The 288358-nt window shown below is 41.7% G+C and overlaps 3 protein-coding genes across 3 annotated transcripts; 1 reads left to right on the forward strand and 2 right to left on the reverse strand.

Moving 5' to 3' along the window:
- Positions 1-6103: 6103 nt before the first annotated feature.
- DGKQ (diacylglycerol kinase theta) lies at positions 6104-106979 on the reverse strand. The gene is made up of 23 exons (XM_065861102.2): positions 106745-106979; positions 77807-77886; positions 66991-67090; positions 62621-62706; positions 61771-61896; positions 60248-60401; positions 57156-57224; positions 45659-45759; positions 43965-44188; positions 43052-43142; positions 39283-39337; positions 38622-38683; positions 38214-38364; positions 37355-37393; positions 35613-35728; positions 28193-28344; positions 26635-26783; positions 25884-26065; positions 24317-24417; positions 18637-18783; positions 16923-17034; positions 14983-15135; positions 6104-13541 (listed from the first exon to the last, which is right to left on the reverse strand). Exons 1-23 carry the CDS (start codon positions 106947-106949, stop codon positions 13443-13445), a joined length of 2754 nt encoding a protein of 917 aa, XP_065717174.1. The 5' UTR covers positions 106950-106979; the 3' UTR covers positions 6104-13442.
- Positions 106980-126894: 19915 nt separating this feature from the next.
- Positions 126895-164167, forward strand: ACO1 (aconitase 1). The gene is made up of 21 exons (XM_065860252.2): positions 126895-127045; positions 137292-137412; positions 139106-139274; positions 143717-143854; positions 145873-145942; positions 146053-146236; positions 148348-148487; positions 149488-149659; positions 150124-150224; positions 151495-151611; positions 152691-152850; positions 155246-155381; positions 155890-155974; positions 156254-156410; positions 156953-157077; positions 157814-157918; positions 158550-158692; positions 160099-160246; positions 160650-160772; positions 162000-162185; positions 163465-164167. Exons 2-21 carry the CDS (start codon positions 137316-137318, stop codon positions 163576-163578), a joined length of 2670 nt encoding a protein of 889 aa, XP_065716324.1. The 5' UTR covers positions 126895-127045; positions 137292-137315; the 3' UTR covers positions 163579-164167.
- Positions 164168-165357: 1190 nt separating this feature from the next.
- RIGI (RNA sensor RIG-I) lies at positions 165358-186128 on the reverse strand. Its single transcript, XM_065860254.2, has 18 exons — positions 185759-186128; positions 185488-185619; positions 183459-183637; positions 181485-181635; positions 180566-180691; positions 179636-179746; positions 178529-178682; positions 177378-177636; positions 176481-176643; positions 175959-176060; positions 175011-175168; positions 174563-174698; positions 173112-173260; positions 171732-171822; positions 170861-171031; positions 169229-169380; positions 168578-168724; positions 165358-166849 (listed from the first exon to the last, which is right to left on the reverse strand). The coding sequence occupies exons 1-18, from the start codon at positions 185862-185864 to the stop codon at positions 166550-166552; spliced, it is 2787 nt and encodes a 928-aa protein (XP_065716326.1). The 5' UTR covers positions 185865-186128; the 3' UTR covers positions 165358-166549.
- Between the last annotated feature and the right edge of the window lie 102230 nt (positions 186129-288358).

Here is a 288358-nt window from a genome sequence, read left to right on the forward strand (position 1 = left end):
ATAAAAATACATACATTTATATACAATGCATACAATATGTACGTAGCTAGAAAGATATGTATAAAGGCATCTCTTGCATTTTTATTTTATAAATTAATTACATATATACTTATAGAGACACATGCATTAAATATTTATAATTGTAAATGCAAAGGTATAAAGTGGATAAACCTGTATTTATTAAGAGCTAACGTAACAAACAATTACATATTAATAAAATTTAATTAAACAAATGTAAAAGGCAGATTCAGACCCTCCCCTTTGCCTGGCTTCAGAAAAAGCATTAAGCTGTCAGGGGAGCACCTAAGAGTTGGCATGGAGAGGTTAGGACATGTCCAAGGGCTATGAACCTCTCTGAGGTGGCCAGCCTGTGGAGTCTGTTGTATTGGTTTGCGATTGAAGGATGCAGGGCAGTGTTATAAAGTGAGATGGTGGACCTCTGGGATGGGAATGAGAAACCAGGCTGTTCTCCAGTGGGGCCAAAGCTGTCACACCAAAGCTGTGTGGTGATGTTGCTGCTTCCTGGTCCCAGGCGGGAGCTGCTGTGGCCAGTGCAATAGAAAGCAGAAGGAGGTTTGTATGGAGGTGACAGGCAATGCTGCGTGTTCAGGGCCATGACTGTCTGCAAGCAGCTGCTGTTTACCTCTCGCCTGCCTTCTCTGTTGCAGCGTCAGTGTTTGTGGCTCTTCTCCGCATGCTCGGCCCCAGCAGCTGCCCCACCATGCTTGGGTGAAGTGAGATGAGGGCCGGAGATGCAGTTTTGCTGGGTTAGCGGTATGCGCTGGTTTTCAGCCGCCTTTGAGCCTGTCTAATCCAGGTGGCTTACCCATCTGCTGCCCCATCACTTCTCTTTCTGTGTTGTTTTCAGCCGCCCTGGGCCATCAGCTGATGGTGGGGAGAAAGCGTTTGCTGTTCCCTCATTGTGGCTGCGCTCAGTCCGCTGGAGCTGTGATTGTGGTGGTAATCCTCTGCAGGTCACTGGGCTGGCTTAGCAGTCAGCCTGGCATTGAAGGGAGATGGCAGTGGCTGCCGCTTCCGCGGCGTCATAGCTGTGAAGCGGCATGGAGCAGAGTGAGGGCTTAATCCTGCCGTGGGGCCTGCTCTTTCTGGAATAACCCCCAGAAGCCAGGCACCTGCAGCCCCTGTTGCCTGTGTGAGTCCCGTGTGTGTCAGGCCCGGGTGCCAGAGGGGAGTTGAGGATGCGCTCAGAGTGCTGGTGAGAGCAGCATCCGCTTCAGCTTTTGTGCCCACGAGCGCAGCCTTTCACTGATGGTTGGTAGTGCTGTCTCATAACCACCCCGCTGCTGACAAAGTGCCCTTTGCAACAGCCGTGCTCTCCTGGTTGTGCTTTTGGGAAGTTCCCTGGCGTGCTGGTGGAGGGGGAGGTGCACCAGGGATGGGGAGACAGGCTTGGGGCTGCCAGGTGGATCTGCTGGGGCTTTGCTCTGGGGCAAGGCTCTTGTTGAGGGCAGGAGACCCTCCTGGTGTCCGTGGGCAGTGGGGCTGTGGTTGTAGCAGCAGCTGTGTGGCTGTGCCCAGGCAGAAACTTGGGGGAGCAAAGAGGCAGGTGGTGATGGCAGCAGGAGCCCTCAGCTGTGAAGCTGAGGTGGGTGAGAGGAGAGCAGTGTTAAGAGCAGCGAGGAAGCTGGAGGAGCTGGCAGTGGCTGTGTGAGGAGTGGAAGGTTTGGGGGTAGAGGCCAGGCAGGAGAGGAGTGCTGCGTGGGGCAGGTGAGAGGAGGGAGGCTGGGGCTCCAGCAGCAGCGGGGAGCCTTGAGATGGGCCTCTGTGCATCCCAGCTCCCAACGACATGAGTGTGGACTGAGCTGACCCTGTTCTTCTGCTCCCGAGTAAGCTGGGTGGAGCTGAGGTGGAGAATCATGGCGCCAGCTCTGTGCTCTGTTTTGTCGAGGAGGCTGCTGCGCAGACAACAGAAGGGCCAAGCTTTCCAGCTTTCCAGGAGATATTTGTTGTGCAAGACTTTCTACCTTAGGCCTCCCTTGAGCCAAGCACTGTGGGACCAAGCCCTCAGACCATGCAGACCTTGCTCCACCGGCTTCCCCATTCCTGTGCACCCAGGGGCCTGACCCTCAGACTGTTGAGGTCTTTGCTCCTCACTTCCCTCCAAGCTGAGGCCCATGGTGTCTGTCTTGAGGTCATGCCATCGCTGTCCACCACCACGCCCCTGTGCACAGTGCCACAGAGCCTGGCCTTTAGCCATGGTGGGGTCTGAATTTCAAGCTCCTACTTGAATAGGAGAGCTACAAGTCCTACTCACAAAGGCAAGCAGGCCTTTGCTACCAAGGCTGCCCCCACTCTTGGCACACTGGGACCTGGCCCTGCAGCAGTGCTGGGCTTTGTTCCCCACTGCTGAGCACTGGGACTTGGCCCTCATGGTGCGAAATGCCATGATCCACCGTGCTGTGTGCTGTGGGGCCAGGCCCTGCTGGCACTGTGAGACATGGTTCCCCCAGCCTACCTCAAGCCCAGCACCATGAGGCCTGTGCCTTGGGCTGTCCTATGTCCCTTTGCCGGGAGATTTCAGAGAGGTGAACTCCTTGTGCCAACATTTCCTCTGCAGGTGATTAGGTCCCTCTGCCCTTCTTCTGTGGGGCTACTGGGGACAGGTGGGCCACCCCCAGCACACAACTTGAAAATGCTTCCTCTACAGGTATGTTCCCTTCCAGTGGCGAATGGCACCTGCAGAGTAGCACCCCACACCTTGCTGCTCCTCACAGCATCACTGCATGCTCCTCCGGGGCTGGACCACCTCGCTACCCAACAAGACTCAGCAAGACCCACTGGTGACAAACTCTTCAGCAGCAACAGTCCTTGGCAGGGGCATGACAAGGCAGGAGCATTTGAGGATGCTACTGTGGGACAAGGCACGCCTTTATGTTTCCACTGAGGTGCAGTCCTAGCACCTGCTTTCTTAGAGAGTGATCAGAAGTTCAGGACATGCCCTTGATGCTGCATCATGTTATGGCACAACTGCTGCTCCTAGTACAGGCACTGGTTATCTGGGAAACACCCCATGGTGGCGATGGAGAAGCCAACATGGAGAAGACAGCAGAGGGACCATCAAAGAAACCTCTGTGGACACTAGAGAGCAGCCTCAGAAACCTGTGCCCTCAACACCCTACCTTACTGCCTTTTTTTCATCCCCAAACTGATGATAATTTCAGAGGAAGATGACTTCAGAAAAAATAGAACGAGCTTTTTTTCCTCCACAAAAAAAACAGTTATACCACAAGCATCTTTGCATAACTATAGTACACAGTTTCTCTTAAAATAATTTTTAACCCACAGCAATAGCATGGTGAGGAGGGCTTCCTGGAAGCCTTTCCTTAATCAGAGGAGGGTTTTGCTATCCTCCATCAGAAAGCAAGAGGGCAGCAACCTGCAGCTGAACATCGAGTACAGTTAGCTAGACAGCAAAATCATAAAGCTGTGCCCAGCAGCAAATGGCCTTGTTTGTATATAAAAAAGAATTGCCAGAACTAAGGCCCCTGTTTTACTAATGTGATACTTTAATGACACTGCTTTGTTTTGTGCCAACACTCAGCATAAAAATTGTCAGACTCCTGGGAGGATATTTATAATTAACAGAAAACAAAGCAGCTCCCTCTAACAGGCAGATGTGACTGAGACTTTGGACAGGTTTTAGCAGGCTATGGTTTAAAGTTTATGACCAGAGCTGCTGACACACCACAGTTACAAATTTAAAGAGATTGAAAAAAATACAATGTTCACTTATAACCCAAAGAAACCTGAAAAAACTATTAAAATATTTCTAGAGAAGAGCAAATACGGCAAGCCATTGTACAGAGGAGCAACATAGGAGTAACAAGGAGTCATGGGAAGGGGATGGCTCATGAGGGTTTAGGAGGAGGATGGAGGTACCAGCAGGAGTCAAAGGTTGGGAAGCTGAGGTGGAAGAGTGCAGAAAAAAACCCTCGTCTCCTGTTCAACTGAAGCAGTCTCCTCTCTGTAACGGGGCTGATGGAGGCTCTTCAGTTCTGGCATCTGCTAGGTGAGGTCTTTTTCTACACCTTTGTTGCAGATCTGCTGAAACTCTGTCAGACAGCCCCCTCAGCACCCAGAACTTGTGTGGGACAGGAAATATCAGGGTGTGGCTGTGGGGACTGTGGTATATGAGACTGAGAGCCGTAGGAGATGGTTGGTAGCACCTCTGCTCCATGTTTTGTACAGGAGGCTGCTGCAGCAGAGAATGCCAAGCTGTCTTCTTGTAGCAGAGAGATGTGGGAGCAGGACCTTTGGTGTAAGGTTGTGTAGCGGCCTGTGTGACTGGATTAATTCATTTCAATGTGGCAAATTTCAAGCAGGACTGGCAAGATCCATCCACAGCTGATGCCCTTGCTGCTGAGCATGTTTTATGTCCCCAGAGCTGCTGTAGTTGCTTGTGCTTTGAGTATTGCAGAAGGGAAGGCCACTTTGAGGTAGGAGGTCTGACCTCAAAGCAGTGCTCAAACCAGCAGCGGTGTGAGCAGCATCCCCAGAAATCCTGGGCTCACACCAGCCTCACAGGTGGACGGCACAGACTCAGGGCCACTGATCTAGCAGTGCTGCCAGCTCTTCCTGTGAGAATAGCAGAGCATTCGCAGCACAAATTGGCTGAGGGAAGCTCTGAAGGTGACAGAGCTTGTCTCTGCCCCATTTCCCAGTCTTGGGTGAGGTGCCATGTGCAGTTTTACTGGGTGTGTTTTCTGACACCCACCCTGACCCCACCCTTATTACAAGGGCCCCATATTAAGTTAGTAGGCAGCATTTGAAAAGACTTCACCACCCACAGAGATTTCCCAGGTCCTCCAGGTACATGTGTTTTATCCACTGGACAGCTTGGCTGGGTCCTGTAACTGGATATCTGAAATATCTGCTAGGTTGCAACGTGTGAAGGTTGAAAAGCAGCACATACAATGTGAAGAGCAGTTTGTTTTAGTGTGCCACAACACTACTAGGACCTGAAGAAAGAGTAAGCAGAAAACGCTACTTCATTTTCCCCAGTTAACACAGGGCAATTTTTCTTCCATTTTTAAGGCAAGCTAGTAAGCATAAAGCATGGTTAAATCACGAACACTTCAGAGCTGGGTGTTTTGTGGGTTGGTTGTTTTTTCTTGTGTTTTTTCCGCTCTACATGAAGGTAAGTATTTTGTTTGCTACTCCTCTTTTCCCAGAATAGTAGTCCTGAACTGAGGTTTTTCTATATATGTTTTAAAAATGTGGTTGTAGGTGTTCTAGAGCTGCTGATTTGCAGCTCAGCAAGGAACAATAAGGTTCACCCTGAGATACTAGGGCTAAAACAAGCCCTTTCCTGTTCTGCAATCAATTGTTGAACAGACTGGGGAGAAACCATCACTCCATGCCAGGGGAAGGGTTACTGCAGCAGGGGCATCCCAAGTGGAGGTGTCAAGGTGATGGATCCCATCAGCCATGAAGCAGGACAGGAGCAGGTGGGTCTTGACCTCCAGGGGAGGGTGGGCTGTCCACCCACAGCAGGGCAGTTTCCAGCTGGGTTCTGCTCCCTCGGCAGCCCTTCCTCTTGCCCCAGCTGACTCCCTCCAGGCCAGGGTCTCTGGCGTCTTGCCCTTGGGTTGTGCAGGCCACGTCCACCCAAGCCAAGTACAATGGGGCTACACATGGGCTTGTTCTTCACAGCCTGACAACACCAGGTCATGCGTTTGCTAAGGAGTACAAATAGAGCAAGCAATTGCAAAAAACCATATTGGAAAATCTGGATCATCACTGAAATAACTCACAAAACAAGAGTGCTTAACACACTATGGAGCTATCACAGAAAGATTTTACCAGTTAGAGTAGGTGCTACCATACAAATAAGGGTTCTAAAAGTGCTTGAATGTTGCAGGGGTCAAACTTACAGTGTGTAGGTGTCATCCTAGAAACTAAAACCTATGAAATAACACTGCTACAACACAGCCACCCTCTCACGAAGTGTGACCCCATCTCAAACAGCACGGCTACACAATACCTATAAAAGTAGTGCCTAGCTGAAACAAATTATGTTTCTCTCTGCAGAAGTGTATTTAATTTTTTTTTTTTTTTAAAGCATGACTACTCCACAAATATCCAGGGTAGAAGAGATGTTGTATTTTTCACAGACAAATTCTAGTTATAGAACTCTGGAACTTGTAAATAATACTTAGAATACAGAATGTCAAATAAGTGCAAAATGTACAATCAAATTAAACACAAAACACATATTGCAAAATATATACAGAATTGTTCTAAGAACATAACCGAAGGACAAACAGATGTTTAAATAATAAAAGTCCATCTTTTATAAATTATCTTTTTTTTAAACCAGTTAGTACACTAGGTATGTTACTTGTAGACAAGTTACCACAGCATAGTGATTTGCAAGGCAGACATTGAGAAACAAGTCACATTATTAGAAGCCTGTTTCTGAGACCAATCCACAAGTAAATGTGTGATAATTCATTACTGGTTTGAGGCACACAATGTGGAAACAGTTTTCAACCACTTCAATGCTCGTATTTAGGCTTTTATTCTGAGAATTATTAGGCAGATGCACAAACATTAGACAATAACTAAGCTGTTCAATGGTCAGCTTACCTTAGTTTGTTGGGCCAAGAGGATTTATTACCAATGTATTAGAACAGTCACAAGAAATGCTATAAGACATGTTAAAATATCTTGATATTAAATTCGGATTTCATAAAACTGCTTGATATTGGATGATTTAGATAACCAGAGGTGAAAAACACAGTTATTTAAGCAATAGTTAAGCAATAGTTTGAGAAGAGTTAAAATGTCACAGATGGCCCATAAGTAGGAGGGACATGGAAATTTATAGTGAATTACAAACTCTGTGATGCTTTGCATTCAAAGTGGAGTTGCTCCCTTCCAATAATCAGAATTTGCAGCTTCAAGGTATTGATTGCTATTATCTACACCATTGCTAATTAAACTATGCCAAGGATAACTTGCTTTTGGCATGTTCAGAAAGCTTGAGTTATACAGCTATTGCTATGCTACAGATCCCCAAAATTTTGCTTTAAAATAGCAGTGAAAGCTTTATAAGCACCTAAAATTACACAATAAATACTCAGTAATTCTTCAAGCACCTCTTGCTACCCAATTTGGCAAGATCAGCAGCACAAAGAAAGGGATGCCATGGCAAGGCAAGCTGTTAACTGCTTGACACAGGCACATTGATTTGCACCTTCCTTCCTTCAGAAAGCAGAAGGACTGACATGGGACTCACCCTGTGGACAGTGGATGGGACTGTAAGAGCCCATCAGTCACCAGACTTGGAACATTCCTGCACTCAAGCACAAGGGCAGGCTCTCTGCTCTTTAACTGACAGTAATTTGTATGAGGGAAAAATTCTGCCTTCTACACCAGATTCTGTATTAGAAGTTGCTGCCAGAGGTGTACTATGGGATACAATATACACGAAGCCACATCTTCTCGAATCAAAGTCATCTCTCAGATCACACCTGAGCTGTGCACAGTGACACGTTAAATGGGTGTGTTGCTAGGAGAGCTCAGAGGGATAACTACTATCAGTAGTAACAGTGCCCTATTAAAAAATACTTTGGTTTGGGATACGTCTTTAATATCTACACACATGTATTTCAAGACTTCAGACCAACTTTTTCACCAACACTGGTCTGCTTATAAAACATTCTCATAAATTACCTTCACAAAAAATAAAGTCAATCTTTCAGAAAACATGTTGAATACAACACTTGTATCAGTAGAAATTCTGTCCTATGAGATCATGGCAGAAAAATCATCGTCCACATTTAAATCTCTCCAAAGGGACATAACCCGGAATCTAAGCCAAAAGGCAGCTATTTCATTAATTGACATGGGAAGCAGAAACAATGCTTCCAAAACACAGAAAGAGTGCACTGTTTCGCCTGACATGTATGGGTTTACAATCAATAGTCACTGTCCTGTAAACACTGAAATTCCTGGTCTAATTGCAGATTAAGGTTAGTAATTTGCATTCATTTCACTGCATTCCATACATACAATGGCTACACTGTAAAAATAAAAATATAAACCAAAAAAAACCCACAAAACCCAAACCATTAAATAGCAAAAGGAACAAAGGCTTTGAGTTGGATCTCTCCTACAAGCCAAGTGTCAAATCAGTAAATGTTGACATTATAAATAAAACTTTAATATGACTTTTATGCATTATAAAATCAGTCTAATAAACCTAAATCTTAGCAGCCAATTTGTAATTGTTTAAAAATATATATGAACTTTCAGTCAGTCAGCTATAAATACATACTGCTATGGGAGGAAGATACCATCTCTCATTCCCAAGCAGACTTTCAAGAACACAGTACTAGAGATGGATGGAGATTAAGGAATGCTGCAGTCAGAGGAACTCCCTAAACAGTTGCATTCTACAAACTTGTTTTATCATTACCAGAAAGTGCATCTTTGTATCTGTAGAATCATCCCCATATTTACAAAAAAAGTACAAACACTGCAATTTTGCCACAATCTAAGCCTATCCAACCTGCATTTTATGTTAAGTGCAAGAAGTATATGAAGTGATACACATACTGGTGCATACAAGGTCAAAGCCTGAAAATGAGGCAACACTGTCACCATGAATCCAAGGTAGTTCAGCAGCTGCTAAGTCTTTGCTGCACAGCTGTTAAACGGCTGAAGTAGAGATTAATGAACAGTCTAAGCCCAATAGCCCCAGCAGTGTTTTAGAGCAGGATCTCCATTCCCCCACTCACCACACATATCCACCACCACATACTCTTGCCTTTGTTACCAGTTTCAGTAGAAAGGTGGGCTCAAAGGGCAGAAAGGCAGGAAAATGCGCCATTAGTATGAAGGTTGTTAAGAACAGGTACGAGTGCAGACTGAATACCTGTGCAGCTGAACATGTTGTGTGTTCGACATAAGTCTGTAAGTGTCACAACAGCTCATCTTACCTTCTCCTCCCACAAAATGATGCTGTATTTGATAATGACTGTGCCACAGAGTCATATGCACACGTAAATGCTTAGCAATTCCAAACAGCTGATATTCAAAACAAGTACATTATTTGCTTTTTAAAGAAATGCCATCTGTACAATACTTGGAAGAGGGTAACTGTGAAGATTAATGAACAGTTGTCTATAACAGTTCATTTAGTTTTGCTCCTTATTGAAGTCTTGCAGTGGACTATGCTACAGCTTCTAGTTTTTAAAATGCTACAATAGCCATTGTCATTGATTTTAGACACACAGACTTGACTAAAATCTAAAAAGAGAAAGAAGAGCTCAAACTGTACACGTGCAGAGACTGTACTCTAAACACAGTTGTGCTTTCGCTATATTGCCATCATGTCTTGTTGGAAAGCACATGTCCACTAGAAATACATACAAGCTCTGTGTCCTGTCCAAAACTGGTGAGACAAAGATCCAGAAGTGAGTGCTGTCAGGATGCTGTAACACAGCAAAACCTGTACAAGTAGGCACTGTGAAAGGCAACACAATATGGACTGTTTTTAAAGGTTGTGTGCATAGGTATGTATACACATACATGTGCACACACACATAAATAAACAAGAAGTTTTGGCAAAATAACTCTTTCAATCAATGCAATGAAAACATCAGCAATTTAAACTATACAAATCAAGTGTAAAAGCCATGGGGGAAGAAGCAGCAAATTTTCTGAAGTAGCACCTGTGTCTCAGGGATGAGCTTTTGAATTTCAGTTCTCCTAACTGAAGACAGAGGTAATGTGTTCACCCAGCCAAATGGATTTTAACCAACTGACCACCTTCTTGTGTCTGCAGTAGTGGGGTATGTGAAATGCACCACGATTTTCAGGACTCTTCTCTCCCCCATGCTGGCAAAGCCTCGTGGGACACTAGTGAAAGGTCAGGAGCACGTCTCAGCAGTGGAGCTGTGGGGATGCTGGCTGTGCTACCTGTGCCTGCCGTGGTTTGCAGGCAGGGTAAATGGGCAGGGCAGCAAGACAGATGATGAGGAGTGTGCTCAGGATAACAATGAGCCTGCGTTTCCTCCCTCTCTAGATTATGGTCCCTGTGTCCTGTGTCCCTGCTGTTGATTAACACCTGTCTAGACAGAAGGGAGCCTCTTCCCCTACACTTGTTATTGTATTAAAGCACTTGGCTGTGTGACCACTAGGTTCTCAGGCAGTGTTACTCAAAGACTCAGAGAATCATTTATCTGCCCACTATCATGTAAATTATACTGCATTGCTTTCTTAAATGTAAAGGCTAAGTCAAAATGTTTTGTCTTAACTGCAAAGAGTTATCTCCTCTCTTCGAGGAAGTCTTACATACTATGGAAGAAAATACTAAGCCTTCTCAGATACTATGTGTGATGAAAATGTCAGAAAAAAATAATATAGTACCAGAAATGGGAACACCTTACTAGAGGGGTTAAATGGTGAGTTCCTTCTTTTAAAAGCTTTACAGGAGCCTTCCTATCTCAACTGCCAAGGAACCTGTTTTCTCTTCAAAACACATTAAGAAGGACTTAATGAGAGAGACCTTAAATGCCAAGTGTGTTTTTCTTAAGATACATTTTCATGCCAGTGTGACACTCGTGTACCCAGACAACATGTGGGAGCTGGTTTCTGGAAACAAAAAGAAAAGGGAAAGAAAAAAGAAAACTCCAAGCCTCTCTGTCCTCCACCAGGATCCCCTCCAGCAGGCAAGAGGAGATCACACTCGTAGCTGTGTCACCGTGCTACCACAGCACTACCCTGAGGCTCCTGCAGGGTTCCAGGGATGGAAAATCCCCTTGGAACTATATGCCACAGTAAGGGGCCCTCTGATTAAAATACTGTGGCCTGGGAGTTTCTTATTATTTCAGATAACAGATATTGAGCAATAGGGAGAGACAGCCAAGCCATTATGAGCCAAGAACATGAAACACTGTCAGCTGCAGGCTGCAGGGTGATATATGTCTGGAAAAACAGTATGACAGGTTTATTTACTTGGGCTGTAGAAGACAGTCAGTCTTAAAGCTTACGCATGTTTTCTGTAACAAAAAGTCAAGTTTTGCTCTCCATTACTGAGTCAGCAATTAGAAAGTAGACCATGCATTCTTTCTGCTGCCCCGAGGACACAAAGCAGTTTCTCTGGCTTTCTGGACAATTACAAGCAGCAATCTATTTCAGATTTCCTCTCTAATTTGTGGGCTTCATCCTGAGGGGGCCCACCCTGAAATACAACACCTCACCCTTCCTACTTGTAATGCTGGTACCAGGATGCCAGAGGAGCTCCAGCTGATCCTTCATACTCAGGTTCTGAAACGGAGACAACCTTGCGTTTAATGATCAGGAGACGAGGATTTTAGCTCAGTACTATCCACACACTGTCTCCTTCATAGTATGAGTGTAGTTTGCAGGTTGAATAAACAGATAAGTTGTAGTTCACGTGGTGGTACCTGAAGAACGCCTCTAAAATTAAATAAACAATTTAAAAAAAATAATAACAGGCTTCATTGAAAACAGGAGTCAGTCCTCCAAATGCATCTCTACCAGAGCACTAGGAACTCACTGGAAAGCAGAACGCACAGGTAATGATGAGATATTGTTGAAGCTGGCACAGTGCTTAGAGTACAGACTGATCAACAAGAGCCAGCAAGAGCTGCCTCAGCACACAATTGGCTTCAACACAAAATGGCTTTTGTGTATTTCAAAGTTACACTGAAGTCCCCTGAAGCAGCTGGAGGTGTTTTTCTAGACACACTGGCAGGAGGAATGCTCCTAAAGCTGCCACTTGAGTGATGAATCCATGTCATACACAGCTGAATTCAATATTACTATGCAATAGTGGGCAAAGTAAGCCCAGTGGCTGCTAAGCAGGCTCTGGCCAACACAGCTTAAGCAGCTGCAGGCAGCAGATGCATACAAGTGGCAATACCAAGTGGCCCCCTGCACCACAGCTGGCTCAGGGGGCCTCTTGTGTGTGATGTTCATCTGAAGAGAAAGGTTCAGTCATTGGAGAACCACAGTGAGATCAGACCAAGCAGAGACATGAGTGAAGACCAACTATGGCCATGGGCAGCAGATGTAAAGTGTGACAGGACCAGCACATCTGCTCTAGTGCCTGGCAGGAAGCTGTAAGGGAAGTACCAGATCCCCACATCTTCAGCAGATGGGTGAGCACAGAGATGTGAAACTGGTCTCACGGGAGCTGACAGAGGAACAGCCTCTGCAGAGCACACACTCGTCCAAGTGAGAAAAGACAGTCACTGTGTCCCTGGGCGCACACCTGATACAAGCGCCCACCCAAGAGCTTGAGAAGGCTGATCAGGTAAGCGCGTTTTTGTGGCAGCTATCGCATTCCCAGTTATCTGAAGCCTACAGCATGTTACATGCACACTATAGGCTTCAACACCTCCTAAGGCTCCTCAGGGAAGATACACTGCACTTCAGTTCAGTTCTAACATATGACTGTGCTAATTTACTTTAAGTGAACACTAAATGGTACTTCTCTTACTGCAATTAGTGATTATTCTTTTAGTCTTTGAGCATGCTGTTAAATTACAACCCAACTGTGAAAAATTAATGAAAATTAAACTGCACAAGTTAAGAAGAAAAGGCTGGTGTCAAAGATAATGGTTTCAATGATAGAAAACAATCAGTGTAATGTAATACTGCCTCAGGTATTCTTGTTCCTTTTTTATGTTAGACTGGTAGCTGCTGAAATTCAAATTCCTTTTGAAATAGGCTTTTCCTGAATAATACAGGAGAAACTAAGCTGCAGTTGACAACTTGCTCTACAAGCTGTTTCCCCTTCATTCATACTGTCCAAATACTGTTGAAGTAAACTCTCTGAAATATTTTGACTCAGCTGTTCTAGCACTTTCTCTCTTCACAGTGCACAGGGCTCCTTTTATAGAAATAACCTCTCCTGTGTTTTCTGTTTTGCTCTTTACAGTAGTACTGTTTCAGTCATGCTATTTGGACCGATCTAAGGAGTTCTCAGCAGCTCATGTCTTTGCCTTTTTTTGGTTGGTAGGCTACTGTGAGCAGCAATTTTAAGGAAGACATTTTCACTTATGGAACAATGCACCAAAATTTATATATGGAATTATTTTCTTAAGAAAAAAAGCTGTGAGGAGGCGAAGAGTCTTTGTGAAAGTAGATGCACGAATCTCAGCATTTTGGAATCTCTGTTTGGCCTCAGTTTCTATATACATGAAAAAATGGAAAATGGCTTATGGAAAAGCAACCCAAAGTAAACATTTTGGAGGAGACAAGTGGTACATAATAGTTATTTGTAACAATGAGGCACTATCTTTGAAAAATGAAGTAGAACCCAGTACTATCAAAATGTAATGAAAGGCACACTCATAACCCTCTTCACCAGCTGTCTGCACTCGGTTTTACTGAACTATCTCGGTAGTGGGTGTGCTGCATCGCTGCTGAGCAGAGGTCTTCACTTATCGTCCTCCTTCAGAGACTGACACGCTATCCACTCTCATCTCTTTCAGGCTTCCAGTTTTTTTCTGCTTCTGCTTGGATTTTTTCAACATGTGGACCTACAATGGAATGTTTTAACAGAAAGTGAGTATTAAAGTATCTGTAGTCACCTATAAGCAGATCTAAGGCAACTAACTAATAAACAAGTAAAATGCTGGAGCTGCAACAGAAGAACTCAACTATCTGAAGCACCTACCCTTATAAAGCTACAGCTTTAACTGGTTTTTTTTTACATAAACATATATACACATGTATGTACGTGTATATAGATGTATAAGGATGTGTATGTGTGTGCATACATACTCATGTACAAGCATACACATAATATCCAGATAATGCTATTAGTCACTAACCTGATAGAAAGATAGAAATATTTGTCACTGGAAGGACAAGTTAGGTTTGTTCTGTCTTTTTCTTTTCCCACCTTTCTGTCAGGAAAAGAACAAAGTTTAACATATTCCAAAATTTCTGAGGTATGAGCCTCTTTTTCAACCATTTTTCCTCTGTAAGGGCCATTGTTCTGGGAGCCCTCCTGGTGGGGCTACATATTCTCCAACATTGCCTGTAGCAACAAATTTGTGTGAGTTAAGAAAACAACCTTAAGGTAGCAGACAAATGTGTAGACTGGTGCACACCAGCGTAAACTACTGCAAAATGGTTATTTCACAACTTCAGTGTGAACAAAGACGTTAAATTCTTACGTAGCCGATGTGGTTTTCCTTCTACATCTACACTGAGATACTGTAGTGGCAGAGCGCCCCCACTCGCCCTGGGGGGATGGCGTTGTCACCAGCCTGGCTGAGAGGTGAAGCCAGAGACAAAAGAAACTAAAGGAGCACCATTAGAAGGTAACAATGAGTGAGCAATCGCCCACGTTATTGTATAGCACGGGTTACAACCAATCACGTTGTTGTAAGGCGCATGGACAGGGCAGCTTTGCTATAAAGCCAGCCCGGTCCGACAATAAAGCGAACTCTGTGAACATCACATTGGTGTGTCAGGGTCTGTCTCGCATGGAAAAAGCAACAAGATACCAAGGGAAAACAGACACCATTTATTCCAAAGTATTTTCTCAGACTCTCCTCCTCCATTATTCAGTTTTCTCCTTTGCTGGTCTCTGACGGACCCTCACTCCTCTGGCACTGCCAGTAGACACTTCCTACCACCGCACACTGCAGTTCTGCCACCGCCCTCATAACCATGGTCTGCTCCAGGACAAGCAACACTGCCTGGAGGTCTCAATATAGGGGAAAAAATTAAGTCACTACGCTGAAGCTCAGGGACTGTTTGTTTTTAAATACAAGCCACATCTGAGCCACTGGAGAGGGCCCTCAAACCATGCTCTGTAGAAACTGCTGTGTGTTTATTCAACAGTTAACCACACTGTGCCAACCAGTTTCTTTAAAGTTAACCGTCAGAACATAACAAATAAGCAAGAAAATACCATAAGATCCACTGATGAACAAAGTCAACATGCTAAGACAAACCTACAGCCAGTACCTTTGGTCCTGCAGCAGAAATAATAATCTGGCCAGGGGCCTGAATCCAGGGCTCTCCATCAACTTGAACTGGAATTGGCTTTAGGAGTGTTACACGAAAATATGAGCCTTGGGCTATGCGGATTCCTGATCGAAAACCACCTTGGACTTGACCCTGTTAGGAAGTAAAAGCCAGAATATCAATCATCGCAACCAACAAGACGCACAAATATTAGCTGCACTTAAACTGAGAGAACAGAATTTTATCCTCACCTGGTGTTTTAAGTTTCAGGTAAAAAGAACCATTTAGGCATAATCTGGATAAGATGCCTTTACTGATGCAGCATTAATTATTTAAGTTAGTGCACGAAGAACTCAGATACCCCTGCACAGGCTGCTGGAAGCAAAACATCTTACACACAGAGGTAATTGGTTTGCTTGGGTTGGCCAGGGAGCATCCGCTCACAAAGGTCATTTGCTTTTACACTTCCCCCCTCCATAGCTTAGTAAACACATTTTTAAAACACCTAAATATACACACAGACTTCAGCACATGTGAAACTCAAAAAACTAAAGGCACTTTACTAAAAGGGAGAGTTTTCCCAAACTCAACTCCATCTGCATATATACATATGTATATATACTCAATAACATATATATCTACTCAACTACAACTAATGGCTGAGTGTTAACTGTACAAAGCAAAGCACAGTGAACTTTTCTGCTGCAGCATTCTCTTGGGGAATGCGTACAGACACCAAACATGGGAGTAAAAACCTTAACGTAAGATCACAAAACCAGAGCACAGGTTTGTTAACATTCATATTTCAAAGCAATGGGTACACTCCTTCTTGCTTCAAACTTCACAAATATTTTAAGGATCTCTATCAAACCACTTCTTCTAATGGAATGTTGTATATTTGTCTTCCTTAAAAAGATCTAATTACAAAACTGTAAATCTGCCAACACCAAAGGTCGAGCTGGACAAACAATTTGAAGCACTCACCTTCCATTTTTGGTGGTTGCATGGATTAGTTGTCTCTAGTAACCTGACCACATACACTTTTTCACATGCAGATTTCTTAAGATAGTGAAAGAAATATGAGGAAAAGACAAAAATAACCTACCATCCCACAGGACCACATTGCTAACAGCAGGCCATTGTAAAAATAGGTAATATGTAGAAGAACGAAAGTTGCAGAAATTGAGTCATAATATTCTTTGCAGAACTCGCATACCACCTGCTTCATGTAGCATTCAGATCAAAAGCAGCTAGCATCAGATTCTCAGAGACAGGTGTTGGAAAGCCTGTGGCAGGTAATTACAAAGCCACATGTCTAGAAGGAATCGTTGCTCTGGCCGTGATAAGGTATGACAAGATTTTTTGCAAATACACTAAGAGTGGGTGTTTTTGTAATGTTAAAACCTTGTTTTCATACCGTGAATTGTTTGGTTTTGACAACATGTTACCTGTTATGAGAAAGTGAGTGCATTCCTTTATATATATATATATATGTATTTAATATATATGTAAATGTGTGTTTCTGGCCTTGTTTCAAAGCCTACTTAAGACACTTAAGATACTTAAGACACTTAAGATACTTAAGCATTTCACCATGCACTTTTACCAAGTTCTTCACACTCTTATTACTTGTTCTGATCCAACCACAGGTCTCTTCCGTTTCCATTCCACCTGCTGCACTCTGACACCGAAGTACGGATACTGAGGGCACGCCAATAAACAGGCAATGAGAAGGCCCTGCAGTCCATGGACAGGCCTGCCAGCTGCAGTGGAACTCCCGACATCCCAACGTGTTGTTCACAGCCAGCCAGTGCTGGTCTGTAACCAATTCTGCGTGGCGCAACAAGTATCTGAATAATCAATGGTATATCCTTACCATAAATGCATACTTTTTAGGACTGCACAGTTGCAATGCTGTTTTTACTGGGACACCAGCTTACCATGTGAACCACACCAGTCACACCCACAACTTCCAGCAGGCCATCGTCGATGCGTGGCTTCTCAAAGCGGTTATCACTCTCAGACCCCCAGAGATCAGCTCCGGACCCCCAGCTGCGTAGAGAACACACCACGGTCACCACATACACACCCACCTGCCACAGGAACCCAGCGCTCCCTGCCCCGAGCCCTGCGAGTGGTGGCTGCTTCATCAGACTTTGAAAAGCTGGACACTCTGCTCCCCACCAGCTGGATGAGACAACACGGCTTTCCTGCAACGCAAAAGCCGGAAGGGCTTTCCTAAAATTGGGAAGACTTCTGAACATATATTTTAGGAGTGAAAACGGGAGTGAAATAAGTAGTTTCCATTTGAAAGAAAAAGAGTAGGTAAGAACAAAGTAATTCCAAAGAGTTTCAGTTTGCTGGTTACAGCTAAACTAACCCTTAGCATCCGAGACTGAAGAACCTGACATAGACCTTACTGGTCTTGACAACATTCATAGAAGCTACTGAAGAGAAACTAAAACTAACACAAGTATCAAGTTTTTATTCTTGTATGTGGCCAAACCCACTTGTAGTCGAGCAGGTATTCCTGCACTTCAGTCCCCTGAAACACTTCTGACAATTTAACACCGTGTTGCATCTTGTGCAGTACTGACCCTCCTTACTCAGATCACTTAATGTTTTAGTGTACTGACTGCTAGCACTAATCGTGATCTTTTTTCTCCACAGTTCTCATGTGCGGTGCATACTTGCGCGTATGTGCAAGTGCACATACGTGTGGGCACATGTAAATATATATTTGAATAAAAAGCTGAAACATTTTCAGACTAAACAGAAAGAGATAGGTACTTTGAGGTGAGGGTGTACTTGAAAAAAAGTAGAATGGCAGCACTAATTATCTGCCAGTTTTGTGCAAGCACAAAACCTGCCTCTACCAGCAGCCCACCAAAGGCAGCCAGATTTCCTGCAGATTTGCCTTCCTTTCTTCCACAGCAGTAACTCCAGTTCCCTGCAGCTGCCAGGGCAGCCACCACAACCCCACAAAAGGTGCCTGAACTGTGGGTTTTCCACAGCTACCCGGGGAGCATCACTGACTCCACACACACTGAACAGCTGGCACTGGGGCCTGGACAGCGTTTGACAGCGTAATCCTGGCTGTCCTTCACTGCAGGGGCTGCTTAGGCACCTGGTCTCTAGCGTGCCAGAAAGGGTGTGCAAGCTGATCATCCTTCTACAAGTCATGGTGAAATCCAGTGGACCATTCAAATAGCTTGGGCGAGGGGTAAAATGGTAGTGGATGGAAGCCACAGGCCTACAACCATGCCTAAAAAGCCATGTTTTACTGGAAGACTGCTCCAAAAGAAGTCTGAAGACCTTTGGTGACAAAATCATTCCAAATTACTGTTAGGACACAGAAGAAATAGCAAACGTATGGGGGTTTGCACAGGGAAAACAATATAGTGCCATCTTTATGTAGAGTGAGACCGCCACTTTAAAAGAATCAGAAAAACTATGTCAAAATGGTATGAATAGCTGGCTCCTGAGGCACCATGGCAAAGCCAGCAAGTCAGGCAATAATCAGAAATATCCAATAACAACCACCTATTTAGCGTTTTATCTAACTATTTAACATTTCGTGCTCAAGTACCAAGCAGCGTTTCCATTCATACAGCCAGACATGCATTCGCACAGGATCCTTCCTCTCCTTTTTACCTGGGTATATTAATGAAAATGAGTCCTTCTATACTTGGTAACTCCACCTCGTGCTGGTCCACTTGAAGCTTTATGTCTTTGTGAAGGTTTCTGGTATGACTTATCTTCTGCAGCCCAACTTTGACGTAAACTCCTTTGTTGTGAAACCTAAGAGCAGACAAACATCCTGTAACTAAAAGGTAAGGCACAGCACAGCACTTTCTCATACATACAGCAGTACCATCCTCTAGCAGGTATGCTAAAGAGGTTTTCCATTTAAACCCTCTCCAAATTCTTCTAGCTTTATGCAAAAACAAAGCGTAAGCCACAAACTGCTACTTCATATAACTTTTACTTTAAGGATGATCTGTGCTGTCAAGGCATGCAGAGATCTGTGAAATTTTACTACAGAAAAATCATTCCTTCTTAAAGCACTGCCTGAATACAATGCCTCTTCAAAAGGTACACTTCTGGGCTAAAATACAGGTTTTTGGTTTTTTAACTAAGGGCTAGAAGTCTTCATGAAACATTTTAAAATGTTTTGTCATGCCGTGCTAGAATAATTAAGGCATAACAACCTTTGCAAGTCTTTGCAATTGCTAATTCATTTGAAATACACTCAGCTGTAGAAACTTAAAACATGCTTAGTAATGTTAACCTGTGACAGAGCTCTAACATCTCTACTTTTAGAGTTTAAAAAGATGAGGAAGATTTTATGGCATCCCCAGAAATGTCAAAATATTTTAAGAATAGCATAAACACATGTGATTTAGACACTATTTTCTTCAGTAATGGAAACCTTTGGATACATGGCCTTCAGGGCAACCTTAAAATAAAAAGCATAAGTTTCCATTATTTGACCTGACTAGCACATGGATGTCATTGGAATCCAATTCTGCAAAATCTCTCAAGCATTATGTCTAAACTCTGTAGACGTTTAAGTGGGGAAGACAAGTTTAGCATGTGGGTTAGAGCCAGCTCTTCAGACAGACACTGCTCAGTGCTCTTAATTTACTACAATGGGAATGATTAGCCTTATATACTAACAGTTTTAAACAGCACCCGATTAAAGGTATCTGATGTAACACCAGTTAACATATGCTTAATGTATGCCTCTACTTCAGACAGTAAGATGTGTCTATGCTAAGACAGGTTTTGTCTGATTCGGATACAACTGAAAAATAACAGAATATTGGTAGGAAACACTTTAAATATCCCTGAGAAGTATAATTTTTGTTAAATGTAGAAGGAAGCAGGCAGAAACTGAAAGAACATGACACAGTGCCACAACTGTACACACGGTCCTGAATTACGTGACTTCTAAGAAGCACTGAGGGATCACACAAGTCCACCGGATCCAGAGAGATTGGGTACAGAACCCGTGATGTGCCACCAAGGGTAAATGGCAGAGATTTCACCCCACTGCTCCATTCTCACATACATATTCCGTTCCATTAATATATCTTACTAGGACATGGAGACCAAGTAAGAATGAACAAATCAATTTCTGTGACACTACCACGCCAGTTCCTACCCAGTGGTTTTGAAGGTGTCTGAAAGGTTTTATGAGTAAAATGGCCAGCCAAGCTTGGAAGGGTGATCTCTGTACATCCACCACTAGAGAGAATCACCACCCGTTTGTGCACATCTACGCGTGGGACGTGATTCGGGGTGAAAGTGCCAGTGGAAGCTGTCAGACTACTCTTAGCATAAACCACGCAGTAGACACACTACCTTGCCCACTTGGGTAGAATGAATAAGTATCTGCTGAAGCAAAGCCCTGGTTAGATACATTTTTCAGACAGCAGTTGCACCACAGTTAATGAGCAAGGGGTAAAGGACGAAGTTGTCCTTGGAGCAGTCTCCAACACCTTACTTGTGCTGAAGGAAAGCAAGGCTGGCATTAGGTGAGACTCACTGCAGTCCCTGCTGTAAAAGACACTGATGGGGATAAGAGAGGCGGGCAAGGTGTCACCTGCAGGTCACCCGTCCCCATGCAGCCAGCGAACCCTTGCATCAGCTCGGCTGAGACACTTCACAGAATCACAGAATGTTAGGGATTGGAAGGGACCTCAAAAGATCATCCAGTCCAATCCTGCTGCTGCAGCAGGAACACACAGATGAGGTTACACTTGCATCATTATTTCTTGGCAGAATTATTTGGAGGGCTCTCTAGAGTACAGGTATTGAAGTAACATCCTACTGCTCACATGAGTTTGGAGACTTGAACTACACAGCCCAGGAATCACCCTTTGATTTGTCTTCCTACAAAAGACGCACTACAAGTAGAGCCAACATTCACACACTACCTGATGGCTACATCCATAAAGCTACATACACCCTTCATGAGGGATGTTCAGAAGGTTGGACTCATTCTTCAGTTTAGCTGTGTATCTCAGAATAGATGAAGTTAAAAAGTGATCCCACATATGACCAGTTTCATGGATTATGAAGCAAACATTTTTTTTAGGTATTGCAATGTTGTATTTATCCTTGATAGAGCAAACTGAAAAACCACCTTTACTCTTAAGAAGTCCCACAAACAAGTCTCCATAGACTCAAGGAGACACCACAGTGTTAATTTACACAACCAGTTTAATCATCTCAGTGGTTGCTTGAGCAGCAAGCACCTCTGGTGGCCCGAGGAAGAAAGAGCATCAGGCTTTCATGAAAACAAAATAAAGAAGCCAGTACTCACAAGCCATGAAGAGGCAAAGTGAGCTGATGCAGAAAGCCAGAGTCTTCAGAGCTCTTGCCAACTGCTGCACACCTAGAAGGGCAGGTTTGGGAAACTCTTTTTTGAAGGTGATAGATAAGAAATCAGTGTGACAGGCCTTTTAAAATGAACTGCAGTTTCCCCTGAGCACGTGTAACCGGCTAGGTAACATACCTCAGAAGCAAACCCCTCAGAATCACAGGACACACAGCATGGAAAGCTATCAAGCTAAACAAAATGACCACCATTCATCTAATTCTGCAATTCAACAAGCCCACCGCTGGGTGGGAAACTTCCACTGCAGAAGCTAAGAGCGCCGACCAATAATTAGTGTCTGGGTGCTTTTATTAGGGTGATCTTACTGACTGGGAAAGAACTTTTACCAGGTTCACGTACAGATGGCTCAAGAAACAAAAAAAATAGCAGCTGTTGTAGTATTTTAAACCCCACAACCAACAAATTCAACAACCAATACTTTCAAACCCTCCCCCCACCGAGAGAGAAAACAGCTTTGTATTTTGTAAAACAATTCTAAACTTGCTGTAAATTGTGCAGAATATTCTCTCTGCCTAACCTCACATCCAGGAGACTGCCTGCCACAGCAGCCTCCTGCCAGCCTTGGATGGCACAAACAAGATGTGGTCTCTTCAGTAACAGACAACACGGAAGACTGCTTCAGCTTCCGAATGACCTGTTGGAGAGCAGTGTAGAGGAGAGGGACCTGGTGGACAGCAGGATGACCATAAGCCAGCACTGTGCCCTTGTGGCCAGGAAGGCCAATGGCATCCTGGGGTGTATTAGAAGTGGGGTGGTTAGTAGGTCAAGAGAGGTTCTCCTGCCCCTCTACTCTGCCCTGGTGAGACCACACCTGGAATATTGTGTCCAGTTCTGGGCCTCTCAGTTCACGAGGGACACGGAACTGCTGGAGAGAGTCCAGCACAGGGCAACAAAGATGATGAAGGGAGTGGAGCATCTCCCTTATGAGGAAAGGCTGAGGGAGCTGGGGCTCTTTAGCTTGGAGAAGATGACACTGAGGGGTGACCTCATTAATGTTTACAAATATATAAAGGGTGAGTGTCACGAGGATGGAGCCAGGCTCTTCTCAGTGATGACCAATGGTAGGACAAGGGGCAATGGGTATAAACTGGAACACAGGAGGTTCCATTTAAATTTGAAAAGAAACTTCTCAGTGAGGGTGACGGAGCACTAGAACAGGCTGCCCAGGGGGGTTGTGGAGTCTCCTACTCTGGAGACATTCAAAACCCGCCTGGCTGTCTTCCTGTGTAGCCTCATCCAGGTGTTCCTGCTCTGGTGGGGGGATTGGACTGGATGATCTTCGAGATCCCTTTCAATCCTTAACATTCTGTGAGCCTGTGGGAACAGAGGAATGATGGCAGATGCCCTGATCCTTCAGTTTTACGGTGTGAAAAAACCTCACATAGCTGGGCACTCAACAATGTAAAAACCATCACTGCTTCAACATACATTATTTCTACTGCCCTGCGATTCAAGTTCAGCACTAAATTCCCTGTGGGAATCCAGTCACCACTGCACTGTGAGCTGCCAGCCACAGGTACAGAGTCCTGAGGGAGTAAAGGGACTCACCGCGTGGGACATCTCACCAGCTTAAGGTCTTGGTTCAGAAGAGTACTCAAGCCCATTGTCCCTCCAAGGACACCTGCAACTTCTGTAGCCACAACTGAAACTTCCTGTTCTGCACTCCAGAGCAGGCAGTTCGCATGCCAGCAGCTGTTGCTCCTGGCATTAAATCGCCACTTTTCTTAGTTAATTTACTGAAAATGATTTTTAAAAGAGTATAACCCTTAAATACAGTGCCAATAAGGAAAGGACACATATTTGAAGTGCTGCAGCTTTCCAAAGTCAGAGTAGTATATTTTAAAAGAAAATGAACATAACTCTTACACTGTATTAATTTCACAAATAAATCTGGAACAGTTTTATACACTGGAACAGGCAGCGCTGTATGCAAACTTATTGCCTGATTTTACTACCTATGATGTTTTTAATCCAGTGGACTGAAAACATAAACCTGTGCCTAGCAGAAACTTACGTACCACAAACAGTATCCTGTATTATTAATTTTTAAAGCAAAAACCAGGAGCAGTGCTTGTAATGACAGATGCAACACTACAAGATGGGTGGGACTATACATCATTACACTCATAACCAGTCAGAAAATATTTTTGATAGTTAGGATTTGAACTGGCTGTAATTCTCTCTGGCTACTGAGGAACAATTTAGAGGACATTTACTCACAAACATAAGGGAAAGCAGATAAAAACTGTTTCTACAAGGAATTACTGATTAATTGCACAAATGTGATTTCTTTTTCTCATCAATTTAAGTGATTATGGGAAGAAGGAAAAGTACTATTATTGATTATTCTATATGCCAGAAAGGAGAAAGGTCTCTCTCCACACCTTTTTCATCACACAGTCTGACTTGAGATACAGATATCTTTTCTCATCCTGGCTACCTGCATGCAGGTGCTACCACAGCACTAAGGATGGGTGGGAAACGTACCAAAGAAGTTCTGAACAGTGTGTTTATTGTTCTTGTAGCAGCCCTGCCCTCTCCCCTGGCTAAAGGCTTTGAATAAGACATCTCCACTACCTCAGAATTTCACTGAACTCAACATTGCAGTTATTGGCAAACAGGTATGTTGAATTATAATGACAGAGCTTCCAAAATGGCTTTGGTGCTCTCTCTTGGTAAAGGAAAAACAAACAAAACAAACAAACAACAAAAAAACACACACCCCCCCCCAAAAAAAAAAAAAAAAAGAAAACCAAACAAAACCCCTGAATTCTGTGTCGACGAGTTCATGGGTAACTTAATTCTTCCCTGTGCCAACTCTGCCTGAGGCAATATTGCTTGTGGACACCTGTAGCACTCCAAGTCCATCAGTCACAGCGTGAGCTGGAAGTTACATAACACAGCAGAGTTTGGTTTCCCCAGGATTACCTGCTGTTAAATTTCCCTGGTTCTTCTTCTCTGGCGTGATGAAAGTCCAAGCTCAACTCTGCATCGATGCCAAGACCACAGTAATTGTTCATCTGTACAATCTGACAAAAAAAAATTGTATGATTTCCTCCTCATGTTTCTAAATGAAGAGATTCCTAAGTTTTTCAACAAAATTAAGCTTTGCAGATGATCCCTCCAAGTCATTTGCATCTTGACAGATTCTGGAAAACATTTTCCAGAAACACTGCACTAAAAATAAAGCTGTATGGACAATTGTTGACATGTGTAGTCATTATTTCCGAAGTATCAAAAACTTCAAAATCTAATCTTAATTGCAAGTAACAAGCGTAATAAGGCAGAAATAAAAACAATGCAGAAATAAAACCAACCCAAGTTCTCAAAGTGATTTTATGCAATAACTACACAAGCTGCTGAACACTTACTCCATTCTTATTTTTGGCATCAGCCTTGGGTTTATCATGACATGGCTGGAGAGACCCTCCTCCTTACTTTGGAAGGTGACTGACTTAACCCAGATGAGTGGAGAACTTGACTTCACCCACTCAGCTGCATTTTAAATAGCTCCCTATATGCCAGTCTCAAGTTTCTACAGATTTCAACCATTTCTGCAATTAATTCTTGCTTTGCATACCAGTTCGTTCCCCAGCTTTTCTGTCCTAGTCCTTGGCGCTCACACCCTTCACCTTAAAAAAGTAGATTAGGCACTCAGGGCAAACCAACCCCTGTCTTCAACAAGTGAAAAACATCTGGAACCTGAGCAACTTAAAACCTCCAAGTGACACATAATGCCTGGGATTTTCCAGCGACTTGACTAACATCTTAGATAACTGCTACTATTATTACAATTTCCTACTTTTCTTTTGATACTCCCTTGTCCAATTTCTTTGTCAGAAGATAAACAGAACCAGGATTCACATAAAGCTCTGAAATCATCTACAACCAACATTTTTTATTTTTCCTAAACAGAAACAAGTAATATGAACCAAGGGACAAGGACTTCCACTCCAAAAAAATAAAACAGTTGCCAATATAAAACAGATGCCACATATACAGACATGCAATGGCAGGAAGATGACAGAAGGATTTATTGCCTGCAAAGGTCAGCAACTCATAGCCATTTTTTAAACTGTTAAAGAGGAGAGTACTTTTATTTTGGAGGGGGGGGTGTGCTTTTTGGTTGACGCTCCAGTTTCGCCAGTGTTCCGAAATTATGTGGCATTCCTTCAAAAAGCTTTTCTTATTTGATAAATAGATTTCTTCCCAAGTGAAGCAAATAGGTACAGCATTGCCACTCAAATATTTTGATTAATCCTCTATCACACAGTTTTTGCCAAGCAGCTACAAAGTGTGTTCTGCAGCCAACCAGTCCTACCAAAACTGAAGCACTAGATGCAGACATGTGCTGTGTTCCCTAAGGAGCACTCAGTAAGGCCCAAGCTCAAAGATAGGTAAGCCATAAAAGATTAAACTACATTAATATCTATCTCCTGATTTTTCACTCAAACAACGGTTCCTAAGAATCAGACCCAAATGGTGCTCAGCTCACCTTCGGAGGCTCAGGTTCCACAACGCCATTCTCTGCACCTTCTACTGGTTCTTCCGCATCCAAAAGGATAGTCCAGCGATCCATGAGAACGTCGTCTGCCTCATCCACGGAAACCAAAATCGAGTAGGGGTCCTCCCCACTGTAGCCAGCTCCCCAGCGCAAGACCCTCCCCAAGTCATTACCTAACAACAATGAAGAACCCCACAGTATGACTGCATTTCTAAAGTTAGCTAAAAGCACCATAAAGTACATCAGCCCTGTTCTACAAATCAAATCTCATTACTGTGCTCCAAAGAAATCATGGAAGTAGTTACACTGGACTGAAAAGTTAACCAGCAGAAAAAATGTTCCAGCATTGTTGTGGCTGCACATGTGCTAGTATCACATACATACATGCTGTCTCATCCGAAATGTTTTCAGAAGAAGTGATGGAAAAAACAGTTATGGAGTCGAGAAGTCAGGGAGCATCTGAGTGCACCGGTTTACAGCAACGGCTGATGCACCGGTGGTTGCCAGGAGGAGAACAGTTTGCCTTCTCCGGCTCCTGCCCACTCAGACACACCCGTACCAACACCCCTGCTGCTCGTTTTCCCTTCAGAAAGCATGACTGACATTTCCTTGAAAAGTTGACATTGCATACTGAGTCATGGCATCTGTACCACAAAACTGAGATGTTTGCTGGCTGGATAAATAAAAATAAACCTGAGAGGCCTTCTGCCCTCAGGAGAACGGTGCTCACTGCGATTCTCACCTGTTCCTAAAGGTAAGATGGCAACGGAGGGCTCTGAGCACACCAGCTTGTGCCTGATCTCCTCCAGCGCCCCAAGGACCCAGCCCACGGTGCCGTCCCCTCCGCACACCAGCACTCGGAACGAGGGGACTTGAGAGAACGTGTGAAACCTTCATCAGGAAACAAGGCAAAGGGGAAAAGAAACATTACAACGTAGTACAGGAGAAGCAAAGCCTCTTAAAATGCTATTTAGGATAACACATTATTATTGGTTTATTTTTCTTCCCCTTTACCGTCAGTTTCTGGATCAACTTCAACAAAAGGAATGGAAAACCAGGAACTTTTAGATAAAGCTGTTTATAAAGGAGTGAAAAGCACATTCTTCCAAGATTCTTCACAGCTAGAGGTTAATTCTTAATCACGTCCTTTTTTGTCAAAGACATAGAAATCTAACTTTTCGTAATTTCAATGTGAACGTCTATAACTCTCTAAAACCTAGTAGAGATGTTGATTAGTGATGTGTGGTTTTGTTGTTGTTGGTTTTCTTGTTGTTTTTTTTTTTGTTTGTTCTTCACTTTGTCATAGGACTCACACTACCTTTTCTTCTTCATAGCACTATTTTCCTGGTCGCTCTTACCTTCTGTGGCTTTTCACCCTACATTCCAAGATACCCTGCAAAGGAATTTTTATTTCCCACTCCACAGGGAGGAATGAACAAGTGGAAGCACTTTGCCATAAATCTACAGAAGGATTCCATGGGCAAAACAAAATGAAAGAATTACTGAGGTTGCAGCTTGAACTGCATTAGAAAGACAACACGGTCATGCAGTTCTGACAAAAACCAATTTGTGCAGCTTGTTCTTCCTGCCTCCTGCATGAGCTGTATTTCTCCCATGAAAGCTTTTGCTTTTAAGGGCTTGTCATGACAGGTCTTCGTTACAGCAGTTCTGAAGGAATGAGGCTATTCTGAGTAGACTACAACCATCACTTTCAATTTTATGAAGCTGGTAACAAAGCAGTGTTGATTAAATCAAGTAATGGATTCCTGCCTCCCTAAAAGCACATAATGTTCTGTTCCTTGTATTTAGAGATGTCGCAGCTGCGACCAGGCAGGCCCTGTTAATTCTGCAATTGTGGCCAAGTTTCAAGACAGAAAATTTTATTACACTTTCCTGTTAGTTCCCATGAAACTTCAGAAGAAATAAAAGCAAAAATGAGTCCTCGTTGGGCAATGTGACATTTCTCTTTCCATCCCCATTCACTTATAAAATCTGTTTATTTTTAATAATTGTTAAATCTTGTGTTACTGAAAACTGCATATAACTTTCCCAGGACGGGACTCCATTAGACTTCATACAAGCATATACATCGGGAACTACTCTCATTCCCTTTTCTTTAGAGAATCTCAAAGTTTAAATTTGTTCTCACAGTGAGAACCAGTCAGGAGTGATCCGCTGCTCTGGTCATTAGGCACAGAACAGAAGCAATTTATATCTTCATAACAAGTGAATCTGATCCATGCTTTCAAAACATAACAAAACAACATAAATAGAATAATTAAAACAATCTGATGACTTACCCAGGCAGTGGGCCACCATTGGTGAGTTCAAAGACCTGATGTGGGTTTAGCAGCTTTCTAAAACTGTACAGCAGATCCCGACCCTTCAGACCACCACTTTTTGGATTCACAAACACAAGAAGTGGGCAGCAGTTCTGTGGTATCTTGGAAGCCTGAAAGAAGACAAGAAAAAGGATAAACCAAAGCCATGGTTAGGCAGGAAAAATACTACTGCGTCTTGGAAGTATTTCCTGAAGTTTCCTTGATGCTTAGCAAAAAAATCCAGATTGGATAAATAAAAATACCGAATGCCCAGACAACGGGCAGGTTAGTTGCTGATCTTGTTTTACTGGGAACTTAAGTTTCCTTAACCCACTGAGCCCAATGTTAAAGGCACTGTAAGTAGTCCTTCCTACACATTTTCAGTAAACAGTCTACGCCAAAGAACAGCGTGAGGGAAAAAGTACCTGCCAGTCATGCACAAGTCAAACACTCTCCTTGCAAAGAGAACTTTTCCCAAAACAACTGAAACATTTGTCTTTTTGTGGTCGTCTTAGCTTATATGTTAACTTACAGGGACAAAACATTTCACAACAAAGGTGTTTCGGGCAGACACTGGTGTGCCCCTCCCCATGAAATATGAGGCTGAAAGCTTCTTTTAACAATGTGTATCTGAAATGTTTAATGAGGAGGATTTGGTGTCAGTACCTTACGATGCTCACACCTCTGCTGAAGCTGCTGGGGCAAGGGCTCTCAAAGCACAGCTGTGCTGCTGGGGAGCCCGGTACCCATCCAAAAACCACTCCAGAAGGAGACACTGCACATGGCGGGAGGGATTTCCCAAGGTGCTCCATGGACTGCACCAGGATGGTACCTGCAGCCTCACCAGAGGTCAAAGCTTCCAGCCACCAGAAGCCTCCACTTTGGGACTGGTTTTCAGCCAGCCCATAAATCATTCGTCAAAGCATTTGTAAAAAGTTCTAGAAAGATCAGAAAACACCAGCACACCTTCCACTGGGCTGTGGGGCAGGTACGCGCCAGAAAAGTCCATCGGGCATTTCAATGAGTGCACTTCAAGACAGAAACGTTTGCTGCAGTCCCTAAGTTGTGGTAATTTGTATTTACAAATTGGACAGCATTCAGGGAACAGCAATTTGTCACGCAGCTGACAGGATGGACTCAGGGAACAGAACAACAGTGCTAAATATAAGTCAATTTAGACAAGAATGATTCAGGGGGAGGTGAGGCAGCAGCATGACCGCAGCGTGCAAACATGCAGAGAGACAGCAGCAGCTCCAGAGGGGAGGAGACAGCACCCAGAGACACACAGCGACACCAGAGAGCGTGAACCAAGGTGAAGAACAGAGAAAGCAGGACAAATTAATGAATAACTTTGTAGGGAAGCAAACTGTCGTGATACCCCAGACCATCGTCTACCTGTGAGCTGACATGGATGCTTAAAAACAAACAAGTGTTTTGAGGCTTCCCAGTATTTGAGAGACTTCCTCAAATTTTGCTTTCTTAAAAGGGCTGGGTGCTAATCCTCTGCACGTCACACCCTGCCAGATGCACGAGGATACCCGCAAACACATAAAAATCCTTCTCCTCTGTGTCACTGCCTGCACGGGAAATGCTCTCTGCTGTTCCGTGTGACCCGCAGGCATAGCCAGAAAACGCACTGGGAAGAAGAACACTTAAGCAGGCACAGGGCTGGTGGAGCAGGAACACAATTCTCCTCTTGCCCCTTCCTTCCTCATCCTTTAGAGTCTACCAGAGACATTCAGTTTGAAAACATGTATGTTTTCTCCAAAAAAAAATAGCCAAACAAGGTCTATTTTGGCTGACAAAGAGCCCGAAGAGCCTCAAAACTTGGTTTTACTGCAAAGGTTTCACTGCTGGCAAAACAATGAGGTTGGCAAGACAGAGGCTGCAAAGCTGCCCACACAGCTTTCTCCAGAGGAACCATCTACATGCTACACTGTGAAGACTGCTAGGTCAAAACACCGCTGGCCTGCATATTCAGGCTTTATTGGAAAAGGAGAATCAGTTATTTAAAATGCAGCCAACACACAACAAGGGTAATATATTTATTTCTACTAAGCACACGGAACGGGTATTTGTAGCCAGCAAAGGAAGTCTAAAGAAAACAGTACATGCCACTGTCACAAAAAGGAAGGACTTCTTGAGTTGTAAGGTCAGCAGCTCAAGGATCCACACATCCCAACTGGAGAAGTGGATTTCCTTCCCTTGAGCCATCACAGGCTGTTAGCAAAAATAGTAAGCAGAGCTCTCCTCTTCCAGCACTAAAGCCCTTCTTATTAGCCCATTAGTTCCTGCACCATTATCTACCATAACCCATTGTGAAAAGTCCTTTGAAATCCCACAGGCAATTAAAGTCAGAGCAGCTCTGAAAGGGAACACCGTGTCCCGGGGGTTACAGGAAAACTGTTCCCTCCCAGGCTCCCTGTTCAGCTGCTCTCCCTCCCCTGCCAGCCGCTTCCCACTGCTCCAACACTTTTTTATTACCTAAATTTAATTTCCAGTCACCTCAGCTTTCTGAACAATATGGGCTACCTGAAACCTCAGGTTTGGTTCAATGCACAGAAACTTTCAGAGTTTAAAAAGAGGGGAGTAAGGGGACAGATAATACACAGAAAAAAAAGTCCGTCCTGAAGCTCACAGTAAACAAAAACTTTTTCAAAGAATAATAAGACAAAAGACACAAGCCCATCATTGAAGTCAAACAAATACCTTACTGAAACGTGGACAAGAGCATTTGATTACCTTCTCTTCAGGAAACCAGTTTCTAAAAATACTGGTTTTGGACATTTAGAAGTGACAAGTTGAACACATGTTTCAAATTACTTGCTTTTACAGGCAAGTTCTAACGCACTGCGTTTAAAACCAAATAGCTAAAATAATTCACAAGGAACTTCAGGGAATCACACTGATTTTTGAGATGTGGTAAGCTCCAAGGCATTCAATAGCACAGCTGTGTTTTGGAAAGCCAGCCGAGAGCTTACCCAAGTAAATATATATTGTTTTAAATATTTATTTACAGTTTCTACGAACCACCATCTAGACTTCCTAATTGTCAAGTGTCAATATTGAACAACAACAAGAAAATGGGGTGAAACATTTACCCTGAATGCTACTAACAAGCAGCTGCACAGAGAATGCCTGGAGCTAAGAAAATATCTGTATGTAGTGTGAACTGAGCAGTCCTACCACACAAAGCATCCCTGTTCAAGTATCTTCTAATGTAGATCCCTAACTATACTTATTTAGGAGTAAACATACCTATGTAGAATGAGCAGAGGTATCCTAGAAACTGCTCAGCCTTACAGTGAACTTGCTTCCCATCATCATTCTTCATTAAACTCAAAGGAGTAAGAAATGCTGCTAAATCCCTAAATAAAGGCAACCTTCTAAGAAAACAACTGTTTTTCAGTGGGTGTTAAAAACTCTGTGACCGTTTGCACAGCAGAGCAAGGCTGCTGCGTTGCTTTAGGGAAAGTACAGCTCCGTTACCCTTACACATGGCCACAAGGGCAGCACTCTTGGGCTGCGGAATTCTTTTTCATCCCTTAATAAAGCCCCAGCGGGGACGTAGGAGCGAGTTCGTTACTGGGCAGAAGGGGATGGTGACTCACAGCCTGAGGACTCCCCCCTTCAGCCCTGGCTTCGGTGCTCTGCTCCAGCAGTGAAATCTGCAGAGGGGTTTTGTGTTGGCTGCCGTTCAGGAAGGAATTTATTGCTCGTTTCTTAGAGACAGCTGAAGGAGGCCGTGTGATTCAGACACTCTGACGGTCACTGTGAACTGCTTAATTTGTCAGGATTAGCACAGTGCGGCTTCAAGCTGGGGTAAAATATTTATTACCCACACTAATCCCCTTTCTGTGGACTGTACTCTGTGATCACATCTCACAATGAAGCAGAACAAGGTGTCCTGTGCCGCAAGCCTGCCAGCACGACAACCATGGGGCATCTTCCCAGGGTGGTGGGCTGTCTCCAGGAGCTGCAGGAACCTCTAAGTGAGAACTAAAATACAACATTTGCAAGCAAACTGTGTGCAGCATCTCCCACGTGCAAGGACTCAGGATGCCCCAAGTACAACCTTCCTGCAGCCTGGCCAGAAAGGAGTCATTGCATCTGATGAGGAATGGTGTGCAAGGAGTCTCAATGCAACTGCATCAAGGCAGCAGCAGCTTGAGCCTTTTCTTTACTTTTTGGGGAATTATAGCAGCAGACGAAGAGTGGAAAGTAACCTCTCATGGTGTTTTGGCTAAGGGGGTCACTAAACTATCATGCTTTTAAGTTGGACACATTTGTGTAAGGAATTAGTGGAATGAATGAAACTGAAAGTTTCACCCATTTGGGAAACTCCCACGCCTTTTCCTACCGTTCTTAAGGAACCGACATACAGTACATCAGAGAGCACTTGTCTGGCAAGTGGCTTTAGTGATGAAGCCACAAAAACTTGTCACATTTACGCTGATATTGGACTCACAACTCTCTGATGATTTCCTTGCTTGCCAGTACTGCTCAAGGAGTTCTGGTAAACCAGCTTTCAATTAAAAGATCCAGCCCTGCCATGTCTTGATGTGCACCTGAAGAGCGGGACCAAACCGCCCTGCAAGTCCTTACACACAGCAGCAGAGCAGCTGTGTAAGACGCTGCATTTTTTTCACAGTTCAACAGAGTATTTTTATTTATTTGCATATTGTGAAACGATGAAGATTCTGATTAAATTCTTAAAGGCCCGAGACCATGAAACAGCAGAACAGATCAATGCACCTGATCACACTAATTGCTTGACTTTATAATTAGCAGTCAGTACAAATGGATTCCACATTCAAACTTTTCAGCAGTGGTAAGAGGATGAATCACTTCTGGCAGACCTAAACACGTCAGACTAGAACCGGGCCTCCCCTTAGAAGGCGTAGGAAACACAGAGTAAGTGAATAGTGCCTTGGGAAAACGAAGGACTACCAAAACACAACCTAGATGCCGATTACCAACTTAGTTCTGTGGTTTTACTGAATTTCAAGAAGGGTTGTTTGTGTTGTTTGTTTTTATTTAAGAAGCAATTTGGAAAAAATCATTCATTAACCAAAACAGTGTGGCCTTTGTTTTATCACTCATTCTTCTTCTGAGACTACACACTATCCTTTCATTCCCAATTTCTTTGTATTTCATCCACAACAGGAATGTCAAACACAGTATAAATGTAATGTTTTTCTCAGTGCTTGTGGAAGTATTTCCTGGTGCTGTATTTAAATGGTCACTTATATGAAGTATAAACAAAGGCTAGCAGTATCATAAGATAAAAGGATAATCTAGATTGGAAAATACCTCAGGAGGCCATCTAGTCCAATTGCTACCCCAAGGAGGGTCAAGAATCACTTATTAGTTTAGCCTGAGTAATTAATGAAGAGTGAAAGCCGGGTGGCCAAAGCAGAGACGATCAACACTTTAAATATTATTTAGGTTAACTCTTGGTTCATATCAGTGAGATGACCCAATATAAATAATACATGCTGCAACAGAAACAAGATGTACACGCACATGTACAGCCCCTCTCTCCTTCTTACATATTAGAAATCCACATCTAGCAATCCCCCGAACTGAAGTTTCTAAAATACCTTGCACCAGATAACAGATTAGCATTACCTGTATTTTCCTGGCATCAAGAAGTTCACTTCAGACATATCTAGTGTCAGAAAACCAGACACACGTAATCAACAGAGGGGAGTATGTTCCACTTCACACACTGTGCACCACATTTAAGCTCATAATGCATTTGGCTAAAACCCACCGAAAACAAGCATCCAAAAGGAGTTCCATCCTTACGCCGCCTTCTGTTTCTGATAACAGAAACTCTGAAACCTTGTTCGGATGCAGGGGGACCTTGGTTTCTAAGGATGTCACAAAACACAATGCCTACGCATGCAGAAGAACAAGGCTCCCACTGTTTTTGGAGGGGAGATAGTTTTTAATCTTGCCAGTTTCATGTAAGCACTGCCACTGGTCCACTCTGCTCATATAAAAATAATATTGCTTTCAGAAAACTCTGACAAGCGGGGGACTCTCTAAAATGTAACAGCAGGCATGTAAGTGCAACCACAAAAGTGTCTCAAGTTCAACAGCCACCTAGAGGTTTTTCATAGTTTCCACTAGTTTTCTATTTTTTTTTTTAAGTTTTCAACCTTCTGTGAAGTTCTAAGAAGTCACAGCAAGACCCTCATTTCACTTGCCATAATGCAATTCCAAAAGACAGCAACTGCAAGATTACACAGCGGCTCAGAGCACAGTAATTACTGCTACACTCTCTTTTGGACAGAACCTACATCATCTTGGTTAAAAATCACTTTGCTGAGTGAACTATTTCCCTCTTTTCAGCCTGAATCTGCTTTGTTAACACGAAACATATTATTAAACCAACTGATTCAGAGGAAAGTGATTTGTAACCACAGAAATTAATAAATTAGAATCAAGCCTAAATTTGTGAAAGGACTCTTGCACTAAGTCTCTCAAAACTCTTTTCCTCTGAAATCCACAAAGCAGCATTTAAATACGGCCAAAGTCTCCCTGCTACAGAATGGGGGAAGTGAAGATAATGTAAATGTGAAGATTAGCAGTAGTACTTTACCTCATGGTTGGCAAGGAAACACATTTAGTCTCCCAAACAAAGTTTCTGTAAGCATTTCAAGACACACCAACTAAAACCTCACCTAACTTTCTGATCATTGAAAGAAAAAAGAAGAAAAAACCCTTTCATTTTACTCCCCTGTATAGTTATTCCTGACAACTCAACAGTAACAAGACAAGTCACTTTACTCACAGTGGAACTTCATATACATGATGTACAGGCCCTCAAGTATATCTTGTTCATCACAATACTTACAGATGCTCATCACATGGCTCCAAAGGGCCATAAAGATAATAAAAGTACTGGGAAGCCACCATATGAGGAAAGGTTGAGAGAACTGGGCTTGTTCAGGCTTGAGAAAAAAAGGCGTAGGGGTGACCTTATCACCACGTTCCAGCATTTAAAGGATGGCTACGAAGAAGATGGAGTCTCCCTTCTTACAAAGAGTCACACAGAAAGATGAAGGGCAATGAGTACAAGTTACTCCTGAGGAGATTCCGATCAGATACAAGAGGGAAATTTTTCATGATGAGAAAAATGAGCCATTGGAATAATCTCCCTAGGGAAGTTGTGGATTCCCCAACACTGGACACTTTAAAGATTCAGCTGGACAGGGCGCGGGGCCATCTTGTCTAAACAGTGCTTTTGCCAAGAAAGGTTGGACCAGATGATCCTTTGAGGTCCCTTCCAATCTGGTGTTTTATGCTTTTATGATTCACTTCCAGAAAAAGTCTTCAGGTAGTTGTTTTTCTTTTAAAGACATATTTTAGACTCAAATCCATCTCTTACCATAACTTCAGGAACCACCACAGCATTCAGAGGCTTGTCATTGACAGTTGTATCTTTAACTAGCATATATATCCTTTCAGCTTCAGAAAAGCATGAAATTTCGAGTACAACAGCACCTGTAAAGAGGCATCAGAACTATTTTTTATATTTTCTATTATTATTAGGAAATCAGTATCATCACATCACAACAGAAGTTTACTCAGTTTACTCAGGACATTTTCAGTAAAATTTACTCTGCAACACTTGTGGTTGTTGGTTTTCAGTGAATAGGGCTGTTTTATTTCTTAAGCCTTCATTCACACCCCAGATTGTTGAATCAAAGCAGTTTGAGACAAGAACTGCAGCACAGAACAGATGCATGTTCAAAGACTTCCTTTGGGCTTCAGAAGCAGGGCCTATTTCCCTGCTTCTCTCATAACTAACATGCTGTTCTCCTAATACAAAAGTGGCAGAGGTATCAGGTTTCATTGTGTATCTCATCATTAAAAATCCAGTAGTTCCATTCACTGACAATATCTCAGTAAGAATTAGTACAAGCAAAGATTTGGTTTGAGAATCACCAAAATCTTTATGTTGGCTTAGGTCCTCTATGGGGAAGAAGAGAAGACAACAGGGAAAAATAAAAGAAAAAATACCGACAAGTTTAAAGTAAAACAATTAATGAGGAGGAAAACATGTCAGGACAAGACCAAAGTGCATAATGGACAGCATGTGAAATGTAAACGGCTGACAAAACCTGGTTGCAACGAAAAGTGGGAGTCAGGAAGTTATCAGAAACATAAAAAATCTCAGAAAGTGAAAAAATACAAAGAACAATGAAAATCACATACACACAGAAACATCTACAAACACAGGGAGGTAAACTTGGTTAAATGAAGCTGTGACAGGATGAATATCACGAGAACAACTATTCTGCATTGGCAAATATGAAAAGGAGAGGGGGCATCTGAAAGCTTTATGGCTTTCCTTACAAAAAGTAAGTATTAACTAGCCATGTGGAGAGTGCAAATACACAAAAGGAGCACATATCAGTCTTCAAAACCATCCTAGAGGGAGATTCATTTAGCAGTCACGTGAAAGTTAAGCCTGCCAAAAGATGTGAAACCTCTCAGATACGGACACCTAAACATACAAAAGAAAGATCCCGCACTTTTAAATTTTACCGAATGCAGATCTCCACCAGATCACTAAAGCTGCTCAGAGCTGCTGCTGCTCCGGCTCTCAGAAGCCTCGTGGCTTCTCTGACCTTGCTGAAACAAAATTTGTGCAGCAAACGCAAAGCAACAGCTCAAAGGATGAATGCAGAGATGAGTATACTGATTTTCTTCAGACTTCAGGCAATGAATCCCCCCCATTTCACACTGTGCTAGGAAATAGTGACTGAAACATGCCCATCAAGTTCAAAAGCAGTACCAAGTTTCAGTGTTTATAAGTCAAAACAAAGACAAAGCACTTGAAGGGTTTTTAACAGTTCAGTGCTGTTAGACTATTCAGTTGAAGTGCAACTTCAAAACTCGTTTTTATGATGAGCTATTACCACTTCCTGCTACACGAGGCACGAAGCTAACCTTTTTTTTTAATAAGGTAACACTAATCCACTGCTCTTCATAAAGCCATGTTGCATTTTATCTGAAGGGCATTTTGCTTATGCAGTAAGATAGCATACTCGGAGCTTAGAGCCTCTAGGATTAGGCTGTAGTTTTGAAAACACAGTTTGCAAGACTAGAAATTGTAATGCTTACCTTGTGCTTGATAAACATGTCTCACAGATACTACATTTGCTGCAAAGGATAAAAATATAAACACATAAAACCTTGGGTACATTTAGAGTAAATATTTAAAATATTTTTTAAAGTTACAGAAATATAAATATTTGAAGTTATACAAATATAGAGAGAACCTTCAGCTAACACTTGCCTAAGTTTACTGCACAAGTTAGAAAAGGTGATTTTCATAAAAGGTGACTATTAATTCTTTCTGGCATTTAAAGTACAATTCCTCTTAAAGTTACAGAAAAGACTCGGAAAAATACTTTGTTCCCTGAAACAAAAAGTGTGACGCATTCCTGACACTGTTTATAGAACACACTGGTTGAAAAGAGTATTACGAAAAATCAATTGCACTTATTTGAAAAGGAAAAATAAATTATTTTCACTGAGTGCTTGTCCATATGTGTGTGCACATACTGGTCATATTTCTCTGTGACAAGGCACAGAGATCACGATCTGCACTGAGGAGAGCCCATGCCGAAAAAAGCCAGAGGTTAACAGAGGTGCGGAAGAATCATGCACAGGGAATTAAACTGTCCTGCGGTAATTTGAATGGTGGAAGGTATGTCGGTTCACTTTCTCAAGTGATGCTCTTTCACACATGCAGAAAATTGTATGGTCCCATATCGCTCAAGTAATGTAATAATAATTCTTATGCAACCATGAACATGTTAAGATGAATTAAAAAAACGCTGTGAGAGTACATGGCAGACTGATTTTTCAAATAAGGTCATAAAACATTAAGAAAAAAAATAATAAAAAGAAGCAAAAGATGCTACTGCATTTTATTCTGTACAGGTGAATACATCTCAAAATGCACCTGCCTACTTACTTTTGATAGTTAATTCATCCTTGAGAATATTTGTGTATTCTTCAGGGGAAAGCTGAGGTGGAAGGCCACCAACAAATAAATTTACTCGTACAATTGATTCACTGTTTTCCACAATGTAAAATCTTGTTTGATTCATCTGACGTATCGAAGTCTACGAAAATAAAGAAAAATAAATGACGTGACATGTGGCAAAAAGATATTGTGAAACAAGCCCCACCAGTTCCGAACTTAGCAATCAAGGCCTCTATGCCTAGAGAAGTGTGAAGAGAAACAAACTTCAGTCTGAGCCCTTAGATTCTCTCTAAAGATCAGACAGCTGAAGGGGCAACTGATGACTTACTTCTTCTGTAAGAAAGGGGGCTCCCAACTTTATATAAAAAAAGATCATATTTCTTTTTTCAGATTTACCTTTCTTATGTCCTTGAGTCTATTAAGAATCAGTTCCTGATTGTCCAAGACCATGCGCTGAACTAGAGACAGCAAAAACATTAATCATGTTTGAAAGCACTGAAAGTTATTATCAGGCTCAATTAAACAAAAACAACACAAGAAATTTTAGGGAAAATACACAATTCTGCATACAACCGCCATAAACATTAAGGAGCACGCAGACCTGGACTACTCATTATCCAACATAAAAAACCTGTAGCTGCTTTGAACAGTTTGATTTTGTTCACAGTTCTTAAACACCACCCTCCTTCAAAAAAAGGCAGAAACAGTTTGAAGCCTTTCAAAATACAAGCTCTACCTTGGTAACAAGCTGTCTGACGGAATACTTTAAAACTATCCCTGACTTTAAAAAAGACTTAAAAAAAAATCCCTGACAACTACAGTAATAACAAACTTCTTTGTCTTATTAAAATATTAAAACAACTGTAAAAACTTATAGCTTAAGCTAGGCTGTAAAGAACCAACATAGCTTCTGATTAAATATTTTAACATGATGGTGAAGTTTCATTTGTGAAGGCATTTATTGTAAAAAATTAATTGTGACTGTGTTAAAAGGGAAAAAAAAGAAAGCTAGAAGATCAGTTACAGATGTGCTTTTGGCCAATGCTCCTACACTTACCTTGCTTACTGCCCATAAGCACTTCCACCAATTTGAAATTCTGTAGACACTCCGTCTGACAAAAGATACAACGTGTAAATGTAGCTTCTGAACAAAATATAATTTTGCCAGATGTTTATATTAAATTTGTATTATACACTGCACACACAGATCATGGAAAATTAAACATTTTTAAATCAACCACAATGTTCTTTCTCTAGCCCACTCCTCCCAAGGTAGGAATAATCTTCACTTTACACACTCATACGTCCACACGGGGCATCAGGCTCCCGTTGCCATCCTTGCAGCTCCATGGTAAAGGGGCAACTGTAAAGCATGGCTAACTCCATCTCCCTTCAGTGACCAGCAGCTCAACTAGGATATTTCTGGAGTGTCCTTCCACAGAAAGTGTGCAGGATTGGGAATGAAGTTGCTCTTTGAGAAGACGGCTCAGGAACCAGGCTTGGCAAAAGCCCCATCTCCTGGGACACCCCGCGACCACTGACGGAATGAAACGCTCTTCACACATGCCACAGTCCCTTTTCCAAACTATACTGCCAGAGAACACCCGAGTCCCTCATAGCCGGATAAGAAACGATGGCATGGCCAAGAGTTGAACCATTCACTAGGATTATTGCAACCCTGGAAACAAGTGGCACTCAGGGTTGAGTAAGTTTCTTAATTTTTGGTGTTGAGACTCGAGAGGACAAATTATCTCGCTCCACATGTCATGAGAAAGGATGTTAAAAGCCTCAACTGCTAACATCTGCTTGGCCTGAAATTTGATGAGTGTCTTGGATAGGATCTTCAGCACAGGAAAATTCTGGGTATTAAAAAGAGATTTCTGGCAAGTGAATCTTCGTATAGAAAAAGGAGAAAACCACCAACATCAGAGCAATTGCAATTGAGCCAGTGAATTAAGTCTCTTACAACACAAAAGTAGCTTCCCAAATAGGGAGGTGTGCAGATATTTCCCAAACAGAGTACTTGACTATCCTGTTCGACAGTTGCTTTTTTCAGATGAGACAAGACCTCAGACAATATTGTCCAAGTTTTGTCAAAAAGTCCACAGTACTTGAGGAAATGGACTGAAACCAAATCCTAGAACCACCCTATGGTGCAAAAGGAGCCACAAGGACTACATAGCTGCGTACAGCTAGACAGAGATCTACCATTCTCACCTACTGCAGACAGCTAGCCACCTGTGCACCCTGTCAATGAGCACAAAAGGCAGCGGTCACCCTCTGTGACCATGGCTGTTCCCTGGAGTCGTGGAAGTGCGCCCATCTGCTGAATGAAATGTGTCTGTTAACAGCTTCACAGCTGTGAGCCCGACTGAAGCTGCCAGTGCCTTGGCACAGTTAAAAATTCTACTAACATGTTTCCTAAAAGCCATGCTATCCTGGCACCAACTGTAAGAAAGACAGGCAGACTGAAAAGAGATCATCTTCCAAGGAAAACATGTGCATCCTCTAGACTACAAGATGTATCTAATCATTTCCGATGAGGTTGGAAGGAATGCAGATGGTAAAGAACGTGGGTGCTGTTCAGCCTTCAGTCCTTCCTTGTAGTCCTTGAGGACTATATAGAGAAGCTGTTCGCCACTGCAGATTTACAAAATCTGTGTGGCCAAAGCTTGAGTTCAAGCATGTCTGCACTGTGAAAGACAAAAAAAGGGCTTTTTAAAATATGCTAACAGCAAAAGAAGGATCAGAGGTAACATCAGTCTTTACTTGATGAGCTGTCACCTTACAAACAGGGCCATAGAGCAGATATATTTAATGCTGCTTTCACCACCAGTGATGGGTCCTGGAACCCCTGGAGCCCTGTGCTGGAAGACTGTGACTGGGGGCACAATAAACTCCTGGGCAACTCTGAACTTGAACAAGATTGGTTAGTCCAGCTAGATGTGCATGAACCTATGGGACCCAATGGGATTCCCCCCAGGGTACGGAAAGACCGTCTTGGGAGTCTGGAGAGGTCCCAGTTTTCAAGAAGGGTAGGAAGGAAGACCCTGATAATTACAGGCCTGTCTGCCTCACTTCAGTGCTTGGTAAAATTATGGAGAAGGTTATTCTGGAAGTTACTGAAAAATACTTTGGAGACAACAGAGACACTGGTCCCAGCCAGCACAGCTTCATGAGGGAAAAGTCCTGTTTAACCAACTTAATTTCCTTTTATGACAAGGTCACCCACCTAGTTGATCAAGGGAAGGCACAGTGAACATGGTGGGTTTGGATTTTAGCAAAGCTTTTGATACTGTTTTTCACAGTATCTTTCTGGACAAAATGTCCAGCACAGAGCTAGACATGTCCATAACACACTGGATGAGCAACTGGCTGATGGGTCAGGCTCAAAGGTTTACTGTAAATGGGGTTCCATCAGGCTGGCAGCCAGTCACCACTGGAGGTTCCCCAGAGCTCAGTTTTAGAGCCAGTGCTCTTTAACGTTATTAAAAATGATCAGGACACAGGAATAGAATGCACATTAAGTAAATCTGCTGATGATACTGAACTAGGAGGTGCTGTGGACTCCCTCAAGAGTAGAGAGGCCTTACAGAGAAATCTGGATAGGCTAGAGAGCTGGTCAATCACTGACCATATGAAATTTAACAAGAGCAAGTGCCAGGTTATCCAGCTGGGATGGGTAAATACATACAAACTGGTGTGTGAAAGTCTGGAGAGCAGCCCCATAGAAAGAGATCTGGAGGTCTGGGTTGATGGCATACTGAATATGAGTCAACAGTGTGCCCTGGCAGACAAAAGGGCCACCTGTGTCTTGGGGTATATCAAGCATTGCCAGCTGGTCAAGGGAGGTGGATGTCCCATCCTACACTGCACCGCTGTGGCCCCATCTCAAGTCCTTTGTGCAGCTTTGGGCACCTCAATGTAAGAAGGACATCAGACTACTAGACTGAGTCCAGAGGAGGGTGGCCAATATGGTGAAAGGTCTTGAGGGCAAGACTTATGTGGAGTGGTTGAAGTCATTTGGTTTGTTCAGCTTGCAGAAGAGAAGGCTGAGGGGTGACCTCATCACAGTCTACAGCTTCTTCATGGGGGACAGTGGAAGGAGAGGTGCTGATCTCCTCCCTCTGGTGACCATAGATATGACATGAAGAGATGGGATGAAGCTGCATCAGAGGCAGTTCAGACTGGACATCATGAGAAGGTTCTTCACTGAGAGTGTGGGTGGTCACTGGAACAGGCTCCCCAGGGAAGTCGTGACAGCAGCAAGCCTGTCACAGTTCAAGGAGAGTCTGGACAACACTCTTAGTCAGAGGGTTTAGTTCCAGGTAGTTCTGTGAGCAGCAGGGAGCTGGACTCTACGATCCTTATGGGGAGCTTCCAACTTGAGATATGCTGTCATTTCCTTTGCAGAGTAGAGCAAAGAAGTGGGAGACAAGCACAATCACCCCAACAGTGGCTGCCAGTTTTGCAACAAGGCAAAGTGAGCAGTGTAGTTACACACAAGTGTATTTTAAATATCCCAAGACATAAACAGCCAGAAAAAAATATACTGCATGTCAAGAACAACCGTGTTCTTGCCAGCAAATCTGCTTGACCCAACAAGACTGATAGTAACTTCCAGCACAGAGTAACCAGGTCTACCATCAAGACTGCAGAAGGTTTTGAGCATCTTATCAGTCACAAGAGATCATCCACCAAATATTAGTAAGATTCGCATCAGCCACGAATGGACTGATTGTAATTTTTCTAAAGAGAAGAACATACACATCCCACTTCAGGGTCACTCAGGTGGTATGTGGACATCATTATGATCTTTCATTTACCTGCCTTCCAAGTAATGGAAGCACTTCTTCAATCACAGTCTGCGTAGTGCTACTCTTATTTACTCGTAGAGAAACGTATGCCATTCCCACCCTAGAGAGAAAATAAATACTTATTTTAGGACCTGACCTATCCTGTGTTTGTCTTTTTTACCTAAGTGACATATTTCCTATGGAGGGTAGGCAGAAAGTTGCATTAGTTGAAGAAAGTTGTTCACGGAGGCTCATGGCAGATGCAGCATTAACCCCACAGACGAGCAAAGACTTTAATCTCAAGGAACTGGTCATTATGATTATAGCACTGCAAATTAGTTTCTTGCAGAGAATTAGCTTCAGGTCTTTCATAAAATTTGGCAACATAGTTGCACTAGTAAAATGAACAAAGGTTTAAATTTTATCCCACTGCTCTTAAGAAATAAATAGGTCATCAGCCAGTCTTGTTTCCACTGCTTAAAATATATAGTGTCTCACTGTTATATGGAACAGATTTTTTTCTTTGCTTTTTTCCTCCTATTCAAACATCACAAGTTACACAGAATTCTTCCTACTTAATATTTATTAAAAAAAAAAAGATACCAAGTTTTCAGCTGACACATGTGTCATCATTTGTTTACAGATGCAGTTAATTTAAAGGTGCATCTTCTTGGCCAAATGCACATTAATAGAATGGCACAAATTGCATAATATGTTCCATGCATTAAAGAAACCCACGAGCACGTTTCCAGGCATGGAATGAATAACATGCATATTACTCATTCAGAAAAATAAACAGAAGAGTCCTGAAACTCAGAAGAAGCTACATTCACTGTTATTTCGTACTTGTGCACCTTCAATGACTGAAACACTCTGGGCTAGACTACAGAGTACAAATGCAGCCGAGCAGAATAACCTCATGATAAAGGAGAAAAACACTCACTTCAGCCAGGCAGGATAAATTCTGATCACTTCCTCATCCTTTGGTCTGGCTCTGATGATCCAAGCTTCAGGAACAGATTCTCGGAATACCGAGCCCAAGTTGCTGTCCTCTGCAGCATCGTTCCTGTTGATAACATCATCAGACAGCAGCGCCTGCTGCGTGAAGGTCTGGAGCTCGTACTCCTGCTGCTCATCATTGATGTAGTATGCCCTCAGAGCAGCCTCCTATGGCACACCAAGATAAATTAACATTTTCTTGAAAAAATTCCATGAACACCTGTATAGCCATAGACATTTATAAACACCTTACTTATGGAATCAACTTTTAAGGCACATTATAAGCACAGAACAGTGGACTAATAGCAATGACAAACCCCAAAACAAAAGCGAAGTTTTGAAAACAAATTTTGGTGGAAGATACAAGAAGAAAGCTTGAGATAGTAACAGGTTTGAACGCAGCCCACAGTATTTTTGTCAAGTGACAGCCATTTAATAGATCAAATGTAAAAATTCAGCACCAGTAAAGCTAACCTCACTGCATGCAAAACTTACTCCATGAGGAAAATGGTAAATTACACTTGATTGTGCTCAAGTCTGCATATTCAACCTTCTTGCACTATGGCCACACTGAAAATCAGCGAACGTTTCAGCCACAACACTGCCTAAACCGCCACACCTGTGAAAAGGTAAGGGCTGTCCCGGCAAGGTACAAACAGTCACAGGATTCTGTATCTGTTACTGGCCTGTGCCTGCAGCACCTCTGCTAACACAAACGCTGCAGTGAATACAGCCCAGTAAGTCACGACAACTGGTACGAACCTGCCTTGGTATTATAAGTAGCAGCCTGATAAACTGTGCTCTAAAGGTAAGTAGCACTCCTAAATAAAAGTGTTTTCAGCACTGTACAAAATTTTCCTTGAAAATATTTGACATGCAGAACACTACAGATCACCTTCAAAACTCCTGTTGACTTTGAGCACAATATCAAGATAAAAATCTTAAATGAGCTGTAGGTTTCAGTGGTCAAAATTCTGCAGGCTCCTGTGCCAAGTCCCTTAGGACTCTGAGTCTTCACTACTCAATTTTACTGTGCAACACCCCATACCCCTTCTGAGCTTTATTTCTGCACAGCACAGGGTGTCTGTCCAACCGAGTAAATTCAGATCTGCATTGAATATTGGATTTAGTACTGAGCCATGTTTCCACCACAGATGGAGCACTGGAAAAGCCAGGGAGTAGCTACTATGCAACTGATAATTCATTACTTTCACAGCCAAGGAATGGAGGTAACTATGGCATGCTTCAGTCTGCAGAGCTGATTAACTCAAGTGCAATAGTGGTGGTTGTCCATGATAAACGTCAAACCACTGAACACTACAGAAGAGGAGCAAGGTCTAAGGAGCTGATTATCCAGTATTGCTCACATCCGAAAAATCAGACTTCAGTGTCACATGGGGAAGAAGAATGGCTGCTTAATGTGTGATATGCTGTGGTCCCCCAATATGCTATATTCTTCAGGTGCTCAAAAATAAGAGCACTACATCAAAGTGAAATCACACTGTAATATTATAGCCTATTTACAGATTTTGTTCTTCTTGAGTTACACTTGTAAAACTGTTAGGTTTTGACTATTGTAATATATAATAATATGTTCCTTTATCACACTAGAATATTGACCTTCACCAGGTATCTTACCACAACTTCTTCATTTTTTGCAATCCTTGGAACTGAAATCAGTCGAAATTGATTGCGTTTCACTGCATCATTCCCATCAAATATCTTTAATGTTTGTTTACCTGAATGAAAACAATTATTTTATTTCAATAACACACCCCTCAAATCATAAGGCTACCTGAATAGGAAGCGTACCATGGACTATTAAAAACTTGCTTTTAAAACACTGAACCATTTCTTCATTCTGAGTTTTGAGGCTGAGTATTTTTGTTTTGTTAATGTTCATTTAAAATGGGTACAGGAAAGAGTATTTCAAGTAATCATAGTTTTATCCTGGCTTTTGATATAACTGTTATAAATAACTATACAGCTTATGTTATCACTTCTTCACTTTTACCATTCAAGATTGCATTTGTTACAGGCAAGTTCAACAACATGAAAACTGGGACAGAGGGCCATCACCTCCAGAACAGCTCCCAAAGCACTGCCAGTTCTGAGAGCATCCTTCCAAAGAAAGTCCTTAAAGTAGCTGGGTAACTGTACAGACAACAGAAGAAAACACAGGAACAAGAAAAAAACTAGAAGAACAAAGGTACAGCAAATGAACTACAACTCTGCTGTGTTTAATTTGACTACAGCCTTACCAAATCCATGCTGAAATCATGGAGCACCAGTTGTTGCACAGACATCTGTGAAAGGGTGAGGAGTTAAGGATTTCAGGTTCACCTTTCACAAAGATGAGTTAGACTCAGTCTGGCACAGTCCACTGTATGACAAAGTTTCTCTCTTATTTAAGTGACTATTTTAAGAGCAATCGGAAAGTGCAACCAAATTCTCATAGAACAGGCAGTTTTTGAGAGGTTTTAAGAACAAATAAATACTATCAGTCCAGTATACATGTCCTTACCACCTATGGAAAGAAATCAAGTTAATCAATCCAGACCAAAAAAGAGACTCCAACAAGAGAGACCTCGTGTCCTCTCCTGATCACATCTTTATGAAGACACCTGACAGCGTGTTCAGTTTTGCAGGTTCTTTAATGTACTCCCCAGAGAGCCCATGCTTTATAACATACATGACTATCCTTCATGGATAGAATGTGTCCTTTTTATTCCATTGTCACTCTTTGTACAGCACAATGTTACAGACTCTGATCTCATAACAAATCTGTATGCCTGCATTCATCATAAAGTAATAAAATCACTTAGAAGCTATCACTTGTAGACTTGAAATGTTAGAGGTGTTAACTGAAAGCCACGTACATCACACAACTGGTTAATCATGCAGTCTGTTAATATGCACTGTAAAGGACAGATACGCCACATGCTGGAGTCTACTTCCATCTCTCTCTTACAGCTTGGAAATACTTTGTAGTACGGCAGAAAGTACTGAAAGCCTTTTGCTCTCAAATAATACTGGTGTTTACATTTGAAGAACCACATTAGCAAACAAACAATTGTCACAGAAGGATTAAAAAGAAGAGCTGGAACAGAAGGAGTAAAAAAACCCAAACTATTCCTAACCGGTGGCTGAAAAAAGCGAGAATCCCAGGCAGAAATGTGCAATGAACCTCGAGAGGGGTCTGGAGAACAAGTCTGATGAGGTCTTATAAATGCCCAAATTGGACACAACCCTGAACAAACTGCTCTGATTGACCCTGCTTGAGCAGAGGGTTGGCCTCAATAATCTCCACACTGCCTGCAACCTCAGCCATGCTGTGACTCTGTGAAGGGAAACCTGTACGATGGTTGTAAAAAGGCAGAGAGAGACACTACCAGAATAAATAATAGCATCACAGAATAATTTGAGTTGGAAGGGACCTTCAAAAATCACCTAGTCCAAACACTCTGCCATGAACACAGACGTTTTTCACTAGATGAGGTTGCTCAAAGTCGCATCCAACCTGGCCTTGAACACTTCCAATGATAGGGCATCCGCAACTTCTTTGGGCAACCTGTTCCACTGTCTCACCAACCTCATCATAGAGAATTTCTTTCTTATGTCCAAGCCAAGCCTACCTTCTTTCACTTTAAAATGGTTGCCCCTTGTCCTGTCACTACAGGCCCTGGCAAAAAGTCTCTTTCCATCTTTCTTATACAACCCTCTCTGAGTACTTGAAAGGCCCCAGTGAGGTCTCCCCAGAGCCTTCTCTTCTCCAGGCTGAACAGCCCCAACTCTCTCAACCTGTCCTCACAGCAGAGCTGCTACAGCCACCTAGTCATCTTGGGGACCTCTTCTGGCCCCTCTCCTACAGGTCCATGTCTTTCCTGTACTGAGGGCTCCAGAGCTGGACACAGGACTGCAGGTGGGGTCTCACCAGAGCAGAGCAGAGGGGCAGAATCACCTCCCTTGACCTGCTGGCCAATGCTGCTTTTGATGCTGCCCAAGATACGATTGGCCTTCTGGGCTGCAAGTGCACATTGCCGGCTCACGTCCAGCTTTTCATCCACCAGTACCCCCAAGCCCTTCTCTGCAGGGCTGCTCTCAATCCCTTCATCCCCCGAGCCTGTATTTATACCAGGGATTACCCTGACCCAGGTGCAGGACCTTGCACTTGACCTTGCTGAACTTCATGAGGTTTGCATGGGCCTGCTCCTTAACCCTGTCAAGGTCTCTCCAGACAGCATTCCTTCCCTCTAGTGAATCAACTGCATCACTCAGCTTGGGGTCATCTGCAAACCTGCCAAAGGTTCACTCTATCCCACTATCTGACACTGATGAAGGTAGTAAATAGCACCAGCCCCAGTACGGACCCATGAGGGACATCACTTGTTAGTGGCTTCCACTTGGACACTGATGTGAAAGCACAGAGGGTTTAAGCAGAAAGCAAAAGAACTAAAATCCTACATCCAAGTGAAACTGAAGAAGCAAAAATTACTGCCTTTCTAAATGGTATCTACAACATGACAGATCTTTGGGCTCCTGGTTTTGTGCGTCTCCTTCTGGATCCTGTCCAGAAGAATGGAAGCACAGCTCTAATTTCTTCTTTCCTATATGACTATTCCTCAAGTACTCTTCTGAGACTAGTTATCTGAAACCTTTTACAATATCTGTTTAGGAAATAGAATCACACAATTTCCTCATGCAATGTACACTCTATACAGCAATGGAGAGCCAATTATTCTACTGGAGAACTAAGCTTAGGATATGTGATATGATACACCGTGACTTTTCAACTATTTTTAAAAATACAAAAAGTAGTATTACCAGGTGGATTTGGCTTCTCAGTTTTCCTACTATCAGCTTAGTGGTTGTATCTGTTGTCTATTTTTTTTTAGTCACAATGCAAGGAACATTTTATACATTATCAACTCTCGTTTCTAAAGTATCATTGAAACTCTATTGCCTTTGCATTGAGACATGTCAGAAAGTGATCTGCTTCTTTAAACCCTGCCGGATTCATGTCAGAAAAAGCGCATTATTTTAGAAACAAATTTCTGCCAGAGTGACTTTAGCACAGACAAATTTTAACCCAACGACACACTGTGTCCTGGGGGACCTTCGTTAGAGCTAACAGAACTTGAGAAAAAACAGCAAACACTGGTTATTGACAGCACAGCCAATGTTCTGAGTATCAACTTCTGTAACACTCTCAAAATCTGTACTGTTTTCTCTAGCAATTCAGAGGGTAGACAATCATCTGAGTATAAAAACATTCATCCAAGTTTTAGTAGTTGTTTTCATTCAAACTGTCTTTGTATTCTGCTCTTGTTAAGATACTAACTGGCCCAAAAGAATCAATTCCTAACAATTTTAACTGGAAATTTTTTTAACAAGCTCTGCACTTCTTATGACCAGCCAAATGTTGCAAAAAGCGGTCTTGACTCTTAAAATAAACTAGTTTGCAAGGAGGAGTTTAGATCTACAGACCAGTAGTAACATTCTAAGCTCAAGTACATTCCTTAGTTAAACACGCAGTATGCTCAGTCCTGCTTTCCTTAAAGGCAATCTGGTTATGTGTCATACAAAACAAGCTCAATTTATCAGTGAAAAATCATGTTTAACTTTGTCACTGTATTCCTCACAGAGGTCACTTTTACTGCAGCCTGATGAAAGATGGTTTTCTCTAACATGAGCTTCTGGGGACACTGTGGCAGGTGTGCTTCCTGCCCACCCTTCTACAACACCAGAAACACCTCGGCCTTCTTGTGCAGCATCGATGGACCCTGCATGGTGACTCTGGTCACATACACATCTTGACGGAGCGCTGACCATCACATGCCAACCCAAGAGGCAGTGATTATGGTCATGTCTACCCCTCGGCTGGGGGATAGGAAAAACAGGGAGCTTAGCTGATGAAAAGCCTTGGTCAAGAGAAGTTTCTAGACCACTGACCGTATATGACCACAGAGCAGATTCAACCTAGGTTATGAATGGAGCCCCACCAGAGATGCCTTTTGAGTCAGTCCTCAGAGCAGCTGGGGACTCTCCCCTTAGGCTGGGACACCACCCAAGTAAACTTCCTCGAGGACCAAGTGCCCTCATGTTCTTGGTGAGTGATCATACCTTCTGGGCCACCCTTGAAAGCCCTTGCTCTGTTGGCAAGTGATTATATATTCTGCATCATCCTTGAGAACCCTCACCTTATTGGCGAGTGTATTTGCTGGGTTACCATTGGAAGTCCCCATCTTGTGAGTGGGTGGACACACGTTGGGAGTCATCATTCCAAACTTGTGGGGCATCCCCCAAGCTTGTGTTGACCATATAGTGATTAAACCCCAACTGCTACCCTGAATCTGCGGTGTCTAACATTGTCGGAGTGCTGCATGATTTGGACAAATCTCATTTAGCTGGTTTTACTGCTGAATGATTCTGGTTAGAAAAAGGTTCCAGTTTGCTACCTGTCTGTCTTGGTTTTGGTGTGCCTCCATGACCAACACATTAACAAAGAACAAACAGCTACTTATTTGGCCACAACTAATCATCCAGAAAGACACTTCCCAACTAATTCAAGTGTACATCCACAATATTAAAGAGGTGTCCTATGTTAGACTGATTTGTCTAACTAGCCTTGGAAAGAAGCTCAACTATAATCACTTGTAAAGTTGGATAAAGCTCTTTCTCCCTCCGGTTCCAATTTTTAAATATTAGAAAATTATTCAATTACAGAACTGAAGTCTACATACCACTACTTAGTATAAAAAAGCCTTGATAATATGCAATAGATGAACATAACAAACTTTGGTATTTAAAGGAGTTACTGCCTATTTTATAATATCAACACTTGACTGCCAAATGTCTTTTATCTTTTCCTGCTGGATCAGACTAAACAGTATCAGGACTTTCTCCTGAAAAACACATTACTTTTTTCCTCATCATGGGATAAAGAGTTGAAAAAAAAACCCAGTTCTTCATGCTTATGTTTTTCAAGGGGAAAACAACTACAAAAAGGTCATCTCTAGCATAATTTACCAAACTCTGGAATTTGACTTTGGAGGCTAAGATATCGCGTTTTCCTGGGAAAAGAATAAACGGCATTTGATGAGTCCAAAGTTCACATCCTTTGACATCCAAATCCCCACAGACAAGACACAGCTTCTGAAAAGACTTGGGAGAGTCTTGTGGCAGAGACAGCAAAATGATGCAGTCCTGAATGTTTCTGCCACTGGAGAAAGCTAGAGGCCTACACAACACATATTGACTGAATTTACTCTTAAAAGACTAAATTCTAGCAACATAACTTATCAAGAACCATTCTTCCCAACAAAACTTGTGGTATCCACATGCTTTCTGCTCTGCTTCTCTAGTTACTGCTACTTCAAATTACAACAGTGTGGACTGGCAAATTTTGGTTTATTTCAGTATTACCATTCACAACTTAAAAGGCAGTAATGAAGTAGGTAAGAGTTTCATCTTTTTTCTGGTTTTGGTCTTGAAGACAGTCTTTCAGAATTCCAGATTCTTCCTTTCTCCGGCTGTTCCTCTTCCAGGAGAGCCATCTGCAGGTGTCACTTCTCTGAACTTGTTTCCATGAGCACCTCAAATTATTCGAGTTCCAAGACAGTTTTGAAGCACAAAGCTGTGTTAGTAGCCACCCTCCCACACTGTTTGCCAACTCTGTACCCTTCTCCTTTAGGATGGGTTTTAGAGCTTCTCCAAGCACCTGCCATATGTATCCCCACTTGATCTGGTTTCACCTGCTTCACCCTTTAGCTTTAGGGCTTCAAACCCATTGAAGTCATGTTTCAAAGGAACATGTTACATGCTTAGTCCTCTGTAAGAACTTTAAGCAGAATGCAACAGCCCTTTTTATGAAGGCTGAACATCTTCTTAAGTATCTGTAGGGGAAAAAATTCCCTCAAATCCACACATGCTGCCTCTGCTTCTTCCAGTATGTTCCTGCTTGCAGAATTACAGTGAAGGTATTCCCCACACTGTCAGCAGGTTTGGGACAAGACATAAGTAAGCACTAAGCCAACAATTTGCGTCTATCTAGTACAAGAACACTTTATCTCCCTTACTCGGCAGGTGAACAGCTACCCGAGCAGAGCGCTGCCTGGCCAAACAGCGGCTGTGGAAGGACATGCTGTGAAAAGCAGGTTTGCTGACAGCACCACAGCTCCCATTGCTCTCGTCAGGCTCCTCTAAAACCTCCTTCAGAGGATTTCCTCTTGACACTTGTATTTTCTCCTGTATTAGATGGGCACATGCAGCGGCGGACAGTTCACATGCACCCAGTGAGGGCTGAGAGACCCGCACGGGGCAGGACCCCCGGGTTGGGACCGTGCCCACCACTCTTCACGTGTCCCTGTCTGACAAATGGGTTCCACACGCACATGGACAGAAATTCTGTCGAGCCCTCAATACACCTCCTGAAAAGTGTCTGTACATGCTTCCAGGGGGCTGCTAGGGGAAACTGTACCCAAGCACCAGGACAAGCAGGATGTTAAAGCAAAGGGAATGCATAAGCACAGAAACAACCGAAAAGCATGGATGTCCACATCATTCTTCAGTATCTATGATTAAAGTTTAACCTGATAAGCTTTGTCATAAGGACCCCTAAGGAAGGGAATAAATTAACACTAGCTGTCAGCATTTGTGAATTTATCTCCATAGTCTTCCAGCAATGATGCTACAGAACTACAGGAAAATTTTTTCAATCTTTCTTCTTGAGGAGATTTTCCATAAAACCACTTTACACTTTCACGAGGCAGTCAAAAAGACGTGCTCGCCTTCCCTGAAGTAGACCCCAACTTGAAAGAGACAAAGCATGAGGGGTGAAGAGATTCAGGGAGCAAGAGAGGAGCAGGCAGACTGAAAGGGAATCAAGTCAAAGGGACAGCAACACTGGGGAGTACATTTTGTGCTTAGGGAAAGAGGGAAACTGGGAGAAACAAGCTGGGGCAAAGCACAAAACACAACTTGGTAAGAAGTGAGAACAATACTGGGCAATATCAAGTGTCAGAAAAGGCATATGAAGGGGGCTGAGGGAAGGAGAGGAAAGAAGACATGCACAAGGGGGAAAGTGAAGCAAAAGGGAAAGTAACATTTTTCAGAACACCCATTTTTCTTTTCCCAGTAGTTACAGGCAATTCACCCAAGAAAAGGAACTACACAACTTCTCCTAGCACTTAAACCACTAGTTCACTCAACACAGTCAAGCATAACCCTATTGTTTCAAAATACCTTCAAATGCAGGTGAAGCAAATTGTCTTGGGGGAAAAAGCATTCTCAGCATGACACCAGGTACAGCAATTTAACTTGTAACTGAGTATCTCCTAAAGTACCACTGAAGAGAAGCTTTTGTGAGCAAAGAAGTTGAGGACATGGAGAAGCAACATCTCCAACCACTGTCAAAAATGGATAAGCTTTAAAATAATAGTAAAAAAAAAGCTGCCTAGGCCTCACTATACAGTAGTCAAGTACCCTCAGCTTTTATTGATTCCTGGCAAGCAATTAGGCAGAATTTAACGTATTTTCATGTTCCTGGATCCCTGCAGACTGACACACAAGTGAGAACTCTTAATAACTAATTTTTTATTTCAAGAATTACTGAGATAGCTCCTCTGGGGTTCATTTGTTACATGTATACAATAAACCAACCTTTCTTCTTTTTTTTCCCTCTCCACTAAGTCTTCGTATTACCATGAAAGAAAAGGAATTATTTTCAAAGGTTGCCTTTGACTTCTCGAGCTTGACAGATTACATCTGTGGTTGCATCTTAGCCAAGACCAATGAATTTTGTCTCCAGGAAAACACGAATAATCTGTGCTGGTTGAAACCTAGTCCAACATCGCATCTGAGACAGGACAGGCCATGCACACCCCTGAGAGGCGCCCCAAAGGAGCACTTTTAATCCCTCTCTGTACCTCCATCCCCAGCTATCTAAGGTCTGTCAACACTGAACAGTTTGATCAGTTATATATTCCCACAATGACCAAGAATTATTTTAGTATGAAAATGGACTTTGGGGCTCAGGTCATTCCCGAGGCAACACAACTACCTATACTAACAAGAGCACTCATGTGATGTTTAACCTACTATTCCTTTAACATTCAATTCTCCTCTAGTTAATTTTAAATTGTGCAGACAAGTCCTTAGAAGCTGGCTCATGTTCTCAGGCACAAGGATTTATAGTGCTGTTCCAAACCTGCTCTGTAAGTCTGTTAAAGCTATCATCTCAGAAAGCGTAAGGTTGCTTTTAAGGTCATTTTATGCATGTGGCTTCAGTATTTCCATAGGCTAAATTACATTGTTGACAATATATTTAAGCTCCCCAAATTAAGATTTTCATCTTCTAACTCTACACTTCACTCAAAAAACCTACTACAATAGCAAAGAAACAAAAGGGAGTGCAAACTACTAATTCAAATTTCCTTCCAAAATTAATCTACAGATTTTGCAACCTTTCCTACTGGCTTCTTTCCTATGGAAAAGCATGTCTTTACAAGTCAATGTTATTCAATTTGTTCTGACTTGTCTTCACTGTTTCAAAAAATACGCAACTCTAAAGCATGGAGAGCTGGAATTAAGAAAAGCCACCATATTCTGCAATGTAATTCCGTTCAGACACTCCTGAGGGAGAGCACAGAAACATCCCAAAAGATGTGGCAGAGCTGCTGAGTCAACACACAGAAGCTAATGAGCAGCTCACTCTTGACCCATATTACAGAAAGGAGATTATCTAGAGATGCGTAGAAGAGGTCCAGCACACTATGACCGTGCTTCTGCCATATTTAATTTGACAGGTTATGAGTTCCCACACACAGAGGCACAGAAGCACAGTGGCTGCCAGGTGAACCCCAATAATTTTGTCAGAGAAGTTATCAGAGAAGCCAGGCCCTGCCCTGGTGCAGGAGCAGCTCAGTGGGTCACCTTACCAAGTGTGGAGGTCGCCCAGGGCGTGAGGCTCTACAAGACGCATGGGTAGAACATTCTGAGATTGTACAAGAGTTGTTAGGAGATGTTCAGGGGAGGAACCAAAGGCAGGGGCAGGGAGGGATCACGGTGGCCTGGGGAGGAATGAGCATGGGAAAATAGAGGGATAAGGAGATAAAAGAAGCTGGTCACAGGTAAAGAGGTTGCTGGTTGGTGTGCTTGCCTGGTCATGTCCTGAACCTGATCACCACAGTTTGTCCTGACTTCCCATTAAATGCTATTTCTAACTCTTCTTGCAGGTGTGGTTTCTACTGTTGTGTATACATATGCGCATATGGGCTCCAGGGTGCAGCAAATGAAGCAGGACCACAGGTCACTGTGTCCCACATATCCATGTATTCAGCAACCACAGTGACAGCTGCCGTGTGAGCACCAGCAAACATCAGGCTGGACTCACCAACACGCAAGGTGAGTGGCCTGGGAGCCCCGTGTGTGTGTCTCTGTGAGCGAGGCACCCGTCAGAGATGACCCCTGGAAGGACCAGGAGGTCCAGGATGACTGATGGAGAGACCATGGGGGCTGGGAGTCCACCAACAGACCCAGAGGGGAGTGGGTGTGTGTGTGCGTATATATATGCACACGTACGTGCACAAAGCCACACACACAGGTATATCTAAACATATTTATGTATCAGAATATGTGTATGTATAGACACACACATTGCCACCACCAGACCTTCATCCTGCTTAGCCACAGAGGAGACAAGATGCTGCTGTGTATTTTTGGCGAATACTTTGTTTTTAAAAAGACATTAGAATCATTCCCTACCTATCAAGCTTTCTAAATCATAGCAAAGTAACTGGGCTCTACACTGACTTCTGTTTTGTAAAAATGCATTATGGGGAAGCAATTTGTTTCAATGCCACTGTTCTATTTAAAACACAAGTGACAATTCTGCACGTGAGCCTTGAACACGTACCATCTACTGCTGTCTTCTCCAGTCCACAGACACACACTGTACATGAACAAAGGACATATTAAAGTTTGTATCCTGCCCCAAAATTCCATAACTTTTTGTGTTCTTTGCGAAAGGTTGTCTAAAGCTCAACTGTTCTGTACCAGTACATTCCACCAATCCAGCTGAAGTATCTGGATATATAATTTGCTCTTTGACGGTCATAAGTAAGGGAAATAGCCATAGCTGGTGAAGTATGGAAGTCCGGACACACAACCACATATGTCACTTAAAACACTGGAAAAAGTGAAAGTTTCTTTAGACAGAACTGCAGTTAGTCAGAGCCTGATCCCATAATGAGGCAGCGTGGTGGTGGATCACAACCCACAGTCAGCAAGAGACACCAGCTTCGCATTTTAAGAAGGGAAATAAAAGCATGCTTGGGATCACTTCCATAACTGAGTTAATTATTTACAGAGATGGATTTTTTTTAAAACTCCAAACAGCATTTGCACAATTAACCTATTAAATTTGTAAGAACTATAGTCTATTAAAAAAAATAATAGTTAAAAAAATATTGACCAGAAATTTCATTTTTTACAACCATCCATGCAGCAAGCATCATGGTAGCAAGTACCATGTTTCTCTACTTACTAATATAGATATAAGGAGTGAGATGCCCTTAAATTGTGGTTGGTTTCATCTTCTGAAAAGGAAGACTTTGGCTAATACCAACCCCAGAAAACTCCACAAGCATAAGAAATCGAGCCATGTAAGATGCAATGACCCTTATCCCAATCCTGATGCACAGGAATAAATACACTTCTACTACAACATCCCCACGCTGAAAAAAAAAATCCATCACGTAGTGTCTTCAGTAAGATTTGGATCCAGCCATCTTAAAAGAAAAAGCCTTTGAAAAGACTTGCTGTTTGCCTTTTAAATTGCCTGCTTATCTACAGATTGTTAATACCTTGCTTTCTTTTTTGATTACCAAGCTGAGAGAATTATCAGTTTGACAGGATAACGAACAGATTGTCACTTATGCCAATCTATCAGTGGACAACAGAAAGCAGATATTTGTCACATCATTAACATATGTGTTGGACCAACACTTCGTACCTCAAATTGATACCTAGCATTAGTAAAATAGCCACTTAATATTTTTTTCATAAGGCAAAGCAAGATTATAAAATTGAAGACTGGAATGGGTGATTATTCACCACTTACTAAAATTCTGCTTACTTGAATCTGTTGAAATTTGGACATCTTTTGCTGATCCCTGTGTTGACCCATCAACATCATCATCTTCATCTGTGAAAACAGAAACATTTTAAGAAAGGACTCTTATTAATTTGAACTAGTTAAAAAAAAAAAAGTGGCTGTCCTTCAGGGATGGTTTCCATCAAGGAACCTAACACAAAAGAATGCAGTCAGAAAAGTACTCTTTCTTCCTTGGCCTATTTTGTGATAATAATTGGTATTATAAAACCAGCACTAAGAAAAACCCCAGCTTGCATTGTCATGTAACTACAGTGAAGGTATACCTGAAGTCCTTCTACGATTACCTTTAGTATTACAACTACTGCATTTCATCCTTTGCTTAAGCTGTGATGTTTGCCTATAACCAAAGTATATAAGGTTTCCACTGAGTTTTAAATCACCAAATTAGTCCAGGAATTGCAGTAACAGCTTTCCAGTTAGAAGTGTGGGTATTATATAAATAATTTCCTCCAGAAGAGGACTTTGACAGCAGCTCATCGCTATCAATAAAAGCTAGGAGCTAACAAGTCAGATAGTAGAACAGCCTGCAAAATCACACACCAAATACTCAGAAAATATTAAAATAACAGCTAGTAACAGTTATGTTTGCTTCCGTGAAGACAACATCCTGGCTGCATGCTCATTCCTGACTCGCAGGTCCATACAGAAAGACCGGTGCAAACCCAAACGCGATAGATTTTTCATGTCTAAGGGCAGCAGCAGCTGGCAATGTAAGCCAACCCAGTGTGCTGATCATGTAACAGTTTTCGTACTCCTACCCACTGAAACTCCCAGTCAGTCTTGATTGGGATGCAGACAAAGCTCCCAAAATATACAAACCAGGCAACACCTTTATAAAAACTATGCCTTGCAGCGAGGGAAGAAAGCAGGAAATCGAAGTACAAAACAAGAGAGAAAAAGAAAATAAAACCAGTTAAGACAGATTTTCAGAGCAAGAGAGTTACTAGGGAAGTCAGCAAGATTCAGTAAGATTAACCAGTAGCCATGCATAGAGGCACCAGACTTGTACCTGAACATCAGGGACCTGGCTGATAAAACAAGTGTCACGTACCATCACTGGCTAAAGAAAAACAGAACAAAACACCTTATGCACAGCACAGTGCAAGGCAGGTACCGCACCACAATTATTATTCTCGATGCCTTGCACTGAGCCACAACTCTGGCCCATTGACCATGAAGAAAAGATGCCAAGTGCTGGGGTAGCTGCCAGGTCCTGAGGTACACCTGGAAACAGCAGCAGGAGGAAAGGGGAGCATCCCCACGGTTCAGCCCCTGCTCCCCTGGTGTCAGCAGCCCCCATCATGGGAGGACATTGCCCACCATGCAACAGGGAGCAGGAATTCTCACAGACCACCAGAAAAGAGATCTGGTGTTAGAAAAGAGATTTTTCAGAGCATCGCCATAGTTTATCTAGGTATATGCAAGCTGGGCACTACAAAAGCACATTCTGGCTTTCTGAATGTGGTTTCTTATATACTTTTCACATCACATTAAAGCAATGGAAATGGTCCAAATTAAGTTACTGAGTATTTCCCCTTCCCTGTGCGTTTGTTTCTACCCACCAGATAAAGACTCATCTGTACTGCATTCTCTCAATTCAAAGTACAAGACATTCATTTTAAACAAGGGAATGCAAAAATATTGTTACTTTAAAAACCCTGAATATGCATAACACAAACTCATACACTTAGCATGTAGCCTAAGCTCTGAAATGGAAAACCTTCTCTTCCATCATAAAAAATAATGAAGGAAGAGACTAGAAGGCACAGGTAAAACACTGAATTCTTTCACTGAAGGTGCTCTGTGCTCAATTTAGAGGTGATTTAGAAACTAAAAACAGAAGAAGTTTAAGTCTGACATATTAAAAGAACATAACACTGTTTAAAAGACAAACTGAGTTAACACCAAAAGTCACATCTGAAGAGGATATTTTAAAGGTTTGCGATTAACTTCTGTTAATAATAATACAACCTCATCTTCTGTTAAGCCTTTGGGACACTTGTATAATACCTAACAATACACCTGGATCAAGGTTCGTAATGAGTCTTTCAGCAAAACCAGGCTCATCCAAATTGTTCATTTCTGGTATTTCTTATGTTGGATGACTAAATGCTACACGACTTTCAAGTATGTGCTGTACTTCACCTTCCCCCACCAACCAAATTCATTAAAAAGAAAAATAACTCACGAAAAAAACACTTGCCCACCAACAAAAGTAACATAACTGCTCTTCTCCCCTTCACACTTTCCTAAGTCACTTTGGTGTATACAGGTTATTTAGACTTCAGGTCCTGCAGTTTATGCAGTAGCAGGACTCCTGCCACAGCTTCTGAACAAAAGAATGTGTGTCTCCTGCTAGTGACCAAACACCACCACCAAAAAACAACCTACCTGGTCAAAGCAGAAAGTTCAAGAACAACCTGTCAGGTTGAGGAAAGTGCAGTTGCAAATTTTTAACCTCTACAACCTACATTTTGCCTACCTTTTATTTGCTTTCTTGTTGTCAGGCACCAAAATAATAGCTTCAGAACAACATAATAATCAAAATATAAATTAGAAAATACTTCAGCAGCTTAAAAAAAATCCTCTTGTTCCTAAAAGGCTGTTAAACAAACATGCACTCTAGATGGCAGCAGAACATTACCCTGCTGAACACATGATTTTCTTTCAGCAGGGAAATCTGAAAAGGGCAGAGGCTTAATCAGAGGCAAATAAAAATATCTGTATGCATGATATGACAAATAAAAATCAACAAGTGTTTGTAGCAGTGGTAACACTAATATGCTAAGCAAATTTTTTAATTTTAGCTTCGCACTTTCTGCACGCTTACTGTTTAAAGAACAGTTTTCAAATTGCCCTGCACCAGTACCGAGAACTTTAAACATTCTGCTCACAGTGTGCATTTAAAAATCTTTACCCTGCCCAAGAAATAGCAAGAAGTTAAAGTATTGCCACTAAAGCCAGTGAAAATCAGCAATCATATGCTTCAGTGAATTACAACTCTAGGCTAAACATGCTCATCGGTTAGTTGCATTCAACTTTGATGTTTTTACCTGATTCTGTTTGCAAATTTTCTGAGATTCGAAAACAATGCAGTTTGCTGAAGTTGCGAGAAAATAACTGCACACAGCTTGGAGGAAGAATCATATTCCTTAGTCTTCCAAAAGTACATTCTGGTGTGACGATTATGTAGCAAGCAGCATGAGCCTATAAATAGAATTATCAATTAAGGACTTTGTGAGACACAAAGGAAAAAAAAAAATGTTTATAACAAAAAATGCACTGGAATTGGAAAACGCAGGCTAGAACATATATAGACTTTCTGTAAATAACTTCATTAAATGAGTGACCCATTTGTCACCCATGATTTTCATTTGCTCCATTCAGTTCTTATATAACCAAAAATGGTAATTCTTAATGGGGAGAAACTCTAAGTACTACAAACTTGCTCCATTAAAAACTAAGGGTTTTTATACAGCTATGCGAAGAAGTTTAAAGTTTTGTTCTCCAACTCTGGATCTTCCACACAGATATTTACTGGGGGAGGTGGGAAGGTAGGCATGTTATATGGAATAGCTTGAAAATAGCAATATTCTCTTAAATAGCTGTTTTCACTTGCAGATTCAAAGATCACACTGTTTGAAGTTTTATTGCAAAATATGACTGTCTAGTTTCTGCCTTCATACTCGTGTGAGATCTTCTGCCATTATTGAACAACCAAACCTTTGTATGTGTGGCCATATAGCAAGTTACATTTGTTAGACTGCTCAAAGACAGCCCCTTCCACCTCAGATTAAAAATACAACCCCCATAATATTAACAAAAAAAAAATTCAAGTAATACCAAAATACTGAGTAATTATTACGTAAAGTACCTCATCTTGCATTAAGTGGCAAATGAATGATTTGTAACATATACTTCTCAGTTCCTATCCCATCTGGTGCTACTTTGCACTTCCATATTCCAATAAGATGTAGCATTAAGTGGATGCATCAATTGTTATCTACACAGCAGAACATGTGTATGTGCAAAGCTGTGGCTGGCATGATGATTATTGAAGGGAACCATCATGTTGGACAGGAATTAGACACACATCAGGTGAATGGAAAAACACAGAAAGCAATATCAACAGCTTAAAAAAACTCAACCAACCACACAGGTTAAGACCTGTTCTACACCAAAAGAAGAATAAGCATATTAGAATGCTAACTCTTTGACCTTGCAGAATTCATGTGATTTGAAAGAAATTCTGATTTCACACAGAAAAAGTAACAGTAGGCTTCTAAGCATAAATCTAAAGTGATTAGTCCCTGTTAAATTTTAATTCAACTGGATTTATATAAAGTTTAACTGTAATTTTGAGAATTGCTCACTTTAATGACTAACAGAGGAGGATTTAAAAAAATCAGATTTTCCATCTATCTCATAAATACATACATATTTATATAAATAAGTGTACAAATTAATTGTATTTATAAAGCATATATAAAGTATATTTATAAAGTGCGCAAAGTATATTTATACAAAGTGTTTAAATAACTATGTGTACACAAACATATGCAACAGCACAACATACCAGGATGCCACACCATTCACATCTCATGCCAGACAGCACCTCAGAAGAGCCACAGGTTTTTTTGCACACTTCACAACGAGCACTCGAAGAAAGGTTTCCCTCCCTCCAGTGGTGGTGGTAAGTGTCCTGGGGAACAGATCAAGACTTCGTGTTACACAAAACAGATACAGAAGCATCTTCAACCTATTTGAGAACCAGTAATTCAAACAGCTCTGAGGAAACAGCAACACAGACTAGGGCATTAGTATTTTCTTACTACGAATATGAACCTGAACAACCTTACATTCCACTGAAAGCAGTTTAACAAACTCTCAAAAAATTATCACGTAGTGCTTTTTCTTCATGGTCCACCAAAACCAACATTCCTCCAAAAAAAAAAAAGAAATCCTGGAAGGTCGGTATTATGCATGTATTTTACAGGGGGAAGCTGGCAGTCTTGCCTCAGACAGACTACAGGAAGCCTGAGGAACATGATAATGTTTGCCAGGGATGCAATGCAGCCCACAGCTCAACATATAGGAAAAAACCAGTTCCATGTCAGCTTCTGCAATGCAAATTTTTAGATAAGATGCTTGATTTTTTTTTTTTCTTTTTAATGAGGACATATAAAGTGCACAAAGTTTTCAGCACAGTTTCACTGATGTTCAATATGTTAGAATTTCAGTTCATCTCACTACCTGCACCACATTCTGAAGCCACACACTTCCTTTGACTGTCCATAAGCAACAAAACTGCTTTGATAATTGGCAGCATGCAAAAGAAAAGGCCAGAACTCTTCCCCCTCCTCCAGCCCATGTTTGTACACCAAAAACACGAGACCATTTTCTGCTGCAGAGGCATCCGCACTTACCTGGTCCTGGTGCCCATCCTGGTGGCACTGCCGGCAGTCACTGCAAGCAAACGGGATACAGTCTGTGTGCACGTGTAGCTCACAAACTAAAAGCATGAAAACAAGAAAACTTTTTAAAGCTGGATACCGCCATTTTTTTGCAGCTCCTCCCTCCTCCTCTGCCTTCACCCCTCCAATACTCCTCAACTACCTTTTTGCACCGTACTTTCTGTTCTCCATGTTCTTCTCCGATTAGCAAAGATAGGCAATAAAAGAAGTTTATCAGTACTGTCCTGTGTGTTGCTCCATTTCCTTTGTGTTACACTGATACAGCAAATACAAGGAAAGGCTGAGCTAATTTTGCTCATAAGCACTTGCCATATATGCTCCAATACAGGAAGTTAAATTTGTACCAACTCTTTGGCTTATTACAGTTTTGTCTCACAGTTCCACATGAACCCCTGCCTACTCCAGTGTAATCATGACTGAAGTCTACTTTGATTTAATCGAATCCAAAACAAGTCGAATGTTAGAAGCATTAACGAAGTTCTCCTGCATCCAAACATCACCAAGTCTGTAAAGTAATGGTCCTCCTGGAACAACACTCCATCCCCTTTACAAGACACTTTTCTGCTGGACAGCCTGTCTCTTCACCCCCGTTAACACAGGGACAAACGAGACGAGGCGGTTGGGGTCCCCAGCCCCAGCCAGGCGGGGGTCACTGCCAGGGCCCCAGCTGGCTCACTGGGACCAGCCGCTGACCCGCACTGCACACACGGGCTTGCTGGGGTTTGGGAAGGGGTACGGCACACACTGACATAGGAACATGCAAAACGACTGGATGACATCATTTTCAGGGAGACTGCAACAGCCAGAAAGCGTGTTTTAGTCAGGAAATAAACCCTTGTCATTGTCAGATGTCAAGGGGTTTGATTTTCAACCTGACCAGAATAAACTGATATGTTAATCTCAGAGGTTCCTCCAAGTTGTGTCTGCGTATGGTAAATCACCACTTCATTGCCAGGAAAGTAATAAACTTTTCAGCGCACTCTCTTAAGTAAGCTTAACATTGTCTTTGAAAATAACTGTTAGATACTGTAACTGGAAGAAGTTTTAGTGAAGCCTATAAAGTTTTGGTCAAGTTTGGTTTTGGATAAAGTATCTTTATTACTAAAAGCTGACTTGAAGTATCAGATGTGAAAGAAAAGAGACGCTAAAAACAAACAAACCAACCACCATAGAACACAACAGCTAGAATGTTATACTGCAAAGGATCAGTCATTTTAAAAAAACCCAAACAAACAACTAAAAGGTCTGAATGCATAGCTTCATTATGGCAAGAGTTAGGAGAGTTCTCTATGGACCTCATCGGCAGAGATGTAGGAAAAAGATCCTCTTCTAGCTGCTTTTTAAAGATGTGTGTACCCTAGGAAGGCATCTGACTCTTTGTCAAGTAAATGAAAGTAAGAAGCAAGCGTCAAATTCTTCCTTTTTTTTTTTTTTTCTGTTCGGTTCACACAGGTTAATGCTCCCAGCACACCACTGAAATCTAAAGACCTGAAGGTTGGAAGGTGGCAACTGCACATTAGCCACATTATTGGAAAGTACCTTGAAAACAATATTAAATTACATAGAGAATAATATCTTATCTTGAAATCACCCTCTGGGCTCTAGAAAGGCGATCAGCACTGTCTTATTCTAACTCCCCAGAAGATCATGATCTGCCACCACAGCAAGGGGAAGCCTCCTTTACCAGGGCTAAGTCAACCAGAAGCTCTCACGTACAGGTTCCCATATTGTGTGTCTCCCTTGAGCTCAATAATTTTTACGTGAAGTTTGACGCGGTCCCTCCTCTGCTCATATTTCTCCATATTCACAGACATGGCAGGAATATTTTAGTTTTGCCAATTCAGCTACCAGGCAAACTAGATACATCGAGCCATATCCTCACTAATGGCAAAAGTTTTTGTAGATCAAATTATGGCTTCAAGGAATTAACAAAAGCAGTGGGGTTTTTATTGTTAATTTTGCTAACAGGATCACACACTGCCCTTCACTACATTTTGTAAGAATACAGAGCTTTTCCCCAGTTTAATTCACATCTGCTGCTTCTAAAACCAACCTCAACCCAGAACTATTATGAAAATGTGTGCATGTCAAGGGTGGGAGTGTCAAAGGACTTAAGCCTTAAGACAGTTACCCCGCTGATAGGAAAGATTAAGTTTTTAGTATATAAAAGTCAAATCAGAGAGCCTACAAAAAGAACTTCCATCTTTATCAGCCCTTCCATAATCTACACCCTTAACTCAGAATGACAGTTCTCTGTTCAAGCTAGACATGAAAGCGCTGTGAATTCCTAATTGCCAAAAGCCAAGGTGGTTAATTTCAGGTGCATAAACTTGGCAGAATAACATTTAAGAGCTTAACTGCCTCCCTCCCCAGTAAAATCTGCTGCTCCTGGTTGATGCTTATTAAGAAACTTTCATAAGCGACCCAACACTGAAAAAATGTTTGGGTTACTCCCTTTCTTCTTTTTTTTCTTTCCAGCCCTTCTTCTTGGAAATAAAAGGGAGAGCAACTCCCACCATCCTGAGTTCAGGTTCAACTGCTGGAATTCTACAGCAAAAATAGCTATCCAAAGCACTTAGTAATTGTCAGCAGAATCTCAAGTCCGAATATTATCATTTTTGCTAATTAAGTGTATGCACTTATCTCACCAGGAGTTTATACACATACACGCTCATTTCTGAGAACAGAGGCCCCACCACGCACCCACAGTGTTTAGTGTGTGTCTCAAAATTTCAATAAATTTTATTATAAGATATGAAGAGTCCAAACCAAGTTATTTAAATTATTTTAAAAGTATATCAATTATGTCAATCATTTGCTTAGAAAAGGAAACTAACTTCATCCCAACTTTCTTTTCAATCTTAATTATTATTATTATTAAAGATTCCAGGAAAAGTTATTTAAATTCCAATATCAGATGAGAACATCATAACCATCAGTAGACTTGTACTATTAAGTGAAGTAATTAGAAGTAAGCAAAAAAACAAAATAAAAAGGAAGAAAATTCAACATCTCCACCTGGATTTAAAAGCTCTAGAGCTTAAAAAAGCTGACTTTTAAAACAAATTCTGGAAGTATTTTTGAAGAGCTAAGGAAGAATCTTGTGCATCTTATGAACCTCAGCTGCCCTTTTTAAGCTGCAGTTTGGAAAAGTATCAGAGAAACCAGTTGCAGACTTACTGGTATTGAAAACAGACAGCAAACAAGTCACACCACACAAAGCAAGAAAACTGTTTAATCCATGCAAGGAATGAAATTCAGAACTTTCACTAAACCAGAAAAAAAAATGTCCAGGCACTTCTAATACCTAAATATAACATGCAATTTCACACATTTCTTGTTTAAGAACACTTCAATGGAAATGTCTGAAAAAATAAATATTCCCTTAAAATGGTTACAATGCTAATACAATAGAATTAATAGAATAAGAATATGAAAGCAAAATTTAGAAAGCTTTAACAAAAATAGATCACTAAACTAAAGTTATTTTCAAGGGTTAAGAGGACACAGCTAGTGAAAATTTTATTTTCAAATTCTCTGTTTATCTCATGCCACACAAGTTCTGGGGCTTAAGACAGATCATCAGAAAAGACTCCGTGGTATCTGTAGCTCTTTGACCATTCCGCCAAATCATCCAACTGACGTGGTAACTATATTAAGTGATAAGATTCCCACTAGTCAGAAGAACATAGCTTAGATTTGCTATGCAGCTCACCAGACAAACGCAGAAACAAAACCACTGCACTATCATAAGTCTAAATATCGCTATCAAGAAGAAATGTTTCCCCTACACACACACAGAGTGACCATATTAAATAAGACATTATCTTCAGCATAACAGCAATTTTGAAAGCATCTCAAATCCCTACAGAATTGGTTCTTCTATTAGCAGGATCTTTTTTTAAGCAGTTCACAGGTGATATTCCTTTAAAATACTAAATTCTATTCAACCTCACAACATCAACTGAGCAACAACTACTAGACATTCAAGACAGGGGAGACAAGGGAGAAGTAAGGAGTTGCCCCATATCAAACTCAGTCACCTACTCATGCCAACATATATTTCAGATAGCAGTTCTGGTGTTTGAGTGATTTCTCCAATAACTGTTTTTTCAGAGAATCCGTGTCTGAACACCCAGAGCAGTACTATTTTGACAAACAATATTTTCAAATAATATTGTGAAATATCTTTCCATTGAACGCACCTCATGGCTTTTATAAGCAACAGATATCTGAGACCAGTAACACAGACAAGTTATATTCCATTCTTTCGTAGAAAAGGGGAGGCTTTGGAAACATGAATACAAGTAGGGTTTTTTTACCTTCACATCGAAAGGCAGGTGACTCTAGTGACTTTCTGCACACAGTGCAAAACTTTCTTTTGTAATGTCCTGGAGGCCCAAAACAGTGTGCAACTGGAACCTGCCAATGAAGAATGCATAAGACATCATCAGCCACAACTTTCAAAGTGCCAGTTACAATTCACTGAAACTGCTTTATCGTGCAAGACAGGACAATATATACAACATAAACCTAACTAAGCCTGAGAACAAACATCCTCTCCTCAATAGCTGTAACAACAGTTTTAGCAAGTGTATTTAGCAAGTATACTACCCACTTATCATAAAAAGGTAAGAGTTTTTCCCTTGTTCAGTGATTAATAATGAAGACTGGCAGTGACAGTATCAAAAGAATAACAGATGAAAAGATGAAAAGTGAAGAATAAGAAACACACTAGAATTTTATAGTTATTCCAGGAACCACTCTTCCTACAAGATGCACACTTTTGTTAAACTGACATTAACACCATAAGGAAGAAGCATAACTGCGTCTTTAAAATTCTAGAATCAAATTACTTCCACAGAAGTTTGCTGTGACTTAGTTATTTAGTATTATGCATCTCACATGCCTTTCTTGATATGACAAACATATCAGATTTATCTCTTGGTTCTTGCATGACAAAATAAAATATATTTCTAGCAAAGGCTGACAAACTGTTATTTAGGTGTGAAATGAAATTAATCATCCCCAGTAAAGAGCTGGAATAATGATTTAAGATAGTCACAGATAGTTTATTTTCCTCCCAGTTGTGCTACTAAACAATCCTCTGAAGTTATTGAGCAGGATTTGAATTTTTCTCCTTTTATATTGGGGTTTTCCTGGCAACTACAACACAGAATTTGATGACCCAGAAAGTCACTTCCAGTTACAAAGGTCTAATTCCCACCAGTGTTTCTGCTTCTGGAAGCATGTGTACAGTTGCATTAAACAATCTCGTACTTTGAGCATGTGCTATGCAATAAGCCAGATGAAGTTTTGCCAGATGTAACGCAAGGAGAAAGGAACATTTCTGGAAGTTTAATCACAAAAAATCACTAACCCCCAAACTGCAAAGTATGTGGCTCCTCCAGTCCTCCCTTGAATTAATCCCTGGGAGGTATAGAAGGAAGGAGAGATGCACAAAATAGGCCCGCATTATCAGACGTGAACAAGATCGGGCACAGCAGTTGATGAGTCAGGCAGATCACCAGCTGGTTGCCCCAGAAGACTGTGTTGTCTGGAGGAATCCTTGGTCCCTAGCTGACCTGGGAACAGCCTGGACAGACCTCAGGCTCCCCCCACCACGCTGGGCTGACAGCCTGACTACCAAATGCATCTCATATCAGTACCTCCAGCATCATACACTACAAAACTTGCTTGCGTCCAAAAGCTTCAAATTTGAACTTTATGTACAAATTTGGGATTTAAAAAAACAAACAAACCATGCTTTGGGGTCTGTCTCCCAATCTCATCAATCCAAACAGAAATTTCATTCTCCGTAGCCCTCCACCTCTAACTGACACAAAGTCCATGGTTGGCTTGCATTTTTTCTTTTAAGCAGAATACTCTAGTCATATAATGCATGTTTATAAAAATAATATACATCCTTGGGAGAAAAAAGGCCCAGAGAGCCCGAGGAACTATAATCCAACTATCTCACATTAAGTTCAATGCTCAGAACCCGTGCCCACTTTTCTAACACTTTCACGCTACTTCAGGGGAAAGGAAAACACAAAGCTCCCTGTACAGTTCACATTGCAGTTACCTAGCTCAGCTATTCTGGAAGTGTCAGAGCTGTTTTCTCACTTTAACTGCTACAAAAAGAAAAGTCTAATCCAGCTTGGTAGGAGAGGACCACTTGCCCCAAATTCATCCTACAGAATGAGTTCAGGTGGAGAAAGTGACAATGAGAACGCCTACGTGCACACAGTCCCAGCCAGACGCAGCAAGTGTGAGGAGTACTGCAAAGCCCCGGTGGGTTTTTTTCTGCACATCCCAACCTGTTTCCAGGTTTCGAGTGTCACCTTCAAGCCACCTGCCTGTTTTTTCTTACACCTGGCTCAGAAATGTAGGGTTTTCACTACTGGCAGAGAAAGGCATGACAAAGAAGAAAAGGACACTCCACAGTTCAAAGGATGACAGTAGAGTTTTGTAGAAAAGAGTGTTTCTTTTGGGAAATACTGTGAGAAAGGACTTTGATAGCAGTCTAACCTATTCAAGGTCTGACTGTACTTATGTAGAAGACTCAAGGGAAGGAGACCAAGTCTAAATTTTGCAATCGCTCAGATCCCAGTGACAATACTGTGAAGTCTCAAGTCACTGCCAAAAAGAAGGGAACAGTTTGCTGATTGAAATTGTTGGAGGGTGAGGGAGGAAGGCAAAAAAAAAAAAAAGGAAAAGTGCTCCTTCAACTTCTTCCTTTCTGAAACAAGCCAAAGAAACTTCGTTTATTACAACAGATCTTTCTAACTTGCTTTAGCCGTGACAGGTATAAACACACTGCAGAGCCTGGTGCGAAATGGGATGGGAATAAGATGAAAAAAGAGGAAAGGTAAAAGAGCAAGTACAACATAATGAACTCATCAATCATATCTTGTTTCTCCGAGAGCTCCCTACATTTCTTTTTTTTTGCTGAACAAGTCCCAAGCACTCAATACATTTAAAAAAAAATCAAAACTCAGACTGTGAAAGCCAGTGACATAGCACGTCAGAATATCAAATGTTACATATTATGCTTTAATTTATATCTACCTCTAAAAGTACAGCAAAGTACAGACACATAACATGGCCTACAAAAAGTTAATAATTGATGAGAGTTTAAAAGCACTTTTCCATACAACTACTTAAATTACTTTATGGAAACCACTAAAATCAATTTCCGCAGAAAAATACTGAAAATTTCTGCGAGTAATAGCACTGAATGACATCTAAGTGCCCTTACAGTATTGATCAGAAGCCCATCGACAGAAAGTATAGCGGTAATACTCCTGCATAAGCTCCAGAATGACTTTGTACTCATGGGCAAGATACTCCTAGTTCCTATTTTGTTTCCTGCCATCTGTTAAGAAATCCAAAGCATTACAGAACACAGCACATTTCTGGAAAAGTTCATATCAGCCTATAATAAAATCTGACCCAATAGAAACCTAAAACTTAGATTCTAACCCCCCCAGTGCAATCTCTGCAAGTGCACATCCATCCTGCATCACACAGAGAGAACAGCAACAAACTGCTCTCAACACCCAGACTTTGGAGGAAAAAGAGAAGGTAGAATTGTTTCAAACAAAATTGTTTTAAAATTGTTCCTCATCCTGAAATGCTACAGAGTATCAAGCATGTGGTCAACACCAGATAACGAATTTATGCGCTCTTCCACTCAGGTGGAATCACTATGTACAGAGTAGCCCAGCTGCCACCCAAACCCTCTGGTTCATGGACAGAGTCAGGTCAGGTCAAGTCCTACTGATCTACAGCCTTCTGGAGACCCAGCAGCGAAAAATACAGCTCCAGCAAGACCTGTTCTTCACCCAGCTGCAGTCACTTTTCTACCAGCTCAGGCCGAAGAAAGCTTTTAGCCGGAATGCTGAGCCAAAGACTTCCAGGCTCAAAGATGAATGACAGAAATACAGATATACCAAATGCCAGAGTGACAGCTGCCGTCTCGAGCAGTCTTAAAAAAGAACAGCCTACTAAAAACTTTTCCTAGGCCTGTGTCTAGTTATGTTGCTTGTGCATCTTCTTCCCCATCACATCAGAGAGACTCACAGGACTTTGTAAAACACACCGGAGAGTCTGGACAAGCAGGGCTGCAGGACCTGCAGTAGCGTGGGCTGATCAGTTTCTAAGTAGGAAAGGGTAGACATAAATGAGGATGTAAGCATTCTCACAACAGCCTCCAACGGCTGAGCAAAAGGAATTTAACTTCAGGTCCCTAGTTTTCAATACAAAACCACTGTGGTGTTTTAAGGATAAGTACAGCCAACCTGGAAACAACCATCTTTGTGAAGTGCGCACAAGGGTAGTCACACGGGGCCTTTCACAAAGGCTGTCAACAGAAAACCAAAAAATAAACCATCGCTGATACAAATTAAAAGAACAAGAACATCTTCTATGGATTCTGAGGTTTCCAGTGTAAAAGTACTTCCTTATCTAATGCTCCTAAGGTTCACTCTGACATCAAAGCCTTTGCTCTAGAGAGGTAAATATGGTGATCACATCTGAGTACATCTCATTATTATTCTGTCCAGGTTAATTAAGCATCTAGACCACACCCTCTCTGAGAGAAGCTACCAGCTTTGTGATGCAACTTTTCCCAGTCATATTTTGAAGTACTTATTACTCGGTAAACACAAAGATCCCTTTTATTTACTTGAAACCTCTCTGCTTTAGCGGCAAAAGATTTTTGCAACTTTAATTTATTGCATGCACTTGAATGCACTCTATTTCTACTTTTTCCTTTTAGGGACAATGACTGTCAATTCTTTTTTTCAGTTGTGCCCAAATCCTCTGAGCACTTAATACATCAGTTCGTGTTAAAATGCAACTTTAAGTACAGGTTCCACATGGACTTTCTGAAATCAGATAAGAATATAAAGTGAAATGATATCTCAAGATATCACAGGACAGGAGAGATGAGAAAACAAAATACTTAGTTATCAAAATTTTAACTGTGTCTAACACAAGGGAATAATGCACACTTATGCAACCTCACCATACCCAGAATTTTTTTTCTCCATCCTGCAGATCTCTGTGACAGGCCATCAGACCTTATCTACAAGCTCTCAAGGACCCTTTGTGATGGGAACTGTACAGTGACTTCCATACCATTTCAAATCAGGAATATGTGATACTTCTACTAGAAAATAAAACTTCTAAGAGCTTTCCACTGCAATTAAGAGTTGCTTGGACAAGCACTTTTTGTACTGGAAAGAGAAAAAGATATGCAAAAGACAGTCACTCACTTTTACTGCTACAGAGGAAATCAATGTCCACGTCCTTTTATCAAGATGAAGATTAAGAATTTAAAGAAACAAACACAGTGACATCCCATACCACTTCTGAACCTGAAGAGTAATTGATACAGCTATGGGGCTCACCTAGGAGTTCGCAGGTTACCAGGCAGTGTGCATCAAGTTTCAACAGAGCATAATTAGTTCTCTTGAGTTTATGAGCTGGATGCTGCTAGCCTGTCCCTGCATCCTCAGGGTTAAAGGGAATGTCACTTTGGGGAGAAAAAGAAGGAAACTTCAGTGCAGTGCCAAGACTACCAGCAAGCAATTTCACACCTCATTTGGCTTCTAATTTATGCCATGTGGCTGCTACACTCCAAGCAACTGCCTTGCTGAAACAATGCAGGCATGAGTCAAGTGTTGAAGAACTAGAGATGGACCTTCTCAGTGAAAGTGGTCAGTGCTATCCAGCAAGCGCCCAGGTAAAAATCATAGAATCATAGAACAATGTGGGCTGAAAGATACTTTGAAAGGTCATCTAGTCCAACCCCCTGCAATGAGCAGGGACATCTTCAACCAGATCAAGTTGCTCAGAGCCCCATCCAGCCTGGCCTGGAATGTCTCCAGGGATGGGGCATCTACCACCTCTCTGCGTAACCTGGGCCATTGTTTCACCAGCCTTATAGTAAAACATTCCTTCCTCATGTCTAGCCTGAATATACCTTCTTTTATCCCAAAACGATTACCCCTTGTCCTATCACAACATGGCCTGCTGAAAAGATCAGCTTGAGGTTCAACAATTGTTAAGACACCCTGTGAAGAAGCCCTCACACCAGCAAAGCCTCTTTATCATGGACAAATAAATTGGGGAGAGAGAAGAAAGAACTCTTCCAAACTTGTTTTTATAATATGTAATATAAGAGCATGGAAAACATTAAGCATGTAAAAAGTCCCTTGGTTGATGCATGCCAAATATACAGTAATTTGAGGATTAGATATAACAATAATATGACAATCAGCTTATTCACGAACACTGCATTTCATCCCGTCTTCTATGACAGTCTGCTGGGAGAGGCAGTAGAAGTTCAACAAGCATCCATGCAGAATTTTTTAACCCATGCTGATATAAAACCTCCAACACCTGCAACTACTACCAAGAAATTATTTTCCAAATTTGGATTCTGACTTTCTCCCCTATAGTCTCCAGAACTCCCACTCAATCCAACCACACCAAATTCTCCTTCCCATTTGTTAAAATGTCTATGAGCCGTTTGCAACAGCATTCCTTAAAAGCTAATTCTCTGAGGCAATCACACAAAAATCCATCAGACATTTCTGATGGCTGAATAAGATTGGGGGATTTATTATTCCAAGGCAAGTGAAGTAGTGACCAGACCTTGATGGTCTTTGTCTCGCGCTTTGTTGGAGCTTCCCATTGCTTTGTGGGCAGGGAACAGAGGGAGGGAGAGAAAGTAAATAGAAAAGAGGTTGTGTTCCAGTACAGAAGTCCTTCAGCTGCTTTTGTGTATACAAAGTATGAAGTGTCTAATACAGAACAGATAATCAGAAGGGGGGTTAGATGGACTTAAGCTAACCTGGGTGTCCTTTTTTCCTCTCTCCTTTTTACAGTTCATGAGGAACTGGCCCAAATAACCACCTGCACGTGGCTGAATCCGGCAACCAGAGGAAAGACTCAAGTCAGCAGGCAAAGGCAACACCTGCTTGCCTGAGCAGAGACCTCTGCAAGCACCACAACCTTCCCATCCACCATGACAGCAACACCTACCCACCCTCTGAGCTACACAGCCAAATTTTATTTTTAGCACAGAAAGCTTCAGGAGAAGCTGATGACCTAAACCAGCATTTTTCCATTCTAGACAACCTGGTTTAAAGCAAAAAGCACACAAGGAAGTTTCATGAGCAGCCTATTGACCCCTCTTGAAGCAGAAATGTTTACAAACCATTACAGCAATGCATAAACACAACAACAAGGAAAAACAAGCACAGCAAATGCCTAACTTCACTAAAACCATTTTTAATATACTCTCACTGCCATTTAGTTTTGAAGTAACAGTTATATAGAAAACACACACACATATTTATGGCAAATCTAAGGGATAAAAACTTGTTACACAGTTTTAATTCCAGCCTAACAAGAGAAAATAAAACTTCACATTTCACAGCCAAAGAGGTTTTGTTTTCACTGTTATTTTGTTTTTTCTTGGGTGTTGGGTGTTTTGAGGGTCGGGTTTTTTGCCATTTTAAAAATTCTGTTTGGTTGTTTTGGTTTGGTGTTGGTTTTTTGTTTGGTTTTCGTTTTTTACACACAGAACGGTTTGGGTTAGAAAGGGCTTTTAAAGGCCACCTAGTCCAACCCCCTGCAGTGAGCAGGGACATCTCCAATTTGATCTTACAGAATCACAGAATGTTAGGGATTGGAAGGGACCTCGAAAGATCATCCAGTCCAATCCCCCTGCTGGAGCAGGAACACCCAGATGAGGTTACACAGGAATGTGTACTGCAGCTCCCTCAGCACCTGCGGGTGCATCCCATCCAGACCCATGGATTTATGGATGTCCAGATTGCCTAACTGCTCCCTAACCCAGTCCTCATCAACCGAGGCAAACTCCTCCATTGCCCTGCCTTCCTCTGGGGCCTCAGCGGTACGGGGCTCCTCAGGACAGCCTCCAGCAGAGCAGACAGAGACAAAGAAGGCATTCAGTAACTCTGCCTTGTCTGTATCTTCAGTCACCAGGGCACCCGCCTCGTTCATCAGTGGGCCTACATTGCCTATGGTGTTAGTCTTATCTGCCACATATTTGAAAAAGCTCTTTCTGTTGTCCTTGACCCTTCTCGCCATGTTTAATTCTAAGGAGGCCTTAGCTTTTCTAGTTGACTCCCTACATCCTCTGACAACAGCCTTATATTCTCCCCAAGTGGCCAGCCCCTCCTTCCATGATCTGTAAACTCTCCTCTTCCACTTGAGCTTACCCAACAGTTCCCTGTTTAGCCATGCAGGTCTCCTGGCTCCCTTCCTTGACTTCCTACGTATCGGGATGCTCTGATCCTGAGCCTGGTAGAAGCAGTCCCTGAATACTAACCTACTATCTTGGGCCCCTTTACCCTTTCTAACGGGATTTCCCCTAGCAATTGCTTGAAAAGGCCAAAGTTGGTCCTACTGAAGTCCAGGGTTGTGATTCTGCGTAGGCAAATACTCATGAGAATATAGGGGAGAGACAGTTTGAATCTGGAAAAATTGCCAAGACCTTACCAGTGAAACAAATCATACCGCCTGCAAACCACTGAAACACAAACTTGTTCAGAAGACAGATCCACGTCGTCCTGTTTTGAAACATGACATGGATCCAGTCTGGAATGCTAAATCCAGGTGGCAATGACTAACAACATTGCAAAAAAAAAAAAAAAAATGCTTAGGGCAGCCTTAAGAGTGAACTCATCAAGAATGACCTGAGGCTGAATGATGCAGCTATGGCACACTTGTGAGTTCGTGGGCCTTTACTTGATCCTGGGAAATAAACCCTACTCTCAAGAATAAAAGTTTCCATGAAACATCTGCTAAAAAAATATTCTCTGACAGTTTGACTTGGTATGAAATGACACACTCTGATGAAGTTTAACAACTGCCATCTTCTCCAGATGATTAAAAAAAAATCTCATCTCTGTAACACACTGAATATTGACATAGTTAGAAGGAGCTATCAGAAAAGAAATCCCACCAGTGTTGCCCCCTGTGTCAGACCTTTTCACAAAGAGATACATTTAAATAATCTGAAAGGAGAGCAGGGAGATTAAGAAAATAAACTTTCCACACATTCTATAAACGATTATCATTTATTTCTTGCTCTGTTATGTTTTTAAGCAAATGCCAAGTTCAATATTTACTCGGACAGAGGCTGAATGCAAAACGAAGTCTCCCATATGGCAGACTTAACTTGCATAGCAGACCAGGATTAATGCAGTTTGGATGACCACGTCAAGCAGGACAACACTGTCCAGAAAGAACAGCACAATCCAGTATTTTTGAAACATAATCATTATAGCTCAACACAGATAATGCAGAAGACTCTTTGCAGCTAAATACAGCAACGCTGAACTGTGAACAGCCTTGAGCGCTGAGAACAGCACCCAGATAAATTCTACTCCACAGCAAGGTTAGATTCTACGTGTAAACAATAAACAACTAGATAAAATTCACATGTTGAGGCAGGTGGAGAATGGGGACTGGAAAAAGAAGAAAAAACTACACTAACATCCACAACTGACGCAAGTAAGTTTAAATGCAGGATTTTTACAATGCAAAAGCAAAGGAACAAATACTATTTTGAACAATAATTTCAATTTAGAGCAAATATACAAAGAAACAGTCACAAATATTTACAATTCTGACAGTGTGAATTAAATCAGTGTGTCCCAGTTGGGACTCAGTATCATCCCCACAAAGGTCCTTGCAAAGATACCTGTATCACCTCACTTGTCATTCCTTTTCCCATGACTGACCACCAGAGTATCAAAACCACAGTAAATGCTAAGTGTTAGTAATCGCATTTCTGTCTAACTACATGTCCTTTTACTGTGGGTTCTAGGACTTAGAGCAATATTTCTTTCTAGTTCATTGACAACTTTCTATGCATCAGACACTTTTCTGCCACCTAAGTTCACCTCTCAAGATGAAGAGCATGTGGGGAAGAGGAAGTGTGTGGAAAAGCCCAACAGCATTATCATCTAGATAAAGCAAATTTAAGAAGAACAAGTGGCTAATGCCACTCTACGCACTTCCTGTAACTTGAGTTACATACTGTTTTAAACCTTCCTCTCTGACCCTCCATGTAAGTTTCCACAACATAAAGGAAAGTGTAAAGCTTTCTAAGATATATAGAAGGGAACCAGCTCCCCTTCACAGGTTCCCAGGTGCACACAACATGTTCCCATAAACCTGCTTTCAGTCAGCGAGGTCTGTCATGCACAGGATTATGATTCTACAGCCATATCTCATTTGACTTTTGCATATGGCTCCTTAAGGTATTTGTAGTGTTTTACCCTATTAAGTTTCTCATCTCCTTCTTCCTTTTTTTCCCTTTTCTGTCACCCTTTCCAAGGTGGATAATACACTTAATTTTCACCTCAATTTAGCTTTGTAATACCTTAGTTGCATCCTATAATCTGCTTTAAAATTGATTAATCTTCCACACCCTTCAAAAGCTCTCTCTTAAGCATGAAGTCTTCTAACAGAAAAAGTCACAAGGCATCTGAAAGCTAGTGCTTCATTAATAACCAAAATAAACACACTTGAATTATTATGATCAACTGAAGTCCTGCCCTCTGATTTTTTGGCTTTGAAATTCTATGCTTTTAATACAATGACTTTATTCTCTGGACACAATAAACAAGCAAATTCTTAAGATGCAGCAATCAATAGAAGCCAAACAGAGTCCCTTTGCTAGGCATTTTCCCAGTAAGATCTAATTGCTGTAAAAGTTTGGTGGTGTACAGAGTTCTTCAGTATGACACACACTAAGGTCTTCGGAGAGCACTGATATCAACCAGTCACCCCAGCCCATTATTGCGAGATTCCCAGGTAGTGACACGCAAGTAAGAACATCTAGTAATATTTAAAGAATGCAAGTAACTGCTCTTCAAAGCCAGACTATCCACAGCCACCAACAGCAGGGACTTTTTGAAGGAAATATAACTTTGCCTTTGAGCAGCTATAAAAGCCTCAGTGATGACTCACACAATCGATTTAAGCATTACGATACTAACAAGTCACCACTGCACTACAACGTGTTCATTAGTGATAAATTTGTGCTATTACCCCAAGAAAGAGACAAGGCTGTGTGTGCTTACTCACCCTTACAAGGCTGGGAGCAATACATGAGCATGGTATCTTGACATTCTTGAGGCACTTTTCATGAGACATGAAGTTGCAAACTACGGAAATAAAATAAGAACCGTTGAATGAGTCTTCACAAACAGACTTTGTGAAAAATGAACAAAAAATCATATGTAGTCAAATATAATTAGGAACACATATTTTTAAACGCATTTGCTATCCCCTAGGTTTGAGTACGTACACGACTGTCACACTTCTTGCAGTGCATGAACTCCAGTTTGTTTTGTTACTAAGATGCCAGCAATGGAAAAGGAAGGAGAGTTTATCCCAATGCATTATAGGCCTATAGCTAGTCATGCCCTCCCACGCTCTCTCTACATAAACACCCAAATGAGTTCTTACATATCAAGAGCTTTTGGACAGTCTAAAGTCCAAAATAGCTCTTTCATGTAGCCAAAGCAGATGGACTTGTTTGAAAGTGAATTCTCTTACAAGCTGGTGCATGTTACAGGAATAAATGGGAAAAAAATATAGTATTGTTACACAGCGAGCTTAATGGATGAGAGAGACTAAATTAAAGGTCACCTGTTGCATGCAGCTTTGAAAGTCAAGAGCAACTAATTATTTATTTTACTGTGGAAGCAACAGGTTTAGAATGCCACCCAAGCTCCACAGAGCACGCTTTCAAGCAAGATGGTGGTTGAAAAAATAATTTCTCATGGGGGTGATATTTTCCACAGCTTCTTAACATGGCTTTACATGCCTTTAAGCTGTGCAAGGAAAACACTGGTTTCTTTATTTCGTTCCCATCACCTCACATTAATTAGGAACTAATAAGCCAAGCCGCTATGGCATTAGAGTCCTCCTTCTTTCAGAATTATTCCGTACCAGTTGAAGCGTGAAGCCTCATACAGATGCTGCGGCCATGACCTCCCATGTGGAAGCACAGAGCTCTCCCCATGGCTAGGCAGAATATCACTTGCCAGAGGCAGCTGCTGGTGTTCACCGGAGGCTTTTGCACATCAGAAGCACACTGTACCACTTGCTAAGTTTCACCCACAGTTGAAAAAAATCCCACGAGTTTCAAGTTTCCCATCTGCAGCCCACTCCTGTTGCCAATCCTATGTGCTAGCGTCATCAAAAGGAAACAACTTTCCTCTTCTTCCCTGTCCCCAGCTCATTGACTTATGATTTCACATCACTGCTCCTCCCATGCCAACTCAAGCATTAAAATCAAAGTCCACATCTCTATGCAGCTTACTGCCAGTCCACGCAAAGTAATGTTTGCTTTATGACCCCTTTCACATTGGCGCTCATCTTAATGCGAACAGCAGGCAGATGTTTGTTTTTCATTAGTCTGCAAGCCAGAAAAAGAACCAGCACTGCAAGTCACTACTGTGTACAAACGTGTTATTCATCATCCATGGTTGAACATGGAGTGATTACTGATGAAAGAAAGTGGGAACAGAGCAGATCCAAACCTTCTGCTGAGTGCTATGAAGTGTTATGTGCATCTTTTAGCTTGACAGCATTCCTGGCTAAATGGGGCAGATAAACGGTGGAAAGAGTCAATAAAGGAATGATAAAGCAGATTATCAGAGCTGAAAACACAGATACCCAACACATTTAGAGGTGGTCACTATGGAGGAAGGAGCACACAGCCCATGGACACAGAGGAGACCAAAGAGAACAAAGCAATTGTCCAGGCAGAGGAAAGATGCATCTTCTGCTCCAGAGAATAGGTACGACCCCACAGAATGAACAGGTAAATTCTTATCATACTTATGCATGTTATCACAAGATGGATGTACACGGGATGTAAACTCTTCTCTCCTTAGGTCTCCCCAACATTTCTAGTAACAGTTTTAGGTTCCCATGGCTCCAGCCCACAGAAGGTGACAATAAGAAGCTTCAAACACAGATGGCCTTCAAGAACTTCATAAAGGGGTGAGAGGTGGTTAAGAAGAAGGCATCGTTGACTAATGAAACTCTGTGAAACGGCACTGTTTCCCCTCATTTTTGTGATTCAGAAGTGGGCAGGCTAGAAATGAAAGAAGAGAGCAAGGTGCTGCAGATTGTTTCCAGAAATTTTATCATCTGCTAGAAGCAGCTGGCAACTGAAGCCTGCAAGACCAGCATCTCCAAGTGGCTACCAGCTTTAAGTACACACACAATAGATAAGCTAATCAAGCCCAACACAGACACCTCAGGGAATTCAGAGAAGGCAGGTCTGAATCAGCTGATAGAACTGAGGCTCCTTCCATGGGCATGGACCTTGAGACACGGTCTCCATTTATTCAGACAACTCAAGTTATTACACAGTAACACTCAATTTTCTCTTTGTGGTGACAGAAGCAGCAAAACATGGTCCTGCATAAAGACAGCCTCTCATGGTTCTGCTGAGGAAACATCACATGGCACAGAAAAATATACTAAAGAAGAATTCAAACCAGGAACTTCAGACAAGTAGTAAAATGAAAAAGTAAATGAAGCCTTCAGACATGGAGTAAAATAGGAAGGTGCATAAATGTTTTACTCGTTTGACTGTGTATATACAGAAAAAGACATGTAAAATAATGAAATTCCTAAAATGTCAAGGGAAAGATTTAAGCATTTTCACAGAATCAAATCAAGGAATATCAGGCGACAAACGGCAGGAGATCAACGGTGCCCAAACAGAGATAGTAACATTCTCTGTGGAAGATTTCCACACATATTTCAGGAAGCATCACACGCCCCTCCCTCTGCTTGTCAGAGGCCTCACATTCATCAAGAAGGATGTGCTCTGGCTACCTCTCTTCTTCCTTTTTGTCCCACAAAATTCATCCGTGGGTGAGATAACTCTGATTTTGCTTTTAGTTTTCACATTCCCCAAGGAAAGAAAGAAAAAAAATGGCAGCAAGTCAAACTGAAACACGGAAAATATTTTTTGGGGGGAAGCCTAAATTTGTATCAGTAGTCCTAGAGAAGCAATGTAATTAAGCCCAGACTTCTGACAGCAGAAGAGGTTTGATGTTTTTAAGGGTGATCTTTCACCATGAAAAACATGCTAGAAGATACTGTGTGAAGTTTCAGGGTAAATGCAAAATTTTGAGGAAAAAGCATTTAAAGGAAAAGGAAGAGGACAGGCTGTTCTATTCAGATGCAGAGGATTTCTTCATACACCCAAACTCAGTGACAAACTAACAGCAGACACATCTATGGATTGTCTAAGTCAAAACAAAGCAATTTCAATTGCACCTTTCAGATACTGTATACAAAACTGATGGTTTCAGTCCAACTTGAAAGGCTGGAGTGTGCTCAGTGCATCCTTTAAGCATTTTAAGCACTGACAAAAGTATCTTACAGCATGGACGGAGAGACAAACACTTGAGGTATATATGAGGGAAATGGTGCCTGCAACTTTCAAACTGGGCTTTGAATACAAGGTGTCTATATCCAGGCCTAAGATGCATGAAGCAATGTATCATGAAGGGAAGATGAACATACTTGATTTCAAGAGACACTGGCAGAAGCCACCAACTCACAGGTTGGGGGGACTTCATGTGGTCTCTCTTCGCACCACGCTATACGGTCAGGCATACAGCAGCAACCACATCTGACAACTTTCCCTTGCTCCTCTCCCCTACTCAACAACTAATGGCTCCACTCATATGAAAAAATAAATATTCCCAATGCACAGCAAGAAGTCAGGCAGCAATCAGGCACCACAGGACATCTCCCTGTCCACGTCGAACGTGAAACATGGCTTTATCGCAGTCTCTGCCCATAAACCTTCACTTCCCAGGGCCACTTTCCCTATCACATTTTGTTTGACTTGGTGATTTAATAAAGAAAAAGGCAATGTGTAGGTACGGTAACTTGCAGTGAACATAGAACCAGCAACTCTCCAATACACACTTGCAAGGAAACAGAAAACATCTCTTTCCATCTCTTCCTAGGAAGGCAGGAGATAAAAGCTGGGCATCATCAAAACCCTTGAGAGCACAGCAAAGGCTATTTACACCCTTCAATATGCCACACTTTTCCCATATTAGCCGCCTTCTCGCTGTCCTTAAGACAGAATTCAAAGCAGATTCTGAATGTGAGAAAAAGAAAAAGGTGTATTATGTCCCATACTGACTCTAGCAAGGTATGAGTGTTCCATGCAATGAATGGCTGTGTGAGAATCACTTACAAAATACCAAATATAACACATAATCCTCTCCCACTTTTGAAAAGTCCACCCAGTCCCGAGCAAAATCCTAGAAGGTTTTGAAAATTATTTTTCTCTCCTCTCTGAGGAGATACACACCATAATTCAGTTTTGCTGTTTCTCAAACACAAATTTATTTGTAAATGTATATTTTAACATGTTATATTTTGTTTTAACTTTAAAAATTGTATTCATAAATCTAATCTGACATGCACTAAAACTTTAAAAAGCAGAGATACCAAACTGCTCTCCAAGGAGGATCAAGGAATATAAACACAAAGCCCAAAACGAGTTTGATCCTCTCCTGAAGTGTGATCCGTTTAACAGGAGGCTCACTGTGGATCTATTCACATTTGCATTCTTAAGCCCAAAGCAACTCTCTCATTTCCTTGAGCGCGCATTTTGAGCTTAACAAAAGTAGCTGCAAAGGAAACTGCAATTCCTCCTCCCACACTGTGTTGTCTGGATTGGTTGTCCTGCCAGTCGCACTCTGCCCCTCTGCCTCTGGTTCGTACGCCTCAATTGACTTGCACCAGTACTACAAGCAGCACTAACACTCTCCTTCTTCCAATAATTCCCTCCTGTTGGCTTCACTGCAGGGTGCCAGGACCCATGGGTTTTGCAGGACATGGTCTGGCACTAAAATAGTAGTCATCCTGCTTCTCATTGCCACAGGTCACACTGAGGACTCTCAGAAAGACCTGCGGCCACGACAAGGGCAAGTTCCTGCAGCCCAGCGCTCTGTGCACACCTTGCAATAAAGCTCTGGTGCAGAGCGGAGACATAGCAAACTTCAGTAACTCCAGAGAAACAACATGCTGTTTTGGCCAGCACTGGGAGAACTTCATATCCTGACATGAAGTGGAAACACCACATCTCCTCAATATCATCTAGATGACTTGGCAAATAGTAGTTTCATTTTATTTGGCGTTATCTGTGAATGCTGTAACTCACTCGCATTTTGCTCACCTGCACAAATTGTAACTCCCAGCAAATGCCTGCCAAAGTTTCTTCTAATCTTTCAACAAAGGTTACAGATTACTAAACGACTTAGTTTATACCAAAGGGCTTGTTCTTGGTTTTAAAACAAACCATTAGCTCAGCCAGGAACGGCCTAGTAACTCAGACTGTTTGCCCAGCTATCAGTACACAATACATTTTTCATTTCTGGAAAAACTTAAGTGCAATGCATTAAAGAACATACTCAGCTCATTAATGTGAATATAAACAAAACTAAATGAAAAGCAGTAATCTCTGGGGCATCTTGTTAAATTAAGACTTGAAAGAAGTTCCTGCTTCAGAGAGTCTACTGGACTGCGTGGCCTGATATATGTAGGAGAACAACATAAATAAAAACTCTCTATAAGCCTCTACAAAAAGCCCTATAAATTTACATAGATTACATGAAAAAAGTACAAGGGGGTGTTAAAAAAAAAAAAAAAGTGCCTTCTTGAAGGTCTAATGCTGCATGGAACTCTATGGACTCGCCAGCAGCTCAGCCACCACTTACAGACAGTACGTGCATAGTCTTGAGTTTATATCACGGCACAGAGGTGACTCTTGTGCCATTCCTTCCCATTTCTTTCCTAATAACATCTAACATTCAATTTGCTTTTTTTTGACAATGACACACTGAGGACATATGTCCCTAGATGCATCATTACAACTTTACCTTCACTTCTTGCCTGATCTGTAAAAGCTGACTTGAGGCTCATCAGCTTTTCAGAGTATTTTCCCCCCTTTACACACATCACTTTACGTTCATCAACCTCAAACAATAAAACAGTAGACTAAAATTAATTCAGTTAAAGGTTCTTCTGCAATCCTCAGCAGCTGATGTCCAACGTGAACTCTCAGCTCACCTCAAGCCTTTGCAGGGCGGCTGGTGGGCTGTCAACGAGAGTTGAGTACCATACACCCCCCTGAGACACCGCTGCCACGAATCCACCTGCAGCCTTGCTTGGCTTTGTTGCTTCCTCTGTCGCTTTTGTCTGCCACCCAAGCCCAGGCCCGCAGGCAGTGTGGCTTTGTTTTAGCATTTCACACATTGTGAGCGCCAACTTTCAGTTCTGGAGTACACTTAGTTACATCTGTCTTCTGCTAAGATGCTCATAAAAAACAAGACAAAGAGAAGGCTGTGGTTATGGCTAGCAACACACTCTGGCATTAGACCAGCCTTTGGGTGGCCCAGAGAATGTTGTCTACGTTTTCTTGAGTACATGGAAATTGTAGAGGACAAAACAACAGAAAAAAGCTTCTACCAGATTAAATATTGGGCAACTTTTATCTTTTTTTTTTCCACCAACAGGTGTCTACAAGTGTTATGGATGATACCTATCCAAACATACATAACCTTCAAAAGGTTATCTTTAAAGAAAGATGAAACACAATTGATGGAGAAAAACAGACAAAGTCCTCATCAGGCATCTAAAATGCAACTTTACTCCTCTTACACTGAATTGGAATGCATCCCTATACTCACATGTAATTTAGGCTTAGAAATTTGAAGTATTCATTTTAAAAATCAAACACACTTAGAAATAGTTTCCTGGACCAGATGAAGGTAGCACAGTTATGTTCTCCAAATCAGCAGCTTTATGGCAAATTACACACTTTATGATAAAGGCCCGACATCCCAAGATTGTCTCTTCTCCTTTTTCACAGGACAACCTTCACATCAAATAAAACTTGTCTGTAATCAATTTTTTATTTTTACATCTGTACACGTATCAGCAGCTGCAAGAGCAACACTTTCTGCCCATCAAAGGGGGGTACATCTCTGAAAACACAGGACCATGCTCCTTAATGCTTCCCACCTCACATTTCCAGACTTAGCCATGGGAAGACAGCAAAAGGCCACAATTACCCTGAAGTTTGATCGTCCCAAAAGAGGAGCAATTGTTTGAAGAGGTACACAAAAAGTCCAGCTCCTCCAAGGTTGCAAAAGGATAAGAGCACAGACATGTACCTTGTGGTAACTTAGGTCAGAGCCCGCATTACTGGTGGATGGATCCCAGTGCTCATCTCCTGGCTGCAAACCCAGGGTGATGAGCACCAGGACTACAATTCTGTGGCTGTTTCTCCAGGGAAACATTGGGGTAAGGGGGACTCCTTGGGAAGGTGACAGCACAGGCACTTTTTACACTGCCACATGCCTGGTGCAAGAGACCACCTGGCCGAGAAATCAGAGCCGCCAAGTTCATCAGCAGTCTCAGGGCAGCACAAAGGACATGCCGTGCAGCCTCCAGCTTTGTGCCTCATAGCAAACATGACTATGTTTCAAACAAAACAGGAACTACAGGAAGAATAATGGCTCATGCCATTTACTGCAGAGGGATAATTCACTCCAGCGGAGTGAATTTTTCAATTCCTTTTCAATACTTGCAGTAATTTTCATTTTCATTAGCTCCAGTAGAAAGCATTACTGTTAAAGAGTGCAGTACATCTAACTACGTATTCTGAAGAGTTAAGGGTCAGACTCTTGCATGCTGTAAATCAGTACAAGTCCTTTCAGATTGCTAAAGCACAACAGTTTACAGAAGCCAAGATTCTTTTACTTCAAGTCAATATACCGGATTATAAATTAAATCATTGAACATACATCTTGTTTTTAGCAAGATGAAAGAACAAATTAAGGGTAAATTTTACCCTCAAAAACATACCCAGGCTTCCTGTAAAGTTCAGTGATGAGAAGAGATATCCATCAGTACTTCTAGGAACATAAATATTTCTTTTAAACATACACAATTATTACAAATCTTTGTTCCCTACGTCACCAACTTATATAAGGCATCAATAACCCAGAACAAGAATTATTTGAATTTGCTTATGCTACGTAAAGCCATTATTGCAACCTGGACTGCAATTAGAGGTATTTCCTCTCCCCAAAATCAGAGGTATGGACCCTTGAAGAACACCACTTGTCACTGGTCTTCAGATAGACATCGAGCTATTGACCACCACTCTCTGGATGCAACCATCCAGCTAATTCATTTCTTTGAAGCCTGTGTTCAGCCTGGCTATATTTTTATTTGCCATACTGCAGGGCATGGGAGTAGAACGGACTGCAGCATGTTGAGAGGGTGGACCCCTCTTCTTTGTATAGGCACATCTACTAGGGTGACAAGGTTTTCTGCTGGCTATAGTTATTACCTAGAAAAGCCTCTTGAACCAAATGGAGATGGCTACTTTTGCTACTGTGGTATAGCTTGCTTGTGCAGCTGTTATTTGCTCTTCAGAGCACAAAGCCCTGGTAGAGCTGAGCACACATCACAGGTGCCTTTGTCATCTCTCCAGCTGTAGGTGCTGTAGCTTTACCTGCTTCACAGAATTAGGAAATGTTTTTCTGACAGGTGAAGTTCTGTTAGTTCATCTGTACTGGGCTTCTTGTACCAGGGAAGGTGGAGAAACAAGACAGTTTGTTGTTAGATTTCAGAATATTTACAGCCTTACTAATGAGAGAGTGAGGGTTCCTTAGGGTAGCCTGTGGACTTTGTAAGGCTACCACCATTCAAGCAAACCTACTATAACCGAATCAGTGCTTTTATGATTGACAGTTCATCACTGAGCTCATTTGACTGTTTCACTATTCAGTAGCTTCTCTTGTTTTCACTTGACTTGTTGCTACGTTATTTCCTAACAGCACATCTGATATACAAATGAACAGGAATTCAGATGTGCTGCCTTGAAATTACAGAGCTCGGATGTTACAAAAACATTTCTTTTGGATATCTATGCCTATAAATAAAGCTTGTTCTCATGTAGACTATTTTGGAAATACAAAGTACAACACAATCCACACTGTATGGGGGTGAAACTTCTTTATTATCAGACAGGGTATATGCCAGTATGTATATTTGAAGCAGAGGCAGGTATGGCTACTTAGTTGGCAAGACCAGAGCGGTCTGGAGAGAGAAAGGACCTGGCAAGTACAAATCATCTATAAGGATACTCAGTAAATATTTAGAAAACCTTAACAGGTTTCTCATTTCTTCTGGATTTTCAGAGGAAGAGGATCCACAACATGGTCTCATTGAACTGTAAGAAAATAAAAGAATGAATGTTTCTCACTGCAGTAAGAGGAGGCTGGTTTTAATGCCTGACTTCTTAAACCTTTCAGAGATTTTTCCATTCCTGTCTGGCCATTTTTGAAATGTCCTGGGAAGTCCAGAGCTTCCAGTGAAGCTTTGCTGCTGATATTTAGCAAGCATTGCACAACAGACTTCCAGACTTAAACCAGGTTGTGTTTTTTTTCTGAGCGCGCACATCAGTATTGCATACAGGTCTTTGCATGTTTCTGCTGAATTGGGAAATAAGCTGGCAAGTTCCATGTACTGCATCCAGCATTCCTTTCAGAGAATAGTCACAGTATTCAGGCTGGCCTGTGGTCATAGTCCCAAACAAAGAAGCCAAATGTGTCTGTGCTGGCAAGCTGCTACAATGGAAAAGGAGCTCAAAGCTGTGTAACCAATGTAAAAATTAGGTCCCACAACCTTCCGGTGAAAAAGTTAAGTCCCACTAATTTCCAGTGAAAAGGGAACATTGCTTTTAAGTTACTCATTAAAATAGCATCTCCTCCATCAGCGTGAATGGGCCTGTCTGCATAAACAGTCTGGTAACACCATGCTTTATATAATAATTTAAAAACACTGAGGTTTTTTTCTTTTAAAAAAAAGTTGTTTTCTCCAATCTATGACTACTTAGCCTGTGGACATTTCCTCAAAGCTATTGTCTACTAATTATCAGTGGATCTCTTCAGTGAACACAGAGACAATCCTACTGAGCAAAATAGCCTCCTTGCAGTACCCAGGACAACTTCAGAAGTGTGTGAAAAAGCCCCTAAAGGGCAAAGGCACTGTAGGATTAAGCCTGTATTTTGGCTTTTGTCATGTCAGGCGCATGCTATGGGAGGGCAGGAAGAGAGGAGGAAATAACCTACTTAGTTTTGACCAAAATAAAACTTTGTTTTGATAGAGTTAGCCTGACTTGGCCTGAATTGGTGCTGATATGCCCTTTAAGTCCCACTGATTCATTGTTTGGAAAGTAGAGACTGTCATTGTTTTCTTGCATAACAGCTTTGAAGCTTTGGTTTGCTCCCTGGCTTGGGTACACTTCTTGTTTGCTTTGCTCTGTCCATCAATAAGCAGTTGTCCTTCCTCTTTCCATCTTTTAAATACGCTGCAGCAGCTATGCCACCTGCACTGGGCATCCTTGCCACCGTGTGCATGGGTGTACTTTCACTAAACTAATCTGAGCAAGTCAATTCTTCCATGTTCCGCTCTTTTGTACAATCTTCCTTCCCCAAGTGCTGATAATCAGCCTCTTCATAAACCGGTGCTGCTGCTTCATGACTGTGAGCCCTGGCAGAACAGAGGTGGAAGCACCTTTATAAATGCTGGCAAACAAAACAGAGTTTTGGAAACCCTTCCAGGTCCTGGACTAAAGCGATTCGGTTTGGGGATCCACCAGAAGGCAGGGGGCCCTGCTGCATTTCAGAGTATCACAGTATCACAGTATGTTTGGGATTGGAAGGGACCTTGAAAGATCATCCAGTCCAATCCCCCTGCTGGAGCAGGAACGCCTAGGTGAGGTCGCACAGGAATGTGTCCAGGCGGGCTTTGAATGTCTCCAGCGATGGAGACTCCACAACCTCCCTGGGCAGCCTGTTCCAGTGCTCTGTCACCCTCAGTGAGAAGAAGTTCTTTCTCAAATTTAAGTGGAACCTCTTGTGTTCCAGTTTGATCCCATTACTCCTTGTCCTATCATTGTTTGCCACTGAGAAGAGTAACCCGGGGGAAATCGCTGGACTGAACAGATGTTTGTACCCCCTTCTTCAACAAGAGGGGTAATAAGAGAACATCTTGTTTTCACATATTCTAGCAATGATTGACAGTGCTCTTAAAAAAAGAGCTGTTTATTCACTTGCTGAACACTTTTTGTTTGTTTGTTTCAGTGAGGGAAGGGGTGAGAATATCCCCTTGAAAGACTAGGCAAGACTTGCCACTTTATGTATTATTCATTGTCCTTTCTGTTCTGCTGTCAGTAAGTGCCCAAAATAAACCTCTTTTACCTGTTAAAATAACCAGCACCTTGCCTTGCTAAGGTGCCTACCTGCAGAAATAGCTGCAAAGAGAAAGGAAAATAAACAGTTCTTCATTGCTTTAGTACACAGGGCAAGACATGCTGGACATAAGTTGTAATAAGGAAGGTTTGGTTTGGACATCAAGCACCAGGCTGCTAACTGTAAGGACTCTGGAGGACACAGAGTCAGCTGTGCTGAGAGGCTGTGGGTTGTCTCTCCTGGCTGGGCCTTTGCAGTAGGTTTGGCTGGCACTTGTCAGGAACGCAGAAGGACAGACTAGCTGAGCTCTTACAGTCACTGGCCGCCCAGTTTTCTGTAAAGATTAATGTGTTACCTACATACTTTCATTACAGTTACTTCTGGGACATACTAAGATTCATGTTCAAAGTAGTAAATATATTTGTATAAATTATTTTGACAGTCTATCTATGTGGCACAGAAATAACACACTGTCTAAACTATAATGTGAACATTTGACATCAGCTGAGCAGAGTTGTTACTGCTCTTTTATCTTTCTGCTTGGAATGAGTTTTGGTTGGCAGATGTGAGAAGGATGAAAAGCCCAATGCCTCCCCAATCACTTGGGCTCAGGAGGGTCCTCATCTCTTCCTTCCCAGCCAGCGTCTTCTCAGGAGCAAATAATGCGAGACCTCTGAATTCCCAGAGTCATTCGTTTGGATAAAGGTCAAGACTTTTCTCTCAGTTGCTGAATTTACAGCATTCCCAGGCTTTGCATCTGGAGTAGGAAAACATTTTGTAATTCTAAGGAACATTCATGTTCTGAAGGATAGGTCTGAGACCATACTGGCATCAGCACTATTTAATATTGTCAATGACATAGCGGGATTGAGTGCACCCTCAGCAACCTTGTGGATGACACCAAGCTGAGTGGTGCAGTTGACATGCCTGAGGGACAGGATGCCATCCAGAGGGACATGGACAAGCTCAGAAAGTGGGCCCATGCAAACCTCATGAGGTTCAACGAGGCCAAGTGCAAGGTCCTGCACCTGGGTCAGGGTAATCCCTGGTAGCAATACAGGCTGAGGGATGAAGGGATTGAGAGTAGCCCTGCTGCTGGGTACTGGTTTCATAGAATCACAGAACGTCCTGAGTTGGAAGGGATGCAACAAGAATCATCGAGTCAAATTCCTGTTGGATGTGACAACCCCACAGTTCACAGCATATGTCTGAGGGCACTGTGCAGTCTCTTCTTAAATACTGCATACTGAATACTTGAATTCTATGAAAGATCCTTCAGAGGAAGAGTCAGCCTACTCACAACATGGAGTTGCATAGTGAGCCTGGAGGACACAGCTTTTGCCCTCTGACCACTGAATTTGCCTTTTCACTGCATGATTCTAACATGGCAATGCATTACTAGGAAGTTGCACTCACGCAGTAGCCACAGACCTTTGGAATGGCTGTGACTCTCCTCCCAGTGAGGAGGAACCACTTAGGTGGCTAGCAGTTGTAGTACTCAGTGATGCTGAAGACTGAGATCCTGAAAAGAAATCGTCTCTGAACCACAGAAATCTGTCTATCTGAGGGCAAACAATTAAGCACTCCAGTAGCTCTTCTGTACACGCCAGAGGATGAAGGTTGCTCATACAAACTAGATGCCAGCCCATGTAACAGTTGCGGCTTTTTGCCACGTCTTCCAGACTGCAGCCTTTATACAGCTAGAAAGGGTCAGACCAGCTTGAACCCTGACAAAAGCTTCTGATCACTTGCACTGTGCCTGCAATGAAAGGCTACAGCTCCTAACACCCCTGAAGGGAGAAGAAAGGTCTGCCAATGACACCCAACTCTACATTTCAGCAAGATGCCGCAACGGTAAGAAGAAAGTCAAGTACCAGATACCACTACAGACAAGACTCTTGAAGACCATTTAAAATCAGTCTTTTCCTCTGGCTCTGCCTTAAGTTCAAGCCTCTTGCCTTCTGCTGCACATTGCCATGCCATCAACTGAACCATAGATCAAAACCAGCAGCTAGAGCAGAGAGGTACAGGTCTGCAGCATCTGTAATTAAAATGGGACAGCAGGGTCAGAGAGTGACAAGGAAGACCCAGCTGGACCACAGAACCACCTACTGCAGGAGATGCACACCAGTGTCATGAAAGCTAAAGACATGGTACTTAACTCCCTGCAGCTGTTGTCTGCAACTGCTTCTCCAGCTCGCTGCTTTCAGGGGATCCTTTACAAAGAGAAACTTTGTCAATTGTTTATCAGCACTCTCCAGCTGACTCACAGCTACTGGTCAAAACAAAGAGCTATAGCTTACAGTATTCAGAACAGAATAACACAACAAAAACCACAAGGCAGTCTGACCCAGCCCTCAATTTTAGGGAAAATCCACCAAAACAACTTGATATTTACTGCAAGCATCCTTATAACTAAAACTTCATCATGCTTAGTAAACCAACGTAACGCTGCAGGTTTCCAGCCCCCACGTACGTGTCCTCCTGCATCACTACCACTGGTTGCCCCATATAGGACACATAACTTCACACATCACAATGTCAATGTCATACTTTAATAATTAGTTTCTGAAAACCCTGGTGGACAACACAGATGTCTCCTACAAAAATCAGTCCAGTTACCACTTATGCAATTTTTGACATATTCAAGCCAAAATGCCTCCCCACTTATAAAGGAGAAATAAAAGCAGAAAATCTTTAGCTTTGAAAAAGAAGAATTTGAGTTACACTTAAACAAACAGGGCAGATCATAGCAGAATTCAATGCACAGCAGGACTTCATAAGCCATGTCGGCATTTTGGCAGAAGACTGTGAGGCTGACACATTTGCCTGGAATCCCTCACAGTACTCAAAGATTTGGTGACATTCTCAACACTACAGAATTCACAGCAGCATAATGTAATCCTGCTCCTATGAGCATATCACCAGGACACACAAAGTACACTGCAAATGCATCCCGCACACCAAGAGCTTCGGTGAGTTTGCTCAGTCCTCTAGGGGGGAAAAAACCCAAGAATTCCCTCTAAAACACACATAAGCCTTTGAAAGGACCAAGGAAGTAGAGCCAGGCAGTATTCAATGTAAAATGAGTCTCCTCTGCTCAGTGATGTAAGCAGGAGCATTGCAGGCCTTAGGAGGTGTGCTTCCTTCCACCTTGCCTCTTAAAAACCTAACAGAGAACACAGAGGTGGAATGAAAAACCCTGAAGAGACTAGAATAAAACCAACTGCTAATCTTAGCCACAATCGGACCCACCTATCTCCAAGTGCAGTTGTAATTTTAAAATAAATCCTGAGTACAATTAAAATGTAGGCCAAATTATTGATACATATATAACCCCAAGATAAGTGTTCCTCCTCTTTTAACTGAGGTAATCTCAGCATTATCTAGGGCATCTCAACACTTCCTATCACAAAAGAAAGAGTGAAGGAAAAAAACACAACAAAAACACCCCCAGTTGCCATGGCAACCTCTACCTCATTCCTATAGGGCTTTATTTCCAAGCTGCATCATGGACAGGCAAATATAGGGTTTGAGTAAAAGAGAGCTGGAAAGGAAAGAGAGGGGGGGCGGGGGAAAAAAGGTGAAAAAGCAAAGAAACGGGTCCTGTGCTAACTCGGCAAGTACATTCAGTATTTTCTTCAACGTGGTTGCTACGAGAATATTGACATAGTCAGTAAACTAAAGGCAAATGATTCATACAGTGGTGAATCAGAGGAAAATAAACCACTCGCAAGGCACTATTTCCAAAAAGGCTAGCAAACTGAGGGTGCTAGTTCTTAATTTTGTTATGAATATCAAGCATTTTAAAAAGATACCTGTTGAGTGAGAATTTCAATTCTACCACTTAGGCTTTAGCTAGTTATGAGAACCAGGACTACAACTATCTTGAATTTAAGGAATAGTCTCTGTCACATAAGATTATATATAATTCATAAAAGATGAGCTTTTACATCTAGAGAACAGAAGCCTGTGGTGTCAAGTTATATACACCACTTATGAGTACACCAGAACTTCAAAGGTACAATAGCTCCATTAACAAAACAGTAAAATTCAAAATTTACTCCCAAGAAACTATACATTTTTCCTAAAGAGGGACCAAATGGTCTCAAGGTTTTGTTTATTTTGGTTTGTTCTTGTGTTTTATTTAATCAATCTGACTAGCAAGGCAAGTTCTTGTAGCACTTGCTCTTAATATACTATGTAAGGTAATCAGCTATTAATTTATACACATGAATTACCAACACATGCTGAAAGGCTCTGAAGGCTTCCCATAAGACCATACTTAGAAAAAAAGTTACATTGAGCAAAAGTACTGAATAAGTGTAATCCATCTCCATCCTCTTTCCAGACTTGGGAAAAGGAAGGGGAGGAGGATCTAATTTTTAAATAATCTACTTGCTGTTCCTGAAGAAAAAGTGCTTGAATGAAAAATACAATAGGTTCAAGAAATCTCAAAGCACTTCCCAGACAACTTCTCCTTGCCCCAGAGGAGCTCCAAAGAGGAACAGAATGAAAGAGGTCAAAACCAGAATGGACACGATGATACTTGTTTGTTATGAAGGGTAGTTTAAACATTATGGTATTTTTACCTCCTACTTCAGTTTATTTCTGAGAAAGGATTCAACTGTGGAGGCCTGATAGTCTCAGGTGCTGTTGGGAACATGTGGCACCGGTTAACTTCTCTTCTTCACAAGAGAAACAACAGGCAAACAAGTCAATGGCACAGAAACCAAAACAGAAATCTTTTCACTTATTTTTGGTTTTAAGGTTATGCCTCTGCTTTCACACCTCCTAATTTGGGGTCACATGCTCAGTTTCTCACTCAGCATCTTCTATTTGCAGAGTTAAGTCTCCCCAGCATGCAGACAGAGAGTTGGAGTATAAAATATAAACTCCAAGTGCCATTTTCCTCAAGTTTCAACCCTTTCTGGGATAAAGGGACTGTCATTACTTATGGAAGAGCAGCCATGACCACCCATGACAACTGTCCAGCAGCAAGGGCAGACACACTGCACACAGCTCACGTGTACACCTGCCAGCCACAACTGTCCCAGCGAGGTGCCGTGCCACCACCACACCCAATGGCATTCATGGCCACACAAAATTGTGTCTTGAGACTTTCAAACACTCTAAATACTTGTGAATATCCAAGAAATCTGAAATTTGCTTTTCCAGTCCTCTGTATCAACACTATTTTGAGAAGAGATGTAATATGAAAAAGCCGTTTTTCCTAGGTCATGCTACTGAGCACATAAGTTTGTTGCAAGTCCAAGGGCTTCTTTCTATAACACACACATTCCAGGACTGGTAGTCCTGATGAGTTTCCCATGAAAATTGTATGTGCAATGATTTACACTCATTCTGGCATCCTAACTAGATCCTGAAGAAAATTCTTCATCTCACAAGAAGCATTTTTGATTCTGAAAGAGAGCATCCCCAGTCTCAAACAGGACTAGCCTTTTCACTTTATGCTCAGATCCTTCCCTCATGCCCTCTGCATGCTCAGAGGAATCTTAGTAATTTCCTTGTATTCTTCTGCCTTCTTTTGCTCCCAGCCACGCAATGATTTCAGCACTGACAAAGTATTTATGTCTGAAACACTAACAGAACTGGTTATGGAGCACTCCTACACTCGCTGGTTAACAAGGTGTACCAGTTCTTATCTCCACACACTGTAGGGAAACTACTGCAGAAGAAGGACAGACTCATTTCCTGAATTACATCATAACAAACCAAAACATTAAAATGTGACAGATTCTGCTGAGGAGAAAGAAATTAAATGAGGAACAGATTTTTTTTTGGCTACATATTCTTGCATTAAAACTGGAAGCCCTGTTTCCTAGCCACTCCAATCTAATATTACACTGCAGAACAAGACACTGCTCCTATTTTAACACCGGAAGTTCAAATCATTCGATTTCACCCAAGCACACCTATTTAGAAAGTATTTGGAATGCCTCTAGCAGTCTTCTGTATGTAAAACCTTCACGGACAGATTAAATTGTGGTCAAACACTGTAGTTTTTATTCTCACTTCTAGTTGCTTTAGATCTCAAACAATAATATGCTTACATGACAAGTGGCATGGCACTTATATCATATTAGTGTTATTCAAAAAGAAGCCAAGCAGGTGAGCAATAACAGCATATTACATTCATAATCCTAAATATACTTCCAAATAAATAACATATATTCAATTTAAAACAGAGAAAAACAACAAACATATAAAAACACAAATGCATGTGTTCTTCACATATATACATATATGTGAATATATATGTATGAACATAGAATCATAGAATAACTTCGGTTGCAAGAGATCCTCGAGATTATCAAGTCCAACTATAATCCAACTCTGGCACTAAATCATGTCCCTAAGAACCTCATCTAAATGGCTTTTAAACACCTCCAGGGATGGTGACTCCACCACTTCCCTGGGCAGCCTGCTCCAATGCTTGATAGTCCTTTCTGTGAACAATTTTCTCCTAATATCCAATCTGAAACCTCCCTCACACAACTTGAGGCCATTTCCTCTCATCCCCTAACTTGCTATTTGGGAGAAGAGACCAACACCCTCCATGCTCCAGCCTCCTTTCAGGTAGTTGCAGACAGCCATAAGGTCTCCCCTCAGCCTCCTTTTCTCCAGGCTGAACAGCCCCAGTTCCCTCAGCCATCACACTTGTGCTCCAGACCCCTCACCAGCTTCGCTGGGGTGCTGGAGAGAGTTCAGAGAAGGGCAATGTCTTTCCTGTTGAGGGGCCCAAAACTGAACACAGGATACAAGGTGGGGCCTCATCAGTGCTGAGTACAGTGGCACAATCACTTCTCTAGTCCTGCTGGCCACGCTATTCCTGATACAAGCCAGGATGCTCTTGGCCTTTTTGGCCACCTGAGCACACTGCTGTCTCATGTTCAGCCGGCTGTCAATCAACACCCCCAGATCCTTTTCCTCCAGGCAGCTTTCCAGACACTCTTCCCGGAGCCTGTAGCGCTGCCTGGGGTTGTTGTGCCCCAAGTGCAGGACCCAGCACTTGGCCTTGTTAAACCTCATACAATTGGCCTCAGCCCAATGATCCAGCTGGTCCAGATCCCTCTGTATGGCCTTCCTACCCTCCAGCAGATCAACACTGCCACCCAACTTGGTGTCATCTGCAAATTTACTGAGGGTGCATTCAATCCCTTCATCCAGATCATTGACAAAGAGATTAAACAGAACTGGCCCCAATACTGAGCCCTGGGGAACACCACTTATGACTGGCTGCCAACTGGATTTGGTTCCATTCACCATCACTCTTTGAGCCTGGCCCTCCAGCCAGTTCTTTATCCCTCGCAGAGTACACCCATCCAGGCCATGAGCTGCCAGCTTCTCCAGGAGACTGCTGTGGGAAATGGTGTCAAACACTTTACCAAAATACACAACATCCACAGCCTCTCCCTCATCCGCTAAACCACCGGATCCACTAAGTAATATATACACACGCGTGCACAGATCCACATTCTTCCAGAGCCAAGCAAATAAAAATATTTAAATAAAAAGAGGAAGTGAAATTAGGGGTTGACTGTACTCCATTGAATAAGAAGCTTCCACAAGGGAGACAAAAGTAGGCAACAGTATGGTTTAAAAGGAAGAATACTGTGGTAGCACATTTAGAAAAAAAGAAGCACACTTCCACTTAGTTCTTTATCACATTGTGATACACAAATGTTAGTTTTTGCTCTCTGCTTGAGAGTGTTTTCTGACAGCCTTCTCTCAAAACTGAAAGGTGCTATTAAACAAAAAGGGTAGGGAAAAAATGAACAGGAGGTGATCAGCACATATTACCTTACCATTTAGAAAGGCCTATATGCTATACATACATCCTGTTCTTTTCCCACTGGAGCTGAGTCAAATTAAATAGATGAATAAGCAGAAGTAGTTAAAAACCTGTGTTCGGTCAGGAGTTTATGACCTGGTGGCAATTACAGAGACATGGTGGGACAGCGCACATGACTGGAATGTGGTCACGGATGGCTATGTCCTTTTCAGGAAAGACAGGACAGCCAGGCATGGTGGTGGAGTTGCTCTCTATGTGAGAGGGCAACTACAATGTATTGAGTACTGTCCGGGCACAGATGAGGAGCGAGTTGAGAGTCTATGGGTAAGAATTAAGGGGCAGGCTGGTAGGGGTGATACTGTTGTGGGTGTCTATTACAGGCCACCAGATCAGGGTGAGGAGGTTCCTCCAGTGCCTTGATAACTTTCTGATGCAAATGGTGGAGGAGCCGACTAGGAGAGGTGCACTGCTGGACCTCATCCTCACTAACAAGGAGGGTCTGGTTGAAGCAGTAAAGGTTGAGGGCTGCCTTTGTTGCGGCAGCCATGAAATGGTGGAGTTCAGGATCTCGTCTGGCAGGAACTGAATAGCAAACAGAATTGCAACCCTGGACTTCAGCAGGGCAAACTCTGGCCTTTTCAAACAATTGCTAGGGGAAATCCCATGGGCAAGGCTGCTTGAAGGAAAAGGGGACCAAGATAGCTGGTTAGTGTTCAGGGACCACTTCTACAAAGATCAAGATCAGAGCATCCTGACACGTAGGAAGTCAAGGAAGGGAGCCAGGAGACCTGCGTGGTTAAACAAGGAACTGCTGGGCAAACTCAAGTGGAAGAGAAGAGTTGACAGATCATGGAAGGAGGGGCTGGACACTTGGGGAGAATATAAGGCTGTTGTCAGACGATGTAGGGAGTCAACTAGAAAAGCTAAGGCCTCCTTAGAATTAAACGTGGCAAGAGGGGTCAAGGACAACAGAAAGAGCTTTTTCAAATATGTGGCAGATAAAACTAACACCAGAGGCAATGTAGGCCCACTGATGAAGGAGGTGGGTGCCCTGGTGACTGAAGATACAGACAAGCCAGAGTTACTGAATGCCGCCTTTGTATCTGTCTACTCTGCTGGAAGATGTCCTGAGGAGCCCCGTACCGCTGAGGCCCCAGAGGAAGGCAGGACAATGGAGGAATTTGCCTTGGTTGATGAGGACTGGGTTAGGGAGCAGTTAGGCAATCTGGACATCCATAAATCCATGGGTCTGTATGGGATGCACCCGTGGTTGCTGAGGGAGCTGGCTGACGTCACTGCTGGACCACTCTCCATCATCTTTGCCAAGTCTTGGGAAATGGGAGAGGTGCCTGAGGGCTGGAGGAACCCAAATGTCACTCCAGTCTTCAAAAAGGGCAGGAAGGAGTACCCAGGTAACTATAGACCAGTCAGTCTCACCTCCATCCCTGGAAAGGTGATGTAACAACTCATCCTTGGTGGCATCTCAAGGCATTTCAAGCAGAAGAGGGTCATTAGGGGCCACCAACATGGCTTCATCAAGTGGAAGTCATGCCTGACCAACCCCATAGCCTTTTATGCAGACACAACCAGGTGGACAGATGATGGCAAAGCGGTGGATGTGGTCTACCTTGATTTCAGTAAAGCATTTGACACAGTCTCCCACAGCATCCTCACAGCTAAACTGAGGCAGTGCAGTCTGGACGATCGGGTAGTGAGGTGGACTGCGAACTGGCTGAAGGAAAGAAGCCAGAGAATCATGGTCAATGGGCAGAGTCCAGTTGGAGGTCTGTATCTAGTGGAGTGCCTCAGGGGTCAGTACTGGGGCCAGTATTATTCAGTATATTCATCAATGACTTGGATGAGGGACTAAAGTGCACTGTCAGCAAGTTTGCTGATGACACCAAGCTGGGAGGAGTGGCTGACACACCAGAAGGCTGTGCTGCCATCCAGAGACCTGGACAGGCTGGAGAGTTGGGCGGGGAGAAATTTAATGAAATATAACAAGGGCAAGTGTAGAGTCTTGCATCTGGGCAGGAACAACCCCAGGTTCTAGTAGAAATTGGGGAACGACCTGTTAGAGAGCAGTGTAGGGGAAAGGGACCTGGGGGTCCTGGTGGACAGCAGGATGACCATGAGCCAGCACTGTGCCCTTGTGGCCAGGAAGGCCAATGGCATCCTGGGGTGTATTAGAAGGAGGGTGCTTAGTACGTCGAGAGAGGTTCTCCTCCCCGTCTACTCTGCCCTGGTGAGACCGCACCTGGAATATTGCATCCAGTTCTGGGCCTCTCAGTTCCAGAAGGACAAGGAACTGCTGGAGAGAGTCCAGCGGAGGGCAACCAAGATGATTAAGGGAGTGGAGCATCTCCTGTGTGAGGAAAGGCTGAGAGAGCTGGGTCTCTTTAGCTTGGAGAAGAGGAGACTAAGAGGTGACCTTATTAATGTAAAGGGTGAGTGTCAGGAGGATGGAGCCAGGCTCCTCTCAGTGACAAACAATGGCAAGACCAGGGATAATGGGTTCAAAGTGGAACACAAGAGGTTCCACTTATATATGAGAAGAAACTTCTTCTCAGTGAGGGTGATAGAGCACTGGAACAGGATGCCCAGGGAGGTTGTGGAGTCTCCTACTCCGGAGACATTCAAAACCCGCCTGGACACATTCCTGTGTAACCTCATCTGGGTGTTCCTGCACCAGCGAGGGGATTGGACTGGATGAGCTTTTGAGGTCCCTTCCAACCCCTAACATTCAGTGATTCTGTGAACATTAACTCAGTCACCTGATTTCAACAGGTACTGCAAAAACAATTCCACAAACGTATTTTTCTAAGTCAGCTCAGGATGGTCTTAACGAGCAACAAGTAGTCCAGAAGGAAGACAGATGAGCTGATGAGTACAGTGTTACAAACTACTCTGGAAGAAACCAACAACATAACCAAGAAGCAAAGGTCATCCTGGGGCAGCTTGATTCAAAGATAATTCAAAGTTGCCATGTGAGAAGAGAGCTCCAAAATCAACAAGAAAACCAGGTTAGTATGGGATAGTAAGCAGAAAAACAACATTACAGATGAATTATAAAGAGCATGCCATCAAAGAGGAGAAACCAGACAAGCAACATGGACCCTGCCCAAAGAGAACCCAGTGGAAACAATGCAGCAAAATTCCTTATCCTTGGACAAGAGGGGAGGGAGGGGAATCAACAGAAACATCCGTTACCAACTGCCAAGAGGAGAATGAAAAGTGAAAACCTTGCATGTAACCCACCAGGGTGCTATAAGCAGGAAGTCCCACCTAAATATCATAACCTACACTTGGGTAATAAATGCCCATTGTACATGAGACATCCCTTGCTATAAAGCAATTGCCCATGCAAAGTGATTGGCTAATCACTTTTTTTTTTTCTTTCACATGGAAAACCCTGAGATACTGTCTAAAGGTATCAGGTATTTTATTGAAATAAAAGTAACATCACTACTAAAAAACCTGGTGATGACTAAAACTGAAGGAGGACAGAGCAATCATCCACAGAGAGATGCGTTTCTGAGTAAGATGTGCTATATACTCTTTTAATACAAACTTCCACATCTATAAAGACAGAATGCAGACCATCTCTAGAGAAAGGGGAGGTGTTACCAAAATGTACTTGTTCAGTCAAACCTGAACCAAGGGGAAATACACAGCTACTGTATGCAAACATCACAGAAAATACGAACAGGCAAGTGCAGTTTTAAAGAAAACATTGTTAAATGTCTCAGTACAGTGCTTAGAAAGTATTTTATGGTGAAAGCCTTAGAGTTCAATGTCCTTTGTTTCTCAGAAAGAAATAACCAGTCAGGCATTTATCTCCTACACAACCACAAGAAAGAATAAAAGGCTTTTCAGATCCTTAGCACCACACTGCAAGAACTACGATCCACAGGAAACTTACCAGAGGAAGACAGAAAAATTTCACTGTGAGATGGAAAGAATCAGAGGGTATTAGACTAGAAGATGGCTGGGTAACACGTGACTATACCAAGTGTAAGCAATATGAGATGAAAGATCATCTAGAAAGAAAACCTGCAGAGAGCCAGCTGCAGCTGCTCCAGACCACGATGGATTGATGCACACCTTCTTTATTGCTTTTGTCATCTACCACTGAGTCAGGCTGAGGTGGTAACACAGATGAGATACGAAAGTGCTGCGCAAAGCCCGGTATTGGATTACTGGCTTTAGTACTTTCTCTAGTAAGTTATTTCCTACATAATTGAATTTCTGGACTGAAATCTGGGATAACACTATCAGCACAAAATATAGCTTCCAGCTACAAAAGCTGTGTGCATCCTCGCAACGGTCCCTGTCCTTCCCTCTGCATCACTGATGGTGACAATGATATTATCCTCTGAAGCACTGCCAGAAGGAGATGAGGAAAAGCATAAATTCTCCAGTACAAAATGAATTATCCTCCAAATCCAGACCAGTTAGTAAGGTGCATCTTTCAGTGTGTCAGTCAATCCTCCAAATATGTCTCCCAACATGCTTCAGTTTGACCAGAACTGAGCTAAGTTTCTGTGACAGGTTTTCTTTTGGGGAGTGAGGCTTTATTTGTTCCTGGGTTGTTGTGTGGGTTTTTTTGTTGTTTTTTTTCTTTTTTCTTTCTTTCTTTTCTGACAGCCTTCGTGTTTGTTACCAAGATGGATTCAGAGTCACATAGCTCAATCTAAGTTTTAAATCTAAGTGACACCCCCTTAACAACACCTCAACCACAACCGCACATTGCATCTCAACATCAAATATCTTATTGTTGCATGGAAAGGCCTCGCCTCTGACAAGGAAGCCACTACAGAATAAAGTGAGCAAGTCCCGAAAACACAAACTGATCAAGGGATATAAGCAAGATTTCACTGCAGTTTTACATTTTTGCAGCTTTTATTTTTTAGTTCAAAATGCAGCAAAAGCAAGCCAAGGTCGTCAGAAGAAGGAATAATTTGTTTTATTTCTGAATGGCAAGCATGAAGACTTTCTGAGGAATCTGATACACCATGATCTTCCCTCAACACCCAGCTGAAGGGAACCAGCAGGGTCAAGGAAGTTCCAGCTGCCTGTGCCAACAACCAAACTCACCAGAGAGGATGAGAGTTCAAGGGGATTGTTCCTCATTGCTTTATTCCCTGATACCATTTCCAAATCCCTGCAAAATCCCTGTAGGTCAAACTCCCAGCTTTAAACTAAAACACGCCTTCCCTATCTCACTCCAGTTACTTAGAAGAGTCTAAATGGAGTGGACCCCATTCAAAACATGTCCAGAATGTGCATTTCCATCAGAGATGCTGTCTGAACATCTCCAGGTTCTCCTGTACCACCAAGGCACAACACAGCTTGCCCATGTCTGGGCAAGACAACGCCTGTACAAATCACAGCAGCTTCATTGCTGTCTTCTTTAAATCAGAGATTTATGGCATAAACAGAACTCCAGTTCACCATGTAAATTTTATTCTGGAAAAGCTGCAGTGTTGTCAACCAATATCTAAACCAAATTAGGAGAGAAAAGGATTTCTGTGTCTTGGAATAAGTTTGGAGGTTCTCCTTAGAATACAAAGCCTTAAAAAAAAACCAAAAAAAACCCAAATGAAAACGAAACAAAAAACAAACACAACGACAACCCCCCGCCCCAAGAAAACCCTACAGAAACCACAGAACACAAAACCACCACACCAGAAAAGAAGGATATTTCCCAAAGTATTATTTTACTTAGTGCCCTCATGTCAAAAAAAGTACCCTACCTCTTCAAATGACATTTCCCTAGTAGAAACAGACACAGAACATGTCAAAAGAGTTCCCTGACAGTAGCTTCTAATAAGTGCTATAATTAAAGATATAAATACAGATAGATAGATAGATAGATATAAACCACCTAAAAATAGCTAAACAATTGTGTTAAAATTGCTAATCGACTTGCTTAGTACTTAAATCCCCCACATTTTACCTTTGGCTAAAATAAACCAAATCAAGTTCACATTAGAAAGACTTATAGCACTGGAAATCTTTATAGGCCCCAAAATGTACAGATTCACAATTCTTCCTACATTTTTTATAAAATATTTTTAACCAAAAAAAAAAGGCACTGTGAAAAGAAATGTATTTATTGGTAGCTAAAATACATCTCAAATGTCAAATTAAAATATCTGCTAGCTATTTTTTAATGTATGAAATTGGTTCTTCTGTGCACTACCAATAAGAATTCAACTCTACTTCTTATACAGACTTCATACATTTAGTATTTCTCATTTTTAAGGTGTGCACACACATGCACAGAAATCCAGACACTTACACTGACTCTTCCTTGCCAAGCCTGAGGAAATTTAAACTCATTCAAAACTAAAATGACCAGGCTTTGGAAAGCAAGAGCAATATAAGAGAGTCATTGTTCATGTTACAATCTAAACATCACTTACGCTTTCACACACACACTTATCAAAGGAAGTGACAGCTACAAAGAGTAAAGTGTTAAGAAAAATAAAGAGTCGTTTACAAAGGGTTTACAGAAAACAAATTTGTGGGGCGGGGAGCGGGGGAAGAAAGAAAAAATAAACCACAGCTGCAAGTCTGATTGACTGAGACTACGTGCACAAAAGTTTCATACGGTGGCATCTTCAGACCCAACTAACCCACACAGAAAGACTACTGCCTTCCCTGAAAAATTGCACTCACAAAAATACCTTGCAAATCTAGCAAAAGAGCTGCAATTCTCCCCAAGAGAACCCCCTGTCCTGGACAAAGCACCATCAACGGCAGTGGTAGTCCTGAACTGGAGAGGAAAGCAGTATCTGACTTCCAAACAGAGGGACTAGATCCAGGACACTTTGTGCCTTGTACAGAGAGCATCAGAGCATCTCTTCTGTGCATTTTTCAGAGTCCGTGTGAAGAAAACGGAAGGACCACTTATCTTGGCCTGCACTGCCAGAAATTTAAAGTAATTCATTGTACTTTCTTATGGTTTTGCTACACAGCCATGTAAGCCACGTGAGCATGTGTCAGTCTGCTGAGTATTTGATAAGTTTACTGTAAAACTCCACAGACCTGATCATTCACTTACACAAGGCACCATTATCCAAAGGTCAAAAGCGCAATCACAATTAAAACTCAAATCCAGGTAATTTAGGCTACTCAAATAATGATAGGCAGAAGGTTGTTTTTTTCCTTTCCTCCTTTCATGAACTGATGGAGTCTTGTCATCGGCGTGCTTAGTTTCCTGCAAAGTTTGGAAACTTTCTGTTTTGATCAAGACCAGCTTCAGGGAACATCAACACAAACAGCATCAGAAGACTGAACACCTTGAACCCACAGATTTGGAACAAAAATCACTGCAAATTCACCCAGAAAAGGGACACTCAATGGCTTGACTTTGAAGCCTGTAGGTGGTTTATCAAAGTAAGTCCCAACAAAGACAACAGCAGGTCAGCTGCAATTACATGTGCAATCCTAGTCTCTCTGGGGAGAAGACAAAGAATTAGCTACCAAGTTCTTCCTGTCTACTGCAAACACTTCCTGCACTAAAAGCTAGGTGGTTTTGCTTTTGGGTTTTTTTTTTTTAATTTTAACCAGCTTGGCACTCCTAGAGGTCATCCTTTAATTACTTTCTAAAGAACAATGATCAAACTCCATTAGTTAAAGCACATGTGACAAGCAGGTAGGTATTAAATGGAATTTACTTAAAAGTTTATTCAAGAAATCATATCAGCATTTATTATATTAAGTAACTTGGAAAGAATGAGCTGCCAAGCTATGCAACAAGGTACAAGGGTGTATGCATGGCTATCAAAAGCAGCCACCATCAGCAAATGACCTATCAGGTATTTTTGAAATTTGTTGTTTAGCAGTAAGTTGTTGGAAAAGACAAACACAATGCTGAATATAGCTGGTTGAAAACAGAAAAAGGAATAAAAATAAGTCAGTTCTTCACCCAAAGGAAGCACTGAGGTGCCAGGTTCCATTACAGGGTTTTCCCCCCACTCTAAGCAGGGAATGTTACAGCTAATAAAGAGCATTTCTCTCTGTCTCATTACCCCTCACTCAGACTACTTGTTTGGGATGGAGGTTTCAGACATGGATTTAAAAGAGGTACCCTAACAGGATAGCTTGCAAGTGGCTCATTAGCACAAACAGTCATTAGACAGTTGTGCTAACGATCCTTACACAAAACTCAACCTAAAAAGCCAAAGAGCAAAAACAATTCCAGATCACAAAATGTCAGCCCAGTTTCCAAGCTAGGAAAAGACCCTAAATTCAAGTTACAGCTACGCACTATGTTTATGTACATAGTATTTGAATGGAAAAAAAAAAAAAAAAAAAGTGAGACATCCTGGCCTCTCACATTTTGTTATCTGTTAGCATATCAAAGCCACTCAGCTCTTCAAGTAACAAAACTCGCACCTGAATGCCCACTTCTGTGACTTTTAAGGTTGTGATTTAATAGAAGACTATAAAAGACTAGCTTTGTGCATTTTCATAACTTACGGAATTTTCACTCGAGTTTGGGTTTTTTTGCTCTAGGCAGTGACTTTCTGCTACGCAACAGAACGACAGACAGATCACTCAACAAAGTTTTAAGCAACTATAAAATCATTCTTTCAGGCCTTTTTTTGAACCACACTGGAACATGACTTTCACCCAACTTAATCACACACCCTCTTCACTCATGGCAATGACAAAAGGCAGGAGCTACTCGAAGCACTGCAGGGTACTTGCTCTGCACCCACAGCCTTGTCTGATACCACCAGAACAATGAGGTTCTTGTACAGCCCAGCTCCTCCAGACGTGACTTGGAGATGCAACTCAAGCCAGGTAGGCTGCCCATGCTCAAGAAGGCATGAAGGTGCTGTTTGGGGTTTTTAGGGGAGCTTTTTTTGAAATGGGAGATGGACAACTGCTGTTTTCCCTACGATTTCATTTGGTTTCGCTGCATCATAACAGGCCATAATTTTGTCACCTCCAGGAACCTCCACTGCCACAGGGTCAGCAAGGTGAACCTGCAATCCCTTCTCCCCTCCCTGGCACATCAGCCCAGGCTTAAAGGTTCAAACTCCATGCAGGTCGTGGGCTCCTCCATTGCATCGGGCATTTTGGCAAATCATGGCACCCACAGGATGTCTCCACTGCAGGAGACTGACCGGCCAGGGTGGCCAGTGCTCACAGAGATCACTCCCGGGATGGGCAGCGATGGATCACAGCAAATACCTGTGTCAGGAGCAGGCAGTGCCACACCTCCAACTTTTTACTATTATTGTTAGAAATTTTATTATTATTACCAGAATTATTATTATTCTTATTGCAATTTACTATCACTTATTATTATAGTTATAATTAATAGTATGGTTAGAATTTATTAGAATTTGTAATAGTAGAATATTTAGTAACACTGTTGTTATAATTTATTATTGGAATCTGTTACTAATAGAATTTTTAGTATTGTACTTTTACAATTTTATTTTTAGAATGTACCATTATTACTAGAATTTTTATTTTACTATTGTTAGATTTTTTTTTAGTAGAGTGTAGGTGTTTCAAAGACATACAGATGAGGTTCTCAGGGACATGGTTTAGTGCTAGAGTTGGGCTATGGTTGGACTCGATGATCTTGAGAGTCTCTTCCAACCGAAGTGATTCTATAATTATATGATGGTTTTTACTATTAGGATTTTAATTATTGGAATTTTGTTATTTTTATTTGTATAATTTTTCGCCGTTTTTCCCCGCCCGTCCCCATCCCGCCCAGGACGCGGCGGCCGTTCCCAGCAGGTCCCGCACGACCCGCACCCGCCCCAGCCCGCTCGGCGCCCGGCCCGGCCCGGCCCCTCTCCCCGGCAGGCTGCCCCCCTCACCCCCGTCCGTCCCTGCCCGCCGCTCCCTTACCCTCGCACTGGTAGCCGGCCAGCCCCCAGATGAAGTCGGTGCAGTAGTGGCAGAAGGTGGGCTTGGTGAGGGTCACCCTGCGGAAGCTGTGGCCCGGCGGGCTGCTCCCCCCGGCCGCCGCCGCCCCCGCGGAGCGGCCCCGCCCGCCCAGCACCGGGCTGGAGGCCGGGCTGCCGCCACGCAGCGAGCGCGCCCCGTCCGCCATGCCCGCTCCCCGCGGCGCAGCACCGGCCGCCGCTCGCCCTCGCTTCCGCCCCAGGCGGTGGCGGTGGCGGCGGCAGCGCGGGGCGGGCGGGGGCGGGGCCGCCCGTCAGCGCCTCTCAGGGCGGCGCCGCGCTGCCCCCTGCCGGCCGCGGGAGCGCCCGCCGGTTGCCCAGACCAGCGCGCCTGCCGCGGGCCGCCGGCCCCTGCCCCGCTCCGGGCGGCCCTCGCGGGGTCTCGGGTTGTGCCGGGTGTCCCTGCTCCCGGCAGGTGCCAGCCAGGCGCACGGCGGTTCAGGCGGGCGTTGGACGCGCAGGTGGAAGGGTGCTGAAAAACGAGCTGCTGTGCAGCTGGTGAACATCATCGAGGTGAACACGCACCCGAGGGACGGGCGTGCTTCACCGCTGCATTGCAACCGTGATAAAGCCGCCAAGAAGAAACGTGGAGGCAGGGAGGAAAGACTGGGCTGTGAGAAGGTCTCATCAGACGCCGGCAGCGGGTTCTGTTTGCAGCTTAAAGCTGTGAAGCCTGCAAAGACTTCTGGTTTCTTACTGTGACATCGAAGTGGATGGTTTCACTACCCTAACCCCGTGCGAGTCTGGAGCGCACAAAGCTCCATTTCAAGAAATTTTCAGATGATGCACTGGGAGAAAAAGATGGTTCACTGTAGATTTTGCCTTCTGTTCTCAACATCTCTGCCTTTAGGAGAAAGGATTCTGCCTAGCAATTTCTCTCCTCTATAACGCATATTTTTTGTCCTTTATGTTCACTTCACCTTCTTGTGACTCGTTTTGAAAACATTTACACATTGGGATGTATCCATGTTGCTAGTCTCCCCCTCTGCATCTGAAACGCCTGTTTCTTCGACCGTTATTGCATTAGGCAGTGTAGTGGCTGGAGCAGACTGGGACAAGAAAGGAGGCTGTGTCTTGAGATTTTCTGCATATAGATGTATACTGTCCACATCTCCACTTGTGTGATTTGGTACTTCATCTTACATAAGAACCTGCACCCGAGGTGTTCAAAACAATGTCCAGGTACCTTCATTAAGCCATGAGAGACAATAAAAGAGTAGTCTAGACTTTCATCCGTGACTCTGATTTGTTTGTATTTTGGTGAAGGGTTTAATAAATCACCCTGTTGTCCTGTAAACCAACACTGAAGTCCTTATAAATTATCTTAGCATCTTCTAGTTTCTACTAGTCTTACGTGACATCTCCCTTCCATGCTGTTAATATGAACACATTTGTTATCACGAGCAAGAAGGATTCAACTAGTTCAAAGATAAACAATAAAAATCACATAGATACTAAAGAAAGCATGGCATGTCTTTTTATGGTTGGAGAAAGAGTAAGCAGGTAGGTACAAAGGTTTGAAATATTTCTAATTGCTCCTGCCAACATGATTTAGGACACATACCTAAGATGCTAGAGAGCTTTACAGAGTCCCAAATACACAAGAGGGTGGGGAAGAGGAAAGCAGTGTGAAACTCTCCCTTGAAGATGTGTGCCTGCTGGATACAGTGAATGAGCCAAAGTCCTTGATGACAGGTCCCGTTCTCCACAAACTCAGCCTTGCTTTGGTCTTTGTGAAGATCATAGGCAAGACCTCTTGGAACACATTTCTGGGCACATGGAGGAGAAGATGATGATTACGAACAGCCAATATGGATTTTACAAGGGTCAGTGATGCCTGACCAACCTGATTGCCTTCCATGACAAAACGGGTAGATCTGTATAGGAGGGCAGACCAATGGAACTTGACTTCATCAAGGTTAATGACATGGTCTCCCTCTTGTATCCAAATTGGACTATTATGCTCCAGGTTGGGTGGACAACTACATGAGTAAAAAACTGGCTGGATAGTTGGGCTTAGCAGGTAGCAGTTAATGGGTCAAACTTGAACTCTGCCTGGAGGCCAGTAATGGGAGGAGAACCTCAGGGGTCTCTCATGGGACCTGTTGCATTTAGAAATTTCGTCAACAACATGGAGAAGGTGATGGAGAGCAGTGCCATCAGGTTAGCACATGACATGAAGCTGGGGCGAACAGTCATTACAGTGCCACCCGGAGGGACCTGGACAGGCAGGAGAAATGAGCAGGCAGGCAGGGTGGCAGCGCTGTGGAAAAGGTCCAGGGTGTCTTGGTTGACAAGGAGCTAATGGGAGCCAGCTGTGCACTCAGGCAACAACTGGGGCCAACAGCATCCTGGGCTGTACAAGACCACAGCCAGTAGACTGAGAGAGTAGATTATCCCTGTCTCCTCAGCACTCATTAGAGTATTGCATCTAGTTGTGGCTTCCAATACTCGATACACATTGACAAACTGAAGCAAGTGTAGTGAAGGGCCACCAGGTCTGGAGCATCTATGCTGCAAGGAGAGGCTGAGGGACGGTGAAGAAGCCTGAAGAAGAGGTACCTTCAGGGGGACCTCATAGCATCCCCCCAATACTGATACAGAGGTTTTCAAGAAGGTGCAGCAAGTCATCCTTGTTGGCTGGACAAGAGAAAAAGGGTAGAACTTCAAACAAGGTTGTTCAGGCTTGATATTGGGAGAAACTTTTCACTCTTAAGGCAGCCAAGCAGAGGAGCAGGTTGCCTGAAGAGCTTATGCCATCTCCATCCTTGTAAGTTTTCAAGGTGTGACTGGATAAGCCATGGCCAACCTGATCTGACCCTCATGGGAAACATTGCTTTGAGAAGGAAAATTAGACTGGGTGACCTCCTGAGGTCACTTCCAACCTGAATTATCCCACAATCCTATGATTTAAGATATTACACTCAGTCATTTCAAATGTGAATGGACCTTAACGCGCGTGTGCGCGCGCACACACACACACACACACACACACACACACGAATACCTTCGAGATCTGGCTATGTTGTCAGCTGGTATAAGCTGACATAGTGCCTTGAGTTTTACCTCTGTGTGCACCAGCTGAGAGTGCAGACATTCAAGACAACACCTGAATTCAGAGAGATTGCAGGTACGTTTAAATTCCTGTGGAACAGAGGGAAAGGGAAACTGAGACCAACAGAAGCAGCCTGTTTGCCATGCTGTCTGTTTGCCTCAGCTCCAACATAGTCTATCACAGTGCTTTCAAATAAGCTGAGTTTGACTATCTCATGACAAAAGTTGCAATTAGATTAGAATTGCTGGTGTATTTTTAGATGGAGTTCAGTTTGCTTGCTAGATTTGTTGTTTGTGACATTCCTTCTTGTCTAGGAGAGGAAGCCCCTTCCCTATCTGCTTAGCCCATGTCATAGTCTCACCTAGCTATAGAGACTTTTTCTCTTGCTTTTATTCAACAACTTTTATACCTACAAAGCATCTTGCCTCACCTGTTCCATTGGCCTGTCCTGCCTTTCTTTTCAATATAGACTGTCCTCTTGAACTGCCTTTCTTTTGTATGGATCTAACAGTCTTTCCCCTCTCATGAGACAGAGACCCAAGAGTTGGAAAGCTGAAGCTCATGTGAACAAATCTTTCCTATGATTGAGTAAATATACTGAACTGCCTTATAAGTGTACCAGAATCTGGCCCTGTTTCAAAGCCTGAGGAAGTAATCAATACATCCTTTTACAGAAATGTGAAAATGCATTCAATTAACAAGTAATTCAGATACATTACTGTATTATCTGCCAGTGCAGGGTAGTCACAGGGTTTCCTTACTAGAAGTTACATGTGGAATGGTAGTTTTTATTGTTAAGGTGTAAATGAACATGTTAGATTTTGGTTATTTTGAAGTATGTGACTCCCCAGATACATATTTATATGCTGTAACACACAGACATGTGTGACCTATACTTCTTGTCTTAACCTTCACTTCTTTATCTCTGAACAACCAGTCTAACCAGTCAAAACAACCTAAACCATCTGGTGATTGTCTTCAGCTGAGTCTGCCACCACCTCTGCTGCCAGGAGCCATGGAACGTGGCAGCACCTGAAGATGAACCACCCTTTGTATCTCAGGTGTATAGCAGGGATGTGGTCCCCGACAGCGGAAAAGAGTGAGGTAAAGAATTATTACCAGAGCTGTCACATTCATATATGTGATAGATCACTAATGGGATTTGATATCAGTTCCTGACTTGGACGTGGTCATCTTAAGTACAAGGTTTCTACTGACTTTATATCTGCCCTCAGGATACTCAACAGAAAAAAGAAAAAAAAAAAAAAAAAAGATAGCTGGAAGCAATTCCAGCTTTTGGAAGCAATTCCAGCTATTTTTTTTTTTTCCCTTTTATCTTTTTTGGTGGTTTGTGGGTTTTTTTTTCTATCAAGGTGTTCTTTATAAGGAGGGTGTATACTGATCTCTAGGGAAAAAAAAAAAAAAAGAATAGATAAGTCTTTTTGAAGAAGAAACAGCAGTTTGTGTGGGCCAAAGAGGATGGAGTTACATGCAACTAGCATAACTGCCTGCTTTGTCACAATAGCAGGAAGCTGTGCAGCTAAAAAGAATGAAAGAATGAAAGCAGCTAGCTGTTTCGGAAGTGCCAAACCAGAAAAACAGCCAGACTAAAGAAACAGTTTGAGGTGGCTGGATCACAGCAAAGCATGCAAAAGGGCTGCTAATGGTCAGAGTCACAATCGTAGTCACAGCCCTAGTGATGTTAAGCTGGAACAGATTTATGTCAAGTGAGGCAATGTTTGCCTCTGACAGCTCTCATGGGACAGAATTATCACGCATTTTAAGCTGCAGTCTGCTCCTGGCTGACAGCATAACTGCGGTAAAGCTGTGCTAGGTTGCCTGGGTCAGGCTACTTGAGGGGGATCATCCTCTAGAAACTGTAGTCAACAGTCGACTTTGTATTCAGATCTGCTTTGAAACTTGTTTCAGATAACCCAATGTCATCAACAGTCAAAGTACATTATGGGGGAAAAAAAACACAGAATCATTAAATCATTTGGGTTGGAAGGGACCTTCAAAGGTCATCTAGTCCGTCCTCCCTGCAATGGCCAGGGACATCTTCAACTAGATCAGGTTGCTCAGAGCCCTGTCCAGCCTGACCTTGAACATCCTTAGAAATGCTAAAAAATCCTATATTTTCATGGATAAATATCCTGGAGCATTTCCAGTTTAGAGGATTTTGTGGAATTCCAGGAGGCCTTTGATTGAGAACCAACATTCCCATGTACTCTAGCCATAGGCTACAGATACCCATGAATAGGTAAAGAATTAATCTCTACCTTTATACTTCAATCAGGAGATCTAGGGCTGACAGATATCAAAGGATTGCCTTTGTTAAATATTGCTTGGTGGCTCCTCCAGTCTTTATATATATATATACGTATATGTAAAATGATGAGACATGTATAATGTCTCTGGGCTGTTTCTAAAGATTTGCATAGATCTCCAAGCTGCAGTAAACACGGAGGTTTTGTTCATGCAGGAATTGCTGATTTACAGACTGATAACTGGAAGATGGAACAAACTACCACTTCTTAGATATGCTTCTCTTTTCTAATATTTTTTTTAATAGAGAAGTGTTACACCAATGACAACAGGTAAAATTCTAAAAGCGTACATTTTCTATGCTTTGACAGGATTAGTAGAAAGGGTCAAAATGTAATGCCTCTGAAAAAAATCAGTTTCTTAGTTTTATACCAAGAGAAACATTTTGCAGTACTTGTTATACTATAACCTCATTAAATGTGAATAATACAATTCTAGGGCAGGCAATACAGGAAAATCCTCATTTTTGCAAGTATCCTGGCTCGGTAGAGGTGTATTCTGTAAATTGAGCAAGTTTTACACCTTGTATCTTCTGAACCTTTTGTAACCTTCTTGTACTCTCTGTATCTAGGGAGAGAACACATTGTGACAGATAGAAAGCCTTCGATACAACTGAGAAGTGCAAGTTCTGGTACATTACCCTCAGTTTATGTACAGGATCAGATTAATTTTATGTGTTCTCAATATCACATCATATTTTTTCATTTAAGTAATAGAGTAAATCATATCAGTACTTTCTTGACACTCAGTATGATACAATCCAGTTACTCAACTCTTTCAGGAAGCAATTTGTTTAAAAGCAAGCTGCAAAAAAATGACAATAAACAGGTCATATACAGGCCCAGGGAGGATTTTTAAAAGGTGTACTAATATGGGAGTAGAGGGTGGAAAGCAGATGTGGCCATGGTTTTCTCAGTGGTGTGCAGTGAGAAGATCAGAAGCAATGAACATAAACTGAAATAGAGAAAATTCCATTTACATCTAAATTTTTGTTTGTTTGTTTTTCTTTTTTTCCTGCAAGCATGGTCAAACACTGGAACAGACTGTCCGGAGAGGCTGTGGACTCTCCATCCTTGGAGATACTCAAACTCCAACTGGTCATGGCCTTCAGTAACCTGTTTTGAGTGGTGGGTGGGTAGGTGACCCTGCAGAGGCTTGCCAGTCTCCTCTGGGCTCTGTGGTCCTGTGAGGCAGGTTTGACAGTGAAAAGAGTCAAGACTGGCAGTCCTTCTTTTGATTGAGGCTCTTACTCAAGCAGTGGGACCAAATGTGGCAGCCCGAAACAGGCAGGAGGAGCTTCTTGAAAAAATGGGCTCTCCTGGCTTTTCAGTTTCCTGGGTTCTTGGAGGGCTCCAAACACCTTCCGCCACTCACAGAACAGAGGGGTAGGAGCCATTGGCTTCCCAAACACCAGATGATCTTGGTACATTTCTGTTTCCATATAAAGTTTTCTTTACATACTGGTGAGATGTGAAATCTAATGGTGTGGCACCTCACAGCTGGGTTGTGAGAAAAAGCCTTTCTGAGCTTAGCTGGATCTTCTGTATTGTTGACTTCTAGTTTCTGAATTTCTTTCCGTACCATTAGGCACTGAAAGAGAGCCAGGACATAAAGTACATGTGGAGGTAGAAAAGGAACATTTTAAATAAACTATGGTTTCTAAGAATGAAGAATTTAAAACAGAGGCAGGGCTTTTAATGTGTCTTACTGTTGGCAGCCGGTAGGAAGGGCAAGCTGTGGGGGTTTAGTTTGGTTCAAACAGGCTTATCAGGCTTTGGAAACCGAGGGATAGTCTGGTAGGAATGGCTGACAAATTATGAGCTTTCTGGGCAAGATTTGTAGCTTTTTCTTCTCTCCATAATTTAAGTTGGTGATGAAACTGAACTAACAGCAAATCCTGGTGTTGATTTAAATGGGATACCAAAAATCTCACAACTGAAGAGACAAGAAAAATATCAGACCACATTTGTGCACTCTGTGGCTTGCAGTGGAAAGCAAAAGATAAATGCAACTTCTTATACATACACTACTAAAAGATAATAGTAAGTAGCTAGCATTTAATTAGTGTTCTTTTTGCTGTATAGTAGCTCTACAGTGTAGTTCAGCGGTGGGAATATTTAAAACAACTGTGCTGATCACATTGGAAATACGGCAAGTGCACCCTTGTTGGTTAAAAGCACCAACAACTGCCCCTGATCTCAGATATTGAACACCAATGCAAAGTTCTGTGTCAGTTTCACATTATGTGGTAATATAGCCGGTATTGTCTTTCAAGATTTTATTTGATTCTTTATATAGCCAGTTTAAGAAATTATATCTTTTCAGATAAAGTTTATTAAAAAGAACATAATAGAATACACAAGCTTAAAAAAAAAGAAGAACAAAAACAAGGGCGAAATTAAAATGTCTATCCTTTTAAACTTCAGGAAATTAATTATATATTGCATATTAATATTTATATATAAAATACACCACTCCACACATCAGTACAGAGACTTAGACCAGAATGAAGTGCTTCAATTTAAATACATCCATATTCTGCTGGGAAAAAATCTACAGAGATAACATCAATTAATACAGCTTAATTTGTATAAAATAGTTCTAGTCAGGACTACTAAGTGTTTAATAAAAAAGGAGTGACACATATCACAGGCAGATAAAACTGCACAACTCATACCACATTTTAGCATTTACACTTCTTGCTATCTCAGGAGCTTCTCTGGTTCTGGTATCAAGTCTGAGACATGTAAATAATAATCCATATCAGAGCTGAAAGGAAAAAAACATCTGTGTAACAACATAGCAAGGTCCAGAGGTTGAAGCTTTATGTCCAATCAGCTAGGAAATATGATGATATGATAGGAAAGCCATTTGTGCTCCAAGTACACTGATACTTAACTTTTAATATCTTATTTCTGGCTCCTACATTTTAGTACAAATAACTTCCTGCCAAAGAATACTTTACTGCTTACTACACTTCTAATAATTAAACTATAGCTGGATAGATAAATGTCACTAGCATACAATATACTTTCAGGCCTAATGTAAAATGTCCCTTACCTCATTATAGATACCAGATGCCAGGTAAGCGGTGTCTCAGCCTTGAGGAGTCACCTGGAGAGGGTCCCTGCTCAAGGGGAGGTCACCACCGTGCAGGTTGCTGCTGCGCAGGAGAGCTTGATGGGCTCAGGGGGCTACAGATGTCTGTAGCACCATTGTCTCATAGTCAGCCCCACGTTGATGTACGTGCAGGAGTGCAGCCATAGCGGTTGTAGTTTTGCCTGGTCCCAGCTCAGGCTGGTATCATTAGGTCCTGAGAAGACAGGGCCTGGACTCTGGTTCCTGAGAAGATAACGGCCTAGCACAGTTCTCAAGGGCTGATGTCGGTCAGGACTGCTTGTGGGTGATGCCTGACCTAAAGCGATGTTCTCTCTAGTCAGAGTGGGTACCCCTGTAACAGCAGCGCAGGGCTACTGCTCTTGCCTCTGCGTAAGTGTCTTCTGCTCATCCTTCCTGATGCAATGTGGTGTGCTGGCCTTCTCCCATTGCCTCTGCACCAGGCAGCCCTGCACCTCAGCCAGACCTTGACCTCCCGCAGGTGAGGCCAGTGTCAGCCCCAGGACCTGGGGAGAGGCACCAGACACTCCCTATTACCCCACACCCAGAGGGCCCCCATCCCCGCTGTGGAACTGCATTTGGGCTGGTGCTGAGCAACATGCTGTCGTTCTGGCTCCACCTGTCCCTCATCATCTCCTGAAGTATTTCCATGCCACATCAGTGTCCCCTGTTATGCTACTGCTGCGCTAAAGGCCAGACTCCATCACCAGCCTGATCACTGCTGTCCTCTGGTCCAGCTGAGCAGGAGCAAACACCCCCTGACCAGGAGCCACGGACTCAGTGTTCTCCGTAACTGGGGAAACACATGCAGGAGCAGAAGCCTGTCTCTGCCTGTCAACAACCAAAAAACGGCCTGTTACATGCAAAGTCCCTATTTGCTCCCCCTGGTTACCATCACATTTATTCTACTCTATAATAGAGTAAGTCTGTAACTAAAATGGGCTCTGCTTAGGGCAGTCCTGGGCTGATTCATGGAAAGATACAAGAACTGATTTTGTAGGTGTTTATTTCATTGAATAATGCAGGATAGGTGGGGTCTCTGGAGCTCAGAGCAGGGGCAACCTCAAAGTTAGATCCAGCTCCAGTGCTAATGCTTTCTCCCAGTAGGGCTGCTGACCTGCTCTAACACCTGGTTATGCAGACAAAACTTTACAATGTGTAATTCAGCTCAAGATTTAGGGAAGAGTGTTAATTTTCCAATCTATGCCACAATTAAAACAACTAAACAATTAAAAACCTGCTTGCGTACTCTATGACAGACCTGGACAGGACCAGCAGGTGATCGTGGATGTATAATAGAGACTTCCAAGACGTGCAGTGCAGCCAGTGTCTCAGGCAGTAGCATGACATCCTGAAGGGTCAAGCAGGGAAGGCAATGTGGCAGTGGCATTTACCCCAGCAGTGGGACATGTCTTTAAATTCCCTAGGGGCCAAAGGAAATGAGCACCCAACATCAAAGTGCAGTCCACAGCTATGTTAGACGGGGTCCTGCACCTGCGCATCACAGCACGGGGACAGGTACCAGCACCCCTAGCACCAAAGTTGCAATGAACCTGGAAGCAATCCCTGGGAGAGAAGCCAAGAGCTTGTCTGCCCAGCCCCAACCCAGGCATCAGCCCACAGGTGCCAGTTGGTGCAAGGCTGGTTATGGGACAGAAAAGCCATGAACCAAACAGCATCCCACCACAGATCACTGGCACCAAGAAAGCCTAAGCACTGAAGTCCAGCCTGGCTTTCCCTCAGAGATCACCAAAACCAAACCCTGGCTTTCAGCTCAGGAGTTGCCCTACAAACCACTGCATTGGCCCAATATGCTGTTCCTGTCAATAGCTCTGGCTGTGGTGGACTCCCAGGCTCCATGTCGGCCTCTTCCCCTTCCATGAGCCCTGCTCAGCTGATGAGAGAATCGGTTTGGCTTGGGTATTTCTGTAAGTGGGGCTTCAAAAATACTTCAATCCCCAGACAGTGTCATTGCAGGCACTTGGGATTTGTTGGGCACTGCAAAACTGCCATGCTGCCATAGCAGCAGTAACTGTTAGGTTGCTCTGTATGCTTAATTGATTTCATCTAAATAAAGGGTATCTATAAAGAAGTTTTAACCCACACATAAGAGTAAAATGTTGCTCTTGAAAATTAAGTCCTGTAGGGTTTTTTTCCTAACATTTTTTACAATGATCACATTCCAAAGCACTTATGCTACACTCCATCATCATTTAAAAAGTACAATAACTGTAGGGTTTTGTCTGTTTGTTTTGTTTGTGATTTTGTTTGTTTCTTTGATTTTTAAATACAGTAGCATATTGCATCTTCCTGGAAGGCTCCTCTACTCCCAGATGCCCACTTAGAACACTGGAATATAGTAATTTATGCTTGCTTTTGAAAGTTTAAGAAGCTCGATTTACCAACAAATACTTGAAGGGATCATCACAATTATTCATTAACAAGAGTTTCAAATATCAGAGACACATCAAATAGTTGCTGAGGTTTGCCAATTCAATCCTAAATTAGTTTCATATGGAAAAAAAAAAAAAAAAAAGCAGCCTTCAACATTCCTTCTGGTGTGTTAGCATTATGTTCAGGTTGAGAAGGCACACTTCAGGGTGGGATTTTAGGACAGCTTGCATTTGCCTGGTGCTATAGCCAGAGGAAAGAGAATGTGAAATAACAGAGTGTAGTGTTAAAGCACAGCAGATACTCCACTATTAACCTCCATGTGAATGCTTACTCCCAAAATAGAGTTCTGTAGCCTAGGTAAGTTTTCTTTGCAAATGGACTAAACTAAGGACTGCCACTATAATTTTTAGTGTGGAACAAGATCATCCAGACAGATAGGACTCCAGTGTAGAACAGCACTTTTGAGTCATGACCCTCCAAATAACACATCTACAAAATCTCTTAAAATATAAAATTATAACAAGAGCTGCATCAGGCCAATTCCAGATGCTCTTAGGAGGTGGATGTTCAAAAAGAGGCTTAGCCCTGGTATATGTTGAAAGCACCACAGAATTAAATCTGTCTGTTAAGGAGCTGCTTGCATAGAGAACATGATCAAAATAGCTCATCACTGTTCAGTAAATTGAGTTTCAGTGGTTGTGGTCAGTTAAGATATTTCACTGAAAAAACAAGGTGAATGGGATTTCACTAATAGAAAGGAAGCATCGAGAGCCTGGTCGCATTCAAATTAACATTCCATAGTAAGTCCCGTTGGGTAGATTGCTCTTGGCACAACCACAGGTTTTGATTAAGATCTGTGGAGAATGAGGCAGTCTGTTCACTGGGAGAGAGACCAACAATGGAGGTGCTGAGCAGTAGTAGCAGATTGCCCACCCTCTTGGCATATAAATGTTATGCTAACAAACAGGATAAAAAGAAACACTGACCTCTATCTCCTTCACTGTGTTATCCTCAGCTGACATGTTCAGCGGCTGTCTTGTTGGGTAACACAACCACTGAAGTAGATCGTAATGAAGGCTTAATTGTGTGGGAAGATTTGGACTGCTTGCAAAGGGGCAAAAACCAGTTTTTAAACAGGAATAGTATTGCAGTGCCTTGTATGAGATGCTTTTAGCTCAATTTTCTCACTTTTGCTAGGGGTCAGGGTATATCCTTCATGATGCACTATTCTCTGCCCTTGGAGACAGGAAAATACGTCAGAGAAACATTCAACCTGACTGTGCCATACTGTGAGTGATCTCGTTTGGTCAGGAAGCCTTGGAAGAAACTTAGTGGAAGATTCTTGAATTCTGTCTGCTGCTTTTATTCAGATTGTTAACTTTCTGCAGGACAATTGAGAAATAAAAGAGTAAAGTGCTAGTACAAGCATTTTAGGGAAAAAATAGGCAATATCCAACTTCTTATTGAAAAGTAGTTAAGAACAGTTAATCAGTCATGGTCAGGCATAAAGATAAGTGAAATGTTATGAACAAATATAGCCTACCATTAGGGTGCAGCAAAGGAATTTCTACTCCTTTTCTCTGCAACTATAATGATATTTGAGCAAATAAAGCATGTATAGGCAATTTAAAATACAGACCTCCTTACAAGAAGCACATTCTCCCTTGCTTTCTATAATGTACCAGCTGTTCTTTACAGCTATGTAAAGTGTCTGTTTTTGATATGGGTGTCAAATAGTTAATTCCAAAGTGACAGAAGAATGCTCCCATTTTCACACTTTGGAGAAAGTATTAGAACTTACATCAGAAGTTCTGTCGTGAATATGGGAATGGGTAACACAGGAGAGAAAGAAAGACTGGAAGTTACAAATTTCAGGTTGAAAACAAGCTTTTCTGTCACCCCCCACACTTTACAGAGATTAGTGTGATTTATTTCCAGATGTTTCCTTGTCCTTCTCCTCCTCTATCTCCATATATGCAGGAAGCAGAAAAGAATAGTGAGCCTCAGATGTCAGCTTTAGTGCTGAACCTGGCTCTGCTTTCCTCTTCATTCTGGAAGAAAATGTTTGGCACAACCTATGACTAAATGAGCTGTCTAAGAATTAAAATAGTATTTTGCAAATAAGCCCTAAATAAGCACTGAAATTAATGTCAGCGTGTGGATTAAATGTGCACATAAACGAATGACACCTAAGGAAAGTGAAATACTCCCTATCTCTGTTCTTTTACCTTTCATTAGTAATGTAGTAGCTTTTCTTTATTATTAGAGCAAGACTCCATTTACAGAATCACAGAATGTTAGGGATTGGAAGGCACATCAAAAGATCATCCAGTCCAATCCCCCCACCGGAGCAGGAACATGCAGATGAGATTACACAGGAATGTGTCCAGGTGGGTTTCGAATGTCTCCAGAGTAGGAGTTTATATCCATTGCCCATTGTCTTACCATTGGTTGTCACTGAGAAGAGCCTGGCTCCATCCTCCTGACACTCACCATTTACATATTTATAAACATTAATGAGGTCACCCCTCAGTTTCCTCTTCTCTAAGCTAAAGAGATCCAGCTCCGTCAGCCTTTCCTCATAAGGGAGATGCTCCACTCCCTTAATCATCTTGGTTGCCCTGCGCTGGACTCTCTCCAGCAGTTCCCTGTCCTTCTTGAACTGAGGGGTCCAGAACTGGACACAATATTCCAGGTGCGGTCTCACCAGGGCAGAGTAGAGGGGCAGGAGAACCTCTGTCGACCTACTAACCACCCCACTTCTAATATACTCCAGGATGCCATTGGCCTTCCTGGCCACAAGGGCACAGTGCTGGCTCATGGCCATCCTGCTGTCCACCAGGACCCCCAGGTCCCTCTCCCCTACACTGCTCTCTAATAGGTCATTTCCCAACTTCTACTAGAACCTGGGTTTGTTCCTACCCAGATGCAAGACTCTACACTTGCCCTTGTTATATTTCATTAAACTTTTCACCGTCCAATTCTCCAGCCTGTCCAGGTCTCTGGATGGCAGCACAGCCTTCTGGTGTGTCAGCCACTCCTCCCAGCTTGGTGTCACCAGCTGTGTCACTTGCTGACAGTGCACTCTAACCCAGTTGATTCAGAACACTGCAACAGCGATATTTAATGTATCCAACAAATTTATATTTTATATTAACACTTCTTGGAAAAGCACTCAAGTCAGCATAACAATGATAATTTGCTTCACATCTTAAGTCACAAAAAGGCTTCATGGAATGCAGAAGAGCAGACTCAGCAATTGTTATCCTCTATATGGAGTTGTAGAAAGGCACATTTAATGAAACATCCAGGCCTCCACCAACCTGGGTTGCTACAGCATGTAAGACTAGAGACCAAACTGATTTCAGCCACGTTGCTAAAGGTGGGTCACAAAGGTCCCCTCGTCTCTCTGAGAGTAACTGATGCTTGAAAACTACTGTTTCTTAAGAGGAAAAGGCACAGGAGTTTTCAAGCTTGTATGCTTTTATTCACTTGTGAAAACAGCACATCACTTCAACTAAACCACACATTTATGCAGATCTTGTAAGCTGTTCTTAAATACCAGTTAGACCTAACCCAGAATTTGCTTGTATGTACACATCATTATCAAATCCAGAATTTTGAACGTGAATTTGTTCCTACGTCAGAGCAAAAATATAAATTAAAGCAAAGACAGTGTTATTGTTTATCCTTCCTATTCTCCTAAGAAATATCCTTACCATTCAAGCGAAGTAACTCCTGAATTGTGAGCTACAAAAAAGAAACTAACCATTAACTTCTTAGAAGTGAGAGAACTCACTGGAACAGGCTCCACAGAAAGTATGTAAACCAAGTTCTAGATGTTAGGGCGACTATAAAAAATTACTGGTCAGTACAGGGGATGGAAGGATAGTGCTGTAGTGAATGCCCAAGGCTGTGCATTGACCTGTCACCAAATGCACAACAGCAAGCATGTAATAGGAAACAGATGCCTCTCAGGTAGGGGTTGGAGAATGTGTCAGGTTCTTTAGGCTGGTACTGCTGCAAAGTGCAAACAGGCAGCTTAGACTGTCGTGTGATATACAGTACAGCAGTCTGGGCTCCAGGGTTTGTTTCTTCTACCAACTCTCTGTGTTAGTTCACTCGCCCCTTCATCCCCTTCCAGGTGTATCAGATGAGTAACATTTTCTGTGAGAGTCCTGAGCACAGTAGGGAGTGTTAGTGCAACTGCAATACAAACTATGAGCAGCACATATCCAGTCTAACTGTGCAAGGGTATTGTACGTTGCGTATACACAAACATTTTAAAGAATACTTTGAGTATGGGTTGTTTCAGGGTGAGCATGCCCAAGAACCTAGTCCAGGTTAAAGTCCTCTACACCACTCCAGTTATTCGGTGAAATACACTGGTGGTTAGCAACAACTTCTGCATTTACTGCAAATTATATCGTTACTTGTAATGGAGACAGGAACTACCACTGCTGTGGTGCACACAGCTTTTCTTTCTGATGTTCAGTACAGCAAATATAAACTGATTCGAGATTATCCACTTCCGAAGAAGTTCTGCAAAAGTGTTTACATAGTCTGGTGTTCAAGGCACAGCGCTGACAGTCCAGTGACAGCAGTTTTACTTGTCTCAGTTTCAATTTATGCCTTTATTTTGAGTACATAAACCTGTTTTGATCTCACTTTTATTCAGTTCATGAGGCACAGTCAAACAAGTGCTTTTATTCTGCAAGAGAACTGCATGGTTCTTTGACAGTACACTCGTGTGAATTTCAATTTAGGAGCAAAATCAGCATCTGAACTCCCAAGTCAATGCCCTCTTACTGGGTACTGAATCACATCAAGTGTCTGCTAAACCACATGTAACCAGTAGATGGCAAGACTTAAATCTCTGGTTTGATACTGAACCTAGACTATGAAGTTCAGTAAGCATTACTGCAATTATATGAATTGAAGACTCATTTAAAGAAAGACATTTAAGTAAATCAGTTCTAAGGCCACAAGCAAATTACAATATGTTTATTATAGTATGCTGACCACAGAATTTCCTTTGGGGGATTCACAATCACCTAGTTAAAGATAGAGAAACAGCAAGACCTCGCTTTGGTATTTCTAACTGGCCTTCTGAGAGATGCTAGATCCTCTTTTCAGACGTGTACTACTGTTGCATAGTGACAATTCTAACAGCTTAAACCAGCAGGGTGTATATGACTGATGATGAAATCTGAGCATGAACTCCTTTGTAAGCTGCCAAACAAATGTAGTTTCCCATACTCAGGACAAGCTGTTTGCCATAATCTGCAAGCTACCACTTCACCAATTCCCAAACTTGTTTGCAGATGGCTTGCTGGAGTGAAACACTTTTGCTGAGTGATGGATTCATTTGAAAATATTAGTTCATATCACACTCTGCAGAACATTGTATGTTGTAGGATGTTGTAGGATGTACCCTTAGGTGCTGCTTGTGGGAACACAGCACTCCAGAGCAAAGCCCCTCAGGTGACTTCATTATACCACAGATAGCCAGGAAAAACAAGGGGACAGCTGCAGATTGTGCTACTGAGAGACACTTCTTAGGGATGATTACTTCAATGGGCAAATAGCTCTGAGTCCCCTAGGCTGAAAGCTCTAAGTTATTGTCTCCTCATCATCCCAGTCCTAGTCCAGTTGAGACCAATGGCAGCAATCCTGTGATTGCTGCAACCTCAGTGATCAGCTGAGACTTCATGGAGGATTGCCACAACACAGAAGTCTACTACCTACTGTACAGTAAGGCTTTATTGTCTGTAATGAGCTGAAAGTGGCCCCCTGGGAATCCCACATATCTGTAACTTCTTGGTAGGATCAAAATAAGTGAAATACGTTGAAAGGTATGACAGCAAAGTCAGCTAGGGATTAAACAGATGTGATACACTCCCTCGACTTCAAGGACACTGCTTGGTGAATAACCTCAAAGAACACTCCAGAAGGAATCTGAGGTTAGGCCAAGACTCTTGTGAACAGATTCCCCAGTAAGGCAGAAAGGACAAAGGACTGACACACAGTTCCTCATCTACTGTGAAATAATTTAATGAAAAACCCTAAAAAGCAGGAAGTCACAAGCACTGGGATGCTCATGACTGCAACATGAAAGGCATTGTTATTCCTATTTGTGTCCATCTTTGGCGCGAGAAATGCAAGTCATTTCCTTTAACCCTGACTCAGCACAATGCACGATTGCCCAAGAAAACTACTGGATATCTATGTAATCTGACTTTAAAACCAAGAACCCATTTCAGTAAACATTCTCCTTACAAACAACAGATCTAATCTAGTACTCACCTCCTAGCCGTATTGGGAGAGACAACCCCCCAAATTTCTAATCTGCTAAAGAAGCCACACTATTGTAAACTCAGGCCCTCAGAGAAGAATGACAGCCTCAAATACTTGTGCTGCAAGTGCCAGCGTGTGATAAACTTCAGAGAGCATTACCATAAACCCCTGAATGAACAGCCTATCTTCCAATCCCATCATGGCCTCTGTGTCCTTACCTACACCAGCAGATGTTGCAGCAGTGCTGTCACTCTTTCTGTGGAAAGAAATCTTCCCTCCCACCCCCAAACCTCAGGGGCCTCCCCTTCACATGGAACAGAAAATGCAAAACCTTGCAGATACTCACTGGGAGAAGTCAGAGCTGATGAATGGATTTGGCATTTCTGTCACTGTTTCACCAATCTTTGCTCTTTGCTCAACAGATTTTAGGTCAATCAGACATTGCAGCAATAGTTTAGGTAGCTAGGTATGAAGGATTTTATCAATGATTCAAAACTCAGCGACACACATGGGCCTTGGAAGTCTGTTGTTAGAAACAACAACAAAATCACAATTCTATTTTAAAAGGAAATGTCCCAAAGAGTTATTGCAGGACTTTATCTCACCAAGCGGAACATACTGAAATGCTTTTATTACTGTTAACTAAACATAGGTAAAAATAAAAAATTCTACCAATTAATGAAACATCTAAAGCTCTAAAGAAAACACTGTAGTTTTAGAAATTATCAGGATTCTCATACCACCAGAGTCATCTAATATTTTGCAGTGTTTTGAGGAAAACACGGGCCTTCTCCTTTCACTGCCAAACTACAAATATGACTTTTGTTTCGACAATTTCAGTCTCATGAACTTCTCTGGCCAAAGGTTTGAGTACAATGAATGTCCAGCTTCATGGCCAAGTTAACCATTTGTTAAAACAAATCTTAAGTTCTAAAAACTAATTTGAAAAGAGTTTTTGAGTCTCTAAGAAGAGAACTTAGTGCATATGAATTATGCCATGAGATATTTATGCTGAAAACGAATCAACCTGGAAAATAATTTGAATGATAACTCAAAAATACGGTATTTTGTAGTTGACAGGACATTTAGTGGTATCAAGTCAGAGAATAGTAGGTTTAACTACAGAGGGCCCCTAGAAGGCTTAGCTGTACCAGAAAAATCAGTAGCAGGTGTGCCAAAGCCAAGATTTCACTATTTAGTTAAAAAACAAAACAAAACAAAGCAACAACCTGCACAACATATCTTGTTTACTAGACCCCGAGATCTTACCACTGATTTTCCCTGTTTTGCAAGTTCCAGTTGGACAGTGTGTAGGCAGGAGGACCTGCCAGCACAGGTCAGTGTGCAGGAATCCAACCTGCAAACAACCATGAGAGCCATCCTGGGCATTTGCTCATTTCATCCTTCCTTCTGAGCAGAGCACAGCACTTGAATTTTTGCTCTTTGCATCAGCTTGCTCATCTGAGACCCACTCCTCTGCAGCAAAGCCAGCAAGTAGCCCTGTTTGCTCTTAGCCTGAGCTTTCTTCAGGGAAACCCCAAAACATTACTGGTCTTCTTTTCCTCCAGCTCAAATTCTCAGTGGTTAGCAAGTCTCCTAGCCACTGGTCTCCAAGAGCTTCTCCAGACTTGTATGACACATCTACAGTCCACACAATTCCCCTTTCCTATTTATCTAATGATTTTCCTAGAATTAGATGGTTTTCCACTTACTTTATTCAGACTCAGATGGTGCACTACTCTATTGTGGGCATGCTGGACACCGAAAAACACTCCATAGCACTTGGCTTTGGGGGTGATATTAATCAGGTCCTCCAGGGTACCTTGTACTCTGACACTGTTCTTCAGTATTGGCATCATGACATTGATCTTGACCAGTTCACAAGTAACAGGCTGTTCTTGTTGACAGCCAGGCTTGACCAGTTCACAAGTAACAGGCTGTTCTTGTTGACAGCCAGGCCACTGAGCTCTCGCACAGGCCCAGGGAGTCACCCTGAGGTCCCTCTCCTATTGCGCTGCCATGGGGAAGCATTCCTGTGTGTTAGACGGTGTCCTGAAAGAATGAGAACTGTTCAGTTCCAGGTCCTGGCCTCAGTGGTGTGACTCTCGGACACACTGCGAAGTCTGAGCAAGTGTGCAGGTTGGCAGGGCATGGAGCCCTCATGGCATGGACCTGTTGGAGAGGGTCCAGAGGAGGCCACAAAAATGATCAGGGGGCTGGAACAGCTCTGGGAGGACAGGCTGAGAGAGTTGGCACTGTTCAGCCTGGAGAAGGCTCCAGGGAGACCTGCGGCAGCCCCATAGTACTTAAAGGGGGCCAATAAGAAAGATGGGGACAGACTCTTTTAGCAGGGCCTGTAGCAACAGGACTAGGGGTGATGGTTTTAAACTAAAGGAGAAGAGATTCAGGCTGGACATGAGGAAGAAATTTTTTACAATGAGGGTGGTGAAACACTGGCACAGGTTTCCCAGAGAGGTGGTAGATGCCCCATTCCTGGAAACATTCCAGGACAGGCTGGATGGGGCTCTGAGCAATCTGATCTGGGCAAAGATGTCCTTGCTCATTGCAGGGGGTTGGACTAGATGACCTTTGAAGGTCCCTTCCAGCTCAAACTATTCGATGGCTCTATTTGCAAAGCCCACCATGGCCTCGGCCCCGTTGCTCTTCTTACAGCGCCCGTCTCTGCCTCGGCCCGCAGCACACACCTCGCCCGCTCCGGCCTCGGCTGCGGTGAACCGCGCTGCCCACCCTTTGCGCAGAGTACAGCGCCCTCGGTTCGGCCCCGGACAGAGGCGTCGCCCCAGAAAAGCAGCAGCCTCCTGACGGGCGAGCGTGGGCCAGGGCTGCGGGCACGAAAGAGAAGTCCGGCCGGCCAGCTGTCATCCGGCCCTCCCTCCCTTGCCACCGCCCCCCGGCCGGCCGCCATGCCGCCGTGGCCGACCTTGAGGGCGCTGGGGCGGAGCCAGCCCGCCCCCACCGCTTCGCCCTCTGCGCCCGGCGGCCCCTGACGGTTATCAGCAGCAGCACTGCTGGCGGACGGTTCCTCCTCGTTCCTCGGTGAGTGCGGGCCCCGCCGGGGCGCAGCCGCCCAGCTTTCCCCCTCCCGGTGGCGGCGGCTCGGGCTCCTTGAAGCCGCTTCCCCGCCGTGGTGCGGGGTGCTGCCGGGGGCCCCTCGGGCGGAGCTGAGGCCGGTGCAAGCCCCGGCGGAGGGCGGGGATCGGCGGCGAGGCAGGCCAGGCCATCTCGGCGGCGGCACGGAGGGTTATGCTGGTGGCGGGGCCGGCTGGCCCTGGCTGCCGGGTGGCGGCTGGAAGGCGGCGCTGGGGCGGCTGGTGCTGCGGGGCGGGCGAGTCCCTCCCCGCAGCGCTGCGGTCCCCCCGGCACCATCGCGCAGCGGGCGCGGCTGCGCTACCAGGGGCAGGGAGCGGAGCGGCCGGCAGGACCCGGCTGCCTGGAACTCGGTCTCTTCGGCTGTGGACCTGGTCACAGCGGGTGCCGGAGTCACCTTCTCCAGAGCTGGGGAAGAACAGAGTTGGATACAGGAGGCGCACGGGAATGGAGGGATAAGTTGTACTGCCCTATTCTCATCTAGGCAAAGCTTTTTCATTGATTTTCCTACTGGAACAGCTCCAGCTTTGTTTATTGATATTTTAGTAATATCTAGATAGCAGAGAATAGTGCATAGTGTACATATCAAGCACACAGCAGCCCTGCTGTGTTGCAAAAAAACTCCAATAAAACTGCAGTGTAAGTAGGTAAGACAGAGAAGGGATGTAATAAATGCATTAGAAGGTGAAGCCTATATTGAGGGAAAGTGACAGGGTTTAATAGCTTTGGTCTTTTGGGTGTTTTGCTTTCATGGCACAGACAGCAGGTGCACATGCTCTGTAACAGTGACAGTCATGGAGGCTGTAGCAGAAATGAACGTATTTGCCTTGTAGTCTCACCTGGCTGAGGACTGTGGCGGTGGAGATGCCCAGTTTCAGAATATGGATTAGGTATATATACGGATTAGTCCCTGTATATCTTTTCAGCACGTTGCCGTGTTTCATAACCACGATTCCCTCTTATTTTTTAACTGGAGGTTGTACTTTGATATTTGGTTTCCAACTCTAAATCTAGTGTAGGTGTGAGGGGGAGAAAAGGTAGAGAGGTCTGGACTTCATTATTCTTTAGTATCAGCGGGAAACTTGGTCTAAACCAGAGAATTCTCTCTCCAAAGAATTGAAAATGAATTAGTATATCTGAGTACTCTGTGGTGTTGCTGTTGTTCAGACTGGCTTATTATCAATCCATAATACTGAAGTAAAGGAAGACCACCCTAGAGAAATATTAACACCGGAATGTTTACTTAATATTGCTTTTGCTTAAAAGCAATTGTGCTCCATCAGAATGTCCTAATAAACTTCTGGGGGTTGTTGCTTCTTCAAAGAAAGTAAGAGGAATTTAATGTGCATGGAGTAGGAAGTACAGCTGACTCTTGTGCCCTTCAGTATCTGTGGTGTGTATGTGAGGAGTTATTCAGAAAATTGTCAATACTTTACTTATCCTTGACTTTGTAAGATATTGGAAATTCTTGGAGAGGTTTTTGGTGTATGAAAGAGCCTGATCATGTAGCAGTGCTTTGCAGAGTATATCTTGTAGACTGCTGCTGAACTGAAGACTGTAGGACTTCCAAACTGCATTTTTTGACATATCTCATTTGTAATTTGGCACCTTTCTTTCTTTCTGGTTCACTTTGACCAAAGGATAATGCGCTCCCACTTTGATATTATTCAATGAAGTTCTTGTAGTAACGGTGGAAGAGTTGAAACAATAATTGCGGAAAACCACAGAAGAAATAGTATTGCTATTTAAATAGTAAGAACAACTGGAAGTCTCTCATTTTAGGATTTCACCACGTAATAGCTAGAAATTATCTCCCTTCCTGATCCACTTAATATTACTGGAAGGGTAAGAATTGAAGAGGGGTCCCTTTCTTTCTTCTGAAACAGAGAGAACATAGAGAGGAGTCTTAATTTGCAGTCTGTTCTGTTTGTGTGAATAGAAGGGAAGGATTTTTCAGGGTTCTTGCCTTGGGTGCTGCCTTAGGGAGTGGCTAGTTCAGAAGATTTCCTCTAGGTGTTTGGCACTTCCTCACAGGAATTGGGACATCCCACAGTTCTAGGGTCAGGCCTCAGAAGCTTGTGAAAGAGGGTGTTTAGCTTTGGTTGGGCTGTTCATGTTTATTCATTTTGTTTTGTTTTTTTCCTAGCCTTTATGTGGAAAACTGTTCTGAAAAAGCCAGCTGAATTAAAGATGTTTTGTGGAAATTCAGTTTGCCTCCACAGAGAGCTTGGCTAGTAAACTCTGGTAACAGCTAGTTGGAACTAAGGAAATCTTATCAGATATGGACTTGTTCTGCTTGCGGACTGAAGCCAGGGGTGTTTGAAAGCTGGATTCATCTACATGAGCAATTGAATAGCTGCTAGGATTCTAGGCAGTAATTTTTGCTGTGAGAAAAGTATCTTTTATTACTTCCAGAACACAAATTCGGATTGTTTTGAAATGGCATGAAAAGTTATGACTTTTCTCCTACTATGCTAGATTTATTTCACAACGGTAGTAATCTCTCATTTCTTCATCCTTGAAAGGACTCCTTCCACCTACGTATCTTTAACAGCTTTGAAATGGTTCATATGGCAGATTGCACAAAAGGAGTTTCAGGGGTGCAGAGGCAGCAGTTTGCAGAGCTGGCACCACGGTAGTGGTGTGAGGAGAAGGCTGGTTCACAATACTCCCATTCTATTTCCCCTTCCCATGCACATCTGCAATGTCCCTTTCCCTCTTCACCTGAGCCTTTGGAAACAAATAGACCAATACCAACATGTCTTTTAATCCTGCCTGTTGAAATTGAAACCAAATTTCAGACCCAACCTTTGTAAACACTTAGAGGACTCTCTCTGTTCAGGACTTCTTGCAGGGCTTCCATGTTACCAGTGGAAACGTGTTTCTGTGTGTTACACTGGATTTTTTTTTCTTTTTTTTGTACTAACACTGAAAGCTGGTTCTTTGTTAAAACTGGTTTGTGCTGCATATTTTTATTGAACGTTCTAAGACTGCTACCACAGGGGAAATGAGCAGCAAGTTTGTACAGGGCTATGAAGTAGGTTAAAGTTCAGAGTTGCTTTTTCATGGAAAAAAAGTTCAAGGCTTCATTTTTCAGTGTTCTGCAGCCTCCAAATAAGCTTCTCTGTATTCTCAGGCATAATACTGCTCATTTTCCTGCAGCATAAAGAAAATTAATCTCTACTTTTTAACTAGGACACTCAGTGGTGGGTTTGCTGACACAGCATTCCCTTAACACGTATGCCTGCTTAATTAGGATCTGGATTTTGTTAACTGCAAGGCTAGATTGCGTTCCAGAGGCTGGCTGAGGATACTAGATACATGTGCTTGCCTGGGCCACCCAAAGCTGGGGAGATGTACGAAGGAGAATTGTTTTGACTGTCCCTTAAGCAGTTAAGTGAGGTGAGTATTGCAGCGAGGGAGGAGAGAGCATTTGGCTTTGCAGAGGGGTGACCTGAGGGAGTTTAATATCCACGTCTTGGAACAGGCCATGCATCTGAACTTTCAACTTGCTTGGAGTTGGAGTAACTTTAAGAGCTAAAGGGTTGATTTCACAAGTTTGATCTCTCAACTAAATCTTCAGTTCCTAAATGTGCAGTACAGCTTTGCTGACAAAGTGCAATGGTCAGAATGCTTGTGACAGCCTGTGAAATACACAGATTACAGGAATACGCACATAGTAACCTGTCCAGTGCACTGGAAGTGTAGCACATTATGGCTCTCAATAAATAAATATTTTAGCATTGCATTCAAAGTTTTAGACATCAGGAGAAAGCAGCGAAGTCTGCAATCCGGAGTCCTGTTTGTGTTCCAGTACAAAGTTCCTCTTGAGTGTTAAAGTTGAAAAGGGCTCCCTGCAGCTTTGCTTAGAGGGTGTTTAAAAAAACCACCTCCTTTATGTATTATTGCATTTTCTTCCAGTGTGGGATAATGGTGTGGTTCATACCAGCAGAATAGTTGCTCAGTCAACACATTGTTCATGGACTTCTCTTTAAGGATCTACATGGAAAAACGGACTTCCCTGAATAATGAAGAAACAAAATATTATTTCCCCAGTTTCTGTTAGCACTGAAATCTTGTCACTGACTGCTTTACAGCAATGCAGCACTGTATATTTTTTATAGAGTGGCATTATCTGTCACAGGTAATTTAAATACTAAGAGCTCCTATTGAACAAAACAAGAAACCTGTGTTTATTGCAACAGTAGTTGTACTCATCTGTTCTGTGCACATCCAAAAGTAATTATAGCTAGATACATTATAAAACAAGACTCCGCTTGTTCCAGTAGTGGTGTTGAACTCTATCCAAATGCTGGGGGCATTTGTGATTTTTACTTTTTTTTCCATTTTTTGGTGTGTATTTGTTTTTTGTTGATGATTTTGTTTATTTTAAATTTTTAATTATTTTTGCCAGGGTAACAAAAATGTTTTTCTTAGGCAACTTGGATATTTAAACTGTTTGTTTTTCTACTGCACAAAAACCTGTTCTTTTTTTTCTAAACTGACTTGAATTATGAACGGATTTACTTACCCAAGTTTTACTACTGCAGTCACCTGACTAATGTGGGAGGAGCTGTCTTTCCATATAAAAAATGCAGACTTCTGGCCAGATGTTTAACATGGGTATTTTCCTTCTTTGTATTTCAGAAGGGTAGTCATACACAGAGCAAGCTGCAGTTCTAATAGGACAGAAGTTCCTACATGCTGTACCTGCTAAGAGATATTTGCCACGTATTTAGCAACTAAGTACGGATACACACACAATGTCAGTTGAGTGGACAAAACTAAGGGAAATAATGTGGGAGAATAAGAGGATGACTTATAATTGCAATGGAAGGTCTAAGATCGGATTCGGCACAGGTGGAAAATGTATTTTCCAAGCAAGCCGTGAGCGTTCACAGTGTCCTTTGCCTTATAACCAGGCGAGGGCTTTCATCGTAGCAGTCCTGCCAGCTCACCTCTCCTTTTCCCAGTTTACAGTTGGAAGTTTCTTCACAGATTTCCTGCAAGTATCAGCAAGTCTGAGCCTTCTCCTTTTCCTTGATGCTTGATAAAATATCATAATTGCTTTGGCTAAATGTAACCTTTTCTAGTGTTTTTAGCTTCTGGTAGTGTTCGAATTAAACTATTCCTTTGCTGAGTGTGTGCTTACCAGTGGTGGCTAGAAATTTACCCACTTTCCTGGAAAAAGAGCTTTTACTATTTGAAATCTGTTTTACTTAAACTATTAGGTGTTTAGTTTTATTGAACAGATGCCTACGATGAACTTCTTGTTAATAATGTAGGCACCCTTGTGTAATTTGAAGGACGACTAAGAAACCAAAGATGGAATAGAAAAGGCAGTGATGGAAACATGTTCCCTTTCCCTGAGTGAGATGGATATGTCTGTGCTGAAATGCTGAAATGACTACGCCTGTTGTGTTCCTACTTTATGGCCTGAAGCTCAGACAGAAGTTGTTTCACCCAGAGGTTTTTTTTCTTCTTTTCCTTTCTACTGGTCAAAGAAAATAAATGTGTCCTTGGTTTGACCCCAGACATTTCTGTAGTAGTATCATTGTTAGTAATCAGGGTTATTTTGTCAACACTGATGTGTACCACAGAAAGAGCATGACTTATTATCAGCATGTATTTTAGCAGAAAACCACTCTATGTTCTAAGGTTTTCTCTTGTCCTGGATAGTGAGAGGTAAGTGGGATCCCCTGAGATCCCTAAAATAAACCCAAAATAATATTATTGCTGGTATTGATCTAGTACAGCAAATGTTATGTTTTTAAGATTTTTTTTTTTTTTAGTGATATGAAAGGGGTTGTTGCTTCTGGCCTGATAGCTGTATTCATTTTCACCTTCAGGCTCTCCTGCAGCTTTAAAGAATGTCGAATAATATATTAAAGTGCAGTCTCAAACAGCTCTGGTATTTGCAAATTCCCTCTTATGTAGAGTTGGAGGCTAAACAACACACCTTTTCTATCTCTAGCCTGCATGACATTATTTCTGCAAGGGCTAAGCTACAGGATATATCAGGATGCTTTCCCAGTTCCATTAATTTCAGTAAAATTTCAGCATGTTGAAACTGTTGCAAGTCACACTGCTGCTTTTAAAGGGGTTTAGAGTAGAGTCCAGGACCCACAGTCAATCAAGAACATGCTTCAAATAATACCTCAATTGGTGAACTGAGGCCTTTTCCAGTAGATGGTGTTGCAATGTGACTAGTACTGTGTATATGTTGGATACTCAGAAAAGTTACATCAACATAAGATATGAAATCAACACATGCAACGTACGTTTAGATCTGTAATTTTTGTTGTAGTTGTTTAGAGTGATTTTAAGTTACATACTTTTTGTGGAGATCCACATCAGACTTCAACATGCTTGGAATATGTTTGATTTAGTTGTTTAACTTTTAAGAGAAGACAAGAAAAGAAGAGGGTACAGACACATTTTTCCTCTGTCCTTTGGGCTTGTGCGTAATTCCTATGTAATGATCATCAAATGGTGTGGTCTTCAGGCTGCGGTAGAGATCCACACACGCAAAACAGCCAGTGGGCATTTTTGCAGTGATGTTTTGTTGCTAGTGAACATCTGAGCTCTCATGGTAAAAGCTGAGTTCACAGACCCACTCAGTACAGATGGAGAGTTAGAATGTCATAATATAAAACTTGCCAGAGAAATCTGAGCCCTCCTGTGTAATACCTGTGGATACAGACAGTATGAAACAGCTGTTGCAGCTAAAGAAGCATTCATTATCTGCTCTGAAGGGCAAATGTTGCATACACAAAAAACAGCTTCCTTTTTTTATATTCGGAAAGTTATGACCTTGTCCAAATAAATTTTCCCCTCCTGATATTTGTAGTTAGAATTGTTCTGCGCTTTCTTGTCTCTGGAGGAGAGAGAAGTAGAGCTGTGAGAGAGAAAAAGCCAGAAATCTGACATGGTAGTCTGTGGTGAATTCAGGGCATACCCTGATATGAGATGGAGCTGTGTGGCACAGTGCTAAGCATTGATGTAACAAGGTGAGAGTAAAACAAAGTTGGTAGTTATGGAGTGTAGATTTAATGATGAGCATTAGTCTGAGCCAGATTTTCCGTGTTCACAGAATTGTAGTAGTAGGCACTGGAAGGGCTAAAATAAAGCTCTTGTTTGATAGACTTTATGCAAGTCATGCAACTCTTTGAGAAGGTTCCAGTGATGAGATTCTGCATTTTTTTTTTTTTAACTCCCCAGTTTAATAATTTTCATAGCTTTCAGTCAGCTGAAACCCGTGGAGTCCTATGTCTGTGTCCAGAATTGCACAAACACTAAAGAACATGTGTGTGGGATAACAGGAGAGGGGGAGTAGATTGTGCTGGAGCTGCTGCTGTTTTCCAAGGCCAGGATGAGCACTGTTTGTGTGGGTGGTTGGTGGCTGCTGCCATTAGAAACCTCTTAATCTGTACTTCTGTCTTCCTGAGGGCCACTGCCTGGAATCCCATTTCCCATTTCTCTGTGCAGGCAGTTTTGAGGTTGTCAGGCAGAAGATTGAGTGCCCCCTGTTACATGTGGTCAGCTACTGCTGTTGTCCTGAAGTGTTGGCCATGGGCAACCTGTGTGACCCTGCGGGCTGCAACCATCCCAGGCAGACAGGTGTTGGCTACCCTGTCTGCTAGCCCGCTTGCATATTTACATTTCAGTGCCTGCAAAACATGAATAAATATTCTGTGCTGCAATCACAAGTTAATCTGTATCTATTGCAGTGATTACTTAAAAAATTTTTGTATACTCAGTTTGCGGAGTATTGTTCCCTCGTGTCTTTTTGGCAGATCACTGTCTTGAGTTCTGCACTGTGGTCACTTGGTTTATAATTTATTGTCTGGAAATAGTAGTTGGTACGACTGAGGCTTCTCCAGCTCTGTGAAATCTGCTACAGCAATGCTGGCAGTTGGTATTTTTTCTGGATACTTTACCTCTTTGTGGAGATTTCTGAATGGCTTGCAAGGTTGTGACAGAGCTGTTCCTATCAGCATGACCAGGAAGGTGAAAAGGACATGTGTTTAGGCCTTGGTCACCCACAGTTTGGCATATTTGTGTAGCTCACTGGTGAAAGCAGGTTTGTACTGAAGTGTCTCATACTGTGAACTAAAAAAAGCTGTGTTCAGGGAAGCGTGTGATGCCTGGCAGAGCAATGGTAACAAGTACATAACATGTCATAGCATCTTGAATTGCTGCTGTGGTTTGCCAAGACACTGACTTGGATAGGAGATGTTACAGCTACAGTTTTTCTGAGATGAGAATATGTGAACTGAGTACAGTGGACTCACTGTGGTCATATCAAAGTAATGATCCCCTGCTTTCTCTATGAGGGGATATCCCAGCATTTTCCATCTTCAGCTAGCCATAGGCTTTCCCATGACAAGTGAATATGCATAAAATGAAGTTCACAGCTTGGGAGGCAGAAAATAAAGTTAGTGAGGAGCGTAACTGGCAAGGAGAGGAAGGAAGCAGTTTATTTTGATCATGCTCGATTGTAGACGCACAGAGTTTGCTTACAAGAGGAATAGCTGAGTAGTTCCCGCTGTTTAAAGAAGGTGACACCTAAAACTAGATGGGCTCATGTGCAGAATCTGTATCTGCAGAGCTGGGAAGGGGTACCTCAGAAAATAACTTGTGTTGTTGGGATTGTGAGAGGTGATGTATTTGGGGAGGGAGGTGCAGGATGGTACTGACAGTCTGTTCATTTGCCAACCTTTCTGTCTTCCCTGGACATTCAACTTTTTATCTACAAACTTTCATTGTTTTGCTTGACAGAATTTTGGAATTTTTTCTTACTTTTACACTATCTTGCTGCTTTACACCCCAGGCCTTCCTTTGTCATCATTTCTGCTGTCTCTCCATCTCATTCTAATCTCTAATTTGTTTGCCATCTTCAAAATATGTGAACTGTGATTTGTGCTGGAATACTTTAAAAATCCCGCATAAATGTATTCCCCATAATAGTATTCCCTGAACAGTCAATGAGAATGACAGGGGAGATCTATTAATTAACTCTTTAGCCTCGCATTAACTCTTTTTAACAAATACTGGACTTTGTACATCCCTTTGCACCAAACAGTCTCCAAGGCCTGTCAAAGGATGTGCATCTCACAGCTTGCTGGGGTTTTTTGTTTGAAAAACTGGGCCAAGGGAAGATAATGTTACTTGAGTGAGGACAGGACAGTACTGTGGGAAAACAACAGATCTGGAAGTTAGACCTGTGATTATCTCTCTTCTAAAAATATTTTTATCGTGACTGGGAATGTTGCCAGGCACTGGAACAGAATTGTCGTTACTGTTAAATCGTTAGCTTGTTCCTTGGCATGTGTTGGCCTAAGCCAGTGCTCCCAAAAGAGCCCTGGGCAGAGTTCAGGTCTTAAGAACGTCGTAGGAACTATTCCATTAGGCAGTTTGCTTGCAGTTAACCTTTTCTGGACATTGACAGATGTTTCTAGAATGAATTTAGGCCCCTCTATGCTAGCTGACCTTGATAATGGGAATATCTCAGGGTACTTTAACTTGTATAAGTGAACCCTAGAAGTCCTAGGTCCCATTGGAATGCTCTGTCCAGTAAAACTCTAGGATAGCAACAATAACAACAGATCTCAAACTAAAATGATGTTTACAGTAGAGTCCACTTTAATTTTTATTTGGTGGCGACCATAATGAATCTTTCTGAAAGCAGGAGGGTTCCTTGTGTCTCTTGATAGTCAGGGTTTGTAATCTTAGTCTATAACAGTTTCTGGCTCAAGTGAAGCTATTGTGTTTTCTGTTTTGGTTGAATTGTTTTTAATTTTGAATGTGAATGCCTGTCTGTTTGCTTTAGACTGATACCACTTAAGAAAGGACACCACATCACTATGCTGGTTCGTGGATCACAGAGGCTCAAGGAACTGTCTATAAGCAGCATAAAGAAGAGAATAATGCACACATTGAACTTTCTTTTGAAACCATGTAGTGTATCCCTATTTTTCACAATGCTCTTATCTTCCTGCAGACCTTTTATCTCTGAGAACTTCTTACAACTAGATTTGCAGGGGAAAGGGCATGACTAACACAGACTGTGCTGTACCTTTTTGTCTGGTACAGGCCTTGTACATGGGACAGATACATTGTGGGACTGTGGGACATACTTTGTATGCAGGAAAGGTGTCATGAAAATGTCTTTTATTTTTCTTTTGTGTTTTAGGGAAACCAAGGTTCTCAAATAACCATGAGCAACCCTTTTGTACACATTGTGGAGCCACTGGACCCTAAAGAGCCTCTGAAGAAGTTCTTTAATCTGAGCAAATTGGAAGATGAGAGATATGGTACGTTGACAGCATAAGGAAAGCATTTAATTAACATTGATGAACAGAACCTGAAGAGACATTGCAACATTAGATGATATTTGGTCTCTGGAGGGAACTGTACATTCAAAAGGTGGTTGTTAAAATGTTAGCAAATTTTATTATGGGAATTTAGAACTACAGAAGTACTGACAAGGTCACAGTAGTATTTTCCCAGTATGCTGTACACAGATCAGTCTTGTTTTCCCTGAGTGGATGAGGAGAACTAGGCAAAACCAAGAGCACAAGTTTTCTCTCATACAGCCATGCTACTGTGAAAGGCTGGAAAGTACCTAACAGTGATATGACTGAATCATCCAGAAAGATTGTTCAGCTTTAAAAAGAGTAGTAGCTAGAAAATCCTTTCTGAGGTGGCTTTTTCTTTAGTTCCTCTGGCACTTCCTGAATGTACTTAGGCATCTTTTACTTGGCACTGGTAAAAATCTTACAATCTGTGCTGCTGACTTAGTAAATGAGTATCTATAGCTTAGAGCTGTCTGTGTTGGGTATTTTTCCTCTTTCAAAAAGGAAATAGGTGATCAAGAAGAATTCAGGAAGCAAGAGGAGGAGCATTTTCTCTGAATGTCAGCAACACATTGCACACTCAGGTATTGTGTAATTGAGAAATCAATTAATTGTGAAAAGCAGAGATGAGTCATAAGAAGTAGAAAAATACATGTATGGTATTATCAGTTGATCCATTCCAAGATCGATAAACTACAGATTCTTTCAAGAAAAAAGGATACAATGCACACTGTCTACCTGAAAAGTTGAATAACTTTGCAACTGAAGAATGGGGCAGGGAGCAGAGGGAAAAGATTTGTAATACCCAAAACCAACAACAAAAAACAACCAAAAACCTCCAAATGATTCTGAATGACTATGTCCTGAGTGATAGTTTGGGGTTTTTTTAATAATAAAAGTAATGAGGTCTCACTGTGATTAAGTGACTTTTGTGTCTTGGAGGCCGTGTTTAGAAAGTTGGGACAAACTTGAATGTAAATATTCTGAGAAGGAATGAAACAGCTGCTATTAGAGTGGACCAGGGGAGGAAGGACAGTGAAACTTTCATTTTTTTTCTTCACACCCATTGCTTGTAGTAAAGCTGTCAGGACTGGTCTAATATTTTGTGTCATCTTCTGTAACTATTTCTGTCTTGAAGTAAAAGATTAGCAGATGCACAGTCTTACTGTTGTTCAGTTTAGTTCTCCATCTCCGGACAGCAGACTGCCAAGATCACTAAAGCTGTGCTTTCCAAAATGTCAGGTAGAAAATTATGTTTTTCTAGTGCAATTATATGACTGTATTCAGTATGAAGAGTGAGAGAAAACTGCAGAGAAACAAGGTGAGCAGAGCATGTTTTCAGGTTATTAATAGTATCACTGTGGAGGGTGGAAGAGATGTGGAATAGAGTCCCTTCAGCAAAGATGTGTGCTGTCTCATAGGGACTGAGATAATAAATCAGCTCAAAGAATTGAGTGGCACAGATCTGTTAGCACTGACCTCCTGGGAAAGCTGGAGGCCAGAAAAAGGAGTCTGATAATTTGGGATAAAGCCTTGTGAGAATATGGGACAGCACTTGTGGACACGTCTGCCTCAGGTGTGGAACTTTGCACTTGCTGACATATGCCCTAAGGTAAAAACTGAATTTGTTTCTTGCCTCTTACCCATGCAGCACGCCTGCCGTTTTCTATTCGAGTTCTTTTGGAAGCAGCAATCCGTAACTGCGATGAGTTCCTAGTGAAGAAGGGAGATGTTGAGAATATTCTCAACTGGAAAGTGGTGCAACACAAGAATGTTGAAGTGCCGTTTAAGCCTGCAAGAGTTATTCTGCAAGACTTCACGTGAGTCTGATGCTCTCCAAAGCTAGGAAGAGGGGGTCTTGAAAGGGCAGCAATGCTCAGCTTGGGGTGCAGCTGAGCTGAGGGAAAGAATCACCATGAGATGTTTGGAAAGACCTTTTTTAACTTTCCTGGACAACACTTGAAGACACAAACACTAATGATATTAATAAAAGCATTACATGAAGTGTTTCTGGGGTGGAGAAATAAATATCTTTATGACACTTTTCAAAGCAGAGGGTAAGAAAATAGCATAGATAAATGGCATCCAAATGAGGGAATTCAAAGTTCACAGTTTTTTTTCAGAATCTCAGAGTCACAGAATGTTAGGGATTGGAAGGGACATCGAAAGATCATCCAGTCCAATCCCCCTGCCAGAGCAGGAACACCCAGATCAGGTTACACAGGAATGTGTCCAGGTGGGTTTTGAATGTCTCCAGAGTAGGAGACTCCACAACTCCCCTGGGCAGCCTGTTCCAGTGCTCTGTTACCCTCACTGAGAAGAAGTTTCTTCGCATATATAAGTGGAACCTACTGTGTTCCAGTTTGATCCCATTGCCCCTTGTCCTTTCATTGGTTGTCACTGAGAAGAGCCTGACTCCATCCTCCTGACACTCATGCTTTACACATTTATAAACATTAATGAGGTCACCCCTCAGTGTTGTCTTCTCCAAGCTAAAGAGACCCAGCTCCGTCAGCCTTTCCTCATAAGGGAGATGCTCCACTCCCTTAATCATCTTTGTTGCCCTGCGCTGGACTCTCTCCAGCAGTTCCCTGTCCTTCTGGAACTGAGGGGCCCAGAACTGGACACAATATTCCAGGTGTGGTCTCACCAGGGCAGAGTAGAGGGGAAGGAGAACCTCTCTGACCTACTGAACACCCCCCTTCTAATACACCCCAGGATGGCATTGGCCTTCCTGGCCACAAGGGCACAGTTCTGGCTCATGGTCATCCTGCTGTCCACCAGGACCCCCAGGTCCCTTTCCCCTACGCTGCTCTCCAACAGGTCATTCCCCAACTTATACTGGCACCTAGGATTGTTCCTGCCCAGGTGTGAGACTCTACACTTGTCCTTGTTACATTTCATTAAATTTTTCCCTGCCCTACTCTCCAGCCTGTCCAGGTCTCTGGATGGCAGCACAGCCTTCTGGTGTGTCAGCCACTCCTCCCAGCTTGGTGTCACCAGCTGTGTCACTTGCTGACAGTGCACTCTATTCTCTCATCCAAGTCATTGATGAATATATTGAATAATACTGGCCCCAGTACTGACCCCTGAGGCACTCCACTAGATACAGACCTCCAGCTGGACTCTGTCCCATTGACCACGGCTCTCTGACTTCTTTCCTTCAGCCAGTTCGCAGTCCACCTCACTATCCGATCATCCAGACCACACTTCCTCAGTTTAGCTGTGAGGATGCTGTGGGAGACTGTGTCAAATGCTTTACTGAAATCAAGGTAGACCACATCCACTGCTCTGCCATCATCTGTCTGCCTGGTTATGTCCTCATAAAAGGCAGTGAGGTTGATCAAGCACGACTTCCACTTGATGAAGCCATGTTGGTGGCCCCTAATGACCCTCTTCTGCTTGAAATGCCTTGAGATGCCACCAAGGATAAGTTGTTCCATCACCTTTCCAGGGATGTAGGTGAGACTGACCAGTCTATAGTGACCTGGGTCCTCCTTCTTGCCCTTTTTGAAGACTGGAGTGACATTTGCTTTCCTCCAGTCCTCAGGCACCTCTACTGTTTCCCACGACTTACCAAGATGATGGAGAGTGGTCCAGCAATGACCTCAACCAGCTTGTTATTGGGGCCGTTGGGTGGTGTTTTTTCCTCACCTTCCCATCCTCCCCCTGGGGCTCTTGCTCTTACCACCCTTTTCAAGTCTTTTTTATAACTCACATCATTATTTTCTAATATTATTCCAAAGATATTTTTAAAGATTTCTCTGATAGATAATAAATGAATGTCTGTATTTTCCCAGAAAGGTGCATTGAGACTTCTACCTAATGGACTCTGGGCCTTGTTATTGCAGTGTGTTTAGTCCCCATGTGTCAGCATGTAGTAGTCCCTGGCAGATGTGGGAAAGTCAGTTTTCAGGTGGAACAGTAGCTTCTAACTGTTCTTTTTACAGCATTTGACTTGCAAGTCCACTGTCCTTTGTACCTTTGTCCTCCGCCCTTGTAAGAGAGCTTAGTTCATCCTGGTAAGCCTCATGCTGTTAACCTGTTTATATTATTTCTCAGAACAGTGAAATATCTTAGTTGTTGCACCTTCAGGTTTGCATTTTCCCAAGGGTTGGCCAGGTGCTAGAGACCCAGTACAGCTCAACCAGCTCCTAAAGGCATCAGGAAAAATAGACAAAGCCTGAGTTGAAAGAAGTGCTCATTTCCCAGCTATTTTTTACCTGGTGGCTGTTGTTAATGTTTTAAAAAACTGGAACAGAGAGGAAGCCAAACTCCCGAGCAAATGTTGTTCCCTTTGTTACTGCACTTCTGTCTTGCCCCTTACTCTCCTGCTGTGTTTTAAAAATTTGCCTGTAAGTCTGCAGAGCAACTGCATTCATGAAAAACGAGCTCTTGAACAGGCTTCTGAGCGGGCTCTGTTGGAAAAGGCATCTTTGTCAGCTTTCCAGAAGCTGTTCAACAATTACATTCATGTGTCCTGGATTAGAATTATCAAATTTCCTGGATCTGGTCATTCTGTAATTATCCTGAGTTCTAAAACTGTAGATGGATGTTGTGCTTATTCCTTTTCAATTGTATAACATTTGTAAGCTGTCAGAGTAACACTTCTACTCCCTCTCACCCCTTCCCTCCCCCGAATCTAAGTAGCATAACATAGCATTTGCTATTTTCCTTGGAATGTGCATATCCTAGGACAACAAACAGCTTCAGACTCCTCAGCAACATCAGTTAATTGTGTCAAGGTTAGAACCTTTTTTCAGTTTGTTTTTGTAAACACTCAGGATTTTCAAGGTAAAATTCTGTGGGAGTTACAAAGGCTTTTCTGTTTTTCTTGTATTGTTTCCAGTATATTTAAAAATTGTAATAGCTTCGTTATAATCAGGGTTGAAAACATAAACTGTCACTGCTTTGGGCTGCTCTTGCAGAAGTGCAGTGTTCCCAGTGGGTTACTGAGTGATGACAGGTCCTGACGAGCGCATCACAGGCATCACTTTTGGTCTCAGCAGCCAGCAAAGGCAGACAGGCTGGTGTGCAAGAGGGTTTCCCAAACTGATTGGAAAATGTCATGCTTAGTACATATCTCTGTAGAAGCTGAGGATATGTGCTGAGAAACACCAGAAGCTTTCTTAAAATAAATATGGAAATGTGTGTGATCTGTTAGATAAGACAGGTGTTGAATTGCTTGAACTTATGGTTACTACTCGTTTGCTTGTGAGTAAACTTGGGTTGGAAGCGGAGTATGGACAAAAGACTCATGTGCATTACTTTGACCCTCTCTGTGTAGTTTACCTCCCTCACTTAGAAAAGAAGGCTTGATTTAGGGATTTAAAAATAGTTTTGGATGAATGAGACATACAGACTTAGAGAAAAAATCCAGTTAACTTTTTTTTCTGAATCACTTGGAATTCAAGGGCTTGCAGGATTGTCACGAGATATGTGAGAAGGCAGAAATGTGAATGTTGGCCCGTAGCCCGGAAACGTGCTATTTGAATGCCGTTTGTGATACAAGGTCCTTTGTCAGTGGTACACATACGAATTTGTTAGTAAAGACTAATGGTATGTTTTTTTTCTGCCTTTCATGTTTGTCTAGCGATCTGCCAGGAAGTTAAATCCACTTCTGAAAATACAGTTATTCTGCAAAGGTTTTTTGCAGTCATGTGTGTTGTAATGTTAGAAATCTGATGCCCTGCTCTGCCAGTTTCATTTTAAGTGTAGAAAATATTATACTAAACAACCCTGCTTATGGAGGAGATCCTCCTGTGCTTTGCACATCTTGAAAGAAATGACCGTTGCCTTAAAATCAGCTAAGTAAACATAGCAAAGAATCAAAGAAAGGACGTTGTTTCCCCCTCCCACCCCCACCACTTCTTTTTTAAACATATGGGGGAGGAGAGAGAGGGACAGAGCAAAAGAAGATAAACCAGTTCAAGGTCCCAGCGGAATGCTGACTACGACTAAGTTTCCAGATCCCCAGCCAAACATGTTAAACTGCTTCTGTTACTTGATGGATTTTTTTTTTAGCTTTTTATTCTTAAAGTGCTCAGGATGTAGATACAGTTCTCTCCCTTCTCTTTTTCTGATTTTATCTTCCCAAGGGTACTGTCTGAGTGATGATCCCAAGTCTCAGGGTGAGGTTGTGGTTTGCTTTGTATGGGATAATAGGTGTCTGTCCTGCATCTCAGGATCTCAGTTGTGTTTGCTTTGTTGTTGTTTTTCTTTACCAAATTGTTTCACCGTGCCTGTTTGTCTTCTGTTTTAGTGGGGTGCCTGCTGTGGTTGACTTTGCTGCAATGCGTGATGCTGTGAAGAAACTTGGCGGAGACCCTGAAAAAATCAATCCTATCTGTCCTGCTGATCTAGTGATAGATCACTCTATCCAGGTTGATTTTAACAGGCGGTAAGCATAAAAAATGGATCCACTTCTTAATGGTAGTAAGCTGGATCCAGCTACTGATAATGAAGGTTGTTTCACAGGTGATATTCTTGGTGTTTGAACTGTAACATCCAAAACTCTAATAAGTGTTTAAATTAGACTGGTGTTTCAGTTGCTGTGAGTTAGATGGGGAATTTTGTTTTTTCTGTGGTACATCTTGCAGCAGCACAAGCTTGGGCTAAGTGTTAATAGAAACAGACTCAGTCCAGACCTATGGTGATCATAATTTTCCATAATAATACTGCATTATTATTAGTTGCTCAGAAGTAGCTTTTTTCCACATGTACTTTTTTGACACTGTAGGGATTTTTGGAAAGGATAAGCACAGTGTCTTCTTTCTTCCTGATTTATATGAGAAGAGACCTGAGCTGCCCTAGCCCAGCTCTGAGGAACCATTTGCTGGTTCAGTGCCTCCATGCAGAAGAGCACAAGACACTGATTATATATGGCCCCTGTAAATACAGGAAAGAAATATAATGGTGTTCAGTCCTCAGCATGCTACAAGGAGATCAGCACTCACTAGACCCAAAATGAAGTACAAGACCTCTGCGCCGGGGTCCTTCTACCCTCTGTGGTATCTAAACATGGGCCTACTGAGCTACTCTTCCAAACAGATCCTGCAGTTACATGTAAGGAAATCACCAAGAAACATCTTCCAAACTCCTGAAGATTTTTGGTTTGCAGTTACCTTGCCTACATATTCTGTGTATTTATTGTTCTCTGTAGGAGGCAGTTTTGAAGCAGGCTGCTTAAGTTATAGCATTGCAAAGAACAAAATTTGAAGAAGGTGGAAATTAAAGAGCATAATAAGCACTTTCTCAATGCCAATATTGAGAAGCTTCTTTAGAATAAAAATACTAAACTTCTCAGCAGAAATGTGTTACAAAGCCTGCTTCATAGAAGAATGTTGCCAGATAGTTTTCAAATATAACCTTTTTCTTACTTTTTTTTTTTTTCAACTGTAGACTAGTAAGGATACAGATTCTCACTGATGGCATTTCTGAGTTGGGAGGGAAGAAAAAGGACCAAAAAATGTGGACTTACATAACTGTTGAAAATCAACTTCCTTTAACTTTTTTTTTCTAGACATGCTGTATCATAACATAACATGAGTTTAGAAACAGATGCAAAATTAGAAATAATAATCTAAAGATTGATCTCTGGGGTAATGAGTGTTCTACCACTAATCTATTGAACTAGAAACCTAACCTTTATTCTTTTTAATTTGCATCACAGCATTTTTAAGATGTTTGAGAAACAATGTATTTCTTTCTGAAAAATATATGATTCCATCTTTACCATAGGACAAAATCAACTATTATGATTCTTTTTCTGCATTATCCATCCATTAATATCCATTTTATGTTATCAGTTGTATCCAGGACTTCATTAAGATAATTTTTGGTAACAATTACTTTTTTGTCACAGCCTTATTTTATTTCTATTAGACTCATGCATATATGAAGAGAACATTGCCCAGCTCTATGCTTCAGTTCTTTCAAACTCATCAGGCCTAAGTTAGACAGCTGATTCAAGTCAGAAGTTTGTTAGCCCTGTCTGGTTTGAAGCACAGGGGCCTCAGGCAGCACTCTGTCATCAGTGATAACCTCTTTTTAGCTGAAGTTGCAGGGCAGTTGTGTTCCAGTTCCGTTTAGTGCTGTGCTGATCGCTTCTGATTTAGGTGTTGGAAACTTCACATTGCTCTAATGTTTCCCAAGCTACAAGTTTTAGGGCTACCACATATATAATAAGCAGATTAGCACTCACAATTGAACCAGACTTCAGGTATTATGTCTTAAGATTACTGAAATCGTTTTTGTTGGTTACCAGCAGTTCACAACTGCAGTGATTATTAAAAAGATGAGGTTGATCAGCACTAATATTAGCTAATAACTCTTATTTTAACCTTTGTGCCTATCTGACCAGACATAAATTTCAGGCGAGTCCTTTTGCTTCTGACAGCTGATCGTTTTCACTTGCAGATCAGACAGCTTGCAAAAAAATCAGGACCTGGAATTTGAAAGGAACAAAGAAAGGTTTGAATTCTTAAAGGTACCGAAAGAATTAATCCTATTTGCATGGAGAAAAGTGCAATGAACAAAAGTTCTTTCAGTGCTCCTGTGCATTGACTTTTTTTTTACTCCAATTCCTTCTTTTTTCAGTGGGGCTCTCAGGCTTTTAAAAACATGAGGATTATTCCGCCAGGCTCTGGGATCATTCACCAAGTGAACTTGGAGTTCTTGGCAAGAGTGGTGATGGATCAGGATGGCTACTACTATCCAGACAGTGTGGTGGGCACTGACTCACACACTACCATGATAGATGGCTTGGGAGTGCTTGGCTGGGGTATGTGCTTGGCTGGAGTGTTCATGTATCGTGAATAGTCTGTTGGCTGACTAAGCTGTGTTTCAGACTCTGGTGAGCTGACCCTGGCTGGCAGGTTAGCCCCCTCCCAGTTGCTCATTCAGTCCTGTCAGCAGGATGGAGGAAGAGAATCAGAAGGGCAAATGCAAGAAAAAACTCATGAGTCAAGACAAAGACAGTTTAATAAGTGAAGGGGGTGAGGGGAGTGGAAAGGAAAGCAAGAGATGCAAAGGCAGTCAGTCACCATGTCCCACCAGCACACCAAAGCCCAGCCAGTCCCTGGGCAGCAGCTACTTTAGAAAATTTCCACCCGCTCCCCATGTCACAGTTCTAATGCTGACCGTGATGTTTTATGGCATGGTATATCTCTTCGTTCAGTTCTGGTCATCTGTCTTGCCTGTGTCCCCTCCCACTGTCTTGCCCACCCCAGCTTAATTGCTGAGGAGCAGAGTGAAAAACAGAAGAGACATTGACGCTGTAAGCACTGCTCAGCAAGACCTAAAACTTTGTTGTGTTATCCACACTGATTTGGTCACAAATCTAAAACATGGCATTATATGGGCTACTGTAAAGAAAAGTTATCTCCCTGCCAGCCAGACACAGTGTACAGAATAACCCCAAATTCAAGGAACTTGACAACTCTAAGAGGCTTTATTTAAGACTTTGTAACTGAGCTCCATCTTCCAATAACAACCTCAGATGATTTCTGGTGCATGTGGTGGTGTAGGTTATTTTGATTTGGTTGATTGGGGGCTTTTTGTGTGTATGCATTTTTAATTTATTTTACATATTTCCTATTCTGCATTTAAATCACAAGGAGACAGGCAAGGAAAATATTAAATAAGGCTTCTGGCAGCATCTTAGTCATTTGGGAAGGCAAGGAAGTTGAAGCATCACTGAACATCCATTTGTTCCCTAGTCACTTAGGTGCTTTCGAAGTGTTGCCTTATAAAAAAAGCACTGTAAATGTCCCCTTAGATTGAAGATGCTGGGAGTTGAATCTGAGTGAGTTAAACATGGCTTCAGCATTTCTTGCTAGTGGCTGTTAATGCTGAACTTACTTCATGCCTGTCTGTGGTAACCTGTCAGTCATGTCAGCTAACTGTACTGTTTGAAAATGATTCAACACCTAGTGAAAGGAATCACATGATTGGATCTCTAACAGAATTATCTTTTTAATTAACATAGGTATATCATTTTGCATAAAATAAATTGGAGATTATTTTTCAGAGCCATTGTTAGATTAAACAGAAAAAAAGGAATAGTGGTTTGGCATACATAAACAACTATAAGACGGAATTTGTTCTAGCTCAGTATTAATTAAGCTAAACAGAAGATAGAAGAAGGTTTGGAAGTGGAAGAGAAACGTGAGAGGGACTTCCTACAGGCAAAAAGTTAAAAAACTGCTGCCTGATGCCAAGTCGCATCATGGTGGTTTAGATTGCATGCGACTCTGACATCTTGATAGTCTACCTAATTAAATTAGCAAAATGAAGTAGTCACTTGAATTGCATTCCTCTAATACTGAAGGTGTGCTTACACAAAGATTTCCCACCTATACATTCTCAAGCCCTGTTGCAACTTAATAGATATAAGGAAGATATTTCTATCTTAACATGGAGCTTTTCTGTTAGTATTTTTAAACAGTCTATACTCTTGACTCCAATAACCTTTGCTTCAAAATAGCTTTTACATTTTTGGTGACTAATAGTCAGTCTGCATACATTCACTCACAGCACGCCACATTCAGTGCCTTGTCAGTCATTCTTTGTTTACGCTTGCATGTTTAAGTCATTAAATAAAACTTTCACATCTGTTATGCCAAGCATCCTCAGAGTTACTTGTTACCTAATATCTTATCTAATGGCTGAGGAATAAGGATCAAAGTATGAAACAGAAAGAAATTTAAAAGCCCGACCTTGCAGAAACTGAAGCAAGGTGAGCAGTGCCTCTTAGCAGAAGGTTAGCCCTCGGGTTGTCTGCTTTCTCTCCCGTTTTGTAACTTAAATAGAGTCAGTTGTACTTTGGGGGTTTATCTTTGACACAATGCTATCTCTCTCAGTAGCTGGATTTTATACTCCTGTTGCATGCAGGTGTCGGTGGCATTGAGGCAGAAGCAGTGATGTTGGGCCAGCCGATCAGCATGGTGCTTCCTGAGGTGGTTGGGTATAAACTGCTAGGAAACCCTCAGCCGCTGGTGACGTCCACTGACATTGTGCTCACCATTACCAAGGTAAGGAACATGTCTACTATTTTGCCATTATTGCTAGGAGCTATGCATGTTCTATAGGACAGAGCTACTGTACTGCATGCTTAGGAGCCCTGTTTGTGCTTCCATGTAGTCTTTTTGGACTTTTTTTAAGCTTGATTGCTCTTTGTAGGTTGGAATCAGTTTCACAGAAGCCATACAGACTAGAACAGAGGACTGATGTCTCATGTCCTGTTCATATCCTCATGTGCAGACCAGTTTTGGAACAACAGTGCTTGTAGAAGGATCTTGTTTCTCTACCACCTCAAAAGAAACATGACTTTCTTTTTTGAAGTCCCCACTTAAAGTAAGAAAATACAGCACTGTAGAGCCTGATCACAAATATAAAGTGCTGCAGTCTGACTTCTTTGGTCTGCAGGTGATTGGCTCACATATTGTATGTTCATAATATGTTTATTCTCTGTGGACTGTGACTGAAATAAGAGTATTGTATGGTTAACATTGATGTTGTTGGAGGTTAAAAATCTAGTATGTGTGTTCACTGTGGAATGCTGTCTCTAGAGAGAACTTTCAATTGGAAAAAATCATTGTTGTTTCTTTTTTTTTCCCTGAGTTTACCCAGATGTGTGTGTTCAGTCATTTACAGTTTGATTCATATACTTGTGTAGTTGGTTCTTCTTGCTTCCCCATCTTTCTGGGTTTGCTGGCTAAAGGCTGCACACTGTTCTCCTCTCCTCAGAATGTCATATTGAGGAAAATACAGTTGTTCTAAGATAGACTCTAGTTTAAATGAGAGAAAGACCAAGTTTAGAAGGACTGCACCCCTGGGTTGTATCTTGTTATTGAAACTTTACATCTTTATGTCATCATCTTTGAGATTTAGTTTTCCAAAACTTCATCATTTCAAATGGTGTTAGAAATCTTTGATAAAGCTTTCTCTGAAGTTGAAAGCTGGATTTCGTAACATACATGCTCAGGTCATTTGGTATGTAGCAGTGACACAGGCACTGTATTTTTATAACAGCACCTTCGCCAAGTTGGAGTCGTGGGTAAATTCGTGGAGTTTTTTGGTCCTGGTGTAGCCCAGCTGTCAATTGCTGACCGAGCCACCATTGCCAATATGTGTCCAGAATATGGAGCAACAGCTGCCTATTTCCCAGTGGATGATATTAGCATTGGGTACCTGATACAAACTGGTGAGTGTGAGAAAAGACCGTGAGATAAATGTGTACTTGAAAGGAAGGATTCCGGGTATATATGGTATAGTCAGCAATGGGCTTGAATCAGGTGGAGCTGTCTGAGCTTGAGTGCTTTTTTTTTCCCATACTTGCTTATTCAGGCTGTTTCTTGCTCTTATGGTCTATGTTTAGGAAGTTTTAGACTGTTTTGCAGCTAACTGCATGCTTAGCCCTCCCGGAACCTAGCTTGTTCAGATGACAGAAGCAGGAACCTAAGTTTCTATTCTGCAAAAGCCACTAAGTCTGCTCAATTGCATTGTTTCTAGTGAGTCTCTAATACTGTTGCTGAATGGCTCTTGTAGTGCAATGTACAGTGTGAAGAGTGAAATAGCTTGTTATGCATTTTTTCTATTTTTCTGTTACGTAGTAATTCCTTAGTTTCATTTGCATTTTGTTTTTCCTGTATCTGACTTTCACCTTAGGCCGTGATAAAGAGAAAGTTATGTGGACAAAAAAGTATCTTGAGGCTGTGGGAATGCTAAGAGATTTCAAGAACTCTTCTCAGGATCCCGACTTCACACAGGTTAGAAACTACGCTGTCTTCTGGCTCCTTGCTTTATGTCCTGCTGTATTTTAATGTGACAATTACCTGTTTTTCACAGAAACTAAGCAGCAGTCAGGGGACTCCTTATCCTTTGGCTCAGTCCACACAGCTGTCTTAAGTTAGGGTGTAGTTGAATGAGTTAGCTGTCCCTTCAGGTATGAAAACTTGGGCATTGTTACAGATTGTCTCTCAGTTGAGCTCTAGCTGGTGCAGATTCTGCAGTTCTATTTGTGTATTAATAGTTTTGAGAAGTCCAGTCCAGACTCAAACCACAGCTATGAAGATAGTGTGGGTGTTTAGTTAGTGTCTGTATAAGCGTTGTCCCACTTTTACCCAGCAACTTATTTTACTGTGTGAGTCAGGGCACGTAGAAGCTCTGTGTGGTAACCACAGACCACGTAAGGTTAGACATGAGGACGAAATTTTTTACAATGAGAGTGGTGAAACACTGGCCCAGGTTGCCCAGAGAGGGGGTAGATGCCCCATCCCTGGAGACATTCCAGGTCAGGCTGGAAGGGGCTCTGAGCGACCTGATCTGGTTGAAGATGTCCCGGCTCATTGCAGGGGGGTTGGACTAGGTGACCTTTGAACATCCCTTCCAACTCGAACTATTCTGGGATTTGCAGTTTTCTGTGCAAGAAAATCAAGATCTTATTCTGTGTCCTGGAAACTCAAGAATATTCTGTGTTTCTCTAACAGTAAGGATTTGTCTTGCAACTCATGTTGAGGTTTGCATGACTATTCAAAAACCTTAGTAAATAAGGAAAGATGCAGCACACTATAAAACCAAAGTTGAAACATGGATGAGGAATAGAAAAATATGATAATTTCTGTTTCATAATAGAATGAATGTTTTCGCTAAGGCCAAGATGAATAGTCTGCTTTGGTTTATAGCAGTACCAGGATTTCTTTACATCATTGCTTTCTGAAGAGTACCCTGCTGCTAGCATGTAAAAGGACATAGTTCTCAAAATAATCTTTATTGCTTAGATGCTTTAGTCACACATTGGGTTTTCAATAACTGGGGTACTTTTGACAGCCATACCTGGGAGCTGGCAGAGTCTGAAAATAGAAATGTTACTTTTCTTTTGATCTTTCCCTTCTCATATGTCTTTGATAATTTCTGCAAACAAACATAAAGATGTGCAGACAGCCTTGGTTCATCAGCAGAAGTAAGCATACCTGTGACTTAACTGGCTTCAGCTTGTCATGCAGTACTGAACCACTCTCTGTGCCTCTTGCTGAATAGGTTGTTGAGTTGGATCTCCATACTGTCGTACCTTGCTGCAGTGGACCGAAAAGACCTCAGGACAAAGTCGCTGTGTCAGATATGAAGGAGGACTTTGAGACTTGTCTGGGAGCCAAGGTAGGGAATAGAAGCTTTTGAGCATACAAAATAGTGCATGCTTCTAAAAGTTGTGTAGTGTTCAGGAACTATATTCTGTGTTGTTTGTTCACGCGTTGAAAAGTAAATGATGATGTAAATGAGGATGTTTAAATGCAGTTTAGAAGATAACATCAGCAATGGGTAGTTTAAAATTGGGGTGAAGCTTCTTTTACATGAAGGTGTTCGTGTTGTATTGAAGTAGTAATTTTTCTGATTTTAGATCAGTCTTAGGCCTAACATGGTTTTGACATACACTACTGCATGTGCCTCTGACTCTTCAGTGTTGGTGGTAAAGACAGGAAAAAAAAGACTTGTCTCTTCATCATCCAGTCAGAAATGGTCATTGAAAGAAGAGCAAGATGTTAATTTGAATTAATATGCCCAGACACTTAAGTTTCCAAAATCAGTTTGAATCCTTACCTGATATGGTAACTGTCTCTGTTAAAGGCATTACAGAACCCTGGTGATGTAAATCAAGAAACTTAAACTACAGCAATTCCCAATATTTCTTGTTTTGTTATGTGTTCCAAATTCCAGTAAGTGACCTTATGCTTTCAGAATTCCAAGCATAATTTTTCATGGTGTGAACAGTACCTTCTTGCTCTTTGGTTTTGCTTATGTTTTTTTCTCGTACTCTCAGGCTTTTTCTCTTAGCTCTTAGTATAAGTTTGAGCTGTTTTCATGGCTTAAAAATCTTGTGTGTTACAGGTAAAATCTCAGGACTAAATCGTGTAACAAGACTATATATGGTGAAAAATCTGGAGTACATGGATGGGAGCAAGAAGCATCTAGGCAATCTGAAAGATATATTCATGCAGGAAGAAAACATAAAATATGTTTGGCTGCAAAGTCTGCCTTTTTACCAGTAAACAGAGAATAGGATAGACCGCAGAAAATTAATTTTTGTCTACCACTTTGCCTGGCCATAGATGCAAGCCTGCAAGCATAAACGTGACTGACAGATGCTCTCACTTGGGAAATTCCCAGCCTGTACTAATTTCCAGTAAAAATATTTACATTAATCACATCTTTTCAATTCTTACTTTGTCCTCTTACAGCAAGGATTCAAGGGATTCCAAATTGCCCCAGACCGACACAACAGCGTAGTCAAATTTAATTTTGAGGGCAGTGACTTCGAGCTTGCTCATGGTTCAGTAGTGATTGCTGCCATTACAAGCTGCACAAACACCAGTAACCCCTCGGTTATGTTGGGAGCAGGTAAGTTTGCTTAGTGTGCAGTAGTTTCTCTATGGCTCTGACAGTATGAACTAAAGACACATACAACACTGATGTAATTCTACATGCACAGTACTGTGTTTGTCATTTGAAGTGCTAAAACTGAGCTTAGTTCATAAGGGTAGCAGAAGGAATTATGGAAATTATAGCTAGAAACGTAGGTTGAAGAAAATGTATTTTTCCTGCACTGGCTCATCTACAGGCCAAGCTGGAGGTAACTCCTCTGACACTTGTTCAAATGCATGGAAGCTCTTAGATAGAGCTGAGAAGAGGCTATTGAAAGACAGAGCCACAAGAAGAGGAACAGTGAACAGCAGTGGGTTTAAGTCTGAAGGTGCTCTGATCTGGCAGCAGAGTACAAAACACTGACCTAGCTAGAGGTGTATGGAGTTGTAACAGCAAGAATCTGAGGGCATGTAAAGGGTGAGCAGAGGAGGAAAACTGTGTTCTCTGGGATGGCCATCTTTCAGAGCCTTGCTCAGGTCCATCCTGATGGTGATTACAGAAATAGAGCTGTATTTGTTTCTTCTGAGGATCAAAAAGTAGGTTTCCTCCATGCAGACTGTCTTTGTTCTGTTCTGTTACCTTAATTCTAGGTGGGTGTATCTCTCAGTTGTGCCACCTGCTTAGGATATAGTTTCATCAAGTGTTTGGCTCCCAAGCTAATGGCATGCATTTCTGTCTCTCTGTGTGTGGCAGCAGGGATGCTGATCTTTCAGCCTGCTTGGCTTAATAGCTCTGTGGGTTTAAAGTGTAGAATGCTCTGCAGATGCGAGTAAGATTGGTATATTGGATGTGTTCACTTCTACTTAATACACAGTAGCCCGAAGCACGTAGTCCTAAGGATCTCAGATTTAGTGGGTACTCTTACCTTTGCTGCCTTTCCTTATAGTGGTGCCTACGCTTTGAATTTGACAAGGAAAGAAAAAGTAATTTTGTTGGTCTCCAGTAACTGTATACTACAGTGCTGAGAACCTCTGAGATACCTACAAGAAAAGTGATAATTGGGCTTTCAGAATAAGGTTTAAATGGAAGTAAATGAAACATACAGTGCTTCCACACGAAGTAACCAAGCTAAAAGAAATCTAAACTATGAATAGTTGTTTCAAGCTACCACTGTATATCCAGTGCACCAAATGATGTGCAGGGACTGTGTGTCTTTGGGGATAGTGAGTGTATGCTCTACTAACCTTGACAGCCTAACCTGACTTTACAAAGGTGTTGGATTAAGGTTGCACAAAGCAATTTAAGTTCTCACATTTCATTGCCAGATTTTAGAGTTTGACTTTGCATTCTTTCCACAACTGTTGTTAGCAGGAAAACAGAAGTCAGCACTTTTAAACAAGCTGTCAGGCTATCAGGTGGTAGGATGATAATTGTTCATGGTCACCTTTTCAAAAGTAGCCAAGAGCTCCAGTTTCCTCAGCTTGTTCTGGCAGCTAAGGAGCCTCAGCAATTTCAGGAATAGGAGTGCTTTTTAAAATTCACGTATCTACCTTTAGACCTCTAAATCTATCAGTGTAGGCCTTCTCACACAACACTTAGAAGTAGAGGTCCTGTCTAGCAGAGCTGTCAAACAGCTGGCGAAACCAAACCCATTTGATGATGTTTTCCTGTTGGAAATCATGTTGTATCAAAACAGAGCTGGTGTGTATTTTCTTATGTAAGTGGATGTGTGAGAGGGAGAATGAGGCATGGGAACATGAAGTTTTGCATAATTCGCATAGCTGCTGCTGCTTTTATGATCGGCCTGGGAAAGGACTGGAGGGGGCTTGTTTTCTGAACGTTCATCTATGTATGGACAATTCATTTAAAAGGAAGAAATTCAGGATAAATATGGTTCTGGTAACATACGCTCCTCTAAAACATCTCTGTTTTTCACAAAACCAGGAGTGGTACAGCAGCACTCCTGCAACAAGCTGTAGATTGTGAGACAGCTTGTTTGTGACAAGGGCCAGAGCGGTGCTCTCATAGCCATCTGCTTCTGAGGGCAACAGGTCATACGTTGTCAGTTGTTTTGGCACTGTGTCACTAGACCACCGTAAGTGAGAAGTTAACTGTTCTTCGTTGCATTTTTTGTCTTACGAGGAGTGTTCGTTTAACTGTCTGAGTTTTGAATGCTATGTGTTGCCCCAGTGTGAGTGCATCTTGTTGAATGCAACTTTCCACTGGAGCAGAAATTGCAGACTGGATCTACAGTTCAACAGAGCACCTGAGCTCCAGCTGGTTATTCTGGGATTAGTGCTGTACCATTTCATTGCTGGAAATGGAGCAGTTTCTGATTTCCAGTTATTTGATGATACTTCTCTTAACCTGTTGATCCACCAAACTGTACCGCTTCCAGGAAAGAACTGTAACCATCCTTTGCATTTTTCAGGATTGCTTGCTAAGAAAGCTGTTGAAGCTGGTTTGACTGTGAAGCCATACATTAAAACTAGCCTGTCCCCAGGAAGTGGGGTTGTCACTTACTATCTGAGGGAGAGTGGAGTTATGAGTTACCTTTCCCAACTAGGGTAAGAGTACTTTTCTTACTGTTTTCTTATGGCTGCATAACTAAAAGCATTGACAACAAGCTAAGCAGTGGAATAATTATTTCTCTGTGCAGTTCAAAAGATATGACAGGTATCCTATGCCGTGATCTTGTATGGGTTAAAGCACTGCTGTTGTGCTGGCTGGCTTTGTGCCAATGAGGGAGAAGTCCTGTTGCCTGCTGTAGCTTCTTGAAGACTCATGCTCTTAAGCAGGAAAATGAGTTGTTTTTCAAGAGTAATGATTTTAAAATAGCATAAAAGATGCTATGTTGTCATTCATCTGGCTGGATAACACATTTCCCAGATCTTCATTCTGTGTTTGCAGACAGTTGCTGCAGCGATAAACGTTGAAAAACATGCTGTTTTCAGCAGCAGTGAATTTGTTAAAACAATATATCCTCTGAAAGTAACCCTAGTCAACTGCTAAGGGTTAAATGTTTTGCTCCAAAGTAGCTTTTTCTTCACTGATGATTTTTTGTGCTCTGTTTAGGTTTGATGTGGTGGGTTATGGCTGTATGACATGTATTGGCAACAGTGGACCCCTTCCAGAGTCTGTTGTTGAGGCCATCACACAGGTATGCAGCTTTTCCTGTGCAGCTTCTTTAGGTAAGCTGTTCTCCGTTGTGTGCTGGTCTGAGCTGTGTTATACTGTGCACTGGCTCTTATCGGCCGTGTGCCACATAAATTCAGTCTGTATTCTCTTTTCTGTGGGAAGTGCTTTGGGATTGTTTGGAAGGAGACAGTTCTGTGGCTGTCCAGTCATTGATATTACAGCACAGTGTAGTTCTGCAGACCTGCTGGGTATGTGAGGTTTGCAAGCATCTCAGCTGCCTTTGTCTTAAACTGTCTTGCAGGGAGACCTCGTAGCAGTGGGTGTGCTGTCTGGCAATAGAAATTTTGAAGGACGTGTCCATCCCAACACCCGTGCTAACTACCTAGCCTCCCCGCCACTGGTAATAGCCTATGCAATTGCAGGGACAGTCCGGATCAACTTTGAGAAAGAGCCTTTGGGTAAGACAGTGTCAGGATGCTTCTTTTCACAGCTTATAAACTAAACTGGGATTAAGCTCTTCAGAAGCATTTGTCCTAGGAAGATGCTTCAAATGACTGAGTACCTCTGGCATACAAAGCATGCAGTTGTTAAGAAACAGAGCAGCAAGGAGTCTGTATGATGGAGACAGGAAAGCCAAGCCTCGCCAATATTCTAATTCCACAGGGGCATCTCTTTGGTTGTATCTAGGTAGCACTCATGAACAGCCTGATCTGGTAGACTTTCTTGGAGCAGGTGGTTCAGACAGACTGCCCTCAAAGATCCTTTCCAACCTAAATTGTTCTGGAAGGCCATTGGAAATCACAGAAGAAGGCGTATGTACAGACAGCATCAAGTGTATAAGACCCTCTTCTGTCAGACCCTTGTAGGCAGAATAAAGTGTGTTTCATGAATGTTGACAAAGATCAAAGGAACACATAGCTAAAGAACACCATGATAAACCTTTTTGTTCTTTCTCAATGGAACATTTATGCAACAAACATGACAATACCATTTTCTACAGGAGTAAATGCTTTGGGGGAGAAGATTTTCCTGAAAGATATCTGGCCAACAAGAAATGAGATTCAGGCTGTTGAGCGTCAGTTTGTTATTCCTGGGATGTTCAAGGAGGTCTACAAAAAAATAGAGGTGAATTAATCCCCCGGACAGTAGTTTGGTTAATGTACTGTGCTATTCTGAAGATGTTAAATAAGCTGGTCTTGATGAGGAAACAAACCTTTTGTTTCTGTTGCTGTTGCTTCTATTCTGACAAGTATTCAAATAAGATTTTGTGTGTGTGTGGCTCTTGGTTAATTAATTGGTTCTTACAGTCATGTCCTGAAAATTGCTCCTTAATGGTATTTTCATGTAGTAGATAGATGATGTGTTTTAAACAGTCATCTCAGACTGATATTATAAAGCGAGATATTCCAGCTTCACAGATGTTTTTCTTTAGCTGACATAATAATCTTCATTTGCATTGCTTAATAGCATTCACATCAGAAAAGAATTTGTACTTAGTAGTGTCTACCTTCAAACCTTTCTCAAGTATTGAAACAAAATATTTTTAAGGTTTACATGCTAGGAAAGTTTAAGATTACTGAATTAAGAATTATGAAGTGTTATCTGTGTACATAATACAGATTGTTGTCAGAAAACTGGATGAGCAGCTCTTCTTTTGTAATGAAGTGAGGCTTTTCCTAACGCTCTGGATAGATAGAATCGTTAAAAACCCTTCCAAATATAATGTATATTGTTATCAGTATTGACCAAACTGCTTTAAGATATACACAAGACTTTTACTGAAGTTAAATTTGCAATTTTACACAGATTCTGAAGTAATTCCATTGCTTCTGAAAATGAATGAGATGCCTGTGTTTTTCAGACAGTAAACGAATCTTGGAATGCCTTAGGTGCTCCTTCAGATAAACTATATAGTTGGAATCCCAAGTCAACTTACATCAAGTCTCCACCTTTCTTTGATGGTCTGGTACGTGTATGTTTTAATTTTGAATCAAACCAAATCAGCCTTGACAAATGTTAAAGGTGAAGCAAAGCCACTTCAAGGGGCCTGGGAGCATCTATCATAGCCTATTGAGGCCTCGGTTCTCAAATGCTAGAATTAACTATTCTGTTCATTTTAATACAAAGGCATGAGTCAATCTGAAAATTTTAAGGGTTCTCTGATACTTCAGGGCTTTTGGAAAGTCTATGTTTCCTTTTAAGCTGGAATATTTTTAAATGGTCACAAAGCAAGTGAGGGAAAAGGCTGGGAAACGAAACCTACAATTCTGTACCAAATAGTTCAGTGTTCAAATTGCTGTTACACCACCATTTAAAAGAAAATGCAGATGTGTAGGAATCCTGTATTTTTGTCTGTGTTCCTGCATGTATCACAGGAAGCCTCAGCTACTATTTTTTGCCTCATCTGTATTTTTCATGCATGAACTTGCTGACAGCCAGCCAGGATGTCGTATTTTGTTCAAGAGTATTATTTTAATAGGTCTTTTTTCTTCCTTGTGTAAAAAGGGAGGCTTTATTTTGCAATTCGCACTTTTGAGAGAGATAAAGGAATTCTGTGTCATATTCTAATGATTTTGTTTGTATTTATGATGGTTTAGACTCTGGCTCTTCAGACCCCAAAAACAATAGAAGATGCTTATGTCCTGTTGAATTTTGGGGATTCTGTGACAACTGATCACATATCTCCAGCTGGGAATATAGCAAGAAATAGTCCTGCAGCCCGTTATTTGACCAGCAGAGGGTAAGCACTACTTCTTGTTCTTGTTATAAATTCGGAAGCGGAGACAAGCCACAAGTTACCATGTTACAGGCACATGTATTTGCTCTCGGTTCACATATGCTTCTGTATCTTGATGGCTATCTGGAGAATATATAAAGGAAGAAAGAAAAGTATTTGTTACTCTGGTATTTCACCAGCTTTCACCAAGTGTAAGAACTTGCACAGAGTGTGCACATCTATTACACTGGAGAACTGAAGACCTTTGTATGGGGAGAGGGAAATAAGGTAACTTTCAGGCTAGTTTTTGTAGTAAGTCTGTTCATAAATAAGGGAATCAGGATTTGTCTCTCTATCAAAGCAAAATGACTATGGTCCTTAGTACCAAAAACTGATTTTTATACTCACTTCTTCTAGCTTGTGCAACTGTTTCACAGATCTAGGCTATCAGGAGCTACAGAATATCCAGAATTTTAGATTTCAGCACAGCTGCAAAAACTGGCAAAGCTATTGTGGTTGGAGTACAGACTGCTGTAAAATGTTCCTCTTTTTCTATGGCCAGCATGTCAGTTTAGTACTCTGGTTTCAACTTAAGGCAAGACTAGGACTTCACAGATAATAGAATACTTTTATTCTCTGGTTTAGCTCTTCTTACAACTTCAGAGGTGTTTTGAGGAACAGCAGTGACATCACGAAAGATTTTCACTAGCCACAACAATTCTGGAGAGGAAATTGATTAAAACAGAGTGATCTACAGAGAACTAACTGCTCTGGACTCTGGCTGTCTGCTGTCGGTCACTTTGAAATCTGAATAGTCCTACACACATTACAAAACACAAGTTGTATGTAATAGCTGCTGTTTGGATGTAGCCCAATGCAGACAGTCCAGTTTTCTGTCACATTGCAGCACATTTTCTGTTTACTGGTGTGTCTTGTCATTCCTGTACCACTGTTTGCAAATGAACATTTTCTTCAGTAGTTCTAACTTGCAGCGTGGTCTCTCACTGCCTTTCAGATGCTTAGCATAGTGGTGTCTTTACCTTTGTTCTAGATGCTATGGTAATATATGAGGATTTTCTGTAGCCAGCTATTAAGAAAAGAATTCTATTGCATCTTCTGACCTAACGTGAACTATGTTCTTGCATCACTATCAGATACTGTTTTCTGGGGCGAGGGATGAGAATACTATGGAAGCTGCTTTCTGTGACCAAGCTGTAGGCAGACTTCTATTTTTTTTTAATTATTTTTTTTTTCCCTTCAAAAAATCTTGAAAGTAGAAATATCAGCTAACTGAATGCTACTGCCATGATGGGAACGGTGTGCATACCTGCCTCAGAAATACTTGTTCATTACTTTATTTTGTTAAAGCACAGAGTGCTTTAGTTTAAAAATAACACAATTTCCTGTATTTCGTTTTTTTCCCTTAATAGCTTGACTCCTCGAGAGTTCAATTCTTATGGCTCCCGCAGAGGTAACGATGCTGTCATGGCCAGAGGAACATTTGCAAACATTCGCTTGGTGAACAAATTTATTGATAAACAAGGACCTCAGACTGTCCATTTCCCTTCTGGGGAAACTGTAAGTACCCTAAACTGAGGCTCACTGACAGTAGATTAGTACTGGCTTTTGTTCTTACCGCTTATTTAACTTACTTAAGTGCCTCTTAAGTAAAACTAATGCGGGGACAGGAGCTGTATTGCCCTAGGGAAGCAGGTCACACATCCCTACTGAACAGTGGTGCTCTCAGTCATATCAGTAGGGAGTATAACCACTGTGGAATGGTAGTGAAAGGTGCAGGTTTGTGTTAGGAGTGAGATCAGGCTAGAAGCCACAAAGCACTGTATGGTTAATAACCTTGAAGTGCTGCTTGGTGGAGAGTGTGGGCATCAGCTGTTTGTGTGGGGATGCTTTCTTCCTCTTTCCCTGGAACTGTGCTTCCACATCCAAAAAGTGTGTGAAGTGTCTGGCATTTTCATTCCAGCTGGACGTGTTTGATGCTGCAGAAAGATACAAGCAAGCTGGCCATCCTCTGATTGTGCTAGCTGGGAAGGAATATGGTGCAGGAAGTTCCAGAGACTGGGCAGCTAAAGGACCATTCCTCTTGGTGAGTGACTACAGTAAAGTAAAAAGAGAACAGTACTTAAAAGTCATAGAATGTCCTGAGTTGGAAGGGACACACAAGGATCATCGAGTCCAACTTCTGTCCCTGCATATGACAACCCCAAAATTGCATTGATTTGTCAGAAAGACTAGCTCATCCTGGGCAGCTCATTCTCACTTCTGGTAGCAAGAGCTATTTTGAAATCTCAGCTGCCTCCAAGAGCCACAGTAGAGTTGCAAAAGCTGAATATTAATAGCTTCTGTTCAGACCAGAAGCCTTGACTGATCTTCAGCTAGAAACCCACAAGGCAACACTAGAAGGGCTGGTTTCTTTACTTCTGCTTCCCATAACCCAGTAAACTTTGCATCTGCTTCCAGCTGCCTCCTTCAGCCCACTCAGCAGGGAAGACAGAAAGTGTAAGAGAAAAGTAGTATCAATGAAAATGAAATTTATCATGGCTTCACTGTGCAGATGGCAGTGATGCTTAGCCAGTATTGTTATAGGGGCCTAACAGAAATCCATGCACAGTGAAATATTTGTTTAATTTTTTGTCTGTCCTCTCCTACACTAATTACTAGCCTGAACTCTGATTGAACTTTCTTGGTGTGGAATTTGTGAAGGCAATACTGTGTATTATTAAACAAAGTTTTACGAAAGTTGGTGTTTAAGATTAGATTTGTCTTAAGTTGTTGATGTGGTGGGTTTTTTGGTTTGTGTGGTTTGTGTGGTTTTTTTGTGTGTGGTGTTGTTTTGAGTGGTTTTGTGTTTGTTCTTTTTGCTGGTTATTTTTTGTGTTTTGGTTGTTGTTGTGTTTTTGTAGGTTTTGTTTGTTTGTTTTTCCAGTGGTGAATTTTTTTTGTCTTAACTGTATTAACATGTAAAAATTCAGAAATTAACTAAGTTGCATCCTGGAGCTTGTAGTGTAGAAACGCAACACTGAATTAGGAAGAGTTACAGAAATGAGTAGTGGTGCTCTATGTAAGACACATTAAAGTATACAGGATTCCTGAGAAAGCAGATGTAATTATTTTACAATCAGACTTAGTTTAAAAATGTATGGACGTTAACATATAATCAAGTAATCCCAGACAGTCTGGTGTCAGACAGTCCCGTTGACTCTACCAATAACTGGTGGATGGAGGAGACCACAAATGTACCAGTTTCCTTCCTATAAGCACATAAATGCTACCCTGACCATGAATATAACTATACCCGTTGTGTGTTTTCCAGGGTGTCAAGGCTGTGCTTGCTGAAAGCTATGAGAGGATTCATCGAAGCAACCTCGTAGGGATGGGAGTGATTCCTCTGCAGTATTTACCTGGGCAGGATGCAGGGACTTTAGGACTCACTGGACGGGAACGTTACACGATTGTCATTCCCGAAAAACTAAAACCACAGATGAATGTCCAGATTAAGGTATGAGACACCTAAAGGCTGAATTTTCTGAATCATTGTCATTTAACTCAAAATTAACTGTCTCTTCAAACAGTGTCCTTTCATATGGGAGTAAGCCTTTGTCACTTGAAAAAGGAAGAGTTGAGTGAGTGAAGGGGATGAAAACAGTCATTGTAATAAGGATTTGCTATGGTGGGATATAAAAAAAGCATACCCAAACTGTTTCATTTTGCACAAAGCAGTTCTGTATTTTGGACCAGTCTTTCAAAGTCCACTATAATTTTTTCTATCTCAGTTAAATGTTTGAAGCACAACAGAAAGTGAACTGCAAGTATTAAATAAATAAAACTAATTTATTTAAACACATTTTTAAAAAAATCATTGGCAGTTCAACAGACAGAATGTTGTACACTGCAGTATTCAAAGTGAAGTCTAAACATATCTAACATAGAATCTAGTTAAACTTCAGGCCCTGTATTTGAAAGAGTGCTTTCTGTCTAGCTTTGCCTCCAAACCTATGCCTGTTTTTGAAAAATACTAGCATCTACTATAAAAATTTGGTTTATTTTTGTTTGGAACATCTATAAAACTGACTTAAGCTGATAGCATCAAAGTCTGTTTTTTTACTGTCGTTAGCAAGACAGTCTGCTTATTGCATGTTCATTTAATGCAAGTGATCTCCTTGGATTAATTGCTACCAATAGTTTTTTTTGGTGTGCCTCATTAACTGCCCTGAAATGGAGAAAATATAGATCACAAGGAGCTGGTCAGCTTATCAGTCACAGGTGAACATTGTGCATTCATCTGGAAGTACCTGACTAGAGGAGTCTTCAGTAAAACAGTGGTTTTATTCACGTCATACACTTGTCTTTGTGCTTTTCTGATTCCCAAATACTACGTCTCAAAGAAAGCTAATAAAATTAGAATTGCTGTTGTACCTCAGCCAGAAGAATGACTACAGAGAGTGACTACATCAAGGATTAGTATAACCACTTGCAAGGATGGTCAGCTTTCATGTCTTTAGGCTTATATCCACCATAAATATAAATGAGGAAGCAAATGCAATGCAAGGAGACTCCACACTGTGTTTATTATGGTTTGTTTTAAACCATTTTCCTCCTAAGCAGCTGGCTGTAGTCTAGAATAGAAAGAAGTGCTGATGTCCAGTGCTTGTTCAATTTAGCGTTCTGTAAGAGTTTCTTCAGATGGCAAAACTATCTTAACAGTCTTTATTTTGCTATGATGTCATGTAACATGTCAATGGTTCTGCTGTTTGAATTATTTTCTTTGACCCCAACAGCTGGATACTGGGAAAACCTTCCAGGCCCTTATGAGATTTGACACTGACGTGGAGCTCACTTACTTCCACAACGGTGGCATTCTGAACTACATGATCCGTAAAATGGCATCCTAATAAAAATCATGAAGTGAACCATCCAGGTACAAGCCTGCTTCTGGTGAGCGCAATAAAACCATGGTAATCAAAAATGTGAAAACGTGAACATAAAGAGAACAGGTTTTTTGTGGATTATATTAGAAGGCTTGTTTACAATGCTGAATTATTCTGTGTATCAGGAAACTGGACATGCTTGCCCAGTTAAAGAGCATTTATTATTTGTTTTGTATGCTGGTTGGCTTGACTTATCTTAGAATGCAGTGCAAAAGTCATTAAAATACTACTGGAATCTGTGGAACTGTTGAAGATCATGTGCTGATTTCATCTATTTGGTCCATTTAGCTTGAAGTTAAATTCTGTGCTTATATCGGTGGTCCAAAAATTAACTGACAGTATAAAAAGGTTTATTCCTTCCTGATTACCTGATATTGACTTGCTTTCCTATTCAGTTGACCAGAATTTGCATCTAACACTGAAATTAATTATTTAGCTGTTTATTAATTTTTAAAAATGTGAACTTTGTTGTTTAAAATCTAAGCCTTTGTGAAAAGGTGGACCTATTGGGGATACTATTTCTAATGGATAAAATTAAATTTATTTTTAAGAAGTTTGGTGGTTTTTGTCATGTTATCCGCAGTACCGAGATGCAGAACAAAGCTTTGACTTTAAACTTCTTTTATTGTCTCTGTAGGAGCAGAGTCATACAAGTCTTGACTTCTGATCTTTTGATTCTTGTTTCTTTAAATAATGTGCATGAGGCAGGATGAATACAAATACTGTCGGATACTGGCAATCCTTTGTGATCGAACAGAATACCAGTGTGATGTACTTCCTTCTGTTTTGTGATCTCAAGAAGACAACCCACCACAATTTCAAGATCCGTGTCAACAACTTTTATGGCAGTTAGCAACCACTTGTTACAGCAATGCATCCATTGAAGTCAGTGACTGCCCTATCCACAATACCACGCAAATCTGTTTACAGTGATAACAAATATCCTCTTACTCAGAGATAAACAAGGTTATCATACTAATTCTTACTCTTAACTCTAGAGCAACTGCCACAACAATGAACATAGCAGAGAAATCATTTCAAAGTAATCTCCTAATGTATTTTTAGTGCAGTCAGCTCCAGGTGTATCTGGAGACAATGAAAGTAGTTCTGAAAGAAGAGTCATAAGGAGGGGATAGAGATTTCACTGGACCTGCAACAGGCTATTCTTGCTTAGTCCAACAAACACCTCCTCTAGGAAATCCCGTAGAACCCTGCTAAGATGTACGAGGGTCTGAAGCATCTCTCGTATGAGGAGAAGCTGAGAGAGCCAGGTCTGTTTAGCCCAGTGAAGGCTCAGGGACATCTTTGCTGTTTGTGTATGAATACCTGGATGGAGGGCACAAAGAGGATGGAGCCAGGCTCTCTTCTGTAGTGCCTAGCAACATGACCAGAGGCAGTGGCGCAAACTGAAACACAGGAGGTCCTATCTGAACATCGGGAGACACTCGTTCACTGTGAGGGTGACAGAGCACTGACTGGAACAGATTCCTGAGAGGTTGTTGCATCTTCATCCTTGGAGATGTTTAGATGCTGTCTGCATGTGGCCCTGGGCAAACTGCGGTAGATGACAAGATGACCTCTAGAGGCCCCTCCCAACATCAGCTGTTCTCTGATTCTGTGAAACATCTTAACAGAGAGCTGTCAATGTGGCCAGAATCTTGAGCACTAACTGGTAATAAATCTGCACTCACTAGTCTCACTGACTAGGGTTTAGGTCATTTAAAATAATATTTTTACTCCATGTTTGGTTCCTGTTCAAGGTGATTTATTTTCTTCAGAGTTCAGGTGTTTCAAACACATAATTCTTCCACGTACATACCTTACCACATTATCAAATGCATAAAGTGAACTGAAAATATGTTGGATCCTGGCTACAGAAATATTGAAGAGTGAGCTTATTGAAGAGGTGAACAATCAAAGAGATGAACAATCAACAAGTGCTTTAAAGTGTACAAGTTTAACAATGTTTTATAACTTTGTCTGTAGCAATTCCTGTTTTTTCTGACCTAAGCCTGGGATCTGGGTGGGGACACTCATTCCAGTTCTAGATCAGCCCTGACAAGAAATCTGCAGAATGAATATTTGCATGTTAAGAAATTTCGGATGCCAATTCATGAGACAAGACATCAGGGTAAATGCTAATCACCATCTAAATTGAACCTTCAGCTATCTCACACGGCACTGCCTTGTCCCGCTTTGGGCTTGTTCAGTTAAGCAACACACAGAAAGGTGTCCATTCTGCAACTGCAGGAACTGCAACATGACAAACATGCAATGGTAGAAGAAAACTGCTACCATTTCAATGCAGAAGATGCCTCCTCCAGGAAGTGTCTGTGAAGCCCTACTCCCATTCTCAGACTGTTGCAGAAGCGTTCTCTATTAAAGATGGATTTAAAAGATGCACCATCTTCCTTACAGAAAAGTTACAGGACATTTTCTCTTAATTTTCTGTATACCAAAAATGTCTAGAGCATTAGAAGTAATTTTTGAAAAGCTTTATAAGTAGCTAAAATAGTGCCTTAAGTGTTCCATGTATAAGCCATTTTGTCTCCAACCAGAAGTTACTGGTAACAAAGAGGATTCTGATTGACACAGAAATGCTTGATGTTGTGGCCTGTCACCTAAAACTACATGTTTTGTTAGTCATTCAACTTGATTTTGTTTTTTCAGACTAACTTTTTCGTAGTGGCAAAGATTAGGATCTAGATGCTTAGGAACATGTTTGACCATGCTTATATTAAAAAGTCTAGTGAAATGTTTCATTGTGTAGCAGATTTCTTTTAGTGGCCCTACTGGCCTTTTTAAAATCTAGCCAGATGCTGATGAGAGGCCTAGCATATCAGGCAGCACAAAGAAAAATAGCTTTTTAATACATGGAAACATCTGCTCTTTTACCTTAGTGCAGTAGGGTGATACATGCACTAAAATGCTGAGTTTAGCTGGACGTTTCTTCATCATCAAAATTCTTCAAAGAGAGATTAATAACTTTCCATTTCTGAAAATCCATTTGTGTCCTGGTTTCAACATCCTCTACTACAAAGCTTTTGATTTTGATCACTGGTAGATTGTCAAATGTCTTGTACTTCACTGTGATTCCCCAGTCATGCTGGCAATCAGCATTTTGGCAGTGCATCTTGCTCCTTTTCTCAAAACAATCAAACCGGACTGGTTTCTTGTGGGGCTTTGTCATATAACGCTCCTTGAACGCATCTTCTATGACAGTGTGATGAGATTCCTGAAACAACACATGCCAGAAGTGCTTAATAGTTGAAACACCATTCCTCATTTTTCCTGACATTCCTGCTTCCCCTCGCAAATACCATTTCCCTGGTAAGGTGCCTCCTGTCATTTGGGAGGCTCACCTTCCAGCCCTCGTAGCTCATCGCTTTTTCACCCCCATTCATTAAATACTTGGTATGAGAAAGGCACAGACCTGGGCTTGTCAAAACCAAAATTACTATATATCACCAATCACCAGCTTATACATATTTGAACTTACTTAGCTTCTCTAAAAATCATGCTCGCAGTATTTGAACCTTGTGCATAAAACCAACAGAGTCATCAGGCCAACAGGGAACTTGAGAGACTCCTGCTTCCAGCTTATTCTGTCTGACCCCAGCTTCCCATGAGGGGTAATGCAAGTACTTTGAAGTGGAAGCAAGAGTAACCCTAACACGGTAAAGAAGTTACAGTTGTTATTTATAACATACATAAGCAAAGATTTAAAAATTTAACAACTCAAGTTGAAAGCATGTGTACAATTTGAGCTGGAGTCTGAAAATGCTAGTTCCTGGAAATGCAACTTTCAGTAAATATATAGGCCAAACTATAAAAGAACTCAGTTCGTAGGGATTATTTAAAGTATTCCAAGAGATTATTTGCAGAGTACTAAGCAAAAACTCCTTTTGAAGGGTTTTCTGAACTCTCAGACCTATTTGCACAGGTACAGGTGATATGGCAATAGGAGAAAAATAGGAGAAAATAGTCAGAGGTCCATGTTAGATATCCCTTGTTATTTGTCAAAGAAATAAAACTAGCTGAGCTATTCCTAGCTCCTTGCCTGTAGACCTTCCTGTGCAGAGGGGTAATGGGTTATATCTACATTCCAAAAACTGGAAAAACAAGAGATTTTCTTGATTAAAACGGGAATTGCATGAAGGCAGGTACTCTGTAATGCTCAGCTGTGGCCCGAAGCCCCTTGTCACATCACAACTGCACTTTTCAGAGCAGTACAAATAGAATACGCTTCAAAATAACAAATCTAAGCACTAAAAAACGCTCAGAGTGCCCAGAAAAGGCTCTCTTTCATTGTCACCACTTTCCACATATATAGTATTGGCTTCTTGGGCCTACAGGTAAATTCTTCATGTTCAGAAAGAGTAAAATAAAAATGTCCACATAGAAGCAATGTGAACTACCTAAAGAATGGAAAATAAATATTGACGAATTAAAGGGGTGTTCTTGTAAAATCACGGTTTGCCTTGCCTTTCGAAATAGAAAACTGGCCCATAAGCTAAGGAGCTAAACAATGAGCTGATCTCAGTGCTTTGTACAGATAATTTTCAGTCAGCAGAAACAGTGGGAGAAGACTGCAGGAATATGCCCAATCTTTTGCTAATCAGGAAAGAAGTTACAGTTACAGCAGTTACACTAGTAGGTTATGTCATTGAAGATCACATGGTTTTCCACAAAATTCATCAATAACATAACAGGGTTCGGGCAAATGGAACTGATTCCTGTCATGTCACATATTTGTACACCTTGGACACCATCAACTACCAACATAACATGCTACAGAAGTAGTTATGACTGGTCCTGTGATTTACTGATTTACTCGGGAATTTTTTTTCTGCTCCAATTTGCACAAAAGAGCCTGCTTTCCACAGTGATGAACAATGCTGTTGATTCAATAATGCTGACTTCCCCGGTGTTCATGGATGCAGGTTTCCATACAGAGACATACCTTTATAACTCTGATGTCATCTGTACTGCAGGCATATGCTTTGCATTTTCCACAGAGAAGATTTTTTTTCCCTTCCAGTCCCTTAGGTATTGTTTCTTTCTTCCTGGAATCTCGTAATACATTTTCCTTCTTTTGCAGGTCTTGTATCTTTAAAAAATAAATAAAAGCATTGTTATGAAATTCAAGAGCATCCCCAGTGTCTGTCTAAACATGACCCAGGCTATGCATAATAACACCTAGGAACCGATTACTTAAAAGCAAACAAACAAAACATTGCTTGTTCTAGCAACTCATACCAATGATAGAGAGCAATATTAGTAGTTTCTCATCTCCCTGTCCACTATCCCAAGCAAACACAGCAATATTTAAAATATTTTTTTCCAGTGGACAGAATAGTTATATTTTATTTCTAAGCTGAGAAATTTATATGAATTCTACCTCAACCTCTAAGTTTTTTCAAGTTACAGTACAGATGACATTCTGCAAGCCCGCTGTACACCCTATCCCTTCTCTGCTGGTCTAACCTTGGTCTGAAACCAACACAGCAAAGACTTTCCTCATGTTATCACTTGGTCCTAGAGAGCCCTAGATGAAGGCCAATACAGATTATGCCTCTAGAGCTGAGTATGAAAATTCCACAGAAGTACACACCTTTCTTGTGAATGTTGTTTCATCCAAATTCTGTAGGTTTTCAATAGCTTCGTTCATCATTTCTTCTTTATAGCAGTTATATTTCTCATTCTCAACCACTTCTGCTTTGCTTGTCACAAGGATGCACTTGCTGTCTCTTGCCCTTCCACGACCTACACAGAAACACATTTATCCTCTTTAGTTACTCTTAGCAAGATGTGCAAAATCAGCAGCTATGCCATAAAAGAGCATTAAGGACTTTCTGCGTGGCTGCTTTTGTTTCCCATGTTCAGATTCAGATAATGCTGCTTCTAAACAGCTCTGTCTTCTTTGATCACAAACCAGAACAAGATGCGCGTTCCAGGTATCCTCATGGATGTCCCTCGGCCAGCGCTGTGTTGTGAACTTCTCTGACCTGCCTTCAGTTACTGTACATTATCTCGCTGCCTTCTTGTGGAAACAAAAGCCAGAGGAGGAAAATTCATCTTGGTCTTGCTTACCAGTTTTATGCCCTGCTATTTGGTGTCTATTAAAAAAAAAGTCTATCACAAAAAAACCCTGGGGAACTGGAAATACAGTGCTGGCAAGAAAAGAGACAGCAAGAGCAAGTACCATCTCTTCTACTTGTCTGTGGCTACTGCCTGCCTGCCTTGCTGCTGTGACAAAGGCCAACTAAGAACTACAGAGATCTCATACCAGATTAGAAGTATTTCAGTTAGAAAAAATGATCATGTTCACTTTTGAGCTCTCATTCCCACAAAATCATTATTGTATGTGATTTTTAAACTGAGCCAACCTATTTTCTTTGCATCTTGAATGACTTGTTAAAAAGAAACTATCCTTTCACCCATAAATATTAATTCTGGGCCAATTATTTCATTATAAGACAAAAATAAGAAAATCACAAGACACAAACCCTGAAAGGATTATGAAGTTAACTACACAGGTGTATGATAAAATATTGTGGATGCACCCTTGAAAGACCTAAGCGGTTTCCTGACATTTAGGAACGTTGAACAGAAACCAGTATTTTATGTGGCTCTTCATTTCCCTCTACTGGCCATATTGTAAAATCACCAGAATTCAAGACTGAAGTCTTGACAGATTTTTTTTTTAGATAAGCCAAGACACAAACAGCGTTTCTTTTCGTTATGGTTTGGTTTGTTTTTTTCATGAATGTTAGAGGTCTGCACATGTGGAGGCTTCAGGTACCGGTGAGTAGCTGGGTTGGGAATAAGCCGCTGGGCAGGGGAGGTTCTTCAGAAGCCAAGGAAATGCACGAAACTCCATTGTAGCAGTCCTTTGTAAATTGTCAGTCAGAACAATTTGTGCTATTTCTGACTACAGCTCTTCTAGACATTCTTCTGCTTATATGTAGAATTATCCACTTGAGGGATCAATTCTCAACAGTTCAATGACCTTGTGCAGCATTGCTAATTTGTGTGGCAAAAGAAAAGTAACACAACATCAAGGACTCTGTTCTGTGAACAAATTTGTCGTGTCTGGTGCCATCATTCATGTGGCTTCAGCGGCACATGAGGAACGACAGCAAGACACATACTACCGTAGTATTTCCAACCTGACATTGAGTAGCACTATGTCAATTTCTAGGCCAAAACAGGTTTCTAAAGTAATAACTCTGAAACTCCATACCTCTGACTTGGATCATTTTGGTGAGGTTACCGTCGTATTCATAGAGCACAACAAGGTTGCACTCAGAAATATCGATGCCTTCATCAGCAACAGATGTAGCAATTAGCAGTCTGCAGTCCTGGTCGGTTTTGAATGCATCCAGTGCAGCCTTCTGCATTGGGAGTGTCATACCTACAGTACCAAGAAACTGTGTCAGGAATACATAATGAAGAGTTCCTTTACCAAGATACCTGCATTTGCTCTACTGTGTCCTTTTGATCTAGAAAAGTAGTTTAAATTTGATATCCAGCTGGCTGTGTGCTCTGCCCACTGAGCAGGAATTCCTGTTGATGTGCCACAAGAATTGTCATCCTGGGAAACACCATTTCGGACACAACACCTTGGTGATCTTAATTAGAGAGACCAATACAACTTGGTTATTTTAAGCCCAGGCTAACTCTTAACTTAAGCCATGCATAAATAATTTCAATTGTAACTCCCATTCTACCTTAAAATGTCTTTGTGCCACCGAACACAAAATAAGAGAGGGATCTGTAAAACGAACAGGGAAAATAACACTAGAAGTAATCACAAGAAGCCATGACAGTGAACGGTTTCTAAACTTCTTTTGAACTAGCAAAAGAATTCTGCAGCAAAGGGTCACTGACGGTGTTACTGCTGCTTTAACCAAAGGTTCTGGACAGAAAAAGCAAGCGTCTCCTCAGCGTTGGTTGAAGGTCTCTCTAGATATGGCAGAAAGCATTGCACAGTCTTGCATGATCTTCCTTTGTGTAAGAGCACAGAAGATGAACACAGGAAGAGCACGAACAATTTTACCATTGTAGCCACCATAGGTCTAGCAACTGATATTCCTCGGTGCAAACGTGTGTACCTGTTTTGTGACCTCTTCCTCCATGACCCATCAACACATCTGGCTTTATGTGGCTAAGCAGAGGGTTTGCTTTCATCCACTTCTTCAAAGCCTGGAAAGCAAATCAGGGAGTTAGGTCCCTGTCCAGATGAAATGCTAATTTGGGATAGATAGGTAGATCCTGCCCCTGCTTGCCTATTTATCATGACAACACTTCCGAGAACCAAAAGCAAAAGAGAAGGTGGAATTTATGCATCAGGAGGGAACGTCTGTTAATAGGTGAGAAAGCAAGGGTCACAGCCATGATGCCAGATCCAACCATGCCACAACTGAATTCCGCTTTTCCCACCCCTGCAACTTAAAGGCTGGCTAGAGAGTGAGCAGCCTTTCACTGCTAAAAAGTATGTCTTTTTCTCTTATAAACCAACAGATCATTGAATGCTACATCTCTGAACTGTGAAGGAAATGAGTTGCTATTTACAAACAGCACTTTCTCACTATGCAATGAAAGTAGCACCTTCAAACTGCTCTTACATAGAACAAAACTCAATCAAGATACATGAGGCTTTTACATCTGTGATGGAAAATTGCCAGCAGATACTTGGTATTGTTAGTCTGGACTTCAGGCTGCTTTTTATTTCTTTTCTGGTTTGCAATTTATCCAGCCTGTCTATACCCAAGGATAAAATGGGAGTTGGTACTCTCAGCTGATGAATCTGTTCACAGTAGCCAGACACTATGATACCTTGCAGTAAATGTTTAAGAGCTACCGAAGCTAATGATGAGCAGCACACTTACTTCAAGCATGAACTTTTTCTGGCAACAAGGTATTGGACGGGAGAACAAAATATCATCCAGCCTAGATCCTTGATCCTAGGCAAGTGTGATATAGACCAGTGCATCAGAGGTGTCTAGAGTCATCTGCGCCACAAATTATTTATTTTTTCTTTATCAAGAACACATGCTAGTGCACAGACCTCCTTTGGGCCCATAGTAATCCACCAGGAAACGTGTAAATACCTCCTGACGTGCAGGAGAAGAGCTGCTGGTTTATAGCACTTCCACATTAAAGCAAAAAACCTTGTAAAACGTCTTGTTAAAACTGACTTCAGACTTAAAGTACAAATCTGACAGCTTAATGATTAACTATGGCATATAGCAAGAAGAAATTATGAAGGACACCACCTCTGTACTGTTGTGTTCAGAAAAAGAAATTTAAAAAACAGCTTTTCCTTTCTCAAAACATCAGTGCTGAGTCAGATACAGAAAGATAAATATTTCCTTAGGAAGATGAAGTACATGCATATTTTTCTATTTCCAGATCAAAATGGGAAACATAATAGACAAGGCATTATATTTTCTCACTTCCCATTTTAGGAACTTTAAAAATAAATGTCTTACAGCTACTAAGGCTCTTGTCTTAACAAAGAGAAGAGTGCGAGTCTGTGGGTTGTAGTGGTATGCTTCATCCAGGATGCTAGCAAGCTCTTCCAGCTTGGGATTCTCATTTGATTCATCTTTTGAAAGGGCAGTCAGTTCTGGTTCTTTCTCTGGAAGTAAACAGCAGTGTCTTGAATAATTCACTTTCTTTAATGCAGAATGCAGAATTCTCACCCAAATCTACTGTCAAATGCCACCCACACTCTCTTTAGCATCTGTTTTTATTTCCTATACCATTTGTTCAGATGCAAGTAAAGAAAACTATTGGTTAAACAAAACAAAATCCCCAGAAAAAAAATAAATCTGAATCTCTCACATTTTGTAGCAAACTGACAGAAGAACCTCTGTGACTGTGCATCAAAAGACAGCAGGAAAACAAACTCAGTTCTTGCAAAGAGCAGTGCTATTTCTTCTAGGGAACAACTGACAGTAGAGGGCACACAGCCCAGCGATTTAAAATTGCAGCCAACGCTGCAACACACCAGACCACAGGCTGGTTTACAGCACACTGCTCCTAAATCAGAAGTTAGAGAAGAGCACAACCTCTAACTTTCAATCAGGAGGGCACAAGGGCCACCTGCTTCTTCCCAGAAGCCTGGGTTGTGTGCAGGAGCACTGGGCAGGGGAGGCCAGGGAGCGCCCGGAGCCGCATGGGCTGCCTTGGGTAATGCTGCCATTGTAGAATCACAGAATTGAATCACAGAGCAGTTTGGGTTGGAAAGGACCTTCAAAGCTCATCTAGTCCAACCCCTGCAATGAGCAGGGACATCTTAAACTAGATCAGGTTGCTCAGAGCCCCGTCCAGCCTGGCCTGGAATGTCTCCAGGGATGGGGCATCTACCACCTCTTTGGGAAACCTGGGCCAGTGTTTTACCACCTTCACTGTAAAAAATATCTTCCTTGTGTCCAGCCTGAAGCTCTCCTCCTTTAGTTTAAAACCATTACACCTTGTTCTATTACAACAGGCCCTGCGAAAAAGTCTGTCCCTGTCTTCCTTATAGGCCTCTTCTAAGTACTGAAAAGCCACAATAAGGTCTTCCTGGAGCCTTCTCTTCTCCAGGCTGAACAACCCCAACATCCCCTACTTGCAGGGCACACCCTTAAGGACAACACTGCCTTACCTCCAAGTCAGACGTTTAAGAACCTACTACAGCATCTAGCTACAATCACTGCTACATCCTCAGCTCCTGCACTGGAAGCTTGAAGGCCCAGAAAGTACATTCCCCTCTGTCCACCCTAACACTACATTTACACCCACATGGACACTAGATCTTCTGAAAAGTGCAAAGTTTCTGGAGAAATAACCACACTTACTCTGAAGAAATAACCACACACTCTGAAGAAAACACTTGGATCATCCTACCATAAGCCTTTTTCTCCCCTGTAACTGTCACAGGTACTATGTGAAATACCTTGAAATCTGGCTGTCAGCTGCTTCTCTAATTCTGTAAATGGTCCGTTTTTGACATTTGTGAAAAATTCAGTTAGGTAGGCTAAAGCGTCTTCAATACGGGCATCTTCACTGATGATGAGAGCATCATTGAATTTCTGCTCAGAGAGACATACACATTTAAGCCTCATTTGCCATGGGACAGGGGATGAATGCAAATTTTATTTAGCTCAATTAAGTATTACGAACTTGTGTTGTTCTTCCATTTGCATGACAAAGCAAGCATTACAAAGTCTCCTCTGCACTATACAGTTCTTAGCAAACATCTTAAGACACAACTCTTACATGCCATGCTTTAGCTTATGTCAAATAAAATTATTAAGTTCAACTGTTCCTAGGTGGACATACCTGGATCAGAAGGAACAGGATGGTTTCACTTCTGTATGGAAGGAAAGAAGATAAACACTTACACGCAGGTGCTCAGTGCAGATGAAAATGTCTCTGCAAATGCTGCTCTCCTTCTCCTTGTCTGCCAGTTGCAACAGTCTGTATTTCTTCTGTGTGGTGACTATCCACTGTTCATATTTCTGTGTTCCAAAATCAGTCTTGTTCATTTGAGAGATAGCATCTAGTAAAGAAGAAGGAAAGAAAGAGGTTGGAACCCTACAGACAAGTATTGCCTTTCTTAGGCAGCTGTATCCTCTGGTGGTGCTCATGTTCCACAGATCTTCCTCTGTAAAATTACCTTAAATACTTCTCAGTAGGAAATAATGAAGACCTGGTAAACAGTGGAAATAGGGATACCCAGAAGTATAAAGATGACAAAATGTTTATCAGAAAAGGTGGCCAGGGAACACCTAAAAATAACTCTGAGCACACGCAGAGAGGCCAGAGAAAAAATGAGAAGTGTCAGAGCAGCAAAAGTGAAAGTAAATTTGTACTGAAATGAAGAAATTGCAACATTCAGAGTAACACCATAAGTGAAACCCTTTTTGTTTTCCTTAACAGAGACAGATTAAGGAATGAAGCATTTGGAAAAATGCTTAAGTAAGAACGTACAGGTATCTCTCATCAATGAAATCCATCTCATTGAATTTTGAAAGCAAGCACTTTGATAGTTCTGTTTCAGATTCTTTAAACATTCAAAAAGATTTGACAGTGTCAAAAGGACACCATTCTTATGTGCAGGAAGAAGGTTGAAATCTAAGCAAAAACATCTATGATTATCATAGTAATCGCCTATAACAGGGAAATAGTCAGCTTTTATACCTGGAATCTCTTATTTAAGAGGTATAATAAGCAAAAAGAAAGGAGGGGGAAGGAAGTGGAAAAAGAGTGACTGCTTTAGCAGCCGTGAGGCTTCAGACTGATGTAATCAAAGACTGAATCCCAGTTACAGGCATGTTACAGTATCTTACCCAGTGAGTAGATCTTCCTCATCGTTGCCTGTATCTCAGACATGAGATCTGAAATAATGTCTGCAAAGTGATTCTGAAGTCGCATTTTAACCTGTCTGACATCTAGAGACAAGAAATGGAAGTCAGTAACCTGAATAAGTAAGACATTTCCCTGGGCAGCACAGAACAAAGCCTTCATATGGTGCTCCACATGATCATAATGATGTTTATAGTTAATGAGCATTATGGTTGCACAGAAAGAAACAGCCCCCAGTCTTCACTGGCAGAACTGCACTGGCTTTCCTGCCTTGAGAAATAAAAAACAGAGAGTGTGGAGGTCAGTAAAGAGAAAATTTGCCCAAATGGGCACTGCCTCATTGTGGGGCAGCGGTGAAGTGCACACTCAAACTCCTTTCAAGCCAGAAGGAAGCAAAGGTTCCGTTTAGTTTTAACCTTTTAACTTCACCCGACAAAAGGAAAATTGGACACCTGCTTTAAGTGCTTTGCATCTCAGAAGGGAAAAAAAAAAAGAAGCATTCTTGCCTGTTTCTGGTTTGTTTATGAATCGCTGCAGATCCTCTTTGTTCTCTCTGACAGTGGAAATGGCCTGTATGTCAAGGTAGGAGCAGAGGGTACAGATGTGCTCTACAGCTTCAGTGGTGTCCTTGGCATTACCAACTCCAACAGAAGCAGTTAAACCTACAATCTGAACACACACCATTAATAGCAATGATTGCTTCTTTGTCACAAACAAACAAACAAACAGAAAAACCAACTAAAGATGCTGTTACCAATTCTCAAGTTGTCACTGTCTTCAAAAACAAGGAAACAAAACAGGCAGCTGAAGTAAACATGAGTACAAGGACTAGATCTTGAGAGCCAAACCTTGTCCCCACTCGTGCCTCCTTTAAGGCACTCAAGCTTAGAGTATTTGAACTGAAAATAAATTATCCACCTACTTAAATCTATAACGAGCTGTATTTGCCAGTGCTCATCATACACAGAAACAGCAAACCCACCCCCAGAACTGTCCTCTGCACTCATTCAGAGAACATGTCTTCTCAGCTGGACCAAAACCTCCTGTCAGCAGAGGCAGTGGCCCCATTTTGTTGTTGCAGAAGACAGCAACAGAGAGTTGGTAAGGAGATTACTAAATTCTGGGGAACATGCCTTCTTCCCAGCCCAATAATCCTGTTTGCTGTCAAGGACTCAGATCTCTGTCATGTCTGATCCATCCTTCTTAGAAGCTGGGGGAACATGCAACATGGGAAAACAGCCTGGAGGTGTCTGAGAAGAGGAAAAAGGTGTTCCAGATGCTACTGTTTCAATTTGCAGCCATTTTTAAATGGGAGTTTCAACTGGATTAACACAAAAGGCTTTGCTGACTGCATTGCGAAATACTTTCTCTAATGTTTCCATCACTGTCAGGCTGGACCTTACCTGGGGCAGCTGGTTTGCAGAGGAGTCAAATTTTTGTTCCAGGTATTTGGCCATTAACACATTGTAAGGGTGGTTGCCCGTAGTGTTGTGGCATTCATCAAATATCATCAGAGTGAAGATGGAGAGGGAGCTAAGGGTTCCTTTCTTTATGGTATTCACAAGAATCTGAGGTGTTAGCACAATGATGTCACTGTCCTGTATAACCTTTTCTACAGAGACATTTGCAACTATTTCACCACAAATTCCTTGAACAGAATATCTAGAAAGAGGCAAAAGATAAGGAATGAAAAATGATGCCTTGCAGGGCAAAAAGAGCTAGAAGGGTGGGCTTTTCAGCAAACTTGAACAGTAGTTACTAAGTTCAAAATGCCAAATTCTTTGGGCTGGCAGTTTGACCCACAGAAGTTGAGAAAAAAACTGCTGACAGTGAGTAACTGTATTTTCAATTCCCATTAAATAAAATATATTCTGTTTGAAGGGTAATAGATTTGTACATTCAAGCTGCATCTTTCAGTTCACATGTAAGGTATATTTGGGGACGCTGTCCCTCATCCCTTTTCTGTATATGTCTGGCAGCGTGGGACTGTTTTCTGTCCAGCAGCCTCATTTTCCTGTAACTATAAGGATTCATGAGTGGATATGCAGTAATTAGTTCCTTCGAAATCAGAAGCTATAGGTTATTGATACTCTCCTAAGAAATTTTCAGTCCTGTCTAAGAGGTGGACCCTAATTTTCTGACTACAAGTTGAAAAGCCAAAGAAGTTTGGTTCCTTCCATTTGGAGAAGACTCTGCCATTTGAGAATGGCAAGAGGAATCCCACTGCTGCTTCCTGGAACTGCCTCATTTTTGGAAGCACAGCTGAAAGGTGTCTCAAGAGAGAACACGCTTCACAGTGGCACACACACACCGGTGGCAAGCACAGATATACCTTGGCCATGTCCATAGGTGCTGCACACCCAGTGCTTAAACTCTCCAAAAGCAGACTTCAGACTCTCCAAAACAAAGTCTACCATAGTAACTTGCCATTCTTACCACTAGGAATCATCCTTATGCCAATGTCAAACACTTTTGTCACCAGTAAACCCATTACATTCTGCCCTGGGCACAGCTGGCCTAGAGGGCAGTTTATTTTCCGTGGAATTACACTTACCCACTTCTTCCAAAATGCTGTTTGAACACATTTTTCTGTTGTTCATACACTGGCACTTTAGTTGCAAGAAAGACAACTTTCGCCTTTCGTCCTGCGGGCATGTTTTGGAAATGGTGTTCACAAATCAGAATTGCCACAAAAGTTTTTCCAGATCCTTCAAACGAAAAATATGGAAGGTAAAGTATGAAAAGGCAGTAGTTGTAAGCAGAAGCCTATCTGGTATGGATGCCTTGTAACAACAGGGAGCTGACGAGGGAGCTGTACACTTCCAGACTCTCTGGGGACAGAGAGCTGGCTGCTTACTCAGGTGGGTAATCATCCCTTTCTCTCTCACAGAGTCAATTTGTAAAGACCATGTGGCAGTCACTGTGAAGGAAAATCCATGAGCACTTTTAAGTTCTTTGAAATCACTGAGTCTGCTCTTAGCATGTGCTCCCACACCAAATCAGACTGTGGCACAGGCACCAGGCACTTTCGGCTTCCATCCACCCCATGCAGCCTTGCTCCTCTGGCATTCCTTTTCCGTCAGCACTCATAGGGCTCACTGTGCAGGCCACCCAGAGTTGTTCTGTGTCCCTGACTCTGCCACCCCACCTGCCTCTCTGGGGAGAATCAGGATAGCTACATGGAAAACACAGGCAGAGAGAAAGAGCCGATCGAACTCTCTTCTGCTAATGAACTTCAATCTCTTAACTTAGGCCTGAGCCACTGCAAAAGCTCCCTTGCTGTTCTGGTGTTCTAGGCATTGTATTACAGAAGACGCAGGAGTCTCAGGGCAACTCACCCTACTTTTCTTTCAACTTCCAAGCCAAATTTCACAAAGATCCACAGAGATCAGTGAGTGATTATAACTCAGAAATCCACACAAGGGAGTGAGAAAGCAGAGGTGAAAACACAGAAATCTGAATACAAGCACTGAAATGCCAAGAGTTAATTCTGTCTTGCTCAGTCTCTGTGCTGCCCTTGTAATTTCAGGTTAGATCTGGATCTACTCCTGCAAGGAAGACTACTTTTAAATAAACATCTGGAAAAGTCTGACTCAGCCTTTACCATTTGGCATCCTTCATAGCCCTCTCCACGATTTTTCTAAGAAATGTGGCTTTTTACCTGTGGGAGCACATATCAATGTGTTCTTCCCATTGATAGCAGGCTGTGCAAGTTCAGTCTGGTAGCTCTGAGCCTTCCTTGGTTCATAAACAGGTGAACACTGATAGGTCCCTTTCAGGAGAGAAACATGGTTTTGTGAAGAACATTGTAAAGCATGAAATATATTGCGCCACATACAGTTGCTATCTAAAATGATAGGTAGAGTCCTCACAGTGTACACAGAGCGTTCTGACAGACAAGCCTTTTAACTGAACATGCACACCAGACCATAACTTTGTGTAGATTTGATGGAATATTTTTATTACTGTTCAGCTGTGCTTCCTAAAATGAACTCATTTCAAGGTCTTGGCAGACAACTCTCACCCCAACTGGTCTTCCTCAACTCAGAGAGAAAACACAAAGGCTTATTTTACCCCAAATATATGTCCAGTATTCCTGTTAGCCTTCTGCTTTACACAGTTTGGAAGTTAATACTCTCTTGAGCTGTGGTCTTGTCAGAGGGTTTGCACTTATGGAATAGGAAATAGAAACCACTGGTGAAGCAAAATTTGCTGTACAAGACATGCCAGCCACTGCACAGATCCTTCACAGTCACATTCAACTCTCTAAACCAGCTAATACCAGGTCACGTGTGAATTAGTAATATCAGAGATAGATGCATCAACAACAATCTGGTGTTTGAAGACATTTTTGGTAATGTGCTGACAGAACTTTGCACTAGAAATGTGGTAAATGAGGGAGAACCTCTAACAAGTGCAATGCCCAGCACAAGATTCTTTAAACATTAAACCAGAAGACAGCTAAATGAAGTTAGGGACTCACACCAGCGCCTCAGTACCTTCCTTTGTGGCACACTGCATCTGCATCCTTCAGGAGTCTAAGAAAGTGCAGAATTCCAGCTACAAACTATTTTAAGTTGCTAAGTCTCACCTGAAGCTGAACAGAGATTTTCACTGAGATTATTGTCACATTCTGCTTCTTCAGAAAACGTCATCGTGATTTCAAAGCTGCTTTCAGAGGCATCTGCCATTTCACCGTCAACATCTTTGCCACGATCTGTACAATCCCCCCAAAAAAGGCATGTTATTGATCCTTGTGATCTTAAAACGTGTTTGCTGGGATGACAAGGTGAAGGAGTTTGTTGCTAGCATGCAAAGACTACATAAAATGATGGTGCATCCAGGCTCCCTTTCAAGTTGCATGGATAGCACTGACAGGGTATAGAAGATGCACATACTCAACACACATTTGTCTACCCCTTAAAAATCCAGGGAGATAATAAATTGGGAGGAAAGGTATATGTGTTTAGTAACAAGATTACAGATTTAACACAGACATTAACGACAAGCATGAAAAAATACTCAGGAGTTCTTCCTTTCACCCTACCCTTTGAAAGGACCTAGAAATTGTAAGACTATCTCCATCCTCTATTTTACATGATAATCAACGCTTGCTAAAATTTTCTTTGGCTCCATAATTATTACCTTCTCAAACAACTGTCACTGGGATTTGTGTGAAGAGTCTTACTGCAAACAGAACATTTCACAAAACACCGCTTTTGAGGAGGGAGAAAGAGTACATTTGCACCCTAATCCAGCTCCAGAAAGCACACTGTATCTGTGATTAACTTCTACTAGCAACTCTTCTTGACTACTGGCATTAAAATTCGTCCAACATGGAGAACGTGGCTGACATCTTAATTTTAAAAAGGGGCTTCAATTTTAAACAACAATAAACAATGTAGTCTGATTGTATGTTTTTAAATTAGCCTAATTCTCAAAAAAAAAAAAAAAATACTGTCTGGTAGAAGAACAGGGAAAGAGCATCATAAAAACAATTTGCAGTTTACCTTCTCTAATGCCCCACAGTTCACTTGCATTGTAGTATCCTGTGTTATCTAGTGCCAGCTGAAGGCTTTTCGGCCAGTTTTCCTTGTCCGATCGACAGAGGCATTCAATGAGTTTAGTTATCCCAGCTGCTTTGCTTCTGTATTCACTAATCTGAACACATAACAAACAGAAATTGCTGTAGCTTCTAAGTGATGAAATCCACTGTTCTTTAACTGATTCTGTTTTGATTTGTTTTGTTTGATGCTCTGCTGGAAATACCATTATTTTTTCTCACAGGATAAAAGGTTTCCAATAAAATCCAATCATTTGCCTACTACTGCTGCCATTCTGCCAGCCTAGGCTTACACTAAACTTAACTGGACTACATCAACAGGTAGGTGGTTTGATTAAGTATTCACTAGGTGTGAAACATCGTGGGGCTATTCTGTAAATTTCCATCTGTCAAGGTCCTTGTAATAAGCCATGTCTGCCATAAATCTCGAAGGCCAAACTGATTTAAAAACATTCCAGAATAGCAAAATGCAAAAGTACAGAATCTATGGCAGGCCTGATATTTAGTCAGATGCAATAGCTTTCCAAAGATTGTGTATCTCCGTAAAGACATACCACTTTAAAGCTAAAATAGCTGCAAATAATCCTTCTAACGAGTCACAAGGAGTGAGAACACCTCACAAACTCCTTCACACAGCATCAATAACTCATTATTAACCAGTCATAAATGATGAGTGTTTGGTAATATGACTTGTTATCAGTCATTGATAATGACACTGAGCTAGAACTGGGTAACAGTACAGTGGATTCATATCCAAAGGCTATGAAAATATTGTTGACTTCTGCCATAGAAAATTTAGCTAATGACATCAGACCAGAAGTTTTATTCCACCCTACAAGCATCCCTTTGGAGGCTGTAAAAAACTCAAAGAGCCACACAAAGTTTCTAAGGGTTGCCATAGTCAATGTAATAGACTATGTCAAATCCCAGGGCAGACAGGAATCAACTTAGGCAACATCTAAATGCCACTTTGCCTACTTCTTTCTGTATTTTTAGGAGCATTAAAGCAGAATGAACACTCCAGAAAATGGTCTATTTCAAAGGCATAGCAAAGCACCCATTTCACTGTAATGCGGCACCTTCCAGAGCCCCTGAAGTCTCTTCACAGGAGTCTGGATTCCCCAAAGATATACAGTTGAACGCTGCCAATGCCAAAGCCACCCCATCCCACTGCCCTGCCTGCAACCCTTTCACATGTCACCTTATCCACTGGGCCAGTGAGTGAAGAACAAGACGTGCAGGTGTCACAGACAGTGCTGGTGTGGGAAGCTGCCACCACAGAATCACAGAATGGTTGGTGTTGGAAGGGACCTCTGGAGATCATCTAGTCCAACCCACCTGCTAAAGCAGGTTCACCAGAGCAGATGGCACATGGATGTGTCCAGGTGGGTTTGAATGTCTCCAGAGAAGGGGACTCTGCAGCCTCTCTGGGCAGCCTGTTCCAGTGCTCTGGCACCCTCAAAGTAAAGAAGTTTCTCCTCATACTCAGATGGAACCTCCTGTGCTGCAGTCTGTGCCCATTGCCCCTCACCCTGTGGTTGGGCACCACTGAAAGGAGTCTGGTCCCAACCTCTTGACACCCACCCTTGAGATATTTATAAACATTTATGAGATCCCCTCTCAGCTTCTTTTCTCCAGGCTGAACAGACCCAGTTCTCTCTGTCTTTCCTCACAAGAAAGATGCTTCAGACCTCTCATCATCTTTGTAGCCTGCCACTGGACTGCCTCCAGTAATTCCAGTAACACCACAAAGCCTCCTCTAAGCAGAAGAAACTCAAGTCCCTGCCCAGGGGACCATGGCTGGCCATCCTCCTCACTCAGCAACCTGAGGGATGGGCACCAATACACCCCACAAGTGAAACAGCCAGTACTTCTCCACAGCAAAACTAGGCAAATACAGGGATTTTATAGTTAACCATACCTGCAGGATCTCATCACACTCCCTTTCTATCAGGCAGCTGTTAATGTAGGGCATGAGTGCTACTGGATCAACTTCCAGCATTGTTGCTTCTATCCGCTTCAACAGCTGCCTGTACAACTCCAGTTTTTCCAGTTTGCTGAAGTCCCAGTTTTCAATTGCTTCTGCTAGCCCAGTGTAACCTTTCAGAAAAAGAGACCAATTGTTACTACGATTTCAATCTCTATCTAGAATAGGTAGGAACAATCTGGAAAAAAAACCCAACACTTTCTCAGCCACATTGGAGAAATGAAAATTGTTTTGGCCTGTAACTGACAAAAATCTAGGTGAACCACAAACAATTTTTATAGATTAAGTGACAGTTTTCCTTTACAGCACTTGTGTGCATAACATGAAAAACCCTATGCTAAAAGAGCAGTAACACTTGCAAAAAGAAAAAAAGAGCTACACAATATCACAGCTCACATCACCCAAGCAAGCATAACAACCCCCCTCATTTGATCCATACTATCTTGGAGCCCTGAAGGCCATTGGAGCCTTCCACAGGATTTCCCAGAGTGCAGGACACCACTCAGAATCACAAATACCTTTGGTCCTCTTTTCTTTGATTTACCAGCCCTTAGCTTTTTAGTCCTGTCCTTGGCTCCACACTCCTTCAAAAATCCTTATCATACAGGGCTCAAGTCAGTCCCTGGCTGAAACCTAACCAGACACCTGCAGCCTGGGCAGTCAGCAAACATCTGGAAACACTGTGCTGGAACAGTGGTGGGGAATCATATATAGAGGACTTGTGTGATTTGCTGTGTAGGCTCCAGAGGTGGAAGAAAGCAGGTCAAGGTCCCAGAGGAAATGTGGGCAAAGAGAGGGAATCTACCTAACTTTTTGTTTTCTTTTGGAGGAGTAGGAGCGAAGTGTGGACACTTACCATCACAATGTCCTTTACCTAATTATCCCGTCTCTGCATCTGCAAATACCAGAGCAATGCTATACTCTAGTCCCAGACTCAATTCATAAGAATTGGGATAGCCCTCAAAATCAGCAGGTTAAATTTTTCAGTTTTCTGCTGAAGATACATCAACCTAAATGCTATTAACATGTCCAAAGAAGGTATTCTGGCAATTCACAAATTAGGACTATCACAGGCTGGTAAAAAGTTGCTTTGGACCTAGTATTTGCTTTAAAGGGAGGGTGCACTACATCCAAGTGGTAAGAAATTTTGTAATAATTGCTCACAGAGATACTGTAACTATACATATTTAATAGTGAGAAAAAGAAAACAAAACTGGCTTATGGTATGAGATTTTGGGGTTCAAGATATCTAACAAACGATCAACAAGAATCTATCATAGAACCTACACATATAGAGGAAAGCTGGCAATTCCCAGTCATTGTACAACTTCAAAATCTCTTCCGTCACATTTTGGAAAGGAAATGACATTAGGAGCTCACACATCAAACAGTCATAGTTACCAAGGAACAATAATTTCATTCATAAACTATTAATGGTTGCTTCCTTCTTTAAACATAAGACTTGCAAAGCCTTTGAACAACTTTTAAAAATCAGTTCCTAATTTAAGACTTGCTCCTTGAATGAAGTTACCCCACACTATCAGTTAACCCCCATGCACACCCTGAAATGCATTTAGCTTTCACTTCCAGAGGATTTAGCTTTTAAAATTATATTTAGTGAGAAAAATGGCTCTTACTTCTCTAAACACTCTGAGACAGATAAGCCTCCTGTCAATGATGCTTTATTCAGCATCCCTTCATCTTTCCTTGACTCTGTCCATAATTGCAATTGTTCCAGCTGCTTCTCGGGTGGGTGTTTCCCCATGCCTTTGAAGAGCTTTATTTCCACCCTCTCTCAACCTACTTTTTCCTATCGCATATCGTCTGATGTGACAATACCCAAGGATAACAGAGCGATGTTTCACATCCCGGGTGTGCTGGGCTGCCCAGCTGAAGCTGCAGCTGTGGCTCTGCAAGGGAAAAGGCAAAGTGGAGGGGACCACGCTCACGAGTGGGAACCCACCTGCTGCAACCAGGGCGTCCAAAAAGCCCCGGAGCCAGCCCTCCGCCTCCAGCTGCAGGATGGTGTCCAGAAACAGCGCGGCGGCCGCCGTCACCCCCTTCTCCTCCTCCTTCCGGACTCTCTCCTTCATCTCTAGCAAAAACCCGAAGCAAGCACAGAGTGAGGGAGGGGACCAGACGTGCCGGCGGGGACACGGCAGCTCCCACCGGCAGCGGGAGGGACGCGGGCGCAGGGCCGCGCCGCGGGAGCGAAGCCGCTGCCAGCCCCTCACCGTCCGACAGCCAGTCCGTCATGTTGCTCAGGATGTAGACGGGGTTCAGGCTCCTCTCGATGTACCGCCTGTAGCACTGCAGGCTCCTCTTCTCCTCCGCGGTCATGGCCAGGCCGGCTTTGAGCCGCCGGGAGCGGCAGCACCCGTCACGGTTTGGTCACGGTCCGGTCACTGTCCAGGTCCCAGTCCCGGAACCGGCTCCGGCTGCGTGCGGGGCGGCGGGGGCGCACAGGTAGCGCCGTGCCCGAGCACCGGGAGAGCCGGCGGGGAGCGAGAGAAACCGCCTCGGGTGGGGAGCAAGCGGGAAACAGAAACTTGAGGCCCGCGTCAGAATGGAAACCGAAAGCGGAGGAGGAGGCCGCCGGGGGAGACAGCGAGACAAAAAAACGCAAGCATGTGCGCACGCACACTGTTGAAAAACCGGTCACCGACCGTTTGTGGCTGTCAAGATGGGGGAGGGCACAGCGAGGTAATACAAATAAAGGCACCGCTCGACCCCTCTACCCTTTTGCCACCCCCAAACCGTGAACTGGATTTACAGGCTGCATTCTGGTTTTTGAAAGACTGAAAAAAAAAATCTGCAAATGTAGGCAAGAACCCTACATGCTCTGAGCAGGTGCTTTCACAGCTGCTGCTATTAGTATAGCTTGGGAATGTCAAAATGAGAAGGTCTGTCCAACCAGCCTCTAGAATGGGAATGAGCATCAAAGCTCACAGAGGAGGCTGGCAGGTTACAGAGCTAAAAGCACCCACAGCTCAGAAATGCTGCTAAACATGACAACTCCATATGCAAACCTCCCTCTAACTATTAATGTATAGAGTGGATTTATCCAGCTGTTTGCAGCTTCATAAGTCTCATATTCAAAGAGACAACTAACAGGTACTGGCCCAATACAAGACACTTGCTATCTAAAGCCATGGCAACACAAGGTCACTGAGAGATGGGTTTCCACTGAATCGATGTGTGGAAAGAGGCAGAAGGAAGAGCTACCATTATCACCAGATTTTCTATTCTATTCTAGTTCGTCTGTACTCTCAAGTATTTAATGTTTCTTCTTCACTTTCTCTTGAGTCTTTTTTTCTGTCTATTCCACCTGGTTCTAAAGGGATTATAGGAAATCTAGTTTGAAACATTCTCTGTACCACCATGATGTAGTATAGTTGGCCATTGTCCTCTCAAAGGCTCCTAGGATAGGAAAGATTTGCATTTGGACTTTCAGTATTAACCCTACATAGTGAAACAGACCAGGAAAATGTCACACTCAGCTGAAGGATATCTACCCCTAAGTGGGGAAATGTCAAACAACTGGGAAAGGACAAATGCTATGGCAAGAAAAAGATAGATGAATAAGCCATAAATGGCAGCATTACTCACCTCTCCATTCTTTGTACTTCCCTCCTGTGTGTCTCTCCTGTGCTGTGAACAAAGCAGGAGATCCTGGACCTCACTGTGCCTGAGCTCAGCTTCCACAGAAATGCACATCAGCTCTCAATTACAGAAGAACAGAAATAACAGCTGGTGAGTTTAATATTAAAATGGACAGACAGATGGGTTAAATTTTTTTTGATCATGCCTTGTGCCCCCCCAGGGAATCCTTAATTTCCTAAAACCAACAGCTCAAACCTTCTCCTCCAAACCCCCCAAAACTATTCTCTCTTCTCCCACCTGCAGACCTGATATTTCCAGGCAGAAACCTGGGCCACCTTACACCTTAGCTCTGTGCATACCCTAAAGAGCCACATCTACACAGTGTTCATCCAGCCTGCTGCTGTAAGAAGATCTCTTAGGGCTTAATTTCCTTGTGTGTAAGAGGGTGTGTCAGCCTTCAGACTAGCCACCCAGCTCACCCTGCAGTGTGCAGCTATCAGATGGGCCGGTGACAGACACAGCAGAGAGCGATTTCTGCTCAGCAACCGGCTTCATATGTGCCTGTTGCAGCTTTCACTCCACCTGTGACAAGTGATTTTAGCACTCAAGCTCCATCTAACACAGAGAGAGCATGTTCGGGGACTCAAAAATCAGTGTTGCAGCTGGTTACAAAAGAAGCTGCCATGCGGAAACCCAGTCCTTTGTCTGAGGGCAAGAGGGAAACAATCTCTTTGCCTGCTGCTTTTCCAGCCTTGCAGATTGATGCACTGCTCTCAAACAGATCTGGCACAGGAAAAAACCACCTGCATACAGGCGGTGGAATGGCACCTGCTGAGCAGGGTGGTTCCAGGCTGAGTCCTGCAGAGAGTGAGGATTGGTCCCACCAGACTGGAGATACACCTTGTGAAAGCAGGTGGCTTTCCTGGGCTTGTGTCTGGCTTTATGCGTGCAGGGCAGCAGCGCAGGGAGCTGGGCTGTGGCCTGTTGAGCCTCTCACACTCGTGTCTATTGGTGGCTGTTTTGTGCTGCTCTTTTGCTCAATGTCTCGGCGCTGCAGTGCAAGCAGTAGGTTGCTCTGACTGGGAGGGTGCTGCATTGTGTTGCACGAGAACAAGCCACAGCTTTGGCAATGCCTTAACCTGCTCATGCTGCTGTAAGTCATGGTGCTGAGCAGCTTCCTGGAGATCTTTCTAGGTCAGATTGTAGGGAAAGTGTTAGTTTTGCCCTCTGAAACTCTCATGGTGCTAGGAAGGATGCCCAGGTGACACACCAAATTCTGCTTTAGAGTGCAGTCCATCAGCTGACGGAAGAATGTTGCTGCCATGGTCCACAAGTCACATTTTTCTGCCACTTTTAGAGCAGAGCTTATGGTTGTGGTCCTCAGCTTCAGTTTTTGCATGCCCAATGTTTTGCATATTGCAAGCTATAGATTTTCCCCAGGATCACCACTTGGAAGGTGCCAAGCGATTGTCCTCATGGCGTAGAGTGAAGGACCAGGGACGGTCTTGAGGCCAGTGGCCAGCCTTAGCCCAAAGTCAAACTGATGGGAGCACAAGGAAAGAAAACATCAGGCAAGGCAAACAGGTGATGAAATAGTGTTTGGCCAACCCTGATCTGCCCCTGGAGTAGTAAGGCAGTAATGACAGAAACTATCAGAGAAAAGGTGTGGAAGGAGTCTGCTGAGGAGCCTGCGGGTGACATATGACAGAAGATGTGGAAAGGGGTGAAATGCTGATTTAGTGACATTGCTGAGTATATGTATGGAGTCAGCAAACACGGGTGCTGAGTCAGCAGGATGGAGCAAATGAAGAAAACATGGAGAGGGCAGGTTGTTTGTTTCAGAGGGGTGAAGTGGGGGAGAGGGAATATCAGGCAAATGACATTTACTGAGTAACTGAGCCTGTAAGGCCAGTTGCTGTAGGGACCTACAGAGTGTGTGTGTGTGTGTGTATGTATGTATACACACCGACCTTTAGCCTAGCCACAGGTGCCCACTGAGCACATGTTTAACTACATTTTTGAATACTGGTGGTTCCTAATGCATCAGAAAATTTAGTAAAAATGCCTACTGAATTTCTTAGAAAGTTTTCAGATGAAGATCATCCCTCATCCCTAAAGCACACTTAAGCCTTCCGTTGCAAAAGAATTGCTCCATACATCAGTTAAAACAATTTTTAATGCAGTTTAACAAGTACTGTTAAATACAATCTTTTTTGTAACCCATTAATGCTTTCCTTCTCCTTGGATAACTCCTCTGAGACTCTTGGTGAACAGACTAGCTGGCCAACAGTTAAAAACAAGCAAAATAAATGCAGGCGTTTATGGAAGCTTTATAAATACTCATACAGGAGCATCCATGCTTTTTTTCTCCCTCTGCTTGGAACAACAAGAGCATCTTTACAGTGTAGTGATTGCTGAATGCTCAACAGCCCTAGGGAGGACACAGCTTTGTGTCTTCAGTCTTGTAACAGCTTATGAGCACACAACTTAGCTCACACAGATGCTTCCATGGAAGAGGATGACTTATACTGTTTCCCCAAAAATAAGACTGAGTCTTAGAGTAATTTTTGCTCCAAGACTTATTACTTTTTTTACATGTGTAGCTGCCTGGACACTATTTAAATTGATTTTTTAAATGAACTGTAACTAGGGCTTATTTTTTAAGCATGGTTTATATTTCAAGCATCCTCAAAAATCCTGAAAAAATCATATTAGGGCTTATTTTTAGGGTAGGTCTTATTTTCAGGGAAACAGGGTAACAGGCAGAAAGCAAAGTATTTGCATGACACATGTTGGCGCACCCTACCTAAGAAGTATTTTTCACTAGTTACAGGGATCTCACCCAACAGCCTCAGTTCAATGGTATATTAGGGAGAAAAAGGAAAAGGTAGCAGACATAAATCCTTTGCATCAACTTTGTATGCTGATAATTATGCTCCTTGACACACATTTTTGTATGTAATACAACCAGCCGCAGCTGGGAGCTCCATAACTTGTTAATGGAAGAAAAAATCGAGCACCAGGGCAGAAGAAAAACCTCCTACCCTCGTGAACCGACATAGGGCTGAGACGACCCGGGATGGGCAGGAGATGGCGCTCACTTTCTGTAGACCAGGGGTGTCCAACTCATTTTCACCGGGGGCCACATTGGCCTCGCCGTTGCCTTCAAAGGGCCGAATTCGGCAGCCGCGCCGCCCGTGTGTCCCGCGGTGAAGATGAGTTGGACACGCTGCCGTAGGTCTTTCCACCACACAACACGAAATGTATAAACAAAAATGCTTTAAAACGTTGTACCGGCTCATGTTATTTAATTGGCAACAAAAAAAGCCTAAAGCAGATCTCGAAGTACGACTTCTGACCAAACCCAATGTCATGACTGTTCTTCAGAAACTGAGATTTCTGCTGAATATCTGCTGCATACATCCTAAGTGTCAGGTACTGGATACTCTTGATCAGCACTCCAGTCAGCCTTTCTCTCTTTTGTAGTTAACCCTTTCCTGACAACTTTTTTTCCCCTCCAGATACTCCTGTAAAGTTCCACTGAGTTATCAGAGGTGAGGGTCTGCCCCATAATATTTTATTACCTTGTCTTTTCTCATTGGAATTGAGGTGAGAATCAGGCCTGAAATCAGAGCGGGATTTTTTTGTTTGTTTTTTCCCCTAACTAGACCTTAGACAGCAAAAAAACACTGGTGAAACTCTCTAATATGTTGCAATTATGGCAAATACAAAGCCTAAGAAAGGAGAGCAAGAAGAATTAAATACTGTATCAGAAAGAAATGTTGGTAACACTTTTCCTTTGTAGATAAAATATGAGAAGATTGTAGTCTTATACAAGGAAACTTGCAATCCAAAACACAGTTCAGTACTATAAGGGGTTAAGTGAGTTCTGCAAGTCTTTCCCATACTGCTCAAAATAGAGGGAAAAAACCTATATTGATTTATTAATTTCCAAATCAAGTGTTTCTGAATAATTAAGGAAATGGTTCTGTTCAGAAATGGTATATACAAAGGAACAGATATATACTCTCAGTAAAAAGTACTTAAAGTGGCACAAAGGAAATAATTACTTGGAAATATGACTTAGATAATTTTACACATCTGAAAAAGCTCAATATCTTAACAGAGAGGCCCTACTAGGAGCCCACAGCAGAAATGAAAAATAAACCACCAACTTCGGAATTAGAAACTTTGAAATGTCATTCTGATATTTCAAGTTTGATAAACCAAACAGAATCTAGATCCTGGTGTTCAGAAAATACATCTTCAGAGCTCTGTGAATTCTCTTGTAATAGATACCCAAATCATGGCAACCAGCCTTCCTAATGTCTCCTCCACATCTTCCTTCCTGTTCCTCATCCTTGAGGTTAGCTGGGTCTCCCCTTAACAGCCCTTCAGATTGTTTCTGTAGATGTAGATCCCCGGAAAATGGAAACTCAGGTTTTTGGTGTGTTTCTGTCGAGTGACAATATTTAAATAAATATTGGAGGGGCTAGCTTATCTTTAAAAAGGAATAAAAGTGACAATTTGGGGAACTGGTGTGGATCAGGTTAACTTAGTTCAACTTAGTGAACAAACATGTTTGAATAAAACTGAAGAAAATATTTTCAGGAATCTCTGAAAACTAGCCTGAAAATTAATCCTGATCTGCCTAAATAATTTGAAGAGAGCTAGATTTTAATAGGTGAACTGTTCAGCATTTTTAAATGAAACTGGTTTAAACTACTGCTTAAAATCCATGCTCATCAGTAATGAAGATGATTACAAAAATATTCCAATATGCACCTATGGAACACACCAAGGGAAAAAACAGCAAGGGAAAAAATACAGAAACAGATCAGAAAATATCAGAGACAAGATATATTAAAAAGGCATACTAAAGTTTGCTGATTTCTGGTAGGAAAATAAGCTGTGCTTTCTTGCTTTCTAATACCTTATGTAAATGAAGCATTTTAAAATGCTGCTATTCAAAAGAGAGTTCATCTGAAATGTTCAGGGTGGGCAGTAAGAATTTTACACATTCTGCAGCCCAGCACTTGCCTGCAGATGCTTATAATTTGTTTAATCATCACACCACAAACATGCCATCATCATTTGGATTCTAAGTTTTTGCACCAACGTACCACCTGCTCAGGAAAACTCTGGCTTTGCTCTGGCCAAGTCTCTGCTCATTTCAGCATTAGTGATGGCAGCAGCCCCTGCTGAGAGTGCCCAGTGTCCTCTTCCATAGCTGAGAGGGACAGTCGTTCCTCAGGTTTTGTAAATGCAAAGGAAGAAAACACCTGATCAGCAACAGAAACATGCTGTTGGAAGGAAGAAATTCCTCCTCCAGCTCTGTGTCCTGCCAGCAGAAGATCATTCTACCAGTTTGAGAAAAGCAGGTCTTGTAAAGCTTGCAGTATAAGAAAATTATTTTTTTAAACTGAGCAATGAAAGTAGAAACCTCTTCTCTTGTTGGAATACAAATACACTCATACACAGATAAATATGTTCATTTTAAAGGCTCCTTATATTTTTAATCTCCATAACCAGGGAGCAGCCAGTATAGCTATGTGGCAACAGTGCCTGAGTCCTCCTATTCATTTTCCTATAAATCACATTACTGTGAGCTTAAACTTTGCTGTTGTATGAGAAGATGTGTTGACTAAATAGCAGAAGCCTGGCAGCATTAATGAGCTGGTTAAGAACTAAGTATTTCCCATGTGTTTCATGTTTTTGGAAGCCTCAGGAGACTCTTTTCTGTATGTAACAGTGGTCAGTCTTTGGACCAGGTACTCAAATAGTCTGCAGGGCAAAGGGAGACTGCTGGAGAGCGTCTTATTCCATGTTCCTGTAAGGCAGATAAAAGCAGGAGAAGAGAGAATCTCTTTTGGATACTAATTCATCTAGGTGAGTTGTATATGCTGCTAAGGCATTGCCTTGGGAGTCCATGCCCAGTTACTCTGTCTCCAACTTCTTTCCCTTGTTTCCATGGTGCAAGTGGCCCACACAGCTCTGGGGAACTGGTGGAGTCTCATGGTGATTTATTAATAGGGCCGCCAGAGTCCAAAACCCGTGTTGATGGTCTGATATTTCTTTGTCCTCTGTCTTTTGTGATCTTTCACAGAAGAATTTCCTTGAACCACAAGGCCTTTCAGACTTATCAGCTAGTTGCAGATGCCAAACGAAAGCGTAAGATGAAGGCAATCAAACAACGCTGCCTCTCAGGTATTAGTCTCCTGCTTTCCACCCACCTGTACCTGGGACTTCTTTGCCAGAGGTGGTATCTCTATGTTTTATAGTATTTAACGGTGGTTGGGTGGTTTTGTTTGTGTTTTGTCATTGTTGTTGTTTTTTATTTCTTTCATGAACTTGTCTGAAGCTCTTGAAACCCTTATTACACAGTTTCATCGTTCACAATGTTTTGTAGCAATCACTTCCACAGACTGACAACATCTTGTGGGAAAAATTGTTTAATTCCCTTTTGAACATGACACCTTCTGGTTTCACTTGCTCTTCCCTTGTTCCCATACATGAGAATATTATTTTTCTTTTTTTCCATCCTGTTCCTGGTTTTGTAGATTCCTACCATATTCATCCCTTATTGTCTACTTTTTTCAACCATAGTCTGCTTTTCCTAGGCAAACAATCCCCAAAATCTGAGCTTTCCTATTGCCACTCTGAGAACTGGAACAAAGTTTTTTTTTTAAATCTTGCTTCACCTTTTTGTAATGGGGCGAGGGGTCAGACCTGCTTACAGCATCCAAGAGGCAGGCACATCATGGAGTTTTACGAGGACTTAACGAAATTCTCTGCTTTATTCTTGACTGTTTTTCTGCTAATTTCAAAGATCCAGGGTGGGGGGTGTTGACTTATTTCCTAGACACTTACCTACTTTTTTCATGTTGTTATTTATTAGGTGAGAGATCCTGACATTCACATTCAGGTTTGGCATTCAGTCACAATTTGCTAGCTTTTGGCCCTGCTCAAACACGGTGCCTGAGCAATCCAACTGCTTTCTTCAAGAGAGCACCCTACACCTTGGCAGCACTGGCGAACTGGTGTGGAGGCTGCAGGCCTGTGCAGATACTCACCTATGCACAGAGGTAGGGGCTGCCAAGGCTGTCCTTGCTGGGCAGCCCTGGAAATTGGGCATTTTTTAGCTCCCACATACTACAGGAGCAGGGAACACAGTGTGTCTCTGAGGTTCTCCTCACTCCAGAACTCCTGGTGATGTGATGTTTGTCAGGTATCGGTTGCAATCACTGTTATCAGCAAGGCGGCCGGTCCCTGCATTTTTAAGTGCAACTGTTGAAAGAGCAAGGCAATGGGATGGGGGAAGGTGTTTTTTGTAAGAGTTAGTTGAAATAATATGACATTAGAAATCTCAACATGCACATCTGTCTTTGGTTTGTTTACATTTCATCCTCATGTCATGATCTAACACTTCACTGGGACCTCACAAGACAGGCAAGGGAAGTGCACAGAAAAGGAGATTCCATGGCTATGTTTCAGTATTTTCCGATACAAATTGCAAAGGAAACCTGCTGTGAAAATTTCATGTTTGTTTTTGTTTGTAGACCCAGTTAACTATTGTTGAACTTTAAGAGGTAACTACGACTCTGTGCCAAGAGAGAGATGCTCACTGTTGGTGTATTCTTGATTGGAAGGAAAGCAAAGCCAGGATAAATTAAGTTTACTTCCTACCTCATGCTGTACACAGCCATCACTAACAACACACAGCCAAGTACCGAGATACAATGGAAACTTCAGGCTTTAGACATATTTAAAACACCAGACATGGTATTTTCTAAACTCATTTGTTATGATTTTCTTGTCCTAAAATGGTAAAGTATAAACTATTTAACTTGACTGACTGTTGAGGGTTTAGATTGCGGGGTGATAATAAAACCCTGGCAGATGTATTGTTAACCTATTCCCTCCCCTTTCCCCGTTTTGGCCTTCCCTCTCCCCCCTTCCCACTCAGGACAGGCGATCGGGAGGGAAAGAAGGACAGAGAGAAGAGAGTTGGAAAAATTAAAGATATTTTACTAATGCTACTAATAAGAATAGAGGAAATAATACAAAATATACAAAACCAATCTTGAAAGCCTCAGCAACTGCAGAACTGGCACCCAAAGTCCTGGACTGGACTCTGCAGCCAACCGGAGCTGGATTCAGTCTGTCACTAGGCCTCAGTTCGCAGGGACGACCAGCAAGGTCCTCTCCTAATGTCGGCCATAAGGAAAAGGGAAAAAAGGGAAAAGGAAAAGGGACGAGATCCTCATGATCTCCCACTTTTATATGAAATATTCACGTGAATGGAATGTTATACACCGTTGGTCAGTTTCTTGGTCACCGGTTTCTCGTTGCCCCTCTTGCGAGATGTCCATCCCTGCTTATCAATAAGTTTGCATTCCATTGCCATGTTTACCAAAACATGTATCTGGTTCTCCAGGAAAATGCAGCTAATATGAAGGCTTCAGCTGACAGGCAAATTCACTAAAAGAGAAACTTGTTTTTTAACAAACCCAGGACATTGATAGATATCATAAAAGGATTTGTGTTTTCTGCTAGTGGCTTTATTTGGGGATGCTGCAGACACCTGGAGAATTTCTTAAATTGATGGAAACCAACCAACGAACCAACCAGATTTATATTCTTATGACCACTACAATCAAAGCATTACAATACTGATTTGTAAAAATTGTATAGTAGCTATATCTTTCCATCCAAATAAAACACATGGACAACTGTCAGCATGAAGAGCGATGAGAAAGTGAGTCCAAAGATAAGAATTTTAGATATATTTATTGAAGTCTAGCAAAACACCGTTGTGAATACTTTCACTCAAAATAAAATGTCTTTGATTCACTTTAATTTAACATACTTCAGAACTAAAGAAAATAGAATTTAATATCAAATGAGAATCCGCACAGAGGTTTAATAGCTAAAGGTTTGAAGAATTCACCCGAAGTAACTTCTGCTCAGTGCCCCTGGATACTTATTACACTTTCACTGAGCATAAATAAAGCTGAATCTGCTTAAGTCAAATCGCTTGTTGATTTTCTTCATATTCAAACTTTTCTTGCCTGTGCTAGTGCTATTTATCGCTAGCTCCTGCCATTTCTCTCCCACCTCCCCTGTTTTCTCTCTTCAAGCTACATCTACGTTTTAAACTCATTCTAAATCTTACTGCCTCACAAATTTGTATACATCTAAAATGCTTTCTCCAGGGTAATTGTAGGCCTGCACATTTTTTTTTTTTTTTTTAATAAGCACAGGAAGTTGTTGAAAATAACCGTGATTTCCCAACATTTTGCAAAGAGTCCGCAATCTATTACTGAAAGGAAACTTTTAATACAAGACCATGCTTAGTCATATTAAGGTTATTGCAGTTTGATTGAGTAGTTGCAGAATGACTTGCTGTTGCACAGCTCTCTGTTAAATGCTGCTACTCTTTATGATCTCGTGGACATGCAGCCTTGCAAGTCGTTGCAGGAAGAGGGGATTTGGTTTAAAATTTCTTCCCCTGCTCTACTATGACATAGTTTTGTGATTTCTCTTTCAACAAAGATGCAGTAAGTGAAATAACAAAAGTTTGTTTGAAGCACAACATATTTTGTGACATCATATGCTGTTTGAAGACGGATTTCTAGAGGAGGTTACTTTCAGAAACTCGGTGCTGGTGATTTTGTTTTCATTTTATAAAATGGAAACCAGTTGTTCTTATTGATCCAAACCAGAATATTTTTGCTAAAATTCCACCTCTTTCGAAGTTGACATGAATCACATTAGCTGTTCAAGAGTTTTCCCACTGAACCTAAACAAGAGAGATGAAGCACAGCACAGAAGCAACAATGATTTAGTAAAGAAAAACAAATACATAACAACAGGTGTAAATGTTTTGCCTTTGGGCAGGATTACCTTCAGAATACCTCCTCCAGTTAAATGTGTTCAGGTTTTGCTGAGATGGCAATGTTAAACAGAAAAAAGAACAACCCAAGACACAATTTATTCTTCCGATAGCATGGTAAAAGCTGAGAGAAAATTAATTGTTGCTTTAAAAAACGTGCTTTTATTTTTCAAAGCAAAACGTGTTATTTCAAGGGCTGGTTATCTTCCTTTTGTGTTCCTATTTCCTTCTTCCTTTTACACCCTTTGTGGTCAAATTTTCCCATAGGTCTAAAGCAAATACTCCATATAAGCCAGTACAGCTCACATCTGTCCTCAGCTTCCCCTGAAGCCCAGAAACTCCAGGGACAGCAGGACATGACCTGACAGTTGACGTTACATGAACCACTTGTGGCATGGGTCAGACGGGGAAAGTACGACTCATTTTCAATGTCTAAGGACAGCAGTGAAAAGTCAGGAGGTGAGACAGCCCAGTACCCTGGGCAATACATAAAAAAGCTCAAGGAATGGACTGAGAAAGTAATTGCTCCATGTTCTTGGCACAAATTAACGCCAGTGAGCTTGGAAAAGCAGGCAGGAGAACAGACAGCAGATAAGGCAGAAAGCATTATAGTTAAGATTTGCCTCTACAAGACTGAAAACTTGCCTTCTCTTACAAATACCAACTCAGCTGCATCTGATAGCTTTGATTAATCTCAGCCTGCTGCGTAGGGATAAATACTGCTCTCTATGGAAATACACAGGGTATTCTTCCCATCATGATTTTCCGAGTGTCCCTCTTCCCCAGTGATTGTCTGCTCTCCTTCAGGTGACAGTTATACCAAGAGTAACCTTCTTTTTTTTTAGGTATGACATCCTCTTTCCCTCTTTTACAGATTGATATTGACAGAATGCTCAGTGGGGTACAGATATGCTTCCCAAATTTCTCAGAAAACATACACACATCTAGTGATGCAGGAGAAGCATCAGTCATTTTGTTCAGTTTCAGGTTAGCACATAAGTAAAATGAGTTTGGAGGATAAAGTGTGATAGCAAATTTTCTGGAGCTGCTACCTAGTTCATGTACCTGCAGATACCTGCATGCACTTTGAAGGAATAACAGCTTGGAATATTCTGGAAGAGAAAAAAACCCAGCCAAACTCAGCCCAAACCTGAAACCTTAGCATTTTACCATTTCGGTGTATTTAATATTTGAATTAATATCTACATATCTTACTTGGGCCACTAGAATACAAGGATGATAATGTAATTTTGAGTTATAAGCTGTTCATCTCTGGGCAAGATACAGAGGAAAAAGCAGAATACAGTTTCAAAGCTATTATATATAACTGAGTAATGTTTTACCATGTTTTATTTGTCTCTCCAAACCAGTCATACTGATTCAGACTCAAACAGATTCGGACTTTTTTTACACGTTGTTTATTTTTTTTGTTTTACTTCAAGACGCATTTTCTTCTTTATTGCTTTTGAACACTAGTGAATTCCAGCCATGTTTAGCAGTTGCTTTAAAAAGAAGAAGAAGAAGAAGAAGAAGAAGAAGAAGAAGAAGAAGAAGAAGAAGGAGAAGAAGAAGGAGAAGAAGAAAAGAGTATGCAACAAGCACAACTCTGTAATGGGAAGAAGGCTGACCATCCATCATCAGGAACTTATTCTGGCCTATGCTCTCAACTCAGGGTCCGAAATGGAAAAAAACACTCAAATTCTGCTGAAATCCAGTGGGAATAAGGCACCCACCAAATTACCTTGAAAGTCTTCTCTGTAACTGCCTTTTTTTTAGCAACAAGAGTGAGGGGCTTATTTTGCAAACTGACCCTGTCTGAAAACCAAATTTAAAAAAGAAAAAAAAAAAGAAGAGAAGAGACAGACCATTGATCAGAAATAATGCTGTGCCAGGATGAGTGCTGGACAAGTAATGTTGGCTCACAAATCACGTATCTCCTGTACCACATCTACCTGAAGTGAGGCAGCCTAAAAATCACTGAAACCAAGTGAAAGAACCATTAGCTAAAACTGGCTTTGTGACAGCAAACTTCTTCAATGGCTGCTTGGGTACATTAAGGATGCATCACGTTTACATGATCACTATGAAACAAAACTCTGATTTGCACTGCCGGCCTACCTGCATTGGGTAGGTTACCCGGCTGCCTCTGATAAAGTAATCTGTTTTGCAACATGATATGACTGAACAGACCCATCACTGTATGATTTCGAAAGTATATTTTCATTTCATAAGCCCTCACTGCCAGATCGTTAAGAAATACGATGAAGATAATGTCTGCTTTACTATGCTGTCGAGGATAGCCGTGTAATTACTGGCTTGGTAACCAGCACCAGGAAATACTGCACTACTCCAGTCCTACAGCAAACTTCAGTGGCATGAAAATGTTAAAGTTTCTTTTTCTTCTTACAAGTTGTCAGCTGCAGGGAAAGTATCCCATTGTGTATGCACTACCTGAACAATGTAAATAAGCTCTGTACATGCTAAGAGTAGTACTCCTTAGAAACACTTAGGACATCATATGCTTTTGCTTCAAAACAGGCTTCATGTTGTGCCATTGAGACAACCATGGAACAAGAAATTGAACACATCTTGGCAACTATGCTTATCCCTTATGGTAAAGGCAGGACATAACTACTAAGCAACACTAAGTTCAGGTTCTTACTTTCTATACATTACAGACAAAAATCTGTAGGGCTGAGATTTTACTCTGTGGCATCTGGAAGACTCCTTAGTGTGCAGGTTGAGACATAAAATAAATAAATAAATAGGTAAGTAAATAAATTAATTCTCCCTTGTTGGGAGGGAGAATTGTTTTCTTCAGCTGCAGCATTACTTCTAATGCTGTTGCTTCCACATTTCCAAGAGACTGAGCACTCACATTTCGTGTTAATCTCAACCAGAATTGTAATTATTCCATAAGGCTAATAATTGAGTATTTCTTGAATATTCAGCCAGATGTAAAGTGGTTTGCTTTTCATAGACAAAAAAAACATACCTTTTCCCTGTCCTATTTACTGTTTGATCTCAATCATCTTCACAACACTTTCGTATCACCTCCATTTTATGAAGACACTAAGGCATAATTACTGCCCAGAGGTAAGTGTCCGTCTTTTGCGCTCTCTGCCCTTTCAGTGTCTTGCAACAGTTATGCCTGTGGACAGGGGTAAGGTACTACCTGTTGGGTGGCCTGTGCTGCCACAAGTAGTTTATGGCAGTGGTGGAAGAGCTTTCCTAATTCTTTCTCTACCAGTTTAACCATTTTCTTCCAATATAAGTCAACAAGGAATACAGTGCACAGCAGTTGCCAAAAAACAACCAAAAAAAGTACATGTATATATATATACATATATATACATATATATACATATATATATATTTATATCATGATGAGCCTGTGAAGTCCAAAAGGGTTTGTGAATTATGTATCTCTTCTGAGAAAGCTGCAATTATTCTCACTGAAATGTTGATCTTCCTCTGACTATTCTTTGTCACTTCCTCCACACATCTTGTTGAGATTAAAAAGACAAAATTTGATGAACGTAGTGTACTTTGTGTTTCTGGGTGAAGAGTCCTGCAGAATTACGTTCAGTGATACCTGCCTTTTGCCCATCAATTGTGGAAAAGTCCCATCAAGTCTTTTACAAAGACATTGAGTCTTACTTTGGAGACTCCAAGTGAGAATGCACATCCCACATCTTTTGAAGAAGGTCACTTCAGAAGAACTGAGAGTTCAGTTTCAGTTCCATTTCAGGTCTGTATCATCACTTCTCTCTTTTCAAATCAATGGCCCTGGTGAAACCAGTGAATGACACAGACCTAAAGTAATAATAAATAACAAAGAGTGAATTGGGTTCACAATCTTTACTTTGCAGACCAATTACCAAAGTCAACAGAAATTTTAAATATGGACCTTTTTTGATAAATGCAAAGCCATAACTATGTCTTCATCTATGTTCAGAGCTGCAGACAGGATTGCAAATAACACACAAGGAAAATATCACACACAAGAATTATCCCAAGTTTTCCAACTCTGAGATTACTTTGTAAATCACTGCAAACTTCAAGAAAAAACACCAATATATTCCTAATTTGTCTATTATTTGCCTTAGAGGCTTGAGTGGCTGATCAGTTCCTTGGTCACCTCAAGGGATCACTTCTTCTGTCTCCATGTCAAAATCGTAATGTGGAGTAAACACTTTATGTAGAGGAGTTCCAAGAGACTGAGACTGTTCTAAAAAAAAAACCAAGTTTTTTGTGCTCAGCCTGACTTCATTGGACCTGACAAGATACAATGAAAGCTAACTCAGGTGAAGGTGAGAAAAAAGTAATCTTAGTTTCTTGTAATTACGTCTTCTTCATATACTGGGTCAGTTCTAGGTCTTCAGCAAGAGGATTGTCTGCCACAGCGAATACCCATGTTTAGCTGTTATTGCCATAACACACAATCTAAATTTTGCTTCAGTAGATATACATGACAAATTTGACATTTTTGCATAGCAGCCTTGTGGGTTACATACCAGTCCTGTGTGGCCCTGGATTTTTTTCATCCCCACAAAACCAAACTACTTTATAGTGAATTAAAGGCAATAACATTAAAATCAGCTTTAAAATTTGTATGCGTGATTTAATTTCCATAGTTTCACTGCCTATCATCAGATAGGGTGGCTGAAACTTGACATTTCAGCTTTTGATCAGAGACCTGTGCCACAAACCACGGAAACCTCAGTTTGCCTCTGGAGAGAGACTAAAAATCATAGGCAGCTGTTTTCCCTGCTCTGATAGCCCAAAGGGCTGTAAAGTTCACTGGGGAGCTTCACAAAAGCATTTGACATGGCTCGTCATTCAAACCTGACACAGGCTGAGCCAGAGCAGCATGTGGATTGCAGTGACAGGTCGGTTAAGGGGCAGCAGGTCTTCCTTGTGTAATTGCATTTTCCTTCTTTAACTCAAGATTATATTAATAAGAACATGCAGGAATTTCAGAGGCCTTCTTTGCATCATAGTAGTCTTTTTCAAAAAGGCCGCTTGCAGGCTGATGTGTCTGTTTAAGGACTAGACTGGTTCCAAACACAGGAGCAGGGCTATGAGGGACAAGGGGATCTGGCAGCAGGTGAGGTCCCTGCAGGAGCACCAGTGCTGTTTTCTCATCCTGGATCTTCATGTGCATCCCCACCTCACTCCCCAGGGATCCTCCATTCTTCACACTGTCCTTCGCTGTTTGCAATGTGCGCAGACCCCTGCTCAGGCCTTCCATGCCTAATGCAATGGATGTTAAGCACACAGGAGCAAGTGTTCCTTTTGCACTGAGATCCAAAAGAGCTCTTTAATGATCCTGAGTGCATATTATATGTATGGTGAGTAGTTAAGAAACATTAACTATGAATATCAATACAAAATTAATTTGGTCTGTTAAGTCCCTTGTACTTTGTGTGGAACATTTGAACTCTGTATATTCTCCTGAAAAATGTTTTAGTAAGTTATGCTCTGACTCCCTCTGGTGATTAAGACTTGTATCAGACCCAGAAGTCAAGTTAATAGCACATTTCTGAGCATAGTTTTGTGTCTACAGAATGAATCTAAGCTGATCTTTTAAACTACTGATTTTCATCATTTGCTCAATAACTGTCTGCTATGCACAGAATAATTAATTAGTAAAAATTAATTAAATGTAATCATTAAATGGTAACTAATGTAACGTGAGACCAGATGCTACATTCCATTGTATCAGGAGAAAAGCATAAAGGTTTCAATGGAGGAGGGCACGCAAGGAGGGCTGCAAGCCCTAATCCTGCGTTACTGCAGAATGCATGGGTGTGCTTCAAAACAAGATGCAGCACCTGGGCTAGGTGCATCACAGCAGTACCTAATGTCTCTTTGGCAGCCTCCACCCATGGAATCCTTACAGGTCTCTGGCCTCAAGACAGGGCTCCAAAACAGCATTTGGACGAACATTGTTGTTCTCCTTCCTTTGCGACTCCATTTCGTACAATTGAACCTTCACTCGAGTTTACCTGTAGCTTGGTGGGTTCTCAATTTGCTGAGTAAATCCCAATATACAGGCTGTCATATTTTCAATTTCCAGTCTGGTGTCCCTTCTGCACACAGTCTTGCTTACCACACAGATCTGTTTCGGCTGTTTCTTGCAGATCAAGTGTTTTCACTATACTGAAGTCCACCTGCACCCATGTGAATACGTGATGCCTACAGACAGCATAGGTAGAGCAGATGCTTAGTCAACAAACACAGACTTCAGGTGCACTGCAGTGCCACTACCATTAGAGTCACATACAGCCACTGTTTTGTTTGCACCAAACTGTTGTTCACACAATAATCCAGTTGGATTTGGTGGATAAAATCTACTGCTACAGAAGTCAGTGGAAGCTCTGACAGCCTCCTCAAGGGCAGCAACACTTCACACAGTAAGACTGTTCATGTCACTGAGTTTGTCTGTGTGTATAAACAGAACTGTGCCTGGTTGACTGTTCTTTGGGTTCTTCCTTGAGTGAATGAATGAAAAATGCTTACACTGAACAAGCATACTACATGCTCACCCAAACATGAATAGTTTCAGAAAAGTAAGTCTTCTATTGCTACTAAGTAAAAAAATGAAAATTGTCCATTATATCTTTAGCTGCACAATTTCTTTCTTATATAGCATTATTTAAAAAAATTGCACGACACCCAGCTCGTCTGCTAAATGTTTCATTTATACAACTTTAAAATCAATGACTTGATTGCAGAGTTCATGAAAACCCCTGTTGTTTCTCCGTTTTCTAACTTGTATCCTGTAATAGAGTAATTGCATAATTAGAACGTAATGGCTTACAGGAGAGGCACAACTTTGACATGCAGCAAGAACAAACTCTACAGCTTCTGTTATGAGAAGCTGGAAGCAGAAAATTGCAGATGTCAGCACGATCGGCTTCTTTCATTATGCAAATGGCAAAACTTTCTTTCACTTCCATGCCAAGGTCAAAAGATATTTATTTGTCTGAGGTCAAATATCCTCAGTCGACTGTGAAATACTCAGAGTTGGAAGAAAGTTAGTCATACGTCAAGAACATGTTGGACTTTCAATTTTAGTACTACACTCTAAACTGTGAAATTCACTGCATTATATTCAGCTTGGTGATGTATGCACATGGATAGTTTAGTCTCAGAATATAATTTTCCTCTTACAGTGGTATGAAAAAAAAAAATCAGTTTTTAGTGCCAACATTTACAGGAAACTCTTAATTCAAATCCACAGATTATGGTAAAAGATTTTTTTTTTTCCTTAGAATCACAGCATATCTCAAGTTGGAAGAGACCTATAAGGATCGTAGAGTCCAACTACCTGAAACTAAACCATAAGACTAAGAGTGTTGTCCAGACTCTCCTTGAACTCTGGCAGGCTCGATGCTGTGACCACTTCCCTGGGGAGCTGGTTCCAGTGACCAGCCACCCTCTCTCTGAAGAACCTTCTCCTGATGTTCAATCTGAACTTCCTCTGGTACAGCTTCATCCCGTCTCCTGATGTCCTGTCACTGGTCACCAGAGAGAAGATCAGAACTTCCCCCTTCATGGCCCCTCCTTGAGGAAGCTGTAGACTGTGATGAGGTCACTCCCCAGCCTTCTCTTCTCCAGGCTGAACAAACCAAATTACCTCAACTGCTCCTAGTAAGACTTCTTAATTCCTTTTCCTTTAATCCACATACAATTTCCCGCTTAACTTTTACATTCTCTGATTTATGCCTTAGTTGAAGCCACATCTACCAAACTATGCAATGCATTCCACTCCATGGTACATTCAAACCTTCAGCAAACACAGGTATTGAGGGGAGCTGTCCCAGGAAAGGACAATATTGCCCTATTCTTGCCAGAAACCATCAGCAGACTTACGGAAAATAGAACTTAATAATCTTGTAGCTATTTAATTCAGTAAAGTGGATGCCCATTTATCAACTGATAATTGACTAGTGACCTGAATCAGTACCTGGACTTAATTGCCTGCTATGTTGTTCAAATGTGGCTGGTTATACCCTCATTTTTTATCCTGACTATCTACATTTTCCCTTCAATATCCACTACAGGATGGTAACAGGTTTTATTTCTAAAGTGCAAGGGAAAAAAATCAATATGTCCAGAGCTGTTGTCAAGTTTTGTGGTTTATTCAGAGCCAAGAACGTCTTCAAAAGTGGAAATTGTTGTCTCAGCATCTGTGCTTGAAATATAGTAAAAGTGCTCAGGCTGGAAAGTAGGAATGAGTCAGTGGATAGAGCACAGGATGATTCAGGTGGCTCTGAAAAGTCCTTTAACCTCTGATTATCCTCTCAGGCTGCCTTTCCCTGCTGTGACACCACTGACCTCAGTGGATGTGCCCTGGACCTGCAACCAAAGCAGCAGGACAAGAAGTCCCAGGGTTCCTCAGCAATGACCAGCACCGTGGTGTACGACCCTGAGAGCGTACATCATTATGCTCCAATAAAATTTCTCTCTACAAACACAAATGCACTGTTCTTTTAAAATAAATGTACCCAGCAACTTCTCATGATTCCTGAATTCCCACATATCCTACATCCTACTGCCCAGTCATTAGAGGGTGGCTTACGGAAATGCCACAGCATGAAGGCTATCTTCTCCATGAAAAACAGAGTGCCAGTCTATTAAAACGTGTAATTTTGGTTGTACTCACTAGGTCAATTCTGCTTGTTTTGATGCATTTCAGAAATACATAATTGCTTTATTGCCCAGAGAGGTTGTGAGTGCCCCATCCCTGGAAACATTCCAGGCCAGGCTGTATGGGGCTCTGAGCAACCTGATCCAGTTGCAAATGTCCCCGCTCATTGCATGGGAGTTGGACTAGACGATCTTTGAAGGTCCTTTCCAACCCAAACTATTCAACTACTCTATTATTCTATTATTCTAATTCATGTTCACAGTGGTCTGCTGGACAGAAATCCGTGATATGTCATGGACTTAGAAATTAGGAAACCAATGGTATCCACTGGTCTCAGTGGTTTGTCCGCACCTGATTGTAATTTATCTACTAGGCAAGGTCCTTCCCCCAGGAAACAAATCTGTGGGCACAGAAGACCTGAAAGACCTGGGAGGGAAGACAAAGCAGCAGCTCCTGTGCTGCCCTGCTCCCATGGTGCAGGAACTGCCTGCCCAGGTCTCATCAGGGTTGAGGGCTGGGAGCACACCTGCACTGTTTGGCAAAGGCACTCCCTGAGGTCATGGCCTGCCCACAGGTGACTGACCTTCTTCCACTGGCAATGTGATTAAACAATGAAATATTTATAAAATTTTCATGTTTAAGGTACTATGTTGCTCTTGTAGATGCTTCTGATCAGTATGTACCCCACAGCACTGAAGCAGGGGTCTTCTTCAAATGTAATACTTCTAACTACACTGAAAAATGTTGGAAGTTATTTTCCAGACAGCATAAATATCTTGAACTGTGAATCCATGACATCGCTACACAGAGCTCTTGTTCAGTCACATGAATATATAACCGTACATGGGGAAATACCCCCTTGCTTTGTAATTCTGTAATTACAAAATTATTAAAGTGCTGAGTGAAATTCATTGAGTTTTTAATGGAAAATGAAATTCAGGAGTCAGTTTGCTACTCTTCTGAGAAAATACATCCGGAAGAAAATATTGAAATACAATAAATCTGATCCTTTTGGCTAGTTTGTGGCTGTAGAAACCCTTTTGAACAAATTATGAAGCCCAAAGTAATCAGCTAACAATTTCAAATCTCACAAAATCAGGTGATAGAGTAGTGTGTGGAGGAGAAATGGTTTTTGTCAGAGTTAGAGTTGGATCAAGTAGCAGTTTATGCTTGTGGCAGCACACCAAACCGTTAAAGCATCCCTGAAAAATGTGCGCTGTAGTTCAGAGCAGAACTTCATTGCAAAGCTCAATTCCCATGCAACTATGGGAAAACAGCAGTTTTGAATTATGTATGTCAAAATAAGCTGAGTGATCAAGGAACTAAAGTCCAGATTTGATACAGAACCAGACAGGGCACATACTGACCTCTCAGAACAGACTTCTGACACCTAGGTCTTAAAACCTCCATCACACATTTTAAAATTTTTTAGGTTCTTAATTCCTTTGACAATTTATTACTAGTGTATTGAGTGTTCTTTTATAGTACTGTGGTTAATCTAAAATCATAAAAGTTAATTTAAACAAAGATGTATTTCATGGAATGACAAAATGGCTGAGATTGGAAGCATCTGTGGAAACAGAATAGTCCAGTCCCATGCTCAAAGCAGCATCAACCAGAGCAGGTTGTCCAGGTCTGTTTCCACTCAGGTTTTGAATATTTCCAAGGATGGAGACTCCACAACCTCTCTGGGCAATCTGCTCCAGTGCTGAATTACACTTACAGCGAAAACAGCATTAATTGTTTTTAAGTGAAATTTCCAGTATTTTACTTCTTTGCCTCTTGTCTTTTACAGAATCTGGCTCTTTACTTACATCTCTAACCAGATATACCTGGACATACTTTATTTATTTCTCTTGGAATCACAAGGAGAAACAAAAAGCATGTTATGGGACATTTTTTTGTGAAACATTACCTTTTACAATTTGTTGGGTTGGTTGTTTTTTTTTTTTTTTTCCAATTCAGAAGATACTATAACGATTAAGGAGTGCTTAATATTTCATTTATATTCCATTCTTTGTTCATTTACCTTTTGGAAATCCAAGTCGTTGCCTTTTGCATGATTGTATTTAGACAGACACACAGAGCTTCTGATCAGTCTTCAATGATTTTTTAGAATATACATCTATCCTGCGTTATTAAGCCACACACTGATAAGACCAATCTGCAAAAATGTGGACTTACGAGATAGAAAATTAACATAAATCATGTTCACATTTGTCTCACTCAACAGAAAAAAAAAGGAGATCACCTCTGATTCTCTGGAGGAATGTATAACTAGGAACTTTTCGCTCGTTACATCAGTTTGTCCGGGCCTGATAAGCCTGTGTTTGTGAACCTCCACAGAACCACCAAGAACAACCCAAGAGTTCAAAAGACAAGAAGTGAGGTTAGTTTCAGTACCTTAGGCTTGGAACTGCATTTTACAAGGGTGTGAGAGGAATATATGGGGCAATTATCAATACAGCAGAAGAGACATATTTTGCAAATATACCTAAAGCACTTCTTGGAGCCCCATTGCTATGAGGAGTGAGAAGCTTGCAATTTCATTGTCAGGCAGGGAAAACATACTGCCCCCATTCTCTCGAGCAAAGAAGTCAAATGATGCTGCTATGTTTTACATCCTCAAATTCCATTATAGCTTTTCCCTTTCAGCCTCTGTTGTCAAAATAAGATGTTGCAAGCTGATGTATAAACAATACTCCATGCATGGATGAAGTTGTTCATTTTTCATGTGTAAGATTTATCCATATTCTGAATCCTTTATAAAATTAAACCTCATTTTGGAATTGCTCAAATCACAACTGGCATACACATATATAGCAAAATATTCCTTTAAGGCCTGTTAAGATATCTTGTGAATTCAAAAAGCTGTTTCAAATTCTGACCAAAAAAAAAAAATTAAACAACACTCAATTTCTACTCTTTCAAGCAATTCTAAACCCAGTATATTGATGCTTAAGTAATGCTATTGTGGGTAATTAATTTATAATTATCAAATTCTAACAATATATTCAAAAGCATAACAAGCATAACACCTGCAGGTGTTCTGGTGATTTACAAAAGCAAAAAGTGGAAAGATTCAATGACTGATGTGATATGATGATATAACCAACCAGAAGCCCAACAAAATTATTTTAAATATGATTTTCCTTTCTTGTCCTAGCACTTTTATTTTTATTTGCTTACTGTGCTTTTCTCACAGTCTCTTAAACTTAGTGTAAGGTATAGTAACTCAGACTCACAAGTGCATGTGTCTTTCACATGTGGTACTGATAATGAGGTGATTAATATATGTGCTCACAATTAGAGTGCTAAATTTCCACTACTATAATAACGTCTATAAGCCCCATGAGATAAGCAGAAAGAAATAGATAAAAAAGAGAGAAATTGTGTGCAGCACTAAAACATTCTCTTTTTTTTCCCCAGTGAAACTCTTTAACAGCAAGAGTTTTGCACTCAAGTTGCCACCAAAAGAATGGTCATAAGAGGTCAAAAACCAAGACTTAAACCAGCCTCAAACAGCCTGGAAACATCTAAGACACAATCCTGCACTAGTTTCGTACCTTTTGCTTTAAAAGGTCCTCAGCACGAGAGTTTAGCCCAACTGCCACCAATTGCAGAAAGAAGCAGCAGCCAGCAAACTCTTTTAGGGAACAGGCATTAAAAAGGGCTGCTTTCCCTTTTTGACCACAGGCCTAGCCCTTCTTAACAATGCCTGATGCTCACTTAAATTCAGGTTTGAAAAAGCATCTGTGAGGGCCTGATGAGTTGGCCCACCCCAGAGTATATCCTGAAGACCTTCTTTGGTGCCACTCCTAAAATCTTCCGAGTCCAGATTTGCAAATACATAATAACCTATCTCCATGTTTTTCCCATTCCTAGAACTGTCCTAAGCTCAACCCGTCAAGTAACCTGTTCACTCCAGAAGGGAACATGATGGCTTGTTAAGAGCCATGAAAGGGACATGGTTCCCATGCCCACATCATCCCACCATCACCAAGATACCTTCCAGCCCTTTACCGCCTCTCCCCACAGTCCTCCCTTTCAAAGGAGAAATAGCTTACCTATAGTGAGCCATTTCAGTCCAGGTCTGGCCATTGCTCAGCGATCTTAACTAAAAACAGCCCTGAATTACGATTGCCTCCATTTTTCAGTGCACTTTAATAACACAGACTGTAATACCAGCCTTAGAATTTACATGCCTACTCAATTGGAAGAGAGGGCAATAAGGAAACAACTTTTTGGTGGGAAATGTAAGTGGATCCTGCTCTCCTCTTCCCTTCATGCCTTCCCTCTACCTAAGGTGGCTCTCAGTCCTTAAGAACATCTTAGCACAGCCACCTCCTCCAACAAGGCATCAACACTTCATAATCCCAAGCATGCTGTGATCAAATTGTGTCACTTTCCCAACCTTAATCTGACTCCACCTTCTAAAAGTAAAATAAAATATCCAGGTTCATGCTTTCTAACTTCCCAAAAATCTAACCCTAAAGTTCACCATGTCCTTAACCTTAGAGAAATAAACCAGCTGTAGTTTTCGATGTCAGCAGTGAACAGTCAGGGGAAGCAGCTGCACAGCCCGTTAGTCTCCTCTCCTCACTGCAGTTACTTCACCTCCCCTTGAGGACCAGAACAATTATCTCATTCAAGTAGCACTTGTGGATGGAGTTTAACCCTGGAGCATCAAGAGTGAGGTTGTACAGACAGCAGGAGGGTTGAAATGGGCTGGTACCATCCTTTGCCTCATCACAACTCACCTTCTGAAACCCACTATGACCACAGACAATCGGGGAATTAACCACCCTTTGAAGAGTCTGGTCTAAGCGCAAGGTAAGCATGGCCATGGTATATGGGAATGGGAGAGGAAGCCCTCAGCGTGCCAGGCAGTGCAGCCCACAGGCAGGGGCAAAAATGGAACAAAAGCACACCTAACATAGCTACCAACAGCTGTGTTTCACGGACACTAGAAGCACAATTCTGGTCTCTCGGCTGGAGCTATCACTGAGCCCCATCACTGCACAGTCAGCAAGTGATGCCCTGCAGCTCACAAGAACACTACAGAAAAGCCTGTGAGGATGATCAAGAAGATTCTAAAAAAGATGCAGATGTACCCCCTGCTGTGTTGGCGATAGCAAGACACTGCTCAGAACCTACCTGTGCTTTAGCCTCTGTCAGTCTCTTTCCATCACTTCCTTCCAGGCCCTGGGACAGCAGAAGGAGTTCCTGGATGAACAGCCAAACTCACAATGTGGTCCTGGGATGAGCCACCTTCTGGATGGGAGCTGGCAGGGTGTCTCAGGAGGCACCTGGGGACATTTGCAGAGGTGGGGTGAGGTGTGGGTGGCACAGCAGGCTGCAAGTGGATGTGTAACAGTAGAGAGTTCACAGTACATCAGCTACAAGTTCTTGTCTTTTAAATGTTAAGAGGCCTTCCAAATCAATAACGAAAACTCAAAATCCTTTTATTTCTATGAATTAACTAAATAGGAGAAAAAAGAGATTACATCCCTTTTACAGGAAGTAAGACTTGAAGAAAACCTCCAAGTACAACATGTCTTGCAAAAAAAAAAAAAAAAGAAAAAAAGTTATTTGTCCCCATGGCAACACCAGTTACAGTTCTAGTACACCAGCAGACAGTAAAGCCTAACATCAGCAACAAATACATCCTGCGGTGAGTAACTGGGTGAGCGACAGTCATTTCACCTCAGTTTACACACCCACTCCATGCCAGCTAAATTGGAAACTTGTCTCCCTGGGGCTTCCCCCTCCCTTGTTCTCAGAGTAGTTAAGCTTCTCCTCAAGATCACCTGCTGGATATGCCTGTCTTCCCCAGCTCATTATCTATACAATGAAATCAGACAGTTGATTTTACTGGTCCAGGTGGATGCCTTGAGTTCCAGAGGATGAATTTCTGCAAGCATTTAATACTGAACTGGCTCCTCTTTAAAAGGTGCTGCACCTTCAGAAAATGTGAAACAAGAGTGCAAGATCAGTGTCTATTTCTCATTTATCCAGCCTGTACTTCTTTCTGCAATTTCTATGCTTCTTGTTGAACAAAAAGAAAAACAAACAAACAAATCCAAACACGCACACAAAACACCTCCAAAAACCCCCACAAAACCCCCAAACCAAACAAAAAAACCTACAACAAAAAGCCATGAACAAACCAAACGAACACAACAATGCAACACCATAAGCACTATAAAACCAGAGTGAAAAACTATTCATATCTGTTTTTTCAGACACAAGCATGCCTGTGGATTTTTCCATCAAAGATTAAGTTATGTATGGTTTTCTCAGGTATGAGCAGAATCAATCCTTAACTGTATATTGCTGTTAGGTTCAGCATGATAGGCAGAAAGCTTTATACTGGAGAGACATTTGCGGACATGCAGGTACTAATCTGGCAAAGATATATGCATACAAACAGTGCCATGAAATTCAAGGAGGCAACCTGCATTAGAAGAGCTTTCCCCTACACCAAGAGTGCTCAGTTTATTGGGATCAAACTGTTAACATCTGTCCTGTCTTCTGAAAATGCCATTAAAATGCTCTCAAATCAACTGTCCTCCAGTTTCGTGTGGGTGTTTGGGGAAAACAGGAAAGGAAAAGCATGCGCCTGTTTAAAATAATAATTGCCAGGGATTAACAGAGAAAATTGTTTCACATGTCATTAACTAAGCACATAAACAGTGTGTGAGGTTTAAAACACACACATCACATCACTCCACTGTTTTAACTGTTTCTGAAATTTCCACACAGAGACTGGGCTGTGTGGATTTTTGAGAGGTTTAGGGACACCATCTAGCATTGGCATTTGCAAAATGCACAGTGTGACCCAACCCAGTAAACCATTGTGGGACAGGTAGAAAAGTGTTAGTAAAAGTTACCAGTTCTTTTAACTTCATCATTCATCAGGGCAAAGTGTAAAGTGAACAAACTGGATCACAATAAATGGCAGGAAATGAGGGACAATGCTGTGACAATTTTAGTGCTCATTTTCTAGCAAATCAGGCAGAGGCCAGGCTTGGACAGCTTTGTTTTGTTAAGCTTTGTGCTTACTTTCCAGACTGGTCTCAATGAAGTCTTTGGTTTAAGGATAAGAGTTTTCCCTCCTCTTTAGTTACATTACTTAGAAAAAAAGAAGCAAGGAGGTTTTTTTTCATGATTTCTGAAGACCAAGCATTAGAACAGCATCTGAATGTATGCAGACTTCACAGCTGAGTCTCACATGACCTGTGTACATATGTACACAAAGCAACCACCATTGCAGCAAGAGATGTCTTTTTCCCAGCTCACAGCAGATAACAAGTCTGGCAATATCATTGCTGTTCGCTACAGAGACCTCGGAGGGTGCAACCTCAGAGATGCAGCCCTGTACCATCATTACTTTACTAGCAGAGAGGTCTGAGGTTCTAAATTGCTCTGCTAGAAAAGGAAAGGAGCCAAAGCAGAGAGCCCCTACTCCTGTGGGACTCCTGGGTAAATGCTCTTGAGGTAAATCATGCCAGTATCTCTCCACAGACTGGAAATATGCTGTGATTTCCTAGACATCTCTGTCCCAAGCAGTCTTGAACAAGGACACAGAAAGGCTCAAAGCCACACCATGATTCATGCCCTCCATATTTTTATTTCCTTTGTCGATATATGTACATTAGACCATCTCCCTCAATCTATCCTGTAAGGCAAGATGGCCATGACCAGGGAATTAAAAAAAACCCAAAGGTCAAAATGAGAAAGGAACTAGAATTATGCGTTATTACATAATTCCCCAAGAGTTTTGGAACTCTTTCCAGGCACTCTAACATTATCCGTAGCCTAAAGACAAGCAGTCAAGGAGATAAAGGCCTGGAACAAGCCTTCACTAGCAAGCATCTCAGAGTTCAGCTTTGTGACTGCAGAAATCTATACAAGGGATTCAAACACATATACACAGAGCCACCGAGATTGTATTGTGCACATTGCAAAAGGTGATACCAAGCCAAACAGGACAGTCAATGACAAATGCATGAACAAGAATTCTTTGCAGAAAAGATAAATAATTAAATAATAAGTGAGCATTATTTCAGGCTCTCACATTCCCTAGCTATATGCAATTAACTCCACCATAATTCCACGAATATTTTAGCACATAATTTTATTTTTTTCTAATTTAAATTTAGGACTCATCCTACTATGAAATTAATTCAAATCTGACTTGTTAAGGTTAATTTGGCCTATTCTCAAAATGTGCCAAAACCCAGACACTTAATGTTTGCTCCTTTTATTCCTAAATATAAAAGTGAGCATTTCTTTTCTAACCTTTATCTTGATGTATTTCAAGCAGACTGCAGTGAGTTTCAGCCCTTACAAGGACAGATTTTCATCTAGAATCAAAGTTACTATCTTTCTGTCATTTTCAATTTCCTCATATTTTAAAAAGCTAGGTGTGATTGTAGACACCTATGTGTTATTCAAGGGCAAATGAGTGAGTTTTTACACAGTTCTCAGGTGGACTGCAACCATCCTTATACTGCTGAAAAACTGAAAGATAATCATTATGATCAACTGTGTACGCATGCAGAATTTATTGGTTTTTAACTTGGTACCAAAATATTATGAGATTAACTGGAAAAAAAAAGGGTTCAAGTTTAAATTTAGCGAGGAGTAAAACCAGCATAATATTACATACATGTGTACTTTTGGAGATGTGGTCAGTCCCACCCACATCAAACTTTGGTGGGGAATGGACTTCTCTTTTCATCATGATTTAACCTTTTTTTTCCAAATGCATAAGCAAATAAATTGTACACTTATGTTTTGCCTGAAGGTCTTCTGCCCACTACTGGATTGTAAAAACAACAATACATTTTTTTATTTAAATATTAATTTACTCTCACTGTAACTAATAACTCCCTCAAAGACAAGGCTAAATAGGTTAATAATTTGAAATCTGGAGATGTAATAGCCTCATTAATGGTATGCAAGACAGATTCTGCCAAAGTTTATGTCTGTTTCTCTTTCCATTCTGGTACATCTAAGATACACTGTCTTACGGAAAGTCAGCATTTCCAACATTGTTTTTGTTGGAAAACAAACTAGCAATTACCCGTTACATGTGAAAATACCTTCTCTGGGTATGGTACTCTTTTCTACTACACTTTATGGAAATGTATGTAAACATGCCATTTCTTTTAATGGCTTGGTGAGCTATAAGAGACAGTGCTATGCACTCCAGACGCGTAGGTGGGAGACTTACGATTCCTGAAACCCAGAACAAACAGCAGAACTGGGCTGTTCTCCTGCTGTATTCAACCAAAAAACAGTCACAAATCCACACTCAAGAACAATGCCTTCAGTTTAGCTTGAAATATCTGAGTGATTGAATACTTTGTCCATAAGCAGAGTAATTACACAAATATATCTCAAATAGCACCCTCTGACCTATCTCTAATTCCTTTTGTTGTAACATACCTCCCTAACTTTATATTCTCCTACTTACCTTGCTAAAAAGTACAGTTACAAAACTATAGATTCTTTCTCTTGTATGGCAAAAACTAGAGCCTTTAGCTGTACTATGAATGCTGTTTTAATAAAACAGTTTGTAACGAATATGCTTACGTTCCTCCCACTTCTATTGTTTCAATAATTCTATTTATGGCTACTTGCTTAAACTTTTAAGTGCAACGAAGAAGCTGGACACATTTGTCAGCATGTAAAATGCTTTGATCCTTGTTTTTCTGCAGTAGACTGGGAAATCCCCATGAATAATAGGAAAGGAAATCTAGGGGTTTCCCTGAAGATCAACAGGCTGCCTGAGCCTTGTCTAAAGTATCGTGCAACAGGAACGCTAACAACAGAGGTGGGAGTAATATATACATGTAAGAGTGGTTTGGTCTATATGCCTAGGCTAAGTTTTTGCAGGAAATTAGTAATAACTAACACATAGCTCTTCAAGTGAGGTGATTTATGTTTTCTTGTTCTCTACCACATCCAAGGAACAAGAAACCACAGGCAATACTTAAGTGGCTTTCAGCTTTGCATGAAGCAAGCAAGTGGCTGGAACAGACCTGGACAAAACGTTCAAATAAGTCGTCACTTCATTAGAAAAAAAAGTAGCACAGGGAGAAAAACTATTCAAAAATCATAAGAAAATTTATCAAAATATATCTTTCAAAAAGCATAGGAGGATTTTTTTAAAACTTCACAACAATTTGCTTTTTAGCATGTGTTTCATTCGGAAAAGGTTCACATTTGTTCCCCTTTCACAAAACAGAACACTGGTACCCCTAGTTTTGAAAATACTTTTTTTTTTTTTTTTTAATGTGAGCTAGAAAAAGAAAAAAAAAGTTTAAATCATCTACAAAAAAGGGTAGCTCGCGGTCTGCTTTGCAGAAAATAATTCTGTTTCAGTCAGACTTTGGTTAATTACTGTTGCTTGTTCAGTCAGTAGTTCCTCCCATTCAGTCAGCATGACAAAAGTGAATTAATCACCCAGCCCTAACCTGGAATAACCTCTGTATTTTTTTTTTTTTTCCCCACACCTAAATGCAGTGATCCATGTCCTGAAGAGGTGATAACTGATTTTGCTGCATCTCCATGACTTCAGGCACCATGAATTCTAGATGTCCTTCAGATTCCCACTGAAATCCTGCAGAGGAGTGACAGAGCCTCCACCACGCCATGTGAGTCTGCATTTCAAGCAAACATTGTCTTTTCCCTGACTGAGCAGGTTAAATGTCCATAGGTAAAGGGATGTGATATTGCTGCCTCATACTATTGTGAGGCAGACAGTATTTGATAAAAGCAAAAAAAAGACCTATATGTTACAGACAAGCTGGCATGAAAACAAGAACAGATGAGAAAGCTGAGTGTGGCATTGTACAAAAGACTATTTGTTATATGGCTATCTGAGGACTTGTGCCAGTAAATACTGCCAAAAGCAAAACCAGTGTAATGGGTGAGAAAGAGTTCAGTCTGTTTTGCTTAGCTTCACCAACACCAAACACAGCTCAAAGACAGGTAACACAACATCTCAGTCATGAACAGTGTGCAATACCTTGTTTTTCTAGTGCCTCCACCATTTTAATGGAGATGCCCCCTCAAAACAGTTCTATGGAAAATAAAGAGTACACAACTGGCCAGTAATAACTGTGTCTCAGTCCTGATGCAATTATCATTTTACTATCCTACATTGAACAGATTCGGAATAAAACAGAGTGTAATTTTTGGAAGTAGCATATGCATTCTTAATCTGTCCGCAGGCCACACTCATCGTGTTCCTCTCCCTCTCTGTCCTCAAACATGCCCTTTTGTGCAATGGCAAATATTTGAGTGTGTTTTGAGAACAACTTCTGAATCAGGATCCCCCAGGAAAGTGGACATGCCCGATTTCTGCTTCAAGACACTAGGAAAAAAGATAAATCATACAGTTTTAGATCAACATAAGAGAAGACAACCGTCAGGTATTAATCTAACACATTGCAGGCAGTTTTCTAGTGTTTTGTACTCTTATTTGTCGCCTTAAAATTTCTTTAATGAATTATTTCTTTTACTTTCTTCTCACTTAAGTGTCTCTGTGACTGAACCTAGCTTCATGGAAGCCAACTATGTTTTCCAAGTTTCTAGACATTGTGATATCTATCATCTAAGTTAATGACAAGATTTTAAAGCTGGTAAATCTTTTTCAGTCATCTGTTGCACCAATTAACACAGGATTAATAGAAATACCATTTTATTATGAATTTTAGAAGTTCATGCAATTAAAGGATATATACACTGTATTTTGAAGCCAAGTGACTGATCTCATTGGTATCATCTCTATACCCCTCAAATTCTTCTCATAAATACCTTTCAAGTTTGTTATCCTCAAGTATTACCTTCCTCAAAAATCTACTGCCATTTAACATGCAGCCCACCATTGTTCACTTTCATAGACACTGGACTGTATATTCGTTTTCTGTGACCTGTGTGTTCTCTCACATAATATTCTACCTCCTTCTTTGCAAGGAAATTGATCCATAATTTCAAGCCATGCACATCCGTATGTACAGAAATAGGCTTACCTTCACATCGTTGTTTGGCCTCGTCAATGTGGAAGAATTCAGGTCTCCGGATATTATCTTACACTATGCAGTGGGAATTTACAAACTAACCGCAACAGACTCTGATTCATCTTTCTGTTGCTGAATTTCACATTCCTCTCTCAACACCTGAAAACAACATTCTTAATCATAAACCGAACTGATTTTCACTCAGACACCACATGTAAAAGTGGGAACTTAACTGTTTACTTTCCTTCACAATAACCATGTTGGCTTGGTTTCTTATCTCATGCCCAGTTTGCACTTTGCTGAATTTCCTTGAGTCCTTTCTGTGCTCTTACAGAGTGTACATGGTGCTGATTCTGCTCATCTTTTTGAACAATGAACATCTCATGCAGCATTTAACTGCACTCCCAGATCTTGCTCTGTGCAATATATGAATGAACATGTTGGAGGTGGTATTTTAAGGAGGAAGACTGGTGCTGTAGGAAGGCTGAAGAAGAGCCCAGAGAAACAATTTGTATGGTGGATGGGAGAGATATCTCCAGCTGTGGGAACTGGTCAGACACCTAGGAGGAATTGTTGGAAAAGGCAGGAGAAGGAATTGATGTACTAATGAATTTGATATGTCTAGTGAAGAGAAAGATTTTAAGGTCATGAGGAGGACAGAAGATCCAAATCCATGCCGCGGATATGCACGGCCATGACTGTAATAAGACTTTCTATATTTAACAGAGATACAAAGGGGGCTTAAAAGGGATTCTTAGAGGACCATGACCAAATACAGATTAAAGATCACTCTATAGAGGAAGATGTATTGGCGAAGAAGGAGAACAGCAAGGTCTGAAAAAAAGCTTCAATTGAAGTTTCACTTTGGTTATTTACAGGAATATCAGATGCTCTCCAGGTAGCATGTAATAGTAAGAAATGCAGAAATTAAATGCATCTTCTGTACCCAGAGTTATCAGTCATGAAGGCCAGAGCAAATTGTTCTGAAAGAAAGAAAGAAAAAGAGCCGCACCGTTTTTTGTTTCTTGAATTTCCCCAGTAAAAGTAGGCTTCAAGCAGAAAGTTAGCTACAATACCTGCCTGGTTTAGGAAATATGGAGGGACAGGTATGTCTGAGGACAGATGTCTTCTTAGATATAGCTCTCTTCTTGATGCCTATCACTTCTAATGCTTATTAAAGCTATATGGATTATTTTTTTATTTGATATCCTATGGAGTTCAAAGTGTAGTGTCACTGCTAACACACGTAAAATACACGTAAAATACACAAATAGATTAAAGAAAATAGAGGTCTTAATGAAACAACTTTCTGCTAAGGTAGCACTAACCACATTCCATCAAAAGTCTGAGCTACCAGCACAGATAATGAAGTGAATGGCCAAGCGAAACAAAACAAATCCCACAAACAAACAGAAAACACCAAACAAACCCACAACATCACATATATACATACATACATATGATAGATATACATGTATGTACACACCCTGAAGAACTTCTGCTCTGGTTGACATGCCTTCAAAATTAGTGGGATTTTCTTATTCCTACATTCTCTTAATTTAAAAAACCATGAAATTTAAATTTTAACCAGCACTTCCCAACTGCAAGGCATGTTGCAAAAAGCACCTTTGTTGGTAGGAGGAATCTTACTGTGAAATATATCCTTCAAAATAAATGGGACTTAGTATGCTATGGGATCACAAAATGTACAAGAAAGTGAACTTATTAGAACTACCAAAAAAATGTACTCTCCTTCTAAACACCTATAAACAACTTCTCCAGAATCTCTACATGAGCTGGCAACTGGTATCACCTTCCAGCTGTTAATGATAAAATCCTAAATGGTGGGTTGCAACCTCTTATTGGCCAACAGAATTGTGTAGTCACGCCATTCACTGCGGGCACCTACTGTGCTTTATGTCATCTTGCTTGCAAGGAAGAAAGCTTGGAGCCAAATCTCATTTCCCCAGTTTCAGCAAGACCCTTGATGTCTGTGATTTAGCCTTGTAAGGTTTTTCACTAGGAGAAAATCCACAGAAAAGAAGAATATCCTCCACAGATATTTTTTCTTAGTGAAATAGGAAGTCATAAAAATATAGGTTGGGTAGAGCTGGGAACAAAAAAGAACACCGCCACCACATGTGAGCTGTTTCGGACAGACCAGAGGTGGCATAGCTCTCACTAATCTTTGAGACTGTCAACTAGGAGGACAGTTTTGAGAAAACATCATGATTTGATCTAATGTTTAGTGAACCTAAATCAAACATTTGCTCACTCAAATCAGCACACAATCAGGTTTTCTAACTCTTCTGAGGCATTCTGTTGCTTAATTTCCTACAATGAAACAAGTTTCATGTAGTGAAGAAAACGTGAGTTATGTTTTTCTCCTGAGTTCACTACTGGAAAGAGAATATAGGGAAATTGTGCAGAATAGGAAGGAAGTCTGTGTTTTGTGATTCAGAATGAATGGCAATAGAATATGACAAGTTAACCACAGTCTTTACACTGATAGCAAAGGCATTCGTTTTCTGTCATTTTGCTTACAATTCAAGTTTTTCCGAAAGGTAAAATGGATTGCAAACCACTTCAAGTCAAATTTCTGACCAATACATGTGATGCAGGTGATCAGCAATGGCAAAATATTTCCAAATAGTTTATAAGATTGCAAAAGTGAATTTTTAGAACAATGAACAACTAAGGCACTGAAAATGTTGCTGTACATTTCACGTTTATAAGGCTCTGTGTGGAAAATTAAGTATTTAGTTACAGTTCTTAAGGTTACTGAAGAAGACTCTAATGCAGCACATGACTAGTTTTCTGTGGATGCCTTGGGAGGTTTATGGAGAGTCCCTATCAAATTTGAGAATGAATCAATATCCTGTAGAAGTCTGTATGGTCCTCTGTAGTGGAATCCAAATTACACAAGATCCTGGGTTAAACAGAGTTCAGCTTCTCCCCCCTGGGAAATGCTTCATACAAATTTTTGCCCTTTTCCAAATTAACCATCTTTTAAGTTTCTCTTCCCTAAATTGCTGGTTTCAGAATTAAAGTGAAACACTGCTCAAATAAAAATCAAATGGTAGTCTGCCATTTTTACCTCAGCTGAGAAGAATTTCACCAACTGTACTTAACTTTGTTATTACTAGTATTTTATTGGTTGCAACTCTCTTCTTCATTGTAATTCTATTTAACCAAAGACTTTGGATGCCACACAGATGTTCAAATAAATTATATTTTACTTTATTTGAGATTGACCTCATTTATGTCCTATGGCCATAAAAAGACTTGGCAGTCTTTCGTAACCCTCTCTTCTTTCTAAGATCAGTAGAATCTCTAATGATATTTTCCAGAAGTGATATGCATTCTTATCGTTGCTGATAAAACGACAGTCAAGACAAAGGTCACATGGAGAATATGCTTCTTCTAAGGTGCACTATGCAAAGAAAAACAGTTACTATTTCAAACTACAACACACCTTTCAACGCTGGGTAGGCTATTGGTCTTATTCATATGCTAAGAGACACTTACTTAGATAATACAGCACACAGTAGCTTTGCTCCACACTCTGATTCCATGGACTGTGTTAAGTTGTTCTGAACACCTGTATAGCTGACAAGACACAACAGAGCAGTGATGTGGCCCATGTCACTGCTACACTGGCCCAGCTGTGTGGTCCTTCAGAAAGTTATTGTTAATGCTGGTGTGTCTGTGTGCTTGGGTAGGGGAGAAGAGGGTGCACGCACACGCTCTCTAGTGAAGCAGTAACTTGGTTGCTATCTTTAAACACAGGAAAAATATCATAAGAACATCACTCCAAGTTCAGCCTACAGACTCTGTAACTCATCCTTCAAATATTACACAAACCTTGGTGTTCCAGGCACTTCCTAGAATTCAGATTTTCTCTAAATTTTTAGAAGGTCTGCTTCTGTGGGATGAAAGATCGTTGAAAAGGCTACAAGACGGTTTCATTTTTCTAAGTAAACTGACATACCACAATTCTCCAGTGTGTTTTTCAGCTTTACAAGCCTGGTGGACTAGCCAGCAATAGTTAGTTCCAAGGAATTATTTTATGCCCTTTTTTTCCTGGTTTGTTTGTTTGTTTGTTTGTTTGTTTGTTTGTTTGTTTGTTTGTTTTTAAGAGCGTTTTCTCAAAGGGCACTTCTGTTCACTCAATGTGTGTCCCCTCAGGCAAATACACCCCAAAAACATCAGTGACAATGTTTTCCGAATGCTCTTTTGTGAAATAGTTTCATTAAATTGTTCAAAATCCTACATAGTGATGGTTTTACCCTGTACAAAACAGAAGATTAAAAAAACCTTAGTTTAAATTCTGCATCCCCTTTGCCCATTTTGTTAACATGCTCTGTCACAATAATTTGACAAAATGGCAGGATTCTTAATGCTCCCTGATTTCAGCAGGAAATAAAGACAAAGAAATCAAAGGAAATTGCTGCGAACCACCTTGAGAAAGCACAACAAGAAATCCACATCAGTTTGGGGAAACATATTTGGTTTAGTCCACTTATGTGTCATTGTGGCACTAACTGAAAGTGGGTACAAATGGATGTCTTCTGATCACGTCTTGTGAGATAAGATGCGCCTTGACAGCTACTGAAGAGTATCACACAGTGGCACAGGTCTGCACATCAGTTTGGCACATGGACAATGATTCAGGATGAGTCCCCTGTTTCAACGAGTCTTGTTTTCTGAAACTTACCTTCTTCAGCTCATAAGGAGAGTCCCCTTCTAGCAACCAACGGCACTTCTGAAAAGTGACGCACCTGCAAAGCAAAATCACAGAGGACCTTGTACACTCATGAGACCTTCACACAAAGCAGTAAGGCTACAGGAGAAGAAAAAACCATCAGCAGACATTTCCTATGAAATAATGAACTTCCTTATAATTTTATTTTCAAACTGCTGCATTTTCATGGTGTCTGATAATCACAGAGAGCCCTTCTCCTCTCAGGATACACAAACCACAGGATTCCGATGACTCACACCGAAAGAGCTTTCAAACACATGGAGAACGGAAGGGCATGCTGTTTGTGCATTAAAGCTTCCTGCCAAAGCCCAAAACTAAGCATACATAAATATATCCAAAGTTTTAGCAACAATGAGAAATTCACCTCACTGTAACCCTTCCGGTGAGACAGTCTTGCCAATCTTATGAACTGCCCGATTGCATCTTGTTTGCTATATGCTTCCTTTTTTGACAATCACAGCTGAAAGCAAAACATCTGTGAAACTCTTGTTTGCACACAAAGGTGCAATATTGACTTTTTGATGCCAGGATGTAACACCTCTCTTGACTGATAGTCAGCAGAAAAGGTTACTGGGCTGAAATTTTCAGTGTTCTTTTGACAGGACCTGTAATTTATTATATCTTTATATGACCTTTATTTCAATAAGTTCCTAATTGGTCAAGCTCTTGGTCTAACATCAACAGTATATTAAAAAGTAAAGTGAAGTTCTCTATCCTTGGAACTATAAAGATACATCCTACAGCTGTAGCAGCATCTCTTCTGCAAAGTGAAAGTACTGAGTTCAATGCTCTGTATGCTATAGGAATCCTTATGGAGAAACCTTGAGCAAAAAAGATCTGCTGATACCAAATATACACAGGGGTGAAAGTACAATCTGATGCTGTTACTGTCAGCAAAGCCATCTAGCCTTTTCCACAGTGCTTCTCTGGAGACATGCCATTACACTCATCTATTGTTCTACGCCTAGATAACACTACAGGAGAAATAATGAAGTCTGTCCAGCCATAGCGAAGGCCAAGTATCTCTGCAGTATTTATGTCATTGAACTTAGGTAATTTCTCAGGCCATGGCTTGGACCTTGGTGGAAATGAGTCAGCGGAAACTCCGGCAAAATAGAGCAGATAAATGTGAATAGTTTGCGAAACAATAAACTTCAGATTCAAATAAACACCAGGGGCCAGCAAAAGACCTTCATTCTCAAGTTGTTAAACTAGATTTAGTCAATATTCTGTTCAAAAATGCCTGCCTTGAGGCAAAGGTGTGAATGACAGTGATGCAAAGATCTAAACTGCTGAGCTAGTCCTAAAACTGCAGAGCAAGATAATAAAGCATTTATTGAGGACTTCAAGTTTCGCAACCCAAATTACACTCTTTGCAGCTACAAGTCCCCTGCTTTTGTTAATTTGAAGTTAATTTGTGTATGCTGCAGTCCCCAAATCTAAGATGCCAAGCCCTAACTGACTGTAACTCCATTAACGAGGACAGAGGTAGGAGCTATAGCACCCAGCCTAAAACCTTTGTACAGGCAGAATTTCCTACTGGAGCAGAGCAGTAGGGATCCTAAAAAAGGGGACTGGTAATTTGTGGGGTAGGATGAGACACATTTGTTGGGAATTTCTGGGTGGCTGGCAGGATCACTATGTGGATAGAGTACAAGCATTGCAAGGGTACGCTGAGGACAAGAGGCAGGACATCTCACACTTTAGAGGATTATAACCATCTTCTTTATCCACCTAATTCACAGCCCCATTATTATTGGTGTGTGGAAAGCAGATGACACCAATTTCTCTGGGGCAATGAGTACACCCAGCACTTTATGCTTTTGTCACAGAGAATAACTGTGTTCATTCCTCTCCTGTCAGTTGCATTGGCAGCTGATGGAACTGCAAATGATGCAGCTTTTTATTGTTGTTCTCCTAAGATATCAATGTAACATTCAGGAAATATAGAACACCATACATGAAAGATTTAACGGGTTTTTCCTGTTGCTTTTCTTTCTTTTAAATCTTCCCATTCCATCACAAGTTATTATGGGGTGTTCCTTTTCCATGTAGATCTAGGCATATTTTGTTGCAATTACCACACAAGAGCTATAAAGGACCTTGAAGAAAATAATAAAATAATTTTTTTTAGCATAGTATTGTTACTGGAATATTTGGTTTCTTTACCCTATTTGTGTTAAGCTCCCATCTAAACTGTTCTCTATGTGGAAGTCTTCCCAAGAAAACAAAATCATAACATGCTTTTCATGTAGATAACAAAAAGCAATTGGTGCAGAGCCAACTGTTAGTTTCCTATTTTCTGTAACCTAGTTGGTAGTTCAAATGCGTCTAGACTCTCATCCAAAATTAGATCACCAAAAGAGAACAAAAAAAATTAACATGGGAAAAGCTTAGTTTTAGTAGAACAAAAATTAGAACACTTTGCTTTATTAATTGGGGAGACACTAAGCAACTAGGCCAGTCTAGAAACACAGAGATTTATATGCATTTCTTCCCCTGCCCACTGTGTCTCTGGAGGCAGATCCTTATGTTTGGTTCCAGTCAACTCACTGACTTTTTGAGTAGCAAAAAGTAGCAGTATATTATTCCCAGTGCCCTCTAGGAAATTGCCTTTTCCATCCCTCTGACACTTGGACGTTTGGTCCCTACCTGGACAACAGCAACCTGCATTACTTTTTCTTCCAGGGGGCTGAAGCCAACCCCTTCACTTAATGGAACACAATACATCACTGGAAACACCTAAGCAACACAAACACCATCCATCCCACCTTCATGTTGGAAAGCATACTGAATTAAGATGACAATAAACAAGGACCAAGCATTTCTAGCCTGGAAAGCCAGAGGAAATCACTCCTGTCATCCAGCTAGCCTCTTAAATAGCATGGATCACCCAATTTCTCTGCATTATGTTTTATCTGACGAAAGCAGATTTTTTTCTTTTAAGCACCAAATTCCAAATTAAAACTTTCAGCTGACAAATCTGCCACACTCTTTAATACTTTGTTCCTAAGACTAGTTAACCTTTCTGCTGGAAATCTGTATTTATTTTCTCACCTTCATTTGCCTTGGTTCATTTGTCATTCAGTGGTTCCTGTGATATTTTCATCCACCAGGTTTAAGAGAAAAAAGTCAAAGGCTTGCTCACTATGTGAGTGCTGACAGGCTGTGATCAAATAGTGTCCTAATTTCCCCTTTGGTAAACCAACTACTTTGAGTCTCCTAGTATGGGACATGTTTTTCAGGCTGTTACTCATCCCTGTGGCTTCTCCATGAACCCTCTGTACTTCATCAACATCTTTAATCATATTGCAGAAATAGTTGCATCTGTGGCACACATCAGGAAAAACAAAACAAAACAAAACAAAACAAAACAAAACAAAACAAAACAAACCAAACAAACAAACAAACCAAACCAAACGAAACCAAACCAAACCAAACCAAACCAAACCACAACAACAACAACAACAAAACGCCAAAGCCCAAAGTTTCATTTCCACTTAATACTTCCCAAAAGATTTCTTAACCTATTCCAACACTGGCATTACAGAAGGAACTGAGGGAATTTACATATCACCCACAACTGTCTTGTCACTGGTTCCCATTTGGATCACGTCACCTACATTCTCACCCTGAGCCAACATACACCGTTGCACTTGTCTGTATATTTAAAGCAGACTGCTAAATCCGTAATGTTGTCTCTTCACAGTTCAGTGGTTCTCCAATATTTGTCTTATGCAAACTTTACATTCTAACAATTTAATTTATTTTTTCTAAGTAATTGACAGAAGTGTCAAATGTGTTAGACTTAGCTAAATGTCCCCAACATTGGACACTTCCCGGATTCAGCTGGGCAGGTTGCTGGACCATCTTGTCTTGACCATGCTTTTGTCAAGAAAGGTTGGATGAGATCACAGAATGTTAGGGATTGCAATGGACCTCAAAAGATCATCCAGTCCAATCCCCCTGCTGGAGCAAGAACACCTAGATGAGGTTACACAGGAATGTGTCCAGGCAGGTTTTGAATGTCTCCAGAGAAGGAGACTCCACAACCTCCTTGGGCAGCCTGTTCCAGTGCTCTGTTACCCTCACTGAGAGAGATGATCCTTGGGTTTCCTTCCAAACTGGTATACTCTAATTTAAACGGGAAAAGCATTACAATGTCTGCTCCAAATTTTATAAAACTGTGATAATCTTCAATCTGCATTATTATGTTTCTGAATTTTCATCTTTCATTTCTGACAAGTTTTTTGTTTGGATATCTCTATGTGCATACATCTGTATGCAAAGAGTCAGCCCAGAAGTCTTTTGACTAAACCTTCTGACAGAAATAATGTTTTCTGTTAAAACCACATTTCAAAACAGGGCCCATATTGGTAGGATTTTTTTAAGTGTTGTATTTCAGTAGTGTCAAAACTTGCCATTGACATTTTAATAAAGGAAAATATGGTCTTTCAGTTCAAGCAATTTTCTGTTATTATTTAAGGGATGTCTAGAAACCTTAGAACAGCTAATATCAGAGGAAAATATTTTAGTATCAAAAATGCCTCATTTTTTTTTTTTAACAGTCAATCAAAGGTACTTTCAAAGTGTTCATTCCTGTGGGATATTTCAAAGGTTTCTTTTCTTTCATTCTCCTTTGAAACAGACTGTAACTGTGAAATTTCCTACGAAACAAAAAATACTGTACTCAGCCAAGTCTTATATTTGGACCTCGGTCAGTTTTCAAAGTGCTGTGGGCAGGTCACAAGGATAGCAAACCCCCAGATGCTACAAAACAGGAAGGAATTGTAAAGCATGGTAGCAAAACAATGACTCACGCGGATGCCAAGCACATGGGATGGTATGATTCACATGCCTTATCGTGCCTGTTTGCAGAACAACACCATCTCACAAGGGCAGAGAGACTCTCTCCACCAGCTGCCCACTTCCAGTCACAAACAGGACATAACCGCTAACAGCAGCTACAAATAACACAGAAGAATAGCACCATTTGATATACAGTGCACATTCCTGTACAACCTGCAACCCTGCTCCTCTTAAGTCTTCCTCTGGAGACTCTCTGGCACCTTGCAGAGGCACAACCCAGCAGCACAGTGATGGTCTCTCAACACCAAGCGCTGCCAGGTTTCTGTGAAGACTCCACCAAATCCTCTTCACCTTCCTTGCCTGGGGGCTGCATTGAGAGTCCATAGCTAGCTCAGAGAAACCAAAGTAAAACTCAATAGCTATGTTTTTCACCCCCACAGGATCAAGTAACCTCACCCCAGCTTTTCACATCTGCAGTCAGCATTTTATGTGGGTGAGCAAGAAAGCCAAGGGGCATGGTCTAGACAGGGAAATCTGAGCTGCTCCCAACACTGTGTGTACTTTGTGTTAACTCCAGCCTAGCTGATAGGGTCTTTTGCTTGTTTTTCACCTTTCTTATTTCACAGCTCCCTTTTCCACTCCACAGTACACTCAGAGGCACCACAGTCATCTCTGTCTTCCCACAGATTCACCACTTCAGGAAAGCAGGAAACCTAGGCTCCTTCCTCCTCCTCCTCCTGCTCTTCACACATGCCTGCTTGAGATTTCCTGACTGACAGTCTCATTATGAGATCCACCTGAGTTCATGCATGCAAGTCCTGCAAAATGTGCAGGGCAAGAGTTACTGTCTGGAAAAATCTTTCCTGCAGCTTGTATGTAGCCCTACAGGCAGAAAGAGTAAGTATAATATGCTGGATAAAGCCAGCATGGTGGGAGATTTATAGAGTCCATGCCTTGCACAAGTACTGATGGTGCTGGAAGCAGAGGCCTCTGCTCCTCACAGAGATTTTCAGTTGACCAGTGTGGTATTTTATGCCAGCACATGCTCAGCCCACTGCTCCCTCTGGTCTTAGGAGGCCTTTTTCCTTTCTCCAGAGCCCTGATGACATAGAGGGACCTCAGCCACCAAAGAGCTGGAGTATTTTCCAATGAATGTTTACCCCAATTGCTTTTTTAGGTGAGAGGATTTGTTCACCTATCTACTTTCTGCATACAGGATAGGCATCGGGTCTCCATAGCAAAGAAGATAATTGCCAAGGAGCAGTGAGGCAAAGGGGGTTTGGTAAGACAACTCCAGGAGCAAAGCACATCTTCACAGGGTTTGCAGAGCTCTGTGCTGGGTACAGTGTACATGCATTTATCAGCAAGGGTCCAGAGAAGACAGCAGTTATTTACAGACCATGTTATCAAGTTCAGCACTGATAAGGAAGTGTGCGGGAGGCGAGGGGTAGCAAAAGTTCCTCTTTTCACAATTGGCCAATACCACCAACGTCTTGGAGACAGAACTCTGCCCATTGATGTAATATTTACCACAGAAGTACTACTTGTTGTAGTTCTGCTCAATGCCAGCTTTTCTCCCTGGAGGTTGTTCTCACCAGCTCTCAAAACTTCCTCCACCTGAAAATTTTAACATTAAGTCCACAAAACAACTAAGTAGTCAAATCTGCTGGGTTTTTGTTTTGTTTTGTTTTTTGGAATGGCAATACATTTTCTTGTGTTTTCCACTGTCCATACACTGTGCTTCCTCTTACTTCTTTCAAGGTTCCTATATCCACAGAGATCTGTGAGAATGAGTCCCGTTACTATTGTCATGTGCTTAAAGCAATTTCAAAAAATTATGCAATGGGTGGCTCCACAACATAAAAGCAGCAAGAGTGGAGACCCACTTTTAAGACTCTCCCCTCAGTATCACTGCAAAATGATTGGCTTCAGATGCATGCTTCTTCAACTCAAGGGAAGAAGAGAAATCTTGAAATGAGTAACTAAGGCTCACTGTCATCAGATCATACACCTCTCTACATACACAAATAGTTGCTAAATATTAACAATTGTTACTGAGTTACAAAAGCACTGTCCTTCAACTAATTATCTTATAAGCAACTTGTGAGGCTCTTTCTTCTTTTTTTCCCAAATGCTTTTTGCATTCACCCAAATACTTAGACGTTTGCAATGAATGAAACTCTGCTGGATGTGAAGTTTACATCTAGGAAGACAAGATTATTGATTATTGATTATTGATTCCAATAAGTTTTGCAACACTAGATCAGCTCAAGGTTCAGACAACACGTCCATGACTGACTTTCCAAAACCTCTGCTTCCATTGGAACCAGAAAATAATGCAAGAAAAAGTATTACAATAAAACTAACCAAACATCTATGTAAACACTGAGTTGCAGTCACTTTAAGGTTTGGCTGAGCATCTGACCCTATGCATATATCTGAAGAGCTTCCTAGTTATTAATAGCAATCATAGTTTTAGAAATAAATGTTGTCTTGCAGCTATACTTTCTGTGAATAATGAGGCCATGGACAATTTTAAGAGATACCTTCCATGATCTCTGGAAATAGCCCATGTATTTCAGAAGATAAGTGGTTTCAGAAGCATTACAAATTAATTAATAGGCCTAGCCCTTGTTTCTCATAGTGAGATTCAAAGAATGACCTCAATAATTCAGGCAAAAAGAAAACTGAGGACATGCCAAAAAAAGCCCAGTTAATTCACACAGTCCATACTTAGAGATAGGTCTAACTTTTTATGGGTTTTTTTGATTTTACGAATATTAATACACACATGTCAGAGCAGCAGCCCAAGAATATATCGGATGTTCTGATAAGTCAGAAAAATATTTTTAAAAGCATTATCCCTGAGGTTGCCAGGAAAAACAAAAACAAAACAAAACAAAACCAACCAACCAACCAACCAAACAAGCAAACACACAAACAAAATAAAAAACAAAAACACACAAACATCTGCCTTTCTTGACAATTTGTGCGGAGACTTCTTCTCACGGTATAAGTCTGTTTTGTATATTTTATTGTAAACTAGTGGTAACTACCTTTCAGCAACTGCACTGCATCATTGTGTGCCCTATAGGAAATGCAGGTGTAGAAAATCTCAAGGCTTAATATTTGCTTAGACTGGCATAAAACCAGTGAAACAGCTTCAGGGTCTCAGCTGATCTGTATCAGATTAAATTCTGGACCACACAATATTTTGTACGATCTCACGTTTGTGATCAGATAAGGTGAGTGCCGTCAAGGAATGTCGTTAAACATGACCACATCTAGGACATAGCATGGCTGGGTTGTGACTCAACTTAAACTGCACCTTTTCCTTACAAAATCAAGACTTAGAGGTTGCTGAGGGTGAATGATCTCACTGAGAAAAGACTTTTTTTTTTTTAATAAAACCAAACATATTGACACTCGTTGCAATGCATCTGCACCAGCAGGTGTCTGAGTTGACAGAGAAACATCTTTGGTTGTAGTAGCCAGACTAGGAACCGGGTCATATGCTTATTCACTGGTGAATATTTACAGGGTGAAGCCTGGCCCAAAGCATGCTGACTTCAGTGAAAGCATTCTTGCTGTCTTCACCAAGTTTGGAATCAAATCTGGGGCTGAGGAGAGAGGCACTGTATGTACAGGTCCCCATTGGGTGGGACTATGGTCTTAGCTGGGGTATCTCAATGAGGTTAATGTTATTGCTAAACAACATTTACACATAAATCCCACTTTCTGAGTCAAAAAGAAATTTTTTATGCTGAGGGTGGTATAACATTGGAACAAGTTGCCTAGAGAGGTGGTAGATGTCCCATCCCTGGAAATATTCCAGGCCAGACTGGATGGGGCTCTGAGAAACCTGATCTAGTTGAAGATGTCCCTGCTCATTGCAGGGGGGTTGGACTAGATGACTAGAGGACCCCTTCCAATCCAAAGTATTCTATGATGCTATGACACAGAAAAAGTTTACACACTCTGATCCATGGCTCACTGTAGTCTGCACCAGGTTTTCCACGACTACTGGTCTTCTGACTAGCCTTAATTCCTCCTTCTCCTTCAGTATTTGCACCCTGTGCTAAAAAGCTGCCTCAGCTTCTTCTAACTGAGTCCCTCATCAATTTCCACCACTGCTTCGAAACTAGAGTGTGTCCTCCCAGCACAGAGAGGGACATGAGACATGGTGAGAGCCGTTCCCTTGGAGTAATTTCCCATGCCCCAAGCGCCTGTTGTTGGTGCAATGATGGGCGTGCTGCCATGTGGCCAAGAGCCACAGACACACCCTTCCCCTAGGCACCCACCTTCCACTGCACCTGAGCTTTGTTGTAAGTAAACTGAGCTCTGTTGAATTTTCAAGGTTATCATGTCTATAATCAACTTACAGAAATAAAGCTTCTGTACAGAAGCTGGAGAAATGACAAGCATCATAAATATTAACAATGATCACCACTTCCCCAGCTAACCACACGCATGAAAGCTGAGTTGTCAAACACCTGCCCACTTCTAGCTGCTGAAATATATGAAATGCTTTTCCCACCACTGTGGATTCTCAAAAGAGTTGTTCATTGGTACTAGAACAAAAAGGGTTTGCCACATTGAACATCTGCATTTGGGGCAAAAAAGACATGTATGGAGCTGAATTCAGGTGTCTAGTACAGACATGACAGAAATATACAGAATTTCTGTAAATGGCACACTTGTGTGACCAGAGAGCAAGTACAGCAGGAAGGAAGGTGAAGTAAAACCAGCTAGCTAGCTCACAGACTGAATAGAAAGTGCAATATGCACTGTCCAAATTTAATTCATATAAACAAATGCCTTGTTGCACTCAATGTATCTCATGGGTCCAGTTTTCACTGCTTTAGGAAACAATATTGTACATGCTTTCTTCCTCTTCCTATGTTTTGGATTTACAATCTATTTTGGATTTAAGGAGAGTCCTGGGATTTTTCTTCCTGTTACTCACAATAATTAAATACTGTTTATGTACTTCGGAGTGGAAACCTTTCCAAATGATTTTTTCTTTTGATTATCAGTCATTAACTGCTGGACATTTTGGACATTTTGCCCTTTTTTTTTTCCTTTATTTTTCTTTCATGACTCAGTCCTTTTTCTGTGTACATCTGGTTGCTCCTTCCTACCTTTCACTTACCTTTCCATGCTTACCTTTCACTCCTACAATTTTTGGCACTTCTCCTTTAGAGCTTGTTTTTTTCCCTGTGCTTGTGCCTTCTCCTCGGACAATGAAATCAGTTCTGTCATCCTGTTGATAGTACCCGTAAGCACCTTTGACTTAGCCTCTGTTCCAGACAGATTAAGTTTTGTTTCCTTTTTCATCTTGTTCCTGACATTCTTCTCAGACATTATTAGTATCTTTACCTGCTCTCATATCATAGATTATATCTTTGGCTTATTCTGCTCTGAATACAGAAGCCATTGCTTCCTTCATTCTGTTTTTGTTTAGTCCATTGCCCTCCTTGCTCTCCCTCATTGGGCCCTTAAGTCTTTGAATACTGAAGATCTCTCCTATATGATTTTTGCTGAATCTCCAAGGCCACTCAAAATGCTAAGTCAAGATAATAGTCCAGGCTTACGGTTTCTCTGAGTCTGTTCTGTTTGCTTTCACCTCACTACAAAATTTTCCTGGCTTCCTATTCCGAGAGTTTTCCAAACACTGTTTTTTATCTTCTTTTCTCTCTTAGTCTGTCATTTGTCACCCAATGTACCTACCTTCTCTGTGATGCAAAACCACCTTGGCCATTTATCCACAAACACCTTTCACAGTTTTGTCTTGTATAACTTCCTCATTAAGATGAGATTTGAGAAAACAAGACCGTCGCATTTATGACTCATGATCAATAACCTTGAACATACCATTGAAATCCTGCATCATTTTTGGGTGAACCCTTTGTCTTGATGTTTTATTTGTTCTCTGGCTGTTTGGGCTACAAGGGCTCTACCCATGGCTTTCACTCGCTCCCAGGTGTGCCAGTTCTCTGGAGCCCACCGGAGTATAAATCGCTTACATGTCCATAAGGTGTGAGCAGCATCCATTTACACGCCAAAAGGACTTGGGCCTGGGGCTATATGTCTGTTGCTGTTCATCTCTGCAGTGTCAGCTGCGTAGGTTCCACCCCACCCCTGTGTGGAGCTATTTCAATCTAGCTAATAAAGATTAAATATAAATAATTCTACTTACTTAACAACTGTCTAATTCAAACCTTGTGCATGTTTTGCTTAGGTGTCATTATACCCTAATAATTTTGGAAAAAGACTCATCTGATCACATTGTATGTAACTCCAGCATTAAATAGTTTTTATTTGCGTTATTCAGTCATTGAATGTTTAAGTTTGTATAATATTTGTAAAATATCTTTCAGTCTCGTGGGTTAAAAAGGAATGTAAGACTGAGGATCATGACCCATGGATTCTCCTTGCTGATGTTCAATGCCTAACTGGAAAACACTGCTTATTTACTGAGCAAATGTGGGAAAATATTTTTAACTGAAACGCTGGACATGTGCTTAACACAGGTGCTTTGCTTGTTTGTGTCCATTTATACAACTCTAAGCCTTAGATATACACATGGGGAAAGGGTTCCATTGAGTTTCAAGACACCAGGACCCTGGTGTAAAGTGTGATTGCTCATAACACACCTTATATCTTTAATCTCTTCACTCAGAGGCAGAATAAAGAAAATCCAGACCTGGTAAGGCAGAATTTCTGGAGCTAGAGGTAGGAAAATCTCTTTATATATCATAAAGAAAAATAGTGAAATAACTATCTAAAAATAAATGTTTTATAAGCAAAATCACAGGATATCACTAAAAATCCCCAAATGATTCTAATTTCCCACTTCTATTACCTGTTTGGAAGATTTTTGCAATTTTTGAGGGCTTATCAGACCTTTTAAATATGTTATACTTACTCTCTCCTCATGACTGTTATTTTCCACTGAAGCCTCCGGATATTTGTCTCTCAATAATGATACAAACGGATGCAGCCACCCACAGCCTTGTGGTCAGTCCTTCAGAGTCATTCATCTCTTCAATGAATGCCTACATATTAGGACCTTTTTTCTAATCCCATTTCCTGATTAACTGTAGAGGGGCACTGTTAAGGCTGGCCAAGGAGCAATTATGAAACACCCAAGCAGAGGGAAACTGCCATTGATACTAAAAATCAAAAGTTACAATGCTGACAGCTGAAGAATCAGTATTAACAGGAGAAAAGAAGTTTTCTTACAGGTTTTCTGCATTCAGATATCTATCTTGTTCAGGCAGAACTTGGTTTAGTCAGTGTGACCTAACATTGGAAGGTTTCATTAGTTCATCTACGGGTAATGGATATCAGATTTCTCGTTAATGGCGGCCAAAAATGTACACAGTCCCGCCGACACACGTGGGAGCAGCAAGTTGTTGTGCCTTTGGAAGAGAGGGTCACCCACTTGAAACTAGTGAATCCATAAAGCTTGATAAATGAATTGTGGGCACTAATCATGTGCTGATTACTTTCATACTTGTTAATTTAAGAGCACAAATAGCTAGAAATGGGTGCTGGAAGTGTGTAGAGACTGTGTCCCCAAACCAAACAGTCCATGGTTAAGACCAAGTCCGGACAGACTTTGGTAGCACATGCTGATGTGATACTGGCGCACAGCATAAATGCCTCTGTCAACTCTGGTCTGAGATCTCAAAAATAAAAGGTGAGAATGCCATGTGCTGTTTGCTGTCTTACCATCACCTCAACATGTTCCTGATCTACATTTGTGCCACCTCAGCAGGAGAGTGAGCCTGTTCTCTCCTCCAGAGGTTTTTGCCAAAAATTCCTGATGCTCTACAAAAAAGAGAGGCTGCAGGTACAGATACTAAGGCTGAAAATCTTGTGCTGGTAGACAAAACCAGAATATCGAATCAGGAAGTTTCTTATTATGCAAAGTTCACGTCAGATACTGGAATATACAAAGTTCCCTGCATCACATCCTAGATCCTCCTTTTGAACAAACTGGCTCCACTTCAGCTTCCCTACCCTCTGGTAGGTGAAATGCAGCAAAAGTAAGAAGGCTCTTGACTGTCCTGCACTTCCCAGTTCACTAAGATCTCAACAAGCCAGGTGCTTGGTGAGACATTCACACCCATGATGACTGGCATCATGTACAAAGGCAGCTACTGTGGAAATCCCACAATTACCTGCCCAAAGGTATCATCATGCTCACATCATAGGCATTGCAAATCTCCAGGCTGAAATGCGTGCTGAGGTTGTCTGGAAAATCCTTACCTTCCCACAAAAAGTCAGTATGACAATCAGTTGGCAAGGGGAAGGGTCAGGGCAGGAGGAGGTAAATGTCTTCTGCAAAAGTAGTGGCATGCCAGAAAGACTATCCGTTCTAGAGCAACAGACATGTCTGGAGTGAGGACAGTGTTTTGAATTTTGAGAAGAGCTGAGGAAGAGCAAATATCTGGTTCATGGAAGGTCTTAAAAGAAAGTAGGAGAGGATAACTCTCCAGAAGAAAAGTATTGAAGCCTTGGAAGAAACTCAGGATTTGCAAGATGTTTTCAGTCACTCTTCTGGTTGCTTACTGCTGCGGTGTGTGTGTGTCTTTTTGTGCACTGACCAAGTAAACACCTCCTTTTTAAACTTGAAATCTCAAGAGGGAAGTAGTTTCTGCCTCCAAATCAAGTATTCAACATAGAATACAAGCTCCAAACTTAGTCAGAACAAAAGGTCAAAAATTAAGACAAAAATTTAAGTGGAAATTTGGAAATTCCAAATGTCATAAAGAGTTTTTGTTTTATTTTGACCATAGACTTACTCTCATCGATGTTTAACATCCAAATGATCAACCATAGACTTAATTCTAAATTATCTTTAAATGAAAATTATTTTAGAAATAACAATAAAATTTTGTAAAAGTTGTCAACTAAAAAGAAAATTAAACCATTTTGACTTGACAGATTTTCTTGCAAATAACATTTCCTTATTAAAAGCTTCAGTTAAAATGCATGATATCTTTTTGATGAAGTATTTTTCTTCTCAAAATCCATCAGTCAGATCAATCTACTGATAAAATTAAACCTGAGAACAGACATACTGCGGACTTTCACACTTCATTAATGGTTTGAGACACCTTCTGACACAAATCTCTACTCCTGATGAAGAGCTGAGGTTTTTCCCCTGTTGTGACTCAAAATAACACCCTCTGCCATAGTCAAATAGGAAGAACTGTATCAACCATTTTTTTTCTCAATATTGGTGTCAATTACTCAAGAGTATTACAGAAAACCCTTACTGAGAGGCAGGGTAAGGAGACAGAGATAAAAACGTTAACTGTGGGAACTCTCGGGATGACAGTTTGAGGAATTTCTGTGGTGTTTGGTTGTTGTGTGAAACCTTATCTAAGTAAGATGCTCTCAGTGGAATACATATGTAGACCTGCACCCTGGGACGCGTCCGTCTTGAATGTGCTGATTTAGTGAAAAACAGAGATATGCACTGTAAAGCTCTTATCTGCTTGTTGTTTTGTTATAGCTATACATTCCTATGTCTTTGAGGACACAGCATACAATTTGTGATGAATCAGATGGAGAAAGGTTAGGTAAACATTTATATTTATTACAATAACCTTGAATTGCATTGAACCTTCTGGCAGATTAAATAATAAAATGTACTCACCTTTGTCCTTTAACTCAGCAAATCACAGACTGCTTTTAAACCTCCAGTTAATATTTCCTGGATAAATCTGTTTTACACGCCTCCAGTTGTGCACATGAGCGGAGCCGCAAAGCACTGGCTGGCGGAGCTCTTCGGTCTGCGGTCAACAACGTTGGTGCCTTGTGTGGATGCAGGCTACGGCAGGGAGAGGGGCATGACGCCTAGGGCTGACCTACTCCATCCCTAAGGGCAAGCCAGAGCATTTGGGGATAAACTCGCTAGAGCAGGATGCACGAGAGAGTTTCAGTGAGGGAAGGGAAATTCCCTGCATGGGGCATCTGGCACTTGGTGCTGTCACCCATCGCTGGTCCTATCCCCAGGCGCTGCCGCCCACTCAGTCCATGTGCTCACACCACGAGCAGGCTGCTGGCAGCGTGCACGGGTGGAGAGGGCTGCTGCTCAACACCATGCAGGGGCTCACAGGGATTACCGAGTCAGTTGGCTGCTGTATCTAGTACACTGAATTATCTCTTTTCCTAGAAGCCAGAGGACTTCTTTCCTTCTGTTGTGTGCTACAGAGTGATAGAGGGCAAGGACACTGGAAATTTTGACATTTATTTATATTTATTTATAAGGTTCTATTAGATTTCCCACAGTTGACAGACATGCAATTTAGCTTCTGTTGCAGCTTCCCTCTGTTCTCCGGCCTTCATGTTTGCATAAGTGGGAGAGGAGAAGGGAAGTCTAGAAATAATTCTCCCTTAACTGTTTAATTTATAAAACTTCGGCTTTTGCTCTTCTAGAGAACTGTCAGGTCAAGCAGAGGCACACTACCATCCACCCACACAATCTTCTCTTCCGTTTTATTTTTATGCAGAACAGTAACTGCACTTTTAGCTAGAGGAAAGCAAATAGCAAAGCAAGCAGGCTGAATAAAAGCTTATGAGAAATTGTTAGAAGTCTTTTAAAAATTAAAATTAAAAAAGCCACTCCCTTATCTTCGAAGGGAAACAAGTCATCTGAGTTAGAATAGCTCTTCTTTTACCATTAAAATGAAATAATACAGTCAACCCCCTATAAAACAGGTTGAGAGTCCTCTGCTCAATAAACATAGACGCACTGAAACTCCTGATAAACAAGTATCTGTTTTCACTGAGTCTCAAGTTCAGGCTCACTAGGAAGTAAAATTTCCCTTTACGCAGGATGAAATAGGGAAATCACCAGTTACCTCAGCAACCCTTCAAAAAAAAGCATGTGCACCTATCCAAAGGGCAACTAATCTAATTATAAATTATTGTAAAGGTTATGTGAACGACAGTAGCAAGGGGAAGCTGTGAATCATTATTTTAGTCTATGGGAAACAGTATTGCCATTGTATTCCTGCACGGGCTGCTCTGCAAACCATCTGCCAAGGGCTCCTATTTATCTCCCGGGAATGATTTAAATGCATCTACTGAAAAACCTGACCTGGCTCACTGGGAGTCCAACCCTATACCTCTGCTGGCTTGCAAGTTTTTTACACCAGAGAAACCAGAGGCCAAAGCAGGTATTTGCTTGTTCAGTCCTGTATGTTGCTTTTGGTATGAAACCTTTCAAAAACATTTCAAATCCCTGCACCCAAGTGTGGCTTAAGGGTTGACTATCCTTAAAATAGCCATCTGGGCAGCAATGTGTAATTATACTACAGCTACCATTTAATACCACTTAACTCACAGTGCGGTTTAGCTAACGTTTCATGACAGGTTGGACATGTGGGACCAAGGAAAGAGTTCTGCCCTCAACACTGTTCTGAAAGCACCATATGCCACTCATGAGAAATTTTACTCCCAATTTACCCCACAGTCAGTGTGAGCACTTTGGAGCTTGTGTCTCCTGAATGTCTCCTGATCACCACAATCTTCAGCATTCAGCTTTGCTACATGTTTGACCAGAAAGATGTAGGCTCCACAGATGCCCACGTCTGAGTGGTGGAGAGCAGCTGTGGTGAAACAAAAGAGGAGGACATCAGGTTTCATGGATGAGTTCTCTGGCAGGAGAAGCAATCCGTTCCTTTCAGCAGGAACATGGTTTAAAATAGGTGAAGCAGAACTTCAGCTTCATTGTTTTCTAAACACGATCCTTACTTATGAGGAAGAAACACAGGAACTCACAGGTTGCACCTTCCTTAAACTGCTTCCTGTACTCCTAAATTAATGCAAAAAATCCTTTCCTTGCCAGTTGCTTAAAACAGCTAAGAGTTGCTGTGAAGTGCACTGGGCATCTTCATCCAGTTTTTCAGCCCGCCCTTCCTGAGCACAAACTGTGACCCTATTATAGGGGTGGTGGGCATGAATGCTGTGTTAGGTTTTATCTATAATGCCATGACTTTTTGTTCTCCTGGGACTGCACTATTTGTTTAAACCACTCTCATTTTGCAAGGTGCCAAGGAAAGTCTGATGTTCCCTAAAGCAGGCAGTGGCTGTACCCATCCCTCAGCCTCAGGAGCTCCGCAGGGTAACCTAATCTGCTGAGCATGGAGACCACGGCAGCCATGGCAGAATGCTGGGTGTATTCACCAACCTCCACACAACCTGCTGTCCTCTAGAAGGAAAGCCCAGAGAGCCTGAGAGACAACGCCTTCCCTATGTCCAGATGCCTCCAGCTGTGTGCTGGCTTTATGTTTTATCTGTTCAGTGTCACTTGGAATCTGTCACTGTATTGTCTTTGGCACATACGCTGCAGATTCCCAAACTTGCTGCAGGAGATGCTTTTTGGGCTCAGGCTGAGGAAAACTTTTCTGGGAAACCCCTGGAATCCCACCAGGTCTGCTGCATTCCACCAGTACAGCCATGCACAGCCTTTGGTTAGAAGCTGAGAGAACATCTGGTGATATGGAGAAGTTGAGAGTAGGGTTTCCTTTGCCTTCACATAGAAGTGAGCTGGTTTTAATTGAGCAAAATGAAGGGGAAAAGCATATTGTGCTGATGTGGTACAATTTTACAATGGTTTTCACAGACGCATATGCACAGCAAGGCATCATACCTTAAAATGCAGTTCAGAACAAACTAAATAAGATATAAAGGCAGTATGCTTATCTGTTTCCAGGAAAAGGCAAAAGGGTCTGTTGGTAAGAGCCTGAAAAAGAAACATCAGCTGGGAAGGACCCAATAATTTTCAGTTTCAGTGGCGTGGGGTCTGCTTCCTTCATTCACCTCCCACTCCTGGAAGGAACTTTGGACAGCTTCTTCCACCTCTGTGTTTCCTTAGCACCCTAGAGAGCCAGAAAGACAGCACTCCTTCAAAAGCAGCCTTCAGTGAAAAAGAGAGTGACACAGTTGTTTTGGTGCAGCACAAGTGAGGATTCCCTTGCGCTTTCCTCTCAGCTCTGGAGCCATCCAGCTCATTAAATACTTCAGACTTTTCTGGCACCACCTGAACAATGAGCTGCAAATAGTTTCTGCAAGCAGAGTATCAGCCTTGCTTCACCAAGATCTATGTTATCCAACATTACGAACAGGAAACGGAGGCGCAGGGGAGTTGCAAGGTCACACAGGGAACGTGCAGCTCAGCTGGGAATAAAAACACAGGGCTCCTGACTACTGTGACCAACAAGCTCTTTCTGCAGTAACAAAGGCTACTCTGCGAAATGTCTTTCAATTCTCTGACAGGGCAGGAGTGTTTTGTCTGCAGAGATTTACTAGTGGTTTTTTATATTACTATTATTTTTCTGTCCTTTTAAGAAAACTGTTCAGAAAGTGTTCAAAAAGGAAAATCTCAGCCCTGAGTCATTTTCACTCTGCCCTAATCTTCTGTGTAAAGAAAAAGTTGTTAAATCTAGATTGGGGGTGTATGTCAGTATTTCTCAGCTGTAGTTTGAACAACTATATCTCTTGTTCCTTTCAAACTGTTTTAACCCTGTGCTATGATGTCTCAATATTAGCAGTAACTCAACTGAAAGTCAGCAGGAGGAGAAACAAACTAATGTGTGATCTTCGACATATGAAATACAGCTAAAGTGTTTTTTTTATGGAAAGATGAGATTAATGGGAGCTTGGGGTGGAGCAGGAACATGGAAATGCCCTCATCAGCAGTTTTGTAGTGAAGTGCTGTTTGACCCTCAGGGCTTTGCTGGTATCTCCACCACTCTTCTAAAGCACAGTGTGACCTGGTCCACCATCCACAGCTCCTGTACGTGTTAGGCTGAACATGCATCCTTCAGTTGGCCACTTAGAGTTTGTAAAGTGCGTGCTAAGGAGCAAATATAGACAAGTGTTGTCACACCTCTCTGCACAAGTTTTATTTTGCCCTTCTTTGCCCACTTGGCTGCTCTGCAGTGCTGCAATGCCTCATTCCTGATCCCTCTCAGCCTAAGTGGCATCAGACAAAAGGACCTGCAAGGAGGAAAGCTGCAGGAAACCACATATATTTTAAATGTATAGAAGTCACTTAGGAGGTGAAAGACTGGGGAGTTTCACTGAGATTGACAGCCTTGTTTTTGCGTAGGCCGCTGTGATTCAGCTATCAAAGCCAATGGTTGTACAATCTGCTGCTAGGTAGGGCACATACAGCAAATTCCTTTAAAAGGGTGTGGCCGGGCAACAGGGATGGAAGTTGCTTGCTTGTCTTGTCAGGACTGCAGCAGCCAGGGTCAGGTGAAACCCTGCGGAGGCACCAAGAGCCCTCGCCTTTCCCAGCAGCTGCCAAGCACAGCAAGAATGGGAAAACCCACCAGTCTGTGAGGTGCAGGCAAGAGGCTCCCATCAGAGAGAACTGGCAGTGAGTTGAGATCACCACTCGCTCCCCTTCAAGATCATCCAAAACCTCAAATGAACTGTGCACAAAGCAGGGCATCCTTTTGCAGAAGAGGAACCTCTTTTACCTGTGACAGTCATCTCCCCTTGGCATAGCTTGGTCTTAAAAAAAGGTATTTAATTTAAGGTTAGCAGTTTCCTTCAGTGTAGAGTTGGGTGGTTTTGGTTTTTTGGTTGCTTCACATTGGGATAGCTTTCTGTGGCAAAATAAGAGGTTAAATAGGACAAGAAGATGTTAAATCATCATAGAATCAGTCTAGAGAGTTTAGCAAAGGCCAGGGAAGTGCACTCTGAAACTACTGTATAAGATCGAAGTGAGAACATGCACTAGGATGAAAAATCAGATCTTCACTTGTAAACCTAGCAGTGAAACATGTCTTCCAGACTGTAATAAAGTACATGGATTGATAGGATGTGAGAGCAGTTATGGACTTGTGCTCCAACTGCCTTGTCTGCATCACTGACATCCCCTTTAAACAAGAGTATTTGCTGCAGAAGAGTATATAAAAATAATTTTGAGACAGATGTGCCTTTGGCACTGTGCAGTAGTATGCAGCACTATGCCAATAAATGACTTTTAAAGACAATAATAATAGAGTAATGTCATGTGAAAGGAAATGAGAAAGAGCACACGCCCTGATCCACATCTGAAGGCTTTGCTGCAAGAAAGTCTTGGACCTGTGTGCTTACCAGTATACTTTTTCTCGTGTCCCTGGTTCTGCTTCTGTGTACAGCAAGGCTACTGAACCAGCACTGAGCATGTCAGTAACCATATTGCACAGTGTCAGTCCTAAAACTACGGTCCCTTTGATACAAGCACTCAGAGGGGCTCAAGTCCTTTGCTGTATCACACGTATCCACAGAGCATAGATATATCAGGAAATAACAGCCTGTAGCCATTATCACTTAAAAACAAGGAGGAATGGATAAACTCACTACCATAACTTTTAATATACACCAACTGTCACAGGCATCACACAGGAAGACCAAGTTTCAGGTTTGACTCCAGGAGAGAGTCAGGCCCTGGTAAGGCTGTTGCCCTTGTAAGGCTGGGAAAGGGATCAATCCCAGCTGATCCCTGCCTCATTGCCAGTTAAACTTTGTTCAGGCGAGCCACAGGAGAGATCCCCTCTCTGTGGGCTGTTGCAATGACAACTCTTCACTTATATTTCCTCCAGGCCACTCTTATCATCATACTTCCCCTTGCAAGGAAAGAAGAATAGTGCCATCCTTTCCTTGCTGTGGGCATTTTTCCAAAGCCTCTTCTCTTAGCCAGCCATTGCCATTCCCCCTCAAGTCTAAGCAAAGCAGAGTGAAAGCACATGAGCTTCATGAAGCTGTCATATCACTTTCAGTTACATTACTTCCACTTAAATTTGAGAAGAAACTTCTCAGTGGGGGTGACAGAGCACTGGAACAGGCTGCCCAGGGAAGATGTGGAGTCTCCTTCCCTGGAGACATTCAAAACCCGCCTGAACATGTTCCTATGTGACCTCATCTAGGTGTTGCTGCTCTGACAGGGGGCTTGGACTAGATGATCTTCTGAGGTCCCTTCCAATCCCAAACGTACGGTGATACTGTGGTAGTGTGATACTTTGCTACTCTAGAGACATCACCTTGGGTCCATAAATGGGAGTGCTACATTCCTCTTCCGGAGGTGAATTTCAGACAGTCTTTAAAGATTGATAAGGAAGTTGTTAATTGTTCTTTCTTATGTAGCTGGTGTATATTCAGTGTGTGACTTGAAACAGTTATCAGAGAAATGTGGATGGAATAATTTTCCTTTATGAAGGCTGTTTGGCATTTTCTGTCCAGCTAGGCAGGTGAACCTGCCTTTCTTAGCAGGGATCATTTACATTAAAAGCAAAAATCCAGCATCATCTTCTGTCCACCCAGCTGCATTCTCTAAGGGTACTTCAGTTCTCTACACATCTTTAAGCAGCGCAGGTCCTGGTGTCTTCCTACAGGGCAGCATTACTGTTAGCTGAAGAGAAAACCACCCTTCTAGCAAAAGCATCATCCCAACAGGAGTGCAAACTTCTGTACCTGTATGTCACATTTATTTGGTCTGATATATTTAAAACTGTTGTCCCAAAACATCTGCTGAATTTATTCTCATCAGTGGGATTTTGCACTAAGGGATTCCTTTTCAACAAAATTTATTCTCCAAATAAGTTGAGTTGCTTCATCTGAAGTAATTCAACATTAAAAAGTAATCACAGGATAATTTAGATTGGAAGAGACTTTATGGGTTGTCCATTCTAACTCCCTGCTTGAGGCAGATCCAGTTAGATCAGGTTGCTCCAGGACTTTTCCCATTTGACATCTGAGTATCTCCAAGGACTACCCTGGGCCACGTTCCAATATCATTACCATCCTCATGTTATGAAAGATTTTGCTGGTGCCTAATGGGGGTTTCCCACATTTCAGCATATGCCTGTTACCTCTCACACTGTTGCTGTGCATCTCTGAGCAGGGCTTGGCTTCCCCTTCTCTGTACTATGCCATCAGGCAGCTGCAACAGCAGTCAGGTCTCCCTTTCCCCTTCTCTTCGCAAGGCTGAACCAGCCCATTGCCCTCCACCTGCCCTCGCACGCCCTGTGCTCCTGCTCCAGCCATTATGGGGACTCTCCACTCTTCTCATTCCTGTATGTCAGAGTTTTTCCTCTGCTGGGAGCCCAAACCTGGGGAGAGCACATCAGGATTTGTCTCACCAGGGCTGTGTATCTGGGAATGATCCCCTTGCTGGTGTAGCCCTATGGTGTGGGGGTTGCTTTGCTTAATGGGTGTCCTCCTGCCTCCTGGCCATGTTGTGTCCCACCAGGATCCCAGGGCCTTTCCTGCAGGGCTGCTCCCAGCTGGTTGACCCCAGCCTGTTCTACTCTGCAGGGCTTTGTACATCCCAGGAGCCCAGTCTTGCACTGGCCTTTGTTCAACAAATCCTGTAAGGTTCCCATCAGTCAATTTCTCCAGCCTGTTCTGTTTGAATAGCAGCCCTGTCTTCCAGCATGCTGAGTGTAACCCTTAGCTTGGTGTCATCTGCAGACACTCCAAGAGTGCTGTCTAATCCTTCATCCAGGTCATTAATAAGGGTATTCAACTGTACTGATCCCACTGCAAGTCCTTGAGGCATACCACTACTAACTGGCCGCCCCGTAGACTTTACGCGACCATCACCACCCTTTGAACCTGGCAGCCCAGTCAGTTTTCCACCCATTTCATTGTCTACACACCCAGCCTATATCTCAGTGGTTTGGATGTAAGGAGTCTATGTGAGAGGCCTTGCTCAAGTCAAGGTGTACAACACATGCTGTCCTTTCCTTTCCCACACAGCCACTCATGTCACTGTAGAAAACAGTTAAGCTGGTTGGGCAGGATTTGCACTCAATATGTCTGTCTGACTGAGCTACTCCCAGACACTTTCTCGTCCTTCCCATGGCTGGAAATGGCTTCCAGGAGGATTTTTTCCATCACCTTTCCAGGGACTAAGCTGCACTGACCAGTCTGTAAATCCCTGGATTGTCCTTCTTGGCCTTCTTGAAGATAAGTGCAACATTTGCCTTTCAGTTATCATCAGGAATCCAAGTAATCAGAGAGGGCAGAGATGAGGTTGGTAGAAAGCAAGCTTTGTGATCACAGAATCACAGGATGTTAGAGATTGGAAGGAACCTTGAAAGATCATCTAGTCCAATCCCCCTGCCAGAGCAGGAGCATCTAGATGAGGTTACATGGGAATGTGTCCAGGTGGATTTTGAATGTCTCCGGAGAAGGAGCCTCCACAACCTCCCTGGGCAGCCTTTTCCAGTGTTCTATTATCTTCACTGTGAAGAAGTTTCTTCTCAAACTTGAGTGGATCCTCCTGTGTTCCACTTTGTACCCATTGCCCCAGTCTTATCATTAGTTGTCACTGAGAAGAGCCTGGCTCCATCCTCATGACAATCACCCTTTACGTATTTATAAACATTATTGAGGTCACCCCTCAGTCTCCTCCAAGCTAAAGAGACCCAGCTCCCTCACTCAGCCTTTCCTCATAAGGGAGATGCTCCACTCCCTTAATCATCTTGGTTGCCCTGCGCTGGACTCTCTCCAGCAGTTCCCTGTCCTTTTGGAACTGAGGGGCGCAGAACTGGGCACAATATTCAGGTGTGGTCTCACCAGGGCAGAGTAGAGGGAGAAGAGAACCTCTCTCGACCTACTAACCACCCCCCTTCTAATATACCCCAAGGCACAAGGGCACAGTGCTGGCTCATGGTCATCCTGCTGTCCACCAGGACCCCCAGGTCCCTTTCCCCTGCACTGTTCTCTAACAGATCATTCCCCAATTTATACTGGGACCTGGGGTTGTTCCTGCCCAGATGCAATACTCTACATTTGCCCTTGTTATATTTCATTAAATTTTTTCCTTCCCAATTCTCCAGCCTGTCCAGGTCTCACTGGATGGCCGCACAGCCTTCTGGCGTGTCAGCCACTCCTCCCAGCTTGGTGTCATGACACTGGCCAGTTCCTTCCACACTCTTGGGTGCATGCCACCTGGTCCCATGGACCTGTGTGTTCCTAATTGGCTTAATGCTTCGCTCCCACAAACTGTGCTAGTATGCTCGGGGGGCTGGGTGGCCTGGCAACAAACCTTTCCAGTGAAAAGTGAGCCTAATCCTTTGGGTGGAATAACCTAGGGTGGAATATTTAATCTGAAATGGTTACAGTTTGACTGAGTAACTGGTAAGAAAGATCCTCTAGTGGGAGCTGAATGACTGAACAGGGTTAGTCAGTATACAAGAAATTTTTTTCTTTTGGAGATTACTCAAATTAAAGATTTTGCAGGAATGTGACTGATTTAAGGCTTCTTGAAGTCACTTAATGTGGTGGTAGAAATGTGGCCTGTGTATGCACTGTCGGATTTACCACTTCACCTAGCACGTTCCTGTGAAAAAAATTATGAGCTTGACTTGTGAAGTTATCTTTTTCAAAGTCTGTAGGAAAGCATCTTGTTTAGTCTAGGAAGGGCAAATACATTATGCATAATGTAATGTGATTCTTATCTGTTGAGATGTCTTCTGTTTTAGAGCACTGATGTTTGAAAGAATAGCAGAGGCAAAATCTTAATGTCTTGGCACATGTTGTTCTCAAATACTTTTGCTGGAAGAAAATGAGTCCCAGAAGCACACATGCCAACATATATTTTAACAGCAGGACAGATCAATAAAACAGGCATATGAGTCACACCTAAATAATTGTCTGTCCTTTAAATCAGCTAAAGGCCATCTCTCACAAAATTCCTGTGCTATCCAGAAACCTTATTTTATTTTTAGCATAAGATGTGCTATGAACAGGATTGATGGCTTGCTATTGAAGTCAACAAAACAGAAAAAGCATTTCTTTTCTTCTTCTAAATGCTTCATACATTCCTGAAATTTTCCCCTTCTAACCACAGTGTTTTATTTGGCAATTAAGAAGTATGAAAAGAATGCTTATAAAGCCACTGGCTATCAATCAGGAAGTCGATAGATCGAATTAAATTTATTTAAAAGATACCCTAAATTCTAAATGAAGAAGACTATCAAATAAATATTGCAATTAGTTTACAAGGTGAACAAAACTGATCAAATACTGCCAGAAATATTTACAACAATTTTAACAGCTAAAGGTGAATAATTTCAATTGATCATATGAAGGGGTTGGGGGAAATAAAAATAATATGATAGCACAGAATGAACCAGAGAAAACACACTCCAGAAAGGAGGCTGACTTTAAAATCAACATGAACACTGTGTGCCTAGAACATAGGTAGACTTACCTGTGTTTCATAACACCATCCTGTACATAAACCTATCTGGTTTTTTTTCACAAATCTGAGGCACAAATCGTTGGTGAACTCAATGCAGATTCAGTAGCCAAAAGCTCTTGAATTACAGACATGCTCTGCCTTAAATCTCTGCTTGGCCTTTACCAAACAGTTTTACAGTCCTGTCTAAAACTGATTTCAATAATCAAGTTTGAATCACACTTAGTTATTGCAGCATGCACTTAGATATAATGTTTGTTCCCTTAGCTCATCTAACAAATAAGGCAACACAGTTCTCTCCACTGAGGTATCTCACAGATCAAACCTACAAGTGGCTTTCTCTGTCTCACATGAGAGCAGGCAAAATCCAGCACTGTGGACCAAGGATGATTAGCAGCCACACTCATTATTTGACTCATGAAATCAATTACAAGCTCCCATTTGATGAGAGCATGCTAGTACAGTACCCCAGGGAAAACTTCCTAAATCAACGGGGCATAAATTTGACCATCGACATAAACTGGACTGCCTTCTTTCTTGTACTCGGCTGTTTACTGTCTTCGAATATGTGCATTTATTGCAAAAAAACCCTTGTAGACAGCTTGATTCCTAGCTGTATGCACTGCTAAACTTCAACACGTTTCCAAACATCGAAGAAAGAATCTGTCTTGGCTTAGCCATCTCCTGGTTCAGTTTTACAGGAATTATCCTTACAAATACTTTGTTTCTCATAAGTCAAGCTTATTTTGCAAAATAATTGACAAAACAGTAAATACTGGATTTCATCATAGACCCTTTTCTGAACAGTAGGTTCAGATATGAAGAAATTCAGCCTCTGAGTAAAATGTTAAAGAATCATTGCCTATCTCATTTATATATGTATTGCACTTAAGATAAAATTATTTAACTCTATTGTCCTCTCTATGATAACAAAGTGTAACAAAACTTTTACATAATCTTAATAACAGAGAGGAAATATGCTGGTGCAGATCTGTGTAAGATTTCAGAAGACCTGAAACATTCATGATTTTTTATGGGAGGCATATGAACAGTTGTTGATTACATCTTGAAACAGGCTGAAAATAAAGATTAATTCTAGGTTTTCTAGTTGGTCTTAAACCAGAAGACATTTTAGTGAATGAAAACTGGGGGGAAGCAAGGGGCTGTGAGACCCTTCAAAACAAAGCTGCTGAATACTGTGCTACGGAGATAGATAAATGTGTTATTTCATGCTATTCTGTAATTCTCTTTGGCATATCAAGCCTACAGGTAACTTAAATCCTGATTAGATTTTAAAGCACTGGGATGCACACACTACTGCTGCCATGACACTGCATTAAGAATGCCAATGTCACTTAGAGCACTTTTTGCTAGAATTAGGGTTCTTTCTGTGCTGGAAACAAAAAAAATGCTTTTTGCATTTAAAACTTTGACTTTTACTAGTGACTGTGAGGCATGAGAAGTATTGCATACAGGAAATGAAAGAGAAGGAGCCTAATTAAAGTGAAATATGTAATCTGTACTGCCAAAGATGATTAATTATTCCTGACAAAATTCTTTCATAGCTTTACTACCATGCTCAGTTTTCTAATGAGATTCTAATTGTCTGTTCTGAGTCACCTCACAATTTTATTGAAGTACAGGATAACTGGGTTATTATATATCTGAATGGTTTAAAATATCACCATCTCAAGAATTTTTATAGAAGGCTCGGCCATTGAAAACTGCTGTTACTCAAGTGTTCCTATTTTACTAATTTTCAGCACATTTAAACTAGAATATCATCAAGTATGGTGAGAATAACTAATACATTTAAGTTTAGTACCTGCTGTCTTTGTGAAGGTATTCATCACATTGCAGGACAGAGTATAAGACTAGGAACCAACAAGCTCTTGCCCAAGCAACAGTCACTGAATGGTAAACACGAAGCATGAGGTGAACCATTGCTTTCTCTCTCATGCATCACTAGACCACTGTCTCCTCACAGTGAGAACAGCAGCATTCTCCTTCCCCATGTCCAGACACATATCCGTTGTGTTAGATGCCCCATCCCTGGAAACATTCCAGACCAGGCTGGACAGGGCTCTGAGCAACCTGATCTAGTTGAAGATGTCCCTGCTCATTGCAGTGGGATTGGACTAGATGACCTTTGAAGGTCTCTTCCAACCCAAACTATTCTATGACTGTGGACATAACCACTGGAGAAGAGGAGACTGAGGGGTGACCTTATTAATGTTTATAAATATATAAAGGGTGAGTGCCACGAGGATCGAGTCAGGCTCTTCTCAGTGGCAAACAATGATAGGACAAGGGGCAATGGGATCAAGCTGGAACACAAGAGGTTCCACTTAAATTTGAGAAAGAACTTCTTCTGAGTGAGGGTAACAGAGCACTGGAACAGGCTGCCCAGGGAGGTTGTGGAGTCTCCTTCCCTGGAGACATTCAAAGCCCGCCTGGACACATTCCTGTGCGACCTCACCTAGGCGTTCCTGCTCCAGCAGGGGGATTGGACTGGATGATCTTTTGAGGTCCCTTCCAATCCCAAACATACTGTGATACTGTGATACTTCAGTTTCCTGCTGCATACCCCTTTGTCACTCTCAGTCCTTAGCATCTTAATACATCTCCATGCTTCCTCCTTGACCACAGGAAAGGTCCATTCTTTTATCTGTCCCTGTACAGCAAATCTGGTTTAGTATTTTATTCCATTTGACATCTGGAGAAAGGTGGTGAAAAACATATTTGCCCTGTAAGTGAGAGTATCTCTGGTAAGCACCTGGCTTCTCTATTAAGCATCAAACCACAGGGTATTTTAGATAACAGAAATACACCTACCCATCTTCACAGAATCAGTGAGAGAAATTCTGTCTTTGTTACTGACAAATATATAGTAATCTCCTGTCTGTGAGTAGAAGAGCACGTAACTGAGGAACAAGTGCGGTCCGCAGCTGTACCTTTGCTGCCCCACACTGTGGTTTGAAACTAAGTAGCACTCACGCCAGTAAAAGCTAGACTGCAATACTGTTCTTCGTTGACTAAGCTGTCAAAATTATTTCAGCTTTGGAGAAGTGAGTCACTGAGCTCTCGTGCTTCTTGGGAGGGAAAGTAACCTCACACAGTGAAGAAACATGCTGCTGTATGGACATACTTCTGTCATTGAAGGTTTCAGAAGAGCCATGGTCCTGCTCTTCTTCCTTCCAGCCCTACATGAGACCCCTGCCAGAGCTTGCAGCTCTGGACCTGGGGGGTTGCAGAACAGACATTCCTTTGACACAAGCAGAGAGAGAAGGGGTTTTGTAATGCTGAGCTGTGCTACTCTTCCTGACAGTGGTGATGTAGTCCCTGCTATTTCATAGATTACAGTACAACAAATAATTAAATATACACTGCCATTTATTACTGTAGTCTCTCAGACTATCCAGGACAGTAAACAGACACTTCAGTGTCCATGGGCTGGATAGAAGTCACCTATTTATACCAGAGGTCTCTTTTTGCAGTTGTTATCCAGGCTCATCTCTGCTTTTTGGTCTGCCTAATGGCCAACTTTTTGATTGTCTGTTAGAACTCATTTACTCAAGAAGTTGCTGGCTTCCTCCTTCCTTGCAACAAGATGTTGCACTCATACACTATCCTCAGCTGTTTGTAAGTCACAGCTCAAATGAAAACAACTCAAAGCTGGTTGATTTCAAAAGCTTAACCACTGCCTTCAGGCACTGCCTTTTCTTCAGCTGACCATCATTGCTCCTTGTAATCAGCTGCTCTGTGTCAAACTACTTCTCATTAAACCTTGCTGTTAAATGTTGAAGCTTTAACTCCTGTCGTAAAGTACTTCTCTCTCCCAGGTGAGCCCCTGGAGAATCCTGTATTAACCACCACCATGAGCTCCATGAAGACAGCCTCAGCTTTGCTCTTGAAACAAAGCTCAGTCGTAAGCCTCTGCTTCCAAAAAGAATAGGCCAATGGCATTTTCTAGGATTGAAGGATCCCAGCCTTCCCCTTGTCCCTGTGGAAAATAGGTGTGAGGACCCTTCAACTTGCATGCCAGCTTGGTGCATACTCCTAAAATTTCACCCAAGATCCCTTAACTAGCCCTGGCCAGGGCAAAGCTGTTAGAGATAGACAGATGTGTTCCAAAAATGGATAACAGGTAAAAAAAGGGGGCCTTGCAGTCCCTATCAAAATTACACAGAAAATATGCCTATAACTGTTGAAATCTAATACATATTAACTATTTTTCTTTAGTGAAGATAGATTTCAACTCTTCCCAGCTTAAAATTGATTGTTCTAGGGTTGTACAAATTAGTCTGTCTTGCAGCTTTACAGCAGGCAGTGAGGCAGCTGTCTACCTTGTTAAGATACAAGAAGGCAGATTGCCAACTGCCTTTCTGGTAGGACGTGACCTGGAGCATTTTAGGAAATTCTGAAAGGGGGTGTGCAGTCCTTATGTGGGTGGGAAACTGACAGTTCAAGACCATGTGAGGCCTGAATAAATTTGGAGCAATTAGATTACTCATAAAAAAAAAAAAAAAAAAAAAAAGACGAGTTGCAACAAGCAGTTTCCCATTCATCCCTTCTTTAAAAAAAAAAAAAGCAACATATAGACCTGTAATCCCATTACATATGTTTTAAATAAACTGCCAGTCTTAATGTTCTTAATGTGTGATTTAGGGCAAATAATTTAACTTTCCCTGTATTATTATATTTTTTTTAATTTTGAGAAGACAATCACCCAGACTGTATGCATGTGTGTATAAATAATTGTATATATTTTTGCTGATTTTACTGTATGATTGAATCCAGGAGCATAAGTTTAAGAATAATTCAGCAAACTAAAATCAGTTAGCAGTCACTGCAGCTTTCCTTTTGCATTATGTAAATTTAGAAAAGACATGCAGGGATTTTCTTCCTCTTTCAGAAACACGCTGGCCCTTGGGTGAAACAGAGAATTTGAGACTGGAAATTTGTGCAGGACCAAGGCATCTGTTAAGGTCAGTGCAGCCTGTTCAAGTGCTCTGCTTTCCATAAGGTAAGTCTGAACAAGCTGCTCCCATACGCTTTTTCATTTCAGGTCCATATTCTGTTGTCACTCATCACTGTGAATAAAATGGAAAATAACCTCAGCAGTGCTATTAACAATGTGTGTGCAGGCAGGGCAGCGCTGAGGAAGGGGATCGGCGAGACTGGTGCTGAAACTGTGCCAATTTAGCAGGCACTGAATGATTCAAAGAAATCTATGCCATGCTCACTATTATAATCTTTTTAGACCTTGTACTAATGACTGGAACCTTGTCATGGTCCCAAGGCTAAGTAGAACAAATGTTATCACAAGGCTGTTTCAGAGTATGATGAAAGGTTTGCCTTGGAGGATTTTTGTTTCAAAGAACAACCAGCCTCCAGTTGGTTCTGCAGTATGTGTGCAGCGTAAATGGTTGAGGCCATGCGTGACTACAGAGGCTGTTGGGTGTGATTCAGGACAGCGGACTAAGAGCTTACAACTGAAGGTAGTGTTCGTGCTGCCTCATATTTTTGCTCAGAGATAGATTTACTTTCAACTTTCCACTTACATATATGTATGCAGCTACTCGCATACATATGCAACTTATTTCCATCTTTTTATGTGCACAGTTGCAGATTTTCACTTTCAAGCGAATTTCTAAATATATGGCTGACAATATTCTGGGAAAGGGGGCCAAATTACTAAAAACATTAAAGATCTTTGATACAACAGGCATCAGATTTGTAATTGGACCATTGTAGAAAACACATAGAATTATTTTAATTGTATTTCAAATGTACGTGGTTTATATTGACAGAAAAATTACATATTCATTACAATTCTAGACAACCATTAACATATTTCACATCTACTCTAACACAAGCTGTCTAAACAATGTTAAGCAACATTCCCATGTTTCTCAGTTACCTCTCTTTTAAAACAAAAATAATATGTCATAAATCTATGTCAATTTTAAGAATAGGGTATGATTACCAAGTACAAAGATTCTATGGTTACAACGTCTATTTATACAAAGATTACAAGATCGGTTGATCTTTAAAGGTTGCTACATTAATATGCTCTTAAACTATGAGTTCTGTAATTCCTTAAAATACAGTCTAATAATTACAAATACAGGTATCAGTGGGATGGGAATCCTCTCAGAGTAACAAGTCTGGAGAATCACCTTATGTGATGGAACAGAACCCAGTCACATTCTAGACACTCCCTACAAATTTTGATGGAATCTAGTGAATGGGTTTTTTTTAAGTCCTCTACCGATTTACAACACTGTAACTTGCTGTTGAATTTGGTGCAACAGGTATACAAAATAACTGAAAGACTCTTTCTGATTGCATGGAATAGGAATTTTCCATCAGCTACTGAGTAACTGTGTAAGAAAAGGAAGTATTATAGACAGAAGCAGCAGCAAGAACAGTGGGCTGTCTGATTAATCCTTTTTTCATGCCCCTTTCAGGAATGAGCAGGAAGTAAACACACTGCGTTCAGGCTCATAATTTACTAGAGATTAAAGAGAAAATTATCTGATCTTACGGATACCTCTTAATACCAAACATGCCTAAAAGTGATGCTTTCAAACATCCCAAGGCCAGAAAAGCAAGCTGCACTTTTGCCATATAAGGGTCTTTCGTTCAGGAAGAGACTTCATTTTTCAGAGGAAAAGACAAAACGCTGCCTCACTCAGTGCATCCTATTATTTTCAGTGGAATGTTTACCCTCCCAGCAATTCTGCCCTGAAAGGTAACGATCTGACTCATGCTGTCTGGCCAGACAGGGACACAATACTATCAAGCAATGGGTGGAGAGCAGGGAATTAAAAACTGTGTGCTTTAATGCATGTTTCCCAGTACCGGTATTGTACCTGATTCAAGAATAAAAAAAAATCTAGTAACAAACTTAATTAGCAGCTGTCTGGGTCAGTTGTCATTCCCAAACACCCTCCTCTAATGCAGGGAGACAGAAATGTAAATCTGGACTCCATTCAAATACACAAAATATCTCCTTCCTAGTGGCTGAGCAAACATCCCATTATGGTTTTACAGCCACTAACACAAAGGGCTGGAGGAGTTTGCTGTAGACAAGTGAAAGACCTGGCCTATGGAACATAAAATCCACAGCTGAATTTTGTTACCAAGACACTTCCTGTTCTGTAAGAGGAAAACAAGGTTATAACTCCATTAGGCGTCTTGTACTTTGTGCTGAGAGCAGCTCTTTAGTTGAGCTAACTTATCACTGAAAGGCTAGTCATAAAACTGTACCTAACACAACTACAACTGAATTTACCAGATATCACATGTGTATGTTCAAGGCTAAGAACAAATATCAGATGAATTGTTGTCCTGTACATCGTAGTTGTCCAAGTTGTTCTCTCCCCTTCAGCAATTTGCAGAATTTTTATCTACTTTGTTTGGAACATCTTTGTTGCTAAGAGTATCTTCTAAGATGAATAATAATAAACTTAATTGGTTGTAAAACTACTGAGCAAATGTCTAAAAACAAAACAAAACAAAACAAATCCACTGCATTTATTTAAGGTCTGGAAACAAAGACATATGCAGAAGTATCCATTGCATCACAATTACATGTGCCTTAGAAGTTATCTAACCATTAGCTCAGCTAGTTCATCTATATTCTGAGTGCAGTTATGGCACCTAAGACATGCAGAATGTCTGCAAAGTGACTTCATTGACTAATATGAATGTTCTTTTCACACATGGTAACTGTTTTCATGTGCAAATACAGAAGTTAGTGTGACAGCAGCTGTGTGTGTCACTTATTTCTATTGCTATAAGAGGTGTATATGGCCCTGACAAGGACATGGAAGGTGGAAGTATGTTTTTCTTCATGTACGATTCCTAACTGGTAGCCTTAAGTCGGCTTAGATCCTATAAACAATGCACAACTTTGTAAAAATTCAGGGAATTATTTGCCATGGCCACACATATAACCACAATATCAAATACATTCTAGTCCCCTAGCTATTATCTCCTTTTCCTTGAATTGTGACTACTATAGACAAGCACGTTAACAGGATTAAAACTGTCTAGTCACCAGTGGAAAATATTCTCTTGTTCACATATAAGCAAACATTTATAATTTCTTTGGAATATTTAAACAATTTCACATATGCAACACTGCAACAGAAGCCACAAAAACAAACTGCCATCTTTCAAAATACAAGCCTTCCTTTAAAATGTCCTTACTTAGCTACAATTCCACTCAGCTAGGACCACAAGAGCTATGTGTTGTTTTCTACTCAAACATCTCCTTCTGCTAGGATTTCAGATCTGTCACTTAACTAATCAAAGCAGCCCTGATAAAGCAGTAGTGCACAGAAGTCCCTCACGAAATACCTTTATTTGGGTTGGGGACCACTAGACCAAGTTAGCTGCAAATTCATCAAGAAATACAAAGCACAGGTTCTGCAGCCGCGGGTGATCCAGCCTCGCCGCTGGCAATCTGCCATGGCTTCCGTGGGGCCAGGGCGATTTGCAATGAAGCATGCTGTTGCTGGGGGGCGAAGGAAGGATCTCGGGGAAGAGAAACTTCGTTAAGCATTTGGGCGTGTTTTCTGCATCTGTTTTTCATTAGAGCCTTGCATCTGCAGCTGTAAGAAAAAGATGAGTCAAGCATCCACTCCCTCGGTGCTATGTGACCAGGACAGTCTAGTTACAGAAAGAACTGGTGTTTAGAAAGCTGAAACACTTACCTGAGAGTGTGAATGCAGGCTATAGTTCAAAGCCACCTCAGGCTGCACAAAAAAGGACAAAAATATGTCTTATAAGTTGCTGAGTGTGTCTTCTAAGTGAATGGAAATTAAGAGGCTGCGGGGAGATACACTTTAAAGTGGATGACAGGCAGCAATGGTAAGACTGAGGAAGGGGTCTTTAAAGCATGGCTTCCCTCTTTTTAGAGAAAATATGGAAGAAAGTACTTTGAGAAAAGGCTTGACAGCTGTTGAAGACACAGTCTGTGAAAGTGAAAGGCTCACATAGCTAGGTAACATTTGATTTTAGTCACTTTTGAATTATGGTAGTTGTGCTTCTTCCACTAGTATGCACTCTTTTATTGTGTTTCATGGTGTAATAAAGCTGTGTAATCTGTAACTTTTAAAAATTACTTTCTGGCCTTTCTTACTCAAGAAGGCTTCCCAACAGTTTGATATTATTACCTCCAGGAATACTAGACTTCTGAATTGGTAGCTTAGTTTGGGGTATGGGAAGTATTTTTACATTGACTTTTCTAGATGTCATGTATTTAAGTCACTATCACAAAGACGGTAAAACTCTTTATTGCATAACTCTTTTTTTTTTTTTTTTTTTGCAAATATAAGATTGTTTTATTCCGTCTGGAGATGCACAATGAGCAACATTTCTCAGAACTTTATGTTGATATAGAAAGTTAACATCTCTTTCTTTTTTGTTTTTTTACATCAGCTCTCCCTCTTGCTTGTCTGGCCTAAACTTCAGTGTGAAAAAACTCACTCCCAAACCTTTTTAAGAATATAAAAACATTCATTCTATTGAATTCAACTGCTCCCTGTGGTATAGACTCTATTTTTGGACCTAATTTGTGCAGCACCTTCTTGCACTGTCATGTTCTGATACATGGCTAATGGTCCTAAATACCATGACAATAAAAATGTCACAGTTTACTAGTACGTCTTAACTTCAGTGGAGACTTTTCACTGCATTTAACACCAAATAATAATAATAATAATAATAATAACAACAACAATAATGTACAATGGTACAATAGTAATATTTGCCTTCCAATTTATTCTATATGTGTGCATAATTTAGAAAATTTGCAGAGAACAAGATGGTAATGTTTGGATTTTTAAAAACACATAAAAACATTCAAATTTGTGTACAGAAACCTAGGAAAGATAATTATTTACTTTGAAAATGAAACTATATTTTCTTCCAAACTATTTTCATGAAATCATAGAATTCAGATTGGAAGTGACCTCTGCAATTAATCTAACTCACTGCTTGAACTAGGTCCAGTTAGATCAGACTGCTTAGAGGTTTTTCAAGTCAAATTTTAATTCCTCCAAGGACAGAGGTTCCACATCCTCTCTGGGCCCTGTTCCAGTGCCTGATCTCTCACATAGTTTTTCCTAATATCTAATGGGGATTTCCCATGTTCTGGATCGCATTTGTTGCATCTCATCCTGTTGCCGTTCACCACTGGGAAGAGTTTGGCTCCATTGTCTCTGCTCCTTCCCAACAGGCAGTTGCAAGCAGCAGAGAGATCTCTCCCTTCTCCCGTCTTTTCCAGGTTGAACCACCCCACAGTCCCTCACCTCCCCTGTATGCCCTGTGCTCCAACCCTGGACATCACAGGCACCCTTCTCCAGACCTTTCCAGGTCTCTCTGCAGAGCAGTTCTGCCCTGTAGCACATTGATTGCTTCCCCCACTTCGGTATATTCATCAGTTTGATGTTATCATGAACCAATACCTTTTTCAGGGATGAGCCTTGTAACACCTCCATGTGACTCAGAAGCTAATGTATAGAACCCGAACCTGTGGGTGCCTTCTGAAGAGAGGCACCTCCCTGAATTCAGAGTAGCTGCTGTGTTTCACAGTATGCATTTAAAGTAAAGATTAATGTTCACACCAGAAGTATTTCTACAGCAGCTCTGCCCTGCAGTTCATAGGAAGACAACAATATTTTGCTCTCTGCAAGGTGTTGGAGGGTGTTGCTAAGTGTAAACACTCTTAAGAGAAGCTTCTCAGACAAAAAGTAATAAATGACGTGTGAAACAGCTCATAGTAGGTGTAACCCCAATGGCTTTTTAATACCCTTCTGAAATGCAAACATCTCCTTGCTGCAGGGATAATGTTAACTTACTGTTTGGATATTAATAATCAGGTTGTGTTTGCCTGACTCTGCAGAGCTCAAACAAAAAGCTGTCCCTACATGCCCTGGCAGAGTTACCAGAAACACTGCCCACTGTGGCTCTGCGGATAGAGGCTCACTGCTCAGATGCCTGAGTGTGAGGGGTACTCCTCAACATCATACCTTCACGTAGAAATGATCGCCATCCCACCTGTAACTCAAGGGGAGGGGAAAGGTTCAAACTAGTCAACAAAAGCTTACTCAGTGCGATAAAGCAAAAGTTCATGGTTCAAGTTCTTTCCTGCTGCTCACTATCTCCTCAGCCTGCAATCAGTTGACAAACAAAGGGAAAGTAACTGTAAATCAGTTTATTGAACCAAGAAATGTTTTATCAGATAATAACCCAGATAGTTATTTTAATTCCACTGCTTATCTTTATGACAGGTATACTGACTGACTGCAATAAATTTGAAATATTTGTCTGAGGGAAGGTCTTAAGGGTAATTACTATAAGGAAGGCTATGGTCTTCAGAACCTGTAAACCTGAAAGTCCAGCTATATTTCCCCAAAATTTAAACAGGATATTTTTAAAGAATGATTCCTCTCCCTTCAGTTCCACTCAGAGTTAAACAGAGAAGGAAAAAACTTTCACCTGCTGTCACTGAGTACCAGTTTCCAGAGCCATCATTCACTGAGAGTTTGTAGTTCCAGAACCAGTCTCTGGCCACCCCAGTTTTGACCTGGAGACAAACCGAACTTCCCTATGCCTCACGTGAAAGCTGTAACTACTGAGTGATCTTCTGCAGTATATCCTGCCAAAGTACACACAAAAAACCCCAAACAGTCCAATAGCTGTGAAAGAAGCAGCATCTGACATGAATGTCTCTCTCTCATTTTGACGAGAAATTTACAAACCTTCCCACTAAAAGCTTCAATTTCAAAGGATTAACATTTCCTCTTCTGCCCCTAACAAGCAACCAAGACAAATGCCTAATTTGAACACCCCCCTCCCATCTCTAGCCATGAGATGAGCTGCTTTGCACAACCATTTTCCCTGGCTCACTGTGCTTGTAAAGAGCTTAATTTCTTCTCCCTGAAAGAATTGCAGCTGGCAGAGGTGGCAACTTCAGCCAGATCTGTGATGAATGAGACAAAGACACTGGAGGCCTGGGACAACACTGCGTGCATATGCTGGGAGGAGAACTTGGGAAGGGGTGACCAGACATGATCACTTGTTTATGCAGAGATCATCATTCTTGACTTTGTAGAAACTGGTGCCTTCACATACTGGCTATTGCCAAAACACTGAGTGAAGGTGTTCAAACAGTGATTCAGGGCATGGCTGCTACTACAGCCATTGGATCATTGGACTTTCATCTTCTCTGCTTGGAAAAGTTTTATCACACTGCAGATGTGGGGGGGGGGTTTATCTTTTTTTTTCTTTTTTTTTTTTTTTAAATATGCAATAACATTAAGAGGCAAGGGTTATAAATCATGTGGTTTCTGTGGGCAAAGTCCAAGATTTAAAATTAACAGACTTGAGGTGATTTGAAAATGCAGTATCAGCAACCTGTTAGAGTTTCTTTTTTGCTTCCCACTCATAGTCACCTGCTTTTTGAAACATCCTGACTGTGGAAGCAGGCTCGTTCAAGTTTCGTACAGGTATGTCATTAGGAGCAACCAGAAAATCCTTCCTTGATGAGTTAACTGCAGTTCCCAGGATTAAGTCTGTTCGCTGCCAGAATGGGTATACTGGCTCATGTCCTATGTTGAGTAAGAGCCAACAACTTACTACGATATTGAATTTCTCCCAGCCCCGCCACAGGGAGAACTTGTGACAAATTAAGTTAATATCCTTCAGAAACATGGCTCGAAACACCTTTTTAAGATTTTTACTCCTGTCCTTGCTGCAAAAGGTGACATTGTCACATTCTCAAGCACGCAAGACAATGAAAAATAGAGCCCTGAATGGCAGGAGCGAAGAAGGAGAGGTAAAAATCCCTTCTGATAACATCAGACTTATATACTAAGCTTCAGGTTGCCCTGGGTAGGCTTCTTATTGACACAAATTGCTCAAAAACGATAGTGTATACATACATTTCTAAGTAACCATTTCTGTGCTCATTTTCCCAAAAGTTGGTCCCCTGTAAAAAATTAGTCCAGTGACAATGAAAACAAGCTTTCGATATTAAGCCAAAACTGTCATCTATATCCACTAAACTAACAATTTCCAACACCTGATAGCAGAGTGGGAAAGGATGGAATAAATTTACTTAAGAGGCTATCTACTCTTTTTGGAGATTTGTATCCTCACCTAGAACATAAATAAATATCTGTATTTTATGTGCTCAGCCAAGCAGTTCAGTGTTACATGAACAACATGAAACAGAAGATATTTCTTCATCTTTACATGAGTTTGAAAAACACTAAGGAAACAAACTGAAGATAAAAGGAAAATTACATTAGGAAATTTATCAGATATTTCAAGAGAACCCCCAATATCACTGAGGCAAATCTCTGCCTTATTATAAAGAATTCCTTCTTTCACCCAAGAAGTTGAGCTGTAACTATGCCTCTAATTTTTGGTAGTTTGAACCATGCTGCAGATTTACTTGATGTTGTCTTCTGCCGTCTTCGTCTGTGTATCCTGTCTGATGGGAAAAGGCCAAGAGAGAGGCAGGGGCTGCCAGGGCTTTCTCAGGCACCTCCTGGTGAGTTACCTGGAGTCCTTTCCTTTTAACCTTTTATTCAATATCAGTGAAAAACTCAGTGAAAAATCTGGTGAGTGAAAATACATTATTTTTATTCTGTGCTTGAATAAACCCAGACTCACGAGCATGGAAGATTCGGACTCATTAAATTCAGGCAAATTACTTAAGACTGGATTGAATGTAAGATGAAAGATAACCTCAAGCCAGATGCTGAGATACCTGATGCTTTGGTATCTGGCCACTGGGGTGAAATATAAAGGGCCAGAAACAGCAGGGAAAGGTCCCTGTGTGTTGCACTGAAGGAGTGAATACCGAAAGAAGGGGGTGGAATAACACCAGCTGCTGGGCAGGAAACCATCTGTAACTTGGCATACACCACCCAGAAAGGTGTGCCTGAAACCTCACTGCTTCCGCAAAAGCACCTGCAGGTTCACAGCTGCAACTGGGCAGCCACATCCTCATGAACACAGTCAGGGTCCTGCTCTGCAGAGAAGCACCGGTCTTCAGAAAAACAGACCCAAGCAGAAGTGATCCCTGCAGCGAGCCTTGTAGTGAGGTGCTGTAGGGCTGGTCCAACCTGCTTCATACCACACAGCCCATCTGTGGTGAAGGATTCAGCTCAAGTTTTAACGGAGGTACTCAGCCCTTCCCTCCTCTCCCTATCACCATGATGCTGACTCAGCTACCTGCAGAGATTAACTGAAATATCACAAAGCTATGCAATTAGACAGCACCCATTAACAGGAGATTTTTGACCCTAATCTCCTGCCTTGACCACTCAAAAACATTGGTTTTGTGGTAGAAATTAGGTTAAAGTTCAGCTGCCATTCCAGTGGCTCATACTAACATTGCAGCAGTATTGCCATGATCATCCTGCACTGCTGTTCTTCCCAACCCCAGCTTCAATATTTAATGAGGGGGATCCTTTATTTCATGAACAGGGGTGAGCATTTATATCTGGGAGCAACAGGATTTCCCCCCACACCATCTACAAGCCACAGAAAGAGGCATGTGATATATGTGCAGGCAGCATGGTTAGTCTGGATGGCAACTACTTATGATCTTATATTAAGAAAATTACAGGATATGAACTGTTTTCTGTGGGCTTTTTTATTTTCAGTAGATGCCTAGTTTCAGTTTCCACTGACTCCTAAAAAGCACCAAGTGTATAGTTACCTTTTTGGCCAGTCTCAAATTTTTCAAACCTGATAAAGCTATAAAATACCCAGATAGTTTTTTGTTTGAGTTGTTTTGTTTTTCTAAACACCCAGATCCTTTCATGATCAGCTTTAATGCACCCACATATTGTATTTATTACCATCTATTTTCATGTGCTATCCACACTTAATAGGATGGAGTGGGATTTTGCCAATAGTAGCAAACTCTCATATTTTTCCCAGCATCTTTGCCAAATGGCCATAGAAGTCTGTCTGGTAGATGGCCAATGAATGCTGGTGGTCTATAACCACAATTTTTCAAACAATACGGAAAGAAATCTGCTCTGGAATATCTTTGATCTGCCAGCAAACAAAGTATTTATTCACTGGGATGAAATAAAAGGCATTCTTCAAATCATTAATACAAGCATTCTGAAGATAAAGATCTCTGTTACTCTGCACAGTGGGACCACATGAGCATCCCAAAATTTGATGATATTTTTTATGTTTGCTGACAACTAGTACCTGTGTTTTTGCCTCTGCAATGAAAGGAATGTGTTGCATACAGGAGAAGGGCTTCTATGGCTAATACAGTTACCACTGTATGCATGCCCAGCTTCCTGCTACTGCCAGTAACACAACCGGCAGCGTTCCTGCCTTTGCAGCTGAGTGATCAGGTGTATCACCCTGCACTTGTAAGGAAGGCGTGGGCTGTGGCTTTATCCAATATCTCCTGCCTACTCAACAGGTGACCTTCAGGCTATTCTCTGACAACAGCAAGTTAACCAGGAAGTTCCCAGCCACACTGACAGTGGGTTTGCTCTCACCGAATTGAAAGCTCTTTTCGAAAACTTCCTGTATGTCTTTTTGCCTTTACTGCTTTCCTCTTGAAAAAAGGACTCTGACATCACTGTTGAATGTGAAAAGCAAACACAGGCTTCCGTCACACATGGTGCTTACATCACCGCATCTCTCACATTTCAGGTGTGATTGAGAGACCGTAGAGACCTTCTAGACAAGAACTTGCACATGCACTTCTCTGTTTCATTCAGGTCTAACAGCCTTACAGAGATTTTCAAAGAGGAATGAGATCTTTACTGGGAGCTTCCAAACTAACCTTTCTCCACTTTTCAAATTTCTGGCTGGGTTTTTTTAATGTAGAACAGCTCCATGAGCTCCAGTGGATGTAAACTCAGCCCAGCTTTCATTATAACTCACCGTAAGACCCACAAGGGAAAGAAACTTCTCAAACAGACTGCATCTGGCACAGTGAAGAACTGAGCACGGAGGCACATTTCCAGTGATTTCGACATCCCTTCTTTCCTTCTGATACCCACGTAGCTAGCTGTGGCACAGCTGCATGTGCCCTTGCCCTGGAGCAATAACCGTCCCAAGGAGCTGCAGGGATGCAACCCTGCCAAGAGCCCGTTCAGACTCATCTGTAGAATGACTGAGCAGATCCTCTCAGACCTTGTGGGAGCAGAAAAACCCAGGTCTGCATGAAACGGTGAGAGAAATGGCTGAGCTTGAAAGCTATACACAGACTGGAAGAGGAGGTGGCTGTTATAAAACAGCCATCAAGGGGTTAGCAGCACAACCCAGAAATGCTGTGGGATAATGCCATGTGCCAAACCTCCTTTCCTTCCTGTTCATTCAGCAGGAGCTGTTGCCCCTGCACACTATTAGGATGCAGCTGAAATAAAAATAGCCTGTTCCCTGCAATTCTCTGGACAGGCTTCAGCTGGACAGGCTTTTTTGTGCAGGAAGGGGGGTGGAGCAGAAAGGGAGAATTTGTCTGAGAAATCTCTTTGCAAGTCTTGCCACCTCTGTCAAAGGCAGCTCCCAGGGTATCTGCATTATCTGCATTCTCAGGGTGCTCCCTGCTCACAGGCTGAATGTTTTGCCAGCCCCCACAAGAGCCTCAACGTCTCTTGCTTCCACACAGGTACCCCACAGCGCTCCAGAGCAGTGGGATGCTTTCTGTTAATCCTGTTTTCACTGGTGACAGAGAAAGACCACCATTAAACATAAAGCTGTGATCCTATTCAAATAACAGAACAATACAGCACAGTAATGTTATTTGGGTGTTTTCTCACCTTCAGCCATCTAAAAATCAAGAAATGAGGCTAACACAGCTGTTTAAGGTTCCTCTGCATTCAGAGACAGGCACTTTCAGGAGGAAGCTGATCTTATTAATCTTAAACACTCATTTTAGAATGATTCTTATTTTTCCCTCTGTCTAGATTAATACACTCCCTGGTCCTGAGCAACTGACTTTTCCCATCTGTAAGTCCCACTCGACTGGAAATAGCTATGTGAGGCCTTCCTAAGAATGAGACACATGTGACTTCTAATGCTATAGTCACAATAAAATGGTGGTGCCAAGTCTCCCAAATAAAAGTATATCTGAAATGTCACAGAGCCTGAATCTCTCCAGAAGTTGGTGAGATCTGTTTGCAAGGGCTAGGGCTCTATGTTACTTTTGCAAATATTATAGGAGTTGCAGACTGACTCTGGAAATCTCTGACCAGTCCTGACATCTATGCTTCAGAGTACATTCTGGCAAAAAACCTGCAAGAACAATACTTAGACTTGAAATTTTCCTTGTAATAAGAGATACTTGAGAAATGTCCCTGCTTAACACAACAGAAACTTAAACAGTGATTTGATCAAAGTACCTACATTTAGGGGACATTTCCAATACTGCATGCTTCTTTCAATGGCTGGAAGCTAAAACTGAACAGAATCAGGTCTATGATAAAGATGTATATTTTTTAAAAGAAGGATGGTTGGCCACTAAGGTGGTGATTGGTTCTCTGCCAGTGAAAGCTTTTTGATAAATAAGACTGACCTTTCCACAGACATACTGAAGCACAACTGTGGGGCTGATGTAGAAATTACTAAGCGAGTTTGATAGCCCGTGCTCTTTGGAGATGGTAGTAGTTATCCCCTTTTCTCCCCAGATGTACAATAGTCTCCTTGCCTCAGTTTTTAGCATTTTCTTCAGTTCTTCATGCATCTCAAAAGATGGAAAGGAAGATAAAAGAACATGGGGGAGGTATTATAGAATATTTGCGACCGTGACAGGTAATCAGTGAATGAGTAATTCTCAAATGTGTTTACAGCAGAAAACAACAGAGTCTTTGATGCAAACCACAACAAAGAGATGCTCTACCTGTTTGATGTGACAATGACCATAAGAGGTAGGTGTTTGCAATCATTATGACACTGCAATATCTCATTTTTTTCCTACTAATAAAAACCATAATGAATAAGAGATCAGACCCTCAAAATATAAATCTTGGTTGGCATCTTAAGAACCACGCCAACCAGCAGTAAAAGAAGCAAGAAACCATCCTGGACCACAGAAGAGATACCAAAAAATTTCCTTTTTATTCTCTTTCTCTGAACTTCTGGGCTTTGCTGCCAGCAAAGAAATTGAGAACTATATCCACACCATCCAAAAGAGGAGCATGCCAGGTGCATTGTTCCCACCATCATGCTTCATATTGGAGCGGGGCTCTGGTACTCCAGGTGTGAACAAGACCACACAGGGTCAGCAGCCAAAAGGAAGACACTCCTGCCCTAATCCAGTAAAAGCACAGCTGCTAAAGGCTCATCAGATTATACAGTTTAGAAAACCTGCAAGTGGCAAACGAAGTTACAATCAAGGAAAACAGGTGGAGATTTATTGATGGGCTCTTTGCAGTGTTCTCAAAATTCCCCGATAAAGGCAAAGGCTTAGTTACAACGAGCCCTTTTGGCAGAAACAACACCTTTTCCTCCATCCAAGCGATTGGATGATCAGACTCGTATGACTGCCTTTTGTGTGCTGACTCACCAGAGGGCAGCAGCTTTCCAAATGTGATGTCAGCCCGTAAAAACGCGGGACGTCCCTCTTGCTCTCCCGGTCGGACCGTCCCTCTTCGTACCCTGATGTCAGCAATCCGATTTTGCATGCTCCGCTGACAAGCTAAACATTGCGATGTTTTGGGGATAGTAGCAAGTCAGGTCAGGTTTCTGATGCGTTGTTAATCCCCAGCTCAAACTCTCAGTGTGTCTGCAGTATCAAAAGAATCTCACACAATGTCTGCAATGAGTAAGATGTCTACGACGATCTGCTGCCTCATACAGACAGATTTCCTCTCACTGCATGATAAATTGAAAAGATTTTTTTGAAGAATCTTTAGCAGCTAGAGGTGCTGGCAACAGGACACCCCTTCTTCTCCATGTTTTCTACTTTTAAGTGAAAGATGGAGAAAATTACATTTGTCCTCTGTTAAAACATGCAAAAACTCTGTCTTCCGGGAGTATGGCTGCGAAAAAGTCTGACATATATCTGGTGATGAGTGTGCCTGCAGCTACCCTTCATTATTAGCTCCACTCCCTTTCCTATCCCCTCATTTCCCATGCCAAAATCACGATAATATTTCCCTCCCAGTGAGAAGGTCAGGAGAGTTTCTGGGAGGCACTGTGTTACATGTGACATACATGGCACAAAGCACAACAAGCAATAAAACTTCATTGAAGTGGCATTTCTGTTCTCACTGCCTGGTTGCTGGGTGGCCTGGGGTAAGACAAACACCTCAAAACTTACAGCACAGACTTGGTGGTGTTATTCATTGCTAAACCAGAGATACACTAATTGCAGAGACTGAAGGACTGAGTTCATTTCCACTTCAGCAGAATGGGAACAGTGCCTCTGTTCACAGCAGGGCCTGTGATTTGCCACCAGTAGTGTAAATAAAATGCCTTTAACATCCATCCCAAGGGAAGCCCATTGAGGGAGCACACAGGACATACATCCCCTGAGAGGCCACCAAGATTCTGCACAAGACACAATCCTGGCATAGTTATAGAGAGAAAAAAAAACCAACCCACTGGTGGTTGTTTTAAATGCCTCTGCCTAGTCCAGTGCTCCTGGGGAGGTGAGTGGAATTAGAACAAACATCACAGGAATGCAAAGTCTTATCAAAAAATCCCTATCAAGAGACTATAGGAATTAGTCAAGTGTCAGGAAAGCGTGCCATACATGCGCGGGACTGCAGGCTGGAGCACACCAGGTTCATAGCAACATGTTTTAAGTATAAACCCTCTCCATGCACCCTTTGTACTTGAGACCAAACTTTTGAAAGTGTTTGGTTTCATGTGGAAGCACTCACTGAGAACAGAAACTGTGATTTCTGTACAACAGAGGGGACTTCAACCTTCTACCAGCAGATACCACCTGGAGATTAATTACTTGGAGCTTAAACGTGTATTTTTGGGGTGCTACTGGAGCTGGAACAGCAGACCCGGATGAGATCACAGTCTGTTATGTTAATCACTGTACACATATATATTGTCAAGAAAAGGCTGGCCCCACCCTATGTCATTCACTGTCTAAACAGACTGGAGGAAGCATGGGAAAAGGAGGGGCACAGAAAGGTGAAAGGACTTAGCTAAGGTCCTACTGCAGGACCACAAGAGCAGGCCACAGCATCCCCCGGGTCAGCTTGTCTCTCCACTGTCATTTCTGCAGTTGATGTTCACCAGCTTTCACCTCCTCACAGGCCCAGCTCTCTGCGACATTGATATAATTTCTGGAGCAACATGAGAGATGACAGCACAGAGTTGGAAACACTAGTGTGGAGGGGATGCAGGTCCTCTAGCACGTCCAGGTAAACACAGCACACCAGAGGAAAATGAATAAAATGGTTTCTTGTGAAGGAAAAGACCTTTCCCATTGACTCAGTGGAGACAAGGGAGTGTTTGCAGTTCACCCCCTGGCAGTGGGACCACCCTGGCTGCCCAGCCATGGTGCCCACACCACAGAGGGGTTGCACGCATGCCATCCCCACGTCCTTGTGCTCCCACAGCCCACTCAGGACCCTCTCCAGCTTTTAGCACACAAGGTCCAGCTAGCACGTAGGGAAAAAAACAGAGCTGAATTTGTCTACATGGGGAAAAGGCCCTTTCACCAGGATACCAAAGGTTTTATGGCTATGCTTGGGTAGAAAAAGATTCTTCCTCACCTGTGAGCCCTCCTCTGTCTTGTTCATAGTTGAAAATTCAACCTTCAATAGCAATGGCTAGAATTCTATATATACTGTTCTTCAATTATTATCCCAAATCACCTGGTTTTTTTACCTCTTCAACTGAAATCTCATTTGGTTCAAGTATTTCTGAAGTATCTGCGTTAAATTAGTAACATTTTCTCCATCCTGCTTTTTTTTAAGCTTGTGTACAAGCAGGTTTTTCTTTAATATTGTGGGGGGCTAAATCAGGATAACAAAGACTATTGCTTTGGATTGATGAGATGAGCGCTCATCTAGCATGTGTCAGGTTGCACAGAAACATGTTTTTCCCTAAAGTTTGTGGGGTTTTTTTCCCCCAGGATCCTTGACAAGGAATTAATAATGATGTAGCCAAACAAACATTTAACCACTGTAAACCATGTAGACTTTCTGACAGCCATAACAAAGTTTGTCCTTCCAGCATTTCCTGTAAATTGTTGACCCTTAGGAAGGGTGGCATAGAAGACTCACAGAATTTAGATTTAACATGGGAGAGGGGAAGCAGGCAAGAAGGAGCCACATTAATTGTTTGTACAAACTGCAGCCCTGAAAATTAATTTTTAGTGCTGAAGAAAGACACTTTTGAAACGCTTACAGCAATCAAAGGGCACCCTGCAGCATCAGCAGCGCCACGGCCAGAAAAGTGATCATGTAAAACATAGGACGTGGGTGCAAAAAAGAACTGTTGAAATCTGCTGTCACCCATTTGCAAGACAGTGTATTAACTTCCCCAACTCATGTTTTGGAAGGACATCCCTTCCCTGTGGTGGGGTAGCAGTGCTGCAGGTGTTCGCCTTGGAGAACATGGAACAGACCCACTCCTGCATGGGCTCACCCCACGGATGTGGGCACTGCCTTCTGCTGTGGCATTGCCTGTTGAGCATGTCTGGTTTTCTAAGAAATAGGAAGAGTTTTCAAACACCCACCCTCCCATAACCACAATTCCTTTACCAGGTGATAATTTTATCACCGATGACTAAAATTGAGCACTTGCAAGCCTGCAGCTGTGTTTTTGCTACCAGGCTTAAAACCTCAGTCCCTGAAGCCACCAAGAGTTCGGGCCCAGCGATGTCCCCCCAGGTTTCCTCCAAGACAGTCCTCCTTCTGCCAGGACATCTCCACCACATCAGCACCCCAGCGCTCTGTAAATTTGGCTATCTTGTGCTCCCCAGGAGATGTGTTACCTCTTGCATACTAATTGTCTCAGGCTTGTCGTGGCACTATTCATTCTGCTTTTCAGTTTGCTGCAGTATGAGGGATAAAGCCCGTAAACAGTCATGGAAGCCATCAAAGGGGACTTACTTTGCCATTTTTTGCCATCATTTGCATGGCAACTGTTCATTAAAGTTTGTACAGTATGTCCTTCGCAGCTCAGCCAAAAAAATCTGCTTAATGACAAAAAAAATTGTTCAACAACAACAAATTTAAGCTTCAAGCAGCCCTTTTGCAGAAGTAACCCTCATTGTGTAGGGCTAGGTTTCTATGTATAATTCTGGTTTTCAGAGACTTGATAGCTTCCTAAGGGATAAAATAGAATTTGGTCATGCAATAAAAAAGTAGCTGGCAGCTACTGGTATCAAAGAAAATACAGCTGAAAGTGTTTACTTTTTAATAGACAAGCAAGAGTCTTCTGTCTTCCTGGAGCCTGACTGGAATTCAGATATTGTTTGACTTTTTCTCTCCCACAACACACATTTGATCTTATAATTCTTTCGAAACTGTGAGCAAACAGAATACTGCAAGTTAAACATTACACGAGTCAAATGTACGCATGACCATGACTTCAAAACAACTACTTAGCAGAACTCAGATCTGTAAGGAAATATTTTAATGAGGAATTAAGAGTAACCAGACTTTATCACAGCTTATTTTCCTAATAATGCACCTGCTAGCTCTGAAGATTTCTGAATATAACACCACTTCTAGCCATTCCTGTAACTTCTTTTTGTTGGCGGGTAATTGTTTTTTTCCCCATCAGAGAAGGCCAGAGTATTTGACATCTGTTCGTTATTTACCCAGTGCAATGCACTTGGCAAGCTCAGCCAGTTCTGCTCATTTCGTCATGAGTAAACCAAGGCACAGTGAGACACAGCCTCACTGCCAGTGCTAATGGCTTACATGGCACTAGGACAATTTACACCAGGTAATGATATATCCAAGAATGTTAAATTGGTTGCCAGGGCTGTGAAGAAAGCCAGGGCAGGGACAATAACTGATGAAGACATTGGGGTTCTGGTCACTTCTGCTGACTGCACAGGACATGCACATCAGACCATTGGAAGGCCCCAAGAAAATGCTGCAAGAAGGGAATTTGTTGACAGAAGTCTCAAGAGTGTTTTTTTTACTTAATTTAAAACAAAAAAAAATAGCACACTTGTCCACATAAATACATGTATTTGAGATATATTTAATAAAAAGATCTCAAAAATTGGAATAACAAAATGCAATGTTTATTTTCAAAATTATAGTCACTCATCTTCTTTAAACTGAATTTCCTAAGAGTAAACATAAAACAACGACATTCAAATTCAAGGGTAGTAATTTTTTTATTTTTAATTTCTAAATGTAAATGACTGACTGCTGACTCCACCAAAAACAATGCCAGAACTACCAGTTTTCTCAGTAGAGTCACAAATTCACCCAAAATAATATGTGAAGTCCTGTAGGTAACAGCTGAGGACAAACATCCTGAAAATGGCACCTTTGCTGGCTTTTGTAGCTTGGGGATGAGGGGCAGACACTTTTTTAAGCTGAACATAGCCTGCAACATGCTGCCTTCGATCTCTGTATCTTTCTCACTGCCACACTAAAGCAGTCCAACAAACATCCTTGTTAAAAAAAAATCATGCAGAAGGTAAAAGTTGGTCTAAGAATTCCTTTAGAAACAACAGTATTGAAGATACAAATAGCCTGAAATAACACCCACACTTTTTATTAAAAAGGTTCTCTGGATTATTTTATTTCACACAGACTGATATTACCATATCTTCTCTAACCTTCTATTTTTGGGAGTATGTTTTGCTATTTTAAACATTATTCTTCTTCCTTTGCTGTCCTCAGAATTATATGTTAAGATGGTGTGATGTCAGTTCTTCAACAACAAATCAGTTTCCTGACTCAGAATTATATTTCACTTCTATATCAAATCCAGTACAATTATATTTACTTCAGTAATTTTTCTCAGCTTTAATAAGGCAAACCAATTTATTTAAAGCTTTTTTGAGTGCTTGTTATTGTTGTGCATAAGTGCCAGAAAGAAAAGGAAGTGACAAATCATAGTTTTCAAGATTTTATTTTTTAATTACAGAATTCTGCACCAGGCTAATCAGAGCTGAGGGAGTTCTGAAAATAGAAGTGTGTTAAGAAGACAGTACATGTACCTATGAAAGCAATGGAAAGATATTTTAATGTTCTTCATTATTGCTAGCTCCAGAAATTATGGGGTTTAATTGCCTTTTTCTTGAGCAAACAGATATTTTCAATAGCATTGATTCAGACCCCAAAAACTTTGAGACTATATAGTCCACCAAAACCTTTAACAGATCCATTGCTTTTTTTCACAGACAAATGAACGCAAGCTCCACCCTCCACCCTTGGCTTTGGAGCCAAGAGAGAGTGGGTGTGAGTCAGTGCATTTCTTTCTGAAAAGGAGATTTCTGAGTAGTGTGAACTTCACATTTATCTCAGAATACCCATACTATTCCTTCTGGTTAGCTGAGACATAAATCATGTAATATGTAAAACTGTAGAGCTTTGTCATGTTTTGTTTTGTCTCTACTCATTAAAAAATCGTACAGAGAAGACCATTTAAAAGGTAAAGTTATAATAAAAAGCCAGGTCCACAGTACAGGTACGTTCTGTGGCTGATGAGAAGACATATTAATATTTCCACTTCAGTGAGTCTTTTATTTGGGGGAGTTGCCTGAAATACACACAAGTACAGGAAAGATAACTGATATCAGCTCAGCATCCTGAACCAATATGACAACAAAATAGCAGTAATTTTTTGCAACCTATAGCAGAACAACTATGATTTAATGGCTATTTATGTTTTAAAATTAAGGACTCCAGTACTGTAAGAGTAATTTTGTCCCTGTCATTAACAGAACCTAGACTATTTTGTATACATCTCATCTTCTGGATTTTACAGATCCCTGCTCTGACACACTCAGTGGGTACAGAGCTATTTTTCTCTTCCCAAAGGCCTTTCACCTTTTTGGCTTCAGAAAGGGATATCTGTAATGCTTACACTCTAATGGAAACCAGACATGGCAAGAATAAAATTAGAGTCTGAATCCCACAAAGCAAACTTTGGCCCCATAAAGCTTCAGCTAAGGCTAGCTTTCTTCATCTTTCCCCTTCTGCCTGGATTTCTCCTTGGTTAGACAAATGTTGCCATGGCCACCAACATTTCCATGCTGCCTTTCACTGTTGGTTTATGGTGCGTGTGTCCTCTCTTTCCCAAAATCAGATGTTGGTGGGACTGGGACAGCTGGAGGGAAGGTGTCATGGGACCCTCAAGACAAGCTTTTTGCTCTCTGTATGTGAAGACCATGTTTTAGGGTCCATGCACTTGAACAGCTGCAGTTCTTTGGTTCCTTTCTCGTAGGATCATGACAGCTCCTTGGTTTTTATTTTGCCCAGTGGTAGGCTCCAAAATTATTTCCATGCACCTCTTTCAAGACACTGTAGTAAGAGAAGTAAAATCCACTAGACCTGTTCCTGCTACAGCCATAGCAGTTACTTTGTGATTACAGCCCAAAGCATGATAAGAAGCCCAACATGGGCTCTGATATAAAAGCCTTGGACTCAGGAGCCAGACACAAAGTGTAAACCAAAATATTTCCTCCTGAAATACAGAGCTCCATGAAACTAATGTTCTTCATTGAAAATTAAGTTGTGGTGATATTTTGATGGGAAATTTATTCTAAAAAATCTTTAATGTTGAATCACTATTTAAAGGTGGACTTTTTAAATTAGTCGGGTTACTTCAGTTTTCGTTACAGAACTTTGAAACCAAAGCTCTCTGATCAATCTATCCTTGAAAAATCCCGCTGGTTTGGTTTTCCACCTTATTTCTTTAACAAATCCCGAGAGCTGAAATGCAGCAGCGTGGCATCTGCCTTCTCAAATGCACTACAGACAGCTAACCACGGGCCCACCAAACCAGCCCTCATCTGACAAACCTTGGTCAACCCCTGTTTGCTCCATGCAATAACAACCTTGGATTTATTTCAGATGACCCATTAGCACCTTCCCCACAAGCCTGTGCTCCCCCACATCATTCTCCCAGCCCAGAAAGTACCAGCAGCAGCTCATGCCACTCACTCTCAACTGCTTTCTATTCCCAAGCACACATCACTATTCCTCTGCAGAGGAGCAAAGAAGCCAAAAGAGAGCTTTTTAAAGGGTTTTCTTCATAAGAAGGATTTTTGAATGTTCACTTGCCCTCCAAATGAAACCAGAAGTCAGGGCCCCCTAGTGCAGTGCAACAGTGCTCCTGTTTTCTTACTGCTTTTGTTGCAGCAAGTGAGCTATGAAATATTGCAATGGACACATCTCCAGATTATTGACAAATTGGGATTGGGTAAGTGTACTACTGGCTGTTTGACATATAATTGTAGTAGAGGTCAGATGCAACTGATGCATGTATTACACGTTGTACAGATCCACATTTGTCCAGAACAAATCTGGTCCACACCAGAATAAAAATGGTGTTAGCAGAACTGCCAGATTTGAAATACTCATGTAGTTTAGCCCCTTGCTCTCAACTGTTACCCTTCAGGGCATTACAGAGTGTCCTAGAAAATGGCTATCATTTTGCATTCCTCCTCTGTATAAAACAGCTGAAACTGTGTTTGTTTTTAAAAATTGCCTAATAATTCAGAGCTTCCTTGCCAAGATTTGAGCTTGAAGCCAAATGCAGAGACCATAACATCATGAAGTGGAGGAAGGAGAATTTTTACATGAAATAAAGAAATAAATTCCCTATCTCAGAGAGAATGTAGATAAAGATTAATAATCAAAGCACTTAAAAATTATTAAACGACCTGAAACATAAACGAGAGGGAGGAGGGAAAACTATTCTGTTTCTCCATGGATATAGCCTTGTATTTTGCTTCTAAGATTATCTTAAGGCAACCATTTTTTCTAGAAAAGGGGATGAGGATAAATTAAAATTCCACAATTCATTTGGAGGTGCATCTTTCATGGTTCCCTGAACCAACAGCATTAAAGGCACTCATATTTCAGTGTCATGACATCTTTAAAAGGCTTAGAACATCAGAGTTCCTATTCAAAATCTTCTTCTTCAAAACCCAGAATGTTAGTTTTTTTCATAGGATCACTAACTTAGAGGAAACAGCCAAGACAAAACTTAACAGATACATTAATGAACCCTCTACATAAAAGCTGGCAGGACTATCTATCATCTGGGAGTTGCAGTATCACTCTGAGACTCAGGACATCTGAGTACCATTCCCAGCTGTTTCCCAGTACTCCTTTATGCACTTTGGACAAGTCATTTACTGCCATGTGCCTCAATATTCCAAATGCAAAATGTAGAAAATAGCTTTATGTTACCCCATGGTATTAATATTATTTATACATGTACAAATAGACTTTACTACTCCAACCAGAAGCATTTTTCCCATGTTCACTTGCAAAAGCTGTTGAAATTCACTAAAGTTTTCTTTGCTGACTTTAGTATTGAACACACATCCTTCAATAATTAATTTTAAATAAAAAAATTAACAATGCGGTACACCTTGAAATCCACCAGCTCAGTACAAATAACAATAAACAGAAGAAAGCACTTGTTCATCAGTAACGGACAATTCCCTGAAGCTTGGAGCAGTTCATTTAAAATAATGCATTTTAGATCTCTCACTTTGCCTGGAATCCCAGGTCTCCCCTAGGCATTCCGCGGTGGTCAGGAGAGCCTATTCATTTCAGAAAATTTAGGTTTGAATAAAAAAATCAAGTCTGCTGCAAAGCCTGAAACTGCTTTTTGCCTGGTGTGACTCTTGAGACCTGTGTCTGTGTGTGTGTGTGTGTGTGTATTTTTTTCACTGTGTCCACTTTATGAATGGGTACAACAAACCACAGAGGTTAAATGATTCACCTACAAAGGCTTTGGACATAAACAGAAACTCTTGGTGATTTGCATTTGCAACCATCAGATCTAAAAAAACAGACCAGTGCTTCACACCAAGCAGATCCAGGTACCGGACAAGCACATTTCAGAAGGAGGAGGCAGTTCTCCAGCAAAAGCCATGTGAGTGCATCCCTTTTAACTGAAGAGGAAGCTCTGCTCTTAAGCCATACCTTTCCCAGTTCATGACACCTCTCCAAGAACCAATTTTACACAGCTGATTTTTGAGTCTCTTAGGATACTACATTATTTCCCTTCCCAACCCTTGATGTGAGAGGTGCACCTCATAGCAAGCTGGGAGAGATGCTGTCACTGGTTACTGACTGGAAAAGAGCCAGGAGTTCTCATAATTTTGGATAAGTCCCATGCATCTACCTGTGACATCAAGCAAGCAAACGCCTTCCAGTCTTTCATGCTATCAACTAGAAATAATATCTGCCATCTGTGAGTGCTCCAAGGCTCATCTCAGTCACTGAGCTCCATGACTTTCATTGAAGTTTGCTCCTCTTACAGTGACATCAAAAAAGAGCAGTGCAGCCTTGCAGCTAAGCTTTCTATTTTAGACTTCTATCTTCCTGCTCTGAAGGAACATTGCTAATGTGTGATCATCCCATTCTGTGATTATTTTGAAAAGTATTTTAGTTAGGCTGGACCATACCTGAATCCTTCCTGAGAAAACCCAACAGGTTTTGCATATAAAATTTCTACTTCATGAGGCTCAGGCTATTCCATTTCCTTTTTGTTCAAATTTGCTTTTAGTAAATAGTTTTGTTTTTCATATTCAACCAGCACGAAGAATTTAAGCCAGCCAGATGGAAATACCTTCACAAGATTACTGAGAAATGTCATGTAGCAACACTGTGAATGATTTCCAAGAATTACTAAAAGTCACTTGCTATTTATTGCTTAGTAATACAGTGCTTGAGGTTTCCTGTCACAAGTTCAGTTGTGCTAAATCTTGAAAAACTTAAATACAGTTTCACATGCTTTGCAAATGCCTGCTTCTAGCAGATCACTTTACAAAAAGAATGGACCTGATATTCAAGCTTGCATGAAGAAGATTGGAGGAGAGAGACCAGGAGCAAAAAGGATAACACAGAATTAAAGTGTAGTAGACATCATTCCCCCTTGATTTCAGATAAATAATTCTCTTATCATTACCAAATAACTCAAACACAGCATTACGTGTTGATTTCAACTTGCAGCTGCTAGTCCTCACCATCACAAGGAGAAGGCCTACTCCACAACCCCCCTCCATTCCTGAGGCTATCAGCTGAGACCGCAGTGTGGTTTTTATGACCACAGGGAACTGCATTCCTCAGCAGGAACACGAAAGCACTCCTGTTCCTGGCTGAGGCACCACAGAGCATCTCGAGATGCCCTGCCTACGTGACTGAGGACCACAGACTCGTGCAGCCCATCGGGGACCTTGGGAGCACTCCAGTCCAACACACTGCCTAGAGCAGGCTCAGCCGTGGGGTCAGATCAGGTCACTCAGGTCTCTTTATTCTTTTGGGGCTGATAATTCTTCAAGGATGGAAACAGCACGACCTCTCTGGTTCCCTCCTGCACTGCTAGACTGCCTTCATGGGGAAAACCTTTTCCTTATTGTCAAGCTGAGCATCTCCTATTTCAGTCTATGATAATTGCATCTCACCCTCCTGCTGTTTGCTGCTCTGAGGAACCTCTCAGTAACTTACTCATAGATACTGGTGAGCAGGAGAGCACAGAAAGAATGGGGCTGCTCCATGGTAAGTACAAACAGGATGCCCGCTGCACAGGCAGTACTCACAACAGTGTGGTGGTGGTGGTGACAGTGACCGGTCCCATCTGCAACACCAAACAAGGTGAGATAACATGTTTGTCCAGGGGTCTACCAAAGGAGTCCAGCCACAAACATCAGGAGATAGACCTGGGTGCACTATGGTGTAGCTCAGACCAGAATGGCTTGATTGGCCATTGGGTTGGACTAGGGACCTCCAAGGTCCCTTCCAAAGAATCTCTTGGTAGATTCCTTAACCTTTTTCAAAACCAGCTTTCAGTATATTAAAATCACTGTCACTGTTATGCACTGTGTCCATCTTTGTTTCTGTATCTCTTGATAAGCTTCAACCTCAAGAACTTTACAAGCTTGGGAGAAAAAGTAATATTTACTAAATGAAGACAATCTTGTCCAGGAAGTAAATGTCATTGGTATCCATGTCCAGGGAACAATCTGCCAAACCCCCATGTACTCAAAACTGAAAGATCAAAATGACTGCAAAGCCCCAAGATGAGAAGCTTTTTTGAGAGCCCAAGCAGAATGTATTGACCAAAAGGACACGAGGGACAACTTTTACATGTTTACAGCAAAACTGTGAGCAGAATACATATTGTTTTGGACCCAATTTAACTGCCTCAAGGTGAAAATGCTTACACAGCCAAAACCACCTCCCTGTTTCATGCACTGAGGCCCTCATAATTAAAAATACAGGTTTGTCTGGTGACGGAAATAGCCCTATCTCTCAAGCCCAGACAGAGCTGGTACTTCTGGGAAATTGCTTCTGCTAGTCTCTGCATGTTTCCTTAGAGGGAGACCAGTTAGGTCATGTACTCTTCCTTGGAAACCATCCAGATGTTAAGAGATTAATCTTTTTTCCCCATAAAAAGTCAGATCCGTACACTGGCATAGCACTCTGATGTGGTTTTTCACCTATTTACGTGAGTAATGTCAACGGTGACATGAAATGGTATGGCCACCAGCTCCGAGGCAGCATCCTACCGCCTTTCAAGGATGTGTTCTGGCACAGGTCTGCCAGGAAGAAGGCAAGGCCATGGGCACCCTCTCAGTAAAGACAGAGGAAATGAGATAAACTGTGAGAACTAGTGCAAAGTAGGGGCAAGGATCAGAAATACTCTAATTCTACCACTCTGGGGTAAAATTGAGTGTGTGTGAAAAAGAAATACAGCATTCCAGAGTTCAGACAATTTGTCTTCTGGGAACTGAAGGTGAGGACAGCCTTTTATTTTACAACACCAGGGAATAGACAGAAGTTGGGAGTTTCAAGGGCTTTGCTAAACTGGCAGAGATCTGGGACTGACTGGCACACTTGCTTAAACAGAGTACATGATTGTCAGTGAGAGCAACCTCCCTGCCCTCTACTGTATATGTTCTCATCATGGTTGCCAGACTCTGCTTCTCATGTCCTCCCTTCCTACCCATGACTCCCGTCTTTCCCAAACAGTTACTCTGAATGGCCTCTGTGACTACATAGGTCCTCAAATAAGGAGCTGTAAAACCGCAATATTTCCCAGGACTAACCCTCTGCCTGGGAGGCTGGGCATATGCAACCCTTGTATTACAAATAAGCCTGACAGCTAAAAGACAAGTGGTTCAGGTAATAAGCAATGACATTTTTACAGCTGTCTGCCAAGAGCGGCGTGGACATTGTACTCAGTCTCTTATGCTTAGGAAGAGCATCTACATAAAGAACTTGCTGGGGCACTTCAGATTTGTCCCACATTGATGGAGTTATGTGAGAGGCACAGGTCAGAAAGAGAATGGAATAGCTAAAGAGTAAAGGAATGTGAAAGAATGCAAAAAAGAATGGTTGTTTGGCTGCTGTCTATGCATGCGTGGGCATAGCTTCGCTGAGACCTGGATAAGTAAAATAGGTTATTAATTCTCCAATTTAATGTTTTAAAGAGCAAATCACTTTAAATCAATGCACCTCTGCAACTTCCCTTTACACCCTTTGCTCTGCAAGAAAAGAGGTGGCAAATACATACATCTGCTAGGCAGTTTTAAATGTATTTATTTAGCTGGACGAAGTTACAATTTTGCAAAGATCACTGGAAGCAATATATTATTCATAAGTCTTGGAAACGAAAGCAAAATGCAAACTGATCCAGTGGCAGACATACCCAGAAAGCAAACAAATGACAAATGTTTCATCTGTTCTTCTCACAGAAGAAAGACAAACAAAAAGACTAACTCACGGTTTATTCTCAGAGCAGCCCTCTCATCAGGCAACACAAGCCAACACTGAAGGTTTACAACATACATGAGTTCTTGTTTCTGTTGCTATTGAACTCTGCAGTTTTACTCAAGTCATTTATGGAAGCATATTTTAGAGACACCACTGCCTTGGGAGTGCTTCTAGTTTTGGAAGTATGTTTTTCAGCAGGTGCACAATATTTTCTCCTTTCTGATATTTTGTTGTCCACAAAGCTTTTGATCCTGATGTTTCCAAAACAGAGCACAAAATAAATCAGGTTAGCTAAAATAAATCTTTAGATGCACGTGTTAAGTAGGTTGTGTTCTTAATATTCTGAAAGTTTCCAGAAGATTCAGAAATAGCATATGCACTGAGAGGGAGTTAACTCTTTTTTGGTAGCCATGTTTTATTGCATGTATTCAGGAATGTATTCCCTCCTGCAGTCTCATGACAGCTATTGCTGTGTCACTGGACATGGGAGAAAGATTTATCTTTATACCAAACCTAGTGCTATAGAAGGCATGCAAACTGTAGGTGTTTATATCAGAAAACAATATCACATCTTAAATAAAAATGTTAGTCAGTATTTGTTATCAAAAAGTCCATTTCGCAGCAGCGTTAAGGGAGCAGAATAGCAGAGAGGCCAACCAATGTTTTCCAGTTCTTCATTCTTTTCCTGGAGAAGCAAAAATACCACACAGTATCTGCAGCAGGAATAAGAGCACAAGTTGTTGTGGTTGCGACAGCCTCTAAATTCTCCACATCTTGGACAGAGCAGAGGACATTCAGCAGGAGATACTTAGGAAAGACAAATACCTGACATCCTCCTGAGAGAGAACTGCTTCATGAATCAGGGGGAGGACAGAAAAGAGTTGAACCACCATCTTTCACACTTCTGGTGAGAATTTGGACAAAGGGAAAAGAGAGAGCCAAGGAAGTATAACCCAGTGTCGAGGGTTAGATTGCGGGGTGGCAATCAAACCCTGGCAGATGTATTGTTAACCTCCTTTCCTTCCCCCACTTCCCCCTTTTTGCCCCTCCCTCTCCCCCTTTCCCACTCAGGACAGGCAATCGGGAGGGAAAGAAGGACAGAGAGAAGAAAGCTGGAAAAATTAAACATGTTTTACTAATGCTACTAATAAGAATAGAGAAAATAATACAAAATATACAAGACCAATCTTGAAAGTCTCAGCAACTGCAGAGCCAGCACCCAAAGTCCTGGATTGGACTCTGCAGCCAACCGGAGCTGGATTCAGTCTCTCACTAGGCCTCAGTTCGCAGGGACGACCAGCAAGGTCCTCTCCTAATGTCAGCCATAAGGAAAAAGGAAAAGGGACGACATCCTCGTGATCTCCCGCTTTTATATGAAGTAGTCATGTGAATGGAATGTTATGCACTGTTGGTCAGTTTCTTGGTCACCGGTTTCTCGTTGCCCCTCTCACGAGATGTCCATCCGTGCTTATCAATAAGTTTGCATTCCGTTGCTAGGTTTACCAGAACATGTATCTGGTTCTCCAGGAAAATGCAGCTAATACGAAGCTTTAGCTGACAGGCAAATGCACTAAAAGAGAAACTTGTTTTTTAACAAAACCAGGACACCCAGCCATGCTTCTTGGTCTAACTCCAGGAATAATCTGTGGCCATGAACTTTAAATAGATGCATTTTTCTGGCTGTTTGACACCTTTTAGAGTCCTCTGCCTCACAAAGCCTTCTCTTCTCTAAAGAGTTTCCTAGAGGTGCCTTACTGGCTTACTGGGTTTGTCAATCACTTCTGTCTGGCATCTGGTTCTGCGGAGCTCTCACGAGGGGTTTAGGTGTCTCTGAGATCCAGTAATGACTGAGGACTACTCTAACAGTACTGGTCTGGTAATGACTGGTGATGACTAGGTTTTCTTCTGTGAAACAACTTTGATTTTTCTTTCATAAGCACAGAAAGGTGAAGGCTCCAGCAACAGCAAGCCTGACTCAGTAGAGCAGACTTGAAATTATGCAGTCTACCAGGCTTAGCTGCCCTTTCTGTGATGGGACCTCAAGCTCATCAGAGCTTGGAGGTGAACTTGCCGAGACATTTTTCTTATAGTAAGCTCTCTAAATAAATAAATAAATAAATAAATAAATAAAGACTTTCAAACTCACAACGCCAGTTTTATTTTAGAATTGGAAAAGAAAAGAAATAGAAGCAGCGAAATCAGCAGAAACGTAAAGATGTTTATAACTAGTTCTTTCCTCGTAGCAACGTCCCTGTTTCCATGCCTAAATTCAGTCACCTTGGGTACTACCCACACTCCCTGGTCCCTTATGTGTTTCTCTGTCATCACCATAAGACCACCCTGTTTGATGGATACATCCTGCTCTCTTCAGCAGTCTCTGCTGCAAGGTCCCTGTTCTTTCCCCTGGGTCTAGGTAGGTATCAGGGAATCTCTCAGTGTCTGGGACCATATCTCCTTGAGCACATTCAGTTGCTTTTGAAGGAAGGGATACTTTTCTCTCTACCCAGAGTTGTTTGCCCAACACAGTACTTATAAATGAGTTTAATATAGGAATTGCAAGCAAAAAGGAATAAACAGATACTGTTCACCAGCCCATCAGATTGACAACAGGAAACCATTAACAGAAATTTCCCCTACCTCACTCTGAAAGTAAGTCTTTCGGTAACTTTGGGTTTCGCAATTCAAACATATTTTAATTTATGATTGACCTGTGTATGTATGGTTTCTTTAAGATTCACATCAGCTTCTTACTTTTTCAGGTACAAATCTTAGTCATTTTGGTCCTGAGGCAAATTACAGCTACTTCAGTATGGGTGAAACCCAGAAGCAAGGTTAGATAACATTGCGAATTAAACCCTGTTAGAGTAAAGAGTTCCTATCTTGAATAGATGTAAAATGCAACTAATGTCACCATTTTGCCCCTTAAAATGCAAAAGAAAACTTCTTGTCTTTGGACCTATTCCTTTGTAATTTGTAGCACTGTTTCAAGTCCTGCAACTATTACTCCAGCTCACTACTTCATCAAATTTTAGATCAATGTAAGTTAGGGAAGCAGACATGAAAGTCCAATCCATCTCAGGTTTTATGGCTGTGCCTCATAATATAACTCAACATTTTTGGATCTCAGCTGTGTCTTCAAGCCTATATGACTAGGGGAATCTCAGTACATGATGCACTCATTATTTCAAGTATGAAGAAAGACGAGAGTGACCCTGGGATACCAGGTAAGAAGGAGAAGGGGAGGTGCAATAGTGTAAAGTTCTCTGGAGTTAAAAATGGTGACAGGCATATCTATCTGGTAGGAAAGGAAAAGCAAGATTTGCCTTTCACACTGGTACGTACTAATCAATGATAGCTTCTGCTGAGATGTATTCTGTTCCTGCACCTCTCCAGCAGCACCACCTGACAGCCACCCTTCTCCCTTTCTTTTGTGTTTGCTGCAGGATATGTGTGAAGCACCACCAATGCATTCTGACTTTCGAGGTTCATCTGTTAATCAGCACCATGTATGCTTGTCTGCACAAGCCCTTCTCTAACAGAAGGACAGAATAAAAACTCTCCCTATGCTGAAGTTCTGGATAGAAAGAGCTTGCATTACCCAAACTTTTAAGTCCTTCAATTACTACAGGTAGCAGGCTTTGGAAAAGCTCTAAGGGAAAGGATTGAGAGTAATCCCCCCGTAACCACATGTTTTACCTGATTATATCAATGGAGTCAATCCCTTTGAACTCCACCAGCTACAGGGAAAAAGCACTTAGCTCCACTTCTGAGAACCACAGACATGTCTCAGGACCTTCTCGTACCCTCTTTTACCAGACACACTGTTTTAGGAGATGAGAAGGAAAACACAGAAGTTCACCCTTTCCTTCCTATCTCTTACTTGGTGGTCCAAACAGGGGAAGATACTGGAAGAGATGTCCCTGGATTTGGGTCATGCCAGTGCTGGAAAGAATGCTACCAGAGGATTAAGCAGTCCTAAAATATCTCACTTAGCATGCTACCACTGCCAAGCCTAGCTGGTATACTTGGGAGTACTGAAGTAAAACCACCCAGGTGCAGTCACTGAATGCTGCTGCTCACAGGAAAGGTGGTTACGTATCTATCCCTGAGCACATATCAGGTATGAGCATCTGATCTCAGGAGGTAAGTTTGCCATAAACATCCCTGAATCTGACAAAAACATCTGGAGTCCTGTAACCAACAGATTATTTCCTATTTTGTAGTAAGAATTTCATAAGAAATTGCATGAAGAATGATGACCCAGCATGGTGACACAGATATGGTATGAAACAAGCCAGAGTACTAATAACTCAATGAAGTGTGGGAACCTGCTCAGAAACTGCTAATGTTTTGGTTACTTCTCCAGCGGTACCTGGAGACTTTCCAATAGACCAACAATGGCAATGCTGTGGTTTCCTTCTGGCCAGTGGAAGTCTACAGTGTATTGAGATAGGACTCCTTTGTCTCTGACCAGAGTCATGTCTTTCAACATAGAGAGAGAGCAAAGATACTTATAAATTCCTCGTTAATCCTTCCAACAACTCCTCTGAAACACAAATGAGCACATGCAACTAACACAGTAAATTCCAATTGAGCAATTTGTTCAATGCCACAGAACAATTGGTGGACTTTGTTTCATTATTGTTTAATTACTCTCTCTTTTTATGACAAAATGAAGCAGGATGGCCCACAAGTAATAAATGACCTAAGTCACTACACTCAACATTGTATTTGAAGATTTCTTCTTGTTTTGTTCAAGCCACTCTTTCATATATGTAGAAATGTGTTGCTGCCACTTTTATAATAAATGAAATAAATGAAGAAATTGAAATGCAAGGCTCTGTAGCATCCTGAATTTTATGCACTAACAGGTGAATCCATAGCCTGGGCCCACTAGCTTAAGTCTATGTTAATCTCCACCACAGTTTACACCAACTGGGAGTCTGTGCAGTGTTCTGCAGTGACACAACCACTACTACTTTGTCCAAGAGCACAACCTTGACACATTTTACTCATCACCATGAGTAATTTTTGTTGGCATATGGATGCACCAAAATTTATGATTCAGATCAAGATTGTCACCATATTTACTCAGCTGTGATTGTGAGCCCAGTTGCCAACAGAGATAAGAAGAGGGATTAATTTCCATCTCCCTGATGTGGGTACAGGAGCCAGAAGGGAGACAAAGCTACAAAGAAAGTAACACTCCACTCTCCAGAGCAACCCAAAAGGAGAAGGTGTTTCTGGCTGATATCATGTTGTCATCTGCCCACTGAGTAACGCATGTTCTAACAACCCTGACTGCACTACTGGTGTATCTAAAACATGTGGAAAACATGGGCTTTAAGTTGGACTGGACGATTTTCACAGCAGCTACTAAAGTTGTTTCTCTGAAGAACCAAAACTTGTTATTCCAGCCCATTTTCAGAGCTAATTTGATCTATAATCTGGTTTCTAGTTTTTGAAGTTCCTCTCCTTCCAGCTGTACCACCAAAGGTCCCCAAAATGTAACAATTACAGCAAAAGGAAAAGTACAATGAATTAAAAGAGGGAGAGAGAGAAACACACCGTTTCACAAAAAACAAACAAACAAACAAACAACAAACTTGTGAGAAGAAAGGAAAAAGGCTCAGAAACCTGTCTTTTCTCTTAAGTGAACTGATCACTTTCAAAGACAACATATGAAAAACATCTGCTTTCCTGTTTGCCACTCATTGTGACAAATTTTACAGTTCTTTGTTTTAGGGTGTTTTACAGAGTATGAAAGCAAAAATGAGAGAGACTTTCATGCTGGGGCTTCAGGAGCAAAATTTGTATATGCCAGTTTCCAAAAGCAGCTGGTGAATTTGGGCACTCTTCTGAGTACTGACAAGGCATGATTTTGCAGGAGCCCTGAGCATATACAAGTTGGCAATGAACGAGGAAACACAGCAGAATATAGCCATTGATAGAAAGAGAGGAGACAACACCCTGTGCTGTGTGATGTCTTGACAAAAAGGGAGCTCTCAAATTTGGAGGTGGAACCTGCCATGCAGTTTAGTGGTGTACAATATCTGACCTCAAGATCTTGCAGACTAAAGACATTTTTTATGAGAATACCAGCACATGTGGTAACTCCAGGCACTCAGAAAAAATCATCAGATTCAGCTCTCCCACACCAAATCACATCACTGCTGTTGCCCTAAATTAAAAAGGTGTTTGTTATGGATTCCAGCTCCCCTGCTGACAAATCCTTTGCCCCTTCTGCATCTGAACCCCACCAAGGGCTAAATCCAAGAACGACTGCTGAATAAAGGCATTTTGAACACACACAATGAACATTTTGTTTAAACCATTTAAGACATATTTTACAATAAATCTTTTCATTATCAGAGGCATTTTAAAAATGTTTCGCCTTTGGTCACAGTTTACAGATTCACTGTGTACAGTATTAAGTTTGGTATTTGATGGACAACACAGTCTTTTTTTTCTTTTTTTTTTTTTTTAACGCTTAATCATTTTTAAACCACCCCATGTAGCTAGAGAGGGCCAAAAGGGGAAACTAAACATTTTTTGTAAATAATACTCATATTTAATTGTATTTCAGTATGCAATATGTTATTTCTCAGAATAGGAAGTCAAGTGACAATATTTATATGGAGACAAATGCTTTCTAGCATTGATTTCTTTATGGTGTTTCCCTGTGAGTTGTTTTGTTTGTTTTTTTTTTAAGAGAGAATCATAGAATCATTTAGGTTGCAAGTCACCCTCAATATCATCAAGTCCAACCATAACCCAACTCTGGCACTAAACCATGTCCCTGAGAGCCTCATCTACACATCTTTTAAACACCTCTAGGGATAGTGACTCCAGCACTTCCCTGAGCAGCCTGTTCCACTGCTTCACAACCCTTTCCCTGAAGAAATTTTTCCTACTGTCCAAGGGAAACCCTTGGATGGATCCCATCTGGCGCCATAGACTTGTGCGTGTCTAAGTGGCATAGCAGGTTGCTCACCATTTCCCCTGGGATTATTTGGCTTCATTCTGATTCCTGTCCCTGTCTTCCTACTCAGGGGGCTGGGTACTCCAAGAACAACTGCTCTTACTGCTAAAGACTGAAGCAAAGAAGGCATTTAGTACCTCAACCTTTCCCTCATCCTCTGTCACTGTGATTCCCCCCGCATCCACCACAGGATGGAGATTCTCCTTAGCACTCCTTTTGTTACTGATGTATTTATAGAAACATTTTTTTTGTTCGTTTTTACAGTAGGAGCCAGGCTAAGCTCTAATTGGGCTTTGGCCCTTCTAATTTTCTCTCTACATAACTTCACAGTACCCTTGTATTCCTCTTGAGTCACCTGTCCCTTCTTACAAAGTTTATAAATTCACGTTTTATTTCAGAGTTCCAGACGAAGCTCTCTGTTCAGACAGGCCAGTACTCTTCCTCACCAGCTTGTATGTCAGCACATGGGGCAGCCTGCTCCTGTGCCTCTAAGATTTCCTTCTTGAAGAGAGAGCAGCCTTCCTGCACTCCTTCGTCCTTCAGGACTGCCTTCCAAGGGACTCTGCCAACCAGCCTCCTAAACAGATCAGATGTCTGCCCTTCGGAAGTCCAAGGTAGTCATTCTGCTGACTGCCCTCCTTGTTTGTCGAAGAACAGAAAACTCAATCATTTCATGATCACTATGCCCAAGGCAACCTCCGTGAGTCCTCATTGCATACTCTAAAGGACAGCTGTGACATGCCCTTGGAAACACTTTTCTTTAACATACATTCAACTAAAAAATATGTGCTTTTGAGATGGGCACAGACCAATAGCCCATTATGGCACTGGTCTTGCAAAATATATTTCCTGTACAGTGTTTTATTTTTTATGGTCATACAGTGTCCCACCAATCTTGCTTGCAGAAGAAAGACTGGTTTGCTAGAACCAACCATGGTACAAATAGAAACCATTTCTTAGACTTCAAAACATACATAATGTCAGTTTACCTGTCTGCTGAGCTTTTCACACCCTGTTACTGCAAATCACAATAAAGACAAACTCCAAACTCAGCTCCTAGTGAGAACCTCCTCTAGCCTGCAAAATTCCATGGCCATCCTAGGAGCCTGCTTAGCAATAACAATATGAACCTACGAGTATCAAAACTGTCTCCTTTTCAGGAAGATCTAACATCGAAGTGACTCAGTTGAAAACTCTGCCTGCTGATGCAAAACCAATTATGAGTTAGTAGAAGAACCATATTTCCCTGTATGGGAGGCCTTCTCATGCTGAAAAAAAAAAAAAAGAGAAAGGGACTCCCTCCCGTATCTCCTTCGTCACATTAAACCTGACCCAACAATGACTTCCTCAACAAAGACATCTGACCTAAAGGTACTGGGAAGGAATACAAGGTTACAGCCACCTCCTGATCTGCTTATGACTCCTTTATTCACGATTTCACCCCACATCCTCTAGGAAGTTAATTTATCATCTATTGACTTCTAAAAATTGAATCTATCACATTTTCATAGTGAGGAGGCTGTATTTTTCTTCTTCTCTTCAGTGGGCAGCTGAACGTTACCTCTTCTGTATACCTGTCACAAGAGGCTAGTGAGTTTCACCATACCAGAAAAGCAGCAGACTCTGCACTGCAGACAGAGAGGCACCTCTGCAGTGTATACATGCTCTCAGACTTGCTTTAGGTGATTTTTAGCTAATGTGGGTACAGGAAATAATGAATTTGCAGCAGCGTAACACTGAGTACTAAGAAATCGAAAGCACTTTCAACCTGACTTCAAGAATCAGGCAAGGTAGCTCAAAGGTAGTGCAAGTATGTCTGCATATGTCCACTGATGCTGTACAGAGATGTCCTGAAATGCCTGGTGCTGCCATGAGGTGCCTGCTTTTGCAAGCACAATCACTCAGTACTGCTCCTTGCTGTTCTGCAGTTACGTGGATACAGGCACTTTTGCTGC

This window comes from Patagioenas fasciata, chromosome Z, assembly GCF_037038585.1.
Source record: "Patagioenas fasciata isolate bPatFas1 chromosome Z, bPatFas1.hap1, whole genome shotgun sequence".
Taxonomy (NCBI): domain Eukaryota; kingdom Metazoa; phylum Chordata; class Aves; order Columbiformes; family Columbidae; genus Patagioenas; species Patagioenas fasciata.

Excerpts from the sequence above, each read along its gene's own strand:
- RIGI (XM_065860254.2), bottom strand. The coding sequence starts at position 185,864 with ATGACCGCGGAGGAGAAGAGGAGCCTGCAGTGCTACAGGCGGTACATC. Across the intron at positions 178,683-179,635 it reads ATTGATATGTGCTCCCACAG|GATCTGGAAAAACTTTTGTG; the intron begins GTAAAAAGCCAC and ends TTTCGTTTGAAG. Across the intron at positions 171,823-173,111 it reads AGACAAGAGCCTTAGTAGCT|GCTTTGAAGAAGTGGATGAA; the intron begins GTAAGACATTTA and ends TTTGCTTTCCAG.
- DGKQ (XM_065861102.2), bottom strand. The coding sequence starts at position 106,949 with ATGGCGGACGGGGCGCGCTCGCTGCGTGGCGGCAGCCCGGCCTCCAGC. Across the intron at positions 67,091-77,806 it reads TTGCTCCCAGCCTTGTAAGG|GTTCCAGTTGCACACTGTTT; the intron begins GTGAGTAAGCAC and ends CTTCATTGGCAG. Across the intron at positions 57,225-60,247 it reads AAATTTGCAAACAGAATCAG|ATGAAGATGATGATGTTGAT; the intron begins GTAAAAACATCA and ends CTGTTTTCACAG.
- ACO1 (XM_065860252.2), top strand. The coding sequence starts at position 137,316 with ATGAGCAACCCTTTTGTACACATTGTGGAGCCACTGGACCCTAAAGAG. Across the intron at positions 145,943-146,052 it reads AAAGGTTTGAATTCTTAAAG|TGGGGCTCTCAGGCTTTTAA; the intron begins GTACCGAAAGAA and ends TTCTTTTTTCAG. Across the intron at positions 158,693-160,098 it reads CGTTATTTGACCAGCAGAGG|CTTGACTCCTCGAGAGTTCA; the intron begins GTAAGCACTACT and ends TTCCCTTAATAG.